Source organism: Oncorhynchus kisutch, linkage group LG9, assembly GCF_002021735.2.
Source record: "Oncorhynchus kisutch isolate 150728-3 linkage group LG9, Okis_V2, whole genome shotgun sequence".
In the NCBI taxonomy this organism is placed as follows: domain Eukaryota; kingdom Metazoa; phylum Chordata; class Actinopteri; order Salmoniformes; family Salmonidae; genus Oncorhynchus; species Oncorhynchus kisutch.
Genome location: NC_034182.2, coordinates 23,155,138 through 23,443,495, shown reverse-complemented (window position 1 = coordinate 23,443,495; position 288,358 = coordinate 23,155,138). Strand labels below are relative to the sequence as shown.

The 288,358-nt window shown below is 43.1% G+C and overlaps 12 protein-coding genes across 22 annotated transcripts in view; 5 read left to right on the top strand and 7 right to left on the bottom strand.

Annotated features, from left to right (window-relative positions):
* Positions 1–11,096: 11,096 nt before the first annotated feature.
* LOC109896924 (SLAM family member 8-like) lies at positions 11,097–18,800 on the bottom strand. Its single transcript, XM_020491380.2, has 7 exons — positions 18,407–18,800; positions 15,385–15,687; positions 14,892–15,161; positions 14,613–14,720; positions 14,362–14,417; positions 13,672–13,748; positions 11,097–13,542 (listed from the first exon to the last, which is right to left on the bottom strand). The coding sequence occupies exons 1-6, from the start codon at positions 18,471–18,473 to the stop codon at positions 13,677–13,679; spliced, it is 876 nt and encodes a 291-aa protein (XP_020346969.1). The 5' UTR covers positions 18,474–18,800; the 3' UTR covers positions 11,097–13,542; positions 13,672–13,676.
* A 6,284-nt stretch (positions 18,801–25,084) lies between these two features.
* LOC109896920 (zinc finger protein 80-like) lies at positions 25,085–38,668 on the top strand. The gene is made up of 2 exons (XM_020491375.2): positions 25,085–25,368; positions 34,462–38,668. Exons 1-2 carry the CDS (start codon positions 25,203–25,205, stop codon positions 35,442–35,444), a joined length of 1,149 nt encoding a protein of 382 aa, XP_020346964.1. The 5' UTR covers positions 25,085–25,202; the 3' UTR covers positions 35,445–38,668.
* Positions 38,669–56,641: 17,973 nt separating this feature from the next.
* LOC109896916 (zinc finger protein OZF-like) lies at positions 56,642–72,320 on the top strand. The gene is made up of 2 exons (XM_020491370.2): positions 56,642–56,941; positions 67,509–72,320. The coding sequence occupies exons 1-2, from the start codon at positions 56,776–56,778 to the stop codon at positions 68,561–68,563; spliced, it is 1,221 nt and encodes a 406-aa protein (XP_020346959.1). The 5' UTR covers positions 56,642–56,775; the 3' UTR covers positions 68,564–72,320.
* Positions 72,321–86,074: 13,754 nt separating this feature from the next.
* Positions 86,075–87,299, top strand: LOC116375210 (kelch-like protein 33). The gene is made up of 2 exons (XM_031831347.1): positions 86,075–87,000; positions 87,125–87,299. Exons 1-2 carry the CDS (start codon positions 86,075–86,077, stop codon positions 87,297–87,299), a joined length of 1,101 nt encoding a protein of 366 aa, XP_031687207.1.
* A 7,145-nt stretch (positions 87,300–94,444) lies between these two features.
* LOC109896929 (complement C1q-like protein 2) lies at positions 94,445–96,846 on the top strand. Its single transcript, XM_020491385.2, has 3 exons — positions 94,445–94,785; positions 95,730–95,864; positions 96,156–96,846. Exons 1-3 carry the CDS (start codon positions 94,563–94,565, stop codon positions 96,440–96,442), a joined length of 645 nt encoding a protein of 214 aa, XP_020346974.1. The 5' UTR covers positions 94,445–94,562; the 3' UTR covers positions 96,443–96,846.
* A 12,896-nt stretch (positions 96,847–109,742) lies between these two features.
* Positions 109,743–130,996, bottom strand: LOC109896919 (leukotriene B4 receptor 1). 2 transcript variants are annotated; one of them, XM_020491373.2, is made up of 4 exons: positions 130,795–130,996; positions 125,845–126,410; positions 111,640–111,910; positions 109,743–111,497 (listed from the first exon to the last, which is right to left on the bottom strand). In XM_020491373.2, exons 2-4 carry the CDS (start codon positions 126,348–126,350, stop codon positions 111,102–111,104), a joined length of 1,173 nt encoding a protein of 390 aa, XP_020346962.1. In that variant the 5' UTR covers positions 126,351–126,410; positions 130,795–130,996; the 3' UTR covers positions 109,743–111,101. The 2 variants fall into 2 exon arrangements, with proteins under 2 accessions (XP_020346962.1, XP_020346963.1); XM_020491374.2 differs by having other exon boundaries at positions 110,604–111,497; positions 125,845–126,407; positions 130,795–130,992.
* An 11,394-nt stretch (positions 130,997–142,390) lies between these two features.
* LOC109896917 (leukotriene B4 receptor 1) lies at positions 142,391–147,923 on the top strand. Of its 3 annotated transcripts, none has more exons than XM_020491371.2 (4): positions 142,391–142,503; positions 143,380–143,923; positions 145,804–146,013; positions 147,237–147,923. In XM_020491371.2, the coding sequence occupies exons 2-4, from the start codon at positions 143,381–143,383 to the stop codon at positions 147,660–147,662; spliced, it is 1,179 nt and encodes a 392-aa protein (XP_020346960.1). In that variant the 5' UTR covers positions 142,391–142,503; position 143,380; the 3' UTR covers positions 147,663–147,923. The 3 variants fall into 3 exon arrangements, with proteins under 3 accessions (XP_020346960.1, XP_031688045.1, XP_020346961.1); XM_031832185.1 differs by having other exon boundaries at positions 142,418–142,503; positions 142,844–143,923; positions 147,237–147,906; XM_020491372.2 differs by lacking the exon at positions 142,391–142,503 and having other exon boundaries at positions 142,525–143,923; positions 147,237–147,906.
* On the bottom strand, positions 147,813–169,450 carry LOC109896914 (leukotriene B4 receptor 1-like). The gene is made up of 7 exons (XM_020491368.2): positions 169,199–169,450; positions 161,486–161,932; positions 160,839–161,108; positions 159,746–159,849; positions 159,446–159,542; positions 159,265–159,308; positions 147,813–150,759 (listed from the first exon to the last, which is right to left on the bottom strand). Exons 2-7 carry the CDS (start codon positions 161,921–161,923, stop codon positions 150,420–150,422), a joined length of 1,293 nt encoding a protein of 430 aa, XP_020346957.2. The 5' UTR covers positions 161,924–161,932; positions 169,199–169,450; the 3' UTR covers positions 147,813–150,419.
* Positions 169,451–182,861: 13,411 nt separating this feature from the next.
* Positions 182,862–197,310, bottom strand: LOC109896909 (serine/threonine-protein kinase D3). 3 transcript variants are annotated; one of them, XM_020491359.2, is made up of 19 exons: positions 197,012–197,310; positions 196,514–196,725; positions 195,121–195,259; positions 194,303–194,434; positions 193,976–194,133; positions 192,819–193,023; positions 192,481–192,570; positions 191,888–192,038; positions 191,586–191,709; positions 191,418–191,495; positions 190,989–191,202; positions 190,614–190,642; positions 190,373–190,445; positions 190,126–190,232; positions 189,842–190,003; positions 189,562–189,660; positions 189,211–189,478; positions 187,846–187,931; positions 182,862–184,953 (listed from the first exon to the last, which is right to left on the bottom strand). In XM_020491359.2, exons 1-19 carry the CDS (start codon positions 197,067–197,069, stop codon positions 184,789–184,791), a joined length of 2,550 nt encoding a protein of 849 aa, XP_020346948.2. In that variant the 5' UTR covers positions 197,070–197,310; the 3' UTR covers positions 182,862–184,788. The 3 variants fall into 3 exon arrangements, with proteins under 3 accessions (XP_020346948.2, XP_031688039.1, XP_031688038.1); XM_031832178.1 differs by lacking the exon at positions 187,846–187,931 and having other exon boundaries at positions 184,522–184,953; XM_031832179.1 differs by lacking the exons at positions 195,121–195,259; positions 197,012–197,310 and having other exon boundaries at positions 196,514–196,625.
* A 132-nt stretch (positions 197,311–197,442) lies between these two features.
* On the bottom strand, positions 197,443–216,059 carry LOC109896912 (kinesin light chain 2-like). Of its 4 annotated transcripts, XM_031832181.1 has the most exons (16): positions 215,753–216,040; positions 215,562–215,628; positions 210,631–210,879; positions 209,720–209,842; positions 209,223–209,406; positions 208,627–208,843; positions 208,205–208,394; positions 207,900–208,073; positions 206,474–206,573; positions 205,740–205,789; positions 203,524–203,591; positions 202,368–202,476; positions 202,009–202,155; positions 201,553–201,677; positions 201,363–201,420; positions 197,443–201,219 (listed from the first exon to the last, which is right to left on the bottom strand). In XM_031832181.1, exons 3-16 carry the CDS (start codon positions 210,850–210,852, stop codon positions 201,136–201,138), a joined length of 1,851 nt encoding a protein of 616 aa, XP_031688041.1. In that variant the 5' UTR covers positions 210,853–210,879; positions 215,562–215,628; positions 215,753–216,040; the 3' UTR covers positions 197,443–201,135. The 4 variants fall into 4 exon arrangements, with proteins under 4 accessions (XP_031688041.1, XP_031688042.1, XP_031688040.1 ...); XM_031832182.1 differs by having other exon boundaries at positions 215,270–216,059; XM_031832180.1 differs by having other exon boundaries at positions 215,562–216,040.
* A 252-nt stretch (positions 216,060–216,311) lies between these two features.
* On the bottom strand, positions 216,312–270,639 carry LOC109896358 (phosphofurin acidic cluster sorting protein 1). 2 transcript variants are annotated; one of them, XM_031832176.1, is made up of 24 exons: positions 270,172–270,639; positions 240,318–240,405; positions 239,871–239,960; positions 238,832–238,957; positions 237,768–237,912; positions 237,495–237,586; positions 237,024–237,101; positions 236,205–236,264; positions 231,983–232,143; positions 230,609–230,708; positions 228,569–228,652; positions 228,359–228,480; positions 227,948–228,095; positions 226,712–226,816; positions 225,374–225,480; positions 224,776–224,930; positions 224,503–224,613; positions 224,292–224,394; positions 224,116–224,158; positions 223,522–223,564; positions 223,246–223,387; positions 222,307–222,545; positions 221,945–222,064; positions 216,312–221,030 (listed from the first exon to the last, which is right to left on the bottom strand). In XM_031832176.1, exons 1-24 carry the CDS (start codon positions 270,324–270,326, stop codon positions 220,912–220,914), a joined length of 2,736 nt encoding a protein of 911 aa, XP_031688036.1. In that variant the 5' UTR covers positions 270,327–270,639; the 3' UTR covers positions 216,312–220,911. The 2 variants fall into 2 exon arrangements, with proteins under 2 accessions (XP_031688036.1, XP_031688037.1); XM_031832177.1 differs by having other exon boundaries at positions 228,569–228,649; positions 270,172–270,593.
* Positions 270,640–275,672: 5,033 nt separating this feature from the next.
* LOC109896908 (splicing factor 3B subunit 2) overlaps positions 275,673–288,358 on the bottom strand; it is a 17,689-nt gene continuing 5,003 nt past the window's right edge. For both annotated transcript variants that reach the window (XM_020491357.2, XM_020491358.2), the window contains exons 7-22: positions 284,978–285,099; positions 284,608–284,716; positions 284,231–284,337; positions 283,746–283,946; positions 283,376–283,492; positions 283,021–283,101; positions 281,099–281,326; positions 279,963–280,112; positions 278,646–278,735; positions 278,326–278,433; positions 278,068–278,175; positions 277,735–277,877; positions 277,437–277,538; positions 277,216–277,315; positions 276,741–276,929; positions 275,673–276,199 (exon numbers count right to left, since the gene is read on the bottom strand). In XM_020491357.2, coding sequence (XP_020346946.1) covers positions 276,128–276,199; positions 276,741–276,929; positions 277,216–277,315; positions 277,437–277,538; positions 277,735–277,877; positions 278,068–278,175; positions 278,326–278,433; positions 278,646–278,735; positions 279,963–280,112; positions 281,099–281,326; positions 283,021–283,101; positions 283,376–283,492; positions 283,746–283,946; positions 284,231–284,337; positions 284,608–284,716; positions 284,978–285,099 — 2,027 coding nt within the window. In that variant the 3' untranslated portion in view covers positions 275,673–276,127. The remainder of the gene's footprint in view (positions 276,200–276,740; positions 276,930–277,215; positions 277,316–277,436; positions 277,539–277,734; positions 277,878–278,067; positions 278,176–278,325; positions 278,434–278,645; positions 278,736–279,962; positions 280,113–281,098; positions 281,327–283,020; positions 283,102–283,375; positions 283,493–283,745; positions 283,947–284,230; positions 284,338–284,607; positions 284,717–284,977; positions 285,100–288,358) is intronic.

Here is a 288,358-nt window from a genome sequence, read left to right as displayed (position 1 = left end):
ATATCTGCATCGAGCTAAAGGCTAGAGCTGATGCTTTCAAGGAGCGAAGAAGTCCCGCTATGCCCTCACATGAACCATCAAACAAGCAGAGAGTCAATACAGGATTAACTTGTTGACGCTACCCATCCCAGTAGCGGGGTAATTGTCATCAGCAACCGCTGAATAGCATAGCGCCACAGTCAAATAATATTACAAAAAAATATATATGTATTCATATTCATGAAATCACAAGTGCAATATAGGAAAACACAGCTTAACCTTTTGTTAATCCACCTGTCATCTCCGATTTTGAAATTATGCTTTACAGCGAAAGCAATCCAAGCGTTTGTGTAAGATTATCGATAGCATAACATAACATTATGTACACTAAGCATTATGCAGCTAGGTCACGAAAATCAGAAAAGCAATAAAAAAATGGTTTACCTTTGATGATCTTCGAATGTTTTCACTTACGAGACTTCCAGTTACACAACAAATGTTCCTTTTGTTCCATAAAGCTTATTTTTACACCCAAAATACCGACGTTTGTTTGTCGCGTTATGTTCAGAAATCCACAGGAAAGAGCTGTCACCACAACGCAGACGTATATTCCAAATAATATCTATAATGTCCACAGAAACATGTCAAACGTTTTTTATAATCAATCTTCAGGTAGTTTTTAAAATATATATTCGATATTATATCAACCGAATGTGTAGCTTTTTCAATAACAGTGGGAGGAACAATGGCGGATTTACTCAATTGCGCAAAACTCACTTTGAGAGCCCCCACCTATCCACTTACGCAATGTGATCCTTCACGTTCATTTTTCAAAATAAAAGCCTGAAACTATGTCTAAAGACTGACACCTTAGGGAAGCCACAGAAAAGAGAATCTGGTTGATATCCATTTAAATGGAGGATAGGCATGCATAGGAACAGAGAGGTTTCAAAATAAGAGGCACTTCCTGATTGGATATTCCGCAATATCAGTTCTGTTATACTCACAGACAATATTTTGACAGTTTTGGAAACTTTAGAGTGTTTTCTATCCTAATCTGACGATTATATGCATATTCTAGTTTCTGGGGCTGAGAAATAGGCCGTTTCAAATGGTTTTTTTTGCCAAAAACGAAAATACTGCCCCTTACAGTCAACAAGTTAAGACTGAAACCTACTACACCGGCTCTGATGCTCGTCGGGTGTGGCAGGGCTTGAAAACTATTATGGACTACAAAGGGAAACCCAGACGCGAGCTGCCCATTGACGCGAGCCTTCGAGGCAAGCAACACTGAACCATGCACAAGAGCACCAGCTGTTCTGGATGACTGTGTGATAACGCTCTCGGTAGCCGATATGAACAAAACCTTTAAGCAGGTCAACTTTCACAAAGCCACAGGGCCAGATGGATTTCCAGGACGTGTACTCAAAGCATACGCGGACCAACTGTAAAGTGTCTTCACTGATATTTTCAACCTCTCCCTGACCGAGTCTGAGTCTGTAATACCTACATGTTTCAAGCAGACCACCATAGTCCCTGTGCCCAAGGAAGCGAAGATAACCTGCTTAAATGATTACCTCCCCGTAGCATTCTCGTTGGTAACCATGAAGTGCCGTGAAAGGCTGGTCATGACTCACATCAACAGCATCCTCCCGGACACCCTAGACCCACTCCAATTCGCATACCACCCCAACAGATCCACAGATGACGCAATCTCAATCGCACTCCACACAGCCCTTTCTCACCTGGACAAAAGGAACACTTACGTGAGAATGCTATTTATCGACTACAGCTCGGCTCACACTGATCCTTAACACTGGGGCCCGTCAGGGGTGTGTACTTAGTCCCCTCCTGTATTCCCTGTTCACCCACTACTGCGTGGACAAACACGACTCCAACACCATCATTAAGTTTGCTGATGACACAACAGTGGTAGGCCTGATCACTGACAACGATGACATGGCCTATAGGGAGGAGGTCAGAGAACTGGCGTTGTGGCGCCAGGACAACAACCACTCATCTTGTTTGTCTTGATTAATAGACTACAGGAAAAGGCAGGCCGAACAGGTGGGCCGAACAGAGTTTCAAGTTCCTTGGTGTCCACATCACCAATGAACTTTCATGGTCAAAACACACCAATACCCTTTCCCCCTCTGGAGACTGAAAATATTTGGCTTGGGTCCCCAGATCCTCAAAAGGTTCTACAGCTGCACCATCGAGAGCATCCTGATCGGTTGCATCACCGCCTGGTATGGCAACTGCTCGGCATCTGAACGTAAGGCGCTACTAGTGTGAATGGCCCAGTACATCACTGGGGCCAAGCTTCCTGCCATCCAGGACCTATATAATAGGCGGTGTCAGAGGAAAGCCCATAAAATTGTCAAAGATTCCAGTCACCCAAGTTATAGACAGTTTTCCCTGCTACCGCACGGCAAGTGGTACCGGAGTGTCAGTCAAGTCTGGGACCAAAAGGCTCCTCAGTAGCTTCTACCCCCAAGCCATTAGACTGCTGAACAATTCCTAAATATCGCAACCAGACAATTTACATGACCCCCCCCCCCCTCCCCTTGTGTACTGCTGCTACTCGCTGTTTGTTTGTTACCTATGCATAGTCACTTCGCCCCCACCTGTAAAGATTAAGTCAACTAGCCTGTACACTGAGTTGGTACCAGTACCCACTGTATATAGCCTCGTTATTGTTATTCGTATTGTGTTTATTTTAGCCTACTCTTGAACTGCACTGTTGGTTAAGGGCTTGTCAGTGAGCATTTCACTGTAAAGTCTACACTTGTTATATTCGGCACATGTGGTTCGAATTTTGTGGTCGGGCCATACAATGAACAAATGATCCGACCGTTCCAGCCAGTGCCTACATTCCTTCAACGCCATCATCACTGCGAGAAGCTATCGATTCCCCACATCGTCATTTTTCTCCATGGCTTTGAGGGGATGGGAGAAGAAGGCGCAGGGATGTAGCTTCAGGTCCAGGGCAGAACGCTGGGACAGGACCGCCCCCACTCCTACATCAGAAGCATCGGCCTCCACCATGAACTGAAGGGAAGGGTCAGGATGAACCAAGATGGGAGCAGTGGTGAAGTGGTGTTTGAGGTCCCGGAACGCCCGGTCAACAGCAGGGTACCACATGAACGGAACTTTGGGAGAGGTGAGTGCTGACAGGGGGGAAGCCAGGGTGCTGTAACCCAGGATGAAGTGGCGATTAAAGTTGGCGAACCCCAGGAAACTTTGCATCTGCACCCTGGCCAATCCACTACCACTCTCACCTTCCCGGAATCCATCTGGACACTCCCAGCGGAGATGATGTACGCCAGAAAGGGGATGGTGGAGCGATGCAACTCGCACTTCTCTTCCTTAACAGCTAACAGCTGATTCTCCAGGAGGCGTTGAAGAACCTGTCAGACATGGAGCACATGTTCTTGGGGGGAGCGGGAGAAGATTAGGATGTCATCAATGTAGACGAAGATGAACCGGTTAACATGTCATGGAGAACATCATTTATCAGAGCCTGGAACACAGGCGTTGGTGAGGCCAAATAGCATGACCAAATACTCACAGTGGCCACTGGCCATGTTGAAGGTGGTCTTCTACTCATCCCCTTCCCGTATCAGCATTTGGTGGTATGCATCCGTAGATCCAGCTTGGAAAACACGGTGGCCACCTAGAGCGGCTCGAAGGCTGAGGAGATGAGTGGTAGCGAGTAGCGGTTCTTCACCATTATGTCATTGAGTCCTTCTCCACAAAGAAGAACCCTGCACCAGCAGGAGAGGAAGACGGATGGATAAATCTGCAGATAGGTAGTCCCCAATGTAGGTCTCCATAGCCTTGGTCTCCGGTCTCGACAGCGAGTACAGTTGTCAAACGGGGCGGAGTGGTGCTAAGGAGAAGGTCAATCCCGCAGTCATATGGTCGGTGAGGCGAGAGCGAAATGGCCCGTGCCTTGTTGAACACCTCCCGATGATCCTGGTACTCGGCGGGAATGGCGGAGAGGTCCGGGGCACCTTCCGAGCCCCCAGGAAGATGTCCCGGGGCAGGTTGCGCTGACTTCAGACAATGGGCATGGCATCACAGACTCCAGCCCATGATGGCACCAGTAGACCAGTTGATGAGGGGATTGTGTTGCTGGAGCCAGGAGAATCCCAAAACCACGGGAATCTGAGGAGACTTGATGAGCAGAAATTTAATAGTTTCAGTGTGATTCCCTGACACAGGGACCCGGCCAATGGAGCTCACATCCAGTGCCCTAACATCCATGGGAATGGAGAGGGGCTGAATGGGGATGTTCAGCTCGGAAGCCAGGGTAGTGTCCAAAAAGCTCTCGTCGACCCCAGAGTCAATGAGGCCCGGGAAGATTTAGACTGGTTTCCCCACAGCAGAATGGCATGAAAAGGGGTTCGATCAAGGGAAGCAGAAAAGTTCTCCATATGGCCCCCGGAGTACTCGCTCCTACCGGTGAGCCTGGTCTTTTTAAAGTACAAGAAGACACAAAATGACCAAGAGTCCAGGAATACAGACAACTCTTAGTGTTGATCCTGTATTGCCATTCCGCTGGCGTAAGCCCAGCTCTGCCTAGTTGCATAGGCTCCGAAAGTGGTGACTCAGCCGTCTTCGGCGACTCTCCGGGGAGGTCGGGAAGCCTCGGGTTCTATCGGCAATGGGACCATCGGGGACTTCCGGGATGACTCGGAGGCAAGGTGCAATCACTGGACGTGCGAGCGAAATCAAATTAACTCTCCCTATGTCGTTCCCGTAATTACCCATTGATTCTGATGGTCAATGCGGGGAAGGAATCGAGATCAGTTGGTAACTCCCGAGCAGCAAGCTCGTCCTTGACCTCCTCCGAGACCCTGTGCAGGAACATATCGAATAGCGCTTCCTGGTCCCAAGCACTCTCCGCTGCCAACATATGGAAATTCACTGCATAGTCTGCCACACTGAAGGAAGTCCTGCTGAAGCTGGATTATTTTACGGGCAGCTTCTCTCCCAGAGAGAAGCATCAAAACCACATCTTCACCTCTCCCACGAACCCCTCCAGACTAACGCATATGGTTGGTTGTTGTTCCCATACAGCGGTAGCCCAGGTGAGAGCCCTCCCGGAAATCAGCGTAATGAGGTAGGCCATCTTGGAGCAATCCGAGGGGAAGGAGGAGGGCTGAAGCTCAAAGATGAGGGCACAATGAGCTAGAAAAGCCTGACAGGTGCTCGGCTCTCCATTGAAGCGTTCCGGGGGAAGTAAGCGGATCTCCCGAGAAGGTGGAGTGACCGATGAGACGACGCTGCTAACAGCTGAGTTACTCAGGGGCTGTGAGGTTACCACCGTGGTAGGCTGTCTCCCAGGCAAGCCGCGGAATTGCTCCAGCAAAATGTCCAATGCCCGTTCATGGTGTTCAGCCAACGTTTGGACACCTTCTATAAGGCCACGAAGCAATTCCTCGTGAGTGCAGATGGTGGCTCATTTGGAGGAGATGGCGTTGAGCAGTTGGCCCCGGGTCTGCTGGATCAGTCATGGCCAGTTCTTTCTATCACGTTTCAGGTAAGACCCAGTTTATTAACCCAACAGGGGCAGGCAAAATACAGGTCATGGGCAGGCAGGAGTCAGTAATCCATATAGGTGTGGAAAAGGAACAGGACAGCATGCAGGCTCAGGGTCAGGGTAGGCAGAGGTCAGTAATCCAGAAAGGTGGGGCAAATGTACAGGATGGCAGGCAGGCTCAGGGTCAGGGCAGGCAGAATGGTCAACTCCAGGGAAACAAGAAAACAGGAACAATCGAGAGACAGGAGCAGCGTGAAATCCTCTGGTAGTCTTGTAGAAACAAAACGAACTGGCAACAGACAAACAGAGAACACAGGTATAAATACACAAGGGATAATGGGAAAGATGGGTGACACCTAGAGGGGGGTGGAGACAATCACAAAGACCGGTGAAACAGATCAGGGTGTGACACAGAATATTATACTGCTAGTCAATATGCGTCAGAGGTGTGAGGTTATGATAGGGGGAATATGAAAGGAGGGATGTCCAGTTGTACTTTTCTTCTTCTTGGCTTTGGCCTTCTGTTTAAGGTTAACCTCAGCATAGGTCGCATCAACATCAAGTCAGTTACTGCTGATAATTGACATTTCCAGTCAACAAATGAAGGAATTAGCTTATTGCATATTTTGCATCTTCTTTGAAACTCAAAAATCGCACATTTAGATTTCACCGATTTTCACCTGTAGAATGGGTCTCACATGTGGTCTTCCCTGTCTTGACCTCAGAATAGACTGGATTTTCTTTTGGATCAGCTGGCATTTTAGAGGAGGAGGAGAAGGATGAGAGAATTTGTATGTTTTATCAAATTTTATGAGTAAAAAACAGTGCTACATTTTGTATTAATTTACGTGACAGTCGAGAATTACTTATCTTTTTCTTGTCCAAATTTTTGAGTTGAATCTGTGTGTACGTGACCTCACTTGGTCCAGCAGTAGCAGCACCAGCATCTGAAATATACAGGTAATACACTAATATCTCTACTTACTGTTAGTATGCTAGAAATATTAAACATATGAAGAACAACTGCAACAACAACTCTACACTGTATTCATGCTAAACTTAACATAGTGTACAGTACCACTGTTGTTATTGTCTGATGGAGTGACTGTATCATAGATGTTAGCGCCACCTGTTGGTCAAAGAAGAGAGTGAAAGATTTATTGGACGGTTTTCCCTCAGCTTGCCTGGGGACATAGAGTATGGTAACATGTTGTATACAAGTGGATGGTGAAAAGTCAGTGTGTGAGGTTACAGAGAGGGTAGAGTGGTCTGGACTAAGAGACTGACCATGCTGCAGATGTTTATACCCAGCATCAGGAGCTCGTCCCTGGGTAGATCATTGGTCCTGTTGGGGGTTCAGGTTAGTCCTCTGGGGCTGGGGGGGCCTACAGGGAAATAGAGAGTCATGAAACACACAGATGAGATTTTACTGTATGAAAAGGTACTTAGTTGAAAGACAGGTGTACTTGTGAGAATATTCTGTTTCAACATGAACCTGTAATGAGAAATGCATACTGTTTTAAACTTTTGTAATTAGACATTATTATCTTAAACATTAATGAAAAAGTTACATGAGAAATTATAAAATCTCACCTTTGGCGTTTTTATATCGACACAGCAGTACCGGGAGAATGGCCAGTAGAACACCAGCAACAACCAGGACCACAACCACTCCTACTAGGACTGATGTAGACGGTCCAGGAGTTACTAGAGAACAGCAAATCACCGTCAGGTTCTGAGGTAGTTGTAGAAAATAAATAAAGTAGTACACATTTCTACACAGACATGTACACACACCCACACACACACACACACACAGACACGTACACACACACACACACACAGACACGTACACACACACAGACACGTACACACACACACACACACACACACACACACACACACACACACACGTACACACACACAACATCCTTCATAGTGATAGTGACAAGATCACTGATAAATGATTATGTGGATCTGGACTGGATCTCTCCCTGACACCAGAAGAGACCCTGGTCAGACTCAGCAGCTCTACTGATGGTGAAGGTGGCTCCTGTTGTAGTGTGTCTGCCAGACAAGGTCATTACTTTCTTACAAGGAACACAAACCGGATCCGCGCGTGAGCCATTGTGCGCTATCGTGCATACATTTATTTTGTCCCCCTACCCCAAACGCGATCACGACACACAGGTTAAAATATCAAAACAAACTCTGAACCAACTACTACATTAATTTGGGTACAGGTCGAAAAGCATTAAACATGTATGGCAATTTAGCTAATTAGCTTGCAATTGCTAGCTAATTTGTCCTATTTAGCTAGCTTGCTGTTGCTAGCTAATTTGTCCTGGGATATAAACATTGAGTTGTTATTTTACCTGAAATGCAGAAGGTCCTCTACTCCGGCAATTAATCCACACATAAAACGGTCAACCTAATCGTTTCTAGTCATTTCTCCTCCCAGGCTTTTTTCATCTTTGAACTTATATGGTGATTGGCATCTACACTTTCATAGCATTACCACGACAACCAGCAAAACAGTCTTTCAATCACCCACGTGGGTATAACCAATGAATAGATGGGAGAGGCAGGACTTGCAGCGCGATCTGCGTCAGAAATAGGAATGACTTCTATTTTAACACTTGGCAACGCAGACGCTCGTTGTCGTGCGCGAGCAGTGTGTTGTGCAATAATTGAATAACGTATATTTCTAAATGTATTTTGTAACGCTCACGCACGCGACGTGTCCGGTCTGGTCAGCATGTTAGCGTTGTCTTTGTACCATGTATAGCTCCAGCCACTGTCAGACCTCACTGAACACGTCAGAGTAACTGTCTCTCCAGCATATGCAGGGTTTGGTGTTATGGTCAGTGTAGTTTCAGTCAGAGCTAAGAAAACAAAGACCAGAATGTCAAATCTGGATACATGCTTGTTTATTTAAAATCCTTTACTTGTTGGAGTTAAGTTTTGATGAAAGTTGAGTTTACATACTGTAGGGGTATGTTGACTCCATTCAGTTAGAATTGACAGTGTTTACAGTACGGTATTTACATTAACCCTCAATGGCTCAGAATTCAGAAAGTCCAGATAGCGTCAACAGTGACGTTGATGTGGAGAGATAAGCTGAGATATGAATTTTGTGGAGGTCTTGTCCTTGTCCACTTACGCTGGTACTGACCAGCCTGGACAAAGAGAGATGGTTTGACCTGAAATCTGTTCTTTATTTATTAACCAGTGGTACGTCCAGCCTGTGAAGTCTGATATGTCACAATGCAGCTTCTATCAGATACAGAGGTACCATACTCTGGAATTCTTATCTTCACATTGTCAAAACCTCATCATCCCTCAATAACTTCAAGCGAAGACTGGAGGTCAGCCTGATGAACCAAACTACCCAATAATCCCCTTCATGTAGCCTAACTGTCACTCACACACACAAACATGTGTACCCACATATAATCAAATATGTTTTTCTTGTTTACTGAATATATTATGTACACTTAGAATTAATTTACTTTGTTTAATTGATAAAAAAAAAAAGAACTTATATTTGTGCTGTGGTTTTCAAATCAGCCCTTTTGGGCTTCTAACCTCAATAAATAAAAGATAGATAGATAGATCGATCGATAGATAGATAGATAGATAGATAGATAGATAGATAGATAGATAGATAGATAGATAGATAGATAGACCATCTCGAATCCCACCGCACCTTCTCCGCTGTGCAATCTGGTTTCCGAGCCGGTCATGGGTGCACCTCAGCCACACTCAAGGTACTCAACGATATCATAACCGCCATCGATAAAAGACAGTACTGTGCAGCCGTCTTCATCGACCTTGCCAAGGCTTTCGACTCTGTCAATCACCATATTCTTATCGGCAGACTCAGGAGCCTCGGTTTTTCGGATGACTGCCTTGCCTGGTTCACCAATTACTTTGCAGACAGAGTTCAGTGCGTCAAATCGGAGGGCATGCTGTCTGGTCCTCTGGCAGTCTCTATGGGGGTGCCACAGGGTTCAATTCTCGGGCCGACTCTTTTCTCTGTGTATATCAATGATGTTGCTCTTGCTGCGGGCGATTCCCTGATCCACCTCTACGCAGACGACACCATTCTATATACTTTCGGCCCGTCTTTGAACACTGTGCTATCTAACCTCCAAACAAGCTTCAATGCCATACAACACTCCTTCCGTGGCCTCCAACTGCTCTTAAACGCTAGTAAAACCAAATGCATGCTTTTCAACCGGTCGCTGCCTGATGGTTCCGACCTAGAATATGTGGACGTCTATAAGTACCTAGGTGTCTGGCTAGACTGCAAACTCTCCTTCCAGACTCATATCAAACATCTCCAATCGAAAATCAAATCAAGAGTCGGCTTTCTATTCCGCAACAAAGCCTCCTTCACTCACGCCGCCAAGCTTACCCTAGTAAAACTGACTATCCTACCGATCCTCGACTTCGGCGATGTCATCTACAAAATGGCTTCCAACACTCTACTCAGCAAACTGGATGCAGTCTATCACAGTGCCATCCGTTTTGTCACTAAAGCACCTTATACCACCCACCACTGCGACTTGTATGCTCTAGTCGGCTGGCCCTCGCTACATATTCGTCGCCAGACCCACTGGCTCCAGGTCATCTACAAGTCCATGCTAGGTAAAGCTCCGCCTTATCTCAGCTCACTGGTCACGATGGCAACACCCATCCGTAGCACGCGCTCCAGCAGGTGTATCTCACTGATCATCCCTAAATCCAACACCTCATTTGGCCGCCTTTCGTTCCAGTACTCTGCTGCCTGTGACTGGAACGAATTGCAAAAATCGCTGAAGTTGGAGACTTTTATCTCCCTCACCAACTTCAAACATCAGCTATCTGAGCAGCTAACCGATCGCTGCAGCTGTACATAGTCTATTGGTAAATAGCCCACCCTTTTTCACCTACCTCATCCCCATACTGTTTTTATTTATTTACTTTTCTGCTCTTTTGCACACCAATATCTCTACCTGTACATGACCATCTGATCATTCATCACTCCAGTGTTAATCTGCAAAATTGTAATTATTTGCCTACCTCCTCATGCCTTTTGCACACATTGTATATAGACTCCCCCTTTGGTTTCTACTGTGTTATTGACTTGTTAATTGTTTACTCCATGTGTAACTCTTTGTTGTCTGCTCACACTGCTATGCTTTATCTTGGCCAGGTCGCAGTTGCAAATGAGAACTTGTTCTCAACTAGCCTACCTGGTTAAATAAAGGTGAAATAAAAATAAAATAAAAATAGATAAAACATCTGGGGTTTCTTATCGCCCCCTTCAGGACAGACCTGTAACTACTCCACTATCTTGTGGATCACACTATAGAAACTAAGATGTGATTGGTCACATAGCAACAACATAACCCCTCAGTCTACTGGGTCTGTCCCCTTATTCCTTCCTCTCTCTATGTCATCATATTAGTGTATATTATATATTTATCAGGCTCATGCTACAACCTGATTAAAAGCTGTAGTGACCAACAACTCCAAATCTCTGCAGTCAGAAAACACAGTGTAACCAAACAACATCATCTGTTGCCACATTTATTGTGCATATATGACATACTTCATATTCTATGAATGAAACATTTTCTCGTCCAATAAAGTGAATAGTTAGCAAACAATATTCAAAATACAGAGAAATGCATGAATCATCATCATCGCAGAGTTGCACATAAAGTGTACTCCATTCTAAGCCTCTGGCAAGTCCTCCGGACCCCGACAGTTCCTGTGTCTGTGATACGAATGGGGCTTTGACAGAATTAGAAAGGTACAGATGCATGAAGAGAAACAGAAAAAATAGCATCTGATGTCATGTTCATCTCTACACAACTTCCTCTTACTGTAAAAGTAAATGGACACATCAACACTGTGGTCTTTCTGTGGGAGGAAGAGAAAACTATAGTATATATCAGAGAAAGAAACTTAGTGGATAAGACATAGTTGTACAAAACGTGAAGTCAATATTGCATTTATTATACCTGGTCATGTTGACATTTTCAGTACAATCTTTAATGTCACTAAGAGAGGTGTCAAAGGTTTGACGTCATGGCATGTTTATCATTTGGTTTATGTTGTAGCTATTTGGAGGTCAACTGCATGTAGATGTTCTTGAGTTACAGTCTGTCAACTGTTCAAAGTAATAACCCAGGAAAGTAGTGATCACAGTGATAGATTGAATGTAAAAGAGAGAAATTAACAAGTGAACTACAGAAAATGTTTGATGCAAGAACATTGTCATTATTCTCTCTGAAAAAGACATACATTTCTGCACAACTTTTCATGTGTACTCATCAGCAAAGCAACTAGGTTTTCACAGGTGTTTGCATGTGATTACAAACATTTCTCTATTTGACTCTCTGATCACAGCGGGAAAAGACAGCTTCACACAGTGCCTTCCTTCACAAACCCACTCTGCTAAAGACGAAGAGAGCAAACCATGTCCCCTCAACTATGACAAACAAGTGACCTAATGGGAAGTTCCTCAGGCTTTTAATTTCATACACTTTGCACTGGAAAAAGTCAAACTTAACCAATTGCTTAATTAGCATTTTTATGTAAGTTGAGTGGACTTAAAAATGACTAGAATTTGAGCCAATGTGTTTAGAGTCTTTAATCAACAAACTCTGCTTGAAGTCAGTTGTGTTTGAACAAGCTTGTTGAGTAAAATAGAAAATTAATGTTTGCTCAAAACAACTCAAAACGACACCAATCATCATCATTATCATTAATCCAGCATTATCTCTTCACTGGTTGATTTTCAGAATGTTTTGTTTCAATACCTGTGTATTTTCATGTACTATGACTGGTTGATTAATCTTATGCTACACAAACATAGATAACATAGATTTGTCTAAACTAATCCAATCTGTTAGTAGTTGGACTTATTTCACCGATTACTGATATGTTTGTTCCAGTTTATATGATTTAGAAATTCTCAATAATCAATCATCCCTACCCCAACAGTCATTCTGAATGCAGGTTGCGTGTGACTGAAAGTTTAAATGGTTGGATATCCTAACTTTGGCTGGATTCCAACAGAAATGACACATCCCTTTGCAAGCCGGCATAATTTGACTAATTCAGGAGCTTCAGACCAGTGTGTTAGGGTGTAACTAGGCCCTCAGGGGCTTTATGATATATGTAATGTGTTGTCATAATGAGTTTAATTTTAAAGATAACATATCCACTTAGACAATCACTTGGTGAAGGCTACAGTACTGAAAACCATTCAATACAACAATAATGCCTCTGTCGCTAGCAAATACAGTCATGAGAGTTAATTACAATTCACTCTAAATGCAAGGCACGCAAGGCATGCAAATAAGGTATAATTATTTGTTTTTCTCTGAACAGCATATTTGTTTTTAGAATGAACTGAATTACATCTGGTAATTGGGACAGACATGAATGCCATTTTGGAAATGCTGTCAAATCAAATAAGACCATCTACAATCAACACGCAACCAAGGCTCTAGAGCATATACTCTCTGATTACAACCTCATTGATGCCTGGCGAGCACATTATAATAACGCAAAAGAGTACACAGGCATATATCAACCTCACTAATCAATGTCCTACTAGTATCTAAAACAATTGTCTTTAATCTAGAAAATAGAAATTCGACATGAGCTTGTCTGATCACCACGCCTTCTACTGCCTATTACACATTTCCGAATCTTCTAATTGTATCTAGGCCTTCAAAGGAACATATAAGGCCTTATGATATACTGTATATATGAGAATCATCAAAGGGAGAAGGACATAGAAGCAAATAGTGTAGGTTGTGATGGAATTTAACAGTAACATCTAGGCCTATCTACAGAATATACACGTGTAAGTTGCAGAGGATGCAGAGGGTTACATATCTATGGAAGGCCCAACCTATGACCACATCCTGTTCAGCTCACAGTACTTCCTGGTAGGGAGATTGGGGGCCTTCTGGAAGTCCAAATGTAATCTTGTCATACAGAGTCTGCGGCTACATGTGATAGATAATCAAGAAGAAACTATTTCAGCATCAAGAAAGGTAGTGACTATTCTCAATGTAGACTACATAGTCTTCTATTCGATCACATACATTTTATAATTATGAACATTTATATCTTACCTTGTTCAATCTTGGGAAACCAGATCATTGACAGTTTCATAGATGGATATGGGGTTTACATGACTGTTTGATCTTGTCTGGAATCAAAATACAGTCCATTACAATACAGTACATACAGCTTTAACACATTCAGATACAGTGCCTTGCGAAAGTATTCGGCCCTCTTGAACTTCGCGACCTTTTGCCACATTTCAGGTTTCAAACATAAAGATATAAAACTGTATTTTTTTGTGAAGAATCAACAACAAGTGGGACACAATCATGAAGTGGAACGACATTTATTGGATCTTTCAAACTTTTTTAACAAATCAAAAACTGAAAAATTGGCAGTGCAAAATTATTCAGCCCCTTTACTTTCAGTGCAGCAAACTCTCTCCAGAAGTTCAGTGAGGATCTCTGAATGATCCAATGTTGACTTAAATGACTAATGATGATAAATACAATCCACCTGTGTGTAATCAAGTCTCCGTATAAATGCACCTGCACTGTGATAGTCTCAGAGGTCCGTTAAAAGCGCAGAGAGAATCATGAAGAACAAGGAACACACCAGGCAGGTCCGAGATACTGTTGTGAAGAAGTTTAAAGCCGGAGGACAAACAGAAGCCTGAAATGTGGCAAAAGGTCGCAAAGTTCAAGGGGGCCGAATACTTTCGCAAGGCACTGTACATAATAATGGCATTGTATACTTACATCTCTACTTGTGTTGTCCATAATATCAGCATATATTGCGTTATCAGTTTGATCTTCTGTGTTTTATAAGAACAAAATATCAACCAATCAGAAACAGGATATCAACCAACATACCCAGGAATTAATGAGGGGTCTCACTCTTTTTCTCATTTCTAGCAAATCCCCCCAAAAATCAAACCAGCTGAAGAATACTTCTAGAACCACCTGACATGTCACTCTAAGTATAGCTGAGGCCCGTAAGCTGTACATACCTGTGTTACTTCGGCCCCTGCAGTAGCACACTGCCACAGCTACAGTGAGGATCAGCACCACAGTGCCTCCTACTGATATTCCGATGTAGATGGTATACCACGCCAGTCCTGTCACATATTGTACAACACACACGATTAGACTATACAATATGATAAAAACTAAATGGCTCTATATCATATACATCCAATGTAATCACATGCATTACATATTATATTTTACAACATAAGCGTATAAGCACACTGAATGTGTATGGAAGGATTATTATGATATCTAGGTACCTGGGGTGTTTGTGTCATTTCTACACTTTACTGTCGCAGAGGCAGTTTTCCAACTGACTAGGTTGGAGGCGTTGCACTTTACACTGATGTCTCTCTCTGCTGGTGAGAGAGAGAAGTGAATCTGCTGGCCATCCCCGTAGATCTCATTGTCTATCTCCCAGGTGTAGGTAATGTTGGGGTAGGAGTACACGTTGCACACCAGCAGCACCGTACAGGAGTGGTTGGCCAAGAGCTTGATGTCTGTCTGGATCGCCACCTTGGATATAGGCTCTGACCAACCAGGAGAGAGATAGAGACTCATAATCAGTCCTACCATAGCCATACCACCAGGAGAAAGACTTGAAAATATGATGGATATTTAACAAAGCACGGTGAGTTAGGTCAGTATTAAACCACAAAATCTATGTAATAGTTTAAAGATCATCAGCCATGGTTATGGATATAAATTAGAATGATATCAAAATTGGATGCAATAATGGTATTAACAGCCTACCGTGGACCTTCAGAGTGATGGTCTTACTGTCAATCTGACCTTTGTCCCCTTCGCCTGTAAGTAGAAAATCCCCTGAGTCTTGCAGTGTCAGTTCTCTGACTGTTAAACTGTAGTTTTGGGTGTTCATCTTTAGTCTCCCCTCAAACTGGGAGGCAGGTGAATATACAACATCTGAATAGAATTCTGCAATATCCTTTCCCATATACTTCCACTCCAAGGATTTGAAATGTCCCGTCTCTAAGCCTGCCAGCAGCTCCACGGAGTCCCCCACTCTCTTGTTGATGATCAGAGGAGCACCTACACCTGCAACACACAAATACACACGTTATTCTGACATCAATCAATGGTTGCACACTATATTACAATGATAGTATTCCTGTTTAATTATTCATGTAGTACAATGTAGCAAGTGTTGTAATTACTCATTGTTACACTGTAATACTTGTTACAGTGTGCCTACATGAATAATTACACAATAATAGACTGAAATGCAGAGTCTTACCTAATCAATAATGTATTGTGTTTTATAAGCACGTTTCCAGGTTTCATTTTGTGCTGTACGTGGCCATTTACATATTTTCACATTATATCTTTACATATCTGAGTGTGTGGGTCCTTTTTGACGTCCTTAAAGTCCACTCCTCCCCCACATTCAGTAGAACAGGATGAGATGACAGGAAAAGAGAAGTGGGGGTGGATCTGATAACCCCTCCTCAGCTCATAAGTACAAATACCAATGTGTTTAATGTGTAATTATTCACCAGAAATGCATCATATACTGCATGGGCAACATTATAATTACATATCAGTCTGAAGTAATATTTAATAAACCCTTGTAAAAAAAAACGTCTGTCTTGAATTAAGAAAAAAACACAGTTACAGTTCATTGAAGTATTTAAGACAAAACTGCAGTTTTCCCAGTCAGACAATGTATCATATTATTTAATAGAAACAATCATTTGATACAGTCCCATATCACCTTAAATGTAATGAATGACAGCCATTAGGCACAGGGTCGTTTGGTCTGTTGCGTTCTAGAAGCACAGCAGCAGCTGCTGACCCAACCACACAATCAGCACTCATTCAAAACTGCAGAATACACACATTGTGATATGTTCCTGAATATAGGTATTATGTAGTTGTTCAAACAGTAGTAAAGCAAACATTTTGAGATATCCAACCAATCACTGATGACTAGGCATTCTATAGTCAACACACACCATGTAAAGACCAACAAGGAAGTTAGAGAAAGCTGGTGGTTTTCCTTACTTCATCATGCAAGCAAGCTCATGCAATAGATCCTGTTTGGGGATGATTTTAACCTCTTGGTTTCACATTAGAATAAGGAGACCGTTGAAAAGACCCTAAGCAGCCAACTGACTAAAGTCAGTAAGTGGTTATCCATTTAGGCACGACAGAATGTATCCTGTTTGGTTCCAAACACAAAGTGAACAACTCTTCCAACTTCTCGGTCAAGTTTAATGGCGTAGCGGTGAAGGAAAAATGTTCGGCTTCGTACATTGTGATGTGAATTGGACCAACACGTGACATGCGAACTTGTGGCTCTCAAGGCCATTGGGAATGTTCACTTCAAGACAAAGTTCCTGGCAAGGGTAGCCAAGTTCCTGGATATAGAGACTATTGAGGACCCTGGCAACATGTCTTATACACTGGCTCTAGTGTGACGGCTATGAGAGTCTGTAATAAAATTAAAATAACCAGACAGGTAAGTAGGGGAAAGGCATGTATCACTTTAAAAACCATCAACAGTTTGATCTGCACCACCACCAGATCAACTGGAAGCCAGTTCAGTTCCTTGAAATGATTAGGACCAACGTGTGTCTCTATGGCTGAGCTTGAGTATAATTCTTATTAGTTTGTTTTGGGCCATTTGAAGTTTGTCCTTCAGATTTTTTGTTATGCAACACATACAAGCATAGTTCATAGTTCAGTAGCATAACAAAAACTCTGAATGGACAAACTTTAAATGGCCCGAAAACAAACTAATAAGAATTATACTCAAGCTCAGCCATAGAGACACACGTTGGTCCTAATCATTTCAAGGAACTGAACTGGCTTCCAGTTGATCTGGTGGTGGTGCAGATCAAACTGTTGATCGTTTAACGTGATACATGCCTTTCCCCCCAGTTACTGGTCTGGTTATTTTAATTTCATCACAGACTCTCATAGCCATCACACCAGAGCCAGTGTTGCCAATATGAGAACGCTGCTCTATAGGAGCATGGCTGGAAAAAGCTCTTTCCTTAACAGTGGTGCAGAGGAATGGAATGGTGTACCAAACCATATAAAATCTATCAATACACTAGGGAGTTTAAAGATAAACCTTACGAAATGGTTTATGTGCAAAATGTTTCAAAACTGAATAATTGTTTAAATGAACGTGTCACGTTCGTCGTATGAATCAGACCATGTACGCATACCACGCGTGGTATGCGTACATTCTTCTTTATTTAATAGAATGAACACTGAACAACTAACAATATAACAAAATGAACTGTGACGCTATATAATTAGCGCAGACAGGCAAGTAAACATAGAACAAGAACCCACGAACACAAAAGGGAAATGGCTACCTAAATATGATCCCCAATCAGAGACAACGATAAACAGCTGCCTCTGATTGGGAACCATATCAGGCCACCATAGACATACAAATACCTAGACCTACAAAACCCCTAGACATACAAAAACCCTAGACAAAACTAGCATACCCACCCTCATCACACCCAGACCTAGCCAAAATTGAAAGAAAACAGAGATATCTAAGGTTAGAGCGTGACAGAACGTTACTTGGTTATCTATTTTATTCCTTTTACAGTTTCCTCCCTATTGATGAGATGTATTTGAGATATGTTATCTTGTTTATATTTTTGTTTTCATGTATTTTCAAGAGGACCGCAATGGGGATATGTTTTTAAACTTGTGTCATCCTCATTGATGGTTGTATTGCAGTTGTATTTTTGTTTAAAATGTTAAAATAAATAATAGTTACATAACTTACCATATTGGAAGATGGAGCCTAGAAGAAGTAGTATTCCGTGTTTGGAGAAGAAGGGACCAGCAGACATCTCTGTAAGGCGTTGACTGTTTTCTCTGGCTGTATGTTCTTATCACTGGCACTGATAGCTAGCAGTTGACTAACCAAAACACACAGAGAAGATAGAGAGAAGACAAGAGACTTACTTTTGAGGGCTGCTGTTCTATTTAATTTTTCCTGTATGTTAGTTGAAAAGGAAGTCACATTCTATAGTTGCTCTCTGAAAATACCCCTTCACTCAGCTTAAGCGTTAGACGATGAGGTGTGGTTGGGGTCTGGTGGTGGTTTTGGAGCCTGTGTTTTCAAGGCTGCTGCTGGTTGAGTGGTTAATGGTCATGGTGTTCACAGATACCGGAAGCTTTCTTACTTTATGAGCAAACCACACAATCTTTCAGAGAAATAGGGGGATAGAGGGCTCGGAATTAAAGAGAGATAGAACGATATTGAGACAGAGACAGCGAGAAAGAAAGACAGAGGGGGGAGAGCGCAGAAATGTCATAACAGTGCCCGTGCAGTTTCATCTTGGCTTCATATGCCCGCAGAAGTGTTTGCATGACTTATTCCGCATTCTCATAGGTCATTGTGGATGAGGGACATGAAACACTTTTTGAGAGGAAGTGATACAGTACCAGTACTGACCAGCTCCTCAGAACTCCAGCAGAGTATATCACATCATTAAACTGAGAAGAACTGTTATTTTCAGGCACACTCTTCCCCCTAAAGTCATTCTGAAAATCTCAATGGGTCTTCAGCTGATGGGGTGCAGCTTTTGAACTATGCTCATGGGGATTTTATGTTATATTCAGGATTTGGTACATATGATTAGGTCCAAAAATGGATTTAGCAATAGTATAATCTCTCTACTAGGCTTAAAGGAGGTTTGACCAAATTAGGTTCTATGGACATTTTGATGACAATATCCATTTACTGTAAGAAACCACTCATGCCATCTGGTGGGTAAAAGACAGTTTATTAAAAAAGTACAATGCAAAGATAATGTAAATGTGCAGGCCATTAGAAGAAAATGTGAATAGTACTTACAATATTTTGGAAATTCACATACGTTATTCTATCATCTGAATAACAGACATAAAAAATCAAATATAATACATTTACAACAGAACAATATAATTCAATACACAACAAGTAGACCATTTCTGTAGCTGCAGATAAGAGCCGACATTATTACACCATATAATTAGATAAAGCTGTTACAGTAAGACACTAAACCTTAAATTAATATATTTGTTGGTAAGTAAAACCATTTTTTAAAAATCCTTAATGTACAAGATTTTATTGAGTTTTGGTGTGTATGCAGGGCTGGGTGTGTGTTTGCGTGCATTGAACATGCATAATCCATGTTAAAGGGTTCCATCTGCTCCTTCTTTGATGGTGTCCCTGCCTCCCTCCCTCCATCCATCCCTCCCTGCCTCCCTCCCTCCATCCATCCCTCCCTCCCTGCCTCCCTCCCTCCCTGCCTTTCTCAAGGACATGCAACATGTCACCACACAAAGTTGTTTAGGACATGCAGTCAAACTCTTAAGAATCAAACCAAGATACATACTTTAAGTAGATACATTATACTTTGATATCAGATATCAGAGCATTAGTTCCATATTAAATATCAATAGCATATGGCTATTATTCTTACCCAGGGCTATTCCAGGCTTCAATTGAGAATAGACTGAATCCGTCTCAGGTAGGTTTGCGGGTTTCTTTAAGGGGTGAGGATTATACAGTTATATAACAGTTATATACAGAATAATATAGACCTCGTCAATATGGGGTCAAAGAGGTGTGAGGTTAAGATAGGGGGAATATGCCTTACCTTTCTTCTTCTTGGCTTTGTCCTTCTGTTTAAGGTCAACCTCAGCATAGGTCACATCAACAGGCCCAGTTGCTGCTATTTTTTGGTTGTTGAAATTTCCAGTCAACAACTTTAAGGAATTAGTTCATTGTATATTATGCTTCTTCATCAAAACTCGAAATTCACAAGTTTAGATTTGAATGCCAGCCTGTTAAATGGGTCTTACCTGTGGCATTCCCTGTCTTGACCTCAGAGTAGACTAGATTTACTTTTGGATCAGCTGTTCTTTTTATTAAGGGAGGAGGAGCAACTCCAATGTAAGTTGCCGGAGAGGAAGGAAAACGCTCAGGTATTTCACCATGAGGCCAATGGTGACTTTAAAAACAGTTTTATGGCTGTGATAGGAGAAAACTGAGGATGGAGCAACATGGTAGTTACTCCACAACACTGACCTAAATTACAGAGTGAAAAGGAAGCCCGTACAGAATAAAAATATTCCAAATATGCACATTGTTTGCAATAAGGCTAAAGTAAAACTACAAAAAAGAATGGCTTCATGTACTGACACTAAGCTTTATGTTTGGGGCAAATCCAACTCAACACATCACTGAGTAACACTCTTTATATTTATCTTCAAGCATGGTGGTGGCTGCATCAGTTTTATGGGTATGCTTGTCATCGACAAGGACAAGGGAGTTTTAGATTAAAAAGAAACAAAATAGAGCGAAGCACATGGAAAATCCTAGAGGAAAACCTGGTTCAGTCTGCATTCCAACAGACACTGGGAGACAAATTCACCTTTCAGCAGGACAATAACCTAAAACACAAGGCCAAATATACATCGGAGCTGCTTACCAAGACAACATTGAATGTTCCTGAGTGGCCTAGTTAGTTTTTACAGAAATCAGCTTGAAAATCTATAGTAAGACTTAAAACTGGCTGTCTAGAAATATTCAACTAACAACTTGAAAGAGCTTAAAGAATAAAAAATAAAAGAAGTACAAATATTGTACAGTCCTGGTGTGCAAAGCCCTTAGAGACTTTCCCAGAAAGACTCACAGCTGTAATCACTTGTCACAAGCGTAGAGAGGAGTAGGCAGGAGGCAGTTGCAGGTTTAGAACTAGTGAATTTATTAAAGCACTATATAAACACGGGACAAAACCCAAAGTGCAAAAATAATAAAGTACTCAGGGAAAAAGTAGGCAAGATTCCTCTCAGGGGAAAATGTAGGCGAGATTCCTCTCAGGGGAAAAAAAGTAGGCAAGATTCCTCTCAGGGGAAAAAAAGTAGGCGAGATTCCTCTCAGGGGAAAAAAAGTAGGCAAGATTCCTCTCAGGGGAAAAAAAGTAGGCGAGATTCCTCTCAGGGGAAAAAAAGTAGGCAAGATTCCTCTCAGGGGAAAAAAAGTAGGCGAGATTCCTCTCAGGGGAAAAAAAGTAGGCAAGATTCCTCTCAGGGGAAAAAAAGTAGGCGAGATTCCTCTCAGGGGAAAAAAAGTAGGCAAGATTCCTCTCAGGGGAAAAAAAGTAGGCAAGATTCCTCTCAGGGGAAAATGTAGGCAAGATTCCTCTCAGGGGAAAAAAAGTAGGCAAGATTCCTCTCAGGGGAAAATGTAGGCGAGATTCCTCTCAGGGGAAAATGTAGGCGAGATTCCTCTCAGGGGAAAAAAAGTAGGCAAGATTCCTCTCAGGGGAAAAAAAGTAGGCAAGATTCCTCTCAGGGGAAAAAAAGTAGGCGAGATTCCTCTCAGGGGAAAAAAAGTAGGCAAGATTCCTCTCAGGGGAAAAAAAGTAGGCAAGATTCCTCTCAGGGGAAAAAAAGTAGGCAAGATTCCTCTCAGGGGAAAAAAAGTAGGCAAGATTCCTCTCAGGGGAAAAAAAGTAGGCAAGATTCCTCTCAGGGGAAAAAAAGTAGGCAAGATTCCTCTCAGGGGAAAAAAAGCAGCATTTACAATGACCGACAAAGATAAATTACAGAGGGAGTATATACAGTATACATTGATAGAGTGGGGATTGGAACCAGGTGTGTGTGATGAGTGAAGGACGTTTGCCAGCAGCAGGTTCGGCAGCAACTAGAAAGCCGGCGACACCGAAACAACTGAGCTGGACAGGAGGGAGAGCCAAAGCGAAGGCTGGTGTGACATCACTGCCGAAGGTGATTCTAACATGTATTGACTCATTTACTTGTGTAAATGACATATTTCTATATTTCATTTTCAATAGATTTACAAACAGTTCTATAAATATGTTTTCACTTTGTCATTATTATTGTGTGTAGATTTGGTGAGATGAATCAACTTTAAATTCAGACTGTAACACAACAAAATGTGGAATAAGTCAAATGGATATGAATACATTCTGAAGGCACTGTAACTACCGACTCTCTAAAATGTCAGGTAAACAATGCTTTCCTGTGGATATTTTGTCTCAAATTTAGAGTGGCTGAAGAACAAACCGCACAATCAACCGGTAGAGTAAGTTCAAATGTCATTTTATTCAACATTCTGGCTTGTAAGAAACATTTACACCATTTTGCACTCCAATGTTTCAGGCTGTATATACCAATGAAATTGTTCATTACAGTCTAATTAATCAGACTAAGGTAACCTCTGTGTTACGGTTTTCTTCCGTCGAAGGAGAGTCGGACCAAAATGCAGCGTGGTTCATTCGATACATCTTTAATGAAGACGAAACACGAACAATACAAAAACAATAAACGGAACGTGAAAACCTATACCGCCTATACCGCCTATACCGCCTATACCGCCTATACCGCCTATACCGCCTATACCGCCTATACCGCCTATACCGCCTATACCGCCTATACCGCCTATACCGCCTATACCGCCTATACCGCCTATACCGCCTATACCGCCTATACCGCCTATACCGCCTATCCTATCTGGTGAACAAACACAGAGACAGGAACAATCACCCACACTACACTCAAAGAATATGGCTGCCTAAATATGGTTCCCAATCAGAGACAACGAGAATCACCTGCCTCTGATTGAGAACCGCCTCAGGCAACCATAGACTTTGCTAGAACACCCCACTAAGCCACAATCCCAAAACCTACGAAAAATCCCAATACACCAACACACCACAAAATAAACCCATGTCACACCCTGGCCTGACCAAATAAAGAAAGAAAACACAAAATACTAAGACCAGGGTGTGACACTCTGCTCCTCCTCTCCTCCAAACTCCCCACAGCTCTCTTTCCCTGTTTCTGAAGAAGAGGTTCCCCCTGAGCAGGAGCACTGTGAGCACGAGTGGAGCCCCTGTCTGGGGCAGGAGGACCCAAAGCCCACACACATTAAACAGGAACATGAGGAACTCCGGACTAGTTAGGGGGAAAAGCATCTTCAAGTGCTCTTCGATTTGTATTATTCCTGTGTGAAAAGGGAATGTGATCAGGAGGACCTACTTTTGTCCTTGACTCTTCCCCAAACCCAGATTGTGGAGAACAGAGAGACTAAACCAGTGGATCTCACACCTTTTGTCACTGTGACTCATGCCACTCCCTGTGACCCTCCAGACAGCGGCAATAATGTTTCCAACCACAACTTCGCCGTACCCAGTAGGACTTGACAGCAGCCCACCATTGGATCCCAGCCCACCATTGGATCTCAACCCACCATTGGGGGAACAATCTTCTAAACCCAACACCACATCTAGAAAAACTCACCACTGCCGTGAATGTGGTGAAATATTTGCTCAGAAAGCTGACCTCCAGAGGCATGTGATTCTCCACAAGAAGAGACCCAGGGAATGCCACTTCTGCAAAAGACGCTACAACTCCACCTGTAAACTGAAGACCCATGTTCAACTCTGTCATGGTGGGGAATCCTGTGCCTGCCTCTTTTGTGACATTTATCCGGGAACATGATGAGGGTTCACACAGGAGAGAAAGTATTTAGCTGTGGTGACTGTGGGAAAAGCTTCAGCCAGAAGGGGACCCTAACCATGCATAAACTGACTCATACAGGAGAGAGTCCTTTTAGCTGAGGTGACTGGGGGAAAAGCTATGGTCAGAATAGGATGCTTACCAATAGGATGCTTTGGTTAGTCTTCAGGAAAAACCTACTCAAGCATGTAAAAAATATCCACAAAAAAAAATGGATAAGTAAGATGGGTGAAAAAAGGCAGGATGTGGACAACACTCATAGGGCGCTTTCACATACTGTATATTTTGTATTATCCGAGTCCATTTGGCATCCTTATCCACGTTATATGTGAAACGTCCATCGGCAAGCAAAGCCACTGGAATAGATGTGTGATGGATTTACCTTTGTAAAATGTTCTTTGTAAATCAAGTATGATTTGGACGATGATGCAATGTTCAAACAGTACAGAGTATTGTTGGAAGCTCACAGGCCAGCTGTTCAAAGTATGTACATTTCTTCAGGTAAGTAGAAACAGGAATTTCTGATTATTTGATTTGAAATGTCTCTCAGGGTGATAAGAGAATGCTCAGACTGGTGTTATTGATGCATTAAAAACGTATCATTTTCAGAAACGATCTCCATCCCATTTGGCCAATAGTATTTCTCATAAATTTTGATATAATGCCACTTAATGATATAGATTTAATCTTGTATAGAGTAACGATATACAGTCGACTCCTGATGAAGAATTGATTCTCCCACATCATCCTATACTTATGTTAAACACTGTTTGTGTACAGTATATGTAGTTTAGTTATCGTTTCCATTTACTTTTGGTCTGTAGGCTGCCTTGTAAAGTAATAAACCCCCATCCAGCTGGCGGCGCTGTTGTATGTTTCTGTGTTCGCCACCCACCAGAAGCAAGGAGTGAAAAAGAAAGGAAAAAAAAAGACTACAACACGGAAGTAGTACTGTAGACGACTTTATTTTCCATTGCTTATGTGGAGAAAATAAGACCCACTGGCTGAGCAGAATAGGCTGCACAACTATAATTCGACTAAACATGTCTAAACTACAGTTGTTGCATGTGTTTTTAAATGAGCGTTTAACGGCGGCTGTTGTGGAGATTGTCGGGGCAGTTGAGAAAACGGTGGCGGAGTACCAGGAGGAGAATGATCGGCTACGGAGAATGCTGCGGATCACACAGGAGATAAAACTATGTAAAATAGGTTCGTATGTAGATACACTGGTAGATAGCTATAGTTCTATTCAATTAATCAACGGTTTGACATAACAGTAATCACAATTTCATAGTTGTTTAACCCCTAAAGCTACCAACATAGTTTGATCCCAGGAAAAAAATATTGGAAAAATCAATCATAGCAAAAACATCTAATTATGTCTTATCAAAACATAACTAGACATGTAATTAATGTTATCTGAAAACAAACTTGACTAAAACACTTATTTGATCAAAATTACAGTTCATTTGCATATTCTGTCAAACGAAAATATGTTTCCTTTGCGCAGCTTTTTTCCTAAGTCCAATCCACATGATTTATAATAGTATCATTTCGTTTTCAGAACGTTTAAATACACATTTGGTTAAAGAAAAAAAAGATAGCTTAATTTTATTTATGTACTTACCCCACAGCCAGCATTAGCATTGCTGTAAGTGAAACAATGGGAGTGGTATCAAAACATGACAAAATCCTCTGTCACTTCAAACCAAATGGTATAGCACCCACAATATCATATCAAGTTGCACATATAGAATATTGTAGGATATTATAGAAATTGTATAAAAGAAATTGGAGAATACACACCAATGCAGCATGTGTACATTCAGAGGGTAGCTGGATTCTCTCATTTCAGTTCTACAAAGTATTTATTCACTTTCATGAGTTGTTTTGACCGCAAATTGGCATATATCTACGGTAGTTTTGTACACGGTTATACCTGGTTATAACCAGTTATATCCATGGGTGAGTACATAAGGTGCTCCAATCTATGCAGGTGATCTGTCTCTATCAGGTCAAGATCACTGATACAGGTCCCCCTCCACCCTCTGACGATATTATGTGTAACTTAATTATGTCGCCAGATAAACCTGGATTCAAATAAATACTTTTTTTTTTAGATTCGCCCAAGAATAACTAGCCTGGTCGGCGATTGGATCACCGTCAACCAATCAGAGGACGGCCTAGTTCAAAGCACTGTTCGATTAAGTTGGCCTAGGTTGCACCGGGCTATGGGAAAGGGGGATACCTGGTCAGTTGTACAACTGAATGCCTTCAACTGAAATATATCTTCCGCATTTAATCCAACCCCTCTGAATCAGAGAGGTGCGGGGGGCTGCCTTAATCAACATCCACGTCTTTCGGCGCCCGGCGGAGCCGGTGGGGGAGGGGAACCCTGCTCAAATCTAACAGTAATTGCGCCGCTCAGTCATATTGTCAACAATGCGGCATGATGCATCGTCCAGAAACATACATCTCTTTTTTTCCATAAAATATGTTTTCGAGTTTTCTAACTAGTTTTCATGTGGAAAAAAAATATAAACCGTTTTTTTTTTTAAATGAAAGAAAATCACGTTTACATGGGAAAACACTGATTCCTATTCGTTACTCCATGTGTTTAACCTACTTCACTTTTGTTTTGAGCCTACTTCGCCTTCGGCCACAGCAGGGAGGCAGCCCGGTTCCAAAACTAATACAATCACATTTCACCTGGTGCAAAGTCCGTCCATCCGGGCAGCCATGCCAATCCGTCCACCCGGGCAGCCATGCCATATTAATCGAATCCCCTCAGTGTTTGGCGAAGTGTGATTTTGTCCCTAAACCCACCCATTATTTCTGAGAGGATGCTGATTGGACCTGTCATTTACTGCAGAATTTATTACGCAGCATTGATGCAACGAGGCTGTCGGTCTGATCAAGGTATTACAAATCCAATGTTATTAGTCACATGAGACACACAATTTTTAGGGCCTTCCTCTGACACCGCCTGGTATAGAGGTCCTGGAAGGAAGCTTTGCCCCAGAATGTTTAATACGATTATATTTTAATTTACTCTACCGGTTGTCCGTAGTGTTTGGTCCTTTAAGATGGTCAACATTTTTGACAAAAGAAAGTATTGTTTACCCGACTGTTTATAGTGCCGATACTGAAGTTGGCATTTCTATCACACATATCGCACAAAACCATGTAAACACCTGCTGACTTCAGTTAGTATGCATGCATTGCGTGCATGTACTTCCATCTTGTGCACGTGTCTTCGGTCATGAGCAAACGCATGTGCGTGCGATGCATGCATACAAACTGAAGTCAGCAGGTGTTCACATGGTTTTGAGCATGTGCCAGGTGATAGAAATGTCAACTTTAGTACCGGCACTCTAAAAAGTCAGGTAAACAATACTCTCCTGTGGATATTTTATCTTACATTTTAAGCGGCTGAAGGACAACCACACAGACCACCAGTAGAATTACTTTATTCAACATTCTGGCTTGTAAGGAACGTTTACAAGAGTTTGCATTCATTCGTTTCAGCCTGAATATACCAATTTATTTTGTATTACGGCCTGATAAATCAGACTACCAAATGCCCATCGATTGGAGAAAGGTTGTAGAATAAACCACTTTGGGCTTTGAGCAAAAATAAGAGCTCAATTGAGGGTTTAAAAACAGTTATCTACTGTAACTTTGACCATGCATGATAAAAAAATTGTTTTTATTTTGTCAGGAAAAGCTGATTGAAATGGGATATAGGCAACTTAGTCCCGCTTCTAGATCGACATTGTATGTTGATTGTATTTCGGGTCTGGCCGTATAAAACTAGCCCACCATGTGACTTATTTTACCGACCTATGTCTGTACCTGTTTGGCAATGCTTTTTCCACGTTGGAGGCAGAGTGGTCCACCAGCTACTGTGTCAGGTAGATGGAAAAATCTATCAGCCACTCTGATTTCTTATCAGCCACAGTATTTTTTTCAGACACAATTACACAGCATATCACAACAACAAAAAACAGATGAGCATGCTTTGTAATGTTTCTTAAACAAGAAATGTATAACTGGTATAGTGCATTCGGAAAGCATTCAGACCCCTTCACTTTTTCCACAAGTTATGTTACAGTCTGATTCTAAAATGGATTAATTCGTTTTTCCCCCTCATCAATCTACAGACAATACCCCATAATACCCCACAATACCCCATTTAGACATGTTTGCTCCTTCATAATACATTTTAAAAAAGCTATTCTTGAGTATGTTGGCATACTATAGGCCCCTCAAACTCAACTCTGGACCTTGAAGCCAGCTCCACTGCGTTTTCCCCATTGTTCCCCTCTAATCAGGAACTGATTTAGACCTGGAACACCAGGTGTGTGCAATTAATTATTAGGTTGAACAGATTGTGATTTATCTTCAATGCTCTTAATGGTGTACTATGCAGAAATCACTCCTCCATTTCCTGGTTGCTAAAATTCTAATAGTTCACCTAATTTCAGTTTATGTGAAAAAACAAGCAAGTATAGTGTGTAGAGAATCATTGTACCATCTAAACCGCTGTGAAATATATTTTCCATAATCGGAAATATAGTATTTTCAGCTGTTTGAAGCTGGTGTACAAAACTGAAAGTAAAAGATGCAAGAATGAAACTTAAGAACGGGAAGCATAAAAATAGCGCACCTAGAACAGATCTACCGCTTTTTAGACCTGCTTTCAATCTATAACTCACATCTCTATGTGAATTTGGGCACGTTGCCCAAACAGTTACATATTGCCGATTTAAATAATTTCATAATATAGCCTAAAATTCATTATCTTCTTAATCATGATATATGGCTGACTGGCTATGTGGCTAGTAGCTTGTGTGGATATTTTTGTATGTAGCTAGAGTCTAGACTACCGGTGTTCAGTGCTTAATTTGTACATCTGGAGGTGCTAGAATAAAAAGTGAGCACGAGAGTGGGATGACCCAAGGAGCTCTGAGATTATTATTATTCTTTTTAAATTGTAGAGGCACTTACAGAAGTCGCACAAACGGGACCATTTTTAGTAGCCTGGGGACCTGGCCATTTATAAAGGCATTTCGTGCAATTCTACATGACTGGAGACTTTGGCAGAATGTTTTTTAATACCACACAAATGATTGATATGACGGGCTACTTTGACAGAGAATCTGAGATAAATAAAACAACCTTTTCTTGAATCCATCAATAGCCTATATGAGGAGTAAATTATAGTCCTAAAAATGATATCCAGTTTCCAGTAGTGATCCATGGGTACAACCCTGGGGAAGCCAAGACAGAAAAAAAAATCAAAAATACATTACAACCTATGTGTTGTGATAATTGTGTTGTTTTCTCTATAATCTGTTAGTGTTGTATTACATAGAAAATCACCATCACCTGAATGAGGTACCATGTACACTCATGGACTGCACCAGATTTGCCAGTTCTTGCTGTGAGATGTTACCCCACTCTTCCACCAAGGCACCTACAAGTTCCCAGACATTTCTGGGGGGAATGGCCCTAGCCCTCACCCTCCGATCCAACAGGTCCCAGACGTGCTCAATGGGATTGAGATCCGGGCTCTTCGCTGGCCATGGCAGAACACTGACATTTCTGTCTTGCAGGAAACATTTCTGTCTTGCACAGAACGAGCAGTATGGCTGGTGGCATTGTCATGCTGGAGGGTCATGTCAGGATGAGCCTGCAGGAAGGGTACCACATGAGGGAGAAGGATGTCTTCCCTGTGACACACAGCATTGAGATTGCCTGCAATGACAACCAGCTCAGTCTGATGATGCTGTGACACACCGCCCCAGACCATGACGGACCCTCCACCTCCAAATCGATCCCACTCCAGAGTACAGGCCTCAGTGTAACGCTCATTCCTTCAACGATAAACGCGAATCAGACCATCATCACAGGTGAGACAAAACCGCGGCTCGTCAGTGAAGAGCACTTTTTGCCAGTCCTGTCTGGTCCAGAGACGGTGGGTTTGTGCCCATTGGCAACGTTGTTGCCGGTGATGTCTGGTGAGGACCTGCCTTACAACAGGCCTACAAGCCCTCAGTCCAGCCTCTCTCAGCCTATTGCGGACAGTCTGAGCCCTGATGGAGGGATTGTGCGTTCCTGGTGTAATTAGGGCAGTTGTTGTTGCCATCCTGTACCTGTCCCGCAGGTGTAATGTTTGGATGTACCGATTCTGTGCAGGTGTTGTTACACACGGTCTGCCACTGCGAGGACGATCAGCTGTCCGTACTTTCTCCCTGTAGCGCTGTCTTAGGCGTATCACAGTACGGACATTGCAATTTATTGCCCTGGCCACATATGCAGTCCTCATGCCTCCTTGCAGCATGCCTAAAGCACATTCACGCAGATGAGCAGGGACCCTGGGCATCTTTCCTCTGGTGTTTTTCAGAGTCTGCATGTTCATTAATTGTTTATGGTTCATTGAACAAGCATAGGAAACAGTGTTTAAACCCTTTACAAAGAAGATCTGTGAAGTTATTTGGATTTTTACTAATTATCTTCTAAAGACAGGGTCCTGAAAAGGGGACGTTTCTTTTTTTTGCTGAGTTTATAAAATACTGTATATTCACATATCCAGAGAGCAACCTCTGTTCGGTGAAGTCCACAAAGCATATTGCATGTAACAAACAGTTAGATGACCGAGAACATTGTCAAACAAGTTGATGTTTACTACATTTTCAGACTACGAAACTATTGATTTAGAACCACGGAGAGTTACAGCAAGTCTCAAAGAAAAAAGCAGCTACCTCCACTAATTCCAGCACCATTTCAACTTCAACATTTTAATATCATCAAATCACCTCATTCTTAGTATAATACTGTGTGTGTGTTTGTGCGTGTGTGAGCTTGTGTTTAAGTAGAAAAAAACATGTTGACTCACCCTACTTGTAGAGAAATTCCAATGCCATCCTCCTCTCTCATGTTGACGAAACGGTCTATGACTATCATACAGTACATGCTTTTAGTTGTTGTTGCCCTAGGCTACCTGGCTGAAATTCTTGCTTGCTAGCCTAACTTCCTTTCATGGCCAAAGATGATCCAGCTAGTTAACATTAGACTACTACATCTAGCTACATGTTGAACTTCCATCCTCTCAGGCCAGGGGCACAATGTATGAATTTATGGTTGGATCAGAATCGCTGTTCTAATCATTGTCCAATACTAAAAATGAATTAAAACCACAAGTCCAAATCCCTATCTCCATCCATGGCTCATTTATGAATAGGCCGATTTTAGCTAGTTAGCCACCGGAGGACAACAACACAACAATTCAAGTTTTCTGTCAATGACGTTTTGCTATCGATGTGATGTGATTGGTGCACCAGGACCATTCACAGTTGAGCTCACTCGGTTCAGTTCAATGCTGATTCGCTATTATTTAATACTTTTTTATCAAGGGAAGCCAAATGCACGCTGGCTCCCCTTGCATTCAATGCTACGGGTGGCGACGATGTCATACTCTTTTTGACCAGACAGCATCAGATAGATGGTCTACATATACAGAGACAGAGGGGTGCTGTTTCCCTCACATGGATGCTTTCTCCGGTGAGATACATTCATCCTCTTGCGAATTCAAGGAAAATGATGAAACACAGAGAGGAAATAATTTTTTTGTTTTTTTGTTAGTAATTATTTTGGGGAACACTGGCATCCCTTTGGCATCTATGAATACACGCCACTGCCAGTTTCACTGACTCACCCAATGATGCACAGCTCAGTCACCAGTGATGGCTGATGTGCTCATGCCAAAAGCCTATCTCTCTCTCTTGTTTTGCATTGTAGCTTACAGACAGATTAGTCTTCTATTTTCTGCAGGAGCCATTTGCTTTCCAACCTGTGTTTTCCTGCCATTGTTTTTTAAATATTGTGAAAGACCTGTTTTGGCTGCATGCTGTTCACTGACATACCACACGTTCTTAACTGTAATGTATGCTAATATGATAATAGTGCAATGGCTTACAGTTTTCTTGAAATCTGTTTAATTATTGTGATAGGCTCATGTTTTATGGGTACTGGTACCCCCACTATTTATTTTACCAGTAATCCGTACCGGACCGCCAGTAGACACACACACATTTAGGCTTTAGTTAAAAATATTGCAAATAGGCGTGGCAATACATTGAGTCTGCTCAATACAAACTACTGAGTCTGCTACCATTCTCAATAGTTTGTCATCATTGTTGTCTGTACCTGGTGGCCTATCATTATTGATGATAACAATTGTTTTTCCACCTTTCCCACACTAACTTGACCAAATTCAAAACAGCAATCCTTGTCTTTCATTGTTAGATATTTTATACAAAAAATATTATTGTTCCCAGTTCAATGTTGTCATTTCACTTCTGGTAGCTAAACTATGTAGCTAAACTTGGTACACACACTCGAACGGTGACCGTATTTCAAGCCGTGTATGTTTGGGTACCGGACGCACGCAATCACCGTACAGAGCAGACTGGGGGGAAAAAGGCACAACCCAGCTTCATATAGGGCAGACCAACAGACGGGGTAGGGGTGGCGAACTTGACGTCACAATGACTTGGGGGCAGTGGGATCAGAACAACAACGACAAAAACTGTACAAAAAAAATATATATTTTATACCACCACCCAAAGGGGCTCTTGGCGAGTAGGAGGGAAAAGGGGCAGGTGCTCGGGCAGAGGTAGACTCCCGTCTGTGAACGTACCTAGATGCTATACCACCCCACCTCCAAATCAAAACTAAACATAGATTCCATGTTGTTCTTCCTTTGTGAGCATATTTGTCTGTGTTTCACACCTGTTTGTCCTAGCTAATCAGCTTGGCAATACGGGCACCATGCTACTGCAGACAGGTTGTAGAACGAAGCGTGTTTTCACATCCTGCGCAAACATTGACATCCATGTTTGGTTTTGAATTGGAGGTGGGATGTTCACGTCTAATAATTGGATTGAATTATTTCCTGGGCACCAATCTGGGATGCAAAGGGAAGGGATCACTGCCACTGCCTCACTTTCCAACCAAAGTGCATGAATTAAGTAGGAAACTGAGGTAGAGAGGATATTCGGCAACACTTGAAGGACAATGGAATTACATTTGAAAAAGCGTCGTTATTGCTAAAAGTAGAACCAACGCATTTGGACTTTTGGCCTTTTTCAGGGTTTTACAGAAGTAAAACAGAATGAGGCTTTTATACAGATGTGAATAAATGCCATGACGTGATTGATAAATCAGTTGTAGAATGACCAACAAATAGATTCTGAGTACATGTTGCGCTGACCAATGGAATATGTAAACACCAAAATAACAATATGATAGGTCTAGTTGTGGCCACAACCGGACTAGATTGTGAACAACTCTTTTCGGAATGCATTGCTTGACTGCCGCGAGGGCGATAAAGCACACTATATTTTGCTGACTGCAGCACCCGTGACGATTCTCTCGCGTTCGAGTTGGTTGAGGAAAGGCTGTGTATGTTTTGGTTTAACAAAGCTGTGTCCATCATAACATTCAATGATCAATTAATTGCATTAATTATTGCACCCTGCGAACAATTATCAGTTCAAAACATGTATTTTTTATTTATTATTTATGCTGCCTGCAGCACGATCTATTTTGCCAGCGCGCATATATTCCATACAGTTGTTGGTGTAAGCACGTCACTAGAGGAGCGCGTATTAATCCTGCTGTAGAGTTCATTGCCCAGCAGGTCAAACGAACGACTCAAATGAACGATTTACTCAGAAAAACGAATCATCACTCTCGAGTATGTAAAAAAAGAGTCGTCCCAAAAATAAGGAATCATTTGCGAACTGCACATCACTACATTGGCCGGGGCACCTGGCTCTGGCTCACAGCCGGGAGGCCTCCCATCGGTGTAACCTGGGCCAGATAATCAAATCCCCTCATAGGTAAAACAGACAATATTACAACCTGACAATGTAAATAGGCACCCATGATAAATAATTGAAAAAATAGTAACTTACTAAAATAAATCCTTTATAATCAATTCCTTATTCATACCACTCGGCGACGCATACAAGGCATTCCTTATCAGAACCGTTCGCTGACAATGGAAGTACCGATTGAGCGTCGTCAAACATGCACAGATACAGGTCGGTAAATAAGTTGCAGGCTGGGCTAGTGTTATTACTGCTAGACTAAGATGAAATCTCGTTCTAGAAGCTGGCCCTAGCTATCTGCCCTCAGGCACATCTAATGGCTGTATAGATCATAGAGATCTATAATTCACCTGTATGATTCAAGTGTTATATTTCATTCTGCTCTTCCTCTCCTTCCCTCCAGGCTCCCTGCCTCTCTCTCTTGCTGTCGCTGAAGAGGAGGATCCACCTGAGCAGCAGCACTGTGAGCAAGAGTGGAATCCCAGTCTGGTGCAGGAGGACCCAAAGCCCACACAGATTATAGAGGAAGAGCCGATTCAAGGGCTGGAGCCTGATATCATAGAGTTCAAATTCACTCCTTCCTGTGTGAAAAGTGAATGTGATCAGGAGGACCCACTTTGGTCCTTGACTCTTCCTAAAACCCAGATTGTGGAGCACGTAGATATTGACTCTAAACGAGTGGATCCTGAACCTTTTGCCACTGTGACCCACCTGAAGGGTTTCGACATTTCCTGTGACCCTCCAGATAATCAAAACAATGCCTCTATCCACAGCTCAGCCATAAGCAGCAACCCAGTAGGACTTGACAGCAGCCCACCATTGGATCCCAGCCCAACATTGGCTCCGACCCCACCAATGGGGAAACCCTGCAACTACCCCTTTTATGGCAAGACATTCAAACAAAAAGGAAATCTGTCCATGCACATGCGTATTCACACAGGAGAGATGCCATTTAGCTGTGGTGACTGTGGGAAGTGCTTCATTCAGAAGGGTGACTTAAGAAGACATATACTGACTCACACAGGAGAGAAACCATTTAGCTGTAATTTTTGCAGTAAAAGTTTCAATCAGAAGGGGGACCTAAGGAGGCATATACTGACTCACACAGGAGAGAAACCGTTTAGCTGTGGCGACTGTGGGAAAAGCTTCAGTCAGAAGGGGGACCTAAGGAGGCATATACTGACTCACACAGGAGAGAAACCATTTAGCTGTGGTGACTGTGGGAAAAGCTTCCGTCTCAAGGGGAACCTAACCACTCATACACTCACTCACAAAGGAGTGAAACAACATGGCTGTGCAGTCTGTGGTTTAAGATTCACTCACAAGGCTTATCTGCTGAAGCATGTGCATAAAGTCCATAAAGAAAGAAAACAGGATGAAAACTGAAAGGAAAGATAATTAGGACAAAGACATCTGTCAAGATGGGAATTAAAAAAAACAGGATGTGTATAACACTCCTAGGAAAGCAAAGCAACTCTGGATCATTCATGGTCTGCGTTACAGATAGATAGATGTGAGATTCATTTACTTTTGTAAAGCCTGTGTAAATAAAGTTTGATATGATTTGAATGGTGAGGTAATGATCAAACAGTAGTACACTGTATAATGGGAATCTTACAGATCTGAGGGGTATGCTAATCAAATCAAATATATTTAGAAAGCTGTTTTATCAGCAGATGTCAAAGTGCTATACAGAAACCCAGCCTAAAACCCCAAACAGCAAGCAACGCAGATGTAGAAGCACGGTGGCTAGTATACCCCTTTGCAGTACAAACAACAACAAAGTGGACACCCCGACGCTTTTTCGGTAAACAGCTGAGGGAGAAAGAAATGTAAAAACACTCAAATTCAGACAGGTCTACGGATGGAAGGACTGGCCACTCATGAGATCAAAATGATATTTTTAACCATCTTTTGAGGCTATATAGTGTTTGTTTACAATTACATTGTTTGCAAATAATGGAGTAAAACAAGATTTTAGGTTCTGATGTTTTGTGATCTGATGAGGTGACTGTTGAACTGAGCTCATGAGGCATTTATAAGTTATATACACTATATGACCAAAAGTATGTGGACACCTGCTTGTTGAACATCTCATTCCAAAATCATGGTCATTAATATGGAGTTGGTCCCCCCTTTGCTGCTATAACAGCCTCCACTCCTCTGGAAAGGCTTTCCACTAGATGTTGGAACATTGCTGTGAGGACTTGCTTCCATTCAGCCACAAGAGCATTAGTGAGGTCGGGCACTGATGTTGGGCGATTAGGCCTGGGTCGCAGTCGGCACCCCAATTCATCCCAAAGGTGTTTGATGAGGTTGAGGTCAGGGCTCTGCAGCCCAGTCAAATTATCCCACACCGATCTCGACAAACCATTTCTGTATGGACCTCGCTTTGTGCATGGGGGCATTGTCATACTGAAACAAGAAAGGGCCTTCCCCGAACTGTTGCCACGAATCTGGAGGCACAGAATCGTCTAGAATATAATTTCATTCTGTAACGTCATGATTTCCCTTCACTGGAACTAAGGGCCCCCTAGCCTGAACCATGAAAAACAGCTCCAGACCATTATTCCTCCTCCGCCAAACTTTACAGTTGGCACTATGCATTGGGACAGCTAGCGTTCTCCTGGCATCCGCCAAACCCAGATTTGTCCGCCAGACTGCCAGATGTGACGCATGAATCATCACTCCAGAGAACACGTTTCCACTGCTCCAGAGTCCAATGGCGGTGAGTTTCACACCACTCCAGCTGACGCTTGGCTTTTTTTGTTCAAGCCCTCAAGAACTGTTGTCTGCTGAAGGTGATAATCTGTTTGCATCTGCCAATTTATTGGCTGTCCAGTATCCAGACGACCTGTCCCCGGAGCTTCATATACACCTAATCTCTTTCCAGAACGTATTGAGACCAGCAATTAAGGAGGATGAGTGGCTCAATTAAAGATGTTACAGAACTGCTGTAACTCCCTTCTGCACAGTTTCCCTGATGTTGCTACCACTATCAAGCTGTTTTTCAGTGGTGGAAAAAGTACTCAGTCATACTTGAGGAAAAGTGAAAGTCACCTAGTAAAATACTACTTCAGTAAAAGTCTAAAAGTATTTGGTTTTAAATATACTTAAGGATCAAATGTAAATGGATTTGTTGAAATGTACTTAAGTACCAAAAGTAAAAACCATTTGAAATTCCTTATATTAAGCAAACCAGAGGGCACAATTTATTTGACTTTTTAATTTTTATTGAAAGACAGCCAGAGGCACACTCCCAACACATTTATAAACGAAACATTTGTGTTTAGTGAGTCCGCCAGATTAGAGGCAGTAGGGTTGACCAGGGATGTTCTCTTTATAAGTGTGAATTGGACTATTTTCCAGACAAAATGTAGGAGTAGGTGTCATGGAAAATGTATGGAGTAAACAGTACATTCTTTTCTTTAGGAATGTAGTGAAGTAAAAGTTGGCAAAAAAATAATAGTTAAGTAAAGTACAGATACCCCAAAAAACATCTTAAGTAAAAATAATTTAAAGTACTACTTAAGTACTGCTGTTTTTACCATCCCTGTAACTGTCGCTTCTGCCGTAAGATCGTTTTCTCAACTAAAACTCATAGAGAACTACCTAAAAAGCATTAGGCTCTCGGCCTGATATGCGTTTTTGAACACCTGAGTACAGTAGTCCGGTCTCGAGATCACATATGTCTCTGTCGGATACATTTGTACTCGGTCGGGCAGTGAGGACTCGTCATTTCTTCCCGAGACCAGGGAAGTAAAAAGACTCAGAATTATCAGATTCCATTCAGTCAGCGCATAAAACTAATTAATCAGGCCAAATATATACACTCCTTTCTTGAAACATTAATACAGCATCTTAACAGCCTTATTATCTATTATAGACATGTTTGCGCAGTGGCGAACCTATAGGCCTTCCGTGTGTGACATGTTCGTGATTATGAAAGGACAGCAACCGTAATACCTGCGCACTCTTGTAGGAGAGTGCGCTTTTTATAAAACACAAAGGGCCAGTGGTGTAGTGGAGGGTAAACGCAAGAATAAGCCGTATACCCACTTTCTTTCAGTGGGCATTGCGTATAGATATACTTACTTCTTAATCCCTACCGATGGGTATTAAAGTCGTGTAGTGGAACTATACGATTTATCATGAATGTAGTACAATAAAGAAATCATGCACAAAAGTAACGATTGTGTAGGCTCCTTTCTGCGTGCTGTACACAGCGGAATATCATCTGCAGGCAGCAAGAGTGCAGGTCTCAACTGGTTTGGGCATTGAGCAGCTCACAGAAGAATGATGTTAACTGGTAGGGTAGGAAATAAGTTTCAATTGATGTTATCTACCAGTAAATGCTAACTAAGGTAACAATTGGTATGCAAACCAGGTATTGATAAAGTTTAGTCCGAAGTGTTGATTAGTAGGCTATTTGTGATGAGTTGTTTGCATCTGGGGAGTAGACATGGATGGGCCTGGGTGAACAGAGGCCCATCCACTGGAGAGCCAGGCCCTGACAGGCCCACCCTATCAGATTGATGTGGTTTATGCATTGTTGTGGACTTAGACCACATTTTTGTATTTTTCCATAATAAAAAAAAGGGTGATTTTGAGAGTGAGAATCTGAAAAATATTTTGGAAAACATAGGATTTCCCCCACTGGGTGCCTTTCCTTAGCTGGGCGGGCCATTTGGAAACTTTTTGTCAAAATGTATATACCCACTTCTCCAGGCACCACTACACCAGTGAATGGGAGCGATGGAAAGACATCAGTCACATACGGCATGATGTTAAAAGAGCTGGTCATGGCCGCACCTCAGCCACGCTCAAGGTCCTAAACGATATCATAAACGCCATTGATAAAAGACTGTACTGTGCAGCCATCTTCATCGACCTGGCCAAGGCTTTCGAGTCTGTCAATCACTGTATTCTTATCGGCAGACTCAACAGCCTTGGTTTCTCTAATGACTGCCTCGCCTGGTTCACTAACTACTTCACAGATAGAGTTCAGTGTGTCAATCGGAGGGCCTGTTGTCTGGACCTCTGGCAGTCTCTATAGGGGTGCCACAGGGTTCTATTCTCGGGCCGACTCTTTTCTCTGTATATATCAATGATGTCGCTCTTGCTGTGAGTGATTCTTTGATTCACCTCTACGCAGATGACACCATTCTGTATGCATCTGGCCCTTCTTTGGACACTGTGTTAACAAACCTCCAAACGAGCTTCAATGCCCTACAACACTCCTTCTGTGGCCTCCAACTGCTCTTAAATGCCAGTAAAACAAAATGCATGCTCTTCAACCGATTGCTGCCCGCACCCGCCCGCCCGACTAGCATCACTACTCTGTACGGTTCTGACTTAGAATATGTGGACAACTATAAATACCTAGGTGTCTGGCTAGACTGTAAACTCTCCTTCCAGACTCATATTAAGCATCTCCAATCCCAAATTAAATATAGAATCAGCTTCCTATTTCGCAACAAAGCCTCCTTCACTCATGCTGCCAAACATACCCTCGTAACACTGACTATCCTACTGATCCATGATTTCGGCGATGTCATTTACAAAATAGCCTCCAACACTTCACTCAGCAAATTGGATGCAGTCTATCACAGTGCCATCCGTTTTGTCACCAAAGCCCCATATACTACCCACCACTGCGACCTGTATGCTCTCGTTGGCTGGCCCTCGCTTCATATTCGTCACCAAACCCACTGGCTCCAGATCATCTATAAGTATTTGCTAGGTAAAGCTCCGCCTTATCTCAGCTCACTGGTCACTATAGCAACACCCACCCGTAGCATGCACTCCTGCAGGTATATTTCACTGGTCATCCCCAAAGCCAACACCTACTTTGGCCGCCTTTCCTTCCAGTTCTCTACTGCCAATGACTGGAATGAATTGCAAATATCACTGAAGTTGGTGACTTACAGTGGGCCAAAAAAGTATTTAGTCAGCCACCAGTTGTGCAATTTTCGCACTTAAAAAGATGAGAGAGGCCTGGAATTTTCATCATAGGTACACTTTAACCATGACAGACAAAATGAGAAAACAAATCCAGGTAATCACATTGTAGGATTTTTCATGAATTTATTTGCAAATTATGGTGGAAAATAAGTATTTGGTCACCTACAAACAAGCAAGATTTCTGGCTCTCACAGACCTGTAACTTCTTCTTTAAGAGGCTCCTCTGTCCTCCACTCGTTACCTGTATTAATGGCACCTGTTTGAACATGTTATCAGTATAAAAGACACCTGTCCACAAACTCACAGTCACACTCCAAATTCCACTATGGCCAAGACCAAAGAGCTGTCAAAGGACACCAGAAACAAAATTGTAGATCTGCACCAGGCTGGGAAGACTGAGTCTGCAATAGGTAAGCAGCTTGGTTTGAAGAAATCAACTGTGTGAGCAATTATTAGGAAATGGAAGACACACAAGACAACTGATAATCTCCCTCGATCTGGGGCTCCACGCAAGATCTCACCCCGTGGGGTCAAAATGATCACAAGAACGGTGAGCAAAAATCCCAGAACCACATGGGGGGACCTAGGGAATGACCTGCAGAGAGCTGGAACCAAAGTAACAATGACTACCATCAGTAACACACTGCGCCGCAAGGGACTCAAATCCTGCAGTGCCAGACGTGTCCCCCTGCTTAAGCCAGTACATATCCAGGCCCGTCTGAAGTTTGCTAGAGAGCATTTGGATGATCCAGAAGAAGATTGGGAGAATGTCATATGGTCAGATGAAACCAAAATATAACTTTTTGGTAAAAACTCAACTCGTCGTGTTTGGAGGACAAAGAATGCTGAGTTGCATCCAAAGAACCATACCTAGTGTGAAGCATGGGGGTGGAAACATACTTTTTTGGGGCTGTTTTTCTGCAAAGGGACCAGGATGACTGATCCGTGTAAAGGAAAGAATGAATGGGGCCATGTATTGTGAGATTTTGAGTGAAAACCTCCTTCCATCAGCAAGGGCATTGAAGATGAAATGTGGCTGGGTCTTTCAGCATGACAATGATCCCAAACACACCGCCCGGGCAACGAAGGAGTGGCTTTGTAAGAAGCATTTCAAGGTCCTGAAGTGGCCTAGCCAGTCTCCAGAACTCAACCCCATAGAAAATCTTTGGAGGGAGTTGTAAGTCCGTGTTGCCCAGCAACAGCCCCAAAACATCATTGCTCTAGAGGAGATCTGCATGGAGGAATGGGCCAAAATACCAGCAACAGTGTGTGAAAACCTTGTGAAGACTTACAGAAAAGTAAGTTTGACCTATGTCATTGCCAACAAAGGGTATATAACAAAGTATTGAGATACACTTTTGTTATTGACCAAATAATTATTTTCCACCATAATTTGCAAATAAATTCATAAAAAATCCTACAATGTGATTTTCTGGATTTTTTTTCTCATTTTGTCTATCATAGTTGAAGTGTACCTATGATGCAAATTACAGGCCTCTCTCATATTTTTAAGTGGGAGAACTTGCACAATTGGTGGCTGACTAAATACTTTTTTGCCCCACTGTATTTGTTTTGTACAATGCCCGTCTTTTCCTTCATCACACAAACGACTAAAGTATGTAGCGAACGACAGCGCAGCAGAATAATTTAGTGTGAAACGTCAGGCTATTTATAGACAAGTTGGCTGACAGCATCTTGAAAATTATGCGGTGTTTAGACTGAAGGCCATGTGTTACGATTCTGAACGGTCAGATAAATAGCAACAGTGACAAGAAGCTGCCATGTGGGGAATCGTAGGTGGCTCTTTTCAGTTAGTTTTATCTTGGTCTTGATACCTTATCTTGTAATTATATGCAGTCGACGCCTGATCAGTGCATATTGTAGAAGTGAAAACTCGGTTTTATGTGAACTACAAAGGCTTTTATATTCCCAATTCAATAACATTATTTGTAATCGCTCTTGATAACTGTATTATTTGGTTTAGTTCACGCTTTTACGCCAGTCCTAAACCGCTGCAGTTACCAGGAGTCACTTGTGGTACAATGTCTTGTCTTTAAATTTAGTAGAGAACAGGCTACTCTGACGAATGGTGCTTGTTTAATCAAGTTAGATCAAAGCTGAGTCAATGTCCGCAAGATCACATAATGATAGTATTCTACATAACGGAACCAAATATAATAGCATAGTATAACGTTACTGCAAGACAAAAACACCACCTCGTTTTGTATGATGTTTTCAGATCATTGTGTGAATGGTAGCATTTATCTCTCAAGTGGCCAAAACTCATCAGCGCGCCACACTAGGCAACATTAGGTCAAAATTGACGAGAACTACTACAGTACAAATGCATGTTTTCTTGAACATATCAACGTATTGAACGTATCAATATTTTGATTATATCAAACTTGGGGTTTTACTTCAAGGTACAGAGACCACTGATAATGGAAATAGGTTACGGTTACAATAAATACATATGGACTCCGAATCCTGCCGGCTGGGGGTCCGGGGGCTTCTGTGCATGTGCAGGATTCGCTACTTTGCGCACAATCTAAGCTCTAAGTGTAGATGACCTCAAATCAAATGTATTTATATAGCCCTTCGTACATCAGCTGATATCTCAAAGTGCTGTACAGAAACCCAGCCTAAAACCCCAAACAACAAGCAATGCAGGTGTAGAAGCACGGTGGCTAGGAAAAACTCCCTAGAAAGGCCAAAACCTAGGAAGAAACCTAGAGAGGAACCAGGCTATGTGGGGTGGCCAGTCCTCTTCTGGCTGTGCCGGGTGGAGATTATAACAGAACATGGCCAAGATGTTCAAATGTTCATAAATGACCAGCATGGTCGTATAATAATAAGGCAGAACAGTTGAAACTGGAGCAGCAGCACGGTCAGATGGACTGGGGACAGCAAGGAGTCATCATGTCAGGTAGTCCTGGGGCATGGTCCTAGGGCTCAGGTCCTCCGAGAGAGAGAAAAAAAGAGAGAATTAGAGAGACCTCCCCTCAAATGTCTTACTGTCAATAGTGAATGATATGCATATGTAACGGATGTGAAACGTCTAGCTTAGTTAGCGGTGGTGCGCGCTAAATAGCGTTTCAATCGGTGACGTCACTTGCTCTGAGACCTTGAAGTAGTAGTTCCGCTTGCCCTGCAAGGGCCGCGGCTTTTGTGGAGCGATGGGTAACGATGCTTTGTGGGTGACAGTTGTTGATGTGTGCAGAGCGTCCCTGTTTCGCGCCCAGGTATGGGCGAGGGGACGGTCTAAAGTTATACTGTTACACATACAACCATTTGTTCTCAATCAGTTTCATTGGGATATGCATTTAGATCTTCTTAAGTCATAAGCTACAGTTTCGATGTAGCCTACAGTGTTGTTTTGAATTATGTGCAGTGAGGTGAGATGGTTTTAACTGCAATATAGCTAAGCCTACCTGCGTTTAGTTTAAATCAAATCACTTCTTTTGCTTATTCATGATAATGATTTAATCCTGTATAGAGTAATGCAATACATTCGACTCTTAATGAAGAATGGATTCACCCAAGTCATCCTTTACTTGGGTCATTCTATGAAAATGGTGGCTTTTTGAACAGCCAACTTTTACACATTTTTATACTTTTGAAAAAATCTAAACTTAGTCAGATAATAGTTAACCCTTTAACATTATAAAACGTAAATAAATGACAAGAATCCTCTCAGGATCCCTTCCCCCTTGACCTATCTTCCTCAACATTCTTCATTTCCTCAGCATATGACACCCTCTGCTGTAGTCTAACCCTGGTAACCTGAACAGGCCTCTCTCGCACCGGACATGTCTGATCCCCAGCCCCATGGGCACCACTACAATTAAAACATCCCACTTTTTTCCCCAATTTCTACACCTTCCTTTGTCTCATGCCCTTCTGCGCACACTTTTCACACCTAGGAACCTCCCTCCTCTTTATATCCCAAAAAGTCTTCTGTTTCACCACTTACGCCACCATGTCTGCGTCGCACCAAATGACAAGCATCACAAACCCTTCAGTTGGTTCACTTTCACATTCACCGCTACCCCAGTAATCACTCCTTTCAATGGCACACTTTTTTTGAGAGCAAAATAAGTCACATCTCTTGTCCCAAATACATCTCTTTCTTGCCCTCTCAAGGGATGCCATTTTCTCCGTCCACCCTCTGGGGAAAGAATGGTCTGCTTTCTCGTCTTGTTTGTGTTTTAGCATTTGAAACAACCGCCGACATGCATGATGCTAAGAATCATCGCCCTTCCAGAGAGTCTCACGGGTCAAGGTTCAACCCCCTTGTTTTCTTTCAAAGTGAAAACACAAGAAATGGGTAGGCATGGGGGTGCCCACGACCTGCGGATTTCGTCCTTAAGGGGCACAAAATGAGCAGTGACGCTCCTCTGGGTGTAAACTGTGGATTTTTGTTCAGTATAGAAATAGTTGTTATTATTCTTATAATAATAATTATTATTATTCTTTGTAACTAGTATAAAATATACTGAACAAAAATATAAATGCAACATTTAAAGTCTTATGTTTCATGAGCTGAAATAAAAGATACCAGAAATGTTTCATAAGTACAATAAGCTTATTTCTCTCAAATCTTGTGCACAAATTTGTTTACATCCTTATTAGTGAGCATTTCTCCTTTGCCAAGATAATCTATCCATCTGACAAGTGTGGCATATCAAGAAGCTGATTAAACAGCATGATCATTATACAGGTGCACTTTATGCTGGGGACATTGAGTTCACTCTAAAATGCCACATATGTCTCAAGATTTGAGGTAGCGTGCAATTGGCATGCTGACTGCAGAAATGTTCACCAGAGCTGGTGTCAGAGAATTGAATGTTCATTTCTCTACCATAAGCTACCTCCAACATCGTTTTAGAGAATTTGGCAGTACGTCCAACCGGCCTCACAATCGCAGACCACGCATAACCACGCCAGCCCAGGGCTCCCACGTCTGGCTTCTTCACCTGCAAGATCGTCTGAGACCAGCCACTGGACAGCTGATTGGAATGTGGGTTTGTACAACCAAAGAATTTCTGCACAAACTGGGAAGCTCATCTGCATGCTCGCCGTCCTCACCAGGGTCTTGACCTGACTGATGTTTGGCGTCGTAACCGACTTCAGTTGGCAAATGCTCACCTTCGACGGGCACTGGCACACTGGAGATGTGTGCTCTTCAAAGATGAATCCCAGTTTCAACTGTAGCGGACAGATAGGAGACAGCGTGTATCACGTTGTGTGGGAGAGCGGTTTGCTGATGTCAACGTTGTGATCAATGTGCCCCATGGTGGCGGTGGGGTTATGGTGTGGACAGGCATAAGCTACGAACAACAAACACAATTGCATTTTATCAATGGTAATTTCAATACACAGAGATACCGTGATGAGATCCTAAGGCCCATTGTCATGCCATTCATCCGCTGCCATCCCCTCATGTTTCAGCATGATAATGCACGGCCCCATGATGCAAGGATCTGTACACAATTCCTGGAAGCTGAAAATGTCCCAGTTCTTCCATGGCCTGCATTCTCACCAGACATGTCACCTATTGAGCATGTTGGGATCTTCTGGATCGACATGTATGACAGCGTGTCCCAGTTCCCACCAATATCCAGCAACTTCACACAGTCACAAACAACAGCCTGATCAACTCTATGCAAAGGAGATGTCTCAAGCTGCATGAGGCAATTGGTGGTCACACTAGACCGGTTTTCTGATCCATGCCCCTGCCTTTTTTTAAGGTATCTGTGACCAATAGATTCATATCTGTATTCCCAGTCATGTGAAATCCAACAATTAGGGCAGGGTAGCCTAGTGGTTAGAGCGTTGGTCTAGTAACCGGAAGGTTGCAAGTTCAAACCCCTGAGCTGACAAGGTACAAATCTGTCGTTCTGCCCCTGAACAGGCAGTTAAGCCACTGTTCCTAGGCCGTCATTGAAAATTAGGATTTGTTCTTAACTGACTTGCCTAGTTAAATAAAGGTAAAATCAATAATTAATTCATTTTAGTTGACTGGTTTCCTTATATGAAACATAATTCAGTAAAATCTTTGAAATTGTTGCATGTTGTGTTCAATTTTTTGTTCAGTGTATTATTAATTATTAATTTACAAAGTATACAGGTCAGGGCCCGGTTTCGCAAAAGCATCGTAAGGCAAAGTTCATCGTTACAACCATTGAGTTCAAAGGTGGGCCCTGGGCTCTTATTCTGAAGGATTCCGAAAATATGTGACCCAGAAGTACTTATTTATTCTTGCCTGCTTCACAGTGGTCCTTCAGATGGGTTCAGGGCTTTACCGTGTTGTGTTAGGAAGAAATTAAAGCTGGATGACGAGAGCTTGAATGAAGTTGTTGTCAAGTTGGTCGTGTTTCTGTAGGGAATCAAAGAGCGGCCGATCGAAACAAAACAAGTGAAAGTCATCTGAGAAAAGAGTTTGTCCGATGGAAGGGAGATATGAGTATATGAGTGGAAGGAGATGGCGGATGAGAGTGGGTCAGATCCGGACAGAATGTACACTGTAGGGGGGTATAGCTGGGTAGTGCTGCCGAGGAACTTGGAGGCCCTGCTGAAAAAGAAGAAGAAGATGTTGAGTTTGAAACGGATGAAGCTATCAACAAAAAGTTAGATGGTGTGTCAAAGAAGATTGATGTCAAGTACAAACAAAATCAGCCATACTCCAGACCGAGTCCTGGAGGTGAAATGGAAGAGAATGAGGGAGAATTACTGGAGGTGGCAGGTGTGGTGAAGATCTTGGTGCCTAAGCTTCTCAATGATGGTCAGGATAAAGATGCATTTGGTCCAGTAGGAGTGACATTTTTGGAGAAAGTGGACGGCTGTCTTTTGGCGGACCCATTTGTGGTTTCAGGGTTGGTGCTAGGTGCTGTTGAATCTGTGACGGTAACCTGAAGTGGTCTTGTGGGGAATTGTTGTGTTTCTTCTGACCAGTGGTAGAGGGCAAGCCGAACCATGCAAATGGGGACAAGAGATGTTACTTGCTTTGCTCTCAAGAACAGGATGCCATTAAAACGAGTGATTACTGGGGTATCGGTAGGGGTGAAGATGGATAAGTTGAAGAAAAAGATTCCTGTTGTCTGTGACACCCGCCATCTATTGTGACAGAGACCTGGCGGAGAGAGTTGTGAAACAGAAGTCACTGTCTGTTCTTTTGAGTTTTGATGTTGAGTCTTTACCCTACAAAGTAATGTTAGGATATATCAGTTATCCTGTATGAGCTTTTGTGCTGAACCCAGTACGGTGTTTCAGGTGCCAAGTATATGGTCATGTTGCTGCAGTGTGTAGGAAGAATGTGAGAAGTGTACAGGAGTGCATGAGTTAAAGGAGTGTGTAATATCTGTCAAATAAGTGGAGTGTGTAAACTGTAAGGGTGCCCATGTTGCTGGGGATTCAACGTGTGTGGTGTGAGAGATGCAGGTGAAGGTTACCAGGGTCAGAGTTGTAGAGAAGGGGTTGTGTGCTGAGGCAGTGAAGAAAGTTGAGGAAGAGGGGTCAAGGGTTAAGGATCCTAAGAGGCTCACGGTGAGCAGTAGAATTTTGCCAGTACAGAGTGATAAATAAACAAACAAATGTGCTTCAGTATTTTTGGCTTTTTAGCGTTCATTGCTATGGTTATCAACTGTACTACAGGTATGGAACATAAGTCACAGAAAATAAGTGTTGTTGTGGCCATATTTTACTGCAGAAGAGTTACAAGGCCATTTGCCTTGTGTTGGAGCAGACAGGGTGGTAGACAATGTGGTGGAATTGGGGTGGGGAGGTTTAAATGAGTGTAGGGTTAGGCGGAAGGGCTCTTTCCATTCCCCTTTTTAGTTTGACAAAGTGTAATGGATTTACACTCCTTTCCAGTTGGTGGCGGTAATGCACCATTTGGTTGCCAACCACCATTTAAAAACCACATAATAATAATAATAATAATAAGATGGGTCCAGGGCGAGGGATACTAAGAGGCTCCCTGTGAGTAGGATGGGGGCCAATAGAGACTGATAGGAATAACAGAAAACTGTATGGAGATCAAATGTTCCATCAATGACAAAAAGTTGCAGAATGTCAGCCAAAATCCATCTCGCTCCATCTTCTCCCACTGCCGGCCACTGGGCTTCCTCATCACCATATTTGGTAGCAGTGGCGATTTTAGCATTTAAATCTTGGTGGGGCAAACTCAACAACAACAACAACAAAAAACGATGCATTCCAGCAAAGCCACTACACAACACAACACTAAACAATACATTCATTGCACTTTAACGGTGACAACAGCAAAAAAAAACAACCCTCGCAATATCAACTGGAATTACATGGGTCTATTACTTAACCTTTTTGTTGAAAACCAATTTTGAATGGGAAGAGAGTGATATTGGCAAACATGGTTATAGAACCAACAACGTGACATAATATCCCTCCTCGTGAAGAAAAGCACATTAGCTAATTTATGCATACACTACATTTTTGGACTCACCGGTGTTGTGCTGTGCTCACTTGAACAGGAAGGTGGCGGTCTTTCTTGTGGGCAGATTTTGTCATCAAAGTTGTTTTTGAGGGGTTGGGTTAAATGCGGAAGACACATTTCAGTTGAATACATTCAGTTGGACAACTGACTAGGTATCCCCCTTTCCCTTTTAAGACAACTGGGGGAAAAACAAGGTTGAATCATGACGTCAGAAAAAGGCCGAGGTTCCCGGTTTGGAATTCCTAGTTGGATGACCGTTCAAAATATATTTGCCCAGTCAGAGTCCTTTCTTTTCCCGAGTTCCCAGTTGTCTTGAACTGAAGTCTGAGATTTCCCAGTTCCGAGTGTCCAGTTGTTTTGAACATGTAAAAAGTCATGAATTCAACCTTTTTTTGGCCCATGGTGTTGCAAGTGAATGTTATCATTTTAAGCTTGGAAAAGAGATAGACAGATGTTTTAAATCCTTAAACCCAGACTTGGACCACACACCATCTGCAGTGAATAACAGGCAGGCAAAGCAAACTAGTGATTCCCTTGCAACGCTTGCAGTTAGCCACTGACTCCTTCCAAACCACTCATTGTTGAATTTGCGGTTTCCGACTAGTTTATGTCCAATTGCCGATGAGCACTGATACCTTTAATCTATAATTTATCTTCATATGAAAACTATTTGCCAGTAGATTGTCGACGTGATTCACGATGATGACTGCTTGTCTAGCTTGCTAGCTCAGTCCAATCAAAGCTATGATAGATATAACATGATTTGACGTCATTTTATCTGTAGCCAATGACCTTCATCCTTCTTGGATGGGCACTTCTAATGTAAATCTATGGCAGCACCCAAAGGGGCTTGAACTGCCTAGCTCTCCCTGTAGATTATGCGGTGATTAGTGTCCCCATGAGTGACAGAACACTGAGCCAATCACGGTGTAACTAAAGACTATTACCAAAGCCTACACTATGTATATTCCTCTGGCTGCCCCTCCACCACAGAAAACACTGGGTGAGGCTGAAACACCTGCATTTTGAAGCTGCCTTACTCAAGAAAGAGACCATGCTTGTATGTATAATATGTATGTTTTACATTGTTTGCAAACTGATATGTGACATGGATTAATGCCAATATAACATGCATTATAACAATATAACAGATTTTACTGCAGAGGGATTTACAAGGTGTGTTGACCGATAGTGTCCTGTCCTCCCAGGCTGCAAACATGGTGTAGGATCAGATAGGGCCAAGTAGTGGAATAGTGGGGAGGTTTTAATGGGTGTAGGGTTAGTTGGTATGGCAATTTCTCTTCCCTTTTCCCCTCCCCTCATTGTGTCACGAGTTGAAATGAATTCACACTCCAGAACAGTAGGGGGACACAGCCCACATTGTGAGTGTTTGGTATGCACATCTAACAAATGTTTGCAGACTGCTATAATACCATGATGATGGAGATTCCCTCCTGGAGTGAGGACAAGATGGTGGATGCGGAAGCTGATGTGGAGCGTGAATATCATGGCTGGGGAATCAAGGAGAATTGGAATATTGTCCAAAAGAATAGAAAACGGAGCAAAGTAGCATACAGTGGTGAGAATTTCCCTTCTTATCCTGTAGAAGTATGTTTTGTTAATGAGGAGCACCTGATTGGATTATCAATTTTGAAGAATCCATTTGATCTGTCTCAACTGGTGGAGAGAGTGCTGGGTAAAGTGAAGGCTGTGAGAATCACGAGAGGCAGGCTTGTTTCGATGGTTGTTGAGGATCAAATCACATATTGGTCACATACACATATTTAGCTGATGTTATTGCGGGTGTAGCGAAATGCTTGTGTCCCTAGCTGTGTTCCTAGCTGTGTTCCTAGCTCCAACAGTACAGTAGTATCTAACAGCTCACAACAATGCACACAAATCTAAAAGTAAAAGAATGGAATTAAGAAATATAGAAATATTAGGACGAGCAATGTTGGAGTGACAATGACTAAAATGAAGTAGAATAGAGTACAATTTTATTAGTCACATGCGCCAAATACAACAGTGAAATGCTTACTAACCAACAATGCAGTTTAAAAAAAGACAAATAAGAATAAGAAATAAAAGTAACAAGTAATTAAAGAGCATGTCACGTCCTCCAAAGGCGTTACTTAAGTGGGCCAAGACTATGGTGGAGTGGCGTCCATGTCCCGCGCCAGAGCCGCCACCGCGGACAGATGCCCACCCAGACCCTCCCCTATGGGGTTAGGTTTTGCGGCTGGAATCCGCACCTTTGGGCGGGGTACTGTCACGTCCTGACCTTAGTTCCTTTTTTATGTCTCTGTTTTAGGTTGGTCAGGGCGTGAGTTGGGGTGGGCATTCTATGTTTTTGTTCTATGTTTTGCATTTCTGCTTTTGGCCTGGTATGGTTCCCAATCAGAGGCAGCTGTCAATCGTTGTCTCTGATTGAGAACCATACTTAGGTAGCCTGTGTTCCCACTATGATTGGTGGGTAGTTGTTTTCTGTTTTGTGTATTCACCTGGCAGAACTGTTTCGTTTCTTCCTTTCACTTTGTTATTTTGTATCGTGTGCTCAGTCTAATAAATTAACATGGACACTTACCACGTTGCATATTGGTCAGGTCCTTCCTACTCCTCCTCAGACGACGAAGAGATTTGTGACAGACCAGCAATAAATGACAATAGCGAGACTATATACAGGGGGTTACCGGTACAGAGCCAATGTGCAGGGGCACCAGTTAGTTGAGGTAATATATACATGTAGGTAGAGTTATTACAGTGACGATGCATAGATTATAACAACAGAGAGTAGCAGAGGTCTAAAAGGAGGGGATGCCATTTAATTAGATGTTCAGGAGTCTTATGACTTGGGGGTAGAAGCTGTTTAGAGGCCTCTTGGACCTAGACTTGGTGCTCCAGTACCACTTGCAGTGCGGTAGCAGAGAGAACAGTCTATGACTAGGGTGGCTGGAGTCTTTGGCAATTTTTAGGTTCTTCCTCTGACACCGCTTGGTATAAAGGTCCTGGATGGCAGGAAGCTTGGCCCCAGTGATGTACTGGGCCGTTCGCACTACCCTCTGAAGTGCCTTGTGGTCGGAGGCCGAGCAGTTGCCATACCAGGCTGTGATGCCACCAGTCAGGATGCTCTTGATGGTGCAGCTGTAGAACCTTTTGAGGAACTGAGGACCCATGCCAAATCTTTTCAGTCTCTTGAGGGGGAATAGGTTTGTCGTGCCCTCTTCATGACTGTCATGGTGTGCTTGGACCATGTTAGTTTGTTGGTGATGTGGACACCAAGGAACTTGAAGGTCTCAACCTGCTCCACTGCAGCCCCATCGATGAGAGTGGAGGCGTGCTCGGTCCTCTTTTTCCTGTAGTCCACAATCATCTCCTTTGTCTTGATCACGTTGAGGGAGAGGTTGTTGTCCTGGCACCACACGGTCAGGTCTCTGACCTCCTCCCTATAGGCTGTCTCGTCATTGTCGGTGATCAGGCCTACCACTGTTGTGTCATCAGCAAACTTAATGATGGTGTTGGAGTCTTGCCTGGCTGTGCAGTCATGAGTGAACAGGGAAGGGATTGCGCACGCAACCCTGATGGGCCCCCTGTGTTGAGGATCAGACTGACTGATGTGTTGTTACCTACCTTTACCACCTGGGGGGCGGCCCGTCAGGAAGTCCAGGATCCAGTTGCAAACGGAGGTGTTTAGTCCCAGGGTCCTTAGCTTATTGATGAGCTTTGAGGGCACTATGGTGTTGAACGCTGAGCTGTAGTCAATGAATCACATTCTCACATAGGTGCTCCTTTTGTCCATGTGGGAATGGGCAGTGCAATGGAGATTATATCATTTTTTATTTGTTTATTTTTTATTTCACCTTTATTTCACCAGGTAGGCTAGTTGAGAACAAGTTCTCATTTGCAACTGTGGGCAGTGATCAGTTGAAAAGCATGCATTTAGTTTTACTTGCATTTAAACGCAGTTGGAGGCCACGGAAGGAGAGTTGTATGGCATTGAAGCTCATCTGGAGGTTAGTTAACACAGTGTCCAAAGAAGGGCCAGATGTATACAGAATGGTGTCGTCTGCGTAGAGGTGGATCAGAGAATCACCAGCAGCAAGAGCGACATCATTGATGTATACAGAGAAGAGAGTTGGCCCGAGAATTGAACCCTGTGGCACCCCCATAGAGACTGCCAGAGGTTCGGACAACAGGCCCTCCGATTTGACACACTGAACTCTATCAGAGAAGTAGTTGGTAAACCAGGCGAGGCAATCATTTGAGAAACTAAGGCTGTCGAGTCTGCCAATAAGAATGTGGTGATTGACAGAGTCGAAAGCCTTGGCCAGGTCGATGAATACAGATGCACAGTAATGTCTCTTATCGATGGCGGTTATGATGACGTTTAGGACCTTGAGCGTGGCTGAGGTGCACCCATGACCAGCTCTGAAACCAGATTGCATAGCGGAGAAGGTACGGTAAATGAAATGGTCGGTAAATCTGTTTGTTAACTTGACTTTTGAAGACCTTAGAAAGAGAAGGTAGGATAGATATAGGTCTGTAGCAGATTGGGTCTAGAGTGTCACCCCGTTTGAAGAGGGGGATGACCGCGGCAGCTTTCCAATCTTTGGGAATCTCAGACGATACGAAAGAGAGGTTGAACAGGCTAGTAATAGGGGTTGCAACAATTTCATCAGATAATTTTAGAAAGAGAGGGTCCAGATTTTCTAGTCCGGCTGATTTGTAGGTGTCCAGATTTTCAGAACATCCGACATCTGGATTTGGAGGAGAAATGGTGGGGGCTTTGGCAGGTTGCTGTGGAGGGTGCCGGGCAGTTGACCGGGGTAGGGGTAGCCAGGTGGAAAGCATGGCCAGCCGTAGAAAAATGCTTATTGAAATTCTCAATTATAGTGGATTTATTGGTGGTGACAGTGTTTTCTAGCCTCAGAGCAGTGGGCAGCTGGGAGGTGGTGCTCTTATTCTCCATGGACTTTACAGTGTCCCAGAACCTTTTTGAGTTGGTACTACAGGATGCAAATTTATGCTTGAAAAAGCTAGCCTTAGCTTTCCTAACTGCCTGTGTATATTTGTTCCTATCTTCCCTGAAAAGTTGCATATCATGGGGGCTATTCGATGCTAATGCAGAACGCCACAGGATGTTTTTGTGCTAGTCAAGGGCAGACGGGTCTGGAGTGAACCAAGGACTATATCTATTCCTAGTTCTACATTTTTTTCAATGGGGCATGCTTATTTAAGAATAGCCAGGCATCATCAGAGTGTGCTAAAGCAGTGAGTAAAACAAACTTAGGAAGTAGGCTTCTAATGTTAACATGCATGAAACCAAGGCTTTTACGGTTACAGAAGTCAACAAATGAAAGAACCTGTGAGTGGGAGTGGAGCTAGGCACTGCAGGACCTGGATTAACCTCTACATCACCAGAGGAACAGAGGAGAAGTAGGATAAGGGTACGGCTAAATGCTATACGAACTGGCCGTCTAGCACGGTTTCTGGAGCAGGTTTCTGGGCACGATAGCATAGATTCAAGGCATAGTGTACAGACAAAGGTAAGGTAGGATGTGAGTACATTGGAGGTAAACCTAGGCATTGAGTAATGATGAGAGGGATATAGTCTCTAGAGACGTTTAAACCAGGTGATGTCATCGCATATGTAGGAGGTGGAACAACATGGTTGGTTAAGGCATATTGAGCAGGGCTAGAGGCTCTACAGTGAAATAAGACAGTAATCACTAACCAGGACAGTAATGGACGAGGCATATTGATATTAGAGAGAGGTATGCGTAGCCAAGTGAACATATGGGTCCAATGAGTGGTTGGGCTGGTTGGGCAAGCTAACAGTTAGTAGGCCGGGGCTAAACAAGCTAGCAGTTAGCAGACTGGGGCTGGCAAGCTAGCAGTTAGCAGACCGGGCTATCAAGCAAGCAGTTAGCAGTGGCTAGCAGTCAGCAGACCGGGGCAGGCAAGCTAGCAGTTAGTAGACCGGGGCTAGCAAGTTAGCCTTTGGGGGACGTCGCGATGGGGGTACGTCTGTTTTTGCCTCTTCGTCTGTGGATCATCTGTGGATCTGTTAGGGTGGTATGCAAATTGTAGTAGGTCTAGGGTTTCTGGGATAATGGTGTTGATGTGAGAAGACTAGTATGTAAACATTATTAAAGTGACTAGTGTTCCATTATTAAAGTTACCAGTGATTCCATGTCTATGTACATGGGGCAGCAGCCTCTAAGGTGCAGGGTTGAGTAACCGGGTGGAAGCCTCCAAGTGATGGCTATTTAACAGTCTGATGACCTTGAGATAGAAGCTGTTTTTCAGTCTTTCGGTCCCAGCTTTGATGCACCTGTACTGACCTCAACTTCTGGATGATAACGGGGGGAACAGGCAGTGACTCGGGTGGTTGTTGTCCTTGATGATCATTTTGGCCTTCCTGTGACATCGGGTGCTGTAGCTGTCCTGGAGGGCAGTTAGTATGCTATCGATAATGTGTTGGGCAGACTGCACCACCTGCAACCACAGGGCTCTCCAGAGGGTGGTGCAGTCTGCCCAACACAAAAAACGAAGTCTGTTATTTCGTTTTTTAAATATGGAGTCTCGCCCTACTCAAGTGTAGACTACAGAGTCAAAGTATTTGTTCCAAGACCAATTCAGTGTTATCATTGTAAAGCTTTTTGACATGTTTCAAGTGTTTGCAGAAGGGAGAAGACAAGATGAAGAAGACAAGAAGACAGGTTGTGGAAAAGATCTTAACATGTGTTTTAAAAGTGATGAAAATGTGACATGTTGCAATTGTGTTGGGAACCATGAAGCCACGTCTTTGGAATGCCCAACTATGGTGAAAGAGAATGAGGTGGCCAAAGTCAGGGCTGTCCAGAGTATTTCATATGCAGCAGCTGTTAAAAGGGTTGAGGGTTTGATTGGTGCTCCTGAATAGTCCATGGTGGTGAATAGACATTCACCGAAGGCTGCAGGGGTATTCATTTAACAGCAGGACCCAGATATGTTATAGGTTAAAAATGTGGACTTTGTGGCCTTTATAGCTATGATGATTAATGACCCCTGCCAAGGTGGAGAGGAACTCCAGGAAAACAGATATCCTTGTGGATGCAGCAGAACGGTTCCTGGGACTGAAAGTATTTTCGGCTGAGGAGTTGCATAGATTATTGTCTCAAGCCATACCACCCTCGCAGGTTATAGAGCTTGAGAAGGGAGATATGGAGATTTAAAGGAAGGAAGAAGTGGGAGTCTGGGGTTTTGTTTTTGCTTTTGTCAATGATTTTTTTTATTGTCTTATGTTGGGTGGATTAAGTTCGTTTTTCCTATCACGTATGGGTTTTATTTTTACATTGTTTTTTTCCAACCCTGTCCAGTTGGTGGCAGTAATAAACCATTTGGATTGTAGTCTGCCATAAAACCTGCAAAAGAAGAAGAAGCCAGACTGGAATGTCGACTGACCTGTATGGTGGATGGAGAAAATAAATTAACATATACAGTTAGGATTCATGAGATACCATGTAAGAGCTTTTGTGCACAAGCCCCTTCAGTGTCATGAATATAAAATATGTGTTAATGTGTCAAGTGTGTGCAGAAGGGAAGGGTATTGTATGCCAGATAAAGTGAAATGCTGCCACTGTGGAGATGAACATGCACCTGAATTCCTGGAGTGCCCTGTTGGGGTGAAGGAGAATGAGGTGGCAAGGGTAAGGAGTGTCCAGCGTGTCTCCTATCTGGAGGCGGTGAGAAGACTGGAAGGAAAAAGTGGTGGTGAAGAAACAATGGTAGTAGAGCCACCACGACCAATGCTATATGTTAAAAAGGTGGTCTTTGTATTATTTATTGTAATGGTCATAAACTGTACAGCACACGCGGAGAACAAGTCTAAGAAAATTGGAATCATTGTGAAATTGCAGTTGAAAGTTTGGGTCTTTGTGATTTCACACCCGAGACTGTGCATGAAATCCCTGAGCCTGTGTAGGGATGCATTTTTTTTGTGGATTGTGATTAAAGAAGTGGGATGGATTTTGTTAGTCGATGTGATTCATTTTGTATGATGTCGCTTTTCCCCCTTTCCCGCAATGTTTTTGTTGTGGTTTCTTATTCAATATCCTGTCCAGCTGGTGGCAGTAATGCGCCATTAACATTGGATGCCATTCGCCGTTAACACCCATCGAAGAAGAAGAAGAAGAAGAAGAAGCCATAACACCATAGGAGAAAATTAGCAATTTTTTTGTGTAGTAAAGAAAGACCCACAGCCCGAACTAAATTGGCTCCCCAACTCTCATTCGACTGAAAATGTCTAAACTACAGTCGTTTCGTGTGTTTTTAAATGAGCGCTTAACGGAGGCTGCTGTGGAGATTTTCGGTGCAGTTGAGAAAGCGGTAGTGGAGTACCAGGAGGAGAATGATCGGCTACGGAGAATGCTGCGAATCACACCGGAGATAAAACTATGTGGAATAGGTTCGTATTTACATCTACTGATAACTAGATACAATCCTATTCAATTAATAACATGTTTAGGCTAAAAGTGAGCACTATTTAATCCATTTTTAATTACAGTTTTATTGTAAGTTTCACTGTCTTTCACGAAAAGCTTATTGAAATAGCTAAACTGAACAAAAATATAAATCCAACATGCAACCATTTTTACAGATTTTACTGAGTTACATTATTTAAGGAAATAAGTCGATTGAAATAAATTCATTGGGCTCAAATCAATGGATGTCACATGACTGGGCAGGGGTACAGCCATGGGTGGGCCTTGGAGGGCATAGGCCCACGCACTCAGGAGCCAGGCCCAGCCCACCCACTTGGCAGCCAGGCCCACGCACTCAGGAGCCAGGCCCAGCTAATCAGAATGAGTTTTCCCCCACAAAAGTGCTTTATTACTGACTGAAATACTTCTCAGCACCCTCCCTCGGACGATCTTGCAGGTGAAGAAGCCGGATGTGGAGGTCCTGGGCTGGTGTGGCTACAGGTGGTCTGCTGTTGTGAGGTCGTTTGAACGTACTGTCATATTCGCAAAAACGATTTCGCAGGCAGCTTATGGTAGAGAAATTAACATAAAATTATCAGGCAACAGCTCACATTCTTGTAGTCAGCAAGCCAATTGCACACTTATTCAAAACTTGAGAACTCTGTGGCATTGTGTTGTATGGCAAAACTGCTAATTTTTTTAAGTGGCCTTTTATTGTCCCCAGCACAAGGTGCACCTGTATAATGATCATGCTGTTTAATCAGCTTCTTGCACAGGTTGGTGCCACCTTAATTGGGGAGAATAGGCTTGCAGTAAAGGCTGGAGCGGACTTAGTGGAATGGTAACAAATACATCAAACTCATGGTTTCCATGTGTTAGATGCCATTCCGTTGACACTGTTCCAGATATTATGAGCCGTCCTCCCCTCAGCAGCCTCCACTGGCTTCTTGATATGCCACACCTGTCAGTTGGCTGGATTATCTTGGCGAAGGAGAAATGCTCAGTAACAGGGATGTAAACAAATTTGTGCACAAAATTTGAGAGAAATATGTGCGTATGGATCATTTCTGAGATTTATTTTTTATTTCAGCTCATGAAACCAACACTTTACATGTTGCGTTTTTATATTTTGGTTTCGTGTAGTATAGCTAGCTAAGCCCTTGCCTGGAAACCCGAATGAGCGTTTGAAATGAGCGTCTGAATCAGGAAAGTTTCTCTCACAACCTCTTCAAGCCGGAATGTTGATAAAATTATATTTGAACCTACTTTACCGGTCGTCCGGGTGATGATAGTAGGAATGTGAGACATATCCACAGGAAAGTATAATTAACTTTTCAAAGCTCTGGTAGTGCTTCAGATTTCTATCACCTGAAGCATGCACAGAACCATGTAAACATGTGTACGAGCTCGGCAAGAATAAATGCGTCTCGTGCATGCATTTTTATCTCTTGCACATGTTTCAGGTGATAGAAATCTGAACTCAATACCAGTGCTTTGAAACGTTTATGTAATTATACTGTCCTGTTGATATACACTGAGTGTACTAAACATTAGGAACACCTGCTCTTTCCATGACCGACTGACCAGGTTAATCCAGGTGAAAGCTATGATCCCTTATAGATGTCACTTGTTAAATCCACTTCAATCGGTGTAGTTGAGGTGGGAGGAGACAGGTAAAAAAAAAAATATTATTTAGCCTTGAGACATGGATTGTGTATGTGTGCCATTCAGAGGGTGAATGGGCAAGACAAAATATTCAAGTGCCTTTGAAAGGGGTATAGTAGTAGGTGCCAGGCACACTGGTTTGAGTGTGTCAGGAACTGCAGCGCTGTTGGGTTTTTCACGCTCAACACCAGTCTCAATGTCAACAGTGAAGAGGCGACTTTGGGATGCTGGCCTTCTAGGCAGAGGTGCAAAGAAAAATCCATATCTCAGACTGGCTAATAAAAAGAAAAGATTAAGATGGGCAAAAGACACTGGACAGAGGAACTCTGCCTAGAAGTTGACATTGAGACTTGTGTTTTAAGGGTACTATTTAATGAAGCTGCCAGTTGAGGACTCTGTTTTTCAAATAGACACTAATGTACTTGTCCTCTTGCTCAGTTGTTCACCGGGGCCTCCCACTCAGTTGTTCACCGGGGCCTCCCACTCCTCTTTCTATTCTGGTTAGAGCCAGTTTGCGCTGTTCTGTGAATGGAGTAGTACACAGGCTTGTACGAGATCTAAAGTTTCTTTGCAATTTCTCACATGAAGTAGCCTTCACTTCTCAAGAATAGAATGATGAGTTTCTGAAGAAAGGCCAATTTGAGCCTGTATTCGAACCCACAAATGCTGATACTCAACTAGCTTAAAGAAGGCCAGTTTTATTGCTTCTTTAATCATGACAACCGTTTTCAGCTGTGCTAACATAATTGCAAAAGGGTTTTCTATTGATCAATTAGCCTTTTAAAATGATAAACTTGGATTAGCTAATACAATGTGCCATTGGAACACGGGAGTGATGGTTGCTGATAATGGGCGTCTGTACGCCTATGTAGATAAAAAAAATCTGCTGTTTCCAGCAACAATAGTAATTTACAACATTAACAATGTCTACACTGTATTTCTGATCATTTTGATGTTATTTTTAATTGACCAAACATGTGCTTTTCTTTCAAAAACAAGGACATTTCGAAGTTACCATAAACTTTTGAACGCTAGTGTATGTAGATAATGCTGAATGTAAAAAAAAAATGCCTAACTTACCCCACTCTCCCCTCAGGGTTAGGGTTTAGGGTAGGTATATGTCCCAAGGATCCCGAATAGCACTAATGTTTTCATTTCCCCTGAACAGTCGCTGAGATTATATTTGGTTGTCAATGCAAAATAGGCTGCTTATTTAATGCTAAGCTAAACCAAGACAGAGCAATGTTGTAGTTTAAGTGAATTTGAAGTTGATTAGTGACAATGGGCCAATTGATATATTTAGAATGATTTTCTTTGTGCAAAAAGAACAACAAAATAAATTTTCCTGGTTCCATTTTCAACCAAAGTGAGTTTGGTGTAAAATACAGAGCTTCATATTACTCAACACTGCCGCTGCACAAGGAATTGCGCGTTCTCGTTTCAATATTTGAGTGAAAGAAAACTCTGTAGGAGGACTATGCAAACAACATAGGCAGGACTACGTACTGCAAAGGGCCAGACATTTTGTGATTTAAAACCACCTTCACGTACTCCGTTGCGCTCCGTTTACGTAAGATACACTATACAACCAACACTCGCCTAGCGACCTCATGTGGGTGCTAACGTTAACAAGCTAGCAAGCAAACTAGGTAGTGCTACCTATCAACAGCCATTGTCAGCCAATCCATTTGGGGTTGGAGGCTATGGTGAGCTTTGATTGGTCACTTGCACCGCAATATCGGGCAGGATTTGCGCAACGTTCAGCTTTCCCCAACTTTAGTCCCGCCCTGTTCAGCTCACTCGCCCATGCTCGCATCGCTCAACGTTCCCCAACCACTCCGTTTCTCTCGCTTTCCTTACATTGAAAGTGAATGGGTGCGTTTGAGCAGAACACTTTTGTCAAGTCTTTTCAAAAATTTGTCGCGTTATTGTGATGAAAAATGTCCGATTTGCTCCTACATGTCGACTGCGTGAACTTTTTCAAAAATCGTGATCGAAGGTCATGAAGTTGACTGCAAGTTTTTTCTGTTGCTCTACACCAACTTCATCTTGCGGTCTTCGCCTGCATTTAGTGAGTGTGTGACTATTTGCGTTGCCCCTCCTCCCCACGCTGCTGCTACTCTCTGCTGTTATCTATGCATAGCCACCTTAATAACTACCTACATGTACATAATTACCTCGTCCCCCGCACATTGACACGTTGACTCTGTATTGGTACCCCCTGTTTATAGCCCCGCTACTGTTATTTACTGCTGCTCTTTAATTATTTGTTATTCTTATCTCTTACTTTTTCTTTTCTTACAAGCCCTAAACCAACAATGCAGTTAAGTAAGCATTTCACTATAATGTCTACACCTGTTGTATTCGGCGCATGTGACAAATACAATTTGATTTGATATGGGGGTTGCACTAGACATGTTTTATTTAGACGTTATAAAGAACAATTTTGATAAATCAAAGGCAACACTGCCATGTTGATCTTGGTCTTGCTGTTTGAAAACATCATTAGTGTTCGATAGCACGTAAATTCCTTTTTTCACCGGAAACAAGACAAGGTTTCCTGTGGAAAATGTCAATAGTAAGCTAATCATTGGAATGAAATATACCCAATTTACGGCTTAGCTAATGGAAAACGCCGATTATATATACACTGCATTACCAAAGGTATGTGGACACCTGCATGTTGAACATCTCATTCCAAAATCATTGGCATTAATATGGAGTTGGTCCCCCATTTTCTGCTATAACAGCCTTTTTCTATTCTGGGAAGGCTTTCCACTAGATGTTGGAACATTGCTTTGGATACTTGCTTTGATACAGCCACAAGAGCATTAGTGAGGTCAGGGCGCTGTGCAGGCCAGTCAAGTTCTTCCACACCGATCTCGGCAGACCATTTCTGTATGGACCTCGCTTTGTGCATAGGATAATTGTCATGCTGGAACTGGAACGGGCCTTCCCCAAACTGTTGCCACAAAGTTGGAAGCACAGAATTGTCTAGAATGTCAATGTATGCTGTAGGATTAAGATTTCCCTTCACTGGAACTAAAGGGCCTAGCCCAGACCATTATTCCTCCTCCACCAAACTTTACAGTTGGCACTATGTATTGGGGCAGGTAGCATACTCCTGGCATCCGCCAAACCCAGATTTGTCCGTCGGACTGCCAGATGGTGAAGCGTGATTAATCACTCCAGAGACCACGTTTACACTTCTCCAGAGTCCAATGGCAGCGAACTTTACGCCATGCCGACGCTTGGCATTGCGCATGATGATCCTAGTCTTGTATGTGGCTTCTCGGCCATAGAAACCCATTTTATGAAGCTCCAAACGAACAGTTCTTGTGCTGACGTTGCTTCCAGAGGCAGCTTGGAACTTGGTAGGCTTGGAACTCCCGTTCTGCTTGGAACTCCCGTTCTGTGAGCTTGTGTGGCCTATCACTTTGCGACTGAGCCGTTGTTGTTCCTAGACGTTGCCACTTCACAATAAACGCGCTAACAGTTGATGAACTAACTTGATGGAAAGATGGCATCCTATGATGGTGCCACGTTGAAAGTCACTGAGCTCTTCAGTAAGGCCATTGTACTGTCAATGTTTGTCTATGGAGAATGCATGGCTGGGTGCTCGATTTTATATACATCAACTGGTGTGTCAGCAACTTGTGTGGCTGAAATAGCCGAATCCACTAATTTGAAGGGGTGTCCACATACTTTTGTGTATAGTGTACATATAACATATTCTCACATACATATGATGTGAGAATTCTACCAATATAGATGTAATTATATGCCTCACATAAGTGATCTGGCAGGATGTATTTGTAAAGTGTAGGTTACACAGTTTTGTTTTTGTTTTTAAAGGGGTGGATCAGCTAAATATTGCAGAAAGAATATTGGTCCCATCAATGTAATTGTCTGCATAATTTCCAATCCCCCATATATTTTTTGGGGTATATATATATATATATATCTATCCATACACACATGCATACATATACACATATATACATACACATACCTATATAGACATACATACCTTTTTAAAAGAATATACCTTTATTATTATTCCCCGCAAACCCTACCGCCGATCCCCCAATTGGAGTAAACTAATAAACACTTCGGCTTTTACCTTCAATTTATACATCTTATACATATTTTACAATAGTTATTTTTTGTTTGTTTTTAGTCCTTCCTCTATTTCTGTCCATCCAGTTTGATTTCTATTTGTAACTGTGCTATTTCACAAAAGTTCTGAACCTATATACATTTTACAGATCCCGTATGTTCTACATGTTTTATCTTGCTATTAGTCCAACTCTTCAGCTCCATTCAACCTCTCCCATCTATCTCTCAACATCATCCATTTTGGATTTCTATTTGCCATATAATTTTCAACTGTGCTGTGATGCTTCACTAATGACTTATCTATTCTCATAGCTTCTACAGATTGTAAAAAATAAAAATAAAAATTGCTAAAATAATAATAATATTATAAATTGATTGACTATGGCTGTTCAAATCACCCAGTATTGCTGTCTGCAGCGTTAGTTCTAGGCAAATGTTGCAATTCTTCAGCCATTCCTGGACCTTCAACCATTCCAAGGATTGTAAGTTATTGTAAGTAATTTTTTCAGTATTTTTTGTTGTTGCTTCCTTTTCTAAAGTATATCAACCTTGCCAGCAGGCATGCCAGCTCAGATAGTTAGACAAGCTAGTTACTCTAACTTGATTGATAGCCTGAAATGGCTTCTTGGTAGATAGTTATGAGTTTGGCAGATTGGGGAACCTAGCTAAAGCCAACTTTATAAAATTGCTACGTGACTAGTAGTATTATAGAGAAATATTTGTTTTATTTTAAATGTTTAAAACCATAAACAGGACATATTATGGGGGGGGGGGGGGGGGGCATACCCCTGTGGACATGATGCCTACTATTCACAGATTGTTGATAAACACTCTTCTCATCTTTCTATCTAAAACATAGTGGGGGAGAGTGGGATAAGATGATTTTTTTTTTTTTTACATTCAGCATCACTCCGTCAAGGGAAAAATATATATTATTAAACAAATATAAATGCAAGATGTAAAGTGTTGGTTTCATGAGCTGAAATAAAAGACCCCAGAAATGTTCCATACCCACAGAAAGCTTTTCTCTCAAATTTTCTCCACAAATTTCTTCACATTTCTGTTAGTAAGCATTTATCCTTTGCCAATATAATCCATACACCTGACAGGTGTGGCATATCAAGATGCTAATTGAACAGCATGATCATTACACAAGTGCACTTTGTGCTGGGGACAATAAAAAGCCACTCTAAAATGTGCCATTTTGTCACGCAACACAATGCCACAGATGTCCCAAGATTTGAGGGAGTGTGCAATTGCCATTCTGACTGTAGGAATGTTTACAAAGCTGTTGCCAAAGAATTTAATGTTTTTTTTCTACCATAAGCTGCCTCCAACATCATTTTAGAGAATTTGTCAGTATGTTCAACCAGGCCTCACAGCTGCAGACCAAGTGTAACTACACCAGCCCAGGACCTCCACATCTGGCTTCTTCACCTGCGGGATTGTCCGAGACCAGCCACATGGACAGCTGATTTAAAGAAAATGTATTTGACCTTTATTTAACTAGGCAAGTCAGTTAAGAACAAATTCTTATTTACAATGACTAGGAACAGTGGGTTAACTGCATTGTTCAGGGGCAGAACGACAGCTTTTTACCTTGTCAGCTCGGGGATTTGATCCAGCAACCTTTCAGTTAGTGGCCCAACACTGTAACCACTACGCTACCTGCCGCCCCTGATGAAACTGTAGGTTGGCACAACTGAAGAATTTATGCAGAAACCGTCTCAGCGAAGGTCATCTGCGTGCTCATCGTCCACACCAGGGCCTTAACCTGACTGCAGTTCGGCGTCATAACTTTGATGGCCACTGGTATGCTGGTTTCTGTGCCCTTCACGGATGAATCCTGGTTTCAACTGTACCTGCCATGTATGAGATGCATTTCAGCATATATTTCCAAGAGAATCTTAGCTAGAACACATCATTTTCAAGATATGAACAATTGCTTCAGCAAAAGTCTGACGAATACATCTCAGAACAAGTTCAACAAATTTGGTGAAAGACTTCTGAAACAAAGGTATGATGCATCAAGATGTCATTTTAAAATTTTAGTCATTTAGCAGACTCCCTTATCCAGAGCGACTTACAGGAGCAATTAGGGTTAAGTGCCTTGCTCAAGAATACATCAAAAAGATTTTTCACTTTCCGTCAGCTCTGATTCAAAAGAGCGACCTTTTTGTTACTGGCCCAACGCTCTTAACCGCTAGGCTACCTACCTGGATGTTAGAATATCATAATACTGGAAAAGGATACTGACAATGAAAAGAGAGAGACCAATTGTAGACCTTTCAAAACCTCGATGAAAGTTAGCTTTACACAGGGAACGTTTCATGATGATCTGATGTAAGGTGCATGTTTTACAAAAACTTTATCCAAAACATTTGATGGATTACCTGTCCCAGTCACCCCCTATCTTAACAAGACAGTAGAACACGCTAGGCTTGGACAGTATACCGTATACTGGGGTATTTGGAAATAGCCACGGGATGTTTTTTTCAATACCGCAAATACCGTTAACTATTTCTCTACATTTTTATATTTGTAGGTCCTTTTAAAGTAAATACCTGCAATCAACTTGTGCAATACATTAGATGCGTTCTTCATTTTACCTGTCACATTATTTTACATTATTTAGTTTAACGTACAGTAGTGCCACAGAATAGAGCCAGTCAAGTGTTTGTTTATAAATAGCACAACAGGAGAAAGCCGGAACAGTACAGCTGTGTATTGACAGGGGTTGCGTTTTTATACTGAAAGTCAAAAGTAATTTTCTTCTTCAATAGAGTGATCAGGGACGTGCAACTATAGTTTTCCTTCATAGAAAATACATTAGTGCAACACATTCGGCAGAAAATGGCTTCATTGTCATCAGATGACAACGGAAGTGCAACACTATTTGGCTGGCAGCCACACAAGTAAATGAGCTTACAATGAAAAAGCAAGGTCTTTTTTGCATAAACGATGCATGGCCATCTGATTTGTGTATCATCCATTTCCTTATGTTTTGCTCTGTGTTAACGTGGCCCCTAAGTTTAACTTGCTAGTTATCTAAGTAAGTGGCTGAATTAATAAGGTGATGGCATCTTATTGTGTTAGCTTTCTGCCGTCAAAGCCCTTTGGATGAATTATCTGTACTGCTGCCACTGCACAACTTGATTTTCTTGCATTTTTTCTCCTCTGTTCTCGGCCCATCCGCTCCTCTCCCATCTTCTCCGAGCAGGCAGGCCCTTTGCCCTAGCGACTCCAGACTCCACACAGATACAGCGTGTACACATGCTGCTCCAGAGCTAGTACTTTTCTTCCTTAAGACAAGCATGTTTTTGAAACTTTGTTTATTTGCACAATGTCTCTTGTTCACATTTGCTTGTAAATATCCAAACTCAATAAAAAATTACATTCGGTAGCTCCTATCTATATATGTATAACTTTATGAGCTGGATTGCCTGTCTTTGCAATTAGTTTATTTTCATTTGCGCTCATTAGCATATTTTTCAAGCAGCCTCAATTTGAAATTCACAAATTTTGTTAGTGTTCAGGTAATAGTCGCCAAATGGTATCTTGTGCGTTCTTTTGCGCCCCCTTGTCTACTATGTTAATACTGTAAATTCTGGGATGAGAGAAGGACCGTATGACAGTATGAAAATATGGATACCGCCCAACCCTAGAACATGCAAAAACTCAACACTTTAATTTGGTCTGTATTGCTTCATTACCATCTCCTCTTTATAACTAACACTGGGGGACAGCTGTGAGTGGAAAAACAAGCTCTGTGAGCTCTTTCCAAAAGTCCAAAATTCATGCAATTTCCTACTTAAACTTTTCAAACAAAGCCTAAACATATAGGTCTTAAAGGTTCAATGCAGCTGTTTTTATTTGTTGACGACTTTTCTAGCATAGCATTTTTATTGGCTGGGGATGCTAGCCCCAAGCCCAGCTGTCTGCCATTTCTGGTTTTGACGTTGATCTGTTAGTCCCCTAGCCTTTTGACCTCAATGGTAGTGAATTACAGTCTCATACCACATGAGACCAGACAGGCTTCAGGTTGTGTACAAGCTGCCCTGGCACATCGAGCTCAACCAAGTCCTGCTACTGTGTAGTAAAGGCTACAACAGAATGCTGTCAGAATATGCTGGTTTTGGAGTTAGCGGTTCATACCAGCAGCCTGAGACGGAGACAGTCGGTAGAGTAAGTTCAAATGAAATGTTATTCAACATTTGCGAGAGACGAGGGACGTCTAGGTTTTCCTCAATACAAATATATATGTGACGATGTTGACCAAGGGACAGCATAGCAACGTCGGGGCTGGAAACGGTCTAAGAACAATTTATCCTTGACTGCGGAACAGTTTTGGAAACTTTGAATGCGCAACTTAAATATAATAAAATAACTTTACAAAGATTGAATCAAAGTTTGTGTGTCCCTACCTTGTTTCCATTAGCTCAGGATGTGTCGTAGTTCAGGTAAAGGTGCAACGCAAAGCACCTCTATGGGGAATCCCTGTTAAAACGACACGCAGAAAGTGTATCTAAACCGAAAGTCAGGATTATTAACAGTTAGTGTCTGAGCTTTTGGTACACATTAGCCATGGTGTATTTCATAGTAGGCATGTGAACTGGCTATAGGCCTATGGCTTGTGCGAACGAGAGCAAATAGTCCACTATCTGCCTTCAGGCACGTCTAAAGGCTGTATAGATCATAGAGATCTATAATTTACCTGTATGATTCAAGTGTTATATTTCATTCTGCTCTTCCTCTCCTTCCCTCCAGGCTCCCTGCAGCTCTCTCTTGCTGTCTCTGAAGAGGCGGTTCCCCCTGAGCAGCAGCACTGTGAGCAGGAGTGGAGCCACAGTCTGGGGCAGGAGGACCCAGGGCACACACAGATTAAAGAGGAACAGGAGGAACTCTGGACCAGTCAGGAGGAAGAACAGCTTCAAGGGCTGGAGCCTGATATCATAGAGTTCAAATTTACTCCTTCCTGTGTGAAAAGTGAATGTGATCAGGAGGTCTCACTTCAGTCGTTAACTCTTCCCCTAACCCAGACTATGGAGAACAGAGAGCGTGACTCTACACCAGTGGATCTCAAACCTTGTGGCACTGTTACCAACCTAAAGGGTCTTGACATTCCTTGTGACCGTCCAAGTGATCAAAACAATGCCTCCGGACACAGCTCAGCCGTAAGCAGCCACCCAGTAGGACTTTACAGCAGCCCACCAATGGATGCCAACGAACCATTGGGGGAACGCCGTTCTAAACCCAGCACCACATCTATACATATTCACTGCTGCCATGACTGTGGTGAAACATTTGCTCTGAAAGCTGACCTGCAGAGGCATTTGACTCACCCCAAGAAGAGACCCAATGAATGCCGCTTATGCAAAAAACACTACAACTCCACCTGTGAACTGAAGACCCATGTTCGACTCTGTCAGGGTGGGAAACCCTGCCTTGTTTGTGGCGAGACCTTCAGATACAAAGGAGATCTGTCCAGGCACATGAAGACTCACAAAGGAGAGAAACCATTCAGCTGTAGTGACTGTGGGAAAAGTTTCAATCGCAAAGAGTACCTAACCGAACATATACGGACTCACACAGGAGAGAAACCATTTAGCTGTGGCGTCTGTGGGAAAACCTTCAGTCAAAGGGGAGCCCTAGGGAGGCATATACGGACTCACACAGGAGAGAAACCGTTTAGCTGTGGCGACTGTGGGAAAAGATTCCGGCAGAAGGGTGACCTAGGGAAGCATATGTTGACGCACACAGGAGAGAAAATATTTAGCTGTGGTGACTGTGGGAAATGTTTCAGTCGCAATCATACTACCTGATCAGTTACGGACTCATACAGGAGAGCAGTCGTCACAGCTAAACGGTTTAAGGGTGGAGGCATATATTGACTCACACAGGTGATAAGCACACGATTGCTCAGTTTGTGGGTGAACATTCATTCGTAAGGCTCATCTGCTGAAACACGTGAATCACGTCCACGAAGAAAGAAATCAGGACAAAAGCGGAAAGAAAGAAAATTAGGACATAACGTCTTCTGTCAGATGGGAGTAAAAGTTCAAGTTTTTAAGTTTTTGTCATGTGCACAGGATAAGAAAAAAGAAAACCCGCACACTGCTCTTGCTAGTATCATTGCTCTTTATTAAGCTTTTACGTATCAGCTTCAAGGCCTTCGTTAGAGCTTTGAGGCCGATACGTAAAGCTTAATAAAGAGCGGTGATACTAGCAAGAGCAGTGTGCGGGTTTCTTCTTTGATCTTATTCAACTGTTACCATGCACCTGCAACAAAGATGGCGCAGATGTGCGAGTGCCTTTTTAAAAATGTAAACGCACAGGATCTACATGGTGTACAATAAAATGCTTACTTGCAGGTTGACCTCCTTGACAATGCAATACAATACAAGTATAACAATAATACAGATAAAGGCTCAATTGAATAACAATAAAATAAATATAAATACAAGGAGGCCACTCAAACAAATTTACAGTAGAATATGTACACGTGTGTTAGGGGAGGGGAATGTGTAGAGCAAAGTGTTGAATTGTGCAATAGTTAAGCAATAATTAGTTGATGTTTAGTAGTAGCAGCAGTCATGGTGTACGTGCATGTGTGCCAAGGTGTGGCGAGTCGGTGCAAAGGAGCTGTTGGTGGTCAGTGCCAGTTCAGGTGTTCAGCAGTCTGATGGCTTTTGGGTAGAAACTGTCTCTGAGCCTGGCGGTCCGAGACACAACGCTCTGATACCGTCTGCCCGACATTAAGGGAGTGAACAGTCAGTGGCTAGGATGTGTGGGGTCCTTGATAATATTACGGGCCTTTCTCGGGCACTGCTTGGGGAAAACGCCCTGTATGGGTGGGACCACGGTCCCAATGATGGACTGGGCCTTCTAGACCAGAGTGGTGGTGTTGACCGTTGTGAAAAAAAAGTACTACTTAATCACCACACAAAACATATTTGTGCAGTAGTGACTATGTAGGAATTGTAGGACTTGTAGGAATTGTGTAGTTTATGCACTATTCAAGATACAAAAGTAGGGTTCAATAGGAAAACACTAGTGTTTCCTGTAGTAATCAGGTAGAGATTTTACAACTTGCTGATTTAGTAAATAAGTAGTCAAAATACTATAGATTCACTACAACATCTGTTCAATAGTCAGAGCTTCTAGTGCTTGTTTGTATAGTGAATAAGTAGTTACGAAACTTCAGCCAGACTACGCCGTCTTTTCAGTAGTGATCAGGGCCCGGTTTCCCGATTAGCGTTGGAACCTAGGCTTAACGACAGATGTCACACCCGTTTCCCAAAACGCCATGCAGTGTACTCGTTACGAAGTGAAACCTAACTGTCATCACAGGAGCTTTCCCGTGCTGAAAATGATTCCAGAATATAGACTAAAGAGCGTTACATGTGTTATGTATCCTAAGTGTTTTCTCGTGCTATTTTGTATACCATTTTTGATTTATGTCAAATCTGCATTTCTTCAGTTTGTAACTGAACAAGAACGAGTGAAGCCAAAGTCAGTCGCTCGCTCGTTCCCCTCGGTCGCCGTTTTAGAAAATATCAAGGTGACCTAAAAGTAGGATATGATAACAAGGGTTCTTGTAATTGCTCAACAAACCATTGTAGCCTAATGGCAGGCAGTAATTGGGCTTCAAGTAGGTCTACAGATATTCTATAATTAAACATGAAGTAGCAAGTTAAGCGACGTTGTCATAAGACCTAATTGGTTAAGCTACAGTGAAATGTGTGAGCTTTTAGATAACAGGACACTGTCGGCCTAATAGATACGAATGTTGGAGCGGCTCAGATGTAACCCGATGGCTTAAAACTAGGTAGTTCTATTGATGACATCCCTTTTCATGCATGTCCAAACGGTCTTAGCTGTTAGCCGTTGTCAGAGGTGTATTGTGTTTAGCCTAGCTGTTTGCTAGCCCCGTTGAAATGTAGAAATGCAGCCTCTGTTTTCGTTACGCTGGCTAGCTAATAAGTATGTGTTTTGTATGCAAATGTACAGTAAGCTCATAAGTATTCTTACACATTCTACTTGCCTATTTTGACCTGTTGCGAAGGAGGCCCTCGACATAAGACTAGAGGCCATTGTTGGTAGGATTAACATTGTTTATCATGTTTAATTTTCTTATTTGACCTCTGTGAGCAGATCATTGATAATGGTTTATAATTGGTTGTTTCGTGTGCATCTCTTTTTTTTTTTTTTAGAGAAAATAAAATATGTGGAAAGCTGAGGTTCTAAGTAGAATGACACAATGTACAGGAAATTGTGTACGATGCAATATGTATGTCTATTATGAAAAACCTACTTAATTTAAGCTAAGGGCCGCAGAATGAGCAGTGATGCTCCTTGGGTTGTACACTGTGGATTTGGAAACTAGCGGTGCCCCTGAGTAGAATGGGCCCCCCTTTTACTGCAACAAGATGTACAGGAAATAGTGTGCTACGGAGTAGTATGTCCAACATGAAAAACTTGCTGAACATCGTACAATGCGAATGGGCTAATTAACAATAGGATTTAAGTGTTTTCCAAAGTTGATTATTATAATATTGTTATTACTATTTTTAATAGTAGCATTAAATGTTTTATATTACCATGATAATTATCTACAATAGAAATCATTACTTTTAATGTTGTTAGTCCTAACAAGAATGTCAATGCTATATTATTTGTGCTTTAAATGGGATTAATTTATCATTATTCAACCATATGAAAAAAAAATCTTCCCTAAATGTTATACATTTCGACCATTTGTATTTTTCACCATTGCGGGACTTATTTTGGAGGAAAATCGCTGAGGTCTTATTCTTGATTGGTCTTGCTTATTCTTGCTGGCGGAACGGAGGTGCTATAGAGACTGCTGCGGACTACACCAGAGAGAACTGTGGAATAAGTGTGTAAGTACACATACTTATCGCTAGCTATAGTTCTACTCTATTAATAAACTGTTCAGGCTAACAGTGATCACTATTTCATCCATTTTACAACGTCACAAAAATTGTCACACAAATGTCACAAAAAAACGGTTTGAAATGGAATATACGCTGGCTTGCTGAGAAATCTCAACTCCACACATACAATGGAGAACGTGTGTGTCGTAAACAACACTAGTGGAATCAACAGTTCATCTTCAAAATTAAAGTCCCCGATTTGAAATGGATGAAAATAGTGGAATCATGCCACAATTGGACAAGGTTGGAATGTTACATAAAATCAATAAAAGACCATTAGTTAATTGACAAAAAAATGTAATCTGTTGAAATCGCACTGTGGATGCATAGACTTCAGAATTGCATTGGGGGCATACTTACAGTGCCTTCAGAAAGTATTCACACCCCTTGACCTTTTCCATATTTTGTTGTGTTACAGCCTGAATTTAAAAATGTTGACCTACACACAATACCCCATAATGTCAAAGTGGAATTATGTTTTTAGAAATGTTTACAGATTAATAAAATATTCAGCTGAAATGTCCTGAGTCAATAAGTACTCAATCCATTTGTTATGGCAATTCACTGATCGACTTAGGGATCTTTCAGATAATTGGTCAGAAGTAAAAATTAGCTTAACAAGTCACAGAAGTTGCATGGACTGACTCTGTGTGCAATAATAGTATTTAACATGATTTTTTTTTATGACTACATCACTGTATCCCACACATACAGTGAGGGAAAAAAGTTTTTGATCCCTTGCTGATTTTGTACGTTAGCCCACTGACAAAGAAATGATCAGTCTATAATTTTAATGGTAGACTTATTTGAACAGTGAGAGACAGAATAACAACAAAAATCCAGAAGAACGCATGTCAAATGTTATAAATTGATTTGCATTTTTAATGAGGGAAATAAGTATTTGATCCCCTTTCCATCAGAAAGATTTCTGGCTCACTCTTAAAGGGAGTGCTCCTAATCTCAATTTGTTACCTGTGTAAAATACACCTGTCCACAGAAGCAATCAATCAATAAGATTCCAAACTCTCCACCATGGCCAAGACCAAAGAGCTCTCCAAGGATGTCAGGGACACGATTGTAGACCTACACAAGGCTGGAATGGGCTACAAGACCATCGCCAAGCAGCTTGGTGAGAAGGTGACACAGTTGGTGCAAATATTTGCAAATGGAAGAAACACAAAATAACTATCAATCTCCCTCGGGCCTGGGGGTCCATGCAAGATCTCACCTCGTGGAGTTGCAATGATTTTACCATTAAAGTTATAGACTGATCATTTCTTTGTCAGTGGGCAAATGTACAAAATCAGCAGGGGATCAAATACTTCTTTCCCTCACTACAATTATCTGAAAGATCAGTGAATTTCAAACACAGATTCAACCACAAAGACCAGGGCAGTTTTCCAATGCCTTGCAAAGCATGGTAGATGAAGAAAAAAAACACTGAATATGCCTTTTGAGAATGGTGAAGTTATTAATAACACTTTGGATGGTGTATCAATACATCCAGTCACTACAAAGATACATTGCACTTACTCCACAATAATAACCGAATGAACAGAGTGAAAAGAAGGTAGCCTGTATAGAATACAAATATTCCAAAATATGCATCCTGTTTGTAACAAGTCACTAAAGTTAGACTGAAAAAAATAATTTGGTAAAGCAATTTAATTTATGTCCTGAATACAAAGTAATATGTTTGGGGCAAATCCAATACAACACATTACTGAGTACCATTCTACATATTTTCAAGCATAGTGGTGGCAGCATCATGTTATGTGTATGGTTGTAATCATTAAGGACTGGGGAGTTTTTCAGGATAAAACATTTATGGAATGGAGCTAAGCACATGCAAAATTCACCAAGAAAACCTGGTTCAGTTTGCTTTCCACCAGACACTGGAAGATGAATTCACCTTTCAGCAGGACAATAACCTAAAACACAAGGCCAAATCTACATTGGAGTTGCTGACCAAAAAGACAGTGAATGTTACAGTTTTGACATAAATCTGCTTGAGAATCTATGTTAAGACCTGAAAATGGTTGTCCAGCAATGATCAACAACCAATTTGACAGCTGGAAGAATTTTGGAGAAAAAAAATTGGCAAATGTTACACATACAGGTGTGAAAATCTCTTAGAGACCCAGAAATACTCACTGCTGTAATCACTGCCAAAGGTGATTCTAACATGCATTGACTAAAGGGGTTGAATACTTACCTCAATCAAGATATATTAGTGTTTTTTTAAATTTTTTACAGATGTTAAAATCTTTCTTTCTGTTTGACAGAGTATTTTGTGTAAATTGTTGATTAAAAAAAGACATGTCCATTAGAATCCCACTTTGTAACACAATAAAATGTGAACAAAGTCAAATGGTATGAATACTTTCTGAAGACACTGTATATTGCAGAGTATAGCCTAACCTATGGCGCTTGGATCCATGAAATGGCATATCAGCCTACTCTGTAACACCCACAGATTTACATTCTGAAGAGTTTACACAAATATTAATGTCATAGACAGGGTTGCCAGGCCTAGCTAAAATTTCTAGCCCAATGACCTCTGAAAACCCATACACAAGGCCTGAAAACTAGCCCCCCAAAAAATTGGCAGCAAGAGAGGACTTCCCACATTTATCCAGTAAACACCTTTTCCATAATGTTATAGATCAACGTAATTTTTTACAGCGTAGGCTAAGAAGCAAAATCCTGTTTTCCATCAAAATAATAATTATTGGGAGTTTAATAATGTAGAAAGAGAAAATATAAATCACCCTTATTAAACTCTCCATATCATTTTCGATCAACGGATGTCATTCTAAATTGTTTTGACTTATATGATTAAGCAATAAGGCACAAATTTATTTGCAATGACTCCAGTGATATCGTCATTTCAACATTTCAACCAACTTCATGAGGTAGTCACCTGGAATGCATTTCAAGGCACATTAGACTGAATTGTGAGGTGATTTTTCCACAGTTAAAATCCCACAATAAGAGCTACGATGCCAGTATTTGTGTAAACTCTTTAGAATTGTAATATGCAGGTGTCACCGAGTAGGCTGATACCCCATTGCATTGACTTAAGATCCATAAGCAAGGCAGTACATTGCGATATGAATGCCCAATATGCACAATAGACTGAATCGTGAGGTAAAATCCCACAATAAGAGCTATGGCGCAAATATTTCTGAAAACTCTTTACAGTTGTGTATTGTTGGTGTTACTGAGTAGGCTGATACCCCATTTAATGGAGATATGATCCATAGGTAAGGCTGTACATTGCAATATAAGTATGCTTCCATTGCAATTCTGAAGTCTATACATCCCCGGTGTAATTTAAACAGATTTTTACTTTGTGTCAAATTAACTAATTATTGTCTTGCTGAATTTATATAACAACATTCCAACCTTGTTAAGCATTATCTAGTCCAATTGTTATATGATTCCACAAATTGTATCCGTTTATTTTGAAGGCGCACCGCCGATTCCACTATTGTTGCTCATGCTAATGTTGCTCACGACACACTGGTCAAGGGAGTTGAGTGGCAACGATTGTGGGTGGACTGGACCTCTGACTACATCAAGTTGCTATCAGTCAATGCTTTTAAAAATGTACAATTTTAAACCCTTATCATGTACCTATGTTTGTCCTGTGTAAAGTCTGGCCTTTCTTTCTTTGCTGAAATCCATACTTTTTAAAAGTTTAACTACTTTGCTAGCATGTTTACCTAACCCTAACCCCTAGCATAGCTAACGTTAGCCACCTAGCTAGACTAGCTAACGTTAGCCACAACAAATGTACTGTAATGTACACGAATGCATTATGAAGAATGAAAATCCTACAATACACATGAAATGCGTGGTGTATAGAATCGTTGTTATACTTCTTTGTGTGCCTGTCATGAATTTTGAATAAGTAGGCTAATTCGTGTCGATTTCTCAATAAGCTGTGATGGTGTGAAGTATATTTTCACCCCCTGCTTGTACAGTATGTGTGAAATTTACTGCTGTTATCCACTGTATGTGAGTATATGGGTTCATGACCAATTGTTTTCTGGAAAATGTTTCCAATTCATCCATGACTTGACTCATCTCTTCAGTAGGTCCTATGATTGAGTGTACTCTGGCCCAGGGGTGCGAAGGTGAATGGCAAGGCACTGGAGTGGCGAACCACCAATGCTGTCTCTGCCTGCCCGGTTCCCCTTTCTCCACTGGGATTCTCTGCCTCTGACCCTATTACTGAGTCACTGGCATGCTCATGCTCTCCAACGCCGTCCCTAGGAGGGGTGCATCACATTGTGCCAAGCTTTTTTTTAGAGCCACTGACGTGATCTTCCTGTCTGGGTTTACGCCCCCTCGGGCTCGTGTGGTTAGGGAGATCTTCGTGGGCCATTCTCTGCCTTGTCTCCGAATAGTACGTTAGTGGTCTGTTGATATCTCTTTGGTGGTGTGCGGGCTGTGGTTGGGGTTATGTCCTGCCTGGTTGGCCTTTCTGGGGGGGCCCGCCCGTCTCAGTCTCCGGTATCTATGCTGCAATAGTCTACGTGCCAGGGGGCTATGGTCAGTCTGTCCTATCTGGTGTAATTATCCTGTCTTATCTGGTGTCCTGTGTGATCTTAGGACCATGCCTCAGGAGTACCTGGCCTGACGACTCCTGGCTGTCCCCTTCCCCAGTCCACCTGGTCGTGCTGCAGATCCAGTTTCTGCTGTTCTGTCTGCAGCTATGGAACCCTGACCTGTTCACAGGACATGCTACCTTGTACCGGACCTGCTGTTTCCACCCTCTCTCTTCCTCCCTCTCTCTCTTTCACTCTCTACCCTACCTGCTGTCTTGACCGCAATGCGGCAGGGTAGCCTAGTGGTTAGAGCGTTGGGCTAGTGAGCGTTGGGCTAGTAACTGAAAGGTTGTAAGCTCAAATCTCAGAGCTGACAAGGTACAAACCTGTCGTTCTGCCCCTGAACCCACTGTTCCTAGGCCGTCATTGAAAATAAGAATCTGACTAATATCAGCTGGCTTTCCATAACGAGCATTTAAAAAAATATTTTTTTAAATGCTCGGTTATGGAAAGCCAGCTGATATTAACTCCTGAGGTGCGGACCTGTTGCATCCTCTATAACCACTGTGATTATTATTTGACCCTGTTGGTCATCTATGAACATCTTGAAGAACGATCTGGCCTTAATGACCATGTACTCTTATAATCTCAGCCAGAATAGGACTGGCCACCCTTCAGAGTCTGGTTCAACTCTAGGTTTCTTCCTATGTTCCTGCTTTTCTAGGGAGTTTTTCCAAGCCACTGTGCTTCTACATCTGCATTGCTCGCTCTTCTGGGTTTTAGGGTAGGTGTCTGTATATCACTTTGACAACTGCTTATGCTTAAATGTCTTTCTCTGCCATTTTTTCTGTATTCTTCCAACAATGTATGTGTGTCTTTGTTTCAATGGGGCCAGACAGATTAATCAAATCCATCTATATTGTATTTTGACAACATATGTTTACGTTTTGATGATGTGAAATGAGAACTGAAACATGATGTTCACTCAGTAGATTATTGGGGAATTTGAATTGGAGTTTAAGGTAATAGACTAGTGAATGAGCGAGATAGAGAGAAAGGCACGAAGGTGAGGAGGAGAATGGAAAGAAAAGTGAGGGCACCACTTAACTATCACTATGAACCAGACAGGACTAGGGTTGCAAAATTCCTGGAACGGGATGGGATGATGACTCATATAAAGTACCCCCTTCTCACCACAATTTTTAGCTGCCTCTCTCTTGTGAGTGAACATACATTTTTTAAGTTTTAGATTAACATTTTATCAAATCAACGTTTAATTTGTCATATGCGCCGAATACACCTTACAGTGAAATGTTTACTTACAGGCTCTAACCAATAGTGCAAAAAAGATATTAGGTGAACCATAGGTATGTAAAGAAATAAAACAACAGTAAAAAGACAGGCTATATACAGTAGCGAGGCTATAAAAGTAACGAGGCTATATACAGACACCGGTTAGTCTCGCTGATTGAGGTAGTATGTACATGTAGATATGGTTAAAGTGACTATGCATATATGATGAACAGAGAGTAGCAGTAGCGTAAAAGAGGGGTTGGCGGATGGTGGGTGGCAGGACACAATGTAGATAGCCCGGTTAGCCAATGTGTGGGAGCACTGGTTGGTCGGCCCAATTGAGGTAGTATGTACATGAATGTATAGTTAAAGTGACTATGCATATATGATAAACAGAGAGTAACAGCAGCGTAAAAGAGGGGTTGGAAGGGGGGCACACAATGCAAATATTCTGGGTAGCCATTTGATTACCTGTTCAGGAGTCTTATGGCTTGGGGGTAAAAACTGTTGAGAAGCATTTTTGTCCTAGACTTGGCACTCGGGTACCGCTTGCCATGCGGTAGTAGAGAGAACAGTCTATGACTGGGGTGGCTGGGGTCTTTGACCATTTTTAGGGCCTGACAACGCCTGGTGTAGAGGTCCTGGATGGCAGGCAGCTTAGCGCCAGTGATGTACTGGACCGTACACACTACCCTCTGTAGTGCCTTGTGGTCGGAGGCCGAGCAATTGCCGTACCAGGCAGTGATGCAACCAGTCAGGCTGGTTGCATCACGATGTTGCAGCTGTAGAAATTTTTGAGGATCTCAGGACCCATGCCAAATCTTTTTAGTTTCCTGAAGGGGCATAGGCTTTGTCGTGCCCTCTTCACGACTGTCTTGGTGTGTTTGGACCATTTTGTTTGTTGGCCGTGCAGTCATGAGTGAACAGGGAGTACAGGAGGGGACTGAGCATGCATCCCTGAGGGGCCCACGTGTTGAGGATCAGCGTGGTGGATGTGTTGTTACCTACCCTTACCACCTGGGGGCGGCCCGTCAGGTAGTCCAGGGTCCAGTTGTCGAGGGAGGTGTTTAGTCCCAGGGTCCTTAGCTTAGTGATGAGCTTTGAGGGCACTATGTTGTTGAACGCTGAGCTGTAGTCAATGAATAGCATTCTCACATAGGTGTTCCTTTTGTCCAGGTGGGAAAGGGCAGTGTGGAGTGTAATAGAGATTGCATCATCTGTGGATCTGTTGGTGTGGTATGCAAATTGGAGTGGGTCTAGAGTTTCTGGGATAATGGTTTTGATGTGAGCCATGACCAGCCTTTCAAACCATTTCATGGCTACAGACATGAGAGCTACGGGTCGGTAGTCATTTAGGCTGGTTACCTTAGTTTTCTTGGGCACAGGGACTATGGTGGTCTGCTTGAAACATGTTGGTATTACAGACTCAGACAGGGAGAGGTTGAAAATGTCTGTGAAGACACTTGCCAGTTGGTCAGTGCATGCTCATGCTCAGTGCATGCTCAGTACACGTCCTGGTAATCCGTCTGGCCCAGTGGCCTTGTGAATGTTAACCTGTTTAAATGTCTTACTCACATCGGCTGCGGAGAGCGTGATCACACATGCTCTCATGCATGTTTCATTGTTACTTGCCTCGAAGCGAGTATAGAAGTTATTTAGCTCATCTGTTAGGCTTGTGTCACTGGGCAGCTCTCGGCTATGCTTCCCTTTGTCGTCTGTAATAGTTCAGCAGGATTTATTTTAAGCTTCTGGGTTAGTCCCGCTCCTTGAAAGCGGCAATTCTTGCCTTTAGGTCACTACGAATGTTGCCTGTAGTCCATGGCTTCTGATTAGGGTATGTACGTACAGTCACTGTGGGGACTGATGTGGTCTACTCCTCAATGCCATCGGAAGAATCCCACAATATATTCCAGTCTGTGCCAGCAAAACAGTCCTGTAGTTTAGCATCTGCTTCATTGCTAAACTTTTTTAAATATTTTATTTAACCTTTATTTAACCAGGTAGGCTAGTTGAGAACAAGTTCTCATTTGCAACTGCGACCTGGCCAAGATAAAGCATAGCAGTGTGAACAGACAACACAGAGTTACACATGGAGTAAACAATTAACAAGTCAATAACACAGTAGAAAAAAAAGGGGAGTCTATATACATTGTGTGCAAAAGGCATGAGGAGGTAGGCGAATAATTACAATTTTGCAGATTAACACTGGAGTGATAAATGATCAGATGGTCATGTACAGGTAGAGATATTGGTGTGCAAAAGAGCAGAAAAGTAAATAAATAAAAACAGTATGGGGATGAGGTAGGTAAAAATGGGTGGGCTATTTACCGATAGACTATGTACAGCTGCAGCGATCGGTTAGCTGCTCAGATAGCAGATGTTTGAAGTTGGTGAGGGAGATACAAGTCTCCAACTTCAGAGATTTTTGCAATTCGTTCCAGTCACAGGCAGCAGAGAACTGGAACGAAAGGCGGCCAAATGAGGTGTTGGCTTTAGGGATGATCAGTGAGATACACCTGCTGGAGCGCGTGCTACGGATGGGTGTTGCCATCGTGACCAGTGAACTGAGATAAGGCGGAGCTTTACCTAGCATGGACTTGTAGATGACCTGGAGCCAAGACACTTGGCACCAAGACACCAAGAACATTCCCCTTGTACAGGTTAAGGATGCAACACTTTACACATATGGAAAATAATAATGAAAATCATGTCTTCTAACGCAATATTTTCCAGCACGCTAGCTCAAACAATATGGCCGCTATGAGCCAATGAGCTTGAATTAATGTTTTTTCCTGTCCAACAATGCCACCATGCAGCCAAATGGAACCATTCTTTACAGGTAATCTACACTCACATCACTGAGTATGTGTGCCAAATTTCATGACTGAGTCATAGCGTGTGGTCGATATGAAGGTGCTTGCATGAGTTTAGTCTTGACAGTGTTTGCAACATATGTACCAAGTTTTGTTACAATACGAATATCCGTGACTGATTTCTATGCATTTATGTGCCAGACCACTTCCATTAATGCTTATTGATTAATAGTGGCCATGTTGTTTTAGGGACTAGTTTGGAAAATATTGCATTGAGAGACCTTTGTCCATACAGTAGATGCCACATATTGTTTTGAGCAGTAGCATTTGAGGAGTAGAGTTTTGAGTGGATTTCACAAAATTCTAAATGGCAGAAAACCCATCATGGAGGATCTTATGGGTCCTCTTATGCAACGTTTTATCCTCCTTGGCCTTATTATTTGAATTGTTTGCCAAATTGTCAGAACCATAATAATAATAATAATAATAATGAATGTCAACAAACAGCTTCAATGCTAAACCCCCCCAAAAATACAATATTTGTATATACATTTTCAGGTATGAGTTTCCATGGTTAAGGCTATGCAGCACCACCTACTGAACAGTTGATTTATATACAGCTATGCCTTTGGTATCCCATCCAAGCCTTTAACCAAGCTCAGCTTTGATATTTGCCGCTGACTAGTATAAATGAGTTGTTGTGAGAATGATTGTTGAGAGATCTCCACTTAATAACTAAATAGATTCCCTGCTGCGATCAGTCCTCCTCCTCCTCCTGTCCTCCTCCTCTCTTTCGCTTCTCTTGTCCTCCTTCCCCTCCTAATCTTCTCCCCCTCTTTCTTCTTTACCCCTTCCTCCTCCATCTGCTTCTCCTCGTGGAGGACTTTGCTTATTTTTTCAATAAGTATTTGGTATTTAGTCAGCCACCAATTGTGCAAGTTCTCCCACTTAAAAAGAGGCCTGTAATTTTCATCATAGGTACACTTCAATTATGACAGACAAAATGAGAAAAAAATCCAGAAAATCACATTGTAGGATTTTTTATGAATTTATTTGCAAATTATGGTGGAAAATAAGTATTTGGTCAATAACAAAAGTTTATCTCAATACCCTTTGTTGGCAATGACAGAGGTCAAACGTTTTCTGTAAGTCTTCACAAGGTTTTCACACACTGTTGCTGGTATTTTGGCCCATTCCTCCATGCAGATCTCCTCTAGAGCAATGATGTTTTGGGGCTGTTGCTGGGCAACACGGACTTACAACTCCCTCCAAGGATTTTCTATGGGGTTGAGATCTGAAGACTGGCTAGGCCACTTCAGGACCTTAAAATGCTTCTTACAAAGCCACTCCTTTGTTGCCCGGGCGGTGTGTTTGGGATCATTGTCATGCTGAAAGACCCAGCCACGTTTCATATTCAATGCCCTTGCTGATGGAAGGAGGTTTTCACTCAAAATCTCATGATACATGGCCCCATTCATTCTTTCCTTTACACGGATCAGTCATCCTGGTCCCTTTGCAGAAAAACAGCCCAAAAGCATGATGTTTCCACCCCCATGCTTCACAGTAGGTATGGTGTTCTTTGGATGCAACTCAGCATTCTTTGTCCTCCAAACACGACGAGTTGAGTTTTTACCAAAAAGTTCTATTTTGGTTTCATCTGACCATATGACATTCTCCCAATCTTCTTCTGGATCATCCAAATGCTCTCTAGCAAACTTCAGACGGGCCTGGACATGTACTGGCTTAAGCAGGGGGACACATCTGGCACTGCAGGATTTGAGTCCCTGGCGGCGTAGTGTGTTACTGATGGTAGGCTTTGTTACTTTGTCCCAGCTCTCTGCAGGTCATTCACTAGGTCCCCCCGTGTGGTTCTGGGATTTTTGCTCACCGTTCTTGTGATCATTTTGACCCCACGGGGTGAGATCTTGCGTGGAGCCCCAGATCGAGGGAGATTATCAGTTGTCTTGTATGTCTTCCATTTCCTAATAATTGCTCCCACAGTTGATTTCTTCAAACCAAGCTGCTTACCTATTGCAGATTCAGTCTTCCCAGCCTGGTGCAGGTCTACAATTTTGTTTCTGGTGTCTTTTGACAGCTCTTTGGTCTTGGCCATAGTGGAGTTTGGAGTGTGACTGTTTGAGGTTGTGGACAGGTGTCTTTTATACTGATAACAAGTTCAAACAGGTGCCATTAATACAGGTAACGAGTGGAGGACAGAGAAGCCTCTTAAAGAAGAAGTTACAGGTCTGCGAGAGCCAGAAATCTTGCTTGTTTGTAGGTGACCCAGTGATGGGGTTTGTGTATTCCCAGTGATGGGGTTTTGTGTACTCCCAGTGATGGGGTTTTGTGTATTCCCAGTGATGGGGTTTTGTGTATGCCCAGTGATGGTGTTTTGTGTATTCCCAGTGATGGGGTTTTGTGTATTCCCAGTGATGGGGTTTTGTGTATTCCCAGTGATGGGGTTTTGTGTATTCCCAGTGATGGGGTTTTGTGTATGCCCAGTGATGGGGTTTTGTGTATTCCCAGTGATGGGGTTTTGTGTATGCCCAGTGATGGGGTTTTGTGTATAAATGCCCAGTGATGGGGTTTTGTGTATTCCCAGTGATGGGGTTTTGTGTATGCCCAGTGATGGGGTTTTGTGTATGCCCAGTGATGGGGTTTTGTGTATGCCCAGTGATGGGGTTTTGTGTATAAATGCCCAGTGATGGGGTTTTGTGTATAAATGCCCAGTGATGGGGTTTTGTGTATAAATGCCCAGTGATGGGGTTTTGTGTATAAATGCCCAGTGATGGGGTTTTGTGTATAAATGCCCAGTGATGGGGTTTTGTGTATTCCCAATGATGGGGTTTTGTGTGTGCCCAGTGATGGGGTTTTGTGTATTCCCAGTGATGGGGTTTTGTGTATTCCCAGTGATGGGGTTTTGTGTATAAATGCCCAGTGATGGGGTTTTGTGTATAAATGCCCAGTGATTCCCTGTGTTCGGCAGATCCCTTTTTATCCGTGTAGCCTTTAGGTTGGTGTGCTCTGGAAGGATGAGAGCAAGGATGGGACAGTGTGGCTTAATCCAAATCCAGTGGAACTTTGTAATGTGTGCATGCGGCGTGAGTGCCCCTCTCCCTCCAGATCCACTCTCGGTCTTCCTGAGCAGGCCTTCCTCAACTATGCACTTTTGTAATTGTAATTGAAAGCTGATATTGAATCTAACTATTGGAGGCCTGTTGTTCAAGTGTCAGCGCTGAAGATCATGTTTGATATGTGCAGACGCTCCGATTGTTGACTATTTATGGTTATATTGATCTCATTTGAGTGAGCATTATCAAGGAGTAACTGACAGTAATGACCAGGCTGTGCTGTAAAGGGCCAGGGTTAAAATAAGGGTCAACTGTTTTTTATTTTTTTCAATGTATAGGCTGAAGGGTGTAAATGTCCTATTCTTTTTCCTACCTCCTTGACCCAGATTCCCCAGTGTTTGGCTGTGGAGGAGCAACACAATCCCGCTGACCCTCTAAGCATGCCATACCCCTACTGATCCCCTAGTAACATGCCCCAGAATACATTGGGAGGTGGCGGCCAAGGCCTTGGTATGTCTAGAAGAAGCCTTGGGATTGGAGGAGCTCAGTCAGGCTCTAAGCCTAAAACAATCCCCATTTTTACGGTTCTAGGGTTTTGATCTTCTATGCTTCACATGTTATACATAGTAAAAACTGAAAGGAAAATTAATAAAAAACTGTGAGAAATGTATTGAGAAAACAGGAAATAATGATGGAGGGGTGTGTGGGGAAATGATGAAGAGAAAATGGGAAAATGGCAAGATGCAGTCTTGTGTATTCTGCTGTAAGACATCTCTCCATCACTAACACAACAATCTATCTATCACATGGTAAAATTGTGGACATTGCCACTCTGAAACCCAAACCCTTTATTATCTATTATTGTTTAGTTCGTACTGTGGAAAGACTGAGGAATGAGAACCTGGACCAGAAACAGACACAATAGTTTACTGTGAGATCTGATCTGTATGACTATGAGTATATATATAGCTGCTTGTTCGGGGGGTTTATAAAGGGTTCTGTCAAATAGGGGTCAGTACACACAAGTAGAAGGAAGGGGAAGAGGAAACAACAGAGATAACTGACCCTGTATGGTGGGTGGAATAGAAGACTGCAGTATAAAGATCACACACATTCTACAGCTAAGAGCCACTACAGATGCTTGAACACTGATACGACTATACTGTTCTGTTGTATTTCTCCACAGAAACCTGTGTCAAGTAAGTGACTTTAGGATTTGTTTAGTGTGACAACAGATTTTACTGTTGTTGTTTTTTTGGTGGTATTTTTTCCTAGATTTATTGGTAAGCTGTAGGTAGGGAGACTGTTTGTTGACATAAGTGATGGCTTTAGCTGGATCAAGCTTCCAAGGGGGCTTGGAGACTCTATGGAGACAAGATAAAGAATTGACGGGGGAAGGGCACAATATAGCGGCAGATCGAGAGTGAAAAGGGCATGCAAGGGAGTCAGTACAGTAAGATAGCTCTAGAGAGAGGGCTAGCTGAAAAAGAGGATGATAAGGTTCAAGAAGTGAAAGAAGAGCGGGCAGTTGATGGAGAGCAGAAAGGGGTGATAGATGATGTGGATACAACAAGGGTATACAGCAGAGACTCATATGCCAGAGAAACGTTCAAAGCCCTGGAGCAGCTCAGGGACTCGTCTCTCCTCACTGACCTGACTCTGAGCACTGAGAATGGACAGCGTCTCCACGCACACTCCCTTGTCCTGGCTGCTGTCAGCTCCCTGGTACATCACTCCCTAACACACCAGAGGCTGCCCAAGTGGGATGAAGATATGGAGAAGATGAGGGAGAGGAGAGATACAGACAGAGATATGAACATACAGACCGAGGTATTCATCAGTCTGGGTTCTGAGGTGAGGTGTGTAGGGCTGGCAGGGGTGACCGAGTTTGCCTACACTGGTGCCATATCAGCTCTGAACAGAGATTCACTGGCCCAGATACAGACTGCAGCTAAAACACTAGGGGTACCCAGAGTTCTAGAACTCTGCAGGAAAGAGGAGGGGAAGATGAAGAAGGGAGTAGAGAAGAGGACTGAAGAAAAGAAGGTATCTGCTGAAGAACAGATGAAGCTCACTCTTCAGTCAATCAGACAGCTGTGGAAAGAGGGAGTGGGCTGTGATGTGGAGCTGGAGGTTGATGGGACATCATTCCATGGTTAGTAAACTGGTGTCAAAATACATCATGACTATGTACTGTACAATGATAGAGAAGACAATTAATTTATTTTTAGGTGGGAGCGTCCGAGATCAAGCTAAATAACCCATGCATGCTTATAATGGTAATAATACTGATAATATTGATATGATTTTAAATAATAATAGGATGATATATAATATATTAATATTACTAATATATTAATATATAACAACATGATGTTATAATGAGAAAATATATAAATGAAATATAAATTGTGTTTATATTTTTGTAATAATTGTTGGGGACTCGTCCGGGATCAACAAAATACAATTATGTTAACTTCAAAATATTTCTACTTTCTGTCTTAAATCTGAATTCAGAAGAGTCCTGATAAACCAGATGGGGAGGTAGTCTATTTATGAGCTACCTGATTATAATAAGGATGATAACATCAATAATCCATTTCCTCTTCTCTCTCCTGTCTCCTCCAAGTCCACAAAGTGCTTATGGCTGCCAGTAGTGACTTCTTCCGGGGAATGTTCACCAGTGGGATGAAGGAATCCCAGCAGCCCTGTGTGGCCCTTCCCTTCCTGGAGGCTGCTGAGCTGGAGGCCATGATTGGCTGCTCCTACAGTGGGTCCCTCCCCCTCAGCTGGGGGCGTGTCTTTGAGATTACCTGCACCGCCCTCCAGCTCCAGTTCCAGCCCGCCCTCTCGCTGTGCCTCAACTTCCTGGAACAGGAAATCGATGCTCACTCCTGCCTGGACGTGGCCTCCTTCGCTGAGGCTTATGGGATGCCGGAACTCCTCGAAGTGGCAAACAGTTTTGTCCTGAGACACTTCCAAAACGTGGCAGCCACCCCTAAATTTCAAGACCTGCCAGCCAAGAAGCTTATAAGATATCTGAAAAGCGATTCCCTCTTTTTGCCCTCTGAGCTTGTCGTCTTCAAGGCTGTGGTGGCTTGGATCGAGGCGTGTCCCAGCAAAAGGCTTAAACTCACCAAAGAGCTGATGAAGAAAGTTCACTTTCCCCTCATGAACGTCAAGGAGTTCAATGAAGTTAAAACCACAAAACTGTGGTCTGAACGCAACACGGAAGGTCTCTACCTGACTATACTGGAGGACTTTCACTCCCATCACGTTGCACCTCGAACCCTGTGCAGGGTTTACTTGCCAAAGGACAGTCTAGTCTTGGTGGGTGGAGATCAGATCTCTGCCGACTTTAGCCGCCGATCTCCCAGCCGAGAACTGTGGTTCGGAAACTCTCTGAGGAACTACACAGGCATTGTAAAGAATGTGGAATGGAGGTTGCTTGGAGAGATGCCAAAGCCACCAAGGCTAAGTCACGAGGTGGCGGTACTCACAGGGAAGTTGTACGTGGTCGGGGGACAGAGTTATGAAGGCACACTTGAAGTTTTCAACTCGACCTACAGGTGAGATAAGACGCTTTGGGTTTGTATCTACTAACCAATGAGTCTTTTAGGTATGACATGTTTTATATTTTTATGTTTTTACATGATTTTCTTCCTTCATCTCTCATTCTTTATTGTCTTTCAGATATGATCCGCTTCAGAACCTCTGGGAGAGGTTGGCTGACTTGCATAAGACAAGGTGCAACTTTTCCATGGTTGTGCTGGACAGGATGATATATGCCATTGGAGGGGACATTGATCCAGAAACTAACCTGGATAGTGTGGAGCGCTACTGTCCAAACACAGATACCTGGAGGTAGTTTTTTTTTTGGTAACTCAAAAGAGAATGGTAACACAGAATTGCTTGTAGTAGTGTTCCATTGGAGATTTAAGTAAAACGTTGTTTCTTTGTTGCTATCATTACCAACTTTGGCCTTCCCTGTTAGCTTTTCGCGACCCTTGGATATGACATTGAGCTGCCATGCTGCCACAATGTTGGATGGAAAGATTTTCATCTCAGGGGGGTTGGACTGCAGGCACCAGTGTCGAGTATCCATGTTTCTGTACCACCCTGAGAGAGGAACCACCTACCTGGCCGAGATGAGCCAACCTCGAGCCCGTCACTGCATGGAGACTTTAAACGGCAATATTTACGTGGCAGGAGGTGTCACTGTTGATGAAAACATGACGTCTATCGACCAGCTGGCCTGTGAGTTCTATGACTCGGTTAGTGACCTTTGGAGTGCTCTCACACCCCTGGCCGTCCCCCATGTTGGAGCAGCCTCTGTGGTTCTGGAGGGGATGCTCTATGTGCTGGGAGGATACTGCCAAGAGGACTACAGGGAGACCAGACTGGTTCATCGTTATGATCCCACCATCCAATTTTGGGAGAATATGGGCGAGATGCCAGGACCCAACACTGACATACGAGCCTGTTTGCTGCACCTACCCAACCACTTAAGACAATGACACATCACTATAAATCCCATAAGACTACACTACATTTGTCAGGGAACAGAAACGGAACCGGGAATGAAAGTGAGTCATAGTGTTCTGGAACAGAACCGTTATTTTAAACGAATGGGGCTGGATATTAACGTTTTTTATGTTCCGGGCATTTTTTTCAAGTCCCACAAAAATACGCAACAAAGCATATTTTGAATCCTTGTGCTGCTGTGAACACAGAAGCTTGTTAGCTAGTGTATGTATTTTATGAATAATTACTAAATGATGTATACATTTAACGTAGAACTATAACTAACAGAATTCTACCCTGTCTCTGTATAATGATAAATAATGTTTGTCCATAAGAAAGAGGGACTATTAGCAGGCAAGGAACTGTGGCAGACAACTTGTGATTTACCATCACCAAATGGACAGGCTGAAATCAACACCAACGAGCGATGGAGAGGAACCACTATCACTGCTATACCATCCTGAGTTCAACAAGCCAGACAATTGGGCATATCAGCAGTATATTAGAACATGTCCAATTCGTGAAGATTAAATGCCCATTGTTATACATTGGAAATGGACAGTTTACATTTGTACATTTCAAATGTATTTAATGAGGATTTGCCATCACCAAATGAACTTGCTTAAATCAACACCAACGAGCGAGGGAAAGGAACCAGTATCACTGCTAGGGCATCTCGAGTTCAACAAGCCAGACAATTGGGCATTTCAGCAATATATAACAGCATGTCTAATTCGTGATGGTAAATGCCCACTAATGTATTGCTAATGGACAGTGTTCAATACACATAATACATTGCCAGTCTTAACATGTTATACTGCAGTTGGACAGTATCCATTGCTAATATATAGCAATTGGACAGTGTCCATTACACATATGCTATATTGCCAGTGTGAACATGCTCTTCTGCAAGTTGACAGTGTCCATTGCCAATGTATATTCATAAGGACTTCCCATTACGAAATGGACATGCTGAATCAACATCAACGAGAAATACTGGCTTCTTATGACTTCCTATGATCAAACTTGACAAATAGACCTTCTAGGTTGATTCAGGGCTTAACTTCTTCGATATAGGGGGCGCTCTTTTAATTTTTGGATAAAAAAAATGTTCCCGTTTTAAGCGCAATATTTTGTCACGAAAAGATGCTCAACTATGCATATAATTGATAGCTTTGGAAAGAACATACTCTGACGTTTCCAAAACTGCAAAGATATTATCTGTGAGTGCCACAGAACTCATGCTACAGGCGAAACCAAGATGAAACTTCAAACAGGAAATGAGCAGAATTTTTGAGGCTCTGTTTTCCATTGTCTCCTTATATGGCTGTGAATGCACCAGGAATGAGCCTGCCCTTTCTGTCGTTTCTCCAAGGTGTCTGCAGCATTGTGATGTATTTGTAGGCATATCATTGGAAGATTGGCCATAAGAGACTACATTTACCAGGGGCCCGCCCGGTGTCCTTTGTCTAAATTGGTGCGTAATCTACAAGCTGCACGCAGTCATCCAGTGATTGAGAGGAGAGAGGAGGCTTTCACGAACAATATGTCATGAAGAGATATGTGAAAAACACCTTGAGGTTGATTCTAAACAACGTTTACCATGTTTCAGTCGATATTATGGAGTTAATTAATTTGGAAAAAAAGTTTTGATGACTGAATTTTCGGTTTTTTTTGGTAGCCAAACGTGACGCACCAAACGGAGCGATTTCTCCTAAACAAATAATCTTTCAGGAAAAACTGAGCATTTGCTATCTAACTGAGAGTCTCCTCATTGAAAACATCCGAAGTTCTTCAAAGGTAAATTATTTATTTGAATGCTTTTCTGTTTTTTGTGAAAATGTTGCCTGCTGATGCTAACGCTAAATGCTACGCTAGCTACGCTAGCTGTTACACAAATGCTTGTTTTGCTATGGTTGAGAAGCATATTTTGAAAATCTGAGATGACAGTGTTGTTAACAAAAGGCTAAGCTTGAGAGCTAGCATATTAATTTAATTTCATTTGTGATTTTCATGAATAGTTAATGTTGTGTTATGCTAATGAGCTTCGGGGATAATTACACTCCTGGATACAGGTTTTTTTCGTAGCTAAACGTGATGAACAAAACAGAGCGATTTGTCCTAAACAAATAATCTTTTTGGAAAAACTGAACATTTGCTATCTAACTGAGAGTCTCCTCATTGAAAACATCTGAAGTTCTTCAAAGGTAAATGATTTTATTTGAAGGGTTTTCTTGTTTTTGTGAAAATGTTGCCTGCTGATGCTAACGCTAAATGCTACGCTAGCTATGCTAGCTGTTACACAAATGCTTGTTTTGCTATGGTTGAGAAGCATATTTTGAAAATCTGAGATTACAGTGTTGTTAACAAAAGGCTAAGCTTGAGAGCTAGCATATTAATTTAATTTCATTTGCGATTTTCATGAATAGTTAATGTTGCGTTATGATAATGAGCTTGAGGCTGTATTCACGATCCCGGATCCGGGATGGCTAGAATCAAGAGGTTTAACTTCTTCGATATAGGGGGCACTCTTTTAATTTTGGGATAATTTTTTTTCTTCCCGTTTTAAGTGCAATATTTTGTCACGAAAAGATGCTCAACTATGCATATAATTGACAGCTTTGGAAAGAACACACTCTGACGTTTCCAAAACTGCAAAGATATTATCTGTGAGTGCCACAGAACTCATGCTACAGGCGAAACCAAGATGAAATTTCAAACAGGAAATGCCCCAGATTTTATAGGCGCTGTGTTCCAATGACTCCTTATATGGCTGTGAATGCGCAAGGAATGAGCCTACACTTTCTGTCGTTTCCCCAAGGTGTCTGCAGCATTGTGACGTATTTGTAGGCATATCATTGGAAGATTGACCATAAGAGACTACATTTACCAGGTGCTCGCTTGGTGTCCTCCGTTGCAATTATTGCGTAATCTCAAGCTGCGTGTATTTTTCCATTTGCTTCAGAGGAGAAACCCAACTGCCACGAATGACTTATCATCGAATAGATATGTGAAAAACACCTTGAGGATTGATTCTAAACAACGTTTGCCATGTTTCTGTCGATATTATGGAGTTCATTTGGAAAAAAGTTTGGCGTTGTAATGACTGAATTTTCTGGGTTATTTCTTAGCCAAACGTGATGAACAAAACGGAGCGATTTCTCCTACACAAATAATATTTTTGGAAAAACTGAACATTTGCTATCTAACTGAGAGTCTCCTCATTGAAAACATCCGAAGTTCTTCAAAGGTAAATGATTTTATTTGAATGCTTTTCTTGTTTTTGTGAAAATGTTGCCTGCTGAATGCTAGGCTTAATGCTATGCTAGCTATCAATACTCTTACACAAATGCTTGTGTAGCTATGGTTGAAAAGCATATTTTGAAAATCTGAGATGACAGTGTTGTTAACAAAAGGCTAAGCTTGTGAGCCAATATATTTATTTCATTTCATTTGCGATTTTCATGAATAGTTAACGTTGCGTTATGGTAATGAGCTTGAGGCTATGATTACGCTCCCAGATACGGGATTGCTCGACGCAAGAAGTTAACATAGTGATATGTCTCATCTGGTAAGTATATAGGCCATCTCAACATTATATATGCTATTTGCACATGGTTCACTGACTTTTGGGTTTGGAAGCCAACTTCCTATGTTCATATATGTATGGCAAATGGACATAACATCCTGATTTAGTACTTTCAATGCTTATGTATGCCATTTGGACATTTCCTATGCCATTTGGACATGGTTTGCTTACTTTTGGGTTCAGAAGCCGACTTTGTCACGTTTCTTCAAAATCGAACCCAGAAGCAGACCAGGACAAGGAGAGTAGGAAGAAGGTGAGTATTTATTTACAAGTGAATGTGAGTGGGTAGATACATCCAGGTGGCGTAGCGGGCAGCGGTGGTGAGTTGATGGGAGTAAATAGGTGGATCCAATGGGGAAGCGGAATCCTCCGATGACCAGGCGGGAATGGGGTAAATGATCCGGGTGAGTAACTGAAGACAGAACAAACGGAGGTAAGTTGAAGGCAAGCAAGACGTACAAAACAACAAAACAAATTCTATCCAACTTGAGGCTGATACTATGGCACAACATACTGTTCATGGCTAACGATCCGGCAGGGAATGGATGTCAGGTAAGAGCTTTTGAAGGGGAGAGGTGATGATCAGGACAGGTGTGCAGATTACTGATGGGATACAGGTGCAGGTGAACATCGATCTCCCAACAAGCTAATCTGCCCGGCAACCAGACAGGGTGCGTTCCAGGACACCGGAAACACACTCCAGGACAGAAACACAGGCAAACACAGACTCAGGAAGCGGGGTTCGTGACAGACTTCCTATTGGGCATATATGGCAAATGGACATAAAATCCTGATTTAGTACTTTCAATACTTATATATGTCACTTGGGGGCGGCAGGTAGCCTAGTGGTTAGAGCATTGGACCAGTAACTGACTTGCTATGATCATATAAAATGGACAAAACATATGCCTTATGGACAAACAAGCATACAATCTGTGTACATACAGTTCCTACATATGTATAATTGTCCAAAACGCACCTTTTACTAGGTTAAACTTTTTTTTTTTTTTTATCAGATTTGGAAGATTTCACCCTTGAGACCTGACTTTCTGACCATTTCCCATATAGAATCCTGCGGTGAAGCGTGCTTGCCCCCTTTGGGATTTTTGGTTAATTACACCCGACATTTGCCATGGTCCACTTGCAATATGTTTTGGACCAATTGCCCCCCAATTGAGTGGTATTTGCGATTGTGTATATGTTTCTCCCAATACCTGTCACGCCTTGGTCTTAGTATTTTGTGTTTTCTTTAATTATTTGGTCAGGCCGGGGTGTGACATGGGTTATTGTGGTGTGTTTTTGTCTTAGGGGTTTTGTGGGGTGTCTACGTAGTCTATGGCTGCCTGAGGCGGTTCTCAATCAGAGTCAGGTGATTATCGTTGTCTCTGATTGGGAACCATATTTAGGCAGCCATATTCTGTGAGTGTTTTCGTGGGTGATTGTTCCTGTCTTTGTGTTTGCACCAGATAGGGCTGTTTCGGTTTTCATTATTTCATTTCGTTAGTTTTGTAGTTTCTGTATGTATAGGTTTTCCTTCATTAAAATATATCATGAATCATCATCACGCTGCATTTTGGTCCGATCCTTGTTCTACCTCTTCGTCAGAGGAGGAGTTAGAAGAGAGCCGTTACAATACCAATAAGTATAATTATAACTGAACTTCACCAAGCCAGAGGGCCTCACAAGGCATCACCTGCATTCTAGTCCCTCGTTTTACACATGAACCTCACCAGTCCTACTATAATCAACCCAGTACCACGGATCTGAACTTTTGGTTGCCCGCAACTGGCTAATTAAGAATTATGTCCAAGGATACCTCACTCAACTCAGTCCTGCTAATTACCTCAGCTGTGGCCCTCTTAAGGAAAACCTTGCTCTAGGAGTACCCTCAACAGGGGCTTTTGTTAATTATTAATTTAAAAATATATATTTTCATCTCTTATTGATAGATTAGATTGTCCAGGCTCACCTCTCTCCGTACTATGTTCCCTGCCAGATGGTGTCGACAGAGACGAACGCCTCGCTTCTAGTCCTTAGGAAACTTTGCAGTATTTTTTTTAATGTATTATTTCTTACATTGTTAGCCCAGAAAATCTTAACTGTTATGAACTCATTACCCAACATTGGAAGAATTTGGGCAAGATGCCTGGACACAGACATACGAGCCTGTCTGCTTCGCCTGCCCAACCACTTAAGACAATGAGAAAGGGAACTTTAGAGGGTGAGATAGAGGTTGGGGTCCAATTTAATTTATAAATTCCAAATTAGATTCCGGAAATCAAGCAGGAAGTGGAGAATTTACTTTCAATTTAATTGATATTGCAGCAATTTTCAGAAAACGGAATTGCAATTAATTAGGAATTTAGGCTGTCTGAACTGGAATTTAATTGACATTGAAGAAGAAAATCATCCTTGGAATAGAATTGGAATTTGTGGAATTGATCCCAACCCTTGTTATGACTATACAACACAACAACACAGAGAAGGAGCTTGGCTGCCATTCATCTACAGGTGAGAGAATATGTATTGTATGCCAGAAATGAGTCTCATTCTTTATCACTGATATAATTTTTTGACTGAAAAATGTAAAGATGTGTGTTGATATTATTAAATACCTTATGACCTTACAAATAGCCTGATTTGCGTTCAGAAGTAAATACTGTACACTGTAATATTATTCTGCTTATGTAATTGTAGGCATTTACTAGTTCTTAAACTCGTTCTTACAGTGATGAAATCATGAACAGAATTTGGAAAAGCCTAAATTTGGAAACAAATGAAAGTCCAATAGGAGAGAGAGAGACAACGAGAGCAAAAGAGCAAGTTCAAGTCAGCCAGCCAATGAGCACCAATATCCATGTGTCTGGCGTTAATGATCAACTGTAGCCCTATTCACTCAGTATTTACAAAGCTTCTCAGAGTAGAAGTACTGAGCATGGGTTGGTTTTCCCTCTTAGATCATAGCGAATAAGATTACTAAGGAAACGCTGAGAGCTACTCCACTCTCCCGAGAGGATAATGAAAATGATGATGAAGAGGACGGTTACTGGCTGGCTGATCTTGCTGGGCTACGTGTGTCTGGCTCAAGAAGAGGAGGTCTTGGGTTCTGTGGTGAATATCTACACTGAACTGAAGGAGCTTAGGTCTTTGGTGGGAGAGCTGAGTACTAAGCTCCATACAGCAGAGGCAGACCTGAAAGAGCAGAGAGCTATGGTGGATAAGCTGAATAAAGAGAGAGAAGGTACAGTAAATTGTAAATATCAATGAATGAGTATTTATAAGCAGACATTTCTAAAGCATTTATAAACATGTACTCAATCAAATCAATCCAATTTATTTCTAAAGCCCTTTTTGCATCAGCAGATGTCATCAAAGTGCAGCCCAGCCTAAAATCCCTAGAGGATGAAACCTAGAGGCTCTGAGGAGTGGCCAGTCCTCTTCTGGCTGTGCCGGGTGGAGATTATAAGAGTACATGGCCATTTAAGGCCAGATTGTTCTTCAATATGTTCATAGATGACCAGCAGGGTCAAATAATTATCAGTGGTTATAGAGGGTGCAACAGGTCCGTACCTCAGGAGTAAATGTCAGTTGGCTTTTCATAGCCGAGCATTCAGATGTCGAGACAGCGGGTGCGGTAGAGAGAGCGAGAGAGTTGCAAACAGCACATCCGGTGAAAAGGTCAGGGTTCCCTAGCCGCAGGCAGAACAGTTTAAACTGGAGCAGCAGCACAACCAAGTGGACTGGGGACAGCCAGGAGTCATCAGGCCATGTAGTCCGGAGACATGATCCTAGGGATTAGCTTATTATCATGAAAATACATAGAAAGTGTTACCCAATACTTTACAGGTCAACGTATATAAACGTATATAAATGTATATAAGTGTATATAAATGTGTATATAAAGTGTTACCCAATGCTTAACAGGTCAATAATGCTCACAAATAAGAAAGTCCTCTTCTTGCTCCTCCCCTTACTCCTTTTTTCTACCAATGCGGGAGTTTGTTTTGCATCGGGTGGGCGGAGTTTGCTCATTTTAGACCATTCCATTAGTCCCAAAGTGAAATCTCCACCCACCTGGGGCACCAGGCCATGCAAAACGAACTTGTCCGTTGTTAGAGATGATGATGTTCTCATTGCTGTGTTGTTGTTGATTGTTGTTGTTGTTGCTACTATCTTTGCTGGCAGAGCAACCCAAGGTAGCCTTCTCAGCAGCCTTGCTGTCATCTGAAAGTAAACACCATGGGCCCATCGACGCAGAGACTAACCTCATTTTCGGAAAGGTCCTGACCAACATTGGCAGTGCATACAACCCGATCACAGGTCTGGCACTGAACATACTGTATCTACATCATTATGTATAGCAGGGGTGGTCAAAAAGGGCCAATGAGGTGCAGGCTTTTTCCCCAGCCAGTCATGACACATCTCATTCAACTAATCAATTATTTTCAATAAATACTTTTGATTTGTTGAATCAGGTGTGTTACTGCTTGGCTAGAACAAAAGCCTGCACCATTAGGGTTCCTTTGTGCGTACGACTAGTCCACCTGATTTAAGCCTCTAGTAGCAATGGCCAAATGCCACCACTATTTATCGACTCCTTCTATGCCTCAGGTGTCTTCGCAGCGCCAGTGAGAGGGGTCTACTACTTCAGATTTTCTGGAAATGGCTTTGCAGGCCATGACATGGGTCTGAGCATATTCAAGGATGACCAAAGGATGATGTCTGTGTACGAATACCAATCCAGTGGAGAACAGAATGACCATGCGTCCAATGGAGTCACACTGCAGTTGGAGAAGGGCGAAGTGGTCTACATGCGCCTCTGGATCAACACATGGGTCTTTATCGATGGGCGATATGACTACTGCTCCTTCAGTGGCTTCCTGCTCTTTCCTATGTGAAGCAGACAGCACAATGTCACATTTTCCTCTGTCATGAGATAAAACCCCGATGCAGAAAATATATATATCCTGTTTTGAATATGTTTATATCGGTCTGATAATACAGGACTAGTAAAGACGCAATCGTCCCACCTGGCCAATAGCCAGGGAAAATGCAGAGCGCCAAATTCAAATAAAATACTATAAAAAAACGAACTTTCATGAAATCACACATGTAAGATACCAAATTAAAGCTACACGTGTTGTGAATCCAGCCAACATGTCACATTTCAAAAAGGCTTTTCTGAGAAAGCAAACGATGCTATTATCTGAGGGTAGCACCTCAGTATACAAAGTGAGAGAACATATTTCAACCCTGCAGGCGCGACACAAAAAGCAGAAATAAAAATATAAATCATGCCTTACCTTTGACGAGCTTCTTTTGTTGGCACTTCAATATGTCCCATAAACATCACAAATTGTCCTTTTGTTCGATTAATTCCGTCCATATATATCCAAAATGTTCCAACTTGCGCAAAGTCACTACAAAATATCTCAGAAGTTACCTGTAAACTTTGCCAAAACATTTCAAAAGACTTTTGTAATACAACTTTAGGTATTTAAAAAAAAGTAAATAATCGATAAAATGGAAGACTGAATGATCTGTGTTCAATACAAAAAGAAAACAAACTGACGCTGCTTTTCTGGTCATGCGCATCTATCAAACAGTACACTTCAAGGGACCCTCATTCAAGATGGCCGTGCTTCGTCATTACACAAAGGAAAAACCTCAACCAATTTCTAAAGACTGGTGACATCCTTAGAAATCTGGTTTCCCAATGAAAATCCATTGAAAGAGAGTGACCTAAAAAAAAAATCTGAATGGTTTGTCCTGGGGTTTCGCCTGCTACATAAGTTCTGTTATACTCACAGACATGATTCAAACAGTTTTAGAAACGTCAGAGTGTTTTCTATCCAAATATACTAATAATATGCATATATTATCATCTGGGGATGAGTAGCAGGCAGTTGAATTTGGGCATGCTTTTCATCCAAAATTCCAAATGCTGCCCCCTATCCTAGAGAAGTTTTAAGTCTGATAAGTATCTGTGCAAAACAGATTATCTGATAATACTTGTGGAATATAAACATACTTGCTTGATATATGTTTTCCAGTTTCTTGAAATACTTTTAGCAAATTATTTCTGTGTGAAAACTGAAATGGACTATTCATTTCTATGGGAAAACTGAAATGGTCTATTCATTCCTTCTCAGTAGACACATATCCAGAGCAACTTACAGTAAGTAGTGAGTGCATACATTTTCTTCATACTGGTCCCACTTTGGAATTGAACCCACAGCCCTAGCATTGCAAGCACCATGCTCTACCAACTGAGCCACACCATCACATTGCATAATCATAAACCACTTGATGTCTCAATGTACTCAATTATCATATTGTGCATTGTATTTCTTCATGGTGATTGAAATTCCACAGGCACAAACCTAGATGACCAGCCTATGTACAATAGAGTATGCGCTGACCAACTAGCAAATGTCTTCACTCACATTTTCAACCTCTCCCGGTCTGAGTCTGTAATACTAACATGTTTCAAGCAGACCACCTTAGTCCTTGTGCCCAAGAACACTAAGGTAACCAGCCTAAATGACTACCGACCCATAGCAATCATGTCTGTAGCCATGAAATGCTTTGAAAGGCTGGTCATGGCTCACATCAACATCATTATCCCAGAAACCCTAGACCCACTCCAATTTGCATACCAACAGATCCACAGATGATGCAATCTCTATTGCACTCCACACTGCCCTTTTACACCTGGACAAAAGGAACACCTATGTGAGAATACTATTTATTGACTACAGCTCAGCGTTCAACAACATAGTGCCCTCAAAGCTGATCACTAAGCTATGGACCCTGGGACTTAACACCTCCCTCTGCAACTGGATCCTGGACTTCCTGACGGGCCGCCCCCAGGTGGAGAGGGTAGGTAACAACATATCTGCCACGCTGATCCTCAACACGTGGGCCCCTCAGGGGTGCGTACTCAGTCCCCTCCTGTACTCCCTGCTCACTCATGTCTGCATGGCCAGACATGACTCCAAAAACACCATTAAGTATGATGATGACACAACAGTGGTAGGCCTGATCAACCAAAAACCACGAGACAGCCTATAGAGAGGAGGTCAGAGACCTGGCCGTGTGGTGCCAGGACAACAACCTCTCCCTCAACATGATCAAGACAAAGGAGATGATTGTGGACTACAAGAAAAGGAGGACCGAGCATGTCCCCCATTCTCATCGACGGGGCTGTAACCTGTGGAGCAGGTTGAGTGCTACAAGTTCCTTGGTTTCCACATCACCAACCAACTACATGGTCCAAGCACACCAAGACAGTCGTGAAAAGGGCACGACAAAACCTGAAAACTGAAAATATTTGGCATGGGTCCTCAGATCCTCAAAAGGTTCTACAGCTGCACCATCAAGAGCATCATGACTGGTTGCATCACTGCTTGGTATGGCAACTGCCTGGTATGGCATGTCAGAAGAAGACCCTAAAAATTGTCAGGCTACCGCATGGCAAGTGGTACCGGTGCTCCAAGTCTAGGTCCAAGAGGCTTCTAAACAGCTTCTACCCCCAAGCCATAAGACTCCTACATCTAATCAAATGGCTACCCAGACAATTTGCATTCCCCCCCCCCCCCCTCTTCTACACTGCTGCTGCTCTCTGTTTATTATCTATGCATAGTCACTTTAATAACTCTACCTTCATGTACATATTACCTCCATTACATCGACTAACTGGTTCCCCCGCACATTGACCCCTGTGCATAACCTTCTATTGGTATTTTACTGCTGCTCTTTAATTATTTTCTTTTTTGGCAGTATTTTATTAAGGGCTTGTAAGTAGGCATTTCACTGTTAGGTCTACATATGTTGTATTCGGCTCATGTGACAAATAAACATTTATTTGATGTGTCCGTAAGGCACTGAAGTAATACTGTAAAAAATGTTGCAAAGAAATTAACTCTTTGTCCTGAATACAAAGCGTTATGTTTGGGGAAAATTCAACACACATCACTGAGTACAAGCTCTTCATGTTTTCAAACATGCATCATGTTATGGTTATGGACAGTTAAGTCCATAAGAGGACAGTTAAGCACAGTTAAAGTACTCTGGGAAATTTTGGTTGTATCTGCTTTCCAACAGACACTGGGAGACAAATTCACCTTTCAGCAGGACAATAACCTAAAACACAAGGCCAAATATACACTGGAGTTGCTCACCAAGATGACAATAAATGCTCCTGAGTGGCCTAGGTACAGTTTTGACTTAAATCGGCTTGAACATTTATGGCAAGGCTTAAAGTTGCACTATGCAGAAATCACTCTGCCATTTCCTGGTTGCTAAAACTCTAATAGTTTGCCTAATTTAAGTTTATGTGAAAACATGTGCTAGTATAGAGAATCATTGTTCCATCTAAACCGCTGTGAAAAATATTTACATAACCAAAAAATGTTGTTGTTTCAGTTGTTTGAAGCTGGTGTCCAAAACCGAAAGTAAAAGACGCAAAAACAAATATTAAGAAGGGTACGCATAGAAATAGCACACATAGAACAGATCTGCCGCTTCTTAGACTTGCTTTAAAGTAGAATGATCAATCTATAACTCTTGTATGTGAATTTGGTCGGTTTGCCCAAAAAAGTTATATATAGGCACTTTAAAAATGATCAACAACTTGATAGAGTTTGGAGAATTGTTTAAAGAATAGTGGGCAATTATTGTACAATCCAGGTGTGCCAAGCTTTTAAGAGATTTATTCAGAAAGACTGTAATCGTTGCCAGATGTGTTTTTAATATGCATTGACTCAGGGAGTTGAATACTTCTCTATTCAAGATTGTTTTATTTTCCATTAATAATAAAAAAAATAAGTTAGCATTTTTCTTTCAATTTGACATTAAAGTTTTGTGTAGCTTGTTGACAAAAATGACAATTAAATACATTTTAATCCCACTTTCTAACACAACAAAGTGTAGAAAAAGTCTATGCTTTCTGAAAGCACTGATGATAATGATTTTGACAGCTGATGATGACAATAGAAGTGAGAATTATACTCACATAAAATTAGGCACATGGTAACCCTTCTTTATAACTAGGCCTCTAAAAAAGCTTATAAATGTTTATAAATGATAATAAAGGGTCACTATTAGCTGAACATGATGAGGTACTCTGGTTTGGTCATCATTTCTGCTGGTTGTTCACTAGACTGTCATAGCAGTCAGTGGGGTCTGTCGTGGAGCGAGGAGAGGTAAAAATCATGGTGGAGTTACCCAGGGTATAGCGCCCTGGGTAACTCAGGACACGTGCCACGTACATACAACTGTGGCCAGCACCATCAGTAGGGGTATGTGGGATTGGCTGAATAGCTTGCATTCACAGAAAAATACACACCCAGTCCATATGTTGCTGCTAAACAAAGCAAGAAAAAGTGTTGAGCCAGAGTCTGTTAATAAATTAATAAAAGTCAATATAAAATGTAAACCTTGTGCTATAAATTATTATAAAAAACAGACATTACTCTGTTCATCACCATAACCAACACACTGCTCATGGCATTGGAAAATAATGTATTTTAATAGCAATACCACTAATTAGCAATACCACTAATCCTGTTGAATTAATTCCTTTCAATGGCATCACAGGTGGTTGCTGCTGTCCCGTGGTAGTTTCTTTTCTCCCATCTCACCTGGTCCACTCTTGGCCCGGAGTTCACTCAATGCGTACGCCTGCCACAGAAATACATTTTGCACACGCTCGATCTGACAAAGAGACAATGTTTCCATAACAGATCAACACCTTAAAGGAATACTTCAGGATATTGGCAATGAAGCCCTTTATTTACATCCCCAGAGTCAGATGAACTTGTGGATACCATTCTTATGTCTCTGCATGCAGTTTGAAGGAAGTTGCTAACTAGCGTTAGCGCAATTGCTAGCTAGTATTAGCGCAATGACTGGAAGTCTATGGTAAATGCTAGTATGCTAGGAGATACCATAGACTTCCAGTCATTGTGCTAATGCTACTTAACACTGGCTCATGAAACTACCTCCAACTTTCTTCATACTGGGTGCAGAGACATAAAAATGGTATCCATGAGTTCATCTGACTATGGGGAAGTAGATAAAGGGCTTCATTGCTTAAATCCCGAAGTATCCCTTTAAACACAACAGTATACAAGAGTAAACTATTGGTATCTTCTATCTTAATTTACTATCTTCTATCTACTGAATTGGTATCTTCTATCTTTGTTTATAGTACCAAATATACTCCCAGCAAGCAGCTGTTTGTGTGTGTTGTTGTATGTCAGGGTGTCTGTCGCTTACATTTTGGATGATGAATTGTTGTGCTGCTGTGGTGCTTTGGAATCCCTGTGTAACTCTCTGGTATTCTGGTTAGTTAGGCAAGAGCTGCAGTTTCTTCAGCTTTTCACCAACGGTCATATCATCCCAGTACAATGGCAATTCTAAAAACACATCAAGCACAGGAGTATAAGTAGAGTTTACGGCATGAACAAGACTATAGGTTGATGTTTAAATTCTAAACAGGTGTTAAAGATTGCAACATGTTTAGATAACCGTCTAGACTAACTTACCAATCCAAAAATGTGCTAATTGAGTGACTTTCAGTGACTGACAAAACAAGAGATAAACTGCTGATGCACGATCACATTTCGAACTTGCACCTTCTATATTTTACGATTCTACCTTTCAACAGTAATTTGAGACTGAGTAAAAAAAACACAAAAATTAAAATAATAATAATAACATTTATTATTATTATTACTTTTTGTCAGGGGCTCCCTAGTGGCTGCTTATGTCGCTTATGCCTAGAGAATGTCAAATGTAATAAAAATAAGTCTGAATTTTAACAACAACAAAAACATATCAATCCGTACTTGCACTCTCCACTCGCTTCATCTCATAGGTACGACCTGTTCTCCAGTCGATGGCCATGTTGGTGTCCAGGTTTACAGTGACCTTGCCGTCTTCCGTGCCCTCAACCTCTACTGAAACGACTCCTCTCAAGTATGCCTGCCCTATAAGGTAGTTGGCATGCAGTCCCAGCTCCATCCACAGCTGCACATCGACCACAGGACACTGAGGGCCACAAGGGCCTCATTGCTCACATTCAGCTCACTACTGAGAGCGCCACTAACCCCCCTCACATGGTCCGTCCCGTGCCCCACCACGCTCAGCACCGCTGGGGGAGGCCTCCAGGGGGTGATGGTGAGGCCTGTAGGGGCAGAGGGAGGAAGGTGAGAGCCATGCCAGGGGGAGGAGAGGGAAGAGGGGAGAGAGAGATTATCCTTTGTGTCCTTTTCAATGTTTTTTGGGTTCTCTCCCCATCCAACTTGGCAGAGCTGGAGAGGATCTGCAGAGAAGAATGGGAGGAACTCCCCAAATATAGGTGTGCCAAGCTTGTAGCGTCATACCAAATAAGACTCAAGGCTGTAATCGCTGCTGTCATGACGTGACTATCATTCATGTGATGACTGCTATTCATTGAATAATTATGTTTAATTACTACTCTATTAAATTAATCATGTAACAATTAACTCAACAGGAATTTGGGGCACCATGGGAAACGTTTCCAGGATTAACTCAAGAATATATCGATATCATACCAGTCATCAATCAATCATTTCCCCATCAGTGTCATTCTGAACATCGTTGACTTCATAAATATGCACGAACCCTAACCTAAGTGTTGATTCAGCAATATACAAACTGACGAGCCAAAGGGAGAGTTTCTGCAAGGTATTTTCGTCCGGTCGTTAAGTTATAATACATGGATAACCCCCCCCCTCGCCCTCTCCTCTCATGTGGGAGAGAGGGGGGGGGGGCTGTTTATCTGTCGGCCATGGGCCTAGCTGATCTGGTGCCTTTGATACTCACCAACGAGAGAGAGTCATGACACTGCCAACGTTACTTCAACAATGTACTGAGTAAAGGGTCTGAATACTTATGTACATGTTTTGCTCTGTTTTTGCTTTGTCATTATAAGGTATTGTGTGTAGATTTTTTATTTTAAATCCGTTTTAGAATAAGGCTGTAACGTAACAAAATGTAGAAAAAGTCAAAGGGTCTGAATACTTTCCGAATGCACACTCCTTGCACAGTTTTAACATTTTGGTGCCTTAAAATTTAATCTAAAAAGGGATTCAATTATATTTTATTTCCTACTTATCTACACAACCTGCTCCACCCTTTCAATGTGAAATAAACATGATAGAAAATGTTCTAAATTATTTAAAAAATTATAAATGAAGATGTCTTGATTGCGTATACAGTGGGGAGAACAAGTATTTGATACACTGCCGATTTTGCAGGGTTTCCTACTTACAAAGCATGTAGAGGTCTGTAATTTTTTTAATCATTGGTACACTTGAACTGTGAGAGACGGAATCTAAAACAAAAATCCAGAAAATCACATTGTATTATTTTTAAGTAATTACTTTGCATTAACCTCTCTGAACCACCCATACCGGATCCGGGATAATTGTCATCAGCAACGCTGAATAGCATAGCGCCACAGTCAAATAATATTACTAGAAAATATTAATATTCATGAAATCACAAGTGCAATATTGCAAAACACTGCTTAGCTTTTTGTTAATCCATCTGTCGTCTCAGATTTGGAAATTATGCTTTACAGCGAAAGCAATACAAGCGTAAGTTTGTGTAAGTTTATCTATCGCTCGACAAAACAATAAGTACACTTAGCATCAGGTAACTTTTTGTTCGGTCACGAAAATCACAAAAGCAATTAAATTAATCGTTTACCTTTGATGATCTTCGGATGTTTTTACTCACGAGACTCCCAGTTAGACAACAAATGTTCCTTTTGTTCCATGAAGATATATAAGATATATTTAAAAAATGTTTACCCCCTTTTTCTCCCCAATTTCATGGTATCCAATTGTTAGTAGCTACTATCTTGTCTCATCGCTACAACTCCCGTACGAAGGTTGAAAGTCATGCATCCTCCGATACATAACCCAACCAAGCTGTACTGCTTCTTAACACAGCGCGCATCCAACCCGGAAGCCAGACGCACCAATGTGTCGGAGGAAAGACCGTGCACCTGGCAACCTTGGTTAGCGTGCACTGCGCCCGGCCCGCCACAGGAGTCGCTGGTGTGTGATGAGACAAGGATATCCCTACCGGTCAAACCCTCCCTAACCCGGACGACGCTATGCCAATTGTGCGTCGCCCCACGGACCTCCTGGTCGTGGCCGGTTATGACAGAGCCTGGGCGCGAACCCAGAGTCTCTGGTGGCACAGCTGGCGCTGCAGTAAAAAAATAAAGATATTTTTTATATCCAAATACCTCCGTTAGTTTGGTGCGTTATGCCCAGGAATCCACCGGAAAGAGCGGTCACGACAATGCTACACCGTTGATAATTATAACAATTGAAATGCTAATCCTTTGCACATGAACCTAATGCGGCTGTATTGTCTCTCTTTATACTCCCAGACATCATTCAAACAGTTTTAGAAACTGCAGAGTGTTTTCTATCCAAATCTACTAATCATATGCATATCCTAGCATCTGGGCCTGAGTAGCAGGCAGTTTACTCTGGGCACGCTTTTCATCCGGATGTGAAAATACTGAAAATACTGCCCCCTACCGCAAAGAAGTTAAGCCATTTTGCCACAACTTGGGAAGTATGCTTGGGGTCATTGTCCATTTGGAAGACCCATTTGCGACCAAGCTTTAACTTCCTGTCTTGAGATGTTGCTTCAATATATCCACCTAATTTTCCATCCTCATGAAGCCATCTATTTTGTGAAGTGCACCACTCCCTCCTGCAGCAAAGCACTCCCACAACATGATGCTGCCACTCTCGAGCTTCATGGTTGGGATGGTGTTCTTCGGCTTGCAAGCCTCACCCTTTTCCCTCCAAACATAACGATGGTCATTATGGCCAAACAGTTCTATTTTTGTTTCATCAGACCAAAAGTACGATCTTTGTCCCCATGTGCAGTTGCAAACCGTAGTCTGGCTTTTTTTATGGCGGTTTTGGAGCAGTGGCTTCTTCCTTGCTGAGCGGCCTTTCAGCTTATGCCGATATAGGACTTGTTTTACTGTGGATATAGATACTTTTGTACCTGTTTCCTCCAGCATCTTCACAAGGTCCTTTGCTGTTGTTCTGGGATTGATTTGCACTTTTTGCACCAAAGCATGTTCATCTCTAGGAGACAGAATGCCTCTCCTACCCGAGGGGTATGATGGCTGTGTGGTCCCATGGTGTTTATACTTGTGTACTATTGTTTGTACAGATGAACGTGGTACCTTCAGGCATTTGTAAATTGCTCCCAAGGATGAACCTGACTGAGGTCTTGGCTGATTTCTTTTGATTTTCCCATGATGTCAAACAAAGAGGCACTGGTACACCTTCAAATGACTCAAATGATGTGAATTAGCCTATCAGAATCTTTTCTGGAATTTTCCAAGCCATTTAAAGTCACAGTCAACTCAGTGTATGTAAACTTCTGGCCCACTGGAATTGTGATACAATGAATTATAAGTGAAATAATCTTTCTGTAAACAATTATTGGAAGAATTACTTGTGTCATGCACAAAGTAGATGTCCTAACAGACTTGCCAAAACCATAGTTTGATAACAAGAAATTTGTAGTGGTTGAAAATCAAGTTTTAATGACTCCAACCTAAGTGTTTGTAAACTTCCGACTTCAACTGTACATCAAACAAACCAACCATTGAAAATTGTTAAAAGTAGTCCTTGTGGATAGAGTTTGTTTCCCTTTGAAATCATAGTTTTTTGTTTGACATAAGATTTTTTCTCTTTAAAATGTATCGTCAGCATCACTCTGTTATCGTGGACTTGCCTTACAGCTAGGCTCAGTCCCACATCTTGTTAGCACTTATTTGGCTAAATTATTAACCATATTTTCCTCTTTTGATACAGCCACAGCAGTCTTAAAATGGACTGTTACCTTGAAATCAACACTAAGATGTTAAAAAATGTAAACTCCAACTCCAGTTCTTCTCAGGAGACAGGTCAGTGTGTGTAGAGAGAACACATTTGACCAGGTGGAGTCAGGCGTCTTCTTCATCGCCCTGGACCACTACACCAACGAGGCAGAGGACCTCAAGTTTGGACCAGTGAGTCACGACCTAGTGGACCTAGTGGATTACTGGGCTAAACACGTGAACAAAAAGGAGGTATTTGGACATAAATGATGGACTTTATCGAACAAAACAAACATTTATTGTGGAACTGCGATTCCTGGGAGTGCATTCTGATGAAGATCAAAGGTAAGTGAATATTTATAATGCTATTTCTGACTTCTGTTGACTCCACAACATGGCGGATATCTGTATGGCTTGTTTTTGTGTCTGAGCGTTGTACTCAGATTATTGCGTGTGTGCTTTTTCCGTAAAGTTTTTACAAAATCTGACACAGCGGTTGTATTAAGGAGAAGTGGATCTAAAATTTCATGCATAACACTTGTATCTTTTAGCAACGTTTATTATAAGTATTTTTTATATGGCTCTCTGCAAAATCACCGGATGTTTTGGAACTACTGAACATAACGTGCCAATGTAAACTATGAATTTTGAATATGAACTTTATCAAACAAAACATGCATGTATTGTGTAACATGAAGTCCTATGAGTGTCATCTGATGAAAATCATCAAAGGTTAGTGATTAATTCTCTATTTCTGATTTTGTGACTCCTCTCTATGACTGGAAAAATGGCTGTGTTTTTCTGTGACTAGGTGCTGACCTGTCAATCGTTTGGTGTGCTTTCGTCGTGAAGCCTTTTTGAAATCGGACACTGTGGCTGGATTTACAACAAGTTTATCTTTAAAATGATGTAAAATAATTGTATGTTTGAGGAATTTTAATTATGAGATTTCTGTTGTTTTGAATTTGGCACCCTGCAATTTCACTGGCTGTTGTCGAGGTGGGACGCTACCGTCCCACTGGTGCCAGAGAGGTTAAGGACAACAAAGTCAAGGTATTGGAGTGGCTATCACAAAGCCCTGACCTCAATCCTATAGAAAATATGTGGGCAGAACTGAAAAAGTGTGTGCGATCAACGAGGCCTACAAACCTGACTCAGTTACACCCGCCCTGTCAGGAGGAATGGGCCAAAATTCCCCCAACTTATTGTGGGAAGCTTGTGGAAGGCTACCTGAAACATTTGACCCAAGTTAAACAATTTAAAGGCAATGCTACCAAATAATAATTGAGTGTATGTAAACTTCTGACCCACTGGGAATGTGATGAAAGAAATACAATCAGAAATAAATCACTCTCTACTATTATTCTGACGTTTCACATTCTTAAAATAAAGTGGTGATCCTAACTGACCTAAGACCGGGAATTTTTACTAGGATTAAATGTCAGGAATTGGGAAAAACTGAGTTTAAATGTATTTGGCTAAGGTGTATGTAAGCTTCCGACTTCAACTGTATATTTCTAAGTGAAAAATCTGAGTCTCAGCATTTCATGCATTGTTTCATCTTGCATGCGCACCATCTCGCGCCAGTTAGATTTTTGAATCGGAATTGACACCATAGACAGCGTGTATGGCATTGTGTGGGCAAGAGGTTTGCTCTTGTCAACGTTGTGAACAGAGTGCCCCATGCTGGCGGTGCGGTGAAGTTATGGTATGGGCAGACATAAGCTACGGACAACAAACACAATTGCATTTTATCAATGGCAATTTGAATGCACAGAGGTACCATGACGAGATCCTGCGGCCCACTGTCGTGCAATTCATCCGCCGCCATCACCTCATTTTTCAAAATGATAATGCACGGCCCCATGACGCAAGGATCTGTACACAATTCCTGGAAGCTGAAATATTCCAATTCCTGGAAGCTGAAAACATCTCCAGTCTGTTGTCCCTATATGCTTCAAGATGGCTGCCATTGTTCCTGTACCCAAGAAATCAAAGATAACTGAACTAAATGACTACCGCCCCGTAGCACCCACTTCTGTCATCATAAAGTGCTTTGAGAGGCTAGTCAGGGATCATATCACCGCCACCTTACCAGCCACCCAGACCCACTTAATTTTGCATACCGACCCAACAGGTCCACAGATGACTCAATCGCCATTGCACTGCACACTGCCCTATGCCATCTGTACAAAAATAATACCTATGTAAGAATGCTGTTCATTGACTACAGCTCAGCATTCAGCACCCTCCAAGCTCATTATCAAGCTGGAGGCCCTGTGTCTCAACCCCTCCCTGTGCAACCTGGTCTTGGACTTTCTGACGGACCGCTCCCAGGTCATGAAGGTAGGAAACAACATCTACACTTCACTGACCCTCAACGCTGGGGCCCCACCAGGGTGTGTGCTCAGTCCTCTTCTGTACTCCCTGTTCACCCACGACTGTGTGGCCATACACGCCTCCAACTCAATCATCAAGTTTGCCAACGACATTACAGTAGTGGGCTTGATCACCAACAACGACGAGACAGCCTACAGGGAAGAGTTGAGGGCACTCAGAGTGTGGTGTCATGAAAACAACCTCTCACTCAACGTCAACAAAAGGAGATGATCGTTGATTTCAGGAAACAGCAGAGGGAGCACCCCCCTATCCACATTTTAGGGACAGCCGTGGAGAAGGTGGAAAGTTACGTTCCTGGGTGTACACATCACAGACAAACTGAAATAGTCCACCCACACAGACCATGTGGTGAAGAAGGCGCAACAGCGCCTCTTCAACCTCAGGAGGCTGAAGAAATTTGGCTTATCACCCAAAACCCTGACAAACTTTTACAGATGCACAATCGAGAGCATCGTGTCAGGCTGAATCCTGGTACGGCAACTGCACCACCCTCAACTGCAAGGCTCTCCAGAGGGTGTTATGGTCTGCACAACGCATCACCGGGGGCAAACTACCTGCCCTCCATGGCACCTACAGCAGCCAATGTCATAGGAAGGCCAAAAATATCATCAAGGACAACAACCACTCGAGCCACTGCCTGTTCACACAGCTATCATCCAGAAGGCAAGGTCAGCACAGGTGCATCAAAGCTGGGACCGAGAAATTGAGAAACAGCTTCTATCTCAAGGCCATCAGACTGCTAAACAGCAATCACTAACTCAGAGAGTCTGCTGCCTACATTGAGACCCAATCACTGGACACTTTAATAAATGTATCGCTAGTCACTTTAAACCATGCCACTTTAATAATGTCTACATATCTTACATTACTCATATCACATGTATATACTGTATTGAGACCCAATCACTGGACACTTTAATAAAATGGATCACTAGTCACTTTAAACAATGCCACTTTAAATAGTGGTACTTTAATCATGTTTGTGTATCTTACATTATTCATATCACATGTATATACTGTATTTTATACCACCTACTGCCCCTTGCCTATGCCACTCGGCCATTGCTCATCCATATACTTATATGTACATATTCTCATTCACCCCTTTAGATTTGTGTGTATTAGGTAGTTGTTAGGAATTGTTAGATTACTTGTTAGATAATACTGCACTGTTGGAACTAGAAGCACAAGCATTTCGCTACACTCGCATTAACATCTGCTAACCATGTGTATGTGACCAATACAATTTTATTTGCATACTTCTCTAAACTTTGACCTACCAGCACCATCACCCACTATCCCCAAGGCATCTCAACTTACCCTGTCCCAATGCTCAACTTACCCCGTACCCAGGGTAAGTTGTGCCAAGTGACTACTCTTTTTCTGGAAAGGCTATATTTTCAAAACTGTAATATTTACATGAATTCTGATTATTTCCAAGGGTACAAAACATTTTGAAATATATGTAGATATCTTTGTTAGGAATAATATAGTATTCTATCTAACAAAGATATCACTATACTTTTCAGGATGTTGTATATCCTTGGAAATAATCAGAATCCATGTAAATATTACAGTTTTGAAAATATAGCTTGTATTAAAAAAAAGTGTTATTTTGGCACAACTTACCCTGCATGAGAAGAAAACACTTCAATTTGCTCAACTAGCCATTGGCACAGCCATTGACTCGATTTGTTAACAGGTTAAAACTTTAAGGATATTTTATAATATTATCCAAGAAATTGCATGGAGGCAACCACAAATGTATGGTGTAAGTTGAGCCGCAGGAAGTGGCAAGTAAAGCCGCCTAAAAAATTATGTACTGAATAAAATATCACCACTACCTTTTTAAAACCATGTCCATCTTTATTTCCCAAACACTTAACAGAAATACAATCACTTTTTTCTCTTTAAATAATATAAGCATATTTTAAACACAGGCTAAATGCCTAACAAACACTTCTGTACTTTTTAAAACACTTAACATAGGCAAAGCCTGTTGTTACCTCATATCCCAGTGATAATGCCTTGCATTATGCATGAGAAGAAAACACTTCAATTTGCTCAACTAGCCATTGGCACAGCCATTGACTCGATTTGTTAACAGGTTAAAACTTTAAGGATATTTTATAATATTATCCAGAAATTGCATGGAGGCAACCACAAACACTAGCTATAAAGCACAAATTGTATCAAAGATCTGCGAAATACATTAAATACGGTAAACCTATGACTAGTACAGTAGGCCACAAAAAGTAACACTACTCCAACTGATCATTGGAGGTCAAAGTCTTGAGCTCCGGCTTGGACTTAACCTTGACCTCAGCTTCCTGCAGCTCCGTCACACTATTCCCATCCCCCTCCTTCCCCTTCCCCTTCCCCGACCGCCCCAGCTTGAGTGACAGCGGGGCCGAGGAACCACTCCGGCTGGACTTTGTGCTGCGGGTAAAGGAGGCAGAGGTCCCTCCCTCAATGTTGGTGCCCTCGAAGAGCTTGGCCATGAAGCTGAGGCCGGCCTGGCGGATGTGGGAGCTGCCAGCGAACACGTACAGCACAGGGTTCACGCTGCTGCTCAGGAAAGCGAGCGCTGTGACGTTGGGACGGGCCACCGCGGCTGCTTTAAACAGAGTGTCGTTACCACCAAGTAGACCAATCACCTGAGAGAGAGACAAAGAGTTGAGAGGTAGATACAAGAGAGACAGATAGGGCTTATACCTGTTATTATACCTGTATGACACACAACAAATGAACTGCTTAATAATGTGCAGTACCTAGAAATATATTGTCAAACTCTCATACCTGTAAGATGTTGACCACGTGGTAGGGCAGCCAGAAGAGAGCGAAGGTGCCGATGATGAGGAGGATGAGACGGTTTCCCCGTCCCTTGTGCTGGAACATGGCCCTGCGTAGTCCACAGATGACGGAGGTGTAGCAGACGATGATGAAAGTGAAGGGGAGGAAGAAGCCCAGGACGGTCTCAAACAGGTACTGGAACACCTGGTGACCCACACTTTTCCAGTGGTACGACATGCAGACGGTCACGGAGCTGTTCATGTGCAGCTTCAGGTTACTAGGTAAGGTAAGGTAAGGTAAGGTGAGAGAGAGAGAGAGAGAGAGAGAGAGAGAGAGAGAGTGTGAGTGAGTGAGTGAGTGAGTGAGTGAGTGAGTGAGTGAGTGAGTGAGTGAGTGAGTGAGTGAGAGTGTGAGAGTGAGAGAGAGAGAGAGAGAGAGAGAGAGATTTTACAACATGAAGGAGACATGATGGGTCTCATGGATGTTCCCCAGGACCAGTGTGTGACTTGAGGAATGCATAAGAAAAAGAGAGAGAGAGAGTTTGTTTGATTGAGACAATGGGAGTGTTCCAGGTTGTCTTTATTGCAGCCATACTCCGCAGGTTATTAGAGAAGTGTTTAAGAGCTCAAGAACTACACAAAAAACAGCCTGTAATGCAAACAAAAATCTTCAGATTTCGAACCGGATTCCACAAACTTGCCTCTGTTGTCCGAAGGGAAAGCCGAAAGCCGTGCACGGACAGGTCTGACTCATTATATAAAGACCTGGCCTCTGGATTGAGGTTTTAAAAAAACAGGCCGGTATTGATCTGAAGGCGACAGAGAAGGTGACGGAATCGAACCGGCATTGCTTTTCCCAGTCTACAGGACGAAGGTAAATAGTCTTTATTCTCGAATTTTGGACGAATTATTTAAGATATTTTTGATTGAATGTGCTAAAGGAGTTTGGATTTAATCAATGATAGGTGCTTGAATATTCGGAACAAATACACTAGGTTTCTACTTTGTGTTTGAACCAAAATCGATAGGAAGGAACGGGTCTGAAATGACTCGTGGTAAGGTGCACTACCAAAAATGAAATAGGACTTAATAAATCCTGGTTTTGCAAGCCAAATGGTTTTTTAAGGGTGGGATATAGTACGTTTTGTTAGATAGGGCGGTTGTTCTGTACAAATAGGATAGCCATTAATTCAAAAGACATACCTAAATAAAGTTTTAACCTAAGTAGTCTATCTGTATATGGAAAGTAGTCTGACTATGAAAAGGTGAGGATAAATTAGGCTTGGTGAGAAGGCAGGGTAATTCTAGGCGAACATGATGATTGAACCTATTCAATACTGAAAAAAATGTATATCCAAGGTGGTGGAGAGGGAAAGCTAGTCTAGAGAAGTGAGATATGAGATATTATTAATGTTGAAAGTCCCAAGGAACAATAGTTTATAATGAGCTTATAATTGTATAAAGGAGAAATACATAATAGAAACCCATACACATTGATTATCATTAGAGAGACACCCACATAGTCAGACAGAAGAGCAACTAAAGTAACTAAGTAACGGTAAATAGCAGATTCATAGAAATACACGCACATAGAAGGTAAAAAAAAATAGAAAGGCATAGATAAGTGATTAACCTCTTGCGACGAGCAAACCCGTATCCGGGAGCGTAATCATAGCCTCAAATGCATTAGCATAACGCAACGGACATAAATACCCCTAGAAACTTTTCCTATTCATGAAAATCGCAAATGAAATGAAATAAATATATTCAAACACAAGCTTAGCCTTTTGTTAACAACACTGTCATCTCAGATTTTCAAAACATGCGTTACACAAATGCTTGTCTAGCGTTGTTTGTAAGTTTATCATGGCATAATGCTATGCTAGGCTCTGCTGGCAGCAGGCAACAGTATTTTTGATTTTCTGCGGGAGACACCATGTGACCACTTGCTATATATGGTCCCTTACAGTCATTCTTCAATGGAAATGCGAAAGACGTCACAATGCTGTAGACACCTTGGGGAAAATGTGGGAAACGTAAGCTCATTCGTAGCTCATTCACAGCCATATAAGGAGTCATTGGCATGAGGCGGTTTTAAAAAATGCAGCACTTCCTGGTTGGATTTTTATCTGGGTTTCGCCTGTAACATCAGTTCTGTGGCACTCACAGACAATATCTTTGCAGTTTTGGAAACGTCAGTGTGTCTTCTTTCCAAAGCTGTCAATTATATGCATAGTCGAGCATCTTTTCGTGACAAAATATATTGTTTAAAACGGGAACGTTTTTCATCCAAAAATTAAAATAGCGCCCCCTAAATCCAAGAGGTTAAATACCATAGCTACTAGTAATGGTAAGGATTTAACAAACATGGATAGTAAATCCTCAAAGGAGGTCCCAGAATTAACGGGAGATGAGAAATAATGCAGGGAAGAGATAAGAGAAACACCTATTTTGGCCCGACATGGAGGAGTAAGTTTAAAGAAGGAATGATAATTCGCTCACGTGTGAGACCTAATAACTTATCAAGAGTCACGATAGTAACTATTCCTCATTTCTGATAGAGGAGAGCAAGATTAATGAGAATCCTCACTGAGGGAAAACGTTGGGCTTTTAAATTAGGGCTATTTTCTGTTGTCCCGATGCCGGAGTTACAAATACAGACAATTGTAAAATGGGTCTATTTGCGGAGAATCTCAGTCAGTTCCATAGCGTTGGTGGTATAGTGGTGAGCGTAGCAGTCTTACAAACTGCAGTCAAGGGTTCGGTTCCCAGCCAAGGCGTTTTTGGTTATAATTCAACTAATTGTATTGCAGAGAAAGTTATAGTCACTAGTATTGGTATAATATATAATATATAACATTTTAAATTGTTTGTTTGGTTCAAATTGAAAGACTAATTCATTCAACTTAAAATAAGGACGGAGTGAGTTTTGATGCAAGACGATGTCAGTTCACTAAATGATCTGTTTGAATAATGTATTGGGAATAGAGTCGTAATTAAAATGCTAAATCAAAGACGAGACAGTTACTTCATTCTTGTGACTAGCAATCCCGGATCCGGGAGCGTAATCAAAGCCTCAAACGAATTAGCATAACGCAGTGGACATAAATACCCCTAGAAAATGTTCCTATTCATGAAAATCACAAATGAAATATATTGAGACACATCTTAGCCTTTTGTTAATCACACTGTCATCTCAGATTTTCAAAATATGCGTTACAGCCAACGCTAGACAAGCATTTGTGTAAGTTTATCATGGCCTAATGCTATGCTAGGCTCTGCTGGCAGCAGGCAACATTTTCACGAAAATAAGAAAAGCAATCAAATTAAATAATTTACCTTTGAAGAACTTTGGATCTTTTCACTCAGGAGACTCCCAATTAGATAGCAAATGTTCCTTTTTTCCCAAAATATTAATTTTGTAGGCAAAATAGCTCCCGTTTGTTCCTCATGCTTGGCTGTGAATAGACCGGAAAATGCTATCACTACAACGCCAAACTTTTTTCCAAATTAGCTCCATAATATCGACAGAAACATGGCAAACGTTGTTTAGAATCAATCCTCAAGGTGTTTTTAATATATATATCCGATAATATATCCGTCGAGGCAATTGTTTTCTCATAAGAAGCGATTGGAAAAATGGCTACCTCAGTATTTTACACAAGATTTTCTGTGGGAGACACCATGTGACCTCTTGCTAAATGTGGTCCCTTACGGCTATTCTTCAACATAAATGCGTAAAAAGACGTCATAATGCTGTAGACACCTTGGGGAATACGTAGAAAATGTAAGCTCATTTGTAGCTCATTCACAGCCATATAAGGAGTCATTGGCATGAGGCAGTTTCAAAAAATGCTGCACTTCCTGATTGGATTTTTATCTGGGTTTCGCCTGTAAAATCAGTTCTGTTGCACTCACAGACAATATCTTTGCAGTTTTGGAAACGTCAGAGTGTTTTCTATCCAAAGCTGTCAATTATATGCATATTCGAGCATCTTTTCGTGACAAAATATCTTGTTTAAAACGGGAACGTTTTTTATCAAAAAATTTAAATATCGCCCCATAGTCGTAAAAGGTTAAATAAAATTAATTCTAAATAATAACGAAGAGACAATTACGATAGATTTGTGCCCATCGAAATGTTCTTATACATTTTGAGAATTGAGAGATGAGAGATGTTGATTGATGTTGTAAATTCTAATTCAGGATTCAACAGATGTGATAAATTAGGTTTGGTTTATCGAACCCATACTACTGTTGCTGCAGACAGCCAACAATTATTTACAATTCATTGAAAGTCGTTGCGGCTCGGCTCTAGGTTGAGCGCTAGTTGATGACGTCACTCGCAAGGCACTTTTGTCGCCACGGAAATGATGTCGTGACTGGGGGTATCGGAGAAAATTGTTTGTGTCATTTAGAAGGAAAATGCGTGCATTATTGTTTTGAGTCACTTTTCAGAAGTTGATAAAAAATTTAAAATACATTTCTAAAAGTAGTTGTAAGTCGTCAGGGTAGTCAGGAAAGATGCTAAAAACTAGCAGCAGATTCGCTAGGTTGAATTTGGTTATTTGAGCTTTTCCCCTGATACGTAGACATCTGTAACAGGGGCAAGTTGGGTTTTTCTTGAGGAACATGCAGATGGTGTTTTGTTTTATTGAGATGTAAACATGAGTCTCTGAGTAATTTTGTCATCTGAAGCATTATAGTAGTGAGTTTTGTGTAGTATAGTTTGTTTTTTGCTGATAAAAGTTTACTTTGGTTATTTGGTTACTGTTTATTGTTTATTTTAGGAGTTGATTTAACTTAATTAAACACTGTATTCTGGTGTGTTTAAGCAGGATCCCTTCTTCCGGGACGGAAGTTGAATATGTAAGTTGAAGGAGCCATGGGAGAATGCGTTTACATTTTTATTAAATATCTGGGATTAAATTACGGATTTCTTACACTGAGAAATGTACGACATTTGCGGCAGAGGGAAAAAGTAATATATTGGATAATAATGTTATCAGGTTAATTGTATCTAAGGGTAGCATGTTCATTTAAGTAAACATATACATTGACGTTGTTTAAAACTTATGATTAATGATTTGAGGTAAAGGGGAATTATCATTAGGTTTAGTTTATAGTTCACTTTTGAGTTTCTGAATCGAAGTAGCATAGTGAATGCTAGTTAGGCATTTTGTGTTTTTCTGGGAGAATGGGAGTTTTATTGTCTCTCTTTTAGATGTTTCCTGGGACTATAATCTTGGGGAGAGTGGGTGAGATTGAGGCCATAAACGACCAAATTGAAAAAGGCCTTGAAGTATTGTTTATTCATTAAGGTTTGCAAATATATACACATAAAACATTTGTTAGGACTATTTGTTTTAGTGCAAAGGTATTTTAAAGAGGCACGCTCACATATGGAACTTTATGAGTTTTTATTTTATGAGTTTTAATTACACAAGTTAATTTTTTTATTTGAAGGATAAAGGGTTCTTTAATATGTCTAATGTGGTATGGAACATGACTATAAAAGGGTGGTATGACCTTATCATGGCTATCTCTTGGGGTCTGATCAGCCTCAGGGGAGAGCCATTTGTATAATGAATTTGTGGTCATTTGGGTTACTAGTTTTAAAGGTAAATTAATTATAATGGAGTTTTAGTTTGGACTGTGCCCTCTGTTCCATGCCAGCCAACCTCAGGCACATTCTCACGGGGTGTAAAACAAGCCTCACCCAAGGACGCTACACTTGGCGTCACAACCAAGTCCTTAAAAACCTTGCGTCCGCCCTGGAGGACAAGCGAGCTGCCACCAACTCCCTACCACCCCCAGCAGCATCACACCCCTTACGGACAAACTTTGCCCGCGAAGGGGCTAAACCACCGAAGCGCGGCTCGACACCATTAGAGCGAGACCAGCTGCGCTTGGCCCGCGACTGGAAAATGCTAGCTGACATTGGCCGGCAACTTGTGTTTCCTCCGGAGATTGCAACCACCACCCTAAGACCTGACATGGTGCTCTGGTCCCGTTTGCTCAAGAAGGTCTTCATCATTGAGCTCACAGTACCCTGGGAGGACTCAGTAGATGAGGCTTATGAGCGAAAACATCTGCGCTATGCCGATCTAGCTGCCGAAGCACGGCATCATGGCTGGAACACAGAAGTCCGACCAGTGGAGGTGGGCTGCAGAGGTTTTGTGGCAACATCTACAACCAGACTGCTTAGAGACCTTGGAATTAAGGGCCAGAGCCAGCGTTCGGCAATCAAAGCTGTATCGGAGGCGGCAGAAGGCAGCAGTCAGTGGCTCTGGATGAAGAGGAAAGACCCCAGCTGGGCCCCGAAGTGAGAGGGCCAGGAGGTATGCGGTCAACAATGCTTGACTCAGGGAGGAGGACGCCCCTGCCATGCATAGTCCCATGGGATGTTGGCTATCATCAACAAGGCAACTCCTATGACTAATTGGGAATGGGACGCAAGCGTAGGATTGATCACCCTTTCGCTGGCCGCCTTTGGGGAGGGTGTATAGTGTGAAAGGCCGAAACACCCTAGGAACCAAAGGTACACTACTGATGATGCGCTCCCCAAATTTCACCAGGCTCACTGTTCATTAACTCTTGGAAGTGCTTGCACAAAGGATAGTAACATCCCATCCTGTGGTCTTGGAATCTGAATATCTGGACTTGTCCAGTGACTGCTGAGAAAGATCAGCTGACAACAGGGGAAAGTCCTTGTGGCGGCACGGAGAGACGGCTGACAGGAGGGAATAGACCCCACTGGGACAGTCATGGGGTAGCTTCCCATTTCTGTAGTTTCCCATGCGTCGCAGTATGTTGGAAACACCCGCTTTAGCTACAGAAAGTCAACATACGAGAATACCCCTAGAGTCTGCGAGAGCGGGGGCGGAAGATGACTCATCGGCTGACAACATGGTAACGACTGGACCGGAAACGACTACGAGTAATGAGAGCACAGCACAAGAGAACACCACAGCAACTGTCACAAGTTCTGCTGCAACAGCGGGCCACAAACAGATGCAGGTATGTGTCTGTGGTTGGAGGAAAGTTACATCACACCATGGGTTGAGGATCCACCAGGGGAAGAAGGGGTGTTTGGGTAAAGAGAGACAGAGGCCTCGCATTGATTACTTTCTGCGAAAGCGATCAAATCAGTCGAATGAAGCACAGCAACTGGACGCAAACCATAGTTTGCAGTGCATCAGTACCACTGTCATGGAGGACGTAAACTCAAGCACCGAAGTAACAACTGAGGTGGAACCAACAACAGTAGTGGAACTCACCGAGCCTCCCAGACCTGCAGTCGAGAGGAGACTACCAGGGCACAGACCATATGTGAAGTGGCCCGGCGCCAGTGACAAGAAGTTGTGGGAAACAGTGAATACTGACCTTACCTTGACCCTCGAGACACTTCGAGGCACAGTGGAGAAGAAGTTGGAGAGGATGGGGGACATTATCTATGAGTACGGGACAGAAAGATTTGGAGTGGAAGAGGCAAAAGGCGGGAGAAAGGTTCCAACCCCACCAGTTTCCAGGAGGCAACAAGAAATCAAGCGCCTCGTTCAAGAAAGGCGACAGCTTAAGAAACAGTGGAAGATGGCCTCGGAAGTGGAGAAGGAGGGCATAGAGGCACTTCAGGCTGATATCAAAACCCGGTTGGCATCCCTCCGTAGAGCAGAGAACCTACGGAAACACAGAAGGAAGAAAGAACAAACTAGAACTCGATTCTATAAAGATCCCTTCAAGTTCCTTAAAAGTCTCTTCACGAAGGAAAAAAGTGGAGCTCTAAAAACAACAAAGAAAGACCTAGAGGAGCACCTGAGAACAACAAACTTTGACTCAAAGCGACATGAACATCTGGCCATCCCATCAGATATCCCACCCATTGAACCCCCGGAACATCATATTGAGACCAGCCCTCCGACATGGAAAGAGGTGGAAAACAGAGTTCGACGGGCAAGAACAGCATCAGCCCCGGGGCCAAATGGAGTCCCGTACAAAGTGTATAAGAACGCACCAGACGTCCTGAGGTTCCTCTGGAGGCTTATGAGAACAGTTTGGAAAAATAAGATAATACCCAAAGTGTGGCGTAGGGCAGGCGGGGTCCTGATCCCTAAGGAGAAGGATGCAGTGAACATCAGCCAATTCCGCCCAATCTCCTTACTGAATGTCGAGTGTAAAATCTTCTTTAGGGTCATTGCCCAGAGGATGGCCGAGTACCTGCAAAGGAATGCGTACGTCGATACATCTGTACAGAAGGCAGGAATATCAGGGTTCTCTGGCTGCTTGGAACATTCCAGCATGATCTGGCACCAGATCCAAATGGCCAAGGAGGAGAAAAGGGACCTCCATGTAGTCTTTCTCGACCTCGCCAATGCATTTGGCTCTGTGCCCCATGAACTCCTGTGGTCTGCCTTCAGATTTTTCCACATACCGGACACCATCACAACCCTGGTGAACTCGTACTTCCAGGATCTGCAGTTCTGCTTCACCACCCCAGAGTTCACCACCTCATGGCAGTGCCTGAATGTAGGTATAATGGCAGGATGTACCATTTCTCCGTTGGCATTCATAATGGCAATGGAGGTTATCATCAGATCCTCAAAATGGGTTGCTGGTGGACAGCGAGTCGACTCTGGTTTCCGCCTCCCTCCACTCAGAGCCTACATGGGCGACATTACAACATTGACTACCACTGTCCCATGCACCAGGAGACTGCTCAGAAAACTCGAGGAGAACATCAGCTGGGCCCGTATGAAGATTAAACCATCCAAGTCACGCAGCATCTCGATTGTGAAGGGAGTACTCTCTGACCTGAAATTCTTCATCGGAGATGACCAAATCCCAACAGTGTCTGAGCAGCCGGTAAAAAGCCTTGGAAGGTGGTATGATGCAAGCCTGAAGGACAAAGACCAGGTGCAACAGCTGCGTAAAGACATCAGTAGTAGCCTACAGTCCATCGACAACACCCAGCTACCTGGAAAGTTAAAGGCCTGGTGTCTGCAATTTGGTCTCCTACCCCGGGTGTTGTGGCCCTTAGCAGTGTATGAGGTTCCAATCTCAACAGTGGAGAAGATGGAAAGAGGAGTCACAGGCTACTTAAAGAAGTGGCTCGGAGTTCCACGATGCCTTACCACCATCGGCCTCTATGGAGATGGTGTCCTCAAGCTGCCCCTCACCAGTCTAACAGAGGAATTCAAGTGTTCAAAAACCAGGCTCCAGATGACACTGAATGAATCTCGAGACCCAGTGGTGAGCAACAACGCGCCGACCTTGGCAACTGGGCGCAAATGGAGGCCAGGAAAAGCAGTCCAGGAGGCAACAGCAGCCCTCAGACATGCTGACATTGTGGGTCATGTTCAGCAAGGGAGAGGAGGCCTTGGGCTAACTAGCCGTGCTGCTTGGAGTAAGGCCACTGCACCAGAGCGGCGGAAGATGGTAGTGCAGGAAGTACGCCATCAGGAGGAGGCTGCAAGGTGGGCCAAGGCAGTCTCTCTTTCCAAACAGGGACAGTGGACTCGATGGGACAGTGTGGAGAAGAGGAAGATCAGCTGGAAGGATCTGTGGGCCATGGAAGCGAGGCGGTTGAGCTTTTCCATCAGAGCAACATATGACGTCCTTCCAACTCCAGTTAATCTTCACCAATGGTATGGTGAAGATCCGGACTGTGCCCTCTGTTCCATGCCAGCCAACCTCAGGCACATTCTCACGGGGTGTAAAACAAGCCTCACCCAAGGACGCTACACTTGGCGTCACAACCAAGTCCTTAAAAACCTTGCGTCCGCCCTGGAGGACAAGCGAGCTGCCACCAACTCCCTACCACCCCCAGCAGCATCACACCCCTTACGGACAAACTTTGTCCGCGAAGGGGCTAAACCACCGAAGCGCGGCTCGACACCATTAGAGCGAGACCAGCTGCGCTTGGCCCTCGACTGGAAAATGCTAGCTGACATTGGCCGGCAACTTGTGTTTCCTCCGGAGATTGCAACCACCACCCTAAGACCTGACATGGTGCTCTGGTCCCGTTTGCTCAAGAAGGTCTTCATCATTGAGCTCACAGTACCCTGGGAGGACTCAGTAGATGAGGCTTATGAGCGAAAACATCTGCGCTATGCCGATCTAGCTGCCGAAGCACGGCATCATGGCTGGAACACAGAAGTCCGACCAGTGGAGGTGGGCTGCAGAGGTTTTGTGGCAACATCTACAACCAGACTGCTTAGAGACCTTGGAATTAAGGGCCAGAGCCAGCGTTCGGCAATCAAAGCTGTATCGGAGGCGGCAGAAGGCAGCAGTCAGTGGCTCTGGATGAAGAGGAAAGACCCCAGCTGGGCCCCGAAGTGAGAGGGCCAGGAGGTATGCGGTCAACAATGCTTGACTCAGGGAGGAGGACGCCCCTGCCATGCATAGTCCCATGGGATGTTGGCTATCATCAACAAGGCAACTCCTATGACTAATTGGGAATGGGACGCAAGCGTAGGATTGATCACCCTTTCGCTGGCCGCCTTTGGGGAGGGTGTATAGTGTGAAAGGCCGAAACACCCTAGGAACCAAAGGTACACTACTGATGATGCGCTCCCCAAATTTCACCAGGCTCACTGTTCATTAACTCTTGGAAGTGCTTGCACAAAGGATAGTAACATCTCATCCTGTGTTCTTGGAATCTTGGGGTTAGAATTATTGTTTGAACCGCAAATGAGAAAGTGGTTCAGGATTCTGTTTTACAACATTAGCTGTGAAGTTTTTGAATTGGCTATTATTGATTTGGTATTACAACAGAAAATAATCCTATTTATCATTGAGAATAAATAGGGGAAGATAAGATACACTGAGGTTTGGATAGGAGATATATTAAGCCAAATTACATAGAAAAATAAGTTTAAGTTCTTAGGGGTGATACATTACTGTAGATAAGGTATTCCACACTATGCAACATATATTAAATTATTGATGAAACTGATTTTAAGTTTAATTCATGTTATTGTCAGATAGAATACTGAGGATCCCTGAAGGAAAGAGCATGTAAGTATAGGAAGGATTTTGATATGGTTAGCATTTGTTTTGGCTTTGTTTGACTATTAGGAGTTTTTTTTAAATAGTATTAAATTTAACAGGAATATAGGACATCTGTGATTTAGGATTATTGTTAGGATCAAGATAGATTGATAAAGGAAATGTAAGGACTTTAGAGATTGCCACTCATAGATACGTTTTTTCAAAAATCAATGATTTTAGTTAAAGTCAAACAGTGAGACGCTTAGTGGTATTTGAGAGATAGGACGGAAAAGGGTTACTGTTTAAATCGCTACCCGGATTCATATCACACTGCGGGAGGGTAAGACACATTGACACTGTCGAACAATAACAGTGTTCGAGAGGAGAACTGGAATTAACAGAATTCTGGGGGCCATCTCTCGAATGAAGATTAGCTTACCTGTCATTCCATCACTGTTTTTGTTCATAGAAGTGAAAGTGTGTCTGGCTCTTGCTAATGATGTGTTATCTGGAAGAGGGTGGGGCTTTATGGGTCACTGGTCGATCCTTTGCTGTCTGGTTGTGGGACCTTATTCCTGATACACCATGAACCCCCCGAGAAGGCCAGAGGGTAATATTGACATAGTTAAACAAGGAGGAATTAGTATTAACCAAGCATAAGAGATCACTTGATCTGGATAAACAGGAAGTGAGAGTAGGATAGGGAAGGATGTCTCAGTGGAGTTCTATGTGGACTCCTTGGCAGTGCAGGATTAAGAGCAGCTATTATGGAATGTAAGTCTCTGTGCAAGTCTCTGTGTAGTTCATGGAAACAAGTTATAGCTCACATCATGTGAGAGGCTACATAAATCTACATACCTAGCATGGAAGGAGATGGAGTGTAGTGAAAGTAAGGGTTTCAGTTGATAACCTAGTGCATTCCAGGTAGAAAAAGTTAGACAGCTAATTGCTCTATAGTCAGCCGAATACAAGCAGAGTCCCTCTGACAAAGCAGATACTGACTGTGGAGTTGTCCAGAGCCAAGAGCCGGTGTGGATAGTTCAGATGAAAGATCTTAAGGAAAGGGAAACTGGTTATGAGGATTCTAACTTCTGGTTAGAGTGGATTCAATATACGACCAGATTAATAGCTAAAGAAGAATGCTATGTTTGTGCCACAGCAAACCTCAGTTGACAACCATCTCTTTTCCATTGAATGGAATTATTCACCTCAGGGAACGACCTGTATGGTAAAGCTATTCATGGAAGCAGGAAAGCCAGATAATAAGTTGTATGGATTTGCACTATTTATATCCACATGTTCCTCTGAAATCTAAGCTTCCTCCTTTCACAGAGGCAAGGGGAGACTGTTTACTGTTTGATTCAGCATAGTACTTCTGGGAAATATGTGGGGGAAATCAGTACCTGCGATAGGACAGATAATGTTACTTCTGATGTGACCAATGAGTGATTTGACAGGCTGGTTGAGATCTGGGGATTTCAGTAAGATAAGGAGGCCCAGGGCTCACATCTGGTGGTTGTGTGGGGGAATGACGTGATGGCCGAGTATTACCGGCTAATTGGACAGGGGTATGTGCACTGGTACATTTGAGAATGCCTTTCACACTCATTCAACACCATGACATGATGTTGACTAAACGGGAGAAAATAGGTACTCCGTCTGGGTCTTTTGATGATAGGGTTTGTATTAATAACATTGTGGTTCCACGGGGGGCAGATGAGATCAAAGCTATAAATTAGATCCTGGCATGATTAGAGTCAAGTATTTTTTGGTGGTCCACTCTCAATGAGAATGTGGATTAGATCAATTATATCTATTAAAAATCCACAGCGCTTCACCAATTATATCAGAGATGTAACGAATGATTTGGCAGAATAGAATAGTCTTGGATGTTTGCTGGCTGAAAAGGGTGGGAGTGTATGGAGGTAATTTGGAACCGATGACACGGCTTCGGATGGGTCAGTGACCAAGGCCTTGTCTGGTTTACACACCCTAGTTCACGAGTTGGCAGTAAACTCAGGGGTGGATACTTCTGACTAATTGGGTTGACAGTGTGTTTGGAAGATGGAACATTTTTATGATTACTGTGTTATGGGCTACCTTCACCTGTGTGACTGTGTTAGTTTTGTACGGATGTGTTTGATTTCCAGGACTTCCAGAAATCAATGACACTTCAGATGGTGATATATGGACCAATCCTAAGCTCTGACCAGTGGAATACAAAATACATGGCTTGGGCGTAATAGAAGAATCCGGATCCTTTCACTCGCGAGAAGACCATATTTGATGTTTAGGAAATGTAGATGTTTTCTTGTTTCAATGTATAGACTGTTTTTTCATGAAGATTAACAGAAAATCCTGATAAGTAGAATTAAGATCCTGATGTAGGTTAGAACAGTCATTGAAGTTGATTGTGTACATACATGTATTGGGTTGTCTTCTTCTAGTATATCATTGATATTTCCATGTAGTGTAGTGTTCCATGTAGTGATGGTATGAATTGTTTAGTTATTTTTAGGGTGGATTGTTAGAATTATTATGAGTAAATGAATAAACAATATCCCCATTTCAAATAGAACTGTAACTAAGTAAACTTATACTCTGTTTTATTATATCTGATTGACAATATGAGTCCATAAGATGGGATTGTGTGACACAGACAAGGAGTAATTAAAGTTAATAAACACCATTTTAACTAGGAAGAAAGAAGTGGACTGTGTAAACAGATAAGGTCGTTAACCTATGGTTGAACCGACGAAACTGAGCTCTGGGGTTTTTAGATAAGACAGTGAGTGCATTCCTAGGTTTTCTGTTAATTAGAACTGTCAGCTAAGTGGTGATCGATAATGTTGAGGGGTCAAAAGTTACCTGGGAGTGTGTTAGTAAGTTAGAATGAACTTTTCACCTCACTTTGTCCCTGTCGAGAGGAGGGGTTTCTGTAAAGCAATGAAATGACGTCATGTTTTGTATATAAACTGTTGCTCATGGTGAAGTGGCAGCGCGCTCCGAGAATAAATTCTGTTACCTATTATTGAAAAGACTGGTCTCCGTCTATTTTATGCAAACAAGAATCTTACAAATTCTCATGAAATAGATTAAGGGTTTTCAATTAATGAAAACACATTGGCATAATTAAATTACATTAACATTAGTGTGTGTATTTTAATATTTCCTCTCTCTCATGCCTCTCTCACACACACACAACCCATACAAACAGCCTTACCTGCGATAGAAGGCCATGGGCAGTGCCAAGACGAAAGCCAGCACCCAGATCCCCAGTAGAACAGCCATCAGGGTTTTCTTGGTCCTCATCCTCTGGGCCAGGAATGGCCTTGCCACGGCCAGCCAGCGATCCAAGCTCATCAGGCTGATCAGGTAGATGGACACGTTCATGTTGACACAGCACAGGTAGTGTACCATTTTACAGGCCACCGCCCCGAACTCCCAGCCTCGCCCGCCTGCCAGGAAGCGCAGGAAAAGCGGGGAGCTTAGCAACACCAACGCGTCGGCCACAGCGAGGTTTAAGACGAGCAGGCAGGTAACTGACCGATGCCTCACACGGCACAGCACCGACCACACAACAAAGAGGTTACCGGGGAAACCGAAGACGAATGCTAGGACCAGGATGGAGATGCCGATCTGGTTTGACTGGTGAGAAAGGAGAGGAGGCGAGAGGAGAGGTGGAGGGGAGCTGGGGGGGGCAGCGGAGATGGAGAGGTCTGACGCCATTTAGGGGGGGAATTGAAGAATCTTTGGTTTGTAGAACTTTGGGATTCGCAGTCCTCACTACTGTTGAATAGAATGACCAGAGAAATAAGAATTAGAACACACGGTATAAAAATATAGCTCTATGAATAGAAGAGAGAGACACAGAATGAGAGGACAACAATGGATATTACACAATTCCTGAAGAGAGAATCAAATCAAATATATCCATAAAGCGCTTTTTCATCAACATAGTTGTCACAAAGTGCTTTTTGGTTACCCAGCCTAGACCACAAAGAGCAAACTGAAGCTCTGCTTTTGCGTACTGGCATAGTTCAGTAGAGGTGCTTGCAGAAGTTGTACACATGGGGAAAACATTTTGTAGCCTAGGGTTTGTGGAAAAGGTGGCCTTTATAAACGCAATTCTACATAATTGTAATCAAAATGACAGGCTACTTTGACACTAACAAAGTAAGAATCTTTTAATTTAACCTTTATTTATTTAATCTGAGATCAATAAAAACTACCTGGTCTTCAATACATCAATAGCCTAGATCTAGGTGTGTGGAGACACATATTGTACAATACCAGGAGGAAATTATAGTCCTAAAAAATCTTTCCAGTTTCACTCACTGACATTGTGCTCGTGGTAAAACGTCTCTCTCTTGTTTTACTTGGTAAACGATGCTGTTTGCTCAATAGGCCTATTTGGAAGTTGAAAACTTGGTAGCCTACAGACAGAATAGTCTTCTCTTTTCAACAGAATCCATTTGCTTTCCAACCTGTATTTTTGACGCGATTGTATCTGAAATATCGGTAAAGGCCTGCATGACTGACAGATTTTCTGTGCGTTCCCGACTGTAAACTGTTTTGGCTGCATGACTGACAGATTTGCTGCAGGTTCCCGACTGTAGGCATGCCTGGTGATTGCCCAGCTAGCAATGAGGAATTGAACCAGAAGCAGCCGGCACGAGTCTCGACCCAGCATCTGTAATGCTTATCAATTGCCCTGCACAAATTATCAAACTACTACACAGGACTTTTAAAGAATTTTATTTAAATGTTATTGTATTTTTTAAATCACAGAAACAAGGACAAAGAATATGGAAAAATACATAATGAAATGTTAATTATATAAAGCAGCCCGTGTAATCATCTGCCAGGGAGTAGCCCCAATCGGCCCGAGCCCCAAGTAATACATTTGGGCCAGAAAACTACTGTATCACCGGAATCGGCCTGATCCCCACGTAATACATTTGGGCCAGATAACTCACACCGGAATCGGCCCGAGCTCAATCCCCACATCCTAGGCATAAGTAATACTGCCAGACTCGGCCACATGACATAGGCCGAGTCTGACTCTCAGCGGAGTGCCCCAGCTCCAAGCCGGAATCGGCCCAGATCCACTGTGCTAGCTGGGTGGGCTACACACAAGCCACAGCTAGGCAATTTTGTTAAATAAACCATTAATCATCTGTGGCCAATTTATAGGCCTACTCCTGGTGTAGTTTTCAAAATTATTTAAACTATTTCAAAATTATTTCAACTTTCTGAACTGATAGCAGTAATTCTTTAATTTTGACAAATGTATTTCAATTTATCCGGGGTGCAGTGGCACCTCCAGAAGCCTTCGCGTGCCTATGATTCTATAAGGAAATAAATGACAAAAGTGCAAAGCTGGAGAGATGAGTTGCAGGCTCATGTTTATCAGAGTAGGGAGATAGAGAGAGAGATCATAGAAAGTGAATTGCATTGTAGTTTTGTTAAATAAAAGTCAAATAAAAGAATGAAAACCTGTGCGAGATACAGGCGAGCTACTCTCTCTCCCAACAGCAATGGTTACGCGTTGTTCTGTATAGGCTGCAATATTGAGCAAATGAAAAACCCGGTCCAGCCCAACAAGAATCAATTATCAGGCACGTTTTCACGTTACATTTTTTAGGGGGCAGCCAGGAAACTGCCATAGGAGTCAATTTGAATAAGCCACGTTTTTGCATTGCAAACAGTGGAAATCAGGGCTGCAACTTTGGTTTTATGTGGTGGGGACATAATAATGCAAAAAAACGACATATATCTTTTTTTTAGGGGGAAGATCAGCTTTAATGTTACAGATAGATTGTGGCTTCCATCAATGTGATTGTTTGCCTCATTTCCAATCCCCCATATATTTTTGGGGGTAAATATATACAGTTCCAGTAACAGTCGAAACTTAAATATATTTTCCTTTATTGTTTTTCTCTAACCCTACCATCCCTCCCCTACCTGGAGTAAACTAATGGACAACAACACTTCCAGCCTATGCATACTATATACATTTTACAGACACAGTATATTTTACAATAATTATCTTTTGTTTGTTTTTAGTCCCATCCTTCAGCTCCAATCAACCCCTCCCATCTAGCTCTGAACACCATCCCGTTTCTATTTGCCATATATTTTTCAACTGTGCTGTGATGTTTTACAAAAGTTCTGAACCTTTCTATTCTCATAGATCCGACATATTGTAAATTTAAAAAAAACGTTTTTTGCTCAGAGAATTATTATACTATTGATTAATTGACTATGACTTTTAAATCACCCAGCAGTGCTATTTTCAGCAGGGGGACATAACTTGGCAGTGGTCTGGGGGCCCTCCCATTTTTGGGGGCATCTAAAGCACATTTCCTGCATTTCTACATAATCTAATATGACCCATGGCCCTTCTAGCCATTTCTATGTAGAACAACAAAAAGTAAGCAAAAATTCCCGCAGTCATCAAGCTAGGTAAATGATTGACTGATCTAGATCCATGATATTTCAATAATCAATATTTTGCTGCTACTTTAACCAATAGCCTAACAAATGAACAACTCTTATTAAGTACAAAGACAACTTTTGATTGTCTTTAAGACCGACATCTTCTATAACAAATTTCAGCCAGACCGCCCAGCCAACCCGAGCCGCCTACACTCACGACACCACCAGTCTAGTCAATAACTCAGTTCTCTCCCCAACCTTCCTTCACATATTTAGTCTCACGGGAAAGGTTTGGAAAACAAAAGCTGAATGAAGACACACATACACCTACACATTAAGACACAGAAACAGTGTACCCTCCATATAATTCATATCATAGGCCTAATAGTACTGTAGAGCTCTTTTCACTTGTACACAATATAGCTGGGTCACCCCGTCCTGCCCCTAGGGGTCCACAGCCCTGTAGCGACCCAACACACCCCAATCAGCTTTAGGATCTTAGTGAAACATTCATTGTTGTTTTCAGAGGTCTGTTAGTCCAAGGCCAGAGTGACAACAGTACAGCAGATCCCCAAGGCCAGGACTGAGCAGCCCAGCAGCTAGGGATTGCCTAAATCTCCTCTGACGTGGACATGTTTTCAAGACCAACTCCTTTTGTCGTACAGTATTCCATATAAGGCATCCAAACCTTATGAAAGTTGCACAGTATACCCTGAATCCTAAAACAAATCTAGTGATACTGTACATAACTTGACATTTGTTCCATACATTGTGGAAGGATAACCAACCTTCCAATTAATGGCAATGCATGTATTAGCCAGTATAAATGCTAGGTTACACAGTTTTGTCTGATAAGTCTCCAGTATCAACATTACCAAGCAAACAAAAACAGGGAGAAGGAAGAATCTGTAGACTTGCTGAGATAAAAGAACATACTATTTGCCAGAATTCAGTCAGCCTTCACAAGACCATAACATATGCAAATATGTCCCCTTTCGTGTTTTACACCTCCAGCAGAATAATACAATTTGAGTGCATGATATTCAGTTTCACTGGCATATAGTACGTTCTATGGATGGTCTTAAACTGCAGTCATTTATCGGTGAGATTATATGAACATGACTGGCATTCTAACAGATCTGTATTCTCTCATCATTACCAGTAGCGTCTCCCAGATCTTCCTAAAATGTTTGTTTTGTGTCATCGGGAAAAGCCTCAATCATCCCTTGATACAGTTTGGAAATCAACGTTGGAAGTTTGTCAGACTGCCTTAAAATAGCATCTGGCTTGTCCAGTGTTTACTGTTTTATATCACATTCCAATGATAAAACTGTCACTTGTCCCCCGTGAAAGTTGCAACCCTGGTGGAAATGATTTTTCATGCCATGAGAGTTACCGAATCCTGGCAAATGGGTTCCGGAAATGAAACAGTCTCACATTGAGAGGTTCCGGATCCTGTTCCGGCAAGATCTGGCTCCAAATAAGCACTGGACAAAGGCCAGAGGGACTTGTTTACACCAAGGTCCCTGTGGCTGTATTTCCAATAAGCACTGATAAGTTCAGGATCTTTGCATGCCTATCTTCAACACATCATCCCATACAGTCATACACGCACATGGACATCACATTGTCACAAACATGGGAAAATAAAACACACCTCCTCTCCAAAAACATTTCATTCTGGACACTATACACTATACACAATTGGCTTTTACACGAACACAACGCTGACCTTTATGAGCTGATTCACTTGTGGAGTTATCTTCTCAGAGCAAATCCACAGGAAGTGCTTTTGTTGGCTATTTTATAAATGTTTGATCTGTCCCGCCGATCTGACTGCCCGTCCGTCCACTTGCCTCCACGTCTCAGTCTTCCTTCTCTCCTCTCTTTACTCACTCTTGTACTCCTTCTGCCATTATTGCGTCATGTTCTTGAACGCAAGCGAGGGGAAGCACTGGGGATATGATATCACAACAAATAAGGAAGGAAGTCTGTGCTCATCCCATTTGACCATGTTCAAATGCGATGAAAGCCTTCTGTTCCAAACTGATCATTTATGTTGACCAATCCTATTGCATTAAGCATATGCAATAACGTAACGTGTCATATACACGTCATACTGTCAAATATCCATCCGTCTTTGTAGTCTGTTGTCTTTCTTACTCACCTGCTTGCTCTCTTCATTTCCCTGGCACCATCCCACCGGGCACACAATGGGTGAATCGACATTTGTTCCCATGTCATTTCAATTCAATTACATTGAAACAACATGAAATAGACATTGAATTGATGTCTGTGCACTGTGGGATATTTCAAGTTGGTGGGAATTTAGAATAATGTGGGGTTCCCTGTGTGGTGGGAGAGAGGGGGACCCGCTTTTATACTGCTATGCAATGAGGTGTTTTACATTTGGAATTTTGCTACAGTTGAAGTCGGAAGTTTACATACACTTAGGTTGGAGTCATTAAAACTCGTTTTTCAACCACTCTAACAATTTCTTGTTAACAAACTATAGTTTTGGCAAGTCGGTTAGGACATCTACTTTGTGCATGACAAGTAATTTTTCCAACAATTGTTTACAGATTATTTCACTGTATCACAATTCCAGTCGGCCAGAGGTTTACATACACTAAGTTGACTGTGCCTTTAAACAGCTTTGAAAATTCCAGAAAATGATGTCATGGCTTTAGAAGCTTCTGATAGGCTAATTGACATATTTTGAGTCAATTGGAGGTGTACCTGTGGATGTATTTCAAGGCCTACCTTCAAACTCAGTGCCTCTTTGCTTGACATCATGGGAAAATCAGAAGAAATCACACATGACCTCTTAAAAAAATTGTAGACCTCCACAAGTCTGGTTCATCCTTGGGAGCAATTCCCAAATGCCTGAATGTACCACGTTCATCTGTACAAACAATAGTACCAAGTATAAACACCATGGGACCACGCAGCCTTCATACCACTCAGGAAGGAGACGCGTTCTGTCTCCTAGAGATGAACATACCTTTGTGCGAAAAGTGCAAATCAATCCCAGAACAACAGCAAAGGACCTTGTGAAGATGCTGGAGGAAACAGGTACAAAAGTATCTCTATCCACAGTAAAACAAGTCCTATATCGACATAAGCTGAAAGGCCGCTCAGCAAGGAAGAAGCCACTGCTCCAAAACCGCCATAAAAAAGCCAGACTACGGTTTGCAACTGCACATGGGGACAAAGATTGTACTTTTTGGAGAAATGTCCTCTGGTCTGATGAAACAAAAATAGAACTGTTTGGACATAATGACCATCATTGTGTTAGGAGGAAAAAAGGGGGAGCTTGCAAGCCAAAGAACAGCATCCCAACTGTGAAGCACGGGGGTGGCAGCATCATGTTGTGGGGGTGCTTTGCTGCAGGAGGGACTGGTGCACTTCACAAAATAGATGGCATCATGTGGATAGAAAATGATGTGGATATACTGACGCAACATCTCAAGACATCAGTTAAAGCTTGGTCGCAAAATGGGTGTTCCAACTGGACAATGCCCCCAAGCACACTTCCAAAGTTGTGGCAAAATGTCTTAAGGACAACAATGTCAAGGTATTGGAGTGGCCATCACAAAGCCCTGACCTCAATCCTATAGAAAATGTGTGGTCAGAACTGAAAAGCCTGTGCGAGCAAGGGGACCTACAAACCTGACTCAGTTTCACTTACTCTGTCAGGAGGAATGGGTCAAAATTCACCCAACTTATTGTGGGAAGCTTGTGGAAGGCTACCCTAAACGTTTGACCCAAGTTACACAATTTAACTTGGGTCAAGTTAACTTGACCCAAGTTACACAATACTACCAAATACTGATTGAGTGTATGTAAACTTCAGACCCACTGGGAATGTGATGAAATAAATAAAAGCTGAAATAAATAATTCTCTACTATTAGTCTGACATTTCACATTCTTAAAATGAAGTGGTGATCCTAACTGACCTACAGACAGGGAATTTTTACTAGGATTGAACATCAGGAATTGGGAAAAACTGAGTTTAAATGTATTTGGCTAAGGTGTATGTACATTTCCGACTTCAACTATATGTATGCAAATAGCTAAATGGTGCCAAAAAAAGGTTTTTAAAAATCATCTCTCTCCATCATCATGTATTATTTCTGACATTCCGCTCCTTTTTCCCTATGAGCTGATTCATGATGCATCACACACACATTCAAGTTTTAGGGAGGAAATAGCATGTTGGGTTGTGATCCAGCAACAGATTATATACAAACAGTTGATGATTGAAGTCTATGGGCTGTCTATTTGGTTGAACTACAACTGAAGCAGAGTTAAATATTTACAGGATGTTGAAGCTGTGTGAATTTGTTAAATGTAGCCAATATACAGTGCCTTGCGAAAGTATTCGGCCCCCTTGAACTTTGCGACCTTTTGCCACATTTCAGGCTTCAAACAAAGATATAAAACTGTATTTTTTTGTGAAGAATCAACAACAAGTGGGACACAATCATGAAGTGGAAATTTTAACAAATCAAAAACTGAAAAATTGGGCGTGCAAAATTATTCAGCCCCCTTAAGTTAATACTTTGTAGCGCCACCTTTTGCTGCGATTACAGCTGTAAGTCGCTTGGGGTATGTCTCTATCAGTTTTGCACATCTACAGACTGACATTTTTTCCCATTCCTCCTTGCAAAACAGCTCGAGCTCAGTGAGGTTGGATGGAGAGCATTTGTGAACAGCAGTTTTCAGTTCTTTCCACAGATTCTCGATTGGATTCAGGTCTGGACTTTGACTTGGCCATTCTGGATATGTTTATTTTTGAACCATTCCATTGTAGATTTTGCTTTTTGTTTTGGATCATTGTCTTGTTGGAAGACAAATCTCCGTCCCAGTCTCAGGTCTTTTGCAGACTCCATCAGGTTTTCTTCCAGAATGGTCCTCTTTTGGCTCCATCCATCTTCCCATCAATTTTAACCATCTTCCCTGTCCCTGCTGAAGAAAAGCAGGCCCAAACCATGATGCTGCCACCACCATGTTTGACAGTGGGGATGGGTGATGAGCTGTGTTGCTTTTACGCCAAACATAATGTTTTGGATTGTTGCCAAAAAGTTCAATTTTGGTTTCATCTGACCAGAGCACCTTCTTCCACATGTTTGGTGTGTCTCCCAGGTGGCTTGTGGCAAACTTTAAACAACACTTTTTATGGATATCTTTAAGACATGGCTTTCTTCTTGCCACTCTTCCATAAAGGCCAGATTTGTGCAATATACGACTGATTGTTGTCCTATGGACAGAGTCTCCCACCTCAGCTGTAGATCTCTGCAGTTCATCCAGAGTGATCATGGGCCTCTTGGCTGCATCTCTGATCAGTCTTCTCCTTGTATGAGCTGAAAGTTTAGAGGGATGGCCAGGTCTTGGTAGATTTGCAGTGGTCTGATACTCCTTCCATTTCAATATTATCGCTTGCACGGTGCTCCTTGGGTTGTTTAAAGCTTGGGAAATCTTTTTGTATCCAAATCCGGCTTTAAACTTCTTCACAACAGTATCTCGGACCTGCCTGGTGTGTTCCTTGTTCTTCATGATGCTCTCTGCGCTTTTAACGGACCTCTGAGACTATCACAGTGCAGGTGCATTTATACGGAGACTTGATTACACACAGGTGGATTGTATTTATCATCATTAGTCATTTAGGTCAACATTGGATCATTCAGAGATCCTCACTGAACTTCTGGAGAGAGTTTGCTGCACTGAAAGTAAAGGGGCTGAATAATTTTGCACGCCCAATTTTTCAGTTTTTGATTTGTTAAAAAAGTTTGAAATATCCAATAAATGTCGTTCCACTTCATGATTGTGTCCCACTTGTTGTTGATTCTTCACAAAAAAATACAGTTTTATATCTTTATGTTTGAAGCCTGAAATGTGGCAAAAGGTCGCAAAGTTCAAGGGGGCCGAATACTTTCGCAAGGCACTGTATGAGAACTCTATTTCTCAAAATGATGTCATATCCTCCATAGCACACCACTTTTGAGGCAGCTGATCATTTAAGATCAAGACACTGTTTTTCCCAACATCTTCCCCTTTTTCTCTGACCACCATGTATCTGTGACAGCATGCGAGAGAGAGAGAGCGAGAGAGAGCGAGAGAGAGAACAAGAGAGAGCAAAGAGAGGCACAAGAGAAAGTCAGAGCGAGAAGGAGAGAGAGAGACTGCAAGACAGAGTATTGTGTATATTGATGTTGTGTATGTATATATATTATCTGGTTGCTGTTTGACTCATCAGATACTTCCATGCATGCAGTGGCCTGTTAGCTGTTAGTGTGTGATACTGTGGAACTGTGAGAACAGGTTTCAATATGAGGCCAAATGTGACCAATAAATATTACACACAAATAAGACGCTGTAGAGATAAGAGGCATTTCATTATTTGCAGCATTTTTATGAATTTTATGTAGTATTTTTAGAATCCTTAAAATGGACTTTTAAGTTTTAAGGTATTGAACAGCATGGATTGTGTTTCTTTATGCATGTTGATTAATTTGTTATTTTTTCGATGTTATTTTGCATAAAGTGTATGCAAACACACTATCACAGCTTATTCTGAATTAGACACAAATTACTTATTCGAAATTCATGACAGGTACATGAAAAAGTGCTAGGGGTTAAGGTTAGGGTTAGGGGTTAAAGTTAGTGTTAGTGTGCTGCCATCCTGTTAGAAGGTAACAGATTATTTTATTACAATGGTTAAAATGTATTTTCATTGTGTTCCATGGTGTTATTCGCCCCCTAGTGGAACTTTCTGGTACTTAGAAAGACTACGCAAACAGGAAGTAGAGAATTTGTTCTGCACGCATAGAAGCAGCTAAAAACAACGCTGCGGTGCCGGTCTTTCAGTGTAGTTATTTCTTGTCACGCTTCAGCCTGGAAAATATTTGTTTTTAAGTTCGGATTCAAGCATTTAGCTAATGATGATAATCTTGTTATTGATAGAGTTGCTTACATATCAATGTTAGTTGAATTTACTCACACAAATTGCAATGCCTTTCATGTATGTCGTTAGCTGTATTACTTTGCTCGTGCGTCATGCAAACGAATTGTAAAATATACAATACTGTAGTTTTGTTACTGTTTCTAGTGTAATATGCTTTGTTATTCTACATAGATGGTTGTACATTATTAGAGTAATGAAAGGAGTTAGCCAATTACCATATGAGTCACTATTAGCTATATGGTGCTTTGTATTTATGCAACTTCAAATGTATAATGTACAGCTACAGTATGTCGGTGTGAATTGAATATTAAAGTATATTCTTTTTCTGTATTTTGCAGTTTCACAACAAACGTTTTCAATATATTCATTCAAGAAAAGTCACGCCTTGGAGTTTTATTGAAGACTTAGTTGTTAGCTATCTGTCTAGTTTTGCATGAGAACGCAACTCAAGGGCAGAATAGTGAAAAAACATCACAGCGGGCTCAAGCTCAAGAATAACCACACACGGTGGTTTTGTTTCTACGTTCATCAGCCAACAAAGCCTCTGTTCCTAGGGAAGACCAGCCGTCTACTGTACAACAAGCAGAGCCAAGAGTCCGACAGCGAGAGATGGAGGAGCCTCTTCAGCACATTGGGAAGAAATGAACAGCAGCATGGTGGAAATGGAAAACAAGCCCACTTCTAGTCATACACACAAAGCTTCCCTGAGTCACAAGTGTCACCGGACCTCATCAAGTACCTCCTACACCGTGAGATGGTGAGTTCAGGACTCCTGAAGTTTGATGATCGCCCTGAAAATTATTGGGCATGGAAAGCATCCTTTCTCAATGCGACCAGAGACTTGAATTTATCCGCCAGGGAAGAGTTAGATCTAATTACCAAGTGGCTAGGGGGGCAGAGTCGTCTGAGCAAGCAAACAGAATTAGATCTGTCCATATTTTCAACGCAACAGCAGGGCTTAACATGGTCTGGCAATGACTAGAAGAGTGCTATGGTACACCCGAAGTGATCGAGAATGCACTGTTGAAGAAAATGGATGATTTTCCAAAACTTGCTAACAAAGACAATCACAAACTAAGAGAACTAGGTGACATTCTTCTCGAACTGGAGTGTGCTAAAGTAGAAGGGTACCTTCCAGGCCTCGCTTATCTGGACACATCTCGGGGGGTAAACCCTATTGTAGAGAAACTTCCATTCAGTTTACAAGAAAAATGGATAGCACAGGGATCCAAATATAAGGAGGACTATCGGGTAGCATTCCCACCATTCTCATTCTTCTCGAGATTCATCAGGAACCAGGTTGAAAACTAGAAATGACCCCAGTTTCACCCTCTCCACCTCAACTAACCAGGTGTCTATGAAAAGTGAGAAACCTGCCAGGTACAGCAGCAAGACACCTGTGACTGTATACAAAACAGATGCGTCATCTGAGGCCTCAGACCACCAAACCAAACCCAGTAAGACAAAGGTTGAAAACCCTGACCATCACTGCCCAATACATAACAAGCCTCATCGTCTTAAAAAGTGTTGTGGGTTTAGATACAAAACTCTAGATGATCGCAAATCATATCTCAAAAGACAATGGCATTTGTTTCCGATGTTGTGGGTCAACTCAGCACAGAGCTAAAGACTGTAAGGTGTCAATCAAGTGCTTTGAGTGCGACAGACATCTTGCTGCTCTGCTCTGCATCCAGGCCCAGCCCCTTCAAATACAGCCACCGCTACAGCAGAGACAGAGCATGGCGGGGAGCAAGGTGACGATGCTCTTCTATCTGTCACCTCAAAGTGTACGGAGATCTATGGTGAGGCAGTCAATCCAAGATCATGTTCAAAAATATGCCTAGTCAAAGCTTATCCGGCTGGGAAAAGAGAGAAAGCTGTCAAAATGTATGTGGTGCTTGATGAAAAGAGTAACAAATCTCTGGCCAAGACAGTTTTTCAATCTCTTCAACATCAATGACAACTCTCTGTCAACTAACAGAGACTTCAGGCAGGAGAGCCGTCAACTTCATGGTGGAGTCTATAGATGGACACATGCAGCTCACTCTCCCTACTCTGATAGAGTGTGATATGATGCCAGACGATAGGATGGAGATTCCCTCCCCCGACATTGCGTATCATCATCCCCATCTGCAACCAGTTATGGACAAAATTCCAGCTGCGGACTCAGACGCTCCCATCCTCCTGCTCTTAGGACGAGACATCTTAAGGGTACACAAGGTACGAGGGCAAATCAATGAGCCCCACGACACTCCTTATTCACAGCGACTCGACCTCGGGTGGGTCATCGTGGGTGAGGTCTGTCTGGGAACGGCTCACCGACCAGCCAATGTTAACGTCTTCAGGACAAACATACTTCAAAATGGTCGCACATCCTATCTGAGCCCTTGCCCTGACATCATCCAGGTAAAAGAGAACGACAACAGCGTAGCTCAGAAACACATCTCTCCCTCTACATTGCACTCGACAGATCCAAGCACAACTGTGAACACAGACAGCCTGGGATGTTCCGTGTTCGACAAAACACAAGACGATGATAAACCAGCACCATCAGTGGAGGACAAAGCCTTCTTGGACATTATGGACAAACAGATTTTCCAGGATGATGGAAACAACTGGGTGGCTCCACTACCCTTTCGCCCTGCTAGACGTCACCTTCCCAATAACAGGGAGCAGGCCATGAACCGTCTCACATCACTTCGCAGGACTTTAGACAAAAAGCCTGACATGAAGCGTCATTTTATTGACTTCGTGCAAAAGATGCTGGATAACGACCAAGCCAAACCTTCACCGCCACTAGAGGGAGACAAAGAACGTTGATATCTGCCCATATTTGGTGTTTACCATCCACAAAAGCCTGAACAAATAAGAGTAGTATTTGACTCCAGTGCTAAGTGTCAAGGCGTGTCACTTAACGATGTTCTGCTCAGTGGTCCAGACTTAAACAACACACTCTTGGGTGTCCTAATGCGTTTCCGCAAGGATTGCATTGCACTAACGGCAGATGTGCAACAAATGTTTTACTGTTTTTGAAGACAACAACCCAGATAGAAACATAATTGAGTACAGGATGAAAGTCCATGTATTTGGGAACAGCCCTTCACCAGCCATAGCCATCTACTGCATGAGACTAGCAGCGCTACAGGGTGAGAAGGAACACGGGTCAGAACCCAAGCAATATGTAGTGAGGAACTCTACGTCGACGATAGGCTGACATCAGTAGCTACTACAGAAGAAGCTATCAACATTCTAAGAAAAACACAAGCAATGTTGGCAGAGTCCAACATGAAACTACACAAGATTGCATCCAATAGCAAAACAGTTATGGAAGCCTTCCCTATGGAGGATCGTGCAAAAGATTTAAAAGATCTGGATCTAGGAGTGGATCCTCTCCCCTTTCAACGGAGTCTGGGACTTTCCTGGAACCTGGAAACAGACAGCTTCTCATTCCAGGTGTCCCTGGAAAAGAAAGCCCTGTAAATGAAGCCTTTTATGTGGAGAGGCATCCTGTCCACAGTGAATAGTCTTTATGACCCCCTTGGGTTCGTGGCTCCTATAACAATGCAAGGTAAAGCCTTAATCAGAGAACTCTTCTTTTTTTTAATACTTTTACCCCATTTTCTCCCCAATTTCATGGTATCCAATTGTTTTTGTAGCTACTATCTTGTCTCATCGCTACAACTCCCGTACGGGCTCGGGAGAGACGAAGGTTGAAAGTCACGCGTGTTCCGATACACAACCCAACCAAGCCGCACTGCTTCTTAACACAGCGCGCATCCAACCCGGAAGCCAGCCGCACCAATGTGTCGGAGGAAACACCGTGCACCTGGCAACCTTGGTTAGCGTGCACTGCGCCCGGCCCACCACAGGAATCGCTGGTGCGCGATGAGACAATGATATCCCTATCGGGCAAGCCCTCCCTAACCCGGACGACGCTAGGCCAATTGTGCGTCACCCCACGGACCACCCGGTCGCGGCCGGTTACGACAGAGACTGGGCGCGAACCCAGGGTCTCTGGTAGTACAGCGCCCTTAACCACTGCGTCACCCGGGAGGCCCAGAGAACTCTCTTCTGATCAGAGTGAGTGGGATGCCCCTCTTCCCACAGAAAAAGAAGAGAAAAGGAAAATGTGGAAGGAATCTTTGATGGAGTTGGAACATATTTATATTCAGCGGACCTACATCCCAGTCTCCTTGTCTACCACTCAAAGAGAGCTACACATCTTCTCGGATGCCTCTACAGTAGCCATAGGAGCGGTAGCCTACCTGAGAGTTATTGATTCGGAAGGTCAATGCCATGTTGGATCTGTCATGGGGAAATCAAAATTGGCCCCTCGTCTGGCCCACACTATCCCACGCCTAGAACTGTGTGCGGCTTTGCTAGCTGTTGAGATGTATGAACTGATCAAAGACTAAATTGACATTGATGTAAATTCGGCCAAGTTCTACACAGACAGTAAGATAGTTCTCGGTTACATCCACAATGTCACCAAAAGATTCTGTGTATGTTGCCAATAGGGTAACTCGCATCAGAAAGTCAACCCATCCAGACCAGTGGTGTTATGTAAACACTCAATGCAATCCAGCAGACCATTCAACCAGGCCTATACTTACTGCGCTCTTGAAGTACACCAGTTGGTTCTCAGGTCCACCTTTCCGGACCCAAACAATCTCAAGTGAACCAGAGAACATACATTTTGACATTATAGAGCCTCACGCAGACGCAGAGATTCAAACAGACGTCACTGTCTTCGCCTCTAAGGTTTCTGGAGTTCAACTCAGCTCTCATCGCTTTGAGAGGTTCTCAAGCTGGAAAGCTCTCAATCGAGCCACAGCACGACTCATTCATGTTCCCAGATCCTTCCATGAAGGTGCGGACAACACCAGCTGCAGAGGCTGGCATGACTGTAATAAACCATGCGGTACAAGTGAGTTGTCACAAGCCAAAACAGCAATCATTCACTGTGTGCAACATGAAGCCTTCAGAGAGGAATTCAAATGCCTTGAAAAAGGAAAAGTTCCCAAAACAAAGTACACTCAAAAAGCTGAACCCAGTGATTGATGAGGATGGGTTGCGGAGTGTGGGAGGCTGCTTATCCTCCGCCGACATGTCACAAGACGACAAATATCCTCATCATCATCATCCCAGGGACACATCATGTCACCACTCTGCTGGTAAGACATTATCACGAGCAAGTGGCTCACCAGGGCCGTCATTTTTCAGACAGACTCACATCTGAACCACCATTCACCAGCGTTGGACTTGATGTGTTCGGAGCATAGAATGTCATAACTCGTCGCACTAGAGGTGGTAGCGCAGACTCCAAGCGATGGGTGGTGCTCTTTACATGTATGTCTAGTAGAGCAGTCCGCTTATCGAATCCATGTCCACATCCAGCTTCATCAACGCGCTGAGGCGTTTTTTTCTCTATCCGTGGTCCAGCAAAAGTGCTACGGTCTGATCGAGGTACAAACTTTATAGGTGCCTGCAGGGAACTGGGTATCGACACAAGTGACTCAGAACTGACTAAATACCTCTCAGATAAGGGATGTACTTGGATATTTAATCCTCCACACTCGTCTCATATGGGTGGTTCTTGGGAGAGACTCATTGGGGTTGCCAGACGTATCCTTGATGCTTATGCTGTTTCAGACAGGCTCCACTCGTCTCACACATGAGGTCTTGAGCACTAATTAATGCGAGACCCCTAGTGTCGGTGTCAACCGACCCTGACATGCCTGCCATTCTCACACCCTTAATGTTACTGACACAAAAGACAAGCACTTCCTCAGCCCTTTCTGGATACTTCAGCATGAACGACCTTCATGGAAAACAGTGGAAGCAAGTCCAGTGTCTCGCTGACACATTTTGGAAAAGGTGGAGACAGGAGTACCTGACAATGCTGCAGAGATGCAGAAAATGGACAGCAGAAAAGCCAAATGTAATAGTGGGAGATGTTGTCTTATTGAAAGACAGTCAGGCACACAGAAATGACTGGACGGTCAGGCTTGTGGTAAAAACCTTTCCCAGTACTGACAAAAAGGTTAGGAAAGTAGAACTAAAAATTGTCAAGCAAGGAGCTGCTAAGGTGTTTCTGAGACCAATCTCAGAGATTGTTGTTGTTCTTTCTGAAGCATCCTAGAGACAAAAGATAATAACACAAAGGACATTATTTGTTTCTTGATATGTTTTATTTCATAGTGGCACAATTTCATTATACCAGGCGGGGAGTGTGCTGCCATCCTGTTAGAATGTAACAGATTATTTTATTACAATGGTTAAAATGTATTTTCATTGTGTTCCATGGTGTTATTCGCCCCCTAGTGGAGCTTTCTGGTACTTAGAAAGACTACGCAAACAGGAAGTAGAGAATTTGTTCTGCACGCATAGAAGCAACTAAGAACAACGCTACGGTGCTGGTCTTTCGGTGTAGTTATTTCTTGTCACGCTTCAGCCTTGGAAAATATTTGTTTGTAAGTTCGATTCAAGCATTTAGCTAATGATGATAATCTTGTTATTGATAGAGTTGCTTACATATCAATGTTAGTTGGCTGAATTTACTCACACAAATTGCAATGCCTTTCATGTATGTCATTAGCTGTATTACTTTGCTCGTTGGTCATGCAAACGAATTGTAAAATATACTTTTATTATTACATTATTAGAGTAATGAAAGAAGTTAGCCAATTACCATATGAGGAACTATTAGCTATATGGTGCTTTGTATTTATGCAACTTCAAATGTATAATGTACAGCTACTGTATGTCGGTGTGAATTGAATACTAAAGTATATTCTTTTCTGTGTTTTGCAGTTTCACAACAAACGTTTTTAAGATATTCATTCAAGAAAAGTCACGCCTTGGGAGTTTTATTTAAGACTTAGTTGTTAGCTATCTGTCTAGTTTTGCATGAGAACGCAACTCAAGGGCAGAATAGTTAGGTTTGGGGGTTAAGGTTACCGTCAGGTAACATGATAGCTAAGTAGTTAAATGGTTAAAGGTTTAGGGGAAGGGTTTGCAAAGTAGTTGCTAATTAGCTCAAATGTAATAGTTGTCTATGTTGAGATTCAATCCCGTAACCTTCGGGTTGCTGGACTTTCATGTTATATGCCCACCCATCCTCCTTTCCTGTCGTCTTAAGTAACCTACTGTCTTTATCTGTGATTGAAATTCACTACAAAATGTACTGCACACAAATACATTTCACAATAATCTGTCACAGGGTTGCTAAACAACGAATCAAGCAACTTCCTCTTTCTCAATGATAAAATCATCCATTTCCTCCCCCACTTGTTTTACGTCTCTCTCGCTCTCCCTCTCTGTCGCTCTTTCTCGATTCCGACTCTCAGGATGGAATCCACAGCATGGAATACCACCACCTACTTCTCTACCGACTCATCCACTCCCAACCCCTCCATCCCTTATTCTGTCGGAATCTCCTTTCTCCTGGTTGCTATGGCCTTGGGTCTCCCCGGAAACCTCCTAGTGGTTTGGACCATACTATTCCGCCTGAGTCGCCGTTCCATCACGTCCCTCTTCATCCTCCAGCTAGCGGCCGCTGACGCACTCGTGCTGCTCTCCGCACCCTTCTTTATTCACCAGCTCTTCAAGTCCAGAGTCTGGGAGTTTGGAGAGATAATGTGTAAGCTCCTGCATTACGTCTGTGGCATCAACATGTACCTCAGCATCCTATTGATCACCTTGATGGGGGTCGACCGACTCCATGGCGTGCTACGCCCTTTCTGGTCCCAGCGAGTCCGGACGAAGTCGAAGCTCTTTCCTATCATGGGTGTGGTGTGGGCGCTGGCTACGGTGCTGCCCACTCCTCAGCTTGTGTACCGCCAGGTCCGAAAGGGGGAGTGTACCACGCATCACCCCGGGCCCGCCCACCAGGTAACTTTACTGACAGAATATTCCTTCATACATCTTATTTTAGTATTGTACACCACATTATTTCATCTGTTTTCCATAAAACATATCGTAGATTTTTTAAATTCTATATGCATATTTATTCTAAATAGATGTGGATATACAGTGCTTTGTGAAAGTATTCGGCCCCCTTGAACTTTTGCGACCTTTTGCCACATTTCAGGCTTCAAACATAAAGATATAAAACTGTATTTTTTTGTGAAGAATCAACAACAAGTGGGACACAATCATGAAGTGGAACGACATTTATTGGATATTTCAAACTTTTTTTAATGCCCCTTTACTTTCAGTGCAGCAAACTCTCTCCAGAAGTTCAGTGAGGATCTCTGAATGATCCAATGTTGACCTAAATGACTAATGATGATAAATACAATCCACCTGTGTGTAATCAAGTCTCCGTATAAATGCACCTGCACTGTGATAGTCTCAGAGGTCCTTTAAAAGCGCAGAGAGCATCATGAAGAACAAGGAACACACCAGGCAGGTCCGAGATACTATTGTGAAGAAGTTTAAAGCCGGATTTGGATACAAAAAGATTTCCCAAGCTTTAAACATCCCAAGGAGCACTGTGCAAGCGATAATATTGAAATGGAAGGAGTATCAGACCACTGCAAATCTACCAAGACCTGGCCATCCCTCTAAACTTTCAGCTCATACAAGGAGAAGACTGATCAGAGATGCAGCCAAGAGGCCCATGATCACTCTGGATGAACTGCAGAGATCTACAGCTGAGGTGGGAGACTCTGTCCATAGGACAACAATCAGTCGTATATTGCACAAATCTGGCCTTTATGGAAGAGTGGCAAGAAGAAAGCCATTTCTTAAAGATATCCATAAAAAGTGTTGTTTAAAGTTTGCCACAAGCCACCTGGGAGACACACCAAACATGTGAAAATTGAACTTTTTGGCAACAATGCAAAATGTTATGTTTGGCGTAAAAGCAACACAGCTCATCACCCTGAACACACATCCCCACTGTCAAACATGGTGGTGGCAGCATCATGGTTTGGGCCTGCTTTTCTTCAGCAGGGACAGGGAAGATGGTTAAAATTGATGGGAAGATGGATGGAGCCAAAAGAGGACCATTCTGGAAGAAAACCTGATGGAGTCTGCAAAAGACCTGAGACTGGGACGGAGATTTGTCTTCCAACAAGACAATGATCCAAAACATAAAGCAAAATCTACAATGGAATGGTTCAAAAATAAACATATCCAGGTGTTAGAATGTCAAAGTCCAGACCTGAATCCAATGGAGAATCAACTGAAAACTGCTGTTCACAAATGCTCTCCATCCAACCTCACTGAGCTCGAGCTGTTTTGCAAGGAGGATTGGGAAAAAATGTCAGTCTCTCGATGTGCAAAACTGATAGAGACATACCCCAAGCGACTTACAGCTGTAATCGCAGCAAAAGGTGGCGCTACAAAGTATTAACTGATAAGGGGGCTGAATAATTTTGCACGCCCAATTTTTCCGTTTTTGATTTGTTAAAAAAGTTTGAAATATCCAATAAATGTCGTTCCACTTCATGATTGTGTCCCACTTGTTGTTGATTCTTCACAAAAAAATACAGTTTTATATCTTTATGTTTGAAGCCTGAAATGTGGCAAAAGGTCGCAAAGTTCAAGGGGGACGAATACTTTCGCAAGGCACTGTAGCTAAAACAATTGATCAATCTGTCAACATAGTTTTTGATGCATTTATTTGTAAAAGACAAGAACTGCAATTTAAGTAGATAAAATATGTAGTTACACTCGTACTAAAATGTAACCCCATGTGGGCTTGGCATCCTGAAGACACTTTAATAATGAAATCAAATCGTTTCTCGTCCTATCCTCTCCACCAGGTGTTCCACTATTCCCTAGAAACAGTTACTGCGTTCCTGGTCCCCTTCAGCATCATGACGTTCTGCTACTTACGCATCGCTCATGCCTTAGCATCCAGCCGTGCCCACTGGCACCACCGCTCCTACAGGAAGACCAACCGCCTCATCACACTGATAGTCGTGACTTTCGCCCTCTTGTGGGCTCCGTACCACCTGGTCAACATCCTGCAAGTGGGCATATATATTAAAGGGTCTGAATACTTATGTAAATAAAGTATGTTTTTTTTAAAAACTTGTAATAAATTAGCAAAAACAATTTTTTTTATCTGTTTTCGCTTTGTCATTATGGGGTATTGTGTGTAGATTGACAAGGAACCTTTTTTATTTAACACATTTTGAGTTCAGGCTGTGAAACTAAACGTGGAATAAGTCAAGGGGTATGGATACTTCGTGAATGCACTATACAGTACGTACATACAGTGCCTTCAAAAAATATCTATACCCCTTGACTTATTCCACGTTTAGTTGTTTTACAGCCTGAATACAAAATGGATTAAAAAAACAATAACCCATCGACGCACAATAAACCATTATGACAAAGTGAAAAAATGCTTTCAGAAAATGTATTGAAAATGAAACACCTACATAAGTATTCACACCGGAGTCAATACTTTGCACAAGCACCTTTGGCAGCAATTCTTTTTTATGCTGAAAACTCCCCTGTCCTTAACGATTACAAGCACATCCATAACATGATGCAAAGAGTGGTACTCAGTAATGTGTCGTATTGGATTTGTCCCAAATGACACTTTTTTTTATTCAGGACAAAAAGCTTTGCCACGTTTTTCACTGTATTACTTTAGTGCCTTGTTGCAAACAGGATGCATGTTTTGGAATATTTTTTACAGGCTCCTTTTCATTTTGTCAATCAGGTTAGAATTGTTGATCCATCCTCAGTTTTATCGTATCATAGCCATTAAACTCTTAACTGTTTTAAAGTCACCATTGGAGGCCTCCCGAGTGGCACAGCGGTCTAAGGCGTCACTACAGACCCGGGTTTGATCTCGGGCTGTATCACAACCGGTTGTGATCGGGAGTCCAATAGGGCGGCGCACAATTGGCCCAGTGTCGTCAGGGTTAGGCTGGAGGGGGCTTTAGTTAGCACATCGCGCTCTAGCAACTCCTTGTGGCGGTGCTGGCGCATGCAGGCCGACCTCAGTCGTCATGTGAACAGTGTTTTCTCTGACACATTGGTGCGGGTATTAAGGAGCACGGTTTGGCGGGTCATGTTTCGGAGGAATCATGACTCGACTTTTGCCTCCTGAGCCCGTTGGGGAGTTGCAGCGATGAGACAAGATCGAAATTGGGGATTAAAAAAATAGCATTAAAACACAAATCTACTGTCTGTAGACATAGTTCAAGTTCATAATAAAACTTATGATTCCTTGTTTCAGGTGGGGGCCGTTCTCTCCGGGTCTTCCACGGATTTGCTGGGGTTCTGTCTGAGAGCTAGGACAGTGGTCATAGCTGTAGCTTACCTCAGCAGTGCTGTCAACCCTCTGCTCTATACCATGGCTGGCTCCTGCTCTGGCTCCTCCCTCACAATCTATGGCTCCTCCTCCAGGTGTTTGGGGGGCGTGGCACAGCTGCTTGAGGGGACGGCCACCAACATGGACATGCCCAGCGTGAGAGCAAAGCATGATGGTAGCGGTAGAGAGAAAGAGAAGGAGGACTGGGGAGGTGGGAAACCAGAGGGAGAGGTTGAAGAAATGACAATGGTTCCAGGGAAAAGAGAGGTGGAGAAGGAGGACGAGGAGGCAGAACAAGAAAAAGAGATGACAATAGTTCCAGGAAAAAAGGAGGAAGAGGAGGGAAACTAATTCCCTGAAGGCAAAGAAATGACTGGACTGATTGTGAAAGTCCTGCATGCTATTGCTTGCCAGTCGGTCATGACTCTTCTGATAGCTGTCTTGTTGTGAATGTCGATCTCACCTCTAAGAGTTTCCTAATCAATCAACGGCAGCCATATCTTCTCTGAGAAAAGTGTTTTTAATTTTCTTGCACTGGCACAAACACAACATGTCTTAATGCTTTTGATCAAATAAATGTGGTAAACAATTATACAAATATTGGTAACACTTTACATTATACAGTGCTCTTTTTACTCTAACAATTTGGTATTGTAGTGTACTTACAGCAGTAAATCACATGTGTGCGCACACACACAAATCAAATCAAATTTGATTTGACACAAATGGAGAGAAGGAGAGAGAGTCAGACAAAGCATACTGTAAAGACAATTGACTCAATTCACTCCACCACCCACTGAGCTTGAATCACCACCTCTAAAAACAGAGATATGGTTCAGTCAGTAAGTCAGTCATGAACCATTAGGAAACATGACTTGCATATCTAGTGGCCAACCATGCGAACTACAGGAAACTACATTCCCTCCAAAACAGCTTCTGAAATAGCATCCAACTCATTCATCTTCCAGTCACTATGGCCCAGTTTCCGACCAGAGTTAAGCGTGTGTAATTGGAACTTTATTCCTTTTTTAAAATGCGTTTTCCTCTCTATGCGTATTCTAACCTTGAACTTAAGCATGGGAATAGTATGCTATTCATCCCCTATTCGTTCGAGGTGGAGACCGAATAAATGAAGCTGAGGCAGAGGAGTGTCTACAGATACGTCGTATTCTGACCTTGACTTAAATTCCCTAATAATTCCACCACCTTTACGTGAGGAAACCATGAATAAGGTCTAGCAAACCTCCCGATTCAAGTAGAAAAAGCATCTACTTAATTTGTTCCAATAGAAATAACACAATTTCTCCATGCACTGTAACAACTTGATCATATCTATTTATAAGAGCTAGGTAAATGAGTAACCGTTTTGAGAAGGGGATTGTAAATACACATAGTAATTGTTTTAGATAACTTTTCCTTATGTGAAACCAGCCATATGGAAGCAAACTGAAAGCCTTATCAACATGACCGTTACTGTATTGCACAGTGAAATAGGATATATAGGTTATTCAGAATTCTAATTGTGTGCTCTCATAATTTGCAAAGATGAAAATTGGAGACCAGAGCTATAGGAAAACCCCATTGAATGAAAACTCCAAGAGAAAATCTGTAGCCCAGCATATGGGGAGGGTTTTCAGCAGTTGAATGCAATTTATTCAAAGTGCGCAAGGTAGCCACTCCTGCAGAGCGCTTTACACGACTAAATAAGTCTGAATGCCAAATACTGAAAAGTGCAAAGGAAAGGCATGCATAGGAAAGGCATAAAATTCCAACACCTTTAGCATGAGGAAACCATGAATAAGGAATAACGTGGGAAAAGTATCTACTTAATTTTTGTCTAATTTATAGCTTGATAAGAGCTATTGGGAAGAGCTAGGTAAATTAGTCATCCCTTTGGATAAGGGAATTTTACATATAAATGACACCTGTTTTAGATATATTTTATCTTATAATTGCTGGAGGCATATGTGAAACCAGTCAAATGGTAGAAAACGGAAGCATATCAACTTTCCCACAGCGAAGTTTATGAAATGCTGTGCCATTAGGCAGAATGTAAGGCCTTACCTTGCTGGGATGGGCACTCTCGAATGTCTTGATTTATAGGCTACACCGACCTTCTCTGTTTCCTAGTTCTATCATGTTAAATATTAGTCACTATCAGCATCAATCGTCAGTAGGCCTAATAACAACACATATTCAACTGCCAATTTACTGTTAGTTCCCTTCAGTTGGTGTAGTCTACATTATCGTTCCATTTATTTACATTAGTTTGTTAACCTTCATTTGGTTCCTCTGTAAACGCCATCACGGGCATGTGGTTGTTGGTGAGGATCATTAGTAACAGTTTATATATATATATATATATATATATATATATATATATATATATATATATATATATATATATATTTTTTTTTGTTGTTAAGACATAGCTAATTCAATCGTTATGGAGAGGAGCACAGACCAAACGTAACAGTTTGAACACAACGTATGGTGCAATACTTGGATGTGTCATCACACAGTTCCATGGTTAGTGCAGGAAATAGATGAGGGTATAGCCTACTATTTCACACTATTCTCCCTATTATAATTCTTTGTTCACTAATCATCCAAAATTACCATGAGTTAAAGATCTGAACGTGGCAATTTTCTGAATGAATCAAACCCATTTTCTTCCTCCAAACCTTTTTTTTAGGATTCACAAATAATTTCCTAACCCTAAATAATCTACAAGATCAGAGTATTTTAAAATCTACCACTTGGTGCTGAAACTGAGATGAGTATGCACATATATACTAAGATGGCTTTCTTTAATTGATCCCTAATATTCTGAACCGATTCTCTCGATATATTGTATTGAGTCTGTAAACAAAACTAAAAGGTACGCCATATTTAAAGGGATGGCTAAATAAATGTACTGAAAACTCTATTGAATGAAAACTCCACGAGAAAATCTGTTGGCCAGTAAGTAAGAGGGTTTTCAGCAGGTGAATGACATTTCTTCAGTGCGCTTAAGGGAACCACTCCTGCGAAGCCCATTACTCACCTTCATAAGGTAAACTACTGAGAAATGTGTAGGAAAGATGTGCAAAAGAAAGGCATCATTTCCTAAGTCGGAATCGGGCCCGGCTTGCCATTCTTAACAGGTTTCACACAGACGGGACTCATGACATTGGAGCTGGTTGTCGACTCTAGGTCTCCCTCCTTTTCCTTCAGTCCGACCTCCTTTGCATCCCTGTCTCTCTCTCGGCTATTCTGGCTGTTCTGTCGGCTCTTCCTTGTCCCAGAGTCCTGCGCCGTGCCCTCGAACAAGCGGGCCATGAAGGCAAAGCCGTCCCGCCTGATGTAGGACTTGCCAACAAAAGTGTAGAGGACAGGGTTGGCACAGCTGCTGATGAAGGCCAGGGCTGAGGTGACCGCACGGCTGGTCTGCCAAATAGGGTCAAGCCTTGGGGGGGAGTGAGAGGAATGGAGGGAGGGAGATACGGGGGGGGGGGGGGGGGGGGGGGGGAATACAGAGGACTGTAAACGGGTTGCCATGAATTTGACAGTAACTTACAGCCAAGCAAAATTATGTTGTTTTTTTTCAAAACAAATTTGATTAGTCACATGCTTCGTAAACAACAGGAGTAGACTAACAGTGAAATGATTGCTTATGGGCACTTTCCAACAATGCAGAGAGAAAGAAAATGGAGAAATAATGACTAACGATAACTTGGCTATATACATGGGGTGCCAACACCAAATCAATCTGAAAAGGTACATGGTAATTGAGGTCAATACTGTATGTACAAATAACTAGGATTAAAGGGACAGATAATCAACAGTAGCAGCAGTGTACGTGATGACTCAAAAAGGTTAGTGCAAAAAGGGTAAATGCAGATAGTTAAATAGTTAACCAAATAGCTACATAGAATAACTATTTAGCAGTCTTATATGGCTTGGGATTGGAAGCTGTTAAGGGTCCTGCTGGTGCATCGGTACCGTTAGCCTTGCATTAGCAGAGAGAACAGTATGTTAGTATTTGGTAGTATTGCCTTTAAATTGTTTAACTTGGGTCAAACGTTTCGGGTAGCCTTCCACAAGCTTCCCACAATAACTTGGGTGAATTTTGGCCCATTCCTCCTGACAGAGTTGGTGTAACTGAATCAGGTTTGTAGGCCTCCTTGCTCGCACACGCCTTTTCAGTTCTGCCCACGAATGTTCTATGGGATTGAGGTCAGGGCTTTGTGATGGCCACTCCAATACCTTGACTTTGTTGTCCTTAAGCCATTTTGCCACAACTTTGGAAGTATGCTTGGGGTCATTGTCCATTTGGAAGACTCATTTGCGACCAAGCTTTGAGATGTTGCTTCAATATATCCACATAATTTTCTTGCCTCATGATGCCATCTATTTTGTGAAGTGCACCAGTCCCACCTGCAGCAAAGCACCCCCACAACATGATGCTGCCACCCCCATGCTTCATGGTTGGGATGGTGTTCTTCAGCTGTCAAGCCTCCCCCTTTTTCCTCCAAACATAATGATGGTCATTATGGCCAAACAGTTCTACTTTTGTTTCATCAGACCAGAGGACATTTCTCCAAAAAGTACGATCTTTGTCCCCATATGCAGTTGCAAACTGTAGTCTGGCTTTTTTATAGCGGTTTTGGAGCAGTGGCTTCTTCCTTGCCGAGTGGCCTTTCAGGTTATGTAGGAATCGTTTTACTGTGGATATAGATACTTTTGTACCGGTTTCCTTCAGCATCTTCACAAGGTCCTTTGCTGTTGTTCTGGGCTTGATTTACACTTTTCGCCCCAAAGTATGTTCATCTCTAGGAGACAGAATGCGTCTCCTTCCTGAGCGGTATGGCGGCTGCGTGGTCCAATGGTGTTTATACTTGGTACTATTGTTTGTGCCGATGAACGTGGTACCTTCAGGCGTTTGGAAATTGCTCCCAAGGATGAGCCAGACTTGTGGAGGTCTACAATTTTTTTATGAGGTCTTGGCGAATTTCTTCTGATTTTCCCATGATATCAAGCAAAGAGGAACTGAGTTTGAAGGTAGGCCATGAAATACATTAACAGGTACGCCTCCAATTGAGACAAATGATGTCAATTAGCCAATCAGAAGCTTCTAAAGCCATGATATAATTTTCTGGAATTTTCCAAGCTGTTTAAAGGCAGCCAACTTACTGTATGTAAACTTCTGTGAAATAATTAGCCTGTAAACAATTGTTGGAAAAATTACTTGTGTCATGCACAAAGTAGATGTCCTAATCGATTTGCCAAAACTATAGTTTGTAACAAGATATTTGTGGAGTGGTTGAAAAACGAGTTTTAATGACTCCAACCTAAGTGTATGTAAACTTCCGACTTCAACTGTCTGTATTTCACAGTATTTTACTGTAAATACAAGGGATTGGTGCAAGCAGGTTGGCTACTAGGTAAAGTGTTTACACATTACAGCATATTAATGAATATCTGGTGTTTTATATATCACTTGCACTTCTAGAGGCCTTAACAAAGGCTTCCAAACTGGCAGTGACTACAGGGTTAAACAGACCAAAAGGACATGGCAAAATGCTCAACCATTTAAGGCACATGTGTCAAACTCATTCCACAGAGGGCCAAATGTCTGCAGGTTGTCACTCCTCCCTGGTACTTGATTGATGAATTAAGGTCACTAATTAGTAAAGAACTCCACTCACCTGGTTGTCTTAATTGAAAGGAAAAACCTACAGACTGTAGACCCGACATGGAATGAGTTTTACACCCCCAATTTAATGTTTAAGACTTTATGCCACTCCAATCTGTCCGCTATACATTTTAAAATGATGGGGAACTATAACGACATAAGAGTTCAACCTTTTAGGGATAGGGGGCAGCATTTTCACTTTGGATTAATTGTGTGCCTCTTACTCTGTCCCAGATGCTAATATATGTATATTTTTATTACTATTGGATAGAAAACACTGAAGTTTCTAAAACTGTTTGAATTATGTCTGTGAGTATAACAGAACTCATAGGGCAGGCAAACTTCCAAACAGGAAGTGGAAATTCTGGGACTGGTTGATTTTCAACCCATCGCCTATTCACATCCAAATAAGATATGGATCTGTTCGCACTTCCTATGCCTTCCACTAGATGTCAACAGTCAGTAGAACATGGAATGAAGCCTCTAGTGTGATGTGAGACCGGATGGGAGGCGAATGAGTCACTGGTCTGGCGGAATGCCAGTTCCTGGTTACGCACAGTATCGCCTTGCGTTCCATTACTCTGTAGACAAAAACGAATGCTCCGGTTGGAACGTTATTGGATATATATGATATTAAAACCTGTTAAGGCTATGGCAGAATACTGCCCCCGTTGGAGGAATGCGTGCCCATAGTAAACTGACAAGAAATCTGTAAAAAATTGCTAATAAATGCATATAATAAATATTATTGAATAGAAAACACTCTAAAGCTTCTAAAACCGTTCAAATTATGTCTCTATGTAAAGCAGAACTCACAGGGCAGCCATTCTTCCAAACTCTTTCTGTCATCAGAAAAGTTGGCCCAACTTTGACGTCATCGCCCCCACCCTTCCCAACCAGCTACAGATCTGGGAATAGTTTCTATCTCTTCAGCGCAATGTCCTCTTTCAATGGGGCACGCAATAATACGTGCGCGCCTCTGCCATTTTCTCTCTTTGTTCCAAGATCCACCAAACGATATAGGCTTCTCCTTTCGAGCTAAGGATTTTTATATATGATTAAAACATGTTTTAGCTCGAATCTGAACTTAGTTTGACCAGTTTAGTCGACATATAATATGTAATTTTGAAGTTTCGATGCGCAACCCATAGATTTTTGAGTGCTTTTCAGCCGAAATTAGTCGCGTTTGATAACCCAAAGACCCACATTTGAAAGGCAAACGCTGGTTTTGGTAAGTATGACTTCTTCCACGACTTCTGATCGAACAACGGCAAAGGTAAGGGAATATTTATGTGGTTATTATGTATTTCTGTGGACTCCGAAATAGCGAAGCCATATTGCTAATCTATGAGCGCCGTCTCATATTATTGACAAGTGAACGAATTCTGTAACGTTAAAAATAAATGTAACACAGCTGTTTTATTAAGAAGAAGTGTATCTTTCTAACTATATGAGAACATGTATATTTAGTCAACGTTTATGATGTGTATTTCTGTTATCTGGCAGAGTTATCATAATTTCTCCGGACATTGTAGTAGCATTTTTTGACCATGACGTTCAATGTAAACCGTGATTTATGGATATAAATTGCATATTATTGAAAAAAACATAAATGTACTGTATAACATGTCCTATTCCTGTCATCTGATGAAGATTTTCAAAAGGTTAGTGAATTATTTTTCTTTTAATCCTGCTTTTGTGATTGCATCTATTGTTCTACAAAATGGCTATGTAAATTAGCCTATCTTTTGGTGGTGGTTTGACATAAATATGTGCTATGTTTTCGGCGTAAAACATTTTAGAAATCTGACTTGCTGGCTAGATGAACAAGGTGTTTATCTTTCATTTGAGCTATTGGACTTGTTAATGTGTGGAGGTTAAATATTTCTAAGAATATTTTTGCGTTCTGTGCGCCACTGTGTCAGTTGAGCAGTGGGGGATGGTACCCCTAGAGGTACGTGTGGGGCCATGTAGTAACATCCTGAAGATTGATTCTTTACTTAGTTTGACCAGTTTATTCGACCTGGAATATAACTTTTTGAAGTTTTCGTCCGAGTTCGCCTGGACCCGCACCAGCTTTTGGACATGTGAACTAAACGTGCTAGCAAAAGTAACTAATTGGACACTAGTAATGGACATTATGGAACAAAACAACGATTTATTGCGGAACTAGGATTCCTTGCACTGCATTCTGATGAAAGATCATCAAAGGTAAGGGAATATGTAATTTCGTATTTCTGTTGACTCTAACATGGCGGAGAAATATATTTACGTCTGAGTGCCATCTCAGATTATTGCATGGTATGCTTTTTTCGTAACGTAATTTTTTTTTTTGACACAGCGGTTGCATTAGGAACCAGTGTATCTTCAATTATATGTAAAACATGTATCTTTCGTCAAAGTTTATGATGAGTATTTCTGTTATCTGACGTAGCTCTCTGTAATTACTCCGGATATTTTGGAGGCATTTCTGAACATGGCGCCAATGTAAACCGAGATTTGTGGATATAAATATGCATATTATCTAACAAAACATAAATGTATTGTGTAACATGATGTCATATGAGTGTCATCTGATGAAGATTATCAAAGGTTAGTGATACATTTTTATCTCTAATTCTGCTTTTGTGACTATCTTTGGCTGGGAAAAATGGCTGTGTGTTTTTCTTTATTTTGGGGGGGATTTGGTGGTGATCTAACATAAATATATGTTGTGTTTTCGCTGTAAAACATTTTAAAAATCGGACACGATGGGTATCTTTCATTTGCTGTATTGGACTTAATGTACAACACAGAACCTGTGTCCTAGACAGGTTAAATTTGTACAGCATTCTCCCTCACGGGTGCAAAAAATATAGCCTCTTATAAAAGGCACGCCTCAAAATATGTTAATGAGCCAGAAACAACAATACCATGCAACCACTAGTGTTCAAGGTTTTTGGGGCTCCAAAGATATGGTACGGAACTGTATTCTGTCGGGTAGTATTACAGTACCATTCGGAGTATATTACTCGCTAATGTTCAGTCTCTGGACAATGAAGTAGCCAAGCTTAAGGCGAGGACCTCCGAACAGAGAGACATCAGGGACTGTAATATACTCTGTTTCACGGAATCATGGCTCTGTCGGGATATACTGTCCCCGTCCATATAGCCAGCTGGGTTCTTAGTTCATCGCTCACACAAGAATAAAGAACTCTCCAGGAAGAAGAAAGGCGGGGGTGTATGTTGTATGATTAACTACTCATGGCGTGATTGAGATAACCTACAGAAACTCAAGTCCTTTTGTTCACCCAACCTAGAATATCTCACAATCAAATGCCAACCGTATTGCCTCACAAGAGAATTCTCTTTGGTTATAGTCACAGCCATGCATGTTCCCCCTCAAGCCGATACCACGACTGCCCTAAAGGAACTACACTGGACTTTATGCAAACTGCAAACCACATATCCTGAGGTCACATTTATTGTAGCTGGGGATTTTAACAAAGCAAATTTGCAGAAAACGCTATCAACACATTGACTGTATTACTCGCTTAGGGAAAACACTAGACCACTGCTACTCACCTTTTCAAGATGCCTACAAGGCTCTCCCTTCAGCAAATCAGATCACGACTCCATTTTGCTCCTCCAGAAACTCAAACACGAAGTACCCGCGCTAAGGTCTATTCAACGCTGGTCTGACCAATCGGAATCCATGCTTCAAGATTGTTTTGATCACGAAGACTGGGATACGTTCCGGGTAGCCTCTGAGAATAACATTGACGTTTACACGGACAATGTGACTGAGTTCATCAGGAAGTGTATAGGAGATGTTGTTCCCATGGTGACTATTAAAACCTACCCAAACCAGAAACTGTGGATAGATGGCAACATTCACGCAAAACTGAAAGCGTGAACCACCGCATTTAACCATGGAAAGGTAACTGGGAATATGGTTGAATACAAACAGTATAGTTATTCCTTCCATAAGGCAATCAAACAGGCAAAACATCAGTACAGAGACCATGTGGAGTCGCAAAGTGGAGTCGCAATTCAATGGCTCAGACATGAGTATGTGGCTGGGTCTACAGCAGGGCTCTCTAACCCGGTTCCTGGAGAGCTACCCTCCTGTAGGTTTCAGTCCAACCCCAGTTGTAACTAACCTAATTCAGTGCATAAACCATAAACTAATTATTAGAATCAGGTGCAATAGATTAGGGTGAAAACTCAGACAAGATAAACAACTTCACCCCCTTTGAGGATAACACAGTGCCACCGACGCAGCCCACTCCCATTTTCATTCTCCCGCTCTCATTCTCCGTGGCCAAAGCGAGTAAGACATTTAAAGCGTGTTAACCCTCGCAAGGCTGCCAGCCAAGACGGCATCTCTAGCCACGTCCTCAGAGCATGCGCAGACCAGCTGGCTGGATTTTTTACGGACATATTCAATCTTTCCTTATCCCAGGCTTCAGGATGCCCACCATTGTTCCTGTACCCAAGAAAGCAAAGGTAACTGAACTAAATGACTATCGCCCCGTAGAACTCCTGTCATCATGAAGTGTTTTTAGACTAGTTAAGGATCATATTACCTCTACCTTACCTGACACCCTAGACCCACTTCAATTTGCTTACTGCCCCAATAGAACCGTAGACAGTGCAATCACCATCACACTGCACACTACCCGATCCCATCTGGACAAGAGGAATACCTTCGTCAGAAAGCTGATCATTGACTAAAGCTCAGCCTTCAACATCATAGTACCCGCCAAGCTCATCATTAAAATCGGGGCCATTGGTCTGAACCCCACCCTGTGCAACTGGGTCCTGGACTTCCTGACAGGCCGCCCCCAAGTGCTGAAGGTAGGAAACAACACCTCCACTTCGGTGACCCTCGACACAGGGGCCCCACAATGGTGCATGCTCAGCCCCCTCCAGTACTCCCTTGTTCATCCATGACTGCGTGACCAAGTAAGCCTCCAACTTAATCATCAAAAGGAAACAGGGAGCACGACCCAATCCACATCGACGGGACCACAGTGGAGAAGGTGGAAGGTTTCAGTTCCTCAGTGTACACATCACAGACAAACTGAAATAGTCCACCCACACAGATAGTGTGGTGAAGAAGGTGCAACAGCACCTCTTCAACCTCAGGAGGCTGAAGAAATTTGTCTTGGCCCCTTAAGACCCTCAGACACTTTTACAGATGCACAATTGAGAGCATCCTGTCTGGCTGTATCACTGCCTGGTACACAACTGCACCTCCCACAACCACAGGGCTCTCCAGAGAGTAGTGTGGTCTGCCTTAAGCATCACCAGGGGCACACTGCCTGCCCTCCAGGACACCTACAGCACCCGGTGTCACAGGAAGGCAAAAATTATCATCAAAGACGTCAACCACCAGAGCCACGGCCTGTTCACCCCGCTATCATCCAGAAGGCGAGGTCAGTACAGGTGCATCAAAGCTGGGACCGAGAGACAAACACAGCTTCTAACTGAAGGGCATCAGACTGTTAAATAGCCATCTCTAGCTGGCTACCACCTGGCTACTCAACCCTGCACCTTAGAGACTGCTGCCGTATATACATAGACATGGAATCACTGGCCACTTTAATAATGGAACACTAGTCACTTTAATAATGTTTACATACTGCTTTACTCATCTCATATGTATTAACTGTATTCGATACAGGTTTTTAGTCAATGCCATTGCTCGTCCTAATATTTATATATTTCTTCATTCCATTATTTTACTTTTAGATTGGTGTATTATTGTGAATTGTTAGATACTACTGCTCTGCTGGAGCTAGGAACACAAGTATTTTGCACACCCACAATAACCTCTGCTAAATATGTGTATGTGACCAATAAAATTTGATTTGATTTGAAAACAGCAATATCCTACAATGCTCCATAATTTACAGTACGCTGCAGTTAAATTATTATTATTTTTTTTTTTACTGTTGATAATACCATTGGAGGGAGGGAGGCAGGGAGGCAGGGAGGCAGGGAGGCAGGGAGGGAGGGAGGGAGGGAGGGAGGGAGGGAGGGAGGGAGGGAGGGAGGGAGGGAGGGAGGGAGGGAGGGAGGGAGGGAGGGAGGGAGGGAGGGAGGGAGGGAGGGAGGGAGGGAGGGAGGGAGGGAGGGAGGGAAAACAGGGCGGTTCTTTCTTTTAATGAAAATTGAGTTTGGGATTTGATGATAATAAAATGAATGAAAGGTTATTATGACACTACAAACACAAAAGGGGATGAGGATGTTATGACACAGTCATTTAGAAAGCCCTATTAGTGAGCCTACCTTGCTTTTAGAGTTGAATCCTTTGGAGAAAGTGCTGCAGCAACCTGTAAGGACATATTTAAATCTATGAGAACATATTTCATAATAACATACAGTCATGTTACAGCAGCACCTATTATTTTAGCCCCAATAGGGAGTGTGAGGCCCTGGCTATAAAACTCACACACAAAACACGCAATACCTGCACAATGTTGATGACATGGTAGGGCAACCAGAAGACACCGAAGGTTACCACGATGGCCAGGATGAGATTCTCACTGCGGATCCTCCTCCTGAACCTGGTCAAATCAAATGTTATTTATACGGCATAGTCTTACAAAAAATGCATTTCAAAGTGCTTCACAAACAAACATAAAATAAAGTGAGAAAGATGAGGAAGTACAATACATTCTAGCCAAATATGAAATGAAGATCGAGAAAATGGTCAATAAGATCAAGATCAATAAATTAAAGATAGTAAAATAATAGTAAAACAGTGAACCTTGTCTGCCTGATCCGCCGCAGGATGCAGATGTAGCTGCCTATAATCACCCCGTAAGGAACTACAAATCCCAGCACTGTTTCCAACGTGTACTGGAGCACCACCTGTATCAGCATAGAGATCACCTTCATCGACAGCTTGATTGTTTATTGTCAGTGACGCTATATACACAAAAGCAATGTAATGTTTATACTCCATACCTAACAATGTTTTTATGGATGATCTGACTACAGATGCTACGGTGATAGAAAGCCATCATAAAAAGTAAGTACTTTCTTCTTCTCTCAACTGACATACAAGTCTTTAATTGTTGATGAAATGCTCTTCTCCTTCTCCCATCACTCACATGCAAGCCCTATGGTCAGTGGCGGATTTAGGCATAGGTGACATGTACAGCCGGCATCCTGCCGGGGGCAGCAAGGGGCACCCACACAAAAAAATTGAATATATATATATATATATGAATCTATCTATATATATATATATATATACACACCGAATGGTGACATTTGTGCGATTGGTTTTCTCTCTCATTTGCACGTCAGGTCAATGATGTGGGACACCCTGTGGGCGCCCCGATTCTAGTTTGTGAGCTAGGCAGGCTAATACCTGGGAAGGTCTCCCACTCAGAAGTACGAGATGGGGAGGGGGCGGGGTAGGTTGACCTCAGGTCTCCCCAATGGAAGCCCGAAGTAGGGGGAGCGGGTGAATGTATCAAATAGCGCAACTCTTACTTTGAACGGTATTAATGTAATTAGTCATTGCAATTAGTTGTGCAATTTAGTTTGTGTGTTTCTTGTTTGAAGTGCAAAGGTGTAATAATCAGGTTCTCTTCTTTATAAGTGTGTTATTCTATTTGTGATATAGGATTTGTGCAATTTTATTTGTGTGTATTTTGTTAGCAATAGGGTAACAATTTGATTATCTTTTCTATTTGTATTTATATACTACAATTTGTTTCTATTTGTCTTTGTTACTTCTTTCCGATCGTTATGAGTGTTCTTTTTGTATATATATATTTATAGGGCGCCATACAAGCTAGAACCACCAGGAATGAAGAGGATTAAGCCAGTCAGTAAATAGTGTCACTCACATGACTCTGCTGCTTGTGCAACGACTCACACACTACCCGGCTCTTCCCATTGGGGTGCACGGTCTTCCGCTCGTCCCTGAACAGCAACGCAGGGATGGACGCGACCAGCACCATGGTCCACAGCACCAGCACCCCACGCAGTACCGCCTTCCGTCCAGCAAGTGCAGCGACGCGCTTAGGCCACACCACGGCCACCAGCCTGTGCAGGCTCATCAGCATGATCAGTTGGATGGAGGCGTACATGTTGGCTAGGCACAAGTAAAAGAGTATCTGATGGAGACAAAAAGAGAGACATATTCTTAGCATTTCAAAAGGATAAGGATTCAATGAAAAAGTAAAGTACTCACTGCATGTTAAGTATCAAATGTGTAATATGTCCGTCTTTTGGCATAAAATGATGTCACTGGTCTAATGACATTGGTCACGTTCCAGGCCGACTACATTGCAGTCAATGCATTGCATCAAGCAATGGTTGCTTGCCACGTCATCGACTGCACAGTCAGGCATCAGATTGGTATATCATATGATGAGGTTAGCGTATATGCTTAATACCTATGCAGGCTTTGTAATATCTAGCACTGACTGCAGTGTAGTCAGCCTGGAATGGAGCCATTATATCAACAATCAACAAGAAAAAGAGCCCCCACCTTGCACATGATATTGCCAAAAACCCAAGTCTTCTTGACCAGGTAGATCACGAAGAAGGGCGTGAGCGCCATGAGTGAGCCGTCGGCCACCGCTAGATTGAGGATGAGGAGGGTGGTGACGGAGCGACGACGGGCACGCGCCAGGATACTCCAGATGATGAAGAGGTTGCCGGGGAGGCCCAGCAGCAAGACCAGACACAGGATGAGAGCCCCTACTGTCGTGGAGGTGGTATTACCCACAATGCTTTGGTTTCCCCCGAAAACAGACGTGTTGGTGGTGTTCAGGATGTGCATGGAGGTGGACAGGAACAGGGAGGGGGATGTCGAGGAGGAGAACGGATAGAGGGATGAGGAGGGGTTTGTGAGGGATGGAGGGATGATTTGGGGGAGGGAGAAGTTGGACAGGAGGCGAAGGGGAATGCTTTGGTTGTGGGCCATTGTGATGACCTGCAAGGGACAAGGTTATTGATTTCAAAACAGTGGCATGTTTTATGAACTTGTATAAGCAGCAATGCTGAATAGCTGAGCCGACTAGGTGAAAAATCGGTCAAATGTGCCCTTAATTAACAAAGGCACTGAACCCTAATTGCTCTGAAGAGTGTCTGCTAAATGACTAAAATGTGATGATAGGTTCAACTACGATTTTAAATGATTTCAAATACTTTATCTGTGCTTGATTGAGCTTGCCTGGTTTAGTAATTCAATAGAATAGTCAAATCCCATGCACTTGGCACTCCAGGCAGGCTAGAACAAACACTCAAAGTACTTGAAAGACTTCAAATAGCATTTGAACCCAGGTCTGATAAGATTCGAAACAAGCTCACATGCTGACCAAACCAGACGCACACTTGCACACTTTATTTGACCTGAAAATGCACAAGGTCCTCTACTCCGACAATTAATCTACAGATAAAACGGTAAACTGAATTCCTTTCTCATCATTTCTCCTCATTCCTCAGGCTTATTCTACTTATTTTGGACTTAATATTCACGGTTGGCAACCAACATTACAGCATTACTACAACCTACTGGAATGTGGACCTAAGTTGATCTTTCAATCACCCAAGTGGATATATGCTCCTAAAAACCAATGAGGAGATGGCATGGGTACATGTTTCTAAAAAACCAGTGAGGTGATGGGAGAGGCCGGGCTTGCAGCGCGTTGAGCGTCACAAATAGAACCGATTTCTATTTTTAGCACCTGGCCACATAGACCGCTCGCTGACGCCAGTAGTGTGGGTGCAATGATTGAATAACATGTATGTGTACTGTACATTTATTTTGCCGCACTCGCACACGCTTATTCACATTGGACAGTGTGCAGTGCTATAATCCATACGAACACTGTGGCGGTTCTAATTGCAAGACAAACATGTATAGTTTAGGCCAGTGGTTCCCAAAGTTTTTCAGTTACTGTACCACCAAATGAATTTAGCTCTGCCCAGAGTACCACTGAAGTACCCCCTGTGGATAGGCCAAGCAACCCCATGGGTCCTAATACCCCTGGTTGGGAACCACTGGCTTAGGCCAATGGAGTGCAGCCAGCAATTGACATGTTTTTTTTTTCTCACTAACTATTAAACATAGCCAACACACCTAATGGACAGCGAGGCTGTTGTGTGTCTACAAAACGAGTTCCCCACACAACGGTTGTATAAATATTTGTATGCAGTCAAATGTATTTGTATCAAAACTATCAGTCTCTGGCACGGAAACAATGATGGAGCAATGATCTTTGTATCGCAACTCATATGTTGAATGCACTGCACATCAGTTGTACAACACCAGGGTTGAACAAAGCCAGGCAGAGGAGAGAAGTGTAAACAGAGCAGCCAATGAGAAATCAGTGAAACACATGACCTGACAAAGAGAACAAATAGAGAAGATCAAACATCATGGGAATAATGTGGAATTGATTTAGAATTAACAGATCGCTTTGAGTGATTCACTTATGGCGAATACATTCCCTTGTTGGGGAGCAACTGGCTGGTGTGAACTGTTAAGGGGTTACTGTGAATTTGACAGTAGTTTACAGACAGCTCGGAGGCAAGTAAAATCCAGTATTTTATATTACAGTACAGTGCATTCGGAAAGTATTCAAACCCCTAAACTTTTCCCACATTTTATTACGCAACAGCCTTTTTTGAATTTATTAAATTCATGTTTTTCCTCATCAAATTGACAAACAATACCCCATAATGACAAAGCAAAAACAGGTTTATATATATATTTTTGCAAATGTATACAAATTGAAAACTTGAAATACCTTAAGAGTGTGCAAAGCTGTCAAGGCAAAGAGTTGCTATTTGAAGAATCTCAAATACAAAATATATTTTGATTCGTTAAACACTTTTTTGGTTACTACATGAGTCCATGTGTGTTATTTCATAGTTTTGATGTCTTCACTATTATTCTAAATGTAGAAAATAGTAAAAATAAAGAAAAACCCTTGCATGAGTAGGTGTTCTAAAACTTTTGACCGGTAGTGTATATATACAGTACCAGTCAAAAGTTTGGACACAACTGCTCATTCAAGGGTTTTTCTTAATTTTTACATTGTAGAATAATAGTGAAGACATCACAACTATGAAATATCATACATGGAATCATGTAGTAACCAAAAAAAGTGCTAAACATCAAAATATATTTTATATTTGAAATTAGCCACCCTTTGCCTTGACAGCTTTGCACACTCTTGGATTTCTCTCAACCAGCTTCACCTAGAATGCTTTTCCAACAATCTTGGTGTTCCCACATATTCTGAGCACTTGTTGGCTGATTTTCCTTCACTCTGTGGTCCAACTCATACCAAACCATCTCAATCGGAATGCATGTATGCATGAAATTCATGGGAGGGGTTTGTATTTCACAGTATTTTACTGTAATTACAAGGGATTGGTGCAAGCAGGTTGGCTGTTAGGTAAAGTGTTTACATATTACAATGTGTCCATATATATTCAGTGTTTTATATCACTTGCACTTCGAGAGGCCTTAACAAAGGCTTCCAAACTGGCAGCGACTACATGGCAAAACAGACCAAAAAGGACATGACAAACATATTTTAAAAAAAATGTTTACCCCTTTTTCATGGTGTCCAATTGGTAGTTACAGTCTTGTCTCATCGCTGCAACTCCCGTACGGACTCGGGAGAGGCAAAGGTCGAGAGCCGTGCGTCCTCCGAAAGACAACGCAACCAAGCGGCACTGCTTCTTGACACAATGCCCACTTAACCCGGAAGCCAGCCGCACCAATGTGTCGGAGGAAACACAGAACACCTGACTGTGTCAGCTTGCACTGCAACCGGACCGCCACAGGAGTCGCTAGTGCGCGATGGGACAAGGATATTCCTGCCGGTCAAACCCTCCCCAAACCCGGACGATGCTGGGCCAATTGTGCGCCGCCCCATGGGTTTCCCAGTCGTGGCCAACTGCGACAGAGCCTGGACTCAAACCCATAATCTTTTGAGGCACAGCGATGCCGTATGTTAGACCACAGCGATGCAGTGCCTTAGACCACTGAGCCACTCGGGAGGCCCAATGCTCAACCATTTAAGGTTTAAAGCCCTATTCGGATGGGATTAGTTTTACCGAAGCACCACATCTGTCATTTTAGTCCCATGGCAGTCATTTTTATATGGGAGGAGACAGCCGTAGGAAGTAGGGGTTCTGAGGGTGCTGCAGCACCCCCTGAAAAACCTGAATTAAAAAATATATATATTTTTTAAATATTGTAAAAAAATAAATGTCTCACAAAAGTAGTGCACTGGGCCTTTAATAGTCCTGTGCTAGTGGTAATATCCATCTGCAGTGCCAGTGTGGGCATAATGGACATTCTGGGGTATTAATTAAATAACCAACATTCCCTAGTAATACTAGTCCAGTGTGAATAGGGCTTAAGTCTTCATGCCACTCAAATCTGTCCCCTATACAAAGTCATGGGGAACTGTAACCACATTGGAGTGGTACAGCATTCTCACTAGTGGGTGCAACAAATATAGCCTCTTACAAGGCATGCCTCGAAATATATTCATGCACCAGAAACAATAATACTATGCACCCACTAGTGGTCAAAAGGTATTTGGTGCTCCAAAGATACAGTACAATACCTTATTCTGTGGGGTGTATTATAGTACCATTCAACATACAGCAATTGTTTGCCAAACCCACATTTTCCCACAATGCATCATTATTGATAGTATGCTGCAGTAAAACTTTTTAGTATTTTACAGTTGATAATACCCTAAATGACCATAAAATGTACAGTTCTCCATTACAGTGTGTGTGTGTACGTGTGCTTGCGTGCATGAGCCTGTGCGTGTCCATGCGTGCGTACACATGCATTACTACTCTACATTACCTTCAAATTCTTGAAGTAATAACTTTTATTTTGATGCCTATGTCTTTTATGCACCTTATTGCATTTCAAAGCATCAGACAAAAATCCCCCGAAAGGTATGTATTCTTACTTCCAAAAGTATGTGTCCTTATTTGTCAGAGGCTTTTGCTGAAACAATGGGAGGAGTTTCTACATGTGTAGGAATGTTGAGGAATTGTGACAGGCTTCTCCACTACACTGATTCCTAACCAGCTAGACCAGACTTGAGTGGTGACGCAAACAATATTTTGTAGCTACAGTGTTTGTTTGAGAAATCATTCTACCTCCCTCCGAGGCCTGTTTCAAATCAGTATGCCTGCTTTCGAAATGGCACCCTATTCCCTATGTAGTGCACAACTTTGGATAAGGTGCTATGGGAATAAGGTACCATGTTGGATGAATCTTATATCTTAGTGTTTGGTCCAGAGAAGACTATAGTCTGAGAATGTAGTTCTAATATAAGATCAGTGTTGTGTTAAAATAACAATACTTTTTTCTTTCCTATCAGCCTCAGGTTTATAAGCTACAACTCTAACATCCTCAATTCTTGAGCTAGCATAAAAACACTGTTTATCCCAGGTACGGTGGCTCCCGTAGGACATCTAAGATGAGTCGAAACGAACACAACAACTCCAAGGGGTTGCATAGAACCGTGGGTAACACTTTAATTTAAGATACACACATTAACCACTAATTTGAAGTGTATAAATAGGTAGATAAGTAGTTTATAAGGCCTTTATGTTTTATTAGCCATATATTAGGCGTTAATTAAGTGTTTTCTAATTCAAACATAAGTCATGGAACACTGGACAATCCTTAACCAAATTATTAACTATAATAACGATGTATTAATAGTTGATAAAAAGCAAGTTAGACAAATCAAAGTTAAATCTAGATTTGGCTTCCTATTTCGCAACAAAGCATCCTTCACTCATGCTGCCAAACATACCCTTGTAAAACTGACCATCCTACCAATCCTCGACTTTGGCGATGTCATTTACAAAATAGCCTCCAATACCCTACTCAACAAATTGGATGCAGTCTATCACAGTGCAATCCGTTTTGTCACCAAAGCCCCATATACTACCCACCATTGCGACCTGTACGCTCTCGTTGGCTGGCCCTCGCTTCATACTCGTCGCCAAACCCACTGGCTCCATGTCATCTACAAGACGCTGCTAGGTAAAGTCCCCCCTTATCTCAGCTCGCTGGTCACCATAGCATCTCCCACCTGTAGCACACGCTCCAGCAGGTATATCTCTCTAGTCACCCCCAAAACCAATTCTTTCTTTGGCCGCCTCTCCTTCCAGTTCTCTGCTGCCAATGACTGGAACAAACTACAAAAATCTCTGAAACTGGAAACAGCTCACAGATTACTGCACCTGTACATAGCCCACCTATAATTTAGCCCAAACAACTACCTCTTTCCCTACTGTATTTAATTTATTTATTTATTTTGCTCCTTTGCACCCCATTATTTTTATTTCTACTTTGCACATTCTTCCATTGCAAATCTACCATTCCAGTGTTTTACTTGCTATATTGTATTTACTTTGCCACCATGGCCTTTTTTTTGCCTTTACCTCCCTTATCTCACCTCATTTGCTCACATCGTATATAGACTTGTTTATACTGTATTATTGACTGTATGTTTGTTTTACTCCATGTGTAACTCTGTGTCGTTGTATGTGTCGAACTGCTTTGCTTTATATTGGCCAGGTCGCAATTGTAAATGAGAACTTGTTCTCAACTTGCCTACCTGGTTAAATGTGAAATAAAAGAAATAAAGAAAGACTCTTAGTAAGCGTTCTCAATGTGGGACTAATAAGGGCATACTACGTCAATATGTGTTCCCTATTCTAAAGTGTGACCATAATTTTATTTGCAGAAGAATTGCTGATTTTTCTTCTTCAAAAATGACCTAATTGAACAGAAAGGGGAACACCCCCAACCATATGCCATACAGCATTCAGGTCCAAATTTGACCTAAACAATTAGCAACAAAGACTTGATTTATACTTCTATATATGAATGTCGGCTGTATGGCATATAACGGTATAATGTGAATTGAGCAAAACCATGTCATGTTTGCCCGAAACGAATTGTTTACATGAATTGTTTACATCAGACTTGAATGGTGACTATATGACAGATATTAATCCACTTATGTCGTCAAACTACACAAATCAGGCAGAGATTTTATGCTTTCGCTCAAGAGTGTGGGGAGGATTGCCCTTCTGGGATTTATAATCTGATATTTTAGAGTCAACATTCATATATGTCATTATAAATGGAAGTTTAGTTGTTCACATCATGGCTGAATGGCATTTATGAGGGAAGGTGTGCCCCTTTCTGTCCAATGAGGTCATTTCTGGGAGAAAAAAATTCTGCAAGTAAAAATATGGTCTTACTTTAGAATAGGGAACACAGAGGTAGTATGCCCATAGACGCATATTGAGAACTCTTACTAAATTTGTCTAACTTTCTTTTTTATCAACTATTAATTTGCTTTTATTATAGCAAACATTTAGGTAATGAAGCAGAATTACCAGAAAAAGTACTGTGAAAGTTCAAGGAGGTTTGCTTGGTGTGTGTGTGTGTGTGTGTGTTAGATTATAAGGTGTGTTCTTTTACTGGGTAATAGTGTAAATATGTTCGACATGTATTGACTTGCTGTGTGCAGCTTATTAATTAAGTTATTACTTTGATAGGACAAGAACATTTGAACTAAGATTTACTTACACCGAGTGTACAAAACATTAGGAATACCTTCCTAATATTGAGTTGCACCCCCTTTTGCCCTCAGAACAGCCTCAATTCATCGGGGCATGGACTCGTTCCACAGGGATGCTGGCCCATGTTGTAAGTCCTTTGTCTTGCCTATTCACCCTCAATGGCAAACATACACAATTCATGTCTCAATTGTCTCAAGGCTTAAAAATTATTCTCTAAGCGATTTCCTCCCCTTCATCTACAATGATTGAAGTGGAATTAACAAGTGACATCAATAAGGTATCATAGCTTTCACCTGGATTCACCTGGTTAGTCTGTCATGCAAAGAGCAGGTTTTCTTACTGTTTTGTACACTCAGTGTAAAAAGGTCAAACGTATCCTAAATGTCAACTCCTATTCAGAACTACTTGATAGGACATATAAGGCCCCGGGACTACCAATGTATTTGCATTCCTATTTCTGATGTGTATAACTATCTCTTTTGTTATCTGAGGCTACGGTAATAGCTCATTAGTGTTAACTTTACTTCACTGACTATTCCCATTGACTGACAGGACCAGAGTCAGGAGTGTGGTGGGGGAAGAAAGAGAGGGAAAACATACTCACCAAATAGTCCTAATCCTGGGGAAGAGAAAGAGATGGACTAGAGGCATGGATTGATGAGACTTCCTTTATTTCATTTCTTACAGTCTTGATGTTTATCTTCTTCCTACTTTTCTCGATACTCCTCTTTCTCTCCACGTGTTCTCACCTCCTTACCCCTTACTTTCTCTCTCTCTCTCTCTCTCTCTCTCGCTCTCAAACTATGTGTTTTCCCTGAGCTGTCATGCTGGCTGTAGCATGCTATAGCAGAGTTAAAGGAAGGGGGTGTATCTTTGTATAATGTAATGACACCTCCTCGCCGTATAAAGAGATGAGACACACACTTGCACACATTGACACACACACACAGTAAAAACAGGTGAATTAGTCACATGGCATGCCCACATGTTTCACAATCTATCATCGAATCGAGAGCGCGAGAGAGCGAGTGAGAGCGGCGAGAGAGCCAGCGAGAGAGAGAAAATGAGTTAAACATTCTAGAAGTAAATAAATGTATGAGCCAATCACATGGAGTTTGTACGTATAATCAATAACAATTGATAAAAATCAATTGAGAGAGTAAGTAAGGCACAACAAGAGATTTAAACTCTTTTAAAACACCTCATCTAATTCTCCAAAGATTGAATCATAAGGGCAGAATTTAGAATTAGAGTTTCACAGACTCAGGAAATAGCTTGTTTGTCTGGATAGGCCAGAAAATGTGACACCTCACTCCCTATGCAAATCTAGGGTCCAAAACCTGACACTTCAAGTGAGCCCCGCTGAGAGGTTAGCTACTTAATTGAACTGAAAAGATTGAGTCTGGTGTATGGGGCAACGAAGCCATTTTGACATCTTTCTCTTTATACACCATATTTTCGTATCTAAAGTACTACAATAAGCTTATTTGACAGCAACAGTCAAATTTAGTAACAAGGCGTTAGGTCGAGCTATGACAAGGAGGAGGAAAAATTTGATTGGTTTGAGGAATCAGGGTGGGTGTAAAGTAATCTAGGAGAGGTACAGCCAGTCAAGGTTGCGAGAAGTGGATTTATTAGGATAGAGTGTACATCTGTCTCCTAGAGGAATTGAGCTTTGTGCTTGGTTTCTAATTTTCAGAGTAAATAACCCACGGACACTAGAGAAGTTTAACCAAGTTTAATTCTTCCCAAAGGGTCGATACAGCTGGATTCAGACACCACCAGAAGTATATATACTCCACTTTAGGCACTTCTCTCCAATCGTTACATCTTATCGTTCGACAGGGAGAGTGTAATAAACCATATTTTCTCCATTTCTCCCTCCCTCTACCCCTCCTTCGCCTAATTCACAGATGTCCATCCGCTTCCCCAATAGCAATCCTGTGACTTCCTCCCGTGCACTCAACACGGGGCGGCAGGTAGCCTAGTGGTTAGAGCATTGGACTTGTAACCGAAAGGTTGCAAGATCGTCTCCCCAAGCTGACAAGGTAAAAATCTGTTGTTCTGCCCCTGAACAAGGCAGTTAACCCACTGTTCCTAGGCCGTCATTGAAAATAAAAATGTGTTCTTAACTGACATGCCTAGTTAAATAAATAAAAAATGTAATAAATAAAAACTATTCCAAAGCCACCTGTCGCCTACAATTTACTTCTGTTGTAAACACTAGTCTCTTTCACTCCTTTATGCTTCTGCGTATAACAATGTTCCAAGAATCTAACAGTTTGAATGGGGGAACGGGGGTGATAAGCGTGTAGTGGTTGTGCAACTTAAAGAGTGACTGCCCCTAAAAACCAACGGCATCGAAACCAAACATTTATTCTAGTGTCAAAATGGTAAATAGGATCATTTTGTTCATAAAGTCAGTCTCATCTAAAAACAGAGTAATTGAAGGTTTGGATTACAATGTCAACAATTCATGCCCCCTTTTGCCAAGCTCGAAGTGCAAATCGCCCAGCGCTTCCCTTCATAGAATCAAGCGAAGTTGTTTTATCGCACCCAACACGTTCAAAGGATAACGGCCGTTTGAGACTGAAAAGCCCTATACGGATTGATCATGCCTCCGGCTCCGGTTCGACAATGCATGCTTCCAGCAGGATGCACAGCGTACTATGCTTTGCATGTTCTGCCGAAGTCTCCTAAAATGTGGAATAGGTGGTTGGTTGCCCAATGGTGGTGAGTATACCGGTAGCTAGACGATATGGATGTGTATCTGGTTATCTATATTTTGATAATCATTATCATCGCTAGAATAGCTGACGTTAGCTACCTTACCTAGATAGCTAGCTGGCTAATGTTAGCCTCCAACAAAACTCGGATTCGGCATGGAAACATAACATTTAAAAAGGTAGATAAGGAAAACATGGTCATGATTGTGATGTCACCAGATTGACTTTAGATGCAGTATACATTTAGCCAGCTAAGTAAGATTGAGGGGACAGTATTTTAGCTAATTAACATTGGCATTGCTAGCTATTTTGTACAACTTTTGCTAGTAACAGTAATGGCAACATTGCCATCTTTCTAAAGTAAATTAGAACGATTAATTAGCCTACTTTAGCAATGTCATCATATTTCCATTCCACGAGTAATTTAGATGAAAGCCACAGTAGCCTCCGAGGTGGAACCCATGTCTAGGGCACAAAAAAATATTGTACGCAGCTATGGTGGTACTACCTCAAATCAAATGTTATTTGTCACATACACATGGTTAGCAGATGTTAATGCGAGTGTAGTGAAATGCTTGTGCTTCTAGTTCCGACAATGCGGTAATAACCAACGAGTAATCTAACCTAACAATTCCACAACTACCTCATATACACACAAGTGTAAAGGGATAAAGAATATGGACATAAAAGTATATGAATGAGTGATGGTACAGAACGGCATAGGCAAGATGCAGTAGATGTTATCGAGTACAGTATATACATACATACGAGATGAGTAATGTAGGGTGTGTAAACGTGGCATGTCTGACTACAAAAGTGTACAACAAACCCAAACCAACTCAGGGCCATAGCAAAACATGGTCACACAGTTGCTTGCATAGTTTCTTCCTAGGTATTGGCCTTTCTAGGGAGTTTTTCCTAGCCACCGTGCTTCTCCACCTGCATTGCTTGCTGTTTGGGGTTTTAGGCTGGGTTTCTGTACAGCACTTTGAGATATCAGCTGATGTACGAAGGGCTATATAAATAAATTTGATTTGATTTGATTTGATTTGTAAAGGCGTAACTGGTCTGAATCCAATCTGGAGCCGGTCAATCTGTAAAGCATAGAATTAGCTTCCAAACGAGATGACGTTATTTCTCGAGCTATGTTTATAATTGAGGCCTACAGAGGGTTATGACAAGAGTGCCATCCTCCTGCATCTCACACATGCACTCCACCCTTCTGCCACCGGACTGTACCTGTTCATAACCTGCACCACATTACATAGATGGGACTTTATCACCCAATGGACACTTGAAGACAGAACCTCACCCAGAGAGCTGTGCATGTCAGTGTGTGATTAGCCAAATCCTTAGATTTGGGCAAATAGACAAATATACAGTTGAAGTCAGAAGTTTACATACTTAGGTTGGAGTCATTAAAACTAGTTTTTCAACCACTCCACACATTTCTTGTTAACAAACTATAGTTTTGGCAAGTCAGTTAGGACATCTACTTTGTGCATAAAACAAACACACAGATTATTTCACTTATAATTCACTGTATCACAATTCCAGCGGGTCAGAAGTTAACATACACTAAGTTGACTGTGCCTTTAAACAGCTTGGAAAATTCCAGAAAATTATGTCATGGCTTTAGAAGCTTCTGATAGGCTAATTGACATCAGTTGAGTCAATTGGAGGTGTACCTGTGGATGTATTTCAAGGCCTACCTTCAAACTCGGCACCTCTTTGCTTGACATCATGGGAAAATCAAAGGAAATCAGCCAAGACCTCAGAATTTTTTTTGTAGACCTCCACAAGTCTGGTTCATCCGTGGGAGCAATTTCCAAACGCCTGAAGGTACCACGTCCATCTGTACAATCAATAGTATGCAAGTATAAAACACCATGGGACCACACAGCCGTAATACCGCTCAGGTAGGAGAGGCGTTCTGTCTCCTAGAGATGAACATACTTTGGTGCGAAAAGTGCAAATCAATCCCAGAACAGCAGCAAAGGACATTGCGAAGATGCTGGAGGAAACAGGTACATAAGTATCTATATCCACAGTAAAACGAGTCCTATATCGACATAACCTGCAAGGCCACTCAGCAAGGAAGAAGCCACTGCTCCAAAACCGCCATAAAAAAGCCAGACTACAGTTTGCCACTACACATGGGGACAAAGATTGTACCTTTTGGAGAAATTTCCTCTGGTCTGATGAAACAAAAATAGAACTGTTTGGCCATAATGACCATCTTTATGTTTGGAGGAAAAAGGGGGAGGCTTGTAAGCCGAAGAACATCATCCCAACCAGGAAGCATGGGGGTGGCAGTTGTGGGGTTTCTTTGCTGCAGGAGGAACTGGTTAAATTCACAAAATAGATGACCTCATGATCGGGAAAATTACATGGATATATTGAAGCAACATCTCGAGACATCAGTCAGGAACTTAAAGCTTGGTTGCTTTCAAAATGGACAATGACCCCAAGCATACTTCCAAAGTTGTGGCAAAATGGCTTAAGGACAACAAAGTCAAGGTATTGGAGTGGCCATCACAAAGCATTGACCTCAATCCTATATAAAATTTGTGGGCAGAACTGAAAAAGCGAGTGCGAGCATGGAGGCCTACCTGACTCAGTTATACCAGCTCTGTCAGGAGGAATAGGCTAAAATTCACCCAATCTATTGTGGGAAGCTTGTGGAAGGCTACCTGAAACATTTGACCCAAGTTAAACAATGTAAAGGCAATGCTACCAAATACTAATTGAGTGTATGTATACTTCTGACCCACTGGGAATGTGATGAAATAAATAAAAGCTGAACGACAATCAATCTCTCCACTATTATTCTGACATTTCACAATCTTAAAATAAGGTGGTGAACCTAACTGACATAAGACAGGGAATTTTTACTAGGATTAAACGTCAAGAATTGTGAAAAACTGAGTTTAAATGTATTTGGCTAAGGTGGATGTAAACTTCTGACTTTTTCCACATTTTGTTACGTTACAGCCTCATTCTAAAATGTACTATAAAGTTTTCCCCCTCATCAATATACACACAATACCCATAATGACAGAGCAAAAACAGGTTTTTAAATCAAATCAAATCCAATTTTATTTGCCACATACACATGGTTAGCAGATGTTAATGCGAGTGTAGAGAAATGCTTGTGCTTCTAGTAATCTAGCTAACAATTCCAAAACTACTACCTTATAGACACAAGTGTAAGGGGATAAAGAATATGTACATAAAGATATATGAATGAGTGATGGTACAGAGCGGCATAGGCAAGATACAGTAGATGGTATTGAGTGCAGTATATACATGTGAGATGAGTATGTAAACAAAGTGGCTAGTGATACATGTATTACATAAAGATGCAGTAGATGATAGAGTACAGTATATACATATGAGATGAATAATGTAGGGTATGTAAACATATTAGGTAGCATTGTTTAAGTGATATATTTTACATCATTTCCCATCAATTCCCATTATTAAAGTGGCTGGAGTTGAGTCAGTGTGTTGGCAGCAGCCACTCAATGTTAGTGGTGGCTGTTTAACAGTCTGATGGCCTTGAGATAGAAGCAGTTTTTCAGTCTCTCGGTCCCAGCTTTGATGCACCTGTATTGACCTCGCCTTCTGGATGATAGCGGGGTGAACAGGCAGTGGCTCGGGTGGTTGTTGTCCTTGATGATCTTTATGGCCTTCCTGTGACATCGGGTGGTGTAGGTGTCCTGGAGGGCAGGTAGTTTGCCCCCGGTGATGCGTTGTGCAGACCTCACTACCCTCTGGAGAGCCTTACGGTTGTGGGCGGAGCAGTTGCCGTACCAGGCGGTGATACAGCCCGACAGGATGCTCTCGATTGTGCATCTGTAGAAGTTTGTGAGTGCTTTTGGTGACAAGCCGAATTTCTTCAGCCTCCTGAGGTTGAAGAGGCGCTGCTGCGCCTTCTTCACGATGCTGTCTGTGTGGGTGGACCAATTCAGTTTGTCTGTGATGTGTACCCGAGGAACTTACTACCCTCTCCACTACTGTTCCATCAATGTGGATAGGGGGGTGTTCCCTCTGCTATTTAGAGAAATGTATTATAAAAAAAACTGATATCACATTTACATGAGTATTCAGACCTTTTATTCTGTACTTTGTTGAAGCACCTTCGTCAGCGATTACAGCCTCGAGTCTTCTTGTGTATGATGCTATAAGCTTAGCCTGTATTTGGGGAGTTTCTCCCATTCTTCTCAGAAGATCCTTTCAAGCTCTGTCAGTTTGGATGGGGAGCGTCACAGCACAGCTACTATCAGGTATCTCCAGAGATGTTTGACAATTCCTTCAACTTCATGTCTTGGTTTTTGCTCTGACATGCACTGCCAATGGTGGGACCTTATATAGACAGGTGTGTGCCTTGCCAAATCATGTCCAATCAATTGAATTTACCACAGGTGGACTCCAATCTAGTTTTATAAACCTCTCAAGGATGATCAATGCAGCCCCGCAGCTCCTCGCCCAAGCCTCTCCAGGTTCTCCTTTAACCAAATCCAGATAGCAGATGTTCTGAAAGAGCTGCAAAACCTGGACCCGTACAAATCAGCTGGGCTTGACAATCTGGACCCTCTATTTCTGAAACTATCTGCCACCATTGTCGCAACCCCTATTACCAGCCTGTTCAACCTCTCTTTCATATCGTCTGAGATCCCCAAGGATTGGAAAGCTGCCGCAGTCATCCCCCTCTTCAAAGGGGGAGACACCCTGGACCCAAACTGTTACAGACCTATATCCATCCTGCCCTGCCTATCTAAGGTCTTCGAAAGCAAAGTCAACAAACAGGTCACTGACCATCTCGAATCCCACCGCACCTTCTCCGCTGTGCAATCTGGTTTCCGAGCCGGTCACGGGTGCACCTCAGCCACACTCAAGGTACTCAACGATATCATAACCGCCATCGATAAAAGACAGTACTGTGCAGCCGTCTTCATCGACCTTGCCAAGGCTTTCGACTCTGTCAATCACCATATTCTTATCGGCAGACTCAGGAGCCTCGGTTTTTCGGATGACTGCCTTGCCTGGTTCACCAATTACTTTGCAGACAGAGTTCAGTGCGTCAAATCGGAGGGCATGCTGTCTGGTCCTCTGGCAGTCTCTATGGGGGTGCCACAGGGTTCAATTCTCGGGCCGACTCTTTTCTCTGTGTATATCAATGATGTTGCTCTTGCTGCGGGCGATTCCCTGATCCACCTCTACGCAGACGACACCATTCTATATACCTTCGGCCTGTCTTTGGACACTGTGCTATCTAACCTCCAAACAAGCTTCAATGCCATACAACACTCCTTCCGTGGCCTCCAACTGCTCTTAAACGCTAGTAAAACCAAATGCATGCTTTTCAACCGGTCGCTGCCTGCACCCGCATGCCCGACTAGCATCACCACCCTGGATGGTTCCGACCTAGAATATGTGGACGTCTATAAGTAACTAGGTGTCTGGCTAGACTGCAAACTCTCCTTCCAGACTCATATCAAACATCTCCAATCGAAAATCAAATCAAGAGTCGGCTTTCTATTCCGCAACAAAGCCTCCTTCACTCACGCCGCCAAGCTTACCCTAGTAAAACTGACTATCCTACCGATCCTCGACTTCGGCGATGTCATCTACAAAATGGCTTCCAACACTCTACTCAGCAAACTGGATGCAGTCTATCACAGTGCCATCCGTTTCGTCACTAAAGCACCTTATACCACCCACCACTGCGACTTGTATGCTCTAGTCGGCTGGCCCTCGCTACATATTCGTCGCCAGACCCACTGGCTCCAGGTCATCTACAAGTCCATGCTAGGTAAAGCTCCGCCTTATCTCAGCTCACTGGTCACGATGGCAACACCCATCCGTAGCACGCGCTCCAGCAGGTGTATCTCACTGATCATCCCTAAAGCCAACACCTCATTTGGCCGCCTTTCGTTCCAGTACTCTGCTGCCTGTGACTGGAACGAATTGCAAAAATCGCTGAAGTTGGAGACTTTTATCTCCCTCACCAACTTCAAACATCAGCTATCTGAGCGGCTAACCGATCACTGCAGCTGTACATAGTCTATTGGTAAATAGCCCACCCTTTCTCACCTACCTCATCCCCATACTGTTTTTATTTATTTACTTTTCTGCTCTGTTGCACACCAATATCTCTACCTGTACATGACCATCTGATCATTCATCACTCCAGTGTTAATCTGCAAAATTGTAATTATTTGTCTACCTCCTCATGCCTTTTGCACACATTGTATATAGACTCCCCCTTTGGTTTCTACTGTGTTATTGACTTGTTAATTGTTTACTCCATGTGTAACTCTTTGTTGTCTGCTCACACTGCTATGCTTTATCTTGGCCAGGTCGCAGTTGCAAATGAGAACTTGTTCTCAACTAGCCTACCTGGTTAAATAAAGGTGAAATAAAAAATAAAATAAATGGATACAGGATGCACCTGAGCTCAATTTCAAGTCTCATAGCAAAGGGTCTGAATACCTATGTAAACCAGATATTTTGTCACTTTGTCATTATGGGGTATTGTGTATAGATTGAAGAGGAACATTTTTTGTTTCATCCATTTTAAAATCAGGCTGTGACAAAATGTGGAAAAAGTCAAGGGGTCTGAATACTTTCCGAACGCATTGTATCTGCACTAAAGCTGGGCGACGTTTGTGCAGTGTTCTCATGTAGCCTACACCTGTAGGGATATTAGTTCTGGGATTTGTCTCCCGGGAAATATCTAACAGGGGACATAAGGAGAGAGAAGACGAGAGACAACTAGCCAGTTATAGAATATTGTGTTGTAGAACAGCTAAGCTGACTAAGCATTCAGCTGAGCATTCAACTCGCAGTAGTTGATATCGTTTCCACAGCAACATGAATTTCCCTGATGTGATGAACCGTTGAAACTAAATTGCAAGCTTCTTTCGTAGCAAGGTGTTGTAGAAGGAGTGTCTTATGAAACACATTCCAGACACTAGCTCTTGCTATCTTGCCATGACTGTGTTGACAGAGACATACCAGGTAGATAGAATAGCCAGCTGCAGCTATCACCAAGCTATGCTAGCTAGCTGCTGTCAGCTTGGCTAAACACAAGGTCAGAACAGCCTTTAGCCTACACATAGAACTGAATTAGCTGACCATCTTGAGATGGTGAGTCAGTCAGGAGGGGAGAAGTCCTCAACTTCAAAACTTTGTTCTCCATAGCAAAGTTAACTTAGCTAACCTCGCTGTACTCACTACTGTTGTGACTGAATGGCAAAGACACACCCAAGAAACACCCACATGATAACTCTCATTTGCCCTCAGTCATGGCTGGTAGGATTTGTTTATGAGCATAGATGTAAAAATGAATCCAAATCAGGAAGTGCAGTCACCCTGTAAGAAGGTTCCTGGCATGTGTGGAGCCAGACAACTAAACATAAATCGAGGCAGGTGGAGGGAGGAGAGCCTGGCCCGTGGTGTTGTGCTTCGAGTTGGAGGTTCTCCCTGATAGTGTAATTCTAGGATATGAGTTATCTGGTTAGAGTATTTGTGCCTAACGTTTTGCAGTGTTCTCGCATTACTCTAGTATGGACTTCTACCACAGTTTACACAGCTCAGTCAGCAGTACCAAGAAGTGTAAACCCAGAATAGAGGGACTGAGTGAATGTGGTCTGTACACGGTAGAGGAGGGTCATTGTATTTAAAAAGGCACTGTAGAAGTACAGATTACCTGCCTTGTGATCCAGGCACACTCTTACTCTGGAAGACTGAGGGCCTGATACTTCAACTTCACAATTTGTGTGTCTGGAATGATAACTACACCAATAGCTATCACTAGAGTACTCTAAACTCCAGAACTTGATATAGTATCCTAATCTAGAATCTACATCGCCTACTGTTCTATTGATGAGAGGCCTGTAATTTTCATCATAGGTACACTTCAACTATCACACACTGTTGCTGGTATTTTGGCCCATTCTTGCTGGCCCATTCCTCCATGCATATCTCCTCTAGAGCAGTGATGTTAAGGGGCTGTTGCTGGGCAACACGGACTTTCAACTCCCTCCAAAGATTTTCTATAGGTTGAGATCTGGAGACTGGCTAGGCCACTCCGGGACCTTGAAATGCTTCTTACGAAGCCACTCCTTCGTTGCCCGGGCGATGTGTTTGGGATCATTGTCATGCTGAAAGATCCAGCCACATTTCATTTAATGCCCTTGCTGTTGGAAGGAGGTTTTCACTCAAAATCTCATGATACATAGCCCCATTCATTCTTTCCTTTACACGGATCAGTCATCCTGGTCCCTTTGCAGAAAAACAGCCCCAAAGCATGATGATTCCAACCCCATGCTTCACAGTAGGTATGGTGTTCTTTGGATGCAACTCAGCATTCTTTGTCCTCCAAACACGACGATTTGAGTTTTTACCAAAAAGTTCTATTTTGGTTTCATCTGACCATATGACATTCTCCCAATCTTCTTCTGGATCATCCAAATGCTCTCTAGAAAACTTCAGACGGGCCTGGACATGTACTGGCTTAAGCAGGGGGACACGTCTGGCACTGCAGGATTTGAGTCCCTGGCGGCGTAGTGTGTTACTGATGGTAGGCTTTGTTACTTTGGTCCCAGCTCTCTGCAGGTCATTCACTAGGTCCCCCCGTGTGGTTCTGGGATTTTTGCTCACCGTTCATGTGATCATTTTGACCACACGGGGTGAGATCTTACGTGGAGCCCCAGATCGAGGGAGATTATCAGTGGTATTGTGTCTTCCATTTCCTAATAATTGCTCCCACAGTTGATTTCTTCAAACCAAGCTGCTTACCTATTGCAGATTCAGTCTTCCCAGCCTGGTGCAGGTCTACAATTTTGTTTCTGGTGTCCTTTGACAGCTCTTTGGTCTTGGCCATAGTGGAGTTTGGAGTGTGACGGTTTGAGGTTGTGGACAGGTGTCTTTTATACTGATAACAAGTTCAAACAGGTGCCATTAATACAGGTAATGAGTGGAGGACAGAGGAGCCTCTTAAAGAAGAAGTTACAGGTCTGTGAGAGCCAGAAATCTTGCTTGTTTGTAGGTGACCAAATACTTATTTTCCACCATAATTTGTAAATAAATTCATAAAAAATCCTACAATGTGATTTTCTGGATTTTTTTTCTAATTTTGTCTGTCATAGTTGAAGTGTACCTATGATGAAAATTACAGGCCTCTCTCATCTTTTTAAGTGGGAGAACATTCACAATTGGTGGCTGACTAAATACTTTTTTGCCCCACTGTATATACTAGGCAGAGGAAAGCCCCCCCAAAATTGTCAAAGAGTCCAGTCACCGAAGTCATGGACTGTTCTCTCTGCTACCGCACGGCAAGCGGTACCGGAGCGCCAAGTCTAGGTCCAAAGGCTCCTCAAAAGCTTCTACCCCCAAGCCATAAGACTGCTGGACAATTAATCAAATGGCCACCTGGACTATTTACATTGACCCCCCCTGTTTTTACACTGCTGCTTCTCGCTGTTTATTATCAATGCATAGTCATTTTACCCCTACCTATGTACAAATTAGCTTGACTAACCTGTACCCCCGCACATTGACTCGGTACCGGTACCGGATTTCTGTGGCTAATTGAGGTAAAACAGTAATTATGCTCATAGATTATGCACATTGAAACATCCCACCCAAAGCGGGAGGTTTAAAAAAAATACTTAGTCGCCGCCAAAGTTCCCGAAGCTTGTCTTTAACTTTTAGTTTGACTTGTTTTACCTCAGTCCTCTATGCTGCAGCTGACACTGCATCACGGCCTTTATGTTCATCCATAGCATTGCTGTGCAATTGTCAGATGCAGGACTTGCAAAAAGGCACTGGAAATCCCCGTTCAAATAAAATAACACAAATAAAAGATACATTGTTCCTCAGTATGCATGTAAACCTCCAGCGGTTTATCATGACTAGAGCAGATCTGCTCCTGCAGATATGTGGAGGCTTTGACCAGCTCATGCTCTCTTAAATCCAGGAACTTCATAGTGAGGTTGGAGGCAAGTCTCGCAGACAGACACCAGACAGGACATGAGAGCTTTCTGCTTTCTAGTCCCAGTGCAGAAATCACAGGTTACATCTCCAGGTCCAGCATGACACGAGCAGCCTGGAGTCCTGTCTTCTTCAGTTTCTGCACCACCTCAGCCAACATGTTATTTTTCCTCAGAGCAGGCCTCGGAGTGAATGTCTGACTACACTGAGGGTTGCTGTCGACGGCCTTCTGTTCTTCCTGATCCCAGCAGCCCTCGATGCAGTAACTGGGTCGTTCCACAAAATGAGTGCCTTTCGATATTAGAAGTAGAAATTTCACACAAATATTGAATTTTAAAAGCATGTTATATTAAATGGAGTACCCTTTAATATGAATAAAGACATGCTAAAGTGCCAAAATTCTGCATATTTGCATGTCCCTCTGTGCATCCTCTGTGACTTCCAGGAAGATTTTAACCTACTTAACCCCATAATTTTCACCATCATTGTAAAGTTCTTTTGTTGCTTTGACAAAGTCATTTATGAAGATAATTATGCATTTCATGTTATTAGTGAAACCTGTCCCTGATTTTAAGGTCAACCCTGTTATGTGAACTAAACTCATTTTAAAATGGTGAAACTATTCCCTTAAAAAAATATTTATATATTTTAAATAGATATTGAATAGTCAAATCACAGTGTAAAAGCAAGTGAGGCATTTCCTGGTGTTTAGTGGTGGAAAACTGAGCACTTCGAGTAGAACATGTCAACCCTGTTACCCATAGATAGACAGGCTAGAAATATTTTAATTGTTTATATCTTTTTTTGTGAAGCTTATATTCAATTGCCCTTCCTTGTTGCACACAACAATATTCCATCCCCCCTGTCACAAGGGGATTCATGGCTGATTTAAGATGTCGTCAACCCTGTTATGGTCAACCCTGTTATGGTCAACCCTGTTATGGTCAACCCTGTTACGGTCAACCCTGTTACGGTCAACCCTGTTACGGTCAACCCTGTTACGGTCAACCCTGTTACGGTCAACCCTGTTACGGTCAACCCTGTTACGGTCAACCCTGTTACTTTATTTGTCCCTCTTTTTCTCTCTCTTCCTCCAACCCAACGAAATTCACAAAGAAATGTGTTATAGATCTGTCATGCTCATTGAAAGCAAGTCCAAGAAGCCGTAGATCTGTTCTGTGTGTACTATTTCTATGCACAAATGAGAAAAGGCCATAGACTCCGATCAGTTTCATTTCCTCAGACGAGAGTGTGGGAGGGGTGGAGTTAGAGGGGAAGGAGGAAGGGATATAAGTTGGAGGGGGAGAGAGAGAGAGACAAAGAGACAGACACAGAGAGGACTATGGGAGGGATCTGCCTAAGGGGTGGGTTATAGGGAAGGAGGGAGAGAGAGAGAACAGATTTAAACTATTTTAAAACCTTTATAAACCCCCTAAACAGTAGCATTACTTTAATCTATTCTACACTCTAGATAGTGGATCTTAAACACTATACATCATTATCTAAAGATTTTATAGGAAAATGAAGCAAGTTACTGAGTAGATTAGCAATGCTGTTTATTGTTTGGCAAACAGCGCCATCGAGTGGACAGTTTTTTGATCCAATCATTGTGAAAAACAAACGCACAGGAAAATGTTAAAGCATCACACACTATATGACCAAAAGCATGTGGACACCTGCCCGTTGAACCTCTCATTCCAAAACCATGGGCATTAATATGGAGTTGGTCCCCCCTTTGCTGCTATAACAGACTCCACTCTTCTGGGAAGGCTTTACACTAAATGTTGGAAGATTGCTGCAGGGACTTGCTTCCATCAAGCCACAAGAGCATTAGTGAGGTCAGGCAGTGATGTTGGGCGATTAGGCCCGACTTGCAGTCGGCGTTCCAATTCACCCCAAAGTTGTTCGATACGGTTGAGGTCAGGGCTCTGTGCAGGCCAGTCTTCCACACCGATCTCGACAAACCATTTTTGTATGGACCACGCTTTGCGCACGGGGGCATTGTCATGCTAAAACAGGAAAGGGCCTTCCCCAAAGTGTTGCCACAAAGTTGGAAGGGCAGAATCATCTAGAATGTCATTGTATGCTGCCTAGCCTGAACCATGAAAAACAGCCCCAGAACATTATTCCTCCTAAACCAAACTGTACAGTTGGCACTATGCATTTGGACAGGTAGCATTCTCCTAATATCCGGCGAACCCAGATTTGGACGTCGGACTGCCAGATGGTGTAGAGTGATTCATCACTCCAGAGAACGCCTTTCCACTGCCCCAGAGTCCAATAGCATCGAGCTTAACACCACTCCAGCCGACGCTTGGCATTGCACATGGTGATCTTAGGCTTGTGTGTGTATGTTCGGCCATGGAAACCCATTTCATGCCTCTGGAAGCTGACGTTGCTTCCAGAGGCAGTTTGGAACACTGTAGTGAGTGTTGCAACTGAGGACAGTTACGCTCGTCAACATTCGGCGGTCCTGTTCTGTGAGCTTGTGTGGCCGACCACCTCGCGGCTGAGCTGTTGTTGCTCCTAGATGTTTCTTCTTCACAATAACAGCACTTACCGTTGACTGGGGAAGCTGTAGCAGAGCAGAAATTTGATGACCTGACTTGTTGGAAAGATGGCATCCCTACGACAGTGCCATGCTGAAAGTCACTGAGCTCTTCAGTAAGGCCATTCTACTGCCAATATTTGTCTATGGAGATTGCATGGCTGTGTGCTCGATTTTATACACCCGTCAGCAATGGGTGTGGCTGAAATAGCCTAATCCACTAATTTGAAGGGGTGTCCACATACTTCTGCATATATAGTGTACGTAGGCCATCACCTCTACCAAGGCTTACACATCTCAGTATCGTACCAATACCTCCCAAACGCAGGATAGAGGGGCTGAGTGAATTTGTCTGGACTCTGTGGAGGAGGGTCATAGAAGGATGAATTTTGTAGAAGGACAGAGAACCTGCCTTGTGATCCTGGTAAACTACTACTCTGGGGCACAGAGGGCGGGCAGGGTAGCCTAGTGGTTAGAGCATTGGGCTAGTAACCGAAAGGTTGCAAGTTCAAATCCACCAGCTGACAAAGTACAAATCTGTCGTTCCGCCACCTGAACAAGGCAGTTGTTCCTAGGCCGTCATTCAAAATAAGAATTTGTTCTTAACTGACTTGCCTAGTTAAATAAAGGTTAAATAAAAAGGGCCTAAAACAGTCTTAATATTATGATTTATTAAACAATAACCACTATAAGAACTGGCACCACTAAGGCACCATAAAGTCCAGGATTTGTCACTGTGTCCGAATCCGGAGTCGTCATCTCTTCCAGTGATCTTTTTCTACGAGACTGCTATAAATACAGACTCCACCTTCCACTAACAGCATCCAGACAGTTGTTTATGCTGATCACCACTGAAACACACCAGTAGCCCAGGAGCCATCTTGTCCAACCCGTCACCTTTGACATTTGGGCCTAGGGTCACAGGCTGTCATCGTGCCCGGGGGTCCAGGTGAGGTGAGAGGGGAAGACCAGGCCCCTGTCCAAGGCGTGGCATCTCCAGCGGTCCTCGTCCCCCTCGTGAGTCAGGTACCTGCAGCCCATTCTCTTCTCAAACTCCCTCAGGTCACACCACAACTGGAAGTCCTGGGGAGTTACGGTTAGGGTTAAGATTATGGTTAAGCATTAGAAGGGTTTGGTTATGGCTAGGGTTGGTGTTGAGCCAGAATGGAGCTAGGGTTAGGGGGAAGGGGGAGAGTAGAAAAGGACAAAGAGAGAGAGAGAAAGAGGTGTGAAATGTAGAGATGGCTTGTCAATGACTGGCCATTCATAATGGGTTACAAACTGGCTACCCTTCTCACTTGTTATAGGCTAAACCCATTACCTTACAAACTGCTCTGAGATGTTTTCAGTTTGTTTAAGATGTCAGAAACAATATCATTTTTTAAATTGCGATTTATCAGGGGGTGTTGCAGCACCCCTACTTCCCACTGCTATGCTTAGCACAGTTCCTTCTCTTGCTAGAAAAAGACGTAGGCTACATGCGGCATACTGGTGCCGACAAACCTGTCATTTCTACTAACCTGTCGGACACTGCGATTCTCAGCAGTGGCCGTCAACTTGACTTTAAGCCAATCAGAGAGCACAAACCTCCATGTGGCAGGGAGACAACGGGTGACAAAAAATAAAAAGAACCTAAATTACACCAAGTGTAATCCTCTCCCTTTTCATCAGAATTGTTCTAACTAAGACAATAAAGCATTGCGTTACTTGTTGTACATCTAGCTAAGGAGTGTTGTGCTTGAATAAGTGTCTTTTTGTTCGGCTTGATAATGTGCACAAGCTCACTAACTGACTAATGCATTCACAAACACTTCATATGAATCGAATGGGTTTGTAAGTGCAGCACAATGCGCAAAACACTAAATGCCTTACTAAGCTAGCTATCTAGCAAGATGAATAATACATCATTGAATTCACTCTCCACTATCCCACTCTGCCAGTTCACATTCTAGCTAACGTTAGCTTAACAGTTAGCATCGTCATTATTTCCAGTAGCACAACATACAGTTGAAGTCGGAAGTTTACATACACTTAGGTTGGAGTCATTAAAACTAGTTTTTCAACCACTCCACAAATTTCTTGTTAATTAATAAACTATAGTTTTGGCAAGTCAGTTAGGACATCTACTTTGTGCATGACACAAGTAATTTTTCCAACAATTGTTTACAGACAGATTTCACTTATAATTCACTATCACAATTCCGGTGGGTCAGAAGTTTACATACACTTACTTGACTGTGCCTTTAAACAGCTTGGAAAATTCCAGAAAATGATGTCATGGCTTTAGAAGATTCTGGTAGGCTAATTGACATCAGTTGAGTCAATTTGGAGGTGTACCTGTGGATGTATTTCAAGGCCTACTACCTTCAAACTCAGTGCCTCCTTGCTTGACATCATGGGAAAATCAGCCAAGAACAAAAATTGCAGACCTCCACAAGCCTGGTTCATCCTTGGGAGCAGTTTCCAAACACCTGAAGGTACCACGTTCATCTGTACAATCAATAGTATAAAAGTATAAACACCATGGGACCACGCAGCCGTCATACCGGTCAGGTAGGAGAGGCGTTCTGTCTCCTAGAGATGAACATACCTTGTTCCGAAAAGTGCAACTCAATCCCAGAACAGCAGCAAAGGACCTTGTGAAGATGCTGGAGGAAACAGGTACAAAAGTATCTATATCCACAGTAAAAGGAGTCCTATATCGACATAACCTGAAAGGCCGCTCAGCAAGGAAGAAGCCACTGCTCCAAAACCGCCATAAAAAAAGCCAGACTACAGTTTGCAACTGCACATGGGGACAAAGATTGTACTTTTTGGAGAAATGTCCTCAGGTCTAATGAAACAAAAAGAGAACTGTTTGCCCATAATGACCATCATTATGTTTGGAGGAAAAAGTGGGAGGACAAGCCGAAGAACACCATCCCAACCGTGAAGCATGGGGGTGGCAGTACACTTCACAAAATAGATGGCCTCATGAGGAAGGAAAATTATGTGGATATATTGAAGCAACATCAAGACATCAGTCAGGAAGTTGAAGCTTGGTCGCAAATGGGTCTTCCAAATGGACAATGACCTCAAGCACACTTCCAAAGTTGTGGCAAAACGGCTTAAGGACAACAAAGTCAAGGTATTGGAGTGGCCATCACAAAGCCCTGACCATCACAAAGCCCTGACCTCAACCCTATAGAAGATTTGTGGGCAGAACTGAAAAAGTGTGTGCGATCAAGGAGGCCTACAAACCTGACTCAGTTTCACCCGCCCTGTCAGGAGGAATGGTGCCAAAATTCACCCAACTTATTGTGGGAAGCTTGTGGAAGGCTACCTGAAACGTTTGACCCAAGTTACACAATTTAAAGGCAATGCTACCAAATACTAATTGAGTGTATGTAAACTTCTGACCCACTGGGAATGTGATGAAAGAAATAAAAGCTGAAATACATCTCTACTATTATTCTGACATTTCACATTCTTAAAATAAAGCAGTGATCCTTACTGACCTAAGACAGGGAATTTTAAATGTAAGGAATTGTGAAAAACTGAGTTTAATTGTATTTGGCTAAGGTGTATGTAAACTTCTGACTTCAACTGTAGCTAGATTCTCCACTGACTTAAGCTGCTTCACAAAAAAAAAGAAAAGTCCATTGGGATTTAATTATAATGTTGCTAGTTATCTAGTTGTGGCCATCTGGCTCATATCAACAAGGGCTTCCTACACATTATAGCTAGCTAGCAACATAATTAGCTAATGTTAGCCAACTAGCAAGATAAGCTATCTACAGCAGGGACAAGCCAAACAAGCTACTGCCACCTTGTGGTCTGGAGTATTTTGACTATCGCGTCGGTGGTGTATCTGTGATATGTGAACAACAAAAAGTTAACTGCCAACAGGAGGTGCCAAGTACATCTCAACAGTCAATATCATTGGTGTGTCTGAGACTTAAAAGGTGTTTGTTAGGAGGAGTTGAGGTCTTTTACCTGTAACCAGGGGTGTCCCAGTGCTTTTCCCACACTGAACCTACACCTTACTGCAACCTGGAGCAGGTTGTTGATAAGACTCACCGCTAGAGAGAGAGAGCGAGAGCGAGAGCGAGAGAGAACAACCGTAATGAGAGACTGATTCTACCTCCACACAGATAAAACGTTAGGGATAAGGAAATCAAATGTTTGAATGCTGATTCATTGGTTTCTGCTCCCCGCCTTAGACAAAACACTAGGGGGAATGTTGCTTTTGAAACCCCTGATGTTAGCCCAGGGCAGGCGTTCGGTACAGACCTACCCTCCAGTGAGATGTTAGCCCAAGGCAGGCGGGGGTACAGACCTACTTAAGGGAGACACTTTTGTGAAACAACCTTCCTGGGTGAGCCACCATACCCATCAGAGAAGGGGGTTGAGGAGTCATGAAGTCAAATTGATACATACAGCCACTTCCAAAATTATTGGCATCCTTGATAAAGATAAACAAAAAATAATACAAAATACTGAGCTGTATTGGTATGCTCAGAACAATTTGAAAATGTATATTATTTTTTACTAATACAATTGCCCAGAGAAAGAGATTTTCTTTAACAAGTAATAATTGTTATATCTCAAAAAAGATAGGTCTCAAAACGATTGGCACTTCTTAAGACTCTTACAAAAATAAAATCTGCATTAACGTTCAACTTTAAGTTCATCTAAACTTAAATGAACTGTATTGTGGTCATCCATGGCTTCCGGTTTCACTGGGGTATAAAAATGAGGTAACACACATGTAAAATACATTTGTCATCCACCACCACAGAGAAAGGCAAAGACCTTCATAAATCAGATACAAAACAGATAAGAGGAAATACAGTATACCACTTACCACTGGAACAGTGGTAAACGTGCCTGGTAAAGAACGCATGTGTATCTTTTCCCCCACGCATAGTGAGGAAGATGGTTCGGGAGGCAAAGAAAAGTCCAAGGGCCACAGTTAGAGAATTCCAGAACTTGGTGGCATCTTGGGGTCACCAAGATTCCAAAACTACAAATAGACACCACCTCCATTCCAATAGGCTCTTTTGGAAGGGTTGCCAGAAAAAAAGCCTTTATTAAGAGCAATCAAAAAATATAAACACCTGGAGTTTGCTAAAAAAAAAAAAAACAGCATTGGCACTTGGATTGGAACCAGGTGCTTTGGTCAGATGAGACGACCATAGAGCTCCATGGCCACGCAAACCACTGGTGGATTCACCATTGAAAGTAATATGCATAAGCAGAAAATAACCTCATATCAGCTGTAAAATATGGTGGTGGATCACTGATGATCATTATGGGACTCTTTTGCTTGCATTGGTCCTACCAGGGGAACAAACTTACCCTCTAGTGAGATGTTAGACCAGGGCAGGCGGGGGTACATGAAGGCAGCGTTGGTGATCTGTTGTCTGATGTCCTCGTCCTCGTTGAAGGGGAATGTTCCGCTCAGGCTGACGTACAGGACCACACCCACCGCCCACATGTCCAGCGAGCGGTTGTAACCATGGCTACTGATGACCTCGGGTGCCAGGTAGGCCGGCGTGCCCACCACCGACTTGCGGAACGACTTCTCGCCGATGATGCGGGCAAAACCAAAGTCACACAGCTTTACCTGAGGGGAGAGGAGTCGCTGTAAAGTCTGCACAGACAAATTGAAGCACATGCGCGCGCGCGCACACACACACACACACTGACCTGAGGGAAAGAGTCTGGGGAGGCCAGCAGTACATTCTCAGGTTTCAGGTCACAATGAGCGATGTGTTTGAAGTGCAGGTAGCGCAGGGCCTCTAGAATCTACACACATACACACATGTCTATGAGTCAACAAAGAATTCAAAATCAACTGAATTTTACATTGACTTATACATCAAACGTATTATTAAAAAAGGCACTACTTTCCCCCTCTAGAGGCCCTATTTGAGTACTGCAGACTGTTGAAGAAATAGTCAGTGTCCTACCGCTATGTCACCAGTACCTGTGTAACCAAGAAACGTGTGGTGCGCTCTGGCAGTCGGCCCTTCTCATTGGACAGAATCATCTCCAGCATATCTCCATGGAGCTTCTCCATGACAATGAATACGTGCTCCATGGTCTCAAACATGCCCTCCAGTAGAACTATACCGAGATGGGACAGATTCTGAAAACACACACACATATTGAAAGGGGGAAACTAATATGACAACGGGGGATGTTCATTTCAAACACCGTACCTCCCTGTAACACAAACACAACATAAACAAACAAATGTAGAACCGTCACCTGTAGAATTGCCTGCTCGTTCCTCAACTGTCTCTCCTGTTTGGTAGGGAAACGGGTTTTGTCGATGACCTTGACGGCCACTGGCTGACCAGACTGTCTGTGGGTGCCTGGGGACGAGAGAGAGGACTCTCAGCTAGCCGAGTAATACAATGATAATACCCTATATGCAATCTGAATAGAAGAAGCTCATTGAGCCGAACAGGTAACGGTAGAGAAAGCATTTCTTCCAATGTAAGGTCAAACCCACCTCCATACACCACTCCAAACTGTCCTGAACCCAGCACCTCATCAGTGAAGATCTGATACACTGAGCTGACATCCTGAATGACACACACACACACATAAAAAGGCACACACAAACAAACACAAAATGCACGCAATACACACAAACAAAACAGTGTTAGTTACTCATCTCTCCATTTCAGACAATGAGACTCGAGAGCACGTACTCCATATAGATCCATCAGCCACCCACCCCACACACTTACCGGGCTTGTTCCACTCTGGGGTTCATGGTCTATAACAGAAAGAGTTCTCTCTTTATTAGAAGCACCAATAGTCAATCTCACCATTGTTAAAGAACATGACCATGGAACTAAGTCTAACATGCATGAGGATGATGCCAACTTTACTTTAAAGCCTTTATGAAAAACAATGTGAGAGACCATCCAGTGGCATGGCCCTCAGAGCACTCAGAGTTTGGCCAACTGACACAGGTGAGTTGTGGGGTCACCCACAGAACGTTCAGACAGAACCCGCAATGACCTAAACTCTCTAAATACTTGGCTCTGATGTCAGTCATTGGTCTAGCTCTGAACAATACTCTAGTATCCCAGTCCAAACATGCTACTTCTCTGACTCACCTTGTCCCCGTTTGTCCACCTGCCCACTGTTCAGCACGGGCATCAGAGCCTGGCGTACGGCGGTCTCCCAGGCCTGTCCGTCCCGGCCCGCCGACACACAGTACACCAGCGTGCCCGTCACCACTTCGAAGGAGTGGGCACTGTTGCCGGGCAACAAGGGGACAGACAACTGGGCGGGGCCTCGTACCTGCAGCACCTCAGATAGAGGAATCTCCTAGAGAGAGAGGGAGGAATGAGACAGGAAGGGAGACAGGAGAGGGTGTGGAGAAGGGAAGAAAAGAGAGGGAAAGAGTGAGAGGAAGAAAAACACATTTTGTTAATGTTCCATTTGGCCACAAGCGGTCAGTACTGTAGTGTTGAGGTGACTGACAGGGCTTGGATGGTAAATGCTAGAATGATAGATGGCTCTTTCTTCCCCATTGAACCAACCTTGTAGTACTTGGTGTTGATCTCGTTCTGGTACAGAGTGATACTCTTCCAGTCCAATATCCAGTAATGACGTTTCCTCTGACAGAAACAATGAGAAAGTATGGTGTGAGTGTTCTCTCGGTGTGTGTGTGTGTGCGCGCATGCCTGCCTGTGCGTATGTGTTCTCACCAGTGTGTCAGTGTTGGTGTGATGGAGTAGCCAACCCTCTCTCAGTACTCCACTGGCCTGTCTTTTACTGTGACGGACTGACTGGACGACCCGCATTAGAGGAATATAACTACTGAAACATGGACTGAGGGAGGGAGGGACCGATAAGGGGAGGGAGGGAAAGAAGATAACTTTTTTACAATTTCAATGAGACACTCATGTACTACATACTCAAATTATTATTATCATCATCAAAACTCAAAATGGAAACATACTGAGCTTTACATCCTATCATAGCCATTTTTTAAATTTTTTTATCTTACATGATTGGTGGCTGATGTCCCACTTTGTTCTCAGCAAATGGAACCTCGGTAGACGGCTCGTCGTCATCGTCTTCTAGTGATGTTAAACTCAAGCTCATATCCTCCTCATCATCCTCTGTGTCGTTCTTGTAGCCGAGACTGGACACTGAGTCTGAGTGACAACACTTTCTACATCAATATTAAAGCTACGAAGGCACTGTTTGTGTCAATGAGAAGTAAGGCAGTTCTACTCTTGTCAAAGCATGTACATGGAATGTATCATTTTAAGGACAATTTCACTTTTTTTTCAACCAAATCTTTATTTTTGATGTAAATGTCATAGAAGTGTCCAGACACTTTTTTTTGTGATTTCTTTCAATTGGTTTTGAGACACTTACCCCACCAGTAATATACTTCCTCATGCTTGTTCTGCAGTTGTAGAAGCACAGAAAAACCTGACCAAAGGCTCCAAAAACACTCAAATATGTCCTTTTAGTGTCCGGACATTTACATCAAAAATAGGGTTTTTAACTTTTCCATGAAGCACGTTCGACATGGACTCCATTGGTTAATAAGTTCAGTGGCCTGTCTTGCTCCGAGACGTTGTCTCTCACCTCCTTCCCCATTGGTGTTCCTCCTCTCTCCAGGACAGTCCGCGGGGACCAGGGAGCTCTCACAGCGACGATGGCAGTTCAGCTTACAGTCTGGAGAGAGAAAGAGAGAACGCGAGAGAGGGAGTGCGAGAATTAGAGAGAGAGGTGAACTTCAGTACACCAAGACGACGGACACAGAAATAACACACGTGAAATCTGACCAAGCGAATCGACATACCCTTTCCAGAAACGTACGACTAGAGAAAGCATCGTCCGCTAAAATAAATCCTGAAATCTGTCAGCTGCTCCCATAACCACACACCCTATCTGAACTATGACCCCCCCCCGACCCATCTCACCGGTGCATTGCAGGCCTTGGCGGAAGAGGCCTTTGAGGAGGTGGCGGCAGTGCTGGCACACGGTAGGCTTGGTGTAGCTGTGGATGTGGAAGGTGTGGGGCACCCTGGCCCTGCCCGTCACACCATCCTTTCCCTGGCCCACCCCCAGCCACACTGGGTGATCTGTCCATGACGGGGGTCTGGACCTGGGCTTGGACATGCTGATCTAGACGTGGAGGGGAAGAGAGCAGAGAGGAAGGAAGGGGTGAGGGAGAAGAAGAAGAAAAGAGAGGGAAAGGAAAGGAAGAACAAGAGAGAGATTTTCAGGTCCTACTGTTGCCGTTAGAACCACCCAATATTGCCCTGTAATATAGTTATAGGGGTATCCATGTGAATACACGAAGAGTGTTGCTAACATAGAATTAGAATAGAACGTATGCAGGTCTATGACATCAGCCACTCCAGTGTATGTTTTTGAACACATCCTTATTCACAATTCCTTCAGGACTATCCGTAATCATGGTAGCATCCACATGAATGTAGAAGTGTTTAGAAACGTATTCTATTCTTATTTACAAATATAAATGAATGTACCATTCATATCTATTGGGCACAAAATAATATGAAACACATCCAAAACAAACAGCAAATGCATCTTACAAGTTTGTGGAGACAAGCTTGATTTATTTATTTTTTTAACCTTTATTTAACCAGGCAAGTCAGTTAAGAACAAATTCTTATTTTCAATGACAGCCTAGGAACAGTGGGTCACTGCCTGTTCAGGAGCAGAACGACAGATTTTGTACCTTGTCAGCTCAGGGATTTGAACTTGCAACCTTTCGGTTACTAGTCCAATGCTCTAACCACTTAGGCTACCCTGCTGCCCCATGTAATGCTAGGAATATGGGACAAAATATTAAACTTTTGACTACTTTAATAATACACAACACTTTTGGTCCCCTAAAATGAAGGGACTTATTACACAAACTGCTGTAATTTCTAAACGGTTCACCCGATTTGGATGAAAATTCCCTCAAATTGAAGCTGACAGTCTGCACTTTAACGTCATGATCAATGTATCATTTCAAATCTAAAGTGCAGGAGTACAGAGCCAAACCAACAAAACATTTGTCACTGTCTCAATACTTTTGACGCTCACTGTATCTAAGCATTCTGACCTCCTCTAGACTGCCTCCCGCAGGTGTGGAGAGGGAGTGCGTCCGGGGCCTGCCAGGGGGGAACAGGGACAGGCTGGGGCCACACACACGACGCCGTGCGCGGCTACAGTCACTAGGCAACTGCAGCGCACAGCGCTTATGGAAGTCTAACCCACAACCTACGGAGAGAGTATCAGAGAGAGAGAGAGGAGACATAATTGAGACAGAATCGGACAATTGCTGAATAGATAGAGGTACAAAGATATATACGACTAAGAATTCAATACAATTCAACATTAAATAAATATTGGAGTTACAGAAAAAGTACTACTGTATCCAACACCTTACCTTCACATTTTAACCCTTGACGTATCAGTCCCCACAGCATCTCACCACAGTGGTGACAAAAGGTGGGGGTGCGATATGATTGGACAGCCAGGGTGTGTGGGCCGATCTTCATCTCCGTCACAGCAGCTGATCCTGAGTCAGATCAGAATGAGCAGATTGTGATAGACAATCTGTGATGACTGCTATGGTGTGTGGTCATCCACACCACCCCCTCCCAAAATGCAATTTTTCCCACTTGCATTACTTGACATAGATCCGGAAAAACTAGGTGTAAATCTAGTAAGTCCAGAACTGGCACAGTCCTTTAATGGGTCCTTTAGGACAACAGGGCAGATATTGTATGTTACCAGTGAGCTACAGTGGGCTCCAGGCCAGACTGAACTGGCAAGACTCATTAACCTAGGACGCTAGTGCCTCGATAAGACTGACAGCGTTATTGCATCAATGCTGTGTAATAAATGCTGCAGTTCCAACTTTTCTTTTGTGTGTGGATGTGTGTGCAATAAAAAGTTCCAACATTCACCTTTTTGCTACTAGTTCTGTCAAGTCTACGCTTACAATTTGATGCACACGTTGGATAAATCGTCTGCACCACAACACAGAACACACTGCGATTGCCTGTGCAGCGCTATGCTGCAAGGCAAACGCAGCGTTCCTTTGGAAATGAATGTACTTCTGGCGTACCCAAAGAATATTCAATGACGCTGTCGGGTCTGATCGAGGCGTTAAACTAGTAAGTAAGTCGATTCAATACGCGGTCAAAAGTAGTGCGCGATAAACAGAATAGGATGCTAGTCGGGACACAACCCCAGCCTGACCTGAGAGGATGACCTCTATGAGGTCACCGTCCAGCAGTGAATCCTGGTCTGTGAGTCTGTGGAGGTGGTGTTCTGAGCCAGGCTGGTGTCTAAACAGGAGGACCTTCTCCCCTACACCCACCACACTGCAGTCTGGAGCCTAAAATACCCAGAGATATGATCGATCAATCAATCAGTCTGGTTCTGGCTGGTTTATCATCTGGATGTGCATCATCAAAAGCATGCAGACAGACAGGCAGACAGTGGGCGTTCAGTGAGGAGAGAGACTGGTCACGGAACAATGTGAGGGATGTCAAGCGTCATTGTCGTTAGATATTCAAATGTGATGGAAACAAGTTTGAGTGTGGGTTTATTTCCAGGCTTTCTGACCGTTTGTATGTTTGCTACCAAAAACAGGCAAAGTGTAATGACCTCTGGGGGTGGGTGGTGGGGGGTGGGGGGATATCCAGATTATTCACACAGACCACATACAAGGTTCACACACTAACATTTACATTTAAGTCATTTAGCAGATGCATCTGTTACAGAGCAATTTACAATTTGCATTCATTTTAAGATTGCTAGGTGGGACAACCACATATCACAATAAATCTATTTTTCCTCCAAGTAAATATCAGCAAAGTCAGAGCTAGTAAGGAGGGATAAAGTCAAGTGCACGTGTTAGTTCACGTGAGGGGGTGAGAAGAAGGGGGGGGGGGGATTATTTAAGATGCTCTTCGAAAGAGGTCAGAGTTCAGATGTTTTCGGGAAGATGGGCAGGGACTCTGCTGTCCTAACTTCAAGGGGAAGCAGGTTCAACTATTGGGGTGCCAGGACAGAGAAGAGCTTGGATTGGGCTGAGCGGGAGCTGAGAGAACAGAGTGCTCGGTTTGGGGTGTAGGGTTTGAGCATAAACCTGAAGGTAGGGAGGGACAGTTCCTCTTTCTGCTCCATAGGCAAGTACCATGGTCAAAGACACCTACACATGCGCGCGCACACACACTTGTGTAACTAACCTTGTGGGGACACACAATTCAGTCCCATTCAAAAATCCTATTTACCCAAACCCCTAACCTGTACCCTTACCTTAAACCTAACCATAGTTTGAGCAGGTGTGTGTGTGTGTGTGTGTGTGAGTGAGAGAGAGATGCAGGAGAAGAGGTTGTGGTTGGAAAGTAAGCTGCAGACACAGCTAAACCACACAGCAGCCCCTCTAGCTGACATAGTAACAGGGCTATCTCTCACTGAGGTGTGGTAGAGACAGACACACACACACACACACACACACACACAGAGAGAGAGAAAGAGAGAGGCAGAGAAAGACATTTTAGCTACTGTGTTGCATCACACCAATAGTTAAAGGAATTGGCTAAACCATTCTAGATTGGGGGGGGGGGGGGGGGGGGGGGGTTACCTTGCGTTCTATGACCTCTGCCGCCAGTCTCTTGGCGTGGTGAAAGCTGAGCTGCCCCCTAGGCACCCATACCACCTCCCTGAAGAGGCCTAGCTGGAACTGGACCAAGGCAGGGCCGAGAGGTGCCTGGAGGGGCCCGGGGGCCGCGGGGTGGGAAGGTCGATCAGGGGTACACGGGCTGGACCGGGCCACTGACATCCTGGAGAGAGTACCTATAGGTGCAGATAGAGAGAGCGCTATAGAGAGGTATGACAGAAATAAGGAACAGAAGTACTGATGGATCATGGATGCAGAGGCAGACTAAAACTAACATTTATTCATATAGCAAATGTCCTACATACACAGCAACTGAATGTACTTCACAGGCACGGAGCTTGTCAAGACATGAACAAAATAAGAGAGCATATTGACATACTAGATTTTCTTTCCTAATTCAAATCAGACAAACATGGCTACCGAGACACGGCACAGTACTTTTGGTGAGGTAAACCCCCTTACTTGATATTTCAGAGTCCATGCAGTCTAGTTGACACCTTCCAGGCTCGGAACGCTCCATCTTAGCAGCCTGGTCTCCTGTCCTCGTTCAAAAGACACATTGACAAATGAAGTGGCTACTGTTCTCAACCTTTTCTTCAGAAGCACACTGGTGGATTTGATTTCCTCATGTGAGGCTGTAGGCTTATAACAGTGACAGGAAGCCACTGAGTAACACCCTCAGCCCAGAATATGAACACACACACACACGTCAACTTGATACTTACCAGAAGCCTGGTCCACCATTATCATTTATCCAATAAACGTCACACTGGTTTGTTGGCTTACAAATTGATCTCTTACGGTCCAGCAGGCAAGGTGTGTATTTCAAACTCATTTCAAATCAAGCCGTTTCAATGTGTCAAAAAGAATGACGTCACACCAACAGATCAGGATCAGTTTGAAAAGTGGACTTTTTCCTTTATTGAACCTTCAGTAAAATATACAATGTTGTTGGCCCCTTAACAATGAGATCCGCTATACTGAAGTAGAGTGGATCACATACCAACCCCCCCCCCCCCACCCCATAGTAACCCACTGACTCGGTGAGGGGTGTTTACTTCTACATGTGGCAAATATATATATCTATCTGGAAGAGAAGCACTGCGTTTAGGTATGTGTGTTTTTCTTTGAAACATTCCTCGGTGTATAAATACAGCCTCTACAAACTACAGTCCACCAACGTCTACATATTTACAAAGCATGGGGATGGAAGTGTGTGTTTGAGATAATGCGCCTGTACGCGTTGGGAGTAAGTTTGAGTGCGTGTGACAGAGGTCATACATTGGCAATTCTGTACATTAATCATTTCTTTTCAGTCACTGATTCTCACCTAACAGCGCTTCACATCTCTTTTTCCTCTCATCATTCTTCAGTCTTCATTTGTCACACACTTTAGCCTTTGTGCCATCATTTCTCCCCTCCATGTAAAAATCTATATCCCCGTTCCCATCCCTATTCCCCACATGACAAAGCACTAGCAGCGCAGTCAGAAGATGCAAATCGTCAAGACCACTCTCCCTCTCAAAGACGTACAGTAATATACATTCTGTGGCCAAGTCTCTTGGTATCAGTCTTACAAAACAATTAAAGAGGCAACACAACACAGTGCAACTCTCAACCCCCTCCTTCCTGTTCCTCCCTCCCATGATAAAAGTAAAAACCCAACATTTAAATCAACCACTCGGTGTTCAACAACAACAACCTGCACATCTTCACTTGAGGTTGGAGCCGATCACAGACAAAAATAGACCGAATGACGACAACGTTTGGTGAGAGGACTGTCATTGGTTGGATCATCCTAGAGCCAGCTTCTGTAAACCGATCTGAATCATTCCAATCAACAGTAGTGATCAGGAATCATTCTTTTATTTATTTATTTATATATATATAAAGAGATGGACAGATCATGCTCACATATTCAGTAAACGCCAACCAAGGAAAGAGAGAAGTCACAAGAACTAGAAGAATTGATAGTTACATAACGTTACCGTTCTCCCAACTCTAACCTCTTAAAGAAACAGATACGGTACCTCACTAAACTCAGAGAGCAGTACAACGTGGAAATCTAACTTGATTGGAGTGATGTTGTGCTGTGTCCGTGCATTCCATTTATAGTGTGTCTGGAGATTGTACCGCGTCGTGCCTAAAGGGCTACACTGACTGAGATGCACTGTTTGTCCAATGTCAACATTTCCAGTATCCCCCCCCTGAGCAGAACTAAGTTAGCCTCATATTCATTAGCGCACATCGTAGCAAAACTTTTTTGGAACAACAGAAAACGAGCATTTCTTATTGGAAAAGTCCAGGTTGTCCTAGGTTTCAGCCCCTTTTCTTCAGTTTCGTGCATAATGAATACGAACCTGGTTTAAAAATCGGTCAGTGCTTCCGCCAAATGAGCTACTCTCACACGGGCAGCTCGATTTATATATTTTTGCACTATTTGCTCTTTTGACCAATCAGATCCGCTCTGAAAAAGAGCTGATGTGAAAGGAGCTGATGTGATTGGTCAAAAGACAAATGAGTGGGAAAAAAAAATCTGAATTGAGCTGCCTATGTAAACAGCCTTATTTATCACATTCAGAATTGTCTGGTAAAGCAACTAATGATAGCGTAGTTGGCTAGAGCGCAAACAAATCTGGACAGATCAGGCTATAGATTTCGGGGGAAAATCCTAACTTCGGCTTAAGTCAAATTTTCATTTGTTGTCAAACGAGACTAAGTAATACATTTGACTAGAAGTTATATTCCCCCCTGGTTGATCTCCTCTTTACTAGTCTATATTCCCCCGTTTGTCTTTTCACTGTTCTACTCACTGGCCAGTTTAATAGGTACACCACCGTGTCCACAAAAATGAATCGCTCCTACAGTGAGTCACGTGGCTTGCTATATAAAGCAGGCAGACAGGCATCGAGACATTCAGTTACTGTCGAATGAAAAGTTAGAATGGGCAAAACGAGGGACCTAAGCGACTGAGCATGGAATGATCGTCAGTCAGCGGCAGTCCTGTGGGCGAAAACAGCTCATTGACGAGAAAGGAGAATGGCAAGAATCGTGCAAGCTAACAGGCGGGCAACAAACAGACAAATAACAACGCTGTACAACACTGGTGCTCAGAACGGCATCTCGGGAATGCACAACCTGTTAATCCTTGTCACGGATGGGCTACTGCAGCAGACGACCCCACCGGGTTCCACTCCTATCATCTGAAGACAAGAAGCGGTGGCTCCAGAGGGCCCGCCATCACCAACACTAGACAATTGAAGAGTGGAAAAACATTGCCTGGAACATGACAGCGAGTTCAGTTTACTTAAATGGCCTGCGCAGTCCCCAGACCTCAACCAATGGAGCAGAGGTAGGCAACCCTGGCCCATGTTTTTGAGTTAACTGACCTGGAAGTTCAGGTCTGTTGAATTTAAGCAATTACTGACCTGATCAATTAGCGTAGTTGGTCAGGTGTGGGGCCTAGTTGGATAAAAACCCTGCAGCACTCCAGGAACAGGGTTGCCTACCTCTGCAATAGAGCATCTTTGGGATGAGATGGAACGGGATGTTCACAGCATGAATGTACCTGCCGCCCAGTCTGCAGCAACTGCGTGATGCCATCGTGTCAGCACGGACCAACGTCGCTGTGGAACGTTTACGACACCTTGTATAATCCCCCGAAGAATTCAGGCTGTTTTGGAGGAAAAGGGGGAGTCCGACCTGGTACTAGAGGGGTAATATAATAAACTGTCTGGTGAGTGTATTTTCTCCGTTTCTATTCACTTGTTTGACATTATTCCAGCATCTGTCTCCCCAACAAAGGTCCTCCTATGCTCTAAACAAAAACGGTTTGTGCTATATACAAAGAAAGAAATATTCAATAACTTAAACCAGTATATACAGAACAAAAATTCAGAAGGCAAAATAGTGAGCTTGAACTGGTCAGCGCTGTTTTGCTCCCATTTGATGTTAAAATACAGACGCAGTCCGATTATTTTCATCATCGCCAAAATATTGTGTTCAGTCTTTGTCCTTGCTGAATCTTCTAACAGCTGTAGTTCATACCTCCTGTAACTCGTCTTAAAAACCTATATGATTTATACCGCTCTAGCACTGTGATATCTATTGAACAGGTTGCTAGCATTTGCAGTATTCATGCCACTAGTAATCAATGAGTGTGATGCTTCTCGGAGACAGATAAACTAGTTCTATTCCGATTTCTATGGTCGAGCGTCTGCACCAGAAGTACCAGGCAGTTATGATAGACATTTGTCAAGTTGCAATAATAATTACTCGCTATTCTGTTATGATGCTATGCCTCAGTCACCATAAGTAGTGCAGACATTCCATGTTCTAGTATGCAGCATGCCGTGTTAAATATTCATTTTCTCTACTGTTTGATGCCAGCGAAGTATACAGTGAAGCAGACCGACAGAGATTTGTCACAAAAAAGCCATGTCAAGTCGTGTTTTTCTCGATAATTTTTCTTCCCGAAAATGTCTTGAATGCGAGTGTTGGGACCTGAAGTGTGTTTTGATCGCATCGGACAGCCAGCAGTTTCTTCTCATTGGCCCTTCCTCCTCCTGGTCCCGCCTCCTGTCTGTTTAACCAATCAGGGAGCTGCGTCTTGACAAGTCCACGTTGCTGGCGCTCAGTCCTCTGCATTCCGAAAGGCCCGTGTTGGCATCCTGGAGAGAGGGAGGGAGTCATCAATGTATAACCCAGGACTCGTTTGGGCTCTGTCTGTGACAGCAGTCCTTGGCTCATAACTAACAGGTTAATTCATAACTATATGTGATAGGGAGGGGGGTTAACCGTGTGCTGCTGGTACCTGTGAGGGGTCTTCTGCACTCTTGTTGAGGAAGTTGAGAGAGCTCGCTCTCGTCATCCTAAGGATCACACAATCTTTTAGGCTTCAATAAAAATGTCATTGCTTGGATGTTGCTTTATTGTTATTATCAGTTTTACGAACTACGGTGTCGGCTCCCAATTCATGCATGGTATGAGCAGTGACGGCTCACCCTGGGTTACAGGGCTCCTGGGGGCCACTGCCTTGTAGTTTCTTCACCAGCATCTCACTGCTCCTGCGCAGGGCGTCGCGGATCTTTCCGAAGGAGCCGCTCCGACGCAATGAACCATTACCCTCCTGAGAAAACAAGACAAACACACCCCGTCACGGATGAGCCTCAAAACATGAATCAAAAGTCATTTGAGATATTTGGTAATTTTTCCAAAACCTTTTCTCGTGTCTTCTATCAATGTATTGGACAAACATCACACCAGATTTTTATTTTAGCTATTTGCATTTGTTTAGTAACGATGTCAGCTTGTTTGTACTGTTTAATAATTTATATAATTTGCTAATTCTTGACACTTTGGGAGTAAATTACATGTGATTGTACACCTTTTCATCATACATTTTAATGTATGTGCACTTCCATAAAAGCCCCCCCCCCCCCAAGACAGAGGTTTCGTACCCCGTTCCACTCTGCACCATCATCTCCCTCACAGTCCCCCCGCTGGGGACCACTAAAACCCTCCCGGTTCTGACGTCGCTCCCCCCCTCCAGGTGCCCCGTCCTTCAGGAGCTCCACCACCTTACTCTGGTTGATGGCATCTATACCCTGCGAGAGGAGGAGGAGATGAAAGAGGGGAGGGATAGAGTGAGAGAGATGATTCATTCGTAAATGTCCGCTGGGTTAAAACAGAATGCATTCAGAGCTTTAAGGCTCTAGACCACAACCGTGGGTAATTGCACTGCCAGTGTATCCCAGTGCCTGTACCTGCTTTTTTAATGATTGTATAGTACCTGCGTGCGTCAGTGATCGTGCAGTACCTGCTTGCGTGTCTTGGTAGCACACTCCTCCAGTGTCTCAGCTGCCTCTAGTTTACCCTGTCTGCGGTACAGCGCCCCCAAGCTCTTCAGGGTGGTATTGACCGTTGGGCTAACAGGAATTAAGTACATGCCAATATCATGTCATTTACAGAAGTCCAGAGAGGACATACCGTACGAATAAAAAAGATATTCCCTCGTTATGTCGAGATCCCAACTTATTGATCTCATGATCACGATATTACAAAAGTTGATACATCGAGATCCCGAAAGAAACTCTAAATAGGAGTGGATGTATTGATGACAGATTGACAGTATGGGCTGAGACAATGCAGATAACTTGGCTAGTCTTGATCGAGCTAGCTAGTTAGTCTTGTTAGCTAGATAGCTAGCTTGTTATCTATGCTGGCTGTTAGCTTGCATACCTGACATGTGTATAATTGTAATGGACACTTCATGTTTTCTGGATAATATTTACACTTACAGAGTGGGTGGGAGGGACCCATATCTAACAGGCATATTAACAGTCAGTGCAATATGTATATGATCAAGAGTGGGTATGCAGGCTGATCAGATTCAATAGCCATCTCAGGATGCTGCCTTGTTGGCTATCTACAAGGAGCCTTACCTATAAAACAGAATTTTAAAAAGGCAGCATCCTGTCTTATCAGCATCTAAAGCTGAAATTGAATCTGATCAGCCTGTCAGGAATGGAGCTCACCCATTGTAAATGTAAATATGTTCCTTATAATTATACACATATCAGTTATGCATGCTAACAAGACTAGCCAAGTTAGCTGCGTTGCTCCTTGCATGAGATTGTCTGTGGTCTTGGGGGCGGCACGCTGCCTGGGAGAATAGGCTGCCTGTCAGGCATTGTTCGCGGCTTAAATCCCCCACGAGTGCAGCCACTGGGCACCTTGAGGTGGTTATTGTGCATGGGAACAAATGAATGAAGGAATGAAGCACTGTACTTTTGATTATCTCCTGATCTCGAAAAAGCAACTTTTACTGTGTCGTGATCATGAGGGATTTGTATTTATTTTACTCATATGTCCTTTCTGGACTTCCATACATCATTAAAGCACAACATTAATATAATTTAGAACACTGAGTTGTATTTCTCACATTAAAATTAATTTCAAATACTAACTCTTACCTGTCAACTTTGCAGGCCTTGTACCAGCTCCCATATTCTCCATAGGGCACAGCATCCTTCCTCTTCGCCTGAGCAAGCGACAGAGAGAGAGAGAGACAGAGAGACGCTGAGGCAGGCAGTTATAGTCCAGCGACTAAGGGAAGAAATTGTGGACATTTTAATAAAACCACCAAATTTCAAACACCACTAGGGCAATACAGTCCTTAGAAGTGTTTTTAGCTATAGTGCCAATGCAGATCATTTATATTTCCACCAGCTCTGTGGGGCCATATTGGACAGGTGTCACATGGCCATATCTCAAAAATAATAGGTACGTACAGCCCAATGATGGCTTAGCATGTTTGAGGGAGTTTGGAGAACACAAAAAAGATGGCTCAAACGTGCCACATATACACATTGGCCACTTTAGTACTGGGTTGGACCCCCTTTGCCTCCAGAACAGCCCGAATTCTTTGGGGCGTGGATTCTACAAGGTGTCGGGAAGCAACAATGTTCAGATACACTGAAGCATTCAATCATTGCTCAATTGGTATCAAGGGACCTAACTAGGGTTGGGTGGATTCCAGACTTTCATATAGTCATACCGTCCTTTTCGCATTCTGGAATTTACAGTATTACTGGTTTAGTACACAAGGTGGCGCCAAAACGCAAAGACAGACAATTTGGCATTTGTTACCAGGATGTTAACAAAATTAGCACAATAACGAATTTCCATGGAGGCTGCTAGCTAAATATGCTCATGTGCGCAAACGAAAATAAAGAATTGAAAAGACAGGCAATCCAGCTCATAGTTAAACATATATAGGTAGGAGCTACTGAACGTCATTTTGGTGAGTTTGGACATTTACAACGGAATGGAGCCACTAGGGCAAAGGGCCTGCTCTGCTTGCAAAAGATGGGGGGGAGCAGTCAGGCCAAGAACAGAGAGAAAAATGCAAGGTAAGTCAAAACACAGCAGCTGTACAGATAACTCTACCAAAGGGCTTTGACTTCTCAAAACATGGCAGAACGCTTACACAATATGATGCCCAGTCACTTCAATTCAGCAACTTACTAAGATAACACAACCCCTAAGTTTAACTTGCTGGTTAACGCAGAATTCTTCATTTTTCACACGGGGGGAAGAAAAAAAAATGATAAAAAGGATGAAGTAATCTCATGCTGCATTTCGTAAATGCAGATCTAAAATGCTTGTTTATTGTCATTTCTATTCCATTTTATCAGCAGACAGCACCCCCTACTGGCGTGTGGCTGTTTCTCTCCGGTACAGTGCAGCCAACCTGCCTCTGGTAAAAGTGAAGCAAAACCTTAGCACATGTAGCTGGCTACATTATTTCTACGATAACAGAAACACGATGGCCTATGCATCGTTTTTGGAAAAAAACTAATTTACTTGCGGCCGCCAGCCAAAGTGTTCCACTTCTGATCATGAAAATGAAGCTATTTTCTGCCGAATGTGTTGCACTAATGTATTTTCTGTGATGGGAAAACTATAGTTGCACGTCCCCGATCACTCTATTTAACCCAACGACAACAACAAAAAACACTTGACTTTAAATATAAAAAGCGTCCCCTGTCAACACACTGCTGGACTCACGTGCTCCAGCTTTCACCGGTTGTGCTATTTACAAACAAACACATGACTGGCTCAACTGTTCTGGGGAATTAGAAGCCTCATAATGTAAAAGTGCAAAAGTTGACTGTGGGTATTTAAAAACAAAAAGTGACGTTTTCCCTGAAGTCGGGCTGCTTACAATGACACAATGATATAACATACTATGTCAATTTCAAGAAACGTGACGCCAAACCTCCACTGCACACATCTCTCTAGGTAAAATCCCATAGTAATGCATTATGTCCAGCAAAGGAGACAGGTAAACCCATTTTAACCAAATGCCTTTGTGACGACAAAAAAAACAACACAAACGCGATGCCACTATAGCTAAAAACACTAAGGACTAGCTGTGTGTGTAATTTAGTGCCTTTACCACAAAGTCCACAGTTGCCATCAAACATTAGGCCAGCCACTGGACTATAAGCAGCAGCAGCAGAGACAAATCACGGACCTTATTACAAAGCCTCCGTTATCATATTAACGCTCTCCCTCTCAGTTCTATCAGGTCCACCTATCCATCAGAGTTAATAGCCAGACAGTGTCATCCAGTAACAGGACCGTGGTTCAGCACACCATACAACAGGTCCATACTGTAAAGTACCTTGCTCTCCTCTCTCTCCTCCGCATGCATCCAGATAGGTTTGTTGTCATCTGAAAGAGAACAGAAGGTATAGGGGGGGGGTTATCAGTGTCACTGTGTTATGTGTACATTCATACATCTTGTTTTGCGTGGACCAAAACGTGTAAGAATGTAGGTGCTCCCCTCACTGGAAAAAAGAAGGGATTTGAATTTAAAATCAAAATGGGTTGATTTATGGCATGTAACTCAGAGGATTTAACCTCTCCATGCATTTACCCGTCAGTGTGTGCTCATTTCACTAATTAAACCATAAAATCAACACACTTAACTTGTGTGTGGGGGGGGAATACAAAGTGGGTTATGCTGGTCTGTGCCATGCTAGCTAACCAACGCCAAAGCCGCCCTCTACTGTGCTGTTCTGAGTATGTCAGTGTTTGATTGGCTTAAGGGCAGTGATCTGGACACAGTGGCGAATTAAGCCGCTCCACGCACGACAGATTAGCCCTGATCCGACCGGTCAGGACACGGCCGCGCACGGCCAGCCAATGACCACAGGGTTTACTGGGAAGACGTGGCCAGAATGAAGACTTCATAGAGTCGTTAGGTCTAGCGTGGTGGTAAATGTAGAACCAGGCAGTGTCCCAAATGGCACCTTATTCCCAAAGGGCTCTGGTCAATAGAAGTGCACTACAGGGAATAGGGTGCCATTTTGGGATGCAGGCCTAGTCCCGTCAATGTGATTGTAGGAGACTCACTGTTGACTGAGCCAAACTCCTTCTCGTGTGCTCGGGTCAGGATCTCTTTGTACAGAGACTCAGCATCCTTGAACTTCCCCTGTTTGAGGTAGCATGTAGCCTAAAGAGATAAGATGAAATGTACACAGGTTTAATGACAAACATTTCATATCAACACATAAAAGCATGTACATCTATAACAAAACTGTTTTACATTTCCCAAAACAGGGTAATTTTTTAAAGATTAGACTGCATTACTTTGTACTGCCCTATACTGGAAATTTGGCTAAATGATCATCTGAGGTATTCCAGAATATTTTCTCTCCCTCCCGCTTCACCTCTCTTTCTCCCTGTTTCCCCCTTCATATTCCTCCCCCTTCCCCTCCATATTCCTCCTCCCTCTTCCCCCCTCCATATTCCTCCTCCCTCTTCCCCCCTCCATATTCCTCCCCCCTCTTCCCCCCTCCATATTCCTCCCCCCTCTTCCCCCCTCCATATTCCTCCTCCCTCTTCCCCCTCCATATTCCTCCTCCCTCTTCCCCCCTCCATATTCCTCCTCCCTCTTCACCCCTCCATATTCCTCCTCCCTCTTCACCCCTCCATATTCCTCCCCCCTCTTCCCCCCTCCATATTCCTCCTCCCTCTTCCCCCCTCCATATTCCTCCTCCCTCTTCCCCCCTCCATATTCCTCCTCCCTCTTCCCCCCTCCATATTCCTCCTCCCTCTTCCCCCCTCCATATTCCTCCTCCCTCTTCCCCCCTCCATATTCCTCCTCCCTCTTCCCCCTCCATATTCCTCCTCCCTCCCTCTTCCCCCCTCCATATTCCTCCTCCCTCCCTCTTCCCCCCTCCATATTCCTCCTCCCTCCCTCTTCCCCCCTCCATATATCTCCTCCCTCCATATTCCTCCTCCCTCTTCCCCCCTCCATATTCCTCCTCCCTCCATATTCCTCCTCCCTCCATATTCCTCCTCCCTCTTCCCCCCTCCATATTCCTCCTCCCTCCATATTCCTCCTCCCTCCATATTCCCCCTCCCTCTTCCCCCTCCATATTCCCCCCTCCATATTCCTCCCTCTATATTCCCCCCTCCATATTCCTCCCTCTTCCCCCCCTCCATATTCCTCCCTCTTCCCCCCCCTCCATATTCCTCCCTCTTCCCCCCTCCATATTCCTCCCTCTTCCCCCCTCCATATTCCTCCCTCTTCCCCCCTCCATATTCCTCCCTCTTCCCCCCTCCATATTCCTCCCTCCATATTCCTCCCTCCATATTCCTCCCTCCATATTCCTCCCTCCATATTCCCCCCTCCATATTCCTCCCTCCATATTCCTCCCTCCATATTCCTCCCTCCATATTCCTCCCTCCATATTCCTCCCTCCATATTCCTCCCTCTTCCCCCCTCCATATTCCTCCTTCTTCCCCCCTCCATATTCCTCCCCCTTCCCCTCACCAGATTGTTCTTGGTCTTGGCTACGTTGGGGTCATCAGCTCCTAGTTTGGACTGGTAGATCTCCAGGGCTCGTCTGTAGTAATACTCCACCTCCTCGTACTTTCCCTGGTTCTGACACAGCAGGGCCAGGTTGTTCAGCTGCTTGGCCACGTCAGGGTGGTACTTGCCCAGGACCTGAACACCACAGGCACAGAGACGCACATCAAGACTTACTTTAGCTACAATGAAAGGAGATGAGTTCTCTCTGGGCACTACACATGTTGAGTCATATATGCAATTAAAATCAATAGTGTTATTTTGTGTACCTTCTCTCTGATCTCCAGGGCTCTCTTGCAGAGGGGCTCAGCCTCCTTATACTTGCCCCTCTTCCCGTAGAGCACGGCCAGGTTGTTGAGAGTGGCAGCCACCGCAGGGTGGTCCTTCCCCAGAGTCTTCTCTCTGATGGCCAGGGCATCGTTCAGCAGGTGGGCTGCCTCTTTGTACTTGTTCTGGTCCCTGGAACACAAATATAATTCCAGGTAAGAAGATTTGCAGAAGCACCGTAATTAAGCAGTAAGTCTCAATTCATTCTTCTACCTGGCTATCCACACATCCTCTCCGCACCCAATCATCTTTTTCTATGAGCACATCCAGCCGTCCCTCGATACCATCCATCTCCCACCCGTCCCGCACTCCATCCATCTCCCTCACTCACTCACTCTCATTTCTCCCTTCCTTCCCCTCTCACCTGTAGACGAGGGCCAGGATGTTGAGCATGGTAGCCACGTCGGGGTGGTCGTGTCCGGAGGTCTTCTCCAGGTCCTCCAAGGCCTGTTTGCAGAGGGGCACGGCCACCTCATACCTCCCCTGGGAGGCGTACTGGATCACCAGGTTATGAAGAGTCCTCAGGCGGGCCGGGATCTCGTAGCCACCCTGCTGGGCCGCAGCCTCTCCGCTGGGCTGGGCTGGGGATGCGGAGGGGGTTAAAAGTGATTCACTCTTGAATACTTTGTTCGGACAGAACAGGGGTTCCAAATCAAAAAAGGGCTTTCATTCTTGGTACGGAATGGCGTGCTCGCGCTGAGGTACTACTGTAGCATGTTAAGAGACAATGCTTATTTCGCAAGGGAATATCTGAGATGACGATATGTCATTTATTTCACATTTTAAGAGGTGGAAGTGTCAGTAACCAAAATGCCAAATCAATAAATCAAGTATCATAAGTCTAACCCTTCTGTATCCCCAACCATATCTAACACCCATCGTCTTCAACATTACCATCTAACCCCATGTCTGCCTTGTCCCCTCAATGGGATTCTCCTTCGGGCCAATCAAGCGCCCTACCTTGTCCCTGGTCGTCGTCGTTGGGGAACAGGTCGTCGAGGCTGTCTTTGGACGTCTCGCCTGCAGCCTTCTCCTCAGACGGAGACACGTCGTCGTCAAACTTCTTGATCTTGTTCATGAACTCCAGGTGTTTCTTCTCCTCCTCCAGCTGGGCAACACTCTGCTCACTACACTGCAGCTTGCTCTGGGGGGAAGAGGAGAGGTGAGTGGGAGGGAGGGGACACTTTGGAAAAGTCTCGCTTTGGAAAGGATCAAAGTGATCGTATACTCCAAAATCCCTAAAATGTTAGCCAAATGTTGACCGCCCTCAAAGGTAACGTTGAGATGAGTCCACACTCCACACAGTCGGTTGTGTACGTTGGGATGTGGACTCATCCCACATCCCCAGAACATTTCACCACCGAGGTCTGAAAACAAAGACTTTGATATCGGAGTGAATGATGCCGTGTCCTACGCTGTACATACACGTACGGTGGATTTGGCTGTAGTATGTCTACCTGTGTTCCTGCCAGTTCGTCTCGTAGCCACTGGTTCTCCTGACACAGTCGTCTGACCTGGGCTCTTAGCTTCTGCTTCTCAGACTCCACCGCACTCAGGTGGCCCGACAGGGCAATGATCACCTGGACAAGGGGGGGAGGGGGGTGGGGTTAGAACCAGCTCTTATTTTCAATGACAACATGGCAAGAGAGGGAAACGAGAGAGGGAAACGAGAGAGGGAAACGAGAGAGGGAAACGAGAGAGGGAAACGAGAGAGGGATGAGGTGGTTCAAATAAAACAAGGAACACTGCAGGAATTAAACTTAAACAAAAAGGGGAAGCGGCTAGCTTGGGGGCCAGACCACATTGTACGTTAGCGGGGACTACCAGGCTAGGAAGAATGTTTACCTGGGATTTGTACAGTGTGCGTGACTGTTGTCACCGGTTCCAAAACAAGTGCATAGCATTTCCTTCTTGGAGGACAATATCCTTCTATTATAGTCTGGTCTATTCAAAAGAGGGTGGGGAGTTGTCTTTAGGGACCTTCTTTTATGCCGTTCATGTTATATCAGACCATCTGTACCCAACCCAGATTCCCACCGCTGCCTTCCTACAGGAACAACTCTCATATCCTCTTGATGAATCACCCTCCTCACGCTCTGAGGCATGCATCTAAATTCATCCTCTCCTTCAAGTCTTAGTCACAGCGTATGAACTAGCAATAACCCACATCGAGAACCCGCATCCTCCCCCTCTGCATTCACCTCCACTCTCCCATCATTTCATTATCCTCCCTTACCTCTCAAGGCTGAGCCTCTTCCGCTCACCCACCGCCTGTCTCTTTCACTCCCCTGTGCCTTCCCTCTTTCACTTCTCTTCTGCCTCGCTAGCCCTCACTCTCTTCCCTCCACATCCCTCATCTCGTTCCTACCTGTGCCTCTCCCAGGCCCAGTTCGATGGCCTCAAGGCTCTTACGCAGCAGGCCTGACTTCTCCTGGGCAGCAGGTGGCTGTGTGCAGTCCAGCAGGGAGGTGAGGAGCTGGGCATGCTCCCCACGGAGGGTCTCCAAGCCCTGCATCACAGCTTTGGTGTTGAGCACTATCTCATCCTGGGTGAGGCGCTCCAGGGCCTCCTCGCTGCGTGGGTACACCATGGTGGAGATAGCCCGGGTTCACACACACTGTAGGTAGGGGGAGAGGGGTTAAATAGGGACTGGTCTCATGTTACCATACTCCTAGTCTTGTACAGAGAGCTTGGAATTGAAGCTAGTTTGAGGAAGAGCCGTGTATTCAGATCCATTGACTTTTCCCACATTTTGTTACGTTACAGCCTTATTTTAAAATGTATTATACCAAAAAAAATTCAGCAATTCACACACAATACCCCATAATGACAAAGCGAAAACAGGTTTAGAAATGTTTGCTAATTTATTAAACAGAAATACCTTATTTACATACAGTACCAGTCCAAGTTTGGACAAACCGACTCATTCATGGGTTTTCCTTTATTTCGAATATTTTCTACATTGTAAAAGAATAGTGAAGACATCAAAGCTATGAAATAACACATATGGAATCATGCAGTAACCAAAAAGTGTTAAATCAAAATATATTTTATATTTGAGATTATTCAAAGTAGCCACCCTTTGCCTTGACAGCTTTGCACACGCTTGGCATTCTCTCAACTAGCTTCACCTGGAATGCTTTTCCAACAGTCTTGAAGGAGATCACACATTCTGAGCACTAGTTGGCTGCTTTTCCTTCACTCTGCTGTCCAACTCATCCCAATTGGGTTGACGTTGGGTGATTGTGGAGGCCAAGTCATCTGATGTAGCACTCCATCACTCTCCTTCTTGGTCAAATAGCCCTTACACAGCCTGAAGTTGTGTTGGGTCATTGTCCTGTTGTAAAACAAATGAGAGTCCCACTAAGTGCATACCAGATGGGATGGTGTATTGCTGCAAAATTCTGTGGTAGCCATGCTGGTAAAGTGTGCCTTGAATTTTAAAGTGTCACTAACAAAGCACCCCCACATCATCACACCTCCATGCTTCACAGTGGGAACCACACATGCAAAGATAATCTGCTCACCTACTCTGCATCTCACAAAGACACTGCGGTTGGAACCAACAACCTCAAATTTGGACTCATCAGACCAAAAGGACAGATTTCCGTCAGTCTAATGTCCATTGCTCGTGTTGCTTGGCCCAAACAAGTCTCTTCTTCTTATTGGTGTCCTTTAGAAGTGGTTTCTTCACCAATTCGACCATGAAGGCCTGATTCACGCAGTCTCCTCTAAACAATTGATGTTGAGATGTGTCTGTTACTTGAACTCCGAACCATTTATTTGGGCTGCAATTTCTGAGGCTGGTAACTCTAATGAACTTCCTAGGAAACTCTGGGTCTTCCTTTCCTGTGGCGGTCTTCATGAGAGCCAGTTTCATTATAGATCTGGATGGTTTTTACTTTCAAAACTCTTGAAATGTTCCAGATTGACTGACCTTCATGTCTTAAAGTAATGACGGACTGTTGTTTCTCTTTGCTTATTTGAGCTGTTCTTGCCATAATATGGACTTGGTCTTTTACCAAATAGGGCTATCTTCTGTATACCAACCCTACCTTGTCACTACACAACAGATTGGATCAAACGTATTAAGGAAAGAAATTTCACAAATGTACTTTTAACAAGGTACACCTGTTAATTGAAATGCATTCCAGATGACTACCCCATGAAGCTGGTTGAGAAAATGCCAAGCGTGTGCAAAGCTGTCATCAAGGCAAAGGGTGTCTACGTTGAAGAATCTCAAATATATTTTGATTTGTTTAACACTGAGTTACTTCAGTTCAATGTGTTATTTATTTCATAGTTTTGATGTCTTTACTAATATTCAACAAATTAGAAAATAGTAAAAAAAGATATATTTGGGGAGTAAGTAGGTGTCCAAACTTTTGACTGATGCATCCTGTTTCCATTGATCATCCTTGAGATGTTTCTACAACTTGATTGGAGTTCACCTGTGGTAAATTCAATTGATTGGACATGATTTGGAAAGGCATACACCGGTCTACATAAGATCCCACAGTTGACAGTGCATGTCTGAGTAAAAACTAAGCCATGAGGTCGAAGGAATTGTCTGTAGAGCTCCGAGACAGGATTGTGTCAAGGCACAGATCTGGGGAAAAGTACCAAAAAAAGCATTGAAGGTTCCCAAGAACACAGTGGCCTCCATCCTTCTTAAATGGAAGAAGATTGGAACCATCAAGACTCTTCCTAGAGCTGGCCGCCCAGGCAAACTGAGCAATCGGAGGAGAAGGGCCTTGGTCAGGGAGGTAACCAAGAACCTGATGGTCACTGACAGAGCTCTTGAGTGACCGTCAGGTTCTTGGTTACCTCCCTGACCAAGGCCCTTCTCCTCCGATTGCTCAGTTTGCCCGGGCGGCCAGCTCTAGGAGCTCTCAACAGAGCTCGAGTGACCATCAGGGTTCCTCTGTGGAGATGGGAGAACCTTCCAGAAGGACAACTATCTCGGCAGCACTCCACCAATCAGGCCTTTAAGGTAGAGTGGCCAGGCAGAAGCCACTCCACAGTAAAAGGAACATGACAGCCCGCTTGGCAAAAGGCACCTAAAAATACTCTCAGACCGTGACAAACAAGTCTGGAGGAAACCTGGCACCATCCTTACATTGAAAAATGGTTGTGGCAGCATCATGCTGTGGCAATGTTTTTCAGCGGCAGGGACTGGTAGACTGGTCAGGATCGAGGCAACGATGAACAGAGCAAAGTACAGAGATGTCCTTCGTGAAATCCAGCTCTAGAGAGCTCAGGACCCGACACTGGGGGCGAAGGTTCACCTTCCAACAGGACAACGACCCTAAGCGCACAGCCAAAACACAACACAGGAGTGGCTTTGGAACAAGTCTCTGAATGTCCTTGAGTGGCCCAGCCAGAACATGGCCATGAACCCGATTGAACATCGCTGGAGAGACCTGAAAATAGCTGTGCAGCAACACTCCCCATCCAACCTGACAGAGCTTGAGGATTTGCAGAAAAAAATGGGAGAAAGTCCTCAAATATCAGTGTGCATAGCTTCTAGCGTACCAAAGAAGACTCGAGGCTGCAATCCCTGCCAGAGGTGCTTCAAAGTACTAAGTACTGAGTAGAGTAAATGTAAAAAAAATCTGGTTTTGCATTGTCATTATGGGTAGTGTGTAGATGGATTAAATCTCCCCCACAATCAATTTCAAAATAAAGCTGTAACCTAACAAAATGTGGAAAAAGTCAAGGGGCCTGAATAGTTTCCGAAGGTACTGTATACAGTATATAGAGATAAACTACAAGACACAGCAAGAATTCATGTCTGATGAGATTATTACAAGTATGACATATATGCAAGGCTGAGCATAAAAGGAAAAAATCCCTCCAAATAAATTATGCCAAATCAAGAAAATGTTGTTCACACAACTGTTCAGTCTGTTACCAAAAACCAACCAAGGCACAGTTCATTTCTCTGGACCCTGTTTCTACTCCAATTGGACTCTAATCTTTTGATCTTGAGAAAATTAAGTAAGGAACTGTAAGCTTTTCGGTTCCAAACCTACTCTATACATATTTTGAGTGGCACTGCCTTAATCAGTTGTTCTATCTCCCGAGAGAAGAGAACTGACTAAATAGAATCATTACTAATGTAAACAAGTTGGCCGTTGCAGGTGGAGTGATCAGAAATGCGCTACTCTGCAACTTCTCCACTGCGCTGCTCCGCTTTGGACGAGCACCTGTTCTGTTCTCGCCGCCGCCAGGAGGCCCCCACCGACACCCCTCCGCCCACCCCATCCCATCCATTGACCGCAATGCAGCAATATGAGCGATCCCGTAATCTATCATCCTTGTATCCGCAGGCACAGCTAAGAAATCTCTCACGAGCTGTACGGGACGTTTGGCAATGTGCAGGTGTTATCATCGATCCATTAAACTGTCAATTAGTGTTATGTAGTAAAATATGGGCCGACACACTCCAGGATTCTCCACCCCCTCACAGAATGACAAGAAATGGGGGAGAATCAATGAAGGTGATGGATAGAGAGCGTTACACACAAATATAATACAATAAGTCTCTCAGACTAAATGTATTGTAAGATATATCGTATATACTATAGTATGTATAACTGTCACACTCACACGTAGGATCATGTCCTACAAAGCACTACAACATTATTGTAAACATTGGCAGGTTTGAGCGAGGCCCAGCCAGAAATATGCTGCTGTAAGGTCTTTCTGCACGGATGCGGTCGTGAGGTCTAAGTCTGTCTCTATATGACTAAGAATAACAATTTTCTCGGCACTTACAATAAGCGACGGCTCGTCAAAAACCAAGACGAGCTCGATTGGCAACATCGGTAGATACATTTCACCAGCCTAGCATGGGGAGGCGTTGATACCTCGGCGTAGCCTACGATTCAATAGTTCCTCGGTATTTGTTAGACTCAAAAATATATTCCAATATAACTCATACACGTAAAAAAATATATATATATTAAAGAAACACTCAAAAGACCGTGTTGGCCATACGTTACCTTCATCGAAACGGTTCTATTTTCCCCAAAGACAAGTGCGCTGCTCCTGGCTACCTCGACCTACTGTTGTGATGCTCGGCTTCCATCACTTGTTGTCAGGTGGCTAGCTACGCTCGTCCACATCAATAACATCAAGGCTGGGGATAATATAACCCTACACTTATCAAAAAAAAATATATGCCTACGGTGGGCTATATCACCATGAATCTCTAAAACAATTAAACTGTCAAATGTACCAGGTCGATTTGGGGAAAGTAATAGCCTGTACATCACGATAAACAACGTTATTTACCTGCTTTCCCCTGCTGTTGCCCCACGGGTAAGATCCGGGTGACGCGTTATTCAGCCTTCTGAACTAGCTGTAAAAGAAAAATAGCCCACGGAACACCACTTTGCTTAATAAATCCGAGTGTCGCTGGCGCCTAAAAGCTTGCGAGTTCCAAGCAATACATTGTTACCAATTATGTTAGCATTGCTGATTACCTAATGAATTCGATCCGGGCACGAATTAGCCTCGTCAAAATGTTCTCTTGTCTTGCGACGGTTGGTTTCAACCGGAGTTGGGATCAAAATACAGGAAGGCTGTTCGCAAAGTGAGACGACATCGTCCGATCGTTTTGGGAGAGAGTGCGGGACCCGCTGCGTTCTCAGTCTGAGAAGCGTGTTCGAAGAATGACAGTCGCGACCCGAAAATGGCTGCTGTTCGAATTCTCCCACAATCCTCCAATCCACAAGCCCAGTCCGGGCGATACGACTTCACCGCTACCCCTGTGGGAGAGATCCAAATAAAGGGTGATGCGCAATTAACATTTATTTGTAGGCTTGTGGATATTTCCTGTGGCTAATCACCACAGCATTTACAATACTTTTTTTTCTTCATTCTAATGTAGACCTGTGTATTATAATAACTCGTCTAGAGAAGCCCAAATAAACTTAACTTTAATAAACTACATTAATTCCTAGATTCCATTCAAATGAATAACTGAAAAAGCACCAGAACGCACACACAACTCAGGAGTATTTACAAAATAAAAACAAACAGTTCCACTTTTCCATCCCACATCAGTTTAATTGACAACATAATCATGAAAAAGTACTACAAAACATTTCAAATAAAAAAAACAAGGACTAAGATACAATACAGAAGTACTGTTGTGATATGTACAAGCATTATTACTGTTTATAGACAAAAGGCAAAAAAGCTGCTGAAGAAACAATGGCATGTGCAAAATTACTCTCCAAATGCACAAGTGTTAGAATCCTCCCCTCAAACTACAACCAAGCATAAGTGTAGTCTAAGCAGTGTTATGCAAAAACAGATTTTCTTCTGTGATAGGGTGCTATGTTACAAGCAGGGATCCTTTCAAAATGGGCTTTATTAGAAGCAAAGCTGGTGGAATCCTGCCAGAGACTCTAGATAGCTTACGGATTGTTCTAGATCTCTCACTCCATTTGTTCTGAAACACATTGTGATGATAGCAGAGAGGAAGGCCAGTATTGATCCGCTAAATTGATTTATTCATATTAATAGATCATATTGTTCTTCCCCTCCAGGACAGAAGTGTTTCAGGACCATATGACCCATTTCGGGAGACAGTCTGAGCCCTGTACTCAAGACTATAACTAAGGCCCAGGATTGTTCCTGGTCGGGTCACATGGTTAGCAAAAACCGCTGTCCCTATACGTTAGTCATGGACATAAGAGTAACTACAGGTCAATACAGGTAGAGACACAGGTACAAGTTTGAGAGACAGCCACACAGGACAAATAGGCCTAGAGGAGGTAGGGAAAAACAACAAAAATGTTAATGGTACAACAGGTGACAGAAGGGACTGAACTGGAAACAGGGGGAGAGGAGAGAGAGGAGTAAACATTGGAATGTATAGTGGAAAAAAATAATGGTTTCCAACATTAAAATTATTACTTTGGAACAAAGTTTTATCACCAAAAACATTTAACACCTATATCTACATCACCCCCGCTTCAGCTTGGTGTTATATCCATGTAACATTTGACATCTTGGCAGTGATTTCTTTGTCCCATTCAGTGAATGCTTATGATCCCCTATGAAGAGACAGGAGTTCAAATAGAATCATATATCTTACACTCCTTATTACGCTAATAACACGCTGCAAGGCATAGAGAAATTGGACCTCTTTGTTCTGCTCAGAGACGGTAGAAGTCTCCCCTAACCACTGACACGGGGTCCGATATCTTTTAATCCCCCTAATGGTTATGGTTAGAACTAGGGGGGGGGGGGGAATTGTAATCTGATCCTAGATCTGTGGTTAGGGAGTAGCGTAGCTACAGGTAGGGTTCACTATCCTCAAGCAAAAACGTCTCTCCCATAGAGAAAACCCTGTTGTACATAACATTCATACAGTAGGATACAGTCTCAGTTAAAATATGCATTAAGAGTCCCAAGTCCACATGAAGGCATTGGTCTGGGTCTAGCCCTTGACTGGTGGGCAGTGACACTTGCTATGAGAAGCAGGGTTTAAAATGGTATGATTTCAAGAGGACCACTGCCTTTGCCGTATCTCTCTTTGATACTCACAGGGAAGTTGCACAAAGTATTCAAGCTCACAGAGGTTACAAGCTCAACTGACTATGGAGTTGAGAGAGATTATTATGGTGTGTTTTCTTCTATAATAAAACAAAAATGTTCTAGTGAAATAACAGGTGGTTATGGACTAGGGTAAAGCTACCGGTAATTTACAAAAGTTGCCGGAATCTATAGCATTCGATGGTAACTTTGGTCATTTAAACTTGAGTAAATGTTTAAAAAAAAAAAAAAAATCATGTATAGTATTAATGTCATATCTGTGTCCACAATATCCATTAGTTCCTAGTGGATACACCCTCTGATCAAGAGAAAATAGCCAAATTAATTTTAAAAAGCATCTAATCAACAATGGCATTATTCTTAATGATCTCTGCAACTCTTCCAACTATTGACTTTTTTTCACAACTGCCATCACATTTACAACAAAGGCATATTGACATAGTAAAATAAATAAGTGTGTAAAAAAATGTTATGGTTGACATGTCATGCTGAAACCCTCATATTAATCACCAATGGTATTCACTTAAGTTGATTATTAATACTTAGGAATGTTTTACAGCTTTGTCATTGCATTTTTTACATTTTAAAATCTTATTTGATTATATTTTATATAGGTGATTAGGCCACAGATCATGAAAGACATGTGATAATCTGAAGTACCCAAAATGGCCAATAGATGTGATAAATTACATAAAATCCTTGAAAGTTACAAAAATGGTGGTAGTTTACTGGCAAACATAGAAAGTTTCCAGTAATATATCCTCCCTTTGCAACCCTATTCTGGACTGGTAAAATGGTGTTAAAACCTCCAAAATGTATGTTTACTAAATGATAAAGCTTTTGTCGACAAGACCAAGAAGAGATAATAGAAACTAACAATGAATATTATCTGCACATTCAAATTAAGTTCAGATGATACCTCTAATGATTTTTGGAAATACATCCTTATTGTCTGAGATCTGTACATACTATCATTCAGACTGATTTGTGGAACATGCATAGCTGTGTACTTATGCTCTCAATCAGTTTGAAGCCCTTGGTGCAAAAACCTTCCTTTGTACGAGCCCCCCCCCCCCCCCCTCCCCCCCCCCCAAAAGAGAACAGGGCCAGATTTGAGTTACACAAGGTGTTGACGTCACAATTTTTAACACTGTTACACCTAAGCTGAAAAACCTACCTCTAAGTTACCCCGAAAATCATAATAATAACAGCAAAAATCGAGACGTTGGCATTGTAATACTTGACATTTGTCAAAGGTTACTTTGTAGGTGACACAAGGCTAAGCTACTCAACACTCGTTAGCTTTCATTTTAGACAGCAAGAGAACTAGTGTTTTGCTTACAACACATTACCATTTCATTCAAAATATACTAATTTGAATGTACTTTGCAGGTACATTATTAGACCATAGACTTTGCTACTAAATTGAAAATCAATTATTTAAGTCAAATTCTTTGGATACAAATTATTTGTCTGCAGTTTTTCTTGAAAAGCACCAGAGCTGTTAGTAGCTCTTAAAAAGGTCATTTGGTGTCACCTATCTTTGTGTCAGTCTACAAGGCAAACGTCTGGCCGCTGATACCGCAGCCTACAGAACTCATAAAGCGATATTGACCACATCTCGACACAAACACGTGGCCACACACAAAAACAATCATACTGTGTCGCGTGGGTTACTTAGAAAATTGGTTTCATAGATATTTCAATATTGTTTTTCATTTTACCACATTACATAATAACACACCTGTCACTGGACACTTGGCCACCTCACAACACCCTAGACACAACACACCACTATTTCAGTGGCGTGAACGCTGCCCGTCTATCACAGGCAGGGCTGGAAAATGCATGTTCTCCAGAAATCCAGGTCGGGAGATTCCGGATTTACTACTTATTCCCTCCTAATTCCAGAAACCTTCCAACTAGGATTTCTGGAAAACTTGGTAATTTTGGGAAAGTTACCGGAATTTTGCAATCCTTGACAGGTAAAGACAGGGATAAAAAGTCACTAGTAGCGTGCGACATTGTGCTTTGGAGTAAGATACCTAGCTACTATAGTTACTAGAAGTGCATCGCAAAAAATGAAGATGACGGTCACAGCTCCTGTCCCCCAATTTAACCTCAGCACGAGCCTCAGCCTACAAATCCCAGCATGCAACAGCCCCACACAGGTGATATACTGTACGTCCACAAGCGGAAGGAGGACTATACAGTGGAGGGTGGATCAAGAGAGCAACACTGACAACAACAACTGAGGTTGATAAAGGGACAAGCCTTACAGACAGCAGAAATGTTGCCTCTTCTCAGTAAAGTTGGGGCAAACAGTGACCTCTTAAGTCGACGCCCTCGCTGTACACAGGGAGTTCAAATGTCGTTACAAAAAAACCTAGAGCCTTCTCTTATATTTTCTGCTCGTCATATGCATAACATGTCAACTTACTGTACATCATTGGTGAGAGAAAAAAATAAAAAATCATGTAATTAGGGAGCAGAAAAAGCATTGCTACTGTAGGTGTCGTCTGTTGTTCATTCCATTTCATGCACATGTACAGTATGTTTTGATCCCAAGTTCCCCTCCATACCCCATAATAACCGTGGCATTACTGTTATAACATGTCCTGGCACGTGGTGGTGTAGTAGTACAGCATGCAGGTTGGCCTTTGATGACACCGGGCAGGTTCAAGGTGATAAGAGAACTACCTCGTCAGGGTTAAGGGTTAAAGGGTCAGATGTCAGGGGTCAAGTCCCCAGGGGTCGAGTTATTCATGCGGGTGCATCTCATCGTTAGGATTAGTTGAACGGGAGTCCGTTATCTTGTGCTGTGGGCCCCTCATACACACACGCTAGACAGAGAGAGGGGCATTTCAATTCATTAAAGTGACTAGTAGCGTTGCACCCCATATCCGACCCATCTCTCCCTCCCTACTATAGAGAAATAAGACAAAACATAGCAAATACATTCGGCCCCTCAACCCTTCATCGTAATTGACCGAAATTAGTCGCCACGGCGTTCCCGAGAGGCGGGGGTCTGTGTGCGTAGGTGGGACGGGATTGGGCGAGGGGTACAGGGTGGACCCTAGGAGGGGGGTTTGTTGTAACCAAACAGTCCAACAGGGAGATACTTGACATGGGTGGGCCACTGGGCAGCCAGCTGGAAGAACTTGACGTCATTCCACTCCACTCCGTCTATGGACACTGAGACACACACAGGAGACACATAGATACTGGTTAAGTATGACTATTGTTCAGACAGGGAACACTTAAGCCTGTCGCACGCTTCCCAGTAGAAACAGTTTGCGCATTTGAGAACATTTGCGGATATTACATTTTTTTCTTGAGGCAAGTTGTAGTTCGGTAGCATAATTCTACGCCCCTTCGTCTGTGATTGGTCAACAGTACTACTCCTAGTAGGAGTGGGAACTATGGACAGGATTCTTCAATTAAGTGTGACAACGAGTTTTCATGCATATTTTTTCACTTGAGAAATACTGCACCAAACATCTTAGTTAGATGTAAAATTGCGAGACAAAGACTTCCCTCAGCAAAAATGTCCAAATGAATTACAGATTTCTTGATTCATCTTTGAATAATTCTGACTGCTTTGAGGAAGTGCATACAGGCTACAATGTTGATACGGCGTCTCAAGAGGGACAAAAAGTAAAATAGCAGTTATCTAGTTTTTCAAGCAAAGGTCTTTTAAGGGGCACAGACGTTTGAACCTAGTATGCGGGCACCTTTAGGCTGCGTTTCAAATGGCTCACTATTCCCTATATACAGTAGTGCACCATTTTTGACCAGAGCCCTATTGGCCCATTGTTAGGAATAGGGTGCTATTTCGGGCACAGTCTTAGAGGTCCGTTAACACAACCCTTCCTTCATTTTCTCTTTCCTCCAACATCCCCAATAAATCATTTCCCCTGCCTTCTCTTACACCTCATCTTTACTGATGGGTCGACTCTAAAGATTGTGCATCTAGAGAAGCACTATAATTTCACCTCTCTCTCCCCCTCCCTCCCTCTTCTCAGAGGCTTCTCTCCAATTTCACTGGTCATACCTCTTCCCCGCCCGCCCTCCCTCCCTCCCTCCCTCCTCGTCTCATGTTCCTGTACCTTTCAGGATGGTTTGATGCTGCTTGGCAGAACAGATGAGTCTGCTGATACCCTCAATGACCTGGCTCTTAGAGTCGACATCCTTCTCCTTCGGCTTCTTACCCAGGAATATGGTGGGAACTACAGACACAGAGAAAGTCAACCTTCATTATAAATGCAATAGGATTTCTATAACTATACAACCAGGAAGACTAACAGTCACATCACATACTGTAGGAAGAATGACTGAAGAACACCCCAACTAGATGGAATGCATCTATTCCACTGATCATTCAGCATTAAAAACTGTGTTTGTTTGTTTTTTAAAAACACTGAATTACTTTGATTGTGCCATAAAAAAGTGTTATTCTAAAACTCTTTACCCTTCTTGTTCTTCTCCTTGGTGACCACGGTCATGGCCATGGTGCTGACCTGGGCCTGTGTCTCACTGCTGCCCCCTCCTGGTAGCCTGCTGACCTGCAGGGATCTGAAGGCACTCTTCAGAGTGTTCTTACAGCCTGTGTCGCGCCGTTCGCCCTCTCTGCGTTTCTCCGCCAGCGACGCCAGCCAGTAGTCCACCTGCAACCCAATGGCATCCACACCTTGGGACATACTGGGGCTCCTGGGACAGGAAGAGGAGGGTCACGAGGACAGGTTAGGATACAATACAGGAAAGAGAAAGTTATGGAGGTACTGTGCTAAAAAGTTGTGTTCATTTGTGAGGTGTTGGGAGGATGTATTCAGCGACAGAGAGGGTTATGGATTCACGGGCCGGCATTTCATGCGGTGTATCAACCCTGAGTTTGGCTATAGAGAGGACAAGAGAGTCTGTTACAGCACCAAACCCCAAAACAATGATGGGCTATAACGCTAGAAGCTGCTGATGCATCTGTGGTTATTTTTAGACGGTCAGAGAGGATCACTGCTCTAGAGTTTCACCAGGGCAGACATGAAGGGGACATAATGAACCCGAGATGGCTGACCTGAGGAGAAGCAGTGTTGCTGGTAATATTCCCCCCTCACTCCCTTCCTCCCTCTCTTTTCCCCTTTCCTTTCTTTCACTCAAACAGCGGCAGGCAACTGTCAGATCAAGGGGGGGCCACAGTGCGTCTGTTTATTGGTTCTCGTTCCATTCGGGGACTGATTTAGACATGAAAAGGTACGCAGACACTCTCTGGCACTTAATTGATCCACTCATGATTACTCAGAAAGAGAGGAAACGTAGCAGCTCCTGAGAACTGGAATTTCCCAGCACCTTATAATAAGAAATAACAGCACAAAAGACTATACCCCAAGCTAGGGGGGGTTGGGTGCAGACTTACCCCTGTACTGCGAGAACACTGCTCATAGACGGAGAGGAGGGGGGAGTGGCAGCCTCTTTGATCAGCCCGGTGGGAGAGCCGTGGGAGGGAGGGGACGTAGAGGGAACAGCCAAGCTCCCTGCCACGCCCTCTTCTGTGTCTCCTAGGCGACCGCAGGGGCAAGGGATGGAGGTGAGATTAATGTCACTATTTGTAATATTATCAAGTAAATAGGCCTGGATGATGGAAATATAGCAGTAAGAGAGTACTTCTTCATTGGTTTTTAAACCAACCTACCTGTAGAGGAAGTGTCTGGCTCAATCAGACCAACCTTGACCAACTGGAACACATTACAACATCCTGTTACTACAACATCAGGACAAATACCTCATATTCCAAACACCCTAAATCAGCTGAAGAGTTACTATACAAACTAGATGTCCATTTTTTTATTTTTTTTTATTTCACCTTTATTTAACCAGGTAAACTAGTTGAGAACAAGTTCTCATTTGCAACTGCGACCTGGCCAAGATAAAGCATAGCAGGTCGGCACATACAGAGTTACACATGGAATGAACAAAACATACAGTCAATAATACAGTAGGAAAAAAAAAAAATATATATATATATACAGTGAGTGCAAATTAGGTCAAATAAGGGAGTTAAGGCAATAAATAGGCCATGGTTGCGAAGTAATTACAATATGGCAATTAAACACTGGAATGGTAGATGTGCAAAAGATGGATGTGCAAGTAGAGATACTGTGGTGCAAAAGGAGCAAAATAAATAAATACAGTATGGGGATGAGGTAGAAGGATGGGTTATATACAGATTTTCAACGGTAGATCTATGGAAGAGTCTACAGAGAGACCCGGCTTATTATATACGTACCCCAATAAAAGGAATGAACTTCTGGTAAGAATCTTCATCGTGCCTGAACAGAGACAAATAATGAGTTATGACCAGTTACATGGGTTTTTAAATTGAATACCATCTTGTAGTTCTTGCTCCGGGTTAAGGTATGTGTTACACCCTGACAGTTTGTGTGTGCGAGCGCGTCCACTCACGTCCTGTGTTTGCAGGTAAGCATGGCCTCAGCGATGGGCAGCTGGTGTGTGACGGTAGCGCCACTGACGTACTGGGAGATCCTACCGGCCACGTCCAACAGGTCTGCAGCACAGGAACACAGATCAAAGATTAGAGGTCATTGGTCAGGCTCTGAGTGCTAACTTTATGTATCCAGATCCAGTGTGTGTGTGTGTGTGTGTGTGTGTGTACCTGTCTGTGGGGGTTCAGAGCGGCTGAACATGTCTCTCCACGCCCCGTCTAAGAACGCAGAGCTGTAACGGTTGTCTATGGCACCCAGGTGCTTAGCAACAGGATGAGAGCCTATAAGACCATAGAGAGAGAGCGAGAGAGAGAGAAAGACGGAGAGATGATCTTTTAGTGTACGTGATCAGCCTGACAACAACAACTCTTTTCCATTGTCAACCATTCACTACGCCCGTCACCATGGATACGGACAGAAGGCGCCCATGTTGTTTGTCTCACCCAGGGGCACCACCAGGAACCTCAGGTGGTTGAGCCAATCAGAGGTCTTGCTTGCCAACTGTGTGACAAAGAACTGCAGGACGGCACCAAGGTAGCTCTGACTACCCACCACTGCCACCTTGACCGGCCTGGGCATGGACGAGTTACAGTTACAACTACAGAGGAAAGTAGAGAGGGAGAGAGAGAGATGGGGGGGGGGTAAAGATAATCACATAACCCACCAAGTAGCGATGAGCACGGTTAGTCGAATATCCAGGTATTCGAATGGATGCTAGCATTCGACCACTTAAGTGAGTATTTTTTTTTTAGGCCTACTTTGACAATGAAAAAGCTTTGCTATAAATATAATTTGACTATCCTTGTGACATACGAGGATACACCATGACATTTGAAATACTTCACTTAAAAAAGAAAGAGAGAAGAGAGGAGCTGAGAGAGACTGAGTTTGGCGGTCTAAATATTTCATAGAGTGAGATTAATAGAGCATAGATAATGTGTTAGACCAACAGACTCACAACTCTGTGTGTGTGTGTGTGTGTGTGTGTGTGCGCGCGCGCGCGTGTACACGTACGCATGCATATAAAGTGTTAAGACTTACAACTTCTGGATGCGTGTGAGGACAGCAGACAGCACCGCCTGGATCTCAGCTCCTGAACACGTACACACCACCGGGTGCCTCTGTACCTGCAGCTGCTCTCCCACGTACTGGAACACGAACACACACACACCACACACACACACACACACACTTAAAGAACTGCAGCAACATACAGGTTTGTTCTGACACAACACACACACACACAAGTGATGCGCGGGAGGACTCATAACCCACAGTACCTGCGGTTATATCCGCGGGGTGGATGAGTTTAGGGTCAAGGGCGGGTTAAATAAAGAGAAAAGAATAACATAGAAATTGCACAAGGATTATGGATTTTTTTTATTTATAGGCTACATTTGTTTTTCTTTCATTATTTTAGGTTATCTGGTATTAGTGACTAAGGGCCTAACTGTACCCACCAAATAGCCTAGACGGGCAAATAGCCAAATGCTTTTGGGAACGGGCAAAAAAAAAGGTAGCGCCGATCCGCAGAGGGAAAAAAAGGACAATGTCGAAGTTGAATTCAATAAGAGAAAAGCTGCGAAATGGAGAGTTGAAAATAAAGAGAAGGGAGGGTCAGAAAAGTCATGTTTGGGAAAGATTTGGTGAAGTGTTAAAAGGGAGGATGATCGCAATGTGACGTTATGTGTGTGATTGTGACGTGCTATACAAATTCTTACAGTCCCAACACGGGGACTTTCGATAGGCCTATGGCACATCAAGGGAACTGTAGCCCACTGTTCAGATGGGTTAAATGGACACTGAAATCAGGACACCGACTGTAGGTCCTCTCCCATAGCCTTAACATTAACTCCCGCAGAGTTAAGCATTTCTCGCAGTAAAATGATACACCGAATGTAGTCTAAATTTGGACTCAGGAACAGGAGTGGAGAAATATGAATTCTTTCTTTCCGCATATTGAGAGAATGCGAATGCGCAGCTAGATACCGTGTGTGGAAGTGCTATCCTTATCAGCATCATAAACGCTGATAGTATTTCAACCACATAAGATATGCATCCAAGCCGAACTGAAATCTTAACAGAAACAAGTTGGGTCGTTTTCCAAACTGCACAGAACATCTTTCCAGTTTTATTTGAGTTACTGCATTTTCTCCCCGGTCCCTAAACGTCTTTGCCCCCGAAAAAGGGAGAGAGATCACAGAGAAAGCTTAAACCGATGTCAACTGCGGCATTCAATTCCATCGATTTATGACACTATTCTAGTCATCAAAATGTTTATATTAGCTGGTTAGGGCCGGACGCTGGCCTCCGATTTTCACATATGGTCAAGGCTGTTACGGATGGGTTATTAACACCACTAGCACACACGGTTCTTACCTGGCCCTGCCAGTCGGTGCCATTGACCAGGATGAGACTCTCAGGCAGAGCCGCGTCAGACAGAAGGATCTGGTTCAGCTGATCATACACCGCCTTCCTCAGAACCTACACACACACACACAAAGTGGAGCAGTTTTTTTTTTTTAGATGACTCAACAACACATACATCATTCATTCTTAGTCTCATCATCGTGGGTACATTCATGTTCTTTATTTAGACAAGAAGAAGGGAGTAGGGGGAGGAGAGGAATGGAGAGAGACAACGCTTCTTTCTTGGCATATACTGTGCTCTCCTTAAGCTTGTTTTTGTGTGTTTTTTTTTTTTAAAACCAGGTAAGTTGACTGTTGACATTCTCGTTTACAGCGACGACCTGGGGAATAGTTACAGGGGAGAGGAGGAGGGATGAATGAGCCAATTGTAAACTGGGGATGATGAGGTGGTCGTGATGGTATGAGGGACAGCTTGGGAATTTAGCCAGGACACCGGGGTTAACACCCTCTACTCTTACGATAAGTGACCACAGAGAGTCAGGACACCCGTTTAACTTCCCATCCGAAATATATATATATATATATATCTTCCAGCAGCATCTGGTCTCTCACCCATGGATGGATGAGATGTGACAACTGGAACTATAGGACCCCCTGCTATAAAAAAAAAAGTGTGTGTGTGTGTGTGTAATGGTGAGAGGTTAGCGTGTCTTGCGGTTATGATATTTATGCCTCTGTAACTACCTCACTCATCATTATTCACGACTCATTCAGGACTATTCGTAATCATAGTAGCATCCACATTCATGTAGAAGTGTTTAGAAACATATTCTATTCTTATTTACAATAAAAGTGACTCCAAAATGACACAATACATTATTTACCGTTAATTTCCATTGGGGCATAAAATAATCTGAAACACAACCAAAACAAACAGCAAACGCATCAAACAAATTTGTAGTCAGTTGACGCAAGCTTGATGTAGTCGTTGCATGCTATGAATATGGGAATGTACAAAAAGTGCGTTCATTTCTAAACGGTTCACCAGGGATGAAAATACCCTCTATTTAAAGTTGTCAGTCTGTACTGTAACCTCAGTCATTGTATAACTTCAAAATCATCCAAAGTGCTGGAGTAAAGAGCCAAAACAACAACAAAATGTATCACTGTCCCAATACTTTTGGCGCTCACAGTAGTTTTAAGAATGTGTGTGTGTGCATGTGTGTGTGTGTACACATGAGTTACCTGTGAGCTGTGTCCCAATTCGGGGGATCTCTCGCTGTCGGAGCTGTTGGTCCTCCCCCCTTCACTGATTGGTTTAGACAGCTGTCTCTCTTTCATAGGAGTACTGCTCTGTCTCTTCTGTTTGGGGGTGGGGCCCCTGCCATCCAGCCTGTGAAACACACACATACACCTTTAAAAGGAGACCAATCCCCAGTTCAACCAGTGTGGAGGGTATTACGTGTTTGTGTTAAAACTCCAAACTGACCCCAAACCCTTTCCTCTGGGGATGAATGATTGGAACAATTCTACCTTTCTGAGGAAAATATGCACATCTGCAAAGGCACCTGGGAGGTTGTTTTGGTATCAGGCATGTGTCATTTTGTTGGAGTCACTATGGCAAGAGTCTGCGCGTGTGTGTGTGTTTGTAGTTACCTGGGGGAGGGCATGGTCTGTCCTCCTCCACTCTTGCTGCTCTTCAGGGGCGTACGGGGTTTCTCAGCCCCTGACACCGTAATACAGGGGCCCTCCGGAAACATCTCCTGATCCGTCAACTCCTGCACACAGAACGCGCACAGATTAGCTTGAGCTCAGAATGGATCGCTACCTCTTACACAGCACACCGAGCCTGTTAGCGCGTCTCACCAGCGTGTCCGTTTCAGAGAGGGTCTCCACCTCCAGGTTGCGACTGCGAGAGTGTTTCATCTCCACAGGCCGCTGCTCCCCCTGCTGGAGACATGCAGGAAATACAGTCACTACCACACATCTCACCGAGCCACGTATTACCAGACTGATGATCGCGGGATGACCGCTGCGCCGTGAAACTCGCAAGAACTGGCCGGTTGAACGCGGGCTACACTTCACCTGGTGTGAATATCAATCCTTCACCTTCGCCCTCTTTTTTCCCCTCTGTTGTCTCCTTTCTGTTTAAGCCCCTTCTCACAAGATTCTTCCGGGACCGAGAGACTGAAAAATTGTTTCTATCTCAAGGCCATCAGACTGTTAACTTCTTGGTGACAGGGGGGCAGTATTGAGTAGCTTGGATGAATAAGGTGCCCAGAGTAAACTGCCTGCTACTCTGTCCCAGATGCTAATATATGCATATTATTAGTAGTATTGGATAGAAAATTGTTTGAATGATGTCTGTGAGTATAACAGAACTCATATGGCAGGCGAAAACCTGAGACAAATCCAACCAGGAAGTGGGAAATCTGAGGTTTGTAGTTTCATTTAAGTGATTGCCTATCCAATATGCTGTGTCTATGGGGCCAGATTGCACTTCCCAAGGCTTCCAGCAGATGTCAACAGTCTTTAGAAAGTTGTTTGAGGCTTCTATTGTGGAAGGAGGTCGAATAAGAGCTGTTTCAACAAGTGGACCAGGCTGTGGCCAATCAGTTGTTTACTGCGCGGTCACGCGGGTGTGCCGTTCCTTCTTTTTCCTCTGTAATGAATACGATATTGTCCGGTTGGAATATTATTGAAGAATTATTATAAAAAGACCCTAAGGGTTGATTGTAAACATCGTTTGACATGTTTCTACAAACTGTAATGGAACTCCTTTTGACTTTTCGTCTGGATTTTGCGCTCGCGCATTGTGCCTTTGGAATAATGAACTAAACATTTTAACATAAATATGGATGTAATCAAACAAAACAAACATTTCTTGTGGAAGTGGGAGCTGGGAGTGCATTCCGACGAAGATCAGCAAAGGTAAGTGAAGATTGATAATGCTATTTATGACTTTTGTTGACTCCACAACTTGTCGGGTAACTGTATGGCTTGCTTTTGTGGCTGAACTCTGGTTCTCAGATTATTGAATATTGTGCTTTTGCCGTAAAGCTTTTTTGAAATCTGACACAGCGGTTGCATTAAGAACAAGTTTATCTTTAATTCTATGTAAAACATGTATCTTTCATCAAAGTTTATGATGAGTATTTCTGTTATTTGATGTGGCTCTCTTCGGTTGGAAAATGGCTGAATGCTTTCTGTGACTAGTTGCTGACCTAACATAACGATATGTTCTGCTTTCGCTGAAAAGCCTTTTTTTGCAATCGGAAACTGTGGTTGGATTAACGAGAAGCATATCTTTAAAATGGTGTAAAATACTTGTATGGTTGAGGAATTTTAATTATGAGATTTCTGTTTTGAATTTGGCACCCTGCAATTTCACTGGCTGTTGGCGAGGTGGGACGCTAGCGTCCCGAACGATCCCAGAGAGGTTAAACAGCCATCATTAACACAGAGAGGCTGCTGCCTACACAGACTTGAAATCATTGGCCACTAGTCACTTCATTAATGCCACTTTAATAATGTTTACACATCTTGCATTACTCATCATGTGTCATGCCTATGCCGCTCGGTCATTGCTAATCCATATATTTATATGTACATATTCTTATTCCATCCCTTTACCTAGATGAGTGTGTATTAGGTAGTTGTTGTGGAATTGTTAGATTACTTGTTGATATTGCTGCACTGTCCGGACTAGAAGCACAATCATTTTTCACTACACTCGCAATAACATCTGCTAACCACGTGTATGTGACCAATAAAAATTGATTTGACCCCCCCCCTCCTCCCCTCCATCCTTTAATGCATTACTTATCTACCTCCCCCTCCCTCGCTCAGTCCCCTCTCTCTACTCCCCCCCTCCTCCTCCTCCTCCTCTCTCCCGCCATTACTCACAGGGCTGAAGCAGGCGTCTCGTCCCAGGCTCCCTCCTCTGCTGTTCAGGCTGGTGATTTCCGTCTGAGAGCTGGACTGGGACATTCCCTCAAAGAACGGCCTGGATGGACACACACAAACAAAAGTTAGCACCGACTGTAACATACATGTAACGGTGTGTTCATAGTGATGATCAGTATTAGTTGAGTAATAAAGTTCATCATTAGAAAGAAGATATTCTCTTTTCCTGTTGTGTGTGTTAAACATTTGTTTTATTCTGTTGTTGCTAGCGATGTTCATGACATCTGTGTATATGCAGTGTACATTTGTGTATATGCAGTGTACATTTGTGTATATGCAGTGCATTCGGAAAGTATTCAATGCTGCAGGCATTTTTTTTTTGGTACCCTTACCCAGATCTGTGCCTTGACACAATCCTGTCTCGGAGCTCTACGGACAGGTCCTTCGACTTCATGGCTTGGTTTTTGCTCTGACATGTGCTGTCAACTGTGGGACTTCAGACAGGTGTGTGCCTTTCCAAATCATGTCCATTCAATTGAATTTACCACAGGTGGACTCCAATCAAGTTGTAGAAACAGCTCAAGGGTGATCAATGGAAACAGGATGCACCGGAGCTCAATTTCGAGTCCCGTAGCAAAGGGTCTGAATACTTATGTAAATAAGGTATTTCTGTTTAAAAATGTTGAATACATTTGCAAAAATATTTTTTTTTGCTTTTCATTATGGGGTATTGTGTGTAGATTGCGAAGGATTGAGAGAGACTCCCGAGTGGCTCAGTGGTCTAAGGCACTGCATCGCAGTTGCATGCTGTGCCATTAGAGATCCTGGTTCGAGTCCAGGCTCTGTCGAAGTTGGCCGCGACCGGGAGACCAATGGGGCGGCGCACAATTGGCCCAGCGTCGTCCGGGTTAGGATAGCAGGGATGTTCTTGTCCCATCGCGCTCTAGCGACTCCTGTGGCGGGCCGGGCCCAATGCACACTGACACGGTCGCCAGGTGTACGGTGTTTCCTCCTACACATTGGTGCGGCTGGCTTCCGGGTTAAGCGGGCATTGGTTGGGTCGTGTTTCGGAGGACGCACGGCTCTTGACCTTCACCTCTCCAATGTCTGTACGGGAGTTGCAGCAATGAGACAAGACCAATTGGATACCATGAAATTGATGGGTAAAAAGTCAATAAAATTATTTATTTTTTAAATCCATATTGTAACCTAACAAGATGTGAAAAAAGTCAAGGGGTCTGAATAATTACCGAATGCACTGTACGTCAAGAGGAGTGTAAAGGCCAAAGCATGATTGGGTTAGGTGTGCACACACACACACACACACACACACACACACACACACACACACACACACGTCACCATAACAGCTACCTGAGTTTAGGTTTGGGTGTGCTGAGGATGCTGTCCGTTTCTTCCATCTCAGGGCCACTGTCAGAGGGGTTGTACATCTCCAGACTGTCATAGAGCTCATCTAAATCCTCCTCCACTTCCTGGATCTGTTCACTAGAGACATGCTCCAGACCAAAACCCACCTGCACACAGACACACAGATCAACATATTACACGGGTACAGAAGCATAGCTCACTCATACCAACATCACAGACAGAGGCACAGTCTTATAACGCATAGACATTGAAAAAATATATATATGAAAAAGCTCCAGTTGTATTACCACATCTCTCTCTCTGTCTCTCTCTCACACATACTTGTGTGTAGAGAAACACCATCAAATTGCAATTCTAATGTCTGCAACTTGCACAAAACAGGGTGTTAGGAGAAGTGAAACAGGTCGGGGGGGGGGGGGGGGTGTAAGACAGAAAGTAAAAAGTCGGGAGTTTGAGTGAAGAATGTTTTTTTTTTTATCCCAGTTGATTAGACACACACACACACCATATAGTCCCCCTCAGATCTGACCTATGCCCCTCCTCTGCCCACCCCATGCCCCCCACTCCCGCAAAGAGGGCCTCAACACGAAAGTCACACATACGCACAGGCCGTGAGCAGGCGAACAGGCCCAGCCCCCGACTCTTACACAAGCTCAAGCCAATGGCATGTACCAGATGATCAGCAGGCTCTGCTCACACTTACTGGTCTGAGGCCAAACCACACGACTAACATTGGACACTTTATGGAACACAAAGGCTTCACTATCTCATCCTTGAAAATCCAAGGCCTGAGGAAATTTGCCTTTGGCCTAAAGAGCAGGAACCTGGACTTCACCAAAGAAAATCAGAAATACAGACATTGTCATCCTATAAAGAAACTAACTCACTCAAATGAATCAAAACAGGAACACTTTACATTAGGCTAGAAATTCAAGAGGAAATGATCTCAACAGAGAAAAACATCCTCCTGTGTGCTGTCATAACTTAACAATGACAGCTTCTCCATCCTAGAGGGGGAGATCCACAATTTCCAGGCCCAAGGACATGGGCGCCAGAGTGGCAGAGGTCTAAGGCACTGCATCTCATTGCTAGAGGTATCACTACAGACCCTGGTTTGATTCCAGGCTGTATCACAACTGGCCGCGATTGGGATTCCCATAGGCCGGCGCACAATTGGCCCAGCATCGTCCGAGTTAGGTTTTGGCCAAGGTTGGCCGTCGTTGTAAATAAGAATTTGTTCTTAACTGACTTGCCTAGTTAAATAAAGGTTAGATCAAATAAAATACTAGTCTGTGGCAACCAAAATGCCAGAACTAGACAAGAAAAGAACCTGACACCCTCAGTACACAGGGGAACAAACACATACCTGGAGGTGACAGCATTCCCTCCCCCATATACCAACCTAGCCACAACAACATAACCAACAAAAACAGGACAACTCCTGCAGGCTGGTTATGTACATCATCAATGGTAGGCTTCGAGGGGACTCCTACGGTAGGTACACCTATAGCCCATCTCTTGGCAGTAGTACTGTAGCCGACTTCATCACTGACCTCAACCCAGAGTCTCTCAGAGCGTTCACAGTCAGCCCACTGACACCCCTATCAGACCACAGTAAAATCACAAGTCTACTTGAACAGAGCAATATTCAATCATGAGGCATCAAAGCCAAAGGAACTGAATAATATTAAGAAATGCTATAGATGGAAGGAAAGTAGTGTGGAAACCTACCAAAAAAACAATAAATTCAATCCCTTTTAGACAACTTCCTGGACAAAATGTTTCACTGTAATAGTGAAGGTATAAACTTGACAGTAGAAAACCTAAACCGTATACAGTATACTTCTGGGAAAATTGCAACACACAAAGAGTTATCTATCCAAAACATAGATGTATGGATAAACCAATACTCCAGGCTTTTTGGCCCGATACCAAAGAACAGCAAAAAATTATACATGATCAAATACAAAATCTTAGAATCAACTATTAAAAGACTACCAGAGCCCACTGGATTATCCAATTATAAAAATAAAAAACTCCAACCCCAAAAAGGCCTGTGGTGTTGAAGGTATCCTAAATTAAATGAAAATATACAAACCACAAATTCCAATTGGCTATTCTTAAAAATCATCTTCAGCTCTGCCATCTTCCCCAATATTTGGAACCAAGGACTGATTACCCCAATCCACAAAACTGGAGACAAATTTGACCACAATATCTACCGTGGGCAACAGCAACCTTGGGAAAAATCCTCTGCATTATCCTTAACAGCAGACTCGCTTATTACATTGTTTTCACTAAGGAAATGTATAAATGTCAAATGGGCTTTTTACCAAATTACTGTACGACAGACCACGTATTCACCCTGCACACCATAAATGACAAACAAAAAAACAAAGGCAAAGTCTTCTCAAGCTTTGATGATTTCAAAACTTTTTTTGGACTCAATTTGGCATCAGGGTCTACTATTCAAATTGATGGAACGTGGTATTGGGGGATAAACATCCAACACTATAAAATCCATGTACACAAACAACAAGTGTGCTGTTAAAATTGGCAAAAAAACACATTTCTTTGCTCTGGGCCGTGGGGTGAGACAGGGATGCAGCTTAAGCCCCACCCTCTTCACCATATATATATATATATATATATAAATGAATTGGCAAGGGCACTAGAACAGTCTGCAGCCCTCGGCCTCACCCTACTAGAATCTGAAATCAAATGTCTACAGTTCGCTGAAGATCTGGTGCTTCTGTCCCCAACCAAGGAGGGCCTACAGCAGCACCTTGATCTTCTGCACAGATTCTTTCAGACCTGGGCCCTGACAGTAAATCTCAGGGCCCAGACAAAAATGGTGTTCCAAAAGAGGACCAGTTGCCTGAACGACAAATACATATTCCATCTAGACACTGTTGAGCACACAAAAAACGATACATACCTCAACCTAAACATCAGCGCCACAGGTAACTTCCACAAAGCTGTAAACGATCTGAGAGACAAGGCAAGAAGGGCCTTCTATGCCATCAAAAGGAACATAAAATTTGACATACCAATTAGGATCTGGCAAAAAATACCTGAATCAGTTATAGAACCCATTGCTCTTTATGGTTGTGAAGTCTGGGATCCGCTCACTATCCAAGAATTGACAAAATGGGAAACACCAAATTCGGGGACATGCATGTAGAACTCTTCAAAAAATATACACCGTGTACAACGTAAAAAATATAATAATAATAATAATAATAATAATACATGCAGAGAAGAATTAGGTGGATATTCGCTGATTACAAAAAAGAGCCGTTAATTTCTACAACCACCTGAAAGGAAGTGATTTCCAAACTTTCATAAAAAATCCATCACCTACAAAGAGATGAACCTGGAGAGGAGTCCCCGGAGCAAGCTGGTCCTGGGGCTCTGTTCACAAACACAAACAGACCCCACAGAGCCCCAGGACAGCAACACAATTAGCAGCAACCAAATCATGAAAAAAAAGGGAATTATTTGACAAATTGGAAAGAATAATAGTAGGGCTAGAATGCTATTTGTCCAGAGAGTACACAGTGGCACAGTACACAGAAAAGCTTTGACTATGTACAAACTCAGCGAGCATAGCCTTGCTATTGAGAAAGGCTGCTGTAGACAGACCTGGCTCTCAAGAGAAGACAGGCTATGCGCACACTGCCCACAACATGGAGGTGGAAACTGAGCTGCACTTCCTAACCTCCTGCCAAATGTATGACCCTATTAGACACGTTTCCCTCAGATTACACAGATCCACAAAGAATTCGAAAACAAACAAAATGATAAATTCCCATATCTATTGGGTGAAATCCCACAGTGTGCCATCACAGCAGCAAGATGTGTGACCTGTTGCTACAAGAAAAGGGCAACCAGTGAAGAACACCACTGTAAATACAACCCATATTTATGTTTATTTATTTTCCCTTTTGTACTTTAACTATTATCCCATCATTAAAACACTGTATATAGACATAATATCACATTTGAAATGTCTTTATTCTTTTGGAACTTTTGTGAGTGTAATGTTTACTGTACATTTTTTATGGTTTATTTCACTTGTGTTTATTATCCATCTCACTTGCTTTGGCAATGTAAACATACATTTCCCAGCCCCTGAAATTGAATTGAGAGAGAAAGACAAGAGACGAGGCGAGAGAGAGAGAAGGAGCGATAGCGAGATGCCTACCTCATCAGAAACCTTGAACCTTTTCAGCAGAGCCACAAACTTCTGCTTGATGTTTGGTTGCTGTAAGAGAGACAACTATTATTTTCCCTCAGGGTTAAGTGTTCTGAGAAACATTGAGTTCGTGGACAACTGTCAAGCAACAGCACATTTCTCTATAGACCTGGGTTGAATTCATTAGCGCAAAAACATTGTTTTTTTTCCATAAAGAAAACGAAAACAAGCGTTTCTTATAGAACGAGCGTAGGTGGTCCCCTCCCCCCCATGTCAGTCCATTGTCTTCCACCCGGTGCCTTTTGAATATGACCCATCTACAAACCCTTGAATGAATATGAATATCAACTGACCAGAGAACAGATCATTTAAGATGCTGCTGCAGTCCAAGACAAATGATGCTCAGGTGTTTTACAGTGTATTCTATCATATATATGTGACTAGTGCAGCCATGGCCTCATTCTGCACGCATGTGTGTGTGTGTGCGTGCGTGAATGTGTGTGTGTGTGGGTGCATGCGGGAGTGTGTATGTGTGGGTGAGGGTGCATGCGGGAGTGTGTGTTTGGATATATTTTCAGAATCGTCTGTTTGCCTCCTGGGAAATGTAATTACACACATTGAAGAAGAACGGGAGGAACAGAGTGATTGCAGAATTAAGGACAAAGGAGGGAGAACAATAGAGGGAGAGGTTGACTGAAAGAGAGGGGTGGAGAAAGAGGGGGATAGAGGGAGGCGTAAAGAGGAGGTTTGAGAGCAGGAGAATGGAGTGAAAGGGGGAGAGAGGGATGGGCGGGATTGGAGGGAGGGAGGGAGAGAAAGGTTTCTCACTCTAGTGATGGAAGCGTTGGAGGTGAGCTTCCGCCGGGGCTTCTTCTTCCTCACCTCATCCTCTTCATCATACAGATACTGTCAGAGAGAGAGAGAGAGAGAAGTGGAGGGGAGAAAGAGGGATGACAGAGAGAGGGGGGAGGATTGGAGAGTTATTCAGAGCATGAGACACACACTCACAGCAGGTTATTTATACCCTACCAACCGTGACCTCCTTCCCGCCATCCTTTCACTAGTCCTCTCCTTCACTCCTCGCCCCTTCCATACCTCCATTCACTCTATTCATTTGTCCTCCCCGAGCCATGTCCCCCTCTCCTTATCTATTCATTTCGTCTGTTTGCTGCTTTCTCTCCTCTCCTTCTCACTATCACCTCCCTCCCTCCTCCTCTTCAAATCCCTTGGGCTCCAGGTATCTCTGCTTCACAAACAAGACAGGACAAAAGACGCGTGCACACACACACACTCACACACCTGGCCGTGGATCGGGTCGTCACTGCCCTCCTGTTCTGATGAGTAGCTCTCCTCTTCTTCCTCAGAATAGTTATCAATGTCTGGAGAACGATCTGGAGAGAGATGGGAAGCAGAGAGAGAGGTGATAGAGGGGGAAGCAGAGAGAGAAAGAGAGGGAGAGAGGAAGCATTAATGGTTAGGAAGGGAGGAGAGGAAAAGTCTAAGAGGGAGTAGAGGGATGGAGTGCAGAGAGAGAGAGAGAGAGAGAGAAACACAGGCACTCAGATCCCTTACCAGACATCTTGGCCTTGGGTCCCTCGTGGTCAATGGGCTGGCTGGAGAGGGAGTAGACCCTGACCTCCGCCACGGGGACCGAGGCATCCTTCAACTGGCTATGGAGCCCCAACACCTGGGCCCCCTCACTGGGATGCTGCATCACCTGGACATGGGATATGGGAGGGGGGATGGAAACAGGGGGAAAGATGAGAGTGAAGACAAAGGGATAGAAGAGAGCACACACAGAGAGGGACCGAGACAGACAGAGAGAGGGACCGAGACAGACAGAGAGGGACCGAGACAGACAGAGAGGGACCGAGACAGACAGAGAGGGACCGAGACAGACAGAGAGGGACCGAGACAGACAGAGAGGGACCGAGACAGACAGAGAGGGACCGAGACAGACAGAGAGGGACCGAGACAGACAGAGAGGGACCGAGACAGACAGAGAGACAGACAGAGAGGGACAGAGAAAATAGAAAACAGGGGGAAACAGAAAGGGATCACCACATATTTTGTACAAAGACTGGTGTTCAGAACAGCATCAGCTCTCTTCCCCCCCTTCTCTCTGCAGTCTGGTCACACTCTGGCTGTGTTAATGAAGTCTACACATCCTATTACACAGGCAGCAGTCACACACACACACACACACAATGCAGCAGCTACAGCGCAGTTCTTTTATTAAACTTCAAAAACACTGCCAGAGCTTTGGGTAGAGCGTGTCAGAATGACATGGAGTGTTGTGACAGAGTGCTGTGGCTACACTGAGGTTGACAAAAGGCTTGATTATTAAAGGTGTAGCTGGTTGAATGAAGGTTGAACAGAGGTTAGCCAAAGGCAAAATAGACTTGAAATACCAACTGTTAGCTACTGTAAAGGTAGATCTACGTAAAGTAAGTAGCCTCGTCTGAGCCAGAATGGCCCTCAGGGCAGGAGCCCCTTTCCTTTCTGTACGACTTGTAAAGGCGTGGTGAAGATCGATCAAATATACGTTAAACCAAGGATGATTGGAGATGAAATAGGAATTGAGTAATAGTGTTGAATAGATTTTTTTTTTTTTTAAACGGAGGTTAGCGCCGTACCTCAGCCATGTTGATGTGACCCAGCGCCAGTGTCTTGTAGCCCAGGATGGTTCGGTTCTTATAGCGTTTGCGACGCTGCAGCATGATCTGAAGCTTGTTGGCGTCTCTCTTCAGGAAGTGGGGGTACTGTGAGGGTACACACACACACACACACACAGAGAGAACCGTGACAGACTCATCGTCAGACTGTATAAACTACACAGATATAGAATCGGAGTGTTGAGTAACGTTCCTGTTCTGCGACCGGTGTCGGACTCCGTGATGTGACAGGTCACATCTCGTACCCCCCCCCCCCCCCCCAAAATCAGACTAACCTACAGTGACCGGAGCGCTCCGCAGCAACCTTCAACGGAAAGTTCAACCGACTTGAAGATATGAAATCACCCCAGTTCTGCAGTCTGTAATAACCCAGTTACCCACGTACAGAAACGACTGACCTCGATAAAACGGGACTGTTTTTGTGTGTTTGTGTGTCTACACCACAGCGATGCGGACTCCTCGTTTCTGATTCAGATAAATGGGACAGTCGGATGTCTCTGGGACAGATAATAATATAAAACCTAGAGAGAGAAAAAAAATTAACTCTGCCAAGAGCTGAGGAACTGTTGACGTACGGTAAAAAATACTACTACTAATAATAATTATTATTATTATTATTTACCGGCACACGAGAAAATGATTTAGTGTAGAGGTGCTGAAAAACAGAATAAACTGGAAGCTAGAAAAACAAAAAAAGACTTGCACACTCCAAAGGTATAACCTCCCAGTAACACATCGGGTAATACATTTAAAAAATATATATATATTTTAAACATCCACGTTTCGGCATCACTGTGCCTTCATCAGGGCAATGTACAGAATATCGGTGTGGAACCCTTACTGAAAAGGTCCAGGATATTTGAATATTCGACCCGGTCGGGGGGGTGCAGGCCGTAGGTGTGAGTGGTGACCCCGTTCTTATGTAAATAGTCTCAGTTGCAAGGCCAGCCCTGCTGTATCTGTAATAGCAGTAGTAGTAGTAGTAGTAGTAGTATTGTACCTGTAGAGAGAAGGTGAGCTGAAGGTCTGTCTCTGTCAGTCCCGCTGAAGACAACAAGATCTCATTGGACCTCAGGATACGCTTAGAACCCTGAGGGAGGGAGGGAGGGAGGGAGGGAGGGTCGGATCATGAATAGCGGAATAAAAAGAGGTCGAGGAGGTATGGAGGGAGGGAGGGAGGGAGGGAGGGAGGATAGATCTGGTTAAAGATGATCATTGACATACTACAGAGTCCAAACAATCAGCCTTTATCAACAGAGACAGACGGGGTGGATGGATGAGAGGGGAAAAGGATGGAGAAAGGGGAGAACAGGGGAGGACAGAGTATAAGAAGAACAAGAGACGAGAGATGGTGAGTAGAGGAGGGAGAGATGGAATTGAGGAATGCTGGGCATTGAATAGAATTCAATGAAACAGTGTATTATAGTGATCTCGGGTCAGGCAGTACCTGTAGTTTGACAGCGATGACCACAGACGTCAGGTCTTTGTCCAGCTCCTTCAACATGATCAGCTTTTTCAGGGTCAGGTTAAACAGCCTGGAATAAGACAGGAGAGAGAGAGAGAGAGAGAGAGAGAGAGAGAGAGAGAGAGACTGAGCAAAATGCACTGCAAACAACATCCTAGGTCACTCGAGAACACACGGTCCACTACAAGGAAGGTACCCGTACAGAAAACCACATTACATTACCATAATGGTTAATCTAACGTTTAGGTTATGACACATTGTCGCTGACTAGTCGATTTTCAACAGAATTAGGACGGGATGTTTTCTTCGCTTTTCCAAGTGCCGTTACAGTCAATCACAGCTGAACAAACAAACAAAAAACGGCAAAGGTAAATCAATAGTCCTTTAAATTGAATCCACCTCAGACACGTGCATTGTGGGATGCTTGCAGAAACCCCCCGAAACGACAGCACAGCTCAGACACAACCGCACCTACAGCACAGCTCAGACACAACCGCACCTACAGCACAGCTCAGACACAACCGCACCTACAGCACAGCTCAGACACAACCGCACCTACAGCACAGCTCAGACACAACCGCACCTACAGCACAGCTCAGACACAACCGCACCTACAGCACAGCTCAGACACAACCGCACCTACTGCACAGCTCAGACACAACCGCACCTACTGCACAGCTCAGACACAACCGCACCTACTGCACAGCTCAGACACAACCGCACCTACAGCACAGCTCAGACACAACCGCACCTACAGCACAGCTCAGACACAACCGCACCTACTGCTTCCAAAATATTACGTTAAAGACTGAAAATAGAGACTAGACCTCACCCACCCCTCGACCCTCCACTCCCCCACCCCACCAACTGAACAGTCCAACCCAGAAGGTCAGTGTGTTGAATTATTCACATCTGGGGCCTCTGAGACAACTTAAACTAAAATAGGCCTGGGCAGAGAGATGTAGGGAGGGAGAGGGGATGGGAGTGGGGCAGGAAAAGAGATATAATAGAGAGATAGGGAGAGATAAAAGACAGCAGGGCTAATCGCTGCTCTGCTAATGTGGCCTGGACACAGCAGGGTCATGACTGCCATAAAGAACAAGTTAGTGGACAAGACAGACACCAACGTCGGCTCCATTCCAAACCAACCCTCAGGCCCTAACCCATAACCTCTAGTCACATTAAGCCAGATATTATCCAATCCTGATTTATGTGGTAATACTAGCTTCAACTTGCCTAGTCTTGTAAACCCAGACCCTAGGCGACAGTGACTAGGTTTCAATGATGGACCCTTTTGGCAATGATGGACCCTCTCTTTTGATAACGGGGGGAAAAACTGTTCTGGGGTGGGTCCTTCAGACAATTCGCCTCAACAACAAAAAAATAAACACAAATTAAAATGAAAAGATAATCACCAAGCAGACTTGCTACAACGTCCCGGTTCAAGACCAACGTTTGCAGGCAAAACCTTTGCAGTGGTTTTAGTGAAGTTAGTTAACACAAACTGGGGCGGTGGGTAGCCTAGTGGTTAGAGCGTTGGGCCAGTAACCAAAAGGTTGCTGGATCGAATCCGCGAGCTGACAAGGTAAAAACCTGTCATTCTGCCCCTGAACAAGGCGGTTAACCCACTGTTCCTGGGCCGTCATTTTAAATAAGAATTTGTTAACTTAAATATATATATTTTTAAGCCACTTGTGAAATGCACTCATTAAAAATAACCTCTGACCTGCATCTTAGTAGCTACCGTATTGTATTTTATTCAAGCTGATAAAGTAGAGACTAAGGCAGGGACGTAGCTCCTCTATGCCAAAAGAGTCCATCATTGAAACCAGCCCCTAGTCACTGATGCCCAGGGTCGGCTTCTCGAGACAACAACTTGCCCTCTGACAGGTTAGGTGGAAAAGATCCAAACCATTCAGATCTAGTAGAACTAGCCCCTTGTGGGCAAGGGGTCAATCTAGCCCCTTGTGGGCAAGGGGTCAATCTAGCCCCTTGGGTAAGGGGTAAAACTAGCCCCTTGGGGGTAAGATTTTCATACCATTTCTGTACCATACTGGGATATACGTTATTACCGGAAGTGCACACAGGGGGCACAATTATAATTTTTTTTACACACAAAACTATTGAGGCAACAGGGATCTTGATCCAGGAGGGGATTGAATATCTCTGCAATAACCAAGAAGTTTGATCTTGACATCTAGCCACTTAGCTAACAAGTTAACAAACCAAATGCACAGCTGGAGCCCTAAACTGGATAGAATGACACATCTTAGATGTCTTATGGTTATACTCAACTTACGGTTTAGTTATAAGCAGTGGCGTATTGAAAATCATACCGCTGGTTACAGAAGGCCTGGGTTCCTTCCATTGGTGAGGTAGTAATGCTGATATGGACAAGAGGTCAGGGTTTTACCACGGGAATCCCAGAGGAGAGAAATGTCTTGAGTAGAAAACACGATCCAGACCTTAATAACACCAGATGTTTCCCATTGTGCTGAATGTTGATGATCCGTGTGTTCAACGTATTTATTCAACTTTAACGCAAAGAAACGTGATGAAGGAGTCGGGATGACAAGGTAGGTCGTCAAGGACATGGTGCTACCTGTCAAATCGTTTTAATTGACTTATATGGTCCACATTTCCATACAGGAATTTGTTACATGTGAATATTCATCATCACTTTAGGAGTATCATGAAACATTTATATCATGAAACATTTATATCATGAAACATTTCCATTAATTACTCATATAAAGTAGCTCCGAACACCTACATTTATTAGAAGAGACAGTCCGAAACAAATAAACCCTCGTAAGCCAAGGGTTAATAAAGTTTATTAACTTAAAGTTAAGTTAATAAAGTCTCTTGAATGGAGAGCAAGTCTGCCCGACTGTCCGGTGCCTGACCGTATTCACAAAGTGTCTCTGAGTACGGTAGGAATGCTGATCTCGGATCAGGTCCTCTCTGGCCGTATAATCTTATTCATTTATGATTATTATTCTTTTTTTAAAGGCTAAATTGAGCCTAGATCAGCACTCCTATTCGGGAGTTACTTTGTGACTACCCTTTACCAGCACAGCTCCCTCCCGCGCTCTGCTAGGCTGAGATAATAATGTCTACCTCTCTCATTGACTGCCTGTCTCTTTATGGAGGCCTCGACCTGACAGAGACATCACTCACTGCTATCATAAACCCCAGCTATAAAACGCTGTCTCTCTCTCTCTCCCCCCCCCCTCTCGCTCTCTCACAATTTAATTCAAGGGCTTTATTGGCATGGGAAACATATGCCAATATTGCCAGAGCAAATGAAGTAGATCATAAACAAAAAAGTGAAACAAACAATAAAAAGTTTACAGTCAACATTACACTCGCAGAAGTTCCAAAAGAATAGGAGACATTTCAAATGTCATATGTCTACACACAGCGTTGTAACGATGGGCAAATAGTTAAATTACAAAAGGGGAAATAAATAAACATATGGGATGTATTTACAATGGTCTGTCTCTCCGTGTCGTTCTCCCTCCCCCATCTCTCTCGGTCTCTCTACCTTCCTCTCTCTTTTTTACATGCTCTCTCTCTCTCTCTCTCTCTCTCTCACACTCTCTCTACACAAGGGTCAGACAAGACTTGTAAAACACAAAGAATCCCTGTCTGTCATATAAAATGGTACCAATCTGTGAGTGTGTCGGGAGTGATAGTCACACGGCAAACATTTAGCCCCCCTGCCTGTTAAATTACCACAGAAAAATACCATGGCACCTTTACAAAATACCCTATTCAAAAAATGGTGACACGTACTATAGTCGATCCTACTGTTCCAAAACAGCTCCTCTCACTGACATTTAGTCTTACGTCTTCGGAATCTGTCTGCAACAACATAAATCGCCTATTTTGACGTTTGAAGCGCGTGTCAATATGATCTAAGTGCCAGCAGTGAAATAAGGCTCGCCAACTACGATACAAAAGCCTTTGCATACATTCCCCACCATGGCTTCTAGTAGAGAAAGGAATGAATATGGGACGAAACTGTGACATCACGGCTGTTGGAGGGGATTTAAATACCCGACTGCAGCTTTAAGAGGCAGTTGCAATGTGGTTCCCTTGGTAACAGAGACCATCATGGGACTTGTAACCTTGCTGTGTCATACAAGCAAGCTGCGTCCAAGACACATGATTGCGCACCTCCCCACCTTTCAACTTCCCTCTTGTGCATTTCCTCAATCGTTCTAGCTGACCTTCAGGAAACCTCCCCTCTCAGTTTCTCCTCTGCGGTAGTGGTTCGGTGATCAGGAGTAAGGCAGGGAGAGTCATTGTCAGTAAGAGTTAGAGTCCCCCACTCCTTTAACACATTCCCTCTCCCCTCCAGCTCTTCTTTGACATTCCCTCTTCTCCATCTTCTCTCACACACACACACACACCTTATTACTACCAGGCACTCACACACACATACAGCTATTCTATACCAAGGACAGAAAATACTAATCAACTGCACAAACACACACACACACACACACACACACACACAGCTTCCAACCAGCAGTTTCATAACAAACATCACAGCGTGTCTGTATGGCGGCCAGCCTTCTATACCGTGTCTAGTTATTTGTCACCTGTCCAGAGTCACTTAATACTCTCAATCCAAAATGGTAACCTATTCCCTTTATACAGTATGGGTGTATTGTTACACCTCAGGCTTCAAACTCAACTACTACCCTCAGACTAGAGGTCGACCGATTAAATCGGCATGGCCGATATGCAGTTTTCATAACGCTCGGTAATCTGCATTTTTGGATGCCAATTATGGCCGATTACATTGCAATCCGTGGCAGGCTGACCACCTGTTATGCGAGTGCAGAAAGGAGCCAAGTTAAGTTTATTGCTAGCTAGCAACTTATCTTATAAAAAAAACAAATCAATCAATCTTAACATAATCACTAGTTAACTACACATGGTTGATGATATTACTAGTTTATCTAGCTTGTCCTGCGTTGCATATAATCAATGCGGTGCCTGTTAATTTATTATAGAAATCACCGCCTACTTCTCCAAATGGGTGATGATTTAACAAAAGCACAATCGTTGCACCAACGTACCTATCCATAAACATCAAAGCCTTTCTTAAAATCAATACACAAGTATATATTTTTTAAACCTGCATATTTAGTTCAAAGAAATTCATGTTAGCAGGCAATATTAACTAGGGAAATTGTGTCACTTCTCTTGCGTTCAGTGCAAGCAGAGTCAGGGTATATGCAGCAGTTTGGGCCGCCTGGCTCGTTGCGAACTGTGTGAAGACCTTTTCTTCCTATACATTTTTTACTTAATTATGACATAACACTGAAGGTTGTGCAATGTAACAGAAATGTTTAGACTTGGGGTTGTCACCCGTTCGATAAAATACAGAACCGTTCCGTATTTCACTGAGAGAATAGACTTTCTCTCGAAATGATAGGTCATTAATTTGGTAGAGTCAGGGAACTAAGGCTCGTATTTCTGTGTGTTTATTATATTGTAATTATGTCTATGATTTGATATTTGATAGAGCAGTCTGACTGAGGGGTGGTAGGCAGCAGCAGGCTCGTAAGCATTCATTCAAACAGCACTTTCCTGCGTTTGCCGGCAGCACTTCGCAATGCTTGAAGCACAGCATTGGTTATGTATTCAAGCCTATCAGCTCCCGAGATTAGGCTGGCAATACTATAGTGCCTATAACAACATCCAATTGTCAAAGGTATATGAAATACAAATTATATAGTGAGAAATAGTCCTATAAATTGCACATATTGCACTTTTACTTTCTTCTCCAACACGGTTTTTGCATTATTTCAACCAATTTGAACATTTTTCATTATTTGAGAATAAATAGATTTTATTTATGTGTATTATATTAAAGGTAAAAAAAGTGTTCCTTCAGTATTGTTGTAATTATACATACCTACCTACCTACATAAAAATCACCTGATTAATCGGTATGGTCCTCCAATAATTGGTATCAGCGTTGAAAAACCATATTCGGTCTACCTCTACCTCAGACACACCAATCTCTGACCTCTCACCTCTGACTCGTGGTCGTGTGCTGGTGTACCGTTGCCTGGTTCCTTTGGTGTGGCCCCCCAAAGGGGTAGAGCTTACCCAAAAGCTTCTTGGGGTGGGTTGAAATATCAAAAAGGGCACCATGTGAGGATTTAAGCTATCGGTTCCACCCACCACCCTTCAATCCTTCACACACACCTTACAGTAAGGCTCCTTCAAATCGGCATGGGGGAGGGAGGGAGATAAGAGAAAGGAGGAGGGAGGAGGAGGAGGGCGGATAGAGGACATTTAAAAAAGTATTTATATAGCCCTGGTTCTGAGCCATTTCAAAGGGAAACTGACAGTCTTAAAATAGAACCGTTGGAGTGTAGAGTGACCAGTGACTACCAAGGGAGACACACTGTGGAGATGAACGTCTATGTTATTGTTGTTAAGACAACTGTAAAAACCTCGGCATAAACACAATGTAGTGTTTTCCTGTAAGGACATAGATTACATATTTAGTACAGTACATTTCCAACTGAATCCTCCTGTATTCTGGGATTCGTCAAATGAAAAGCAGATGAGCTCAGTTTAGACAAAGACATCGTCACTGGTTGTGTTGCAATTCTGTTTAGACCCGGTTGGTCGTGATTGGTTGTGTAGTGGTCAAAGAGAAACAGGGACCATCTTCGCTAGACGTACAGTCGAATAGAGAGAAACTGTCATCGCTGGTTATGTTATGGTTGAGATGGGGTTTCCGTTGGCCAGAAATAGACGGCTTTTGGACCATTTATTTGTATTTTTTTTAAGCCGATAACTAAAATTGTCACCGGACATTTGTCCAGGAGAAGAAGAATAAATCCCATTGCGAAAATAATGCTTTTCAAATTTTGCGAGAGTGTACAGTATATTCGTTATTTATCATGTGTACAGCACACAGATACAGCGCACACAGATACAGCGCACACAGATACAGCGCACACAGATACAGCGCACACAGATACAGCGCACACAGATACAGCGCACACAGATACAGCGCACACAGATACAGCGCACACAGATACAGCGCACACAGATACAGCGCACACAGATACAGCGCACACAGATACAGCGCACACAGATACAGAGCGTAAAATCTGTCAAGACAGCGCGTGAGCTGCTGCTACAGCATCTCAAACAGCAACTGCATAGGCAACAGAAGGCAGGCGTCATCAACGGAGGGCAGGCTTCACACACCCCTTCAAATCAAATTTCATTCGTCACATGCGCCGAACACAACCGGTGTAGACCTCACAGTGAAATGCTTACTCACGAGCCCCTAACCAACAATGAAGTTTAAAAATAAATCATATAACTATAAGAATTAAAAGTAACAAGTAATTCAAGAGCATTAGTAAAATAACATAGCGAGACTATGTAAAGGGGGGTACCGGTACAGAGTCAATGTGCGGGGGCACCAATTATTTGAGGTAATATGCACATGTAGGTAGAGTTATTAAAGTGACTACGTATAGATGTTAACAGAGTAGTAGCGGTGTAACACCTTCCTCCGCAACTGGATCCTGGGCTTACTGACGGGCCGCCCCCAAGTGGTAAGGGTAGGTAACACATCCCCCACACTGATCATCAACACAGGGGCCTCTCAGGGGGGTGCATCCTCAGTCTCCTCCGGTACTCCCTGTTCACTCATGACTGCACTGCACGGCCAGGCACGACTCCAACACCATCACCGACAACGACCAGACAGCCTATAGGGAGGTCAGAGACCTGACCGTGTAGTGCCAGGACAACAACCTCTCCCTAAACGTGATCAAGACAAAGGACTACAGGAAAAAGAGGACCACGCACGCCCCCATTCTCATCGACTGGGCTGCAGTGGAGCAGGTTGAGAGCTTCAAGTTCCTTGGTGTCCACATCACCAAACTAGAATGGTCCAAGCATGACAGTCGTGAAGCGGGCACGACAAAACCTATTCACCGTCAGGAGACTGAAAGGATTTGTCATAGGTCCTCAGATCCTCAAAAGGTTTTACAGCTGCACCATCGAGAGCATCCTGGTTGCATCACTGCCTGGTATGGCAACTGCTCGGTCTCCGACCGCAAGGCACTACAGAGGGTAGTGCGAAAGTACAGTACATCACTGAGGCCAAGCTTCCTGCCATCCAGGACCTCTATACCAAGCTGTGTCAGAGGAAGGCCCTAAAAATTGTCAAAGACTCCAGCCACCCTAGTCGTAGACTGTTCATAGACAGCTCAATTGAGTGCAGTTTTAGTGCCAGCCTCAGTCTGTGGTGGTATGTAGACAGCTACGAAAAATACAGATAAACTCTTGGGCGATATTGTGGTCTACAGCTTATCATGAGATACTCTACCTCGCTCAGCCACGACTCCGTGAAGCATAGGATATCACAGTTTTGAATGGCCCATTGGTTGTTTAATCTTCAATTTTATTTTCCAAAGACTGCACGTTTACTAGCAGAATGGAAGGAAGTGGGGGTTTATTCGATCGCCTATGAATTCTCAGAAGGCAGCCTGCCCTCTGGCCCCGTTTTCTCCACCTTCTCTTCACGCAAATGACAGAGATCTGGGCCTGTTCCCGGGAAAGCAGTAGATCATTCACGTTGCACTCGTTAATGAAAAAAAAAAATCTGATTCTGCCAGTCCGTGGTGAGTAATTGCAGTTCTGATGCCCAGAAGTTATTTTCGGTCATAATATTGCTGCTACCGTCTCTTATGTTCAAAGTTTTAAAAAATAAATTACAAACAAGGCAAAGAAAAATAATAAGTCAGGAATACGTAAAACTTCAGCCTTGTTCTCCGGCGCCATCTTGTTCACCTTGCAATGCGCTCGAGGCAGTATGCATATACTTAATTGTTTGAAACCTGGAAGTTTTACTACACGAGGCCTATGAGGCCTATGAGGCCTTGCTTCAAAGTAGCCTCAGACCATATCCGTGGAGGCAATTATTTTATATAAACTCTCTTTCATTGTCCAGTAGCCAAAGGCACAATCCTTGTCATAGTAGCAACCCATGGTAATTGTTGCATATTAGACCTCTCCTCTTTAAAAATTCTAACGGATATTTTCATCTGTCGCTTTTGACAATGGTGTTCTCCCACTAGTTGCATTGTGGAACAAACTTTGTGCACATTGTTGGGCTTATAATGTGAAGAAATAATAGGTGATCAACTTTTTAAGCTAAACGTTCAATAGTGTTGCATCAAACTCATTGGGTCAACGTTTTTACATGTTTTATGTAGCTTAGGTTTACTGGTTGTATGAATTTGGGATCGCTCATCCCACAACTGTCCTGAATCTGTTTGGAATAGGCCATTTCTTTCTCGACATACTAACCAATAGAATAGGTCTACTATAGGGGGATAGTCTGGTGAGTTTGCTGTACATCTTTTTTTAGAGGTGGAAAAGCAAAATGTGGACAGTTACTCTCACATCTTCAGAGTGCGCATCAATATTAGGACACCGCACATCATTGCATCCTGGACTTCCATGTTCTGTTAATATGAATTACCATAATCTAATAATCTGAGGTCTGTCATTCTGAGCACCGTGGACGCCCTTATCAGGTTAAGCACCCAATGCATTTGGGTTCGGTGAACTTCTCAAAATGTCCGGTAAATTGAAGCGCTGCCAGGTCAAAATGTCCCGTGCCACATTTTCCTAACAGAAACCCTGGGTTGAGGGAAACCAGCACAGTCACCCATCAATGGGTTTTGTTATTTTTGACCGAGTAGGTATCGGGGATTAGTAATAGCGCTTCACACTGTCTGTTGTAACTAGGACAGAGAAGCTCTGTGTGTGTGTGTGTCTGACTGGAATTGGGATTATGTGTGTGTATTTGTTACGTGCACACTGTGTGTGTGTGTGTGGGTTGGTTCTTCTATCCTTGTGGGGACCTAAAATCCCCAAATGGATTTTAAAGGACAGTAAAAATAAGAATTCTCCCTTGTGGGGACTTTTCCCACATCCCCATGAGGACAAAGAATATTTCAAGCTCAGTGGTTAGGTTTAGGGTGGCAGTTAGGGTGGTAACTGGTTAGGTTTAGGGTGGTAACTGGTTAGGTTTAGAAGTAAGGTTTAGGGCTATGGTTAGGTTTAGGGAAAACAGGATTTTGAATGGAAATTAATTGTAGGAGACAAGGATAGAAAAACATAACGTGTGTGTGTGTGTGTGTTAGAGCTGGAAAGATTAACCAAAAATGATTGATACCGACCATACTGATCACCTACCGCAGGCTTTTTTTCCTGATATCGTTCATTACGACAAGTAGCCTATACTAGAGAAATGTGAAGTTTGAAAGGAAATACGTCTGCTAATATGGCTGACTGTTAACGGGATAAATGATGGCAACAACCATATAACTAGTAGTAGTAGTTTAAAGGATACAAAATGAGTTACGGTGGAGCACATTAATGTCATAAACTTATCGCTCTATTTATCGTACCAATTCAGGCAATTTATCATCCAGCTCTAGAGTGTGTGTGTGTGTGTGTGTGTGTGTGTGTAGCGTCCTGCTGGCAGGGTTTTAGCGATTAGCATGCGTCTCACAGCAGCAGTCAGACACACCGACAGCCAGACTACAGAGGGACTAGGGATCTATCCGTACACTATAACGCTAGCTTGTAAGCATTTGTAACACACCTATGAGCATTCATAGAGTTTACTCTACTCAACTACTACTAGAAGCATTCATAAACACGTCATAGCTGACTTTACCAAACAATAACACACACACACACACTCTAAAATGTATTATAAAATGTCTCATAGTAAATGTTGCTGATGTAGCATAGTGTTAGCGGTTAGCCTAGCAGCAGGTGGGCTGGGGAGATGGGCAGGCCCTGGCGATTGGGATCTTATCAATATTTGTCTAACACCTGCAGTGAAAAACAGACTAACTATGGAAGGATTTACAGTACCAGTTGAAAGTTTGGACACAACTACTCATTCAAGGGTTTTTCTTTATTTTTACCATTTTCTGATGCAGCACTCTATCACTCTCCTTCTTGATCAAATAGCCCTTACACAGCCTGGAGGTGTGTTGGGTCATTTTCCTGTTCATAAACAAATGATAGACCCCATTGGGCACAAGCCAGGTGGGATGGCGTATCGCTGCAAAATACTGCGGTAGCCATGCTGGTTAAGCGTGCCTTGAATTCTAAATAACTCACATAGTGTCACCAGCAAAGCACTCCCCCACCAACACACTTCCTCCTCCATGCTTCACGGTGGGAACCACACATGCGGGGAGATCATCCGTTCACCTACTCTGCGTCTCACAAAGGCACAGAATTTGGATCCAAAAATCTAAAATTTAAACTCCAGACCAAAGGACAGATTTCATTGCTCGTGTTTCTTGGCCCAAGTAAGTCTCTTCTTATTATTGGTGTCCTTTAGTAGTGGTTTAGTAGTGGTTTCTTTGCAGCAAATCTGACAATGGAGGCCTGACTCACGGAGTCTCCTCTGAACAGTTCATGTTGAGATGTGTCTGTTACTTGAACTCTGTGAAGCATTTATTTGGCTGGAAATTTCAGAGTGGGGGCGGCAGGGTAGCCTAGTGGTTAGAGCGTTGGACTAGTAACTGAAAAGTTGCAAGTTCAAATCCCGAGCTGACAAGGTACAAATCTGTCCTTCTGCCCCTGAAAGGGCAGTTAACCCACTGTTCCTAGGCCATTCTTAACTGACTTTCCTAGTTAAATAAAGGTAAAATAAAAAAAATTAAGATGGCTGGTAACTCTAATGAACTTATCCTCTGCAGCAGAGGTAACACTGGGTCTTCCTTTCCTGTGGCGGTCCTCATGAGAGTCAGTTTCATCATAGCACTCGATGGTTTTTGCAAATGCACTTGACTGACCTTCATGTCTTAAAAGTAATGATGGACTGTCGTTTCTCTTTGCTTATTTGAGCTGTTCTTGCAATAATATGGAATATGGTATTTTACCAAATAGGGCTATCTGTATACCACCCCTACCTTGTCACAACACAACTGATTGGCTCAAACGCAATAAGGAGAGAAATTCCATAAATAAGGTTAACAAAGCACACCTGTTAATTGAAATGCATTCCATGTGACTAGCTCATGAAGCTGGTTGAGAGAATGCCAAGAGTGTGCAAAGCTGTCATCATGGCAAAGGGTGACTACTTGGAAGAATCTCAAATATAAATTATATTTGGATTTGTTTACCACTTTTTTAGTTACTACATGATTCCATATGTGTTATTTCATAGTTGTGATGTCATCACTATTATTCTACAATGTAGAAAATAGTAAAAAAATTAAGAAAAACCCTGCAGTGAGTAGGTGTGTCCAAACCTTTGACTGGTACTGTATGGAAAGACGGTGGCTGCTTCCTCTCTGCTTGGTATGGATCGCTACAAGCCAATAAATGAACACAGAGACACCCCACACACACACACACACATACAAAGCAGATAATGACAGCGGTGCTGATCAGTATGCAAGTACGCATTGGCTGCACCCAGACTGGGTTGTGACTCTGCTGTTAGCCCAGTGAGAGATGGAGAAATAGATGGAGAGAGACGGGTGGGAAAGATGGAAAGAGGGGAGAACGAGACGGGAGAGAAAGATGGAGAGCTTGAGAGAGAGAGAGGATAGAGAGTAAGGAGAATGAGAATGAGAGAGGGAGATGGAGGAGAGAGAGGATAGAGAGTAAGGAGAATGAGAATGAGAGAGAGGGAGATGGAGGAGAGAGAGGATAGAGAGTAAGGAGAATGAGAATGAGAGAGAGGGAGATGGAGGAGAGAGAGGATAGAGAGTAAGGAGAATGAGAGAGGGGGAGATGGAGGAGAGAGGGTTACAGAAAGACAGAGACAGACAGACAGACAAATATATGGAAAGAAAGAGATGAGAGAGAGAGGCAGACAAAGAGGAGAAAGAGAGAGAGAGATGAACAAGAGAGACAACAAGATGAAGAGAGACGGAGAGAGAACAGCAGCTTTTTAGCACAGTCAGTCAGTATTGATCCGATCCGAGCTGATTCTCATTCATTTTAACAGAGACACTGCTGAGCCCACCCACTATACTGCTCGTCTGAGTGTCCTTCTGCCGGTCTACAGTCTCTCTGTCTGTCTGTTGACCTGTCTGCCTCTACCGAGCCTGCCTGCCGACAGTGACTGATGTTGAGGTCCTTTCAAATCTGCTCTAACGCACCCAGTTCCCCTAAAATGATCCCGAAGCTTCTGAAAACTTAATGCCGAGTGAGTGCATGTTCCTGTTCTGTCTGCTTGGCTTTCTGTCCCCCCCCCTCCTCTGTCTGTACTCGCGTAACGCCGCTCACGGATCCTGACCAGGTTAACCCACAGCCCCAATAAAAGTTGAGGTATCCCCAAATGCAGAATGACATCACTTCAATAAAACCATAATGATATTGTGTCATAATATGATGAAAAGTCTCCAATGTCATTCTGGGGAAAGCATCTTCCTCCGTGTCATCCTAAATCGTCTCGTCTGACGTTGGAACCATTATGATTATTATTATTTTTTTCAGAGCGCTTGGAGCGCTATGCACGACAAGTGCCTTATGGGTTATTGCTCCCGTTAAAGCAGCTGGTGTATTCTCGCCGTGGATATTTCAATCTATTCTACGACAAAAGAGACATTATGATACGCTCCGCCAAGGGAGATTAGGCGCCAAACGAAGACGACCCGATCTGCCAGTCTCTCTTCCTCCCGTGGCATTTCGCTTCTCCATTTTGTGTGTCTGTGTGTAACGGCCCAGCAGCTCGAGGCCCAGCAGCTCGAGGCCCAGCAGCTCGAGGCCCAGCAGCTCGAGGCCCAGCAGCTCGAGGCCCAGCAGCTCGAGGCCCAGCAGCAGTGTCCATACAGTGTGTGTTTGTATGTGGCTGGCTTCATGTCTCATCCTATTGTCTCGTCGGGTGTCATTGTCATGTTTTTTCCATTTCCCAAATTCTTATCGCCCACGGCAACATGAGCCGGGGACCACTGCCTCCGCCTGCCAATGAAAATGACAATCTCTCTCCTTCCCTCTCTCTCCTTCCCTCTCTCCTTTCATCTCAAGGCTTTTTCATTCCACACTTGCATTCCTTAATTCTCTCCCTCCCAATCCGTCTCATCCGATAGAGCCTCTGCTTCACTCCATCCAACTTCCTCCACCTCTCATCTCCCTCATGCCCTCTATCCCTCCCTCTCTTCCCCAGCCTTTCCCCTAATCCCTCTTCCCAGCCCTCTCTCCCTCCCTGCCCCTTGCTCCCTCCCTCCTCCCATGCTCTCCCCTCCCTCCTTCCTTTTCCCCCCCTCTCTCCCCTGCTGTCACCCCCCCCCTCTCTCTCCCTCCTTCCCATGCCCCCCCATCTCCCCCACCCTCTACCCTGCACTCTTCCCCCTCCTCTCCCTGCTCTCTCATCTCCCCAACTTTCTTCACCCAGGTCTCCCACACCCTCCCAATTCCCCCGCGCTCTCCTTCCCACCCCCCCCCATTTTCCCTGCTCCCCCATCTCCCCCACTCGCTCTCTCATCTTCCCAACTCTTTCCCTCCAGGTCTCTCTCGCTCCCCCTCATTTTCCCCACTCTCCTTCCCCCCATCGATCCCCCCGCTCTCTCTCCCCATTTACCATGCTCTCCTTTCCCATCTCACCCCCCCCCCCCCTTTATCTCCCCCACGCTCTCTCTCCCTCCTCCCCATCTTTCCTGCTCTCTCCTTCCCACGCTCCCCCCCACTCGCTCTCTCATCTTCCCAACTCTCCCCCCCAGGTCTCTCACCCCCCCCCATTTCCCCAGCTCTCTCTCCCCCCCCATCGACCCCTCCACCACTCTCTCCCCATCTACCATGCTCTCCTTTCCCATCTCATCCGCTCCCCCCCCCACATCTCCCCCACTCGCTCTCTCCCCCCTCAACTTCTCTCCACTGCTGTCTCACTCCTCTCCCCGCTCTCGCATTCCCTCCCCCCATCTCCCCAACTCTCCCCAGGCCTCCCCCCCCATTTTCCCCCGCTCTCTCCCGATCACCCCCGCTCTCTCCTTCCCACGCTCCCCCTGCCCCATCTCCCCCACTCTCTCACACCCATCTCCCATGCTCTTCCTCCTCTGCTCTCTCCCTCCCCCGCTCTCTCCCCCTGCTCTCTCCGCCCCCTCCCCTTCTCTCTCCGTCCCCTCCCCTGCTCTCTCCATCCCCTCCCCTGCTCTCTCCATCCCCTCCCCTGCTCTCTCCATCCTCTCTCCCCTGCTCTCTCCCCCTGCTCTCTCCGTCCTCTCTCCCCCTGCTCTCTCCGTCCTCTCTCCCCCTGCTCTCTCCGTCCTCTCTCCCCCTGCTCTCTCCGTCCTCTCTCCCCCTGCTCTCTCCGTCCTCTCTCCAACCTGCTCTCTCCGTCCTCTCTCCAACCTGCTCTCTCCGTCCTCTCTCCAACCTGCTCTCTCCGTCCTCTCTCCAACCTGCTCTCTCCGTCCCCTCCCCTGCTCCCCCGCTCTCCACACCCCCTCCTCTCCACCCCTTCCTCTCTTCCCCGCTCACTCTGCCCCACTGCTCTCCACACCCATCTCCCATGCTCTTCCTCCCCTGCTCTCAACCCTCCACCCTCAACCCTCCAAAGTGGGTTATAAGTAATACGTATTCATGTGCACTTTCCACAATATGAATGTATGACTGTGTGTGTGTGTGTGTTCTGGCTCATAGTTAATCTGAAGGCAGTGCAGAAGCACGTCCTCCACGGTGTGCGTTTCTACGGGTTTCTCCCTCCGTCACAGCAAGTCTAACAAAAGGTCATGACAAACCTCCGTTTCTCTTCCTGCGCTCGTCACAGACAGTCAGTAGAGAAACTGCGGTAGTCGAGAGAGAGAGGGGTCCCTGGAGGAGGAAGTTAGTCTGCACAGTACATGTGGATGTACGCTCCACTTCTGGAGAAAGACAGAGCTCTTATCCAATTCTAATCTCGGTGGGAAATTCTCATTTAAAAATGTCCCGACGTCAACACAACCGAAACTTCCTAGACCTTAAAAACACTGTGGGACTGTATCAACAGCGAAGGGTGGAATAGTGAAGACAAATACCAAAACATAGTTTGAGTGGATTATTCCTTTAACTTTACAAAATATCAATTATATAGCGACAGTGTGAGAACGATGCGAATACATTTAAAACAGACCCGTTCTGTTTTTTAATTCTTCCTAAAGAAGAGAAAACATCAAGTGAAAGGGCAGTGTCCATAGTCGAGCTGTGCTCTGTCCAAACTGCACCTCTGACAAGAGGCAGAAAAACGCTTAAAAATGGCCGCGTCGAACTTCTTAGCCAAGCTGAAATGGGCTCGTTTTTGTCCCCCGCAACGAACATCGGAGGGGGGACTATGGATCCGTCTCGGTCCGTTCATACGTACGCATGTTAGCACGTGCGTAAGTCACAGGAGATATCGCAGAGACAACTGGCCCCATTTTGACTAAACTTGGGTGAATGATGAGTCATGCCATAGAGATCTGGCATTTACAACATGACACTGATTGGCTGAAGCGGGACGCTACAGCAATCAACTGAAATTCCAAACTGAGCTTAAAATTGCTGCCACGAATTGGCCCAAAGGGGGGGACGGACATGTTTACTGATGCCTTGTTAAACCTGAACACCTTTTACATACTTTGCTACTGAATTCCATTTCTCTCCACGGCTGTTTGACGATATTCCGTAGCCTCGCACTGCTTCACTCCTGGTTTCACACGTCACCTTGGTTGGACCGTGACGTGGCGAGAAGAAGTGGCAAAGCAGCTTCAGAACAGCCCACTTTGTCTTGTGCAGTGGTGGTGGTGGCGGCGGCGAGAGGTGTTGTTATGCTGCCCGTGGCAATAACAACCTAGAGCCGCGGTGGCAACAGCAGGTGTGTGACAGAGAGCAGGCAAAAATAAATAGGTGCTGCTTTCTGAGCTACTAGTCTACAGAGAAAGAAAGAACCTTCCCTCCCCCTTTCGCTTTCTCTGCGGGGAGATAGGGAGGCCGATTATTGCTTTTTCTCACACTCTACAACCCCCCCCCCCCCCCCCCCACAATCGTTTCCGCCACCCTCCATTGCCCGTATTTGCTCAATCTGTTGGGCGCAGTCAGACGCCTGGCGACATGCGCCGACACCTGCAGTAAGAACACACAAACGGCAACACACAGGCTCTCTCCAACCACTGATACATCTTTTTTTTTATCAGGATGAAGTGCTGCAAAATATGTATTGCATTGTAGGTCCTTCACTCGTAGATGTCAACTCCGTGAATGACCAGACACGAGCAAGGTCATCTCTCACACACACACACACAGATAGGTTAAATAAAATAGCTGATTGAAGAATATAGTCTCCCCCCCCCTCTTAAAACGCACGCACACCCCTCTGTAAGTGTTGGGCACGTCTCTCACTAAATTCAAGTTAGAACATTAGCAGCAGCAGCACAACAGCTAACCACAGGACCACTCAAAAGTTTGGACACCGACTCATTCCAGGTTTATTATTTATTTCTACATTGTAGAATAATAGTCAAGACATCAAAACTATGAAATAACACATGTGGAATCACGTAGTAACCAGAAAAAGTGATAAACAAAATCAAAATATATTTTCTATTTGAGATTCTTCAAAGTAGCCACCTTTTGCCTTTGACAGCTTTGCACACGCTTGGCATTCTCTCAACCAACTTCATGAGGTAGTCACCTGGAATGCATTTCAATTAACAGGTGTGTCTTCTTGAAAGTTTCGTCAAGAACAGTCGCAAAAACAATCAAGCGCTATGATGAAACTGGCTCTCATGGGGACCGCCACAGGATAGGAAGACCCAGAGGTTACCTCTGCTGCAGAGGACAAGTTCATTAAAAAGTTACCAGCCTCAGAAATTGCAGCCCAAATAAATGCTTCACAGAGTTCAAGTAACAGACACGTCTCAACATCAGCTGTTCAGAGGGGACTGCGTGAATCAGGCCTTCATGGTCGAATTGCTGCAAAGAAACCACTACTAAGGGACACCAATAAAAAGAAGAGACTTGCTTGGGCCAAGAAACACATGCAATGGACATTAGACCTGTGAAAATCTGTCCTTTGGACCGAGGAGTCCAAATTTGAGATTTTTACTTCCAATCGCCGTGTCTTTGTGAGACACAGAGTAGGTGAATGGGTGATCTACCATCCCATCTGGTTTGTGCTTAACGGGACTATCATTTGTTTTTCAACAGGACAATGACCCAACACACCACCAGGCTGTATAAGGGCTATTTGATCAAGAAGGCGAGTGATGGAGTGCTGCATCAGATGACCTGGCCTCCACAATCACCTGACCACAAATCAATTGAGATGGTTTGGGATGAGTTGGACTGGCAGAGTTAAGGAAACATTAAGGAAACAAGTGCTGAGCATATGTGGGAACACCTTCAAGACTGTCAGAAAAGCATTCCAGGTGAAGCTGGTTGAGAGAATTCCAAGAGTGTGCAAAGCGGTCATCAAGGCAAAGGGTGGCTATCTCAAATATAAAATATATTTTTGATTTTGTTGAAAAAAAAATTGGTTTCAACATGATTCCATATTTGTTACTTCATAGTTGATGTCTTCACTATTATTCTACAATGTAGAAAATTGTAATATATATATATATAAATATATAAATAAAAACTTGAATGAGTAGGCGTGTCCAAACTTTTGACTAGTACTGTACATCATAGAACTTATCGGGCATCACAACTTTGCTAAGTGGCACTCTCGTGCGTTAGCGCCCGGTTATCCAACCCAGCACCTTGCTCGCTCACCCTTAACCCCTTGTTCCTGGAGACACCATGTTACTTCATGTGCGGTACAGAGATAAGGGGAGGAGAGTGAGACAGAACGAGAAAGATTCTGGCCCTTCATTAAAGCGATTAGAGATTAATGTCCAAAGCACACGTCTAATCCTGTTTAGGGCTGCACGGTGTGTGTGTGTGTGTGTTGTATATCATGCCGGAGAGGTAGTGTAACAACTCAGTTCCCTCAGACTGTGTCACAGTGCTTCTTCTTCAGTGTCACTACTACTTAGTGTGTCAGTATCCCACTGTGTCGAGGTCAACCCCTATCAGCATCATAACATAACAAAAATAATACAAATGGAGGGGCCTCCCGAGCGGCGCAGCGGTCTAAGGCACTGTGTCGCAGCGCTAGAGGTGTCACCGCAGATCCGGGTTCGATCCCGGGCCGTGTCGCAGCCGACCCGGGAGCCCCGTGAGGAGGCACACAATTGGCCCAGCGTCGTCCGGGTTAGCGGATGGCTCCTAATGTTTTGTTGCACTCAGTGTATTTCACAGCGTCCGTGGCCATAACAGGATGTCTATCCTCTTTCCACATACACACTGTAATACACACATCCCGGTGTTGGTCCTCTGCCAGATGCGAGGATAGGATTCCACAGCTATGAGATTGATGTCAGGGCCAATTAACTGTGTGAACACACACACACAAAAGACTCTGGTGAGGACAAGAACAGAAGTGATCCACCACAAAACACCCTATATTGACAACCCAACATCTCAGGAATCAGCAGCATTAAGATCCACATTCAACAAAGTCACTCAGACAGTCTCCCATCACAATACTACTGTTCTCCAGAGGCAGACGACAGAGAGCAGAGATACGGTCCTATTCTCTATCCTAGGCGTGTACACTTGTTCACTACGCCCCATAGATGTACTGAAACGCATTGAATTGGTGTCAGCCAGGACTAGGGAGTCCATTAATTTTACATCCATGAGGGGGGAGTGAACGAGTGCACACGTTCGAGAAGAAGCGTAGAGAGTGTGGGCACGTGAGAAGGGTGCAGAATGGGGTCCCTCCATCCCTCCCTCCTGCTCTACCTCACTCTGTCTGCCATCACTTCTCCTGGCAGCGGAGCGCGAAGGGAAGCTTCAGACCTCTCAGCCAGTCAACTGAGCGGAAGAGTGAGCAGTGGCCCGATCCATGTGCCAGTCTTTCTTAAATCAGGCGAGTATGAGCGTGAGATTGTGTGTGTGTGGAGAGGGCAGGTTAGGCAAGGACTGACTATGTGGTATAGCGTAGCAGTGTGACACCCTATTGTGGTGCGGATTGATTAAAAGCACACGAGAGCAGCACACAGCCTACAATCTGTGGGCTTCCTTCCTTCGTTCATAGCTAGTGTTTCTCATTGACAGCTCAGGTGTGGGCATTAAGGAGGTGCATATCACTGCGATAGACTAACGTCCTGTCCAGTGGGAGTACGTGTACATCAAGCTGCCTCAGGCTCCAGCCCCATGGGCCATTCTGGCTCAGACAAGGATAATGCATCACTCGTCATACACAGTGACAACCCAGACCCACTCAAGGCCCCGGCCAAGGCCGAAGCCACAACCAGGGACAGAGTCCAGTATAGCTCAGGATTAGAACTTATTCAACCGTACGTTCCATTCCATTCCGTTCCTCTAGGCTGGAGAGTCACAGGACTTCAGTTTGGTTCCTGCCCGGGCCTCAAGCTCCAACACAGTCAGAAGGAGGAGGAATCCCAACCATCCCCTTCTGTCAACTCTCAGGGTGTTTCCCAAATGGACCTCTATGACCTATATAGTGCACTACTTTTAGTCCAGGGCCCATACTGTCAACCATTTAACACGCCAACATTCCACATTACTCCCGAGACTGACTCCAACTGACTAAAAAGCTTAGTAACGGGAATGTTTGATTATTGAAATGCCACATACAGCAGAATTATATTAGCAGCTATATTTAATGGGAGGTAGTGATCAGATGATAAGCATTGCAGATTGAAAATAATAATAATAATAATAATAATGAGTCTTACACAGCGCATTCAGAAAGTATTCAGGACCCTTTCTTTATTCTACCATTTTTATTTTATATATATATAATCTTCAATCTACACACAATAACCCATAAATTACAAAGTGAAAATAGTTTAGAAATGTTTGCGCAATTATTAAATCTAACAAAAACAGAAATACCTTATTTACATAAGTGTTCAGACCCATTGCTAAGAGACTTGAAATAGAGCTCAAGAGCATCCTGTTTCCATTGATTCGTCCACCTGTGGTAAATTCAATTGATTGGACATGATTTGGAAAGGCACAAACCTGTCTATATAAAAGGTCCCTCGGTTGACAGTGCATGTCAGAGCAAAACCCAAGCCGTGAGGTCGAAGGAAATGGCTGTCGAGCTCCAAGACACTATTGTGTTGAGGCACAGACCTGGGTAATGGTACCAAAAAAATGTCTGCAGCATTGAAGGTCCCCAAGAACACAATGGCCTCCATCATTAAAAAAAAATGGAAGTAGTATGACCCTACCAAGACTCCTCCTAGAGCTGGCCGCCCGGCCAAAATGAGAAATAGGGTGAAAAGAGCCTTGGTCAGGGAGGTGACCAATAACCCAATGGTCACTCTGAAAGAGCTCCAGAGTTCCTCTGTGGATATGGGAGAACCTTCCAGAAGGACAACTATCTCTGCAGCACTCCATCAATCAGGCCTTTATGGGAGAATGGCCAGAATGAAGCCACTCCTCAGTAAAAAGGCACCACAGCCCACTTGAATTTTGCAAAAGCCACCGAAAGGTCTCGCAGTACTCAGAGCATGGGCTGACCAACTGGCAATTGTCTTCACTGACATTTTCAACCTCTCCCTGTCGGAGTCTGTAATACCAACATGTTTCAAACTGACCACCATAGTCCCTGTGCCCAAGAACACTAAGGTAACCTGCCTAAATGACTACCGACCCGTAGAACTCACGTCTGTAACCATGAAGTGCTTTGAAAGGCTGGTCATGGCTCACAAAACCATTATCACAGAAACTCTAGACCCACTCCAATTTGCATACCGCACCAACAGCTCCAGATTTCCGTTTCCCACCTGGACAAAAGGAACACCTATGTGAGAATGCCATTCACTGACAACAGCTCGTCGTTCAACACCCTAGTGCCCTCAAAGCTCATCACTTAGCTAAGGACCCTGGGACTAAACACCTCCCTCTGCAACTGGATCCTGGACTTCCTGACGGGCCACCCCCAGTAGGTAACAACACATCCGACACGCGGGGCCTCAACACGGGGGCCCCTCAGGGGTGCGTGCTCAGTCCTCTCCTATACTCCCTGTTTACACATGACTGCACGGCCAGACACGACTCCAGCACCATCATTAAGTTTGCTGAAAACACAACAGTGGTAGGCCTGATCACCGAACAACGAGGAGACCTGACCGTGTGGTGCAAGGACAACAACCTCTTCTCCAACGTGATCAAGACAAAGGAGATGATTGTGGACTATAGGAAAAGGAAGACAGAGCACGCCCCCATTCTCATCGACGGGGATGTAGTGGAGCAGGTTGAGAGCCTCAAGTTCCTTGGTGTCCACATCAACAAACTAACATGGCCTTAGCACAACAAGACAGTCGTGAAGAGGGCACGACAAAACCTATTCCACCTCAGGAGACTAAAAAGATTTGGCATGGGTCCTCAGATCCTCAAAAGGTTCTACAGCTGCACCATCGAGAGCATCCTGACGGGTTGCATCACTGCCTGGTATGGCAACTCCTCGGCCTCCGACTGCAAGGCACTACAGAGGGTAGTGTGTACGGCCCAGTACAGCACTGGGGCAAAGCTTCCTGCCATCCAGGACCTCTATACCGGCGGTGTCAGAGGAAGGCCCTAAAAATTGTCAAAGACTCCAGACACCCTAGTCATAGACTGTTCTCTCTGCTACCGCACAGCAAGCAGTACCGGAGCGCCAAGTCTAGGTCCAAGAGGTTTCTAAACAGCTTCGACCCCCAAGCCATAAGACTTAAGACTCCCCCCCCCCCACACTGCTGCTACTCTTATTATCGATGCATAGCCACTTTAATAACTCTACCTACATGTACATAATTACCTCGATTACCTCGAAACCAATGCCCCGCGCACATTGACCCTCTGTATATAGCCCCGCTATTGTTATTTACTGCTGCTCTTTAATTATTTGTTATTCTTCTCTTACTTTTTAGGGATTTTCTTAAAACTGCATTGTTGGTTAAGGGCTTGTAAGTAAGCACTTCACTTTAAGGTCTACACCTGTGCATTCAGGGCATGTGACAAATAAAATGTGATTTGAACGTCCTCGTGTGGCCCAGCCAGAGGCCGGACGAGAACCCTGTTAAACATCTCTGGAGAGACCTGGAAATTGTTGTTCAGTGACGCTCCCCATCCAGCCTGACAGGGCTTGAGAGGATCTGCGGAGGAGAATGGGAGAAACTCCCCAAATAAAGGTGTGCCAAGCTTTGTAGCGTCATACCCAAGAAGACTCAAGGCTGTAATCGCTGCGAAAGGTGCTTAAACAAAGTACTTAGTAAAGGGTCTGAATATTTATGTGATACTTTCCGGGCGTGTGTGTATATTATATTTATATATATTATATTTATATATATACATTCTAAAAAATGTTTCTGCTTTGTCATTATGAGGTATGTGTAGCTTGATGAGGGAAAAATTGATTTAATCCATTTTAGAATAAGGCTGTAACATAAAATGTAGGAAAAAGTCAAGGGGTTTGAATAGATTCCCGAATGCACTTAAATAGAGCTTTTGAAGACACTTTTTAAATAACCCAAAGACAGGTAGTTGGCCTGCTGGTGTCACTGTGAGAAAGAGACGGTTGGTGACAATGCTGCAGAAACATGGTAAATTGGAGGAAGTAGGTTACTGCATACTGACAGTTTCCTGCCCACAGAATAGTTAATGAAGGTAGTGTCCATAAGAACTGACCTTACAGAGGCACTCTCACTCTATGTAAACACACCAACAGCATTGTGGGTAGACGGGAAGTAGAAGAGGTTACAGCTACAAACCTCTACAGGGAGGGTGTTCACGTGTCAGCTTCCTGCAACAACAACAATAAGACACCCTGGGCCTGTTCGAATCATACCCAGCCATCACAATGTCTTGAGACACATGTGAGGGCTGGGTACGATGCTTCTAAAATAAATCCCTCCTCACCTCCTCCACTTCCTTCCTTGAAGTGATCACATCCGACACGACTGGACAGGCGAAACTCTGGGTTCTATAACACAGTCTAACAATCTACATGGTGTCAGATCAGTGATCGTCTCCAGGAAGGAAGGCTGTATTTCTCAGCGTTCTGGTTGGTTCTCAGTTTCTCTGCAGTGAAATGGAAGAAGGGGTGATTGACCGTGGCTTCTGCTAAAGCCCTGAAACTGTCCAGATCCAGCAAGGTGACATCACTATCCTCCCCCCCCCCCCCCACACCCCCCCACCACCCCCCCCCACCCCCCCCAAATAAAAAGATTCTTAGTAATCAGAGACAGGACGTCAAACTAACGGAGATCTGAGTCCAGGACACAGACGAGTTGTGCTCTAAAAATATCTAATCTACTTACTTACCCCAAACAAAGCACTTGACAAAAATACTAAAAAGCATGTGTCAAAACACACTCAAAGGCTTTAGTACTAAACCAGCCAGGCTCTAAAGCTTTTTGAACAGGAGAAGACGTACAATACTAAAGCCCATTATGATGCTTTTACCCACCTTGTCTCATACAGTGGTATCTTTATTCATTGATTCTATAGCATGGTTATTATTTTAATAATGTCATTCATTTACTACGGGTGCTAGTAGCTCTATTTATTTAGGTGAGGGAGCACAAAGAAAAATGTAAATGACGTCAACTTTTCCTCAAAGTGCAAAAGAAAACGTATCCTCCAAAATGTAACATTCGCCTGTGCTCACGCAGCCATTTTCCTTTTGACATGAGCCTATTTTTAACACCCTCAAAACTTCAAGTTAGGGATAGGCTACCTCATTTAAAAAAAAAACGGGCCATCGCCACCGTCAAATCGTGAGGGATAGTTCTTCATGTTTTACCCGGGGAAAAGTCCCAGCTGCATGTCCACGCCGACCATTTGATTGATCAGTCAGTTTCGCGGGAATATGCGTTTAGAGGTCTTCTTGAAGGACTGTTCCGTGAGCGTATTTAGAGAAGATTGGGTTAAACAATTAGCCCTTCTTGTGTTTTGTTTCAATCAAAGCGCCTATCTTTGACAATTCGGCTTCAGCTAACCATCCTAAAATCTCATTAGAAATTAGGTGTTTTTGGTTGTAGCTGTAACGTTACAGCCCTACTATGCTATTATATTTCGGTTCTGTTATGTAACATGCAAATTAATCATATGATCTGGCAAGACATTGATCACTTTTTCTAAACAAGCACCATCTTCTGGGCCCGAGTAGCAGGCTGTTTAATTTGGGCATGCTTTTCATCCAAAATTCAGAATGCTGCCCGCTACCCTAGAGAGGTTAACTTCTCTAGGGTGGCAGCGTTGGGAATTTTGGATGAAAAGCGTGCCCAAATTAAACTGCTTTGCTACTCAGCCATAAAAGCTAGAATATGCATATAATTAGTAGATGTGGATAGGAAACACTCTGAAGTTTCAAAAACTGTTTGAATGATGTCTGTGAGTATAACAGAACTCATATGGTAGGCAAAAACCTAAGAACAAAATACAACCAGGAAGTGGGAAATCTGTAGTTTTTCAAAGTGAAAAGTGTCTATGGTGTCATGTTGCACTTCCTAAGGCTTCCACTAGATGTCAACAGTCTTTAGAACGTTGTTTGATGCTTCTACTGTGAAGTGGGGCCGAATGAGTCAGAGGTCTGCCAGCAGCCACAAGCTCAGTCTTGCGCGTTCACGTGAGAGCGACCTGCGAAGTGATTCTATACATCGTTTGACATGTTTCTACGGACTGTAACGGAACTTTTGTACTTTGTCTGCTCGTGCGTCATGAAGTTGGATTACTGTGCTGAACGCGCTAACAACAAGGAGGAGAATTTGGACATAAATGATGGACATTACCGAACAATACAAACATTTATTGTGGAACTGTGATTCCTGGGAGTGCATTCTGATGAAGATCGTCAAAAGTAAGTGAATATTTATAATGCCATTTCTGACTTCTGTTGACTCCAACATGGCGGATATCTGTATGGCTTGATTTTGTTGTCTGACACAGCGGTTGTATTAAGGAGAAGTGGATCTAAAATTTCATGCATAACACTTGTATCTTTTAGCAATGTTTATTATAAGTATTTTTTATATGGCTCTCTGCAAAATCACCGGATGTTTTGGAACTACTGAACATAACGTGCCAATGTAAACTCAGATTTTTGGATATAAATATAAAAAATATAAATAAATATTTAAATACCGAACAAAACATACATGTATTGTGTAACATGAAGTCCTATGAGTGTCATCTGATGAAGATCATCAAAGGTTAGTGATTCATTTTATCTATATTTCTGCTTTTTGTGACTCCTCTCTTTGGCTGGAAAAATGGCTGTGTTTTTCTGTGACTTGGCTCTGACCTAACATAATCCTTTTGGTTTGCTTTCGTCGTAAAGCCTTTTTGAAATCGGACACTGTGGCTGGATTTACAACAAGTATCGTTAAAATGGTGTAAAATACATGTACGTTTGAGGAATTTTAATTATGGGATTTCTGTTTTGAATTTGGCGCCCTGCAGTTTCACTGGCTGTTGACAGGTGGGACGCTACCGTCCCACGTACCCTAGAGGGGTTGAAGAAGTTGAACCAACTTGTGGTGATAAAGAACAGTTGAAGGATAGCTCTGCCATTCGGCCAATTCAGGAACGAACAAGAATAATTTGCAGTAGGACTAACCTAATAGGCCTACGACTACGTGGTATAGCTGTTTTTAGGCTACAGCCGAATGCACATGCATATAGCTTAATATCATTGAACTGTTCGTGATTAGCTTGAACACACGGTGATGATATACCCCATTACAGAATAAAACAAAACATAGAATTGATGTGCATAGATGAAAAAATGTTATCAAATCAATTGCAGTGAACAAAACCATCACGGTGGCCACTATGGTTTAGGTGTCCTGGGCAAAACGGTGCCGCCGTAACCAAGTGGTCACATATCGTTCTGGGTTCCACAGTGTACGAGGGCTCCGTGGAGTTTCGTGAACATCCTCAAGGACTAATTCAAAGGTCCTGACCACTTTGGCCAATTAGAACTCGGACAGGCTTCCGCAGTGCACACGGGTAGCCTAATAGTTCTTCATCATTCTTGCCACCGCCAGAGAGAAGAAAACACCATTTACCTCTAGGTTGCTATAAATATTTGGTTTGTCATTGAATTATTGCTGTAATTAAATATCATTTATCAGAAGCCATTTGACAGAAATAGTATCACAGCTCAGTGTATTCTCGAGTCATATTGGAAGAAATGTGAGGGAGCACCGCTCCTCCGGCTTCACTACACCCATTTACTACGATACTTCTACAGGTGAATGTTGCATTAACATAGTACTGAAATACTGCTGAGCTATCTATCACCATTTGGAGGGGGGTATACAGTGCATTTGGAAAGTATTCTGACGCCTCGACTTTTTCCACATTTTGTTACGTTACAGACTTATTAAAAAAAATCTATTCAATATTTTTTCCCCCTACAATCTACACACAACAACCCATAATGACAAAGCAAAAACAGGTTAGTATACATTTTAGAAAATGGCCTCCTGAGTGGCGCAGTGGTCTAAGGCTGTGCTTACTTGAGATTCTGGGTTCAAGTCCAGGCTCTGTCGCTGCCGGCTGTGCCGGGAGATCCATGGGGCGGCGCACAATTGGCCCAGCGTCGTCTGGGTTCGGGGAGGGTTTGACCGGCAGAGATGTCCTTGTCCCATTGCGCACTTGCGACTCCTGTGACCGGCCGGGCGCAGTGCACGCTGACACAGTGGCCTGGTGTACTTTGTTTCCTCTGACACATTGGCGCGGCTGGTTTCATGGGTTAAGTGGGCATTGTGTCAAGAAGCAGTGCGGCTTGGTTGGGTTGCATTTCAGAGGATGCACGCCGTTCGACCTTTGCCTCTCGAGTCTGTACGGTAGTTGCAGCGATGAGACAATTGGATACCATGAAATTGGGGAGAAAGTGGCAAAAAAAATATGGAAATATCACATGTACATAAGTATTCAGACCCTCTACTCAGTACTTTGTTGAAGCACCTGGGGCAGCGATTACAGCCTCAAGTCTTCTTGGGTATGACGCTACAAGCTTGGCACACCTGTATTTGGAGAGTTTCTCCCATTCTTCTCTATAGATCCTCTCAAGCTCTGTCAGGTTGGATAGGGAGCATTGCTGAACAGCTATTTTCAGGTCTCTCCAGAGATGTTCGATCGGGTTCAAGTCCGGGCTCTGGCTGGGCCACTCAAGGACATTGAGATTTGTTCCGAAGCAACTCCTCCGCATTGACTTGGCTGTGTGCTTAGGGTCATTGTGCTGTTGGAAGGTGAACCGTCACCCCAGTCTGAGGTCCTGAGGTCTGGAGCAGGTTTTCATCAAGGAGCTCTCTGTACTTTGCGCTGTTCATCTTTGCCTCGATCCTGACTAGTCTCCCAGTCCCTGAAAAACATCCCCACAGCATGATGCTGCCACCACCATGCGTCCCCGTAGGGATGGTGCCAGGTTTCCTCCAGACCTGACACTTGGCATTCAGGCCAAAGAGTTCTCGTGATCTGAGTCCTTTAGGTGCCTTTTGGCAAACTCCAAGCAGGCTGTCATGTTCCTTTTACTGAGAAGTGGCTTCCGTCTGGCCAATCTATCATAAAAGCATGATTTGCCAGAGTGCTGCAGAGACCGTTGTGCTTCTGGAAGGTTCTCCCATCTCCACAGAGGAACTCTGGAGCTCTGTCAGAGTGACCAATTTCAAGTCTCATAGCAAAGGGTCTGAATACTTATGTAAATAAGACATCTGTTTTTTATATTTAATGCATTTGCTAAAATTTCTAAAAGCCTGTTTTCTCTGTCATTATAGGGTATTGTGTGTAGATTGATGAGGAAAAATGTAATCAATTTTAGAATAAGGCTGTAACGTAAAGCAAAATGTGGAAAAAGTCAAGGGGTCTGAATACTTTCCCAATGCAGCGGAAATAAACTTAGCATAAACACATACAGTATCATATAGCATATGAGCATACAGTATATTATAATATAACAGAGAAAGGGGAAAAGTGGAATAGAAAAATAAATGGCACACACACACACGGGATCTTGAGAGCCTTTGTTCAGAATGACCATGGATGGATGTCAGGTGTGTGAGATTTCCTGGCTACTCTACCTACTGCTCCATTACATTGGATTAATACACTCCCTTCCAGTTAACAACCCCCCCCCCCAGCAAATCTAACCTATCAATTGATATACTAATGATCGTAGAACGTTGCTAAAAAACCCTGGCAACATTGGAATCCAAATCTAACCGTGGAGCCTTGAGCTATGGGGAAATATTCTGTCGTGGAACGAACAACTGGTTTCTGTATGCCACCATCTGAATGGCCAGTGGTTGCATTTGATATGATGGATCTCCCCCAAAATACCGCGACCGACCGAGAGATAAAATGCTCTATCGGAAACATAGGCACAGGATACTATCGTGAGGGGTACGTGTACAAGAACGATACAGAAGTTGATTCTGTATTAGATTGTGGTAGACTAGCCTATAGGCTACGTGTCTGGGTTGACCAGATAGACAACAATAAAAGGTTATTGCAAGTTGAGAATGTCTTATTATGATATTTACCCAGTAACTAAAAACAATGCAAACACTGCCTTTTATGTCTGCCACAGTTATGTTAGAGAATTTAAGATCATTTTGGTAGTAAACCCAAAGTATGACCCGTAAAACCCATAGTGGACGTCTTTAAAATGGTCTGCAAACAAGTACATATTTGTCTTAAACGAACAAAAAAAACAGACAAGAAGAACCAACGGATAGAACTAACGTTACTTCCCTTACTCGAAGGCTCTTACCTCGGCACACAGCTTGGTGAAGAGCGGTCCACTTCCCAGGTGGCGTATAGGTTCATGTGGACAGGGCGATTCGAGGTGATCGTGACCGGTTTGGAGGGTTGCAAGTGCGGGGAGGGGGCACCTCCAGTCCGCGGGAGCCCTCCTCGCTCCGACATCCTGGAGGTAGGTTAGCTTAAAAGGTTTCAAACGAAGGGGTATAATAGCCTTTCTTTCCCTTCTGCCTCTTCGTTGCAAAAACCTCGGTGTGCCTGTCTAGGCTACACGTTAAAATTTTCGTCTGTGCAATTAAAAGTGAATCCGTATCTTCTATACAATTGAATAACTATTATTTTGGTCGTACTAAATTGTAACTTTACCGTGAATTTCCTTTCTTTCAGAGAGCACAACGAGCAAACCCTCTTTCTCGCTCTCAACTTGTCTCTAGCCTGGTGCAGGAAACAGAACATTTCTCCACCAAGGCAAATCGCACAATCAGAGAAGAGGCAAAGCGAGAGGTTCTACTCCCCCCCCAAAGTCTGCCCACGAAAACAAGACCACGAAGTGAGGAATTTTTGTATGGAGGTCAATGAGTCTCGAATTTGGTCAACAACAAAAATAATTGCAAATGTTCTACGTGAGGCTTCTTTGACCGAATATATGGTTTGTATTGGTTGGGTTGTTACAAATGCTCTGATATAAGTGGACCACGTGGCATTTCGGCCACTTTGAAAAAATAAGACTTTTTATCGGAGTTGTTCCCTGTGGTCACACGCGTATCTGCCCTCTCATTGGCTAAAATGGTCACAACTGATCTCGCCTCCTGGCGCCTGTCTTCCATCCTTGAGGACAAGTATTTTCATTGTAACAGCAGTCACTCAACTATCTTGTCAATATAATGAAAATCTTGGTCACAATGCATGATCAACGTGCCTCTTCTCTTGTTAACCCTTTAATTGTTTCTAAAAAAAATATGAAAACATGTTTGCACCATACATTCCTATTACTAACAACTAAAATAAGAACTTACAATAGTTTATTTTCAACTTGATGTTTATTTGGAAATAACAGAGTTCTACCAGGTAGTTGAGATAGTAAAATAAGCTCATACCAGCAATGCCATATTAGAATGGCAATTTGCATAGCATTTTGACTCATTTCAATATTATTTAAAAAATACTTTAAGTCTGCTTCAATTGCCTTTATTGGTAGGTAAGTATTGTTGAAGACTGTTAAATGTTAACCTATAAAGGTCATTTTGTATGTCCAAACATGAATATTCAGTTACATTGAAATGAATGTGTTTTCAGGTGGAGGTATAGTGCAGTCCCTCAAAAAATATTCCCATTTTGAAAATATATGACAAAGTGACGTTCTTTATTACTATCATAGGCATTATTTGTATTAGTTAACCAATCAAGTTCAAGTGAATATTTTGTTTCCTATTCACTTCTAAATCCATTGTCAAAACTTGCTCTACAAGCCTGTTGAGAATGTGGTTGAAGGGTTAAAGAAGATGTATGCTTCTTTTATTTTTGTTATTATTTTACATGAGCGGGAGAGAGAGTGAGAGATGGGAAAATCATAAAAACAGTGTGACAACATGTGCCCCCTTAACATTCTGTTTTTTATAGGTTAAAAGTTGGTTAATTAAGAAACTATTTCAGGTAAAGCTATATAAATAAATGCTAGGCTATGCTGTTAGAGTTAAACAAACTAAATGGATTAATCAATGAGTCAATCAATGTGTATGGATTTGTACTCATAATGCACCTCATTCCGAGCTCATGCTTCAAAAAGTCATTTGGTGTGACTGATGATGAATTCCAGGAATTTCCCCAAAGTGACATGATTAGAGGTGATTATTTAATTTTGAGATTTTTAAATCCATCAGACATGGGGGGGGGGGGGGGGGGGGGGGGGTTAGAGGGTGTTTTGGAATTCCAGCCATGTTATTGTTGCTGTAACCCTACAGGGAATTAATCGGCCCAGGTCCGGTTACTAGCCTACCTGCCTCTGACAGTATGCGGTCTGTGTTCGGTGTGACTCACCGTCTTCCACCATTTATCTCTCACCCTGAGTAAAGATAGCTTATTAGGATGCAGGGCTGGTTACAGTCAGCCATTTCATCTAGCTCATGAGTAAAGATAGCTTATTAGGATGCAGAGCTGGTTACAGTCAGCCGTTTCATCTAGCTCATGAGTAAAGATAGCTTATTAGGATGCAGGGCTGGTTACAGTCAGCCGTTTGATTTAGCTCATGAGTAAAGATAGCTTATTAGGATGCAGAGCTGGTTACAGTCAGCCGTTTCATCTAGTTCATGAGTAAAGATAGCTTATTAGGATGCAGGGCTGGTTACAGTCAGACGTTTGATTTTTTTTATCTCATGAGTAAAGGTAGTTTATTAGGATGCAGAGCTGGTTACAGTCAGACGTTTGATTTAGCATATGAGCTCACCTTCGTTGCGTCACACGACCTTGGGGAAATGTTTGACTGTGCACATGTTGACTACGGGTTGCTTTCCCTTTCATTTACAATTGGTTCTACTACTTTCGGTAGTCACAGCCTATAACCGAGTAACTGATTCTTCATGGTGATAGTAATAATTAGGCTTATCGTGGCCGGTTTCAATGTGATACGGGCACGTGAATAGGCTACTGCGGTTAGCTGTAGGCCCAATGCCAAAAGGAGAAGTGGTGCGCATTTTATAGATTGGCTACCGTCTGGCTAGACTATGAATCACTTAGATGTTGTCATTTGATAATCACACACACGTCACATGGCCTGAATAAAACACAACCACCGACTGTTTCCTTGTTGAGATTAAATTGGCACATAGCCTAACGCGTTCGTGCTTTGTTGCCATTTTAGAGCAACAGCAATGTGTAAACAGTCAGTGGTTGTATTTTCTTAAAACTGAATTAAAAAGAATGGATTTCAGCAAACAAAGAAAGGCATGAAACAACAGATGACAAACATAGGTACATGATACGGTTTAAGAATGTACATGTTTGAAGTAGGCCTATCGACGCATAACGACTCGAAGGAGTCAGAGGTTCATTAAAAAAAACTCGTCTACACTCAATTCCGTGGAGGAGTTTAGTTACTTGGCTGGTGATAATCTATGCATACTTGTCATGAATTAGTCATAACCGGTATTCACATAGCATGTTTCATCTCCCTGGAGGCAACGGTTTATTGAAACAAACACCCTGCGCCCATAGCTGCTGGAAAATAGTTTGGGAGTGCTGCGATTTTATTGCTGACTGGCGGAAATAAATTGCAAATGCAACCTATTTCTATGTGGAAGCTGAAATGGCCTATTAATTCATTTTCCATTTTAGTAAACACTCGTATCCAGAACAACTTACAGTAGTGAGTGCATACATTTTTATACTTGTCCCCCGTGGGAATCAAACCCCCTAGCATTGCAAGCACCATGTTTCACCAGATGAGCCACATCATCACATACCACTTGATGTCTCAATGTACACAATTACTGTATTGTGCATTGTTTTTCTTCACGGTGATGGAAAGTCTACAGGTACAAACCTAGATGACCAGCCTATATACAGTAACGTACATTTACATTAAGTGGTTTGTAAGGATGGTAAATTAACACTGCACAAAAAAAAAGTTGTTTTCCATGTTATTTGATCAAGAAAAATGTTACATTTGATGTGGATGTTTTGTGTTTTTGCCCATAACTTGGCACCCTTTGATGAAAATGTTTGAGGACAGTGTTTTGTTCTTTTGGATTCCATTACAATGAATCTCAGAGAAAGGGACAGGGCAACAACTCATGCAATTCCAACCATTGAATCCTGCTAGACATCGTTCTTAATTATACAACTACCTTCTTTTTTTTGCCAAAGCAGAGAGATGCTGAACATTTTCTTTGGCCAGAACTGCAGAAATCGATATCGGTCCGCTAATACAAGTAAAGGCCCAGTGCACTACTTTTGTGGGAAAAAATATATTTGTTCAAAACATATATTTTTTTATTCAGATTTTTCAAGGGGGTGCTGCAGCACCCCTACTTCCCGTTTCTATGCCTGCACCCGTGAATAATATGCGTGCAGGCAGGCCATTTATATTTGTCTCAAGTCACATAAGGTGTTGCTTGCTTCCTTCTTCCCGCCACTGCTGCTTGTGATGACATCCAGAAAGAGGCGTTCCAAGACGTCAACCCTGAACCCAAGACGTCAAGGGGAGAAGATACCTTATTCAGACCAGCTATGGTAAAAATAAATAAATCCAATGTCATTTATGACCTTATCAGTGACGATGCAACTTTTGGCTTGACTGCCAATTAGTGGTAAAGAAACAGTGTCTTGAATATATCTTATCAACGAGAACTGAATGGAAGACAAGGACATGTCTATTGAAGGTGCCATTGCGAATCGCTGATGACGGTATAAATGGCCAAGCCTAGTACTTGCAGTCAGGATGACATTCATTCATTAATGCGAGTGTCTTTACCGGTTTCTGAATCTCCCACGTTGTGTGTGATCCCATCTACGTGGTGTCTTCGACCGGATGATTCCTGCCAGGGTTTCTCCAGTGTGGTGCGGGAAATCATTCATACGCTGTTAAAATGATGTCACGCCATCTCCACAGCAATAGGCAATGTCTCGAGTCCACTTGACCTTTCATGAAGACGTTAAGACGCGTCGCACACAGGAAAATACTTATTTGGTCTTTCTCATCTGGGTTTGACACAATATCTTTAACCATATTTGGGAGATAGTGTATATCATATGGTTATGTAGCAGACACCTCTTTAAGCAGGCTAATGAGAAAAATACATGGAATAGTTATTCTAGCATGTGGCTGAGAGGTTGTAGTAGGCTACTATACGCTTGGCTGACAAATCCTGGAATGGTATTGGAGAGTGCCTGCCAGTGTGGTGCGGAGGGGGCCTCACAGGCATTGTGTTACTGTGTGTGTGTGTGTATATGTGTGTGTACTAGTGATCGAGTCAGCATGCGGCTACTGCAGTTATTTAGGTCACAGTGAGTGTTTCCTAGCATCGTCCTGATCTCGTGAGCTTACATTCTGTTAGGCGAAACAGAATGTAAGCTCGCGAGATCAGGATGGTTCGTATGAGGGTAAGTTTACCCGGACTACCCGGACGTCAGGTGTCTGTCACACTGGGTCCTCTGTCAGCCCCTGGTGGACAAGTTTAGAACTACACCTTGTTAGTACATCAGTCAGCTCTATGGCTCTAGAGAGCCTTAGGACTTGGTCAGGGGGTATATCGGCAAGGCATGAGGCCAGCTCATGGTTTTTCATGCTAGGTTAGACTTCATAGAGCCATAGGCATGTTGACAGAATGTTAAAGGTGTAGATCACAAAAGTAAGGACTATAGCAATGTAGGGCCCAGTTTTTCCGCACCGTGTGTCTCGACTTGTTATTGGCGATCACTAACTAGGGACAGGAGTTTTCCTGGTCAGGTGACAGGTCACATGGCCAGGAAAAAAACAATAAACCCTGAAAATATTAACCATATTAATCTATGGAATGGATTTGAGTCGTTTATTTACAAAAACAGAAAAGAAGTTACATGAACAAATAACAGTCACACAGGATAGAATTGATGGGTCATACAAATGCTGCATATGGAGGAGGAGACCTGGCAGTGGTTCTACCGGACACCAGTCTTGGGGTCAATTTCATTTCAATTCAGGAATTACACTGAACATCTAATTCCAATTATCTTCAACGCTCAATAAGGAACATTGGGAAATTGAATTTGGTTTACGTTATGAATTGACTGGAATTGAAATGGAAATGACCCCAAACCTGCCAGACACTTATTTACATCATAATTTAAAGGAAAATAAAACAACCGTGATAATTGATGGTTTTGTGGTCGTGAAAGAGTGGTTCCTCATGGTTTAAAATCTGAGCCCTGTTAGTCTCGTTCTGCCTGTCCTCTCTTCCCTTACCATTTCCTCTCTGTGTGATTTTGTTGGTCTAAAACTTGAACTCTTTGTATTTCTTGGCACCACTTCGTGTGTCTTGGGGCTGGGCCTTCCTCTTCTTTTGCTGTGGGAGAGAGAGAAAGAGAAATGAGAGAAAGAGAAAAAAAATAAGTTGTCAATATCATCATACAACAGTGAAAACACTACTTTCCCCCCCTTCTACTAACCCCCTATCCCGGCACAACATGTTGACATGGGTCTCTCTCTCATTATCTCTACAGGGCTGATAGGAGGGAGAGAGGAAGGATGGAGATAGCTGTGCATGTGCACGCCCCTTTCAAATACTGATATTACAGGAGGATGGCCATATTCACAAGCATAGAGATAACATTTTTTAAAAGCAAGGCCTTGCAATATTAGTTATTTGAAAGTAAAAAAAATTTAAAACATTGGATTCCTGGAGCTAAAGTTGTAATAGGGATTTAGGTGTTGAAATCACTCATACCAGTAGAGTGATCTTGTGTGTTTGTTTTTGCTTCCTTTTGAACTGAAAACTGGTAATACAAACACTCTTAACCTCAGCAAGGCTCTAGTGGTCTAATACATTTCGAAAACCGAGAATAAGATTTCCAGTACGCTAGCCTGCAGTCGCTCCCACCTCTCACCTTCTGTTTGGCGGCGTGCTCGGCCACCATGTCGCTGAAGTCCTCCTTCTCCACCTGGGCCTCTTGGTTCCTGACATGCTCTTCGTACTTCTGGGTCATGGCCATTGGGTCCAGCTCCAACTCTTCTGGGGCCAGGGCTACCTCCACCCCCTGGGACTCCTGGCCTCCACCCTTACGACCAGCCATCGCCTGGAGAGGGATAAAGAGAGAGCGAGAAGGGGGTTCAAACAAAAGACAATCTGAAATGGCAGTGGCACCCTAATTCCCTAGTGTGTGTGTGTGGTACAACTGGGTCCAAATGGTTTGGAGACCTGGCCAAAAGTCGATCACTATAGATTGGGTGCTGATTCGGGCGCAGTCGTAGTGTGTGTGTGTGTGCGTATGATCCTGAGGATGGATGTAGATGTGTTGACTACGCAATGCATTAGTGTACAGTATGTATCAAAACTGGCATGAAAGCAGACGTGGTTCTTACCCCCGATACGTCGTAGATGTGTGTGGATGCCATCATGGCTGCCCCTCCAGAGCCCGTTCTCCTCTCTGGGAGCACCGTGAACAGCTGAGGAGTCTCATTCCTACACATAGTTCCGCAGAAATAAATCACCAGAAGATACAAACCCACACACTCACAGCCTTGGTAGCACAACACATACAATAGAGAATACACACACAGCTTAAGTATGGCCACACACTCACCCGTCCATGGCCTCCTCAATCTTCTTCTTCCTCAGCTCGATGAGCTCTGGAGTCTCCATACCAGCAGGCACTGACGAGAAGCCTCCTGGGGTGATCAGACCACTGGGGGAGAGGCATATACAAAACACACACAGGGCTGGAGTTGGAACACTGATCAAGGTACTCAAGTCAACCAAATGCAAATGTCATTCCGTGCGATCAAAGGCCAATTGATCCAACAGTATAAAGAGACTGGTTCATTTCAAGTCGATGTCAACTTGTGTTTCAAACGTCCAGTAAACAACATGTGAATGTCTACCTGTCTGCCGGTGTGAAGAAGCCGGTTTCGTCTGGTTTCTCCTCGTCGCTCTCATCTTCCTCCTCTTCCTCTGAAGACTCCTCATCAGAAGGCTCCAGCTCTCCCCACGGCGTACGATCTACCTCCTCCTCCTCAGCCTTAGCCTACACAGAGAGAGAGAGAGAGAGAGACACACATTAGGGCACCAGTCAATACACCAATAGATTAAAAGCAGACTGGTTGTACGACATAGGCATATGTGGTAGTGAGTGTAGGGAAGTTTGGTGTATTTTAAATATTAGGGGTATGAGGCACGATTGTAGGTTATCCATCAGTGTATGAGGAGGATCTAACCTGGAAGTCTCCTGCGTTAGTCCCGAACACATCACCGTACAGAGGCTTGCCTGTCTCATCTACAGGAGGCTTCCCCCAACCACCAGCGTGGTAACCAAACGAACAGCTCTGAGAGGAGGGAGAGAGCGAGAGCGGAAGAGGGGGAGTTAATCGTCTGTAAATGAGCTTCACGATACTGCAACATTTCAATACAGTGTTAATACTTTTGTAACAAGTCGGTAAATTGTTAAAGAGTGTGTCTGTTAAAGTCGGGCTTACCTCTGGGATGGGTGAGTTGAGTCCAGGGATCTTGAGGTTGGGATAGGAGGGAGGGGGGCCGTATCTCTGCATGGCGATCAGCCAGGGAGGGGGCACCTTGTGAGAGTTCTGCACAGAGAGGGGATGGTGAAGCAATTTTAGTGACAAGACCATTGTGTATCAGTGTCATTCTGCTCTCAAAAAGATGATCATCAACACAATTATTTTCGTCAAATCAAATAAAGCACAACTATAAAGCTGCCCAGCAACAATAAAGTTAGTGGCGAGATAACAATAACATGAAGTAGCGGTGGTGGTGATGAGGATGAAGATTAACTCACCGGTCCAACCGGCATGCCCAGAGCGATACGCAGTTCATCTGACAGATCGCCTGGTTTCTTCTCCTTCAGCCTCGTCTCAAACTCTTTACCCTGAAAGAGAGACAGATGTCAGTGTGAGAAACAGAAACCTACCAGAGCAGTTCACTGACAACCAGGATTTCATTCAAGAACAAGGAACTATTGAAGGAAACCCAAAATCAACCACATAGGAGAGCTGGGGCCATATGGACAAAAATCCATATCGCGATAAATTCCCTAAATGTATGTGATATTGATAAATAGAATGGTAAGTTTATAACATTCATGTGCTAGGGAAGTGAATTTGAAATAATTCACTATTCAAATAATTTCATGATATTTTGGGGGGATATCCAGATAGTCGAAAGAGATGGGTTAGCTGACAATGTCACACACAAAAAACGATGCGCATGCTTCAATGGTACAGAAGTCCGTGAGTTGTTATGATTCTGGATGGCCAGATGGCTACCAACAATGATAAGAAACTGTCATGCTGGGGAATCGTAAGTGACTCGTTTCAGCTAGGCCCTCATTGTAAATAAGAATTTGTTCATAACTGACTTACCTAGTTAAATAAAGGTTCAATAAATAAATAAAAGCTCATTTCATCTTGTTCTTGATACCATGTCTTGTTTTGAGGTGTTTTGACTGATTTCATGTCAATGCTAATATGGAATAAATGTGCTAGCTAGCTAACCAACAACTGTAATGATGTATTTGAGACAAGAAGTGCTCTTTGTGAAAATGTATTTATGTTTTCAATAAACATAGAATATAGTTTACATGTTGTCAACAATCTAAGCCAACCCTGTGTGTTTTTCCCCATAGTTGCGCACACATCGGATTTGTTGCTAAACAACGTCAAACTCATCAAATGTGTTTAAACTTGGGAATGCTACCTGCCCCAATGCATAGTGCCAACTGTAAAGTTTGGTGGAGGAGGAATAATGATCTGGGGTTGTTCTCATGGTTTGGGCTAGACCCCTAGTTCCAGTGAAGTGAAATCTTAACGTGACAGCATACACTGACATTCTAGACAAACACCTTTGGGATGAATTGGTACGCAGACTGCGAGCCAGGCCTAATCTCCCAACATCAGTGCCCGACCTCACTAATGCTCGTGGCCGAATGGAAGCAAGTCCCCGCAGCAATGTTCCAACATCTAGTAGAAAGCCACCCCAAAAGAGTGGAGGCTGTTATAGCAGCAAAGGAGGGACCAACTCCATATTAATGCCCATGATTTTGGAATGAGTTGTTCGACAAGCAGGTGCCCACATACTTTTGGTGTAGTATATCTACCTCGTAGTATAGGTCTCCATGGATGGAGAGTTTAGGCTTCATCTGCCACTTGAAGAAGGCGTCGTGGAGCTTCTGGTAGTCAATGTCGATCTTGCCCATCTTGGGACGAACCTTCTCCCTCATCTTGGTCTTCATGGTCTTGGCATCCTCCTGTGAACAGGGAACATAGTGTTGAAGAGTTTACACAGGATAAAACAGATGCATATTAGATTGTGTCCTACTACAATAGAAATACATTAGGGTTCCCCAACTGGAGGCCCGCGGGCCAAATTTGGCACGCAGGTGATTTTATTTGGCCCCTCGAGTTTATTTTACTTTTTGGGGAGACTATAAAAACACTAGCAAATCAGCTCCAATTGATTTTCATTTTGGAAATCTGTTCCAAAGTATAATAGAGAGATATACTGTATGTGATCAAAAGCGGCACATGCCCCATCAGATTTGTCATGTTGTTGTTTTTCTGTAATACTACTAGCCACATAGCAATTTTATAAAGTTGGTTTCAGACAGGTTCCCAATCTCCCAACCTCAATTAGCTACCAAGAAGCCAATTTCAGGCTGTCAATCAAGTTAAAGTAGCTAGCTTGTCTAATTATCTTAGCTGGCATGCCTGCTGGCAAGGTTGGTAGACTTTAGAAAAGCAACTAATTACTAAATGTACTGAATAAGACTCGCATTCCTTTCAATCTTTTACCCCGATTTTAGCAGAGATTAAAATAACCACCAATCAGGAGGATACAGACAGCTCAAGAGGTATGCCTAGATGTGCAGAAAAATATACTTATTTTTTTTACGTGATCATATACAAACACAAGCAAGGTTTGAAATTACTATGTTTTAGTCAAATTTTATATCTGTGCTTCTTGCAGTCAACAAATTTGTAATTATGTTCCGGCCCCCTGACCATCCGCTCAAGAAAAATCTAGTTGATGACCCCCGAAATACATGGTCCTTCCGTACTAAGTAATCACAGATAAAAGCAATGCCCCAACCACATTCTTACACCTATCTAGTCATGATGGATCCTTATTAACCTCAAAGAGGAAAGCATTCAAACATGAGTACATCCCAAAATGGACCCACTTGCCACCAGCTTGTGGCCCCCTGTACCCACTCAACCCCAACCAGTCACCCACCTTCTCCTGCAGAGCCTCTCTCATCTCCTGGATGCCCGTCCTCTTGATAAACTCTGGCAGCTCAAACGGGGGCTTCTCTATACCCCTCTTGCCCTGGAGGTACTTCCTCTTGAAGCACCAGTGTCGGGGGACGGGGACCGTGTTCCTGGTTGCCTTCAGGTGTACCAGCAGCTTGGGCTCCTGGGCCGTCACATCGTGCATCTCCACCACGTCAGGACGCGCCACCAACTGGAGAGGAGGATGTGAGCGAAAAGAGAGGTAATAAAGTTGGGAGGTCACATGCTGACTAGACTTGGGACTCGTATGCTCCATCGCTCGCATGTTAATTTTGTCCATCCACACCAGACACGATCAGGACACGCAGGTGGAAATATCAAAACTAACTCTGAACCAACTATATAAGTTTGGGGACAGATCGAAACGCATTAAACATTCATGGCCATTTAGCTAGCTTGCAGTTGTAGCTAATTTGTCTGGGGATATAAACATTGGGTTGCTATTTTACACAAGGTCCTCTACTCCAACAATCCACAGAGAAAAGGGTAAACCTAGTAAGATTCTAGTAATCTCTCATTCTTCAGTCTTCTTCTGACTTTATATGGCAGCTGGCAACCAACTTCTATTTGAATTTTTAAATTTGTACCTTTATTTAACTAGGCAAGTCAGTTAAGAACAAATTCTTATTTTCAATGACGGCTAGGAACAGTGGGTTAACTGACTTGTTCAGGAGCAGAAAGACAGATTTTTACCTTGTCAGCTCGAGGATTCGATCTTGCATCCTTTCGGTTACTAGTCCAACGCTCTAACCACTAGGCTACCTGCCGCCCCAACTTTAAGGTGCATTATAACCCCTGACTTGAGTGTGGACCTCATTTCAGCTTTCAATCACCCACGTGGGTATATGCTTCTAAAAACCAATAACAAGATGGGAGAGGCGGGACTATTTTAGCACCTGGCTACGCAGATTCTCGTTGACGTGTGCGAGCGGTTTGGTTGAAATGAATGAATAACATGTATGTGTAAAAAAAAAATGGTGTGGTCAGCATGTTAGATAATCCCGCAGGTGAAGAAGCCGGATGTGGAGGTCCTGGGCTGGCGTGGTTACGCATGGTCTGCGGTTGTGAGGCCGGTTGGACATACTGTCAAATGATCTAAAACGATGTTGGAGGCGGCTTTTGGAGGACATTCCTGCAGTCAGCATACCAATTGCATGCTCCCTCGAATCTTGTAATATCTGTGGCATTGTGTTGTGTGACAAAACTGCACATTTCAGAGTGCATCTTTGTAATGATCATGCTGTTTTAATCAGCTTCTTGATATGCCACACCTGTCAGGACAGGTACATTAGAGTAATGTAATGATGGACTGTCGTTTCTCTTTGCTTATTTGAACTGTTCTTGCCATAATATGGACTTGGTATTTTACCAAATAGGGCTATCTTCTGTATACCAACCCTACCTTGTCACAAAACAACTGATTGGCACAAATGCACTAAGAAGGAAGGAAAGAAAATCCACAAATTAACTTTTAACAAGGCACACCTGCGAATTAAAATGCATTCCAGGTGACTACCTCATGAAGCTGGTTGAGAGAATGCCAAGAGTGTGCAAAGCTGTAATCAAGGCAAAGGGTGTCTACTTTGAAGAATCTCAAATATAAAATATATTTTGATTAGTTTAACACTTTTTTTGTTACTACATGATTCCATATGTGTTATTTCATAGTTTTTGATATCTTCACTATTATTCTACACTGTAGAAAAATAAAAATAAAGAAAAACCCTTGAATGAGGAGGTGTGTCCAAACTTTGGACTGGTACGGTGTGTGTGTATATATAGTCAGCACTTATAACATTCATGAAACACAGCATTAATGACACCAGCTAGATCTTATAACCACTATGTTATAAGAAAGTGGTTTACCTGTTTGAGTTCAGCCACAGTCAGTCTGTTCATCCTTCTCAGCTTCTTCTTAGACAGCTTGGGAACATCTGTTCTGATCTCCTGTAGACACAGAGAGAGATGGAGAGAGATCAATAGATGGAGAAAGAGGAGCAAGGAGGACTTCCATGGTCAACAGTTCCAAAGAAGGAGTAATTGACAACATGAACAGGAAGACACTAATCCCCCATGTCCCAATCCTCTAACTTTCTCCCTGAAAGTGCACTACTTAGGGCAGTAGGCTAGATAATTGAGACACTGAACAGTCCTGCTTGAGATTTTGTCTTCTTCATCCAAGCCAAGGAATGAAGAAACCATAGGATAGATGAATACTAACGTCATCACTGTCATCGCTGTCTTTTGTCTCCTCCTCGAACCCCTTCTTCTTCAACATGGTAGGAGCCTCCTTTTTCTCTGGCTCCTTCTCTTTCTCTTTCTTCACATCGTCAGTCAGCTGAGGGATGAAAAAAAAAAAAAACAGCGAGAGGGACGGAGACAAAGCCGGTTAAGTGAAGCAATTTACTGAACACTCAAAACAGAAAACCAATATCCAAATTGAACAACAGTATATTGTATTTCATAAGTGGTCATCAAAATGGTAAATAATAAGGTCAAGAAGATTGCGGACAAATGTGTAGGATGTTTTGACTGATCATTTGTTAATTCGTTATGAATAAACAAATGATCAAAACGGAGCAGGCTCTCACCTTGAAGGCCTCAAAGATCCTCTTGAAGAAGATGAAGTTAGGATCGTAGATCTCCGGTTCCTCAGTGACGTACTCGATCTCCACCTCATGCTCTTTCTCCTTCCCTCCATCCTCCTCCTTCTTCTCCACCGCCTGCTCCCTCTTCTCCTGCACACGCCTTTTCTTGTTCTTCTTCTTGCGGTTCCTGCGCTTGCGGTTTTTCTGAGAAGGGAAGAGAGAAAATGTCAGGAAATAGCACCATTTCTTAATCCGCACACCAACTCAGTGGCCTTGTGGTTAGTGTCCGCCGTAAAATTCTAAGGTTGTGAGTTAAATTCCCTGCTGAGTCGCATCATTCTGAATTCGCATTGGAGAAGCGCCAAGGTTCTTCCCCTCTGTTGCCTTTTGAAAAGGAGGCAAGGAGAGGACGGGAGGAATCAAGAAAATACAATTGAGATTCACCCACAGACAGCAGGAGAGAAGTTGTGAATGAGAACAATACTCACATCTTTCTTGGAGAGAGAACTGTCATCCTCTTCCGTCTCAGACAAGACGGGGGCGGAGGAGTTGTTCATCTCCATCTCCTGGCTCTCCTCCTCCTCTTCTTCTTCTTCTGGAAAAGGATAGAAAACACAGAACATTCACTGACCAGTTCAAGTTCCTACAAGGCTCTGAACCCAGATAACAAGAACTAGGACTGCAGTACTTAGAAAAAAAAAGATACCATCAGGGTTAGAGGTTTGGTTGATGTTAACTTACTGAAAGATATGAAGAAACATTCAATAAATATATGTTATAAATAGAGTTAGCTTACTTTATTTGTTTAAGTTATGATTTTGTCATTTGTTAAGGATTTATGCATAATCCCACTCCCTGTTCTGACCTGTGGGAGCGGTGCTTAGCTGCTCCTGTCTGATCTCCTTTAGTTGGAGAATCTTCTCCAGGGCCTGAGGGATCTTAGGGCCAATGCCCACCTCTTCTCCCTGCCACACCTGTTAAACACACACACACTAGATTTTCTTAGGTCAGGTGTCTCCTGATACTAAACATATCGCATATACATTTCTTCTAAATCTTACACCGAGCAGACTTCTATAGCAGCTGAATTCTTACCTGAGATAACTCACTAAATGAAAACAAGCATCCAGTTCAATTTACATGGGTATTTGTCCCTTGTGTTTAAAAGCACAAAGTAGACCACGACAAACCATATTTACAAGGACAATGTCTATTAGCTTGACGTTGGGTCGTACCTCTCTGGCGTCCTCTCCTGGCGGTGGGGGAACTCTCTGTCTCTGGGTATGCATCATGGACATACCAGGAGGGGGTGGGTTCATTCCACCAGTATTTATACCAGGAGGGGGTGGGTTCATACCTACAACACAACAAGACCCACATTTTGATTTGCACCAACCACGTCGATGTACCGCCGTCGTGTAAGCACGAAACAAAGAAAATGGACAGAAACAGGGAGGGACTATCTGGAAATGTCCAATAAGAAATGCTTGTTATCATTTTCTGTAGAGAACGACCGATATGGGTTTTGAAGGGCCGATATGGAGAAAAATAAAAAAATGGCCAATATTTTATGGCGATAATACCTTGAAAATGTGAACATTTTAATAATTTGAACATTTCAATAATTTAATTAACATTTGAATAAATATTCCCATAGAAAGCCATATATGGCTTCAACAAATCGTTTATACAACCATACAATCAATTTGACTATGTTCTTAACATTATAACTACTTAACATAATGGTACATTTCTTGATAAACTGGGTGAAGCAAGATTGCATAGGCCTAGTCACAATACAGGTGAATTCATATTTAAGAGGACTGTCTTCATGGATTGATTTATTGACTCTTTTGGGCCTTTTTCAGTAGTCTATGGGGCAACAGAAGACAATCTGTTGCCCTTTCATTTGAGACCACGTTAGGCCTACTGATAAACACGTTTTTTTTTTATAGAAGTAGCCCTTTGTCTTAAAAAAAATATATTTTCAAAAATATGTGTTGTCTCTTTAAGAGACATGACACCACTCCTGTGTCCTGTAACCAAAGTATGTGAGCAGAGCCTAGAGAGGAGCTTGCCGAATTTGACTGAAGCGCAGAGCCAGTTTCCCAAATGATGGCGCAGCGGCTGTCTCGGCCACTCCAATTTCGCTACAGTTCCACTTATTTCACGAGATCAGGACATGCATTTGTAGTCTACTTGTGTGCTGCTATAGCCCCTTTTGCATTAGCTACGGTCATGGAGTTCGCTAAATATGTTCATAAAGAAACTGAAAAAAACACAGGTGCAAAATCAAGGAGACTCACAACGATGAGGACCAAGAGCAAGAGCGGGAGTGCGGTGATGTAATGTCCACTAAAGAATCACTGTGGAATCTGAAAAGACACGTACCCCGAAAGCATGATGATGTATTACATGCGCATGCTAACAGAAAGGAACGAGATGGGTAGCTAGCTAAGTGTGCCATTGTATTCAAGTATTCATAAACAAAAAATCTGATCTCTTAAAAGTTTCCTTCAGGTTCGTTCTATTATCTATACAATAGGCTATCCTTGATTTTGGCTCAATAAGCCTGACATATTACCTCTTTCAAGAGGCTTTCTGTTTTGATAGGGTTATTTTTCCCCCCCAAAAAAGAAAACTTTACGCCTACATAAAGAAAAACTCCTCATCCCCGCCCAGCCTGGCAAGAGAGGGCCGAATGGTGTTCAGCATCCCGTGGCTCTGCAATCGCAGAGAGGGTATTCTCCGCTACTGGCCTACTCTGCAGGCACCGCCACATGAGCCTGAAGCCAGACTCTGGCCAAACTTGTGTTTCTAAAAGTGAATTCAAAAGGCACTGTCATGGAGTTCACTACATTTTTTCATAAATAAACTGAAAAAGCACACAGGTGCAAAATCAAAGTTAATTACTAAGATGAGGAGCCTAATAAGGCATTTTTTCATTTCATTTTTATTTAGTTTTAAGTCGCGGCCTACATGCGCAATTTATAGACTATGGTGATTTAATACAATTAAATGTTTAAATGCTGAACGCGTAAAGATGTGGAGCGCTAGAGCGGCAAGCAGCGCTCCGTGAGCGATGAACAGGATTTCCGGTGCTCAACTCCGCTCACATACTCTGCATGTAGTCAGGCAGTTCAGGTCGGCTCAGCAAGAGAAAGACAAGTCATTTAGCTAACTCAGTGAATTAACAACATTTCTGGTAGTGCAGAACAATTAGTGCCTTTTGAGGTCGGTTCAGTTTCGGTTGAATTACTAAAAATAATCTCGGATTAGATTATTTTTAGTTGAATGTGGTAATCATTTATAAAATGTACTTTAATAAAATATTTCAGTCGTGTATATTACATTTGTTTTATTGATTCATATTATTTCATTCCAAGTCATCATCAGCTGTTGCCTATGCGGTCTGACAAAATTACTATTTTGTAGTTCTTCAAAGTAAATAAGGCACACTTTTATGACTGCTGAATACCCACTATCAATAACTTTGATCATGTATTTTCAGTTAGAGATACCTCACAAAGCAACAGCTGCTCTCTATATCCCTTCACGAGCATAAACAGACCGGTCAAGCACACTGAACAAAAATAGAAACAATATTTAAAGTGTTGGTCCCATGTTTCAAGTTAACAGAAATTTGACATCCCTGTCAGCAAGCATTTCTTCTTTGGCAAGATAATTCATCCACCTGACAGGTGTGGTATATCAAGAAGATGACTAAACAGCATGATAACCTTGTGCTGGGGACATTAAATGCCACTCTAAAATGTGCAGTTTTGTTACACAAACACAATGCCACAGTTGTCGCAAGTTGAGGTAGAGTACAATTCGCATGCTGACTGCAGGAATGTCCACCAGAGCTGTTGCCAGAGAATTGAATGTTAATTTCTCTACCATATGCCGCCACCAACGTTGTTTTAGAGAATTCCGCAATACGTGCAACTGGCCTCACAACCGCAGACCACTTGTATGGCATCATGTGGGCCAGCGGTCTTCTGATGTGAATGTTGTAAACAGAGTGCCCTATGGTGGTGGTGGGGTTATGGTATGGGCAGGCATAAACTATGGACAACGAACACAATTGCATTTTATTGATGGCAATATGATTGCACAAAAATATCGCGACGAGATCCCGAGGCCCACTGTGATGCATATCTGTATTTCCAGTCAGGTGAAATCCATAGAATAGGGCCTGATTTATTTATTTCAATTGACTGATTTCCTCATGTGAACTGTAACTGTAAATTCACTGAAATTGTTGAATGATGCATTTATATTTTTGTTCAGTAGAGATGTGCAATGGATTATGATCATTGTAGTTAATTACCACGTTTTATGCGCTAGACTATGTAGAACATTGGCCTATTGGAAACTACAACTCTCAACTACATCACACAGTTCAGGCTGGATGCGATTCATCTCTAGAGAAACTGTGCAATGTGTGCATTGAGCTCACAGAAGAAAAAAAACGAACTAAATGGAATTGAAATAATTGAACCGACGACGCACTTCGTTTTTTAAAACTGAAATAACTTACATTTTGGTTAATCGCTCAGCACAAAACACAGCTTTAAAGTTAGCATACCTTGCGTTAGGGTTTGCATATTAGC

Excerpts from the sequence above, each read along its gene's own strand:
- LOC109896924 (XM_020491380.2), bottom strand. The coding sequence starts at position 18,473 with ATGTCTGCTGGTCCCTTCTTCTCCAAACACGGAATACTACTTCTTCTA. Across the intron at positions 15,688-18,406 it reads AGGCTCCATCTTCCAATATG|GTGTAGGTGCTCCTCTGATC; the intron begins GTAAGTTATGTA and ends TGTGTGTTGCAG. Across the intron at positions 15,162-15,384 it reads CATCACTCTGAAGGTCCACG|AGCCTATATCCAAGGTGGCG; the intron begins GTAGGCTGTTAA and ends CTGGTTGGTCAG.
- LOC109896909 (XM_020491359.2), bottom strand. The coding sequence starts at position 197,069 with ATGGAGCGTTCCGAGCCTGGAAGGTGTCAACTAGACTGCATGGACTCT. Across the intron at positions 191,496-191,585 it reads ACACCAACACTGACACACTG|AGGAAACGTCATTACTGGAT; the intron begins GTGAGAACACAT and ends TGTTTCTGTCAG. Across the intron at positions 190,004-190,125 it reads ACGAGCAGGCAATTCTACAG|AATCTGTCCCATCTCGGTAT; the intron begins GTGACGGTTCTA and ends GTGTGTTTTCAG.
- LOC109896917 (XM_020491371.2), top strand. The coding sequence starts at position 143,381 with ATGGAATCCACAGCATGGAATACCACCACCTACTTCTCTACCGACTCA. Across the intron at positions 143,924-145,803 it reads ACCCCGGGCCCGCCCACCAG|GTGTTCCACTATTCCCTAGA; the intron begins GTAACTTTACTG and ends CCTCTCCACCAG. Across the intron at positions 146,014-147,236 it reads ACCTGGTCAACATCCTGCAA|GTGGGGGCCGTTCTCTCCGG; the intron begins GTGGGCATATAT and ends TCCTTGTTTCAG.
- LOC109896358 (XM_031832176.1), bottom strand. The coding sequence starts at position 270,326 with ATGTCGGAGCGAGGAGGGCTCCCGCGGACTGGAGGTGCCCCCTCCCCG. Across the intron at positions 237,102-237,494 it reads ACGACCCGATCCACGGCCAG|TATCTGTATGATGAAGAGGA; the intron begins GTGTGTGAGTGT and ends TCTCTCTGACAG. Across the intron at positions 224,159-224,291 it reads CTTACCTGCAAACACAGGAC|GCACGATGAAGATTCTTACC; the intron begins GTGAGTGGACGC and ends GTCTCTGTTCAG.
- LOC109896914 (XM_020491368.2), bottom strand. The coding sequence starts at position 161,923 with ATGGCCCACAACCAAAGCATTCCCCTTCGCCTCCTGTCCAACTTCTCC. Across the intron at positions 159,850-160,838 it reads TGCACAAGCAGCAGAGTCAT|GTGGTGCTCCAGTACACGTT; the intron begins GTGAGTGACACT and ends ATGCTGATACAG. Across the intron at positions 159,309-159,445 it reads ATGTCATCAACATTGTGCAG|GTTGCTGCAGCACTTTCTCC; the intron begins GTATTGCGTGTT and ends ATGTCCTTACAG.
- LOC109896912 (XM_031832182.1), bottom strand. The coding sequence starts at position 210,852 with ATGGTGTACCCACGCAGCGAGGAGGCCCTGGAGCGCCTCACCCAGGAT. Across the intron at positions 209,407-209,719 it reads ACGAACTGGCAGGAACACAG|AGCAAGCTGCAGTGTAGTGA; the intron begins GTAGACATACTA and ends TCTTCCCCCCAG. Across the intron at positions 201,421-201,552 it reads CAGGAGCCCTGTAACCCAGG|GATGACGAGAGCGAGCTCTC; the intron begins GTGAGCCGTCAC and ends TGTGATCCTTAG.
- LOC109896929 (XM_020491385.2), top strand. The coding sequence starts at position 94,563 with ATGAAAATGATGATGAAGAGGACGGTTACTGGCTGGCTGATCTTGCTG. Across the intron at positions 94,786-95,729 it reads GCTGAATAAAGAGAGAGAAG|AGCAACCCAAGGTAGCCTTC; the intron begins GTACAGTAAATT and ends CTTTGCTGGCAG. Across the intron at positions 95,865-96,155 it reads TGCATACAACCCGATCACAG|GTGTCTTCGCAGCGCCAGTG; the intron begins GTCTGGCACTGA and ends TCTATGCCTCAG.
- LOC109896920 (XM_020491375.2), top strand. The coding sequence starts at position 25,203 with ATGTCTAAACTACAGTTGTTGCATGTGTTTTTAAATGAGCGTTTAACG. Across the intron at positions 25,369-34,461 it reads GATAAAACTATGTAAAATAG|GCTCCCTGCCTCTCTCTCTT; the intron begins GTTCGTATGTAG and ends CCTTCCCTCCAG.
- LOC109896919 (XM_020491373.2), bottom strand. The coding sequence starts at position 126,350 with ATGGCGTCAGACCTCTCCATCTCCGCTGCCCCCCCCAGCTCCCCTCCA. Across the intron at positions 111,911-125,844 it reads CCCATGGCCTTCTATCGCAG|TAACCTGAAGCTGCACATGA; the intron begins GTAAGGCTGTTT and ends TACCTTACCTAG. Across the intron at positions 111,498-111,639 it reads ACGTGGTCAACATCTTACAG|GTGATTGGTCTACTTGGTGG; the intron begins GTATGAGAGTTT and ends TCTCTCTCTCAG.
- LOC116375210 (XM_031831347.1), top strand. The coding sequence starts at position 86,075 with ATGGCTGCCAGTAGTGACTTCTTCCGGGGAATGTTCACCAGTGGGATG. Across the intron at positions 87,001-87,124 it reads GTTTTCAACTCGACCTACAG|ATATGATCCGCTTCAGAACC; the intron begins GTGAGATAAGAC and ends ATTGTCTTTCAG.
- LOC109896916 (XM_020491370.2), top strand. The coding sequence starts at position 56,776 with ATGTCTAAACTACAGTCGTTTCGTGTGTTTTTAAATGAGCGCTTAACG. Across the intron at positions 56,942-67,508 it reads GATAAAACTATGTGGAATAG|GCTCCCTGCAGCTCTCTCTT; the intron begins GTTCGTATTTAC and ends CCTTCCCTCCAG.